The sequence below is a fragment of the Mauremys reevesii genome, linkage group 2 (assembly GCF_016161935.1).
Source record: "Mauremys reevesii isolate NIE-2019 linkage group 2, ASM1616193v1, whole genome shotgun sequence".
In the NCBI taxonomy this organism is placed as follows: domain Eukaryota; kingdom Metazoa; phylum Chordata; order Testudines; family Geoemydidae; genus Mauremys; species Mauremys reevesii.
Genome location: NC_052624.1, coordinates 270,102,173 through 270,386,864, shown reverse-complemented (window position 1 = coordinate 270,386,864; position 284,692 = coordinate 270,102,173). Strand labels below are relative to the sequence as shown.

General features: G+C 43.9%; 1 protein-coding gene across 1 annotated transcript; it reads left to right on the top strand.

The window, feature by feature from the left end:
- Positions 1 to 42,790: 42,790 nt before the first annotated feature.
- ADCY8 (adenylate cyclase 8) lies at positions 42,791 to 225,818 on the top strand. The gene is made up of 18 exons (XM_039527353.1): positions 42,791 to 43,943; positions 88,193 to 88,342; positions 120,947 to 121,077; positions 128,506 to 128,617; positions 143,109 to 143,236; positions 153,055 to 153,213; positions 158,890 to 159,160; positions 168,036 to 168,233; positions 176,140 to 176,240; positions 185,914 to 186,115; positions 189,777 to 189,866; positions 190,706 to 190,878; positions 196,671 to 196,752; positions 212,061 to 212,219; positions 214,234 to 214,380; positions 220,755 to 220,847; positions 221,459 to 221,573; positions 225,331 to 225,818. The coding sequence occupies exons 1-18, from the start codon at positions 43,044 to 43,046 to the stop codon at positions 225,816 to 225,818; spliced, it is 3,699 nt and encodes a 1,232-aa protein (XP_039383287.1). The 5' UTR covers positions 42,791 to 43,043.
- Positions 225,819 to 284,692: the final 58,874 nt, after the last annotated feature.

Genomic DNA, 284,692 nt, shown 5'->3' with positions numbered 1-284,692 from the left:
CCCTGGTTGGAGGATGGAGCCAGACCTGCTTTGAATGCCCTCCAGTCCCCTATATGTGATATGGAGAAGGGATTTGAACTTGGGTCTCCCACATTGCAGCAGAATACCCTGAGCTATTCTGGGGTGGGCCATTCTTTCAGTTTTTCTTGTTGAAGGTTTCCCACTGTCTTCAAATACTTAGTTATTGAAGCAGGACCTTGAACTTGGAGCCTAGGGGACTGCCATAACTACCAGGCTAAAGAGTCTTTTCTTGGCACAATTACTTATTCACTGTCATGATGAATGACTATGGCTCGCCACAATGAATTACATTTTTGTCAGAAGCCATGGTAAATTCTTGGCCGCTGTGGCTGGGCGACAACTCACCGGAGCGGCGCCTGCTGTGGGTCATCTCAGGAATTAGCTCTTTCCAGCCCGGAGCGCCCTCTGCAGGCCAGTGTCTCACCTGCCGCTGGCCCCCGTGTCCCTCCTGGACCCCGGTGCCCCTCTACATCAGGGTTCTACCCCAACAGTAACCCACAGTCTGGGTCTCCCCTCCCAGGGGAAACCCCAACCCTCTATCCCCACCTTGCCTCAGTGGCTACTGCCAGTCATCATCTAGCCCCCGCTCCCTGGGGCGGACTGCAGTCTGTAAACCACTCATCATCGGTAAGGAGGTTAGGACCTGCTGCCTTTGCCTATCTCTGGGCTGCCTCTCTGCAGCCCCAGTACCTATTTGTAGGCCTTTAACTTGGCCTGCAGCCTAGGGCTTTGCTAGGCTGGAGCTCCCCAGCTCCCTCTGCCCTTCCCCAGCACTGTTCCACCCTACGTACCCTTCTCAGCTCCTAGGCAGTCAGATCCTTCTCTCTCTGAAGCTAGAGAGAGAATATGTCTTCCAGTCTTTGGCCCTCAGCCCTCTTATAGGGCCAGCTGTGGCCTGATTGGGGTGTGGCCCCACCTGTGGCTGCTTCCCCAATCAGCCTAGCTTTTCCTCTGCCCCAGCCCTCTCCCAGGGCTGTTTTAAGCCCTTCAGGGCATGAGCGGGGTGACCACCCTACTACAGCCACCCATCGTGGACAATACACTGCAATTACTGATATAGCCCCATGTTTCTGATTGCTCCCAGTCACTGCCTCTCTTTCAAATGATAATCTTGCTTTAGAGGTGTGGTGCTGTCACTCATTATTATTAATAGTAGAAGTAGCACGTTAGCACCTCAATGTTCCAGCTGAACATTGTGATAGGCTCTGTACAATCATAGGAACATAAGAGCAGCTACACTGGGTCAGACCAATGGTCCATCTAGCCCAGCATCCTGTCTTACAACAGAGGCCAATGCCAGTGGCTTCAGAGGGAATGCACTGAATCGGCCATCACTGAGTGATCCATTCCCTGTCGTCCACTCCCAGCTTCTAGCAGACAGAGGCTAGGGACACTCACAGCATGGAATTCTGTCACTGACCATCCTCGCTAATGGCCACTGATGGACCTCTCCTCCTTGAACTTATCTAGTTACTAAATCACATTGAAACTGCCTGCACTGAGGAGTTATGGTCTAAATAAACAAGACAGAGGAAGGATGGGAGAAAGAGAAAGTTGTTATTATTAGCGTTGTTTTACAGAAGCGGAACTGAGAGACTTTCCCAAGGTCACATAAGAAGTCTGTGGCAGAGCCGGGGCTAGAATCCAGGTCTCCTGAGTCCCACTCCACTGTTCTACCTCACTCAACCTCAGTAGCTTTGTTACACTAGCTAGAGTGTGGGGAATAAATAAATGTGCATCATTTCCTTAACAGCAGCATAAGGTCCTCTTTGCTTGCACATCCTTTCATTTCTCCATAAAGATCCTTTGCTGCCTGCTGTGCAAACCACCCCACTTTGAAACAGTATTCTTGATCTAGATCATCCCAGCCTTGCAGAGCTGCAAAGGGCGCAAGGAGCCATTTCCCCTTTTTGCATCCCATACAAGAGCCAGGGATAATCACAGCCTGTGTGCTTAAAGGAGCACAGGGACCCTGCATGCCTGGGCATGCAAAATTACCCCCCAAAGGAGTGAAGAGGGAAAGAGGTAAATATCCAGGGTGCATTCTGCAGTGTCCCCAGCACCTGCCAGCGAGTGTATGGGATTGTGTGATGCACCCCTACCTTCTCTTCCAGCCTATTCTTAAATGGCACAATGTCTCTCCTTATTAGGAAGATGATTCGCCTGAATACAGCATCTTTATTCATTGGATTTCCTGCTTATTTCCTGTCTGAAGTCATAATCCTCTGTCTGTGGTTTCATAATTGCTATTCCACAGCAATCAATTAGAAGGAGACTTACAGGCAATTAGGACTTCAGGTGAGTGGATACACTCCACATACAAAAATCCTGCTTTTATGCAGTTGTCCTAACACAGAAATGTTTGATGAACAGAATTATGCCCAGAATGAGAGAATGCAACAGGGCTGGGCATGGTGCTTTATGGGTGCATAGGAAGAAAAGGTCTTGCCCCCTAGGAGTTTAATATCTTATGGGTAGACTGTGCCATTTAGGCACCTCTCTGAGCAGCGAGCCATGCAAAGCCTTTAGAGCCATGCAAAGCCTAGTTGTATCTCAGGACCAGAGCTGGGCGGGAAATGGTTTTCCCATCACTGATGGAATGCTAAAACTAATATACAGCCACTTGGTGGTGACATGTGTATCATACCTTACCTGAGCTGGTAATAGCAATAGCCAGCATTGCCTTAAAGTATCTCATAGAGATCACACCTCTTTTGATGGAAACTCTGGAGCCAGTCCAAATCTGGTACAGTAGACTGACCCGCTAGTAGCAGTACCATGTACAAAGAGTATATGACATGGTGTCAGAAATAAAGGGAGCCTAACTGCTGCCAGAGGAGAACAGAAACAGAAGGAAAGCAAAACAACATTTGCAGAAGGGGAAAAAAACAACAAAGTTTGCAGCATGCCAATTTTCAATGGCCCAGAGAACTTCGGCTTTAACAGACCTTCAGAATGGACAGACTGAAAGCAACATTTTGCAAGATTTCACATTGCTACTAAACTCCATAAAGAAAGTGGAGACATTCAGTTATCGTCTTTAATTTATGCTATGGGGATACAGGCAGAGCATATCTTTAAATCCTGTGCCTTTGCTGACAATAGTCATAAAGATCACTATGAAAGGGTTCTGGCTATGTTTGATGCATACTTTGTACCTTAGAGAAATGTGGTTTATGAAAGGGTATGCTTTCACCAGAGAATTCAAGAATCAGGGAATCTACAGAAACTTTTATAAGAGCTTTGCAAGCCTTGGCAGAAAACTGTTATTTTGGGACTATAAAACATGAAAATATTAGAGATGAATTGGTCATTGGGCTTACAGACAAAAGTCTCTCATAACAAGTACAATTAAACACAGATTTAAGTTTATACACAGCTCTTTACATAGAAAAACAGAGTGAACTAGTGACAAACAAAACACAGGAGCAACTTGCCAGACCTGACAAACCAGAAACTAGCTTAGAAGCTGCAAAGAGACACATCATGAGTGCTTCAAGTAATCATCATAAAAACTCTGAGGCACTGAAGGCTAATTACAAAACCTTTCAGACTAAATGCACAAGATGTGGAAAAATTCATAGCCCAAGAGATGTGTCCAGCCAAAGGTGTAAGATGTAATATATGCACAAAATATGGACATTTTGCAGCTATTTGCCACACTAAGGCAGTTAGGAACTGACTTATAGACAGTGTAGAGCTGTTTCTGGAATCTAGCACATGTGGTGATACAGAGCATGCCTGGAGAGTGAAAATGAATATGAATGAAGACTACTGACTTTAAGAATGACTCTGGAACAGACATGACCATCATATCAGAAGGGACTTATGATCACCTTCAACCCCTTCCACAGCTGAACTTGGCTGACACAGCCATGACTAGTCCAAGAGGTATTCTGAACTGCACAGGCCTGTTCACCACAGAAACAACTTACATCAACAAAATCTTTGCATTCAGAGTGCATGCGATCGAAGGTTCGAAGACCAACAACATACTCAGCCACAGCATGGCAACCATGATGGGTCCAGTGCAAAAGGTGGAAGAACTCAATGGTGAGATTGGACTCTTGAAAGGAGATCCAGTATAAAATTTACATTTTCATCAGTCTGTTAAGTGTCTTTGAATCATACTGGTTTTCTAATTCCATGACCCAAATGCATAACAACTTGGTCATCTGGCTGTCCATTCTTTGCAAAGACTGTCTGTGGTCAGTTTGGAATCTTTGAATCTTTTTCTTCTTGTTCTGCATCTGCCATCCGTAGAGTTTGCTCTGTTGATGGTTCTTTCTGAGAAACGAACTGAAGGTGTCAACTGTTTCTGTTCAAGTTTTCACTGTCAGTCTCAATCACATACTCTTTTTTTATGACAGCTGACATTCCCCATCCTTTTTCTCCATCTTCCTGCTGACACCATGTCATATATTCCTTGTACATGACACTGTTTTGAGATTTCAAGAGTGAGAGAGAACAAATGTTCAAGTCCCTGCTAATCATTAGGCTATGGGCTATTTTTTGGTGGGGAGGAGGAATTGGTTTCCCTCTCTTTCACACATCAGAAATTCCATCCTGGAGCTGAGAAACCTTCCCCAAAAAAGTTTCAGCAAAACTGATACATTGTTGCTAAAAATTTGGTTTTGGCAAATTGGCTTTTTTCAAATGAAAAACAAAAAATCCTTGCCCAGTCCTACCCAGGATGTACAACCCCCTCCTGAATTCCTTGCTGTGGAACCAGATAGGGCAGCCTGCTCCCCTTATTCACCTGGCCAGCTCTTTAGGCATGTGGGAGGACCCTTCCTCCTCTCCACCTGTCACTGCCTTTTAAGACAATGTGTGCCTCTGCTAAGGCTGATTCCCCACTGGCACTCTGAGTGCAGAAGGTGGGGGCCTGCAAGGATTCTAAAAATTAATATTGGCCACTCCAGGCTTGTATTAAACTCCCAAGGTTACGGCTTTTCTCTGACCTTGGAATGGTAGATGTTGCCACCACCCAAGTACAAAAACCCCTTTGAGAACCCAGGAAGGCGCACTTAAGAACTCCTTCCTGTAGGGTACCCTCAAGCCCTTTCTCACACGCACACACACACACACACACACACACACACACACACACACACACACACACACACACACACGAAGAGCTGAGAAAGAATACAAAATAAATCAGCTGTTGCCACCAGCTAATTAAACAAAATGTGCACAAACCTCTTAGGACACAAAATCCAATCCTGTTCTTTAAAAAGGTAAATTTTATTAAAAACAAACAGAAAGAAAATACATTTGAAAACTCAGGCTATTGCTAGATTTAAAAAAAATCCGCTTACAAGAATTAAGCATCAAGAATAACCTTCTTGAGGTCCACCTTAAAGGTTACAAACAAAACAAAAGCATTTGAGGTTAGCACAGAGGACTCCACAAGCCATAAAGAAATAAACCTAATGGTGTCTTCCTAGACATTTCCTGATCTATTACATATCTGAGGCAGTGGCGTAGCCAGGTTCTAAAATCAGGGGGAGTGAACACATAAAAAAAGGCGCAACCCACCGCCATATCAAATGACTAGTTACATACTTTTAAATTTGTTATACATATTTATTTTGTACTTAAAATAAAAAGACAAGAATGATATTGTTTTATAAGTACGCGTGTTATTTTGCATTTAAAATATAAAAAAAGGTTTACAGTATGAAATATAAAATAAGTAAATAACACGTGTTTTATTTTTTGATTTTATATACAATACTGTAAACTTTTTTTATATACAATACTGTAAACCGCATGAGAGAGACAATCGGACAGAGGTGAGCAGGGTCTGTTGGGGGTTCGCATAGGGGAGAGGGGGTGGGGGGCTGCACTGGGAGACTCTCCAATGCAGCACCTAGCCACGCTGGCTCTGTGCATCATGAGGCCACTCAGGAAAAGGGGGCAACAAGAGAGAGAGGCCGAGGAGGAGGTGCCCTTCCCCTCCTAGCTGGGTCTGTGAGTCCCTGCACTGCAGGCACCCAGCTGATCGGTGGGGCGGGGTATGCAGCATGCTGGGGGAAGCCGGGCAGGCCAAGCTTCAGAGCGGAGCGTGGGCCCTGCCCCTGGCGCCATGGTAACCCTGCTTAAGGCGCCGCTTTTTTGAAAATGTGCTGAGGGGAAGCAGCTGCTTCCCCTGCACCCCACTAGCTACACTACTGATCTGGGGGTTTCAAGTGAGTAGTTTCTAGGTATGATTCAGATGATTTTTCATACCTGGCCTTAAACTTCTTACAGTATAGTTCCAGCCCTGTCTCTGCTTCTCCCTGAGAACAAGAGACAGACAAAAGGGAAGTTTTATCCCAATTTTAAAAAGTTCTAGCCTTAGAATATCAGGATTGGAAGTGACCTCAGGAGGTCATCTAGTCCAACCCGCTGCTCAAAGCAGGCCCAGTCCCCAGACAGATTTTTGCTGTAGATCCCTAAATGGCCCCCTCAAGGATTGAACTCACAACACTGGGTTTAGCAGGCCAATGCTCAAACCACTGAGCTATCCCTCCCATTGGCTCTTTTGGTCAGGACCCCACTCCCTTCCTTTTACCTATGCAGGGAGCCTTTTTAACCCTTTACAGGTAAAGCAAGTAGAGAACAACTATTAAGAGGGATTTTATAGCTAACTGGCAGGCTGGGTGTCCATAAAACAGAGCTACCTCGCCCCTTTCATTTATCACAGCCTCCTCGAGCTGGCATGGGTGGAGTGGTCCCAACACTACTCAGGGCAAGGACTACAATTGTCTCTAGCCCTTGTGTGAGGTGTGCAAAGGGGAAGGCACTCTCCTCAGCGCTGGGCACCAATGCAAAGGCCAGGCACAATCTGGTCCTTATTTAGACACAACACAAACAATAAAGGATCAGGAACAAGAGGGGAAGCAGACTGGTAGCTCTAGGTCTGAATTCTAGATGAGGCACAGTAACTTGCCTTATCAGCTCTATGGATCAGTTCATACACTAAAGGGTTCTGTTGAATGTACCCATTAGTGCTCTGTTGGGACTGTTCATTGAAGCAGCTGCCCCGACATGGGTCCTTCCTCTATAAAAGCTGCTCTGTTAAATTAACAGATTGGAATGGTCCATACAGCTAGGGCGAAGGCTCAGCAATTTTTAACCTTCATTTTATATCTCATTTTCCTGAGCAGTGCAGCACCCTGGGTGATCTAACAGGAAGAGTATCCGCTGGGCACAAGTAGCTTCCCATTGCTTCCCCTTACTAAACATAGAATGAGTTTGAAGGAGGATGGAGATAATGTTTCATCAAGAAGAGTGGAGAGTCTGTGTCAAGCATGGGGTATTAGGGAGTGCCATGGAAAAAGTCATGACTGGAAGGAAAAGAACCAAGAGCCCATTCAGGAGGGAAGGCTGAGAAGAGTGTAGAACTTATTTTTCCATCCTCTCTGATGTTGGTGTCAGCACTGGTCTTGATACTGAAATAAAACGGGAATTACTCTATGCTCTATGTGCTCTGGGTTCCTGCCAATAATCCTGTCTTTTCTACCCAATGCAGCTAGTGGTTGTTGTGATGAAATGAAACTTGTACATGTGCCAAACTTTCACAAAAGCAAAACTAGACACCCAGGCCCAGATCCACAAAGGTATTTAGGCTCCTAACTTCCACTGATTTCACTGAAAGTTGGGAGCCTAAACATCTTTTTGTGGATCTGGCCCAGGAGCGTTCATTCTGCTTTGCTGTAACCAGAAGTTCTAACTTGCTCAGCTCACTGCGGTTAATTGCTAGTAGGGTGTGAACAGAAAATCTGGACTCATGAAGTGCAGAGCACACAGACCGAGCTATGGGAGTGGGACTTTGTGCCATAATACTCTGTTGCACGGCACTTAGAAAAGTTTAAGGGTATGTACACAGCAACAGCAACAACAAAACCAAAACCATGGCAGCGAGTCTCAGAGCCCCGGTCAACTGACTTGGGCTCGTGGGTCTTGGGCTCTGGGGCTAAAAATAATTCAGTGGGTGTTTGGGCTCAGGCCGGAGCCTGGGCTCTGAAGCCCAGTGACGGGGGACCAGTATCAGAGCCCAGGCTGCAGCCCAATCCTGAATGTCTACATGGCTATTTTTAGCCCCACAGCGTGATCCTGACAAACCCAAGGCAATTAATCCAGGATCTGAGCCTCACTGTCATGAGGGTTTTGTTTTTGTTTTTTCTGTGTAGAGGTACCCTTACACTCAGGAAGAGTTTGAAATCAATGGGGAAGGGTGACCAGAGGTCCCGTTTTTATAGGGACAGTCCCTTTTTGGGGACTTTTTCTTATATAGGCGTCTATTACTGCCTACCCCCCTCCCATTTTTTCACGTTGCTATCTGGTCACCCTAAATGGGGGAGTCTGAGCAGGCTCTTGGGTACACCTCCCGGAGATCAATGCCAGATTTAGATCATAGTCTGGTTACATAACCCTGCAGACCTGAAAGGGAAAACAGGTTCGTGAACTTTGGTCCTAGATGACAGGACCAAATTAACACATAGGCAAAGCAGACACGTCTGAGATCCAAATTCCTCTCACTGATACAGTTTTGCGCATCAACTAAAAGAACTTCACTTGCTTTTGAGTGAGTGGCATCATAACCTTGTGCATGAGGTTGCAATGACACTCAAATTTAGCCCAGCCACCCCTCCATCAGCTAGTCCTGGCCAGTTCACAGCATGGCCAGCCCGGCTGTGGTGAATGTACCGTACAGCTGTTTATTGATATTCATGAGACAGCAGGGGCCTGGAAGTATATGCTTGCCTAGGGCCCAGTGATGAATTAATCCAGCTCTGCTAGCTGCATGACTCTGGTTGAACTGAAGGGGGCCTGGGGCCTGGATGGTTAGTATCACCTGTAATACTGAGATAGTGTGGCCAACACTCGTGATATTTTGTGTGTTTCCTGAGCCCCTGTTGCTGGAATCATGTAACTACAGGAAACTCTCAGCTTTCTTTTCTTTTCTTTTTTTTTAAACAAGGAAGTTTCTAGCTCTCAAGATTGTGGAGAGAGCTAGAAAATGCAATCGCCAGAGCACCCTATGAGTTTCAAAACCAGCAGGTAAATTAAAAGAGCCCAGTGTTATTTTTTTTTCTTTTAAAACCTTATGATTTTAAGCCAACCTCCTGACTTTGGGGGGCCTGACTCATGATTTTTGAATGCTTGGGGCTGGCAGGAGGGCAGACAGTATAATCTTCATGGAGAGTACCCACAGGACAGGATGATATACTGTGAAATTACCTCACTTCTTTTCACAGAGCAGCCCCATGCAGCAGATCGCTACTCTAGCCAAAGAGTAGGGGAGCAGATCTAGTGCTCCCCTCAGTTCCTGGAGCCATGCCACTGCCTCCCACTCACCTGTTTCCGTCGGGGAGTATCAGGCATGTAATTCCCACTCTGCCTCAGAAGCCCAGAGTCACAGTTTGAGCTAGGGAACAAGGTGTCCTTGCTCTTCATTACTTACTGCATGGCTGAGCTAGAGCAGTGACAGTCTAGCCCTGTGCAATGTCATTTATCCTCTCTCTCTGCCTTTCTTTCTCCACCTGTGAACTGGCAGTAGTGAATTCTGGGACTAAATCAATGGAGGGTTTGTCAAGTGCTTGGAGATCTTCCAGTGGAAGATGCTGTAGAAGTGCAAGGTATTGTTATTTTATTCTCAGGGTATTGACACCAGCTGCTTCCAAGTTCTGAAGGGTGTGAGCCTCCTTCATTACGAGAAAAATAATGGTGATTGAAACTGGGATGAGCAACTTTTATACTGGCTCCCGTTCCTGGAATATAAACAAAAATGCCACCCCCACATGGCTAGATGAATATTTAAACCTTATTGTGTTATTGGCTTTCTCCTCTGTTTATGCAGTTCCTATCCTACCATGAAAGTAAACTCCAGTCTATAAGGGTAGCAGTTTGTAATAACTCTTAATCCCCTTTTCTTGTTGATGTCTGCGTTGCAGCCGTAACTCATCTGTATTGCTGCTTAGCTGGTAGTTTATTCTTTAAATAAATAAGTTGGTTATTTAAAAGCTGCTTCTGCCTGCAGAAATGTAGAATCCTGTTTCTGTTTCCATTGCACTGGGAGGCTTAAACTGTCACTTGAAAACTTTAAATCTTGACCAGTGCAGGATTAACTGAGAGACAGAGCTCCAGTCTGTACCCATATCTCACCTCCTCCGTATGAAACCAACACAGCACTCAGAGCCTGATTCAGAATCCATTGAAGCCAAAGGAGAAACTCCGGTTGACTTCAGTGATCTTTGGATCAGGCCCTAATACTGCCATGCAGTGCCTATTTCAGTGGCAGCAATACATATTTTTCAAGCTTCTGTTTTGCTGAAATATCACTACCATAAATCGTTGATATAAAAACATCTTCTTTGAAAAGTGTGGGCAACACTTGGAGATATTTCTACTGTGCTGTCACTGGATTGTGATCTGGGGTTGGAAAATTCATTCCCAGAGAGAAAAATGATGTAGAGAATCTTTTCCTTTTAATAAAGTGGAACCCTGCACTGCATATAAGCAATAGTGATTGATGACTTAAAATGTCTGAAATTTAAAAAGAAACCAACGAGGAATGCCCAGGGCTATTCCTTGAGGAGGAGTATCTCCAGCCCATGTGTTAAGGTGGAAAATTTAAAATATAAAATTTTTAAAAAGAGTGAAAAAGCTATATTGTCCTGTATTTTTCCATTTGGCACAGTATTTGTCACTGAGTTTGTGTGCACTCACTTTTTGTCTATAATAAAGCCTGTCTAGAGAACTTGAACACTTCAATTTATTTTCAAAATGCTCTACAGACATTAACCAAATAACATGACAGGCCTTTAAGTTAGGCAAGTAACTGCTGATTCTTATCCTGCAACATTAAAGTCAATGTAAGTTTGGCCCCTGACTTCAATGAGAGTAGGATCGAGCCCACTGATCCCATTTTACACATGGGGAGGCTGAGGCAGAAAGGTTAAGGGCCAAACTTTCTAAACTGGCCTCTAATATCATATGCCACAGATTCTCTGTGCCCCCATTTAGCAACATTGGGCCTGATTTTCAGAGGTACCAAGCTCCCAGTCACTTCAGTCAAAATAAAACCGTAAATATCTAAATCTGGGCACCAGAAAATTATAGCATCTGCAACTACAGGCCACTTTTGAAAACTGGGCCTGAGTGACTCGCACAGTACCCAAACGAGAGCTGGGGTTAGAGAAGCTGTAAACTCCTGGCTAAAAGCGTTATGTTCAGCTCACTAGAGCTCAACGCTTTTTCCTCAATACATGTGTTGTCCAATCAGATTGCTGAATTTGTCCCATTTATCTTTTAAGTGTATTAAGTAAGGTTTTTAGTAGAACTAGTTAAAAAAAATCTGAAATTTTTCAACTTTTTTTGACATTTTGAAAAATTTCAACCTTTCAATTACGTTTTTTTGTTTGTTGATAAACGTCAACCTGAAAAACTTTGGTGGACATTTTTGTGAAAATTATTATTTGTTGTTATTGAAAACTGAATATTTTGTTGGAAAACATCAAACTCAAATATTGGAAAATTTCAACCAGATCTAATTTTTACATGTAAAATGGTTTGACTCGTCTTGATTCATTATGGGTGTTATCAAGTCATCATTTAATAAAAATCTGGGGTGGAACTGAAGTAGAATCTTAATGCAACTTCTCCAGAATTCACATGGCTTTTAATTTAGTCTTCCCAAAAGCCTACATAATAAATCAAAGTTAATCTTGTCTTTTATTTTTATTCTGAATTGCATAATTATTTTTAGTAATCCAGCAGCTGGAACAGACACTAACCAGAAAAACATAAGCACCATGAATGCTTAAGCTACCATTCATTGCTCTATGTCGAAAGAAACCAGAATAGACTAGTCCAATATAATGTGCACTAAAACTATAAGCTTTTTTAAAAATACACTCTTCAAGACATAATACTTCCCTGCCTCACAGGGGTGTTCTGAGGATCAGTCCACTAACATCTGTGAGTGCTCACCCATATTAGAACCTAGGTCTGAATTTTCAAAAGCACATGTTTCCATCCTGAAAAAAGTTGAAATGTTTTCACATGACCCTGCCACAAAAATTCCAGTTTGGATCAACTTAAATGCCTGTTTCATTTTGGACCATTATTTATTTACTTTATTTATCCATACTTTAATTGGCTTACCTTTCAAAACAAAAGTCATCGAGAAATGGGAAACCAGAATTTGTTTTTAAAATGTCAAAATGTGCCATTTCCACAACTTCAGAAGTTTTTGCCAACATTTTTTGAGTCAAAACATTTGTTGAAACTGACCTTTGCCCACGAAAAGTTTCCATTTGTATTAGCTGGTATTTTCCAATGAAAATTCGTATCAGTTCTATTAGACCATGTCTAGAGAAAAGATCTTGATCCTTATCTTACAGCAGTTTTACATCATTGTAACTGCATTGACTTCAGTGGAGTTACTCTTAATTTACTCCAATTTGAGTGAAAAGAGAATCAGGCCTGTAGTGTTTACTGGCTTGTCATGTTAGCAATGTGTAGGTGAATTTAGCACCTAGGAAAAAGATGGGCTAACACAGCACTGGCTTGATTCAATCACAGCAGATCTGATTCTGTGCAACTATGCAGTTTCTGTAGTCATTCACACATGTGTAATGTGGGTTTAAAACACCACCATTCTGATTTGAAAGCATGTTACACCACTTTGTAATCCCTTTGCACAAGTGTAAATGACTAGACGGGTGCAAAGCAGTGGAGAGTATGGCCCAGTGTTTGAAAATGTGTCTTCAGAGGTGATAAACTAATGCATTAATCCACTGAGTCACCTCCAATTCCTTGCTGTCATCTCATCTCCTCACATTAAAAATCAATTGAAATATTACCGTGAATTTTCAAAGTCATATGAAGTTACATGCTAAACTCTTATTATTAGGCCCAGTCTTACACCTCTGAAGTTTTGTCCTTGACGTCCTATGGAGGAGGATGGTTATTAATGGGATACACACTAGAACTCTCTGTACAGGATATTGAAGATAAACCCCAAATGGAAGGAGCTATCCAATCAAAATACAAGGGTGGGGGCAGTTTCTCAGCTGGTGTAATTCAGTGTGTCAGAGATCCTAGTGAACGTCCTTCCTGGCCACTCACTGGCAGTGCTGTCAAAGGAATCCAGTCCTCTGTTGCTCTGGATCCGTTGGGTGTTTCAAGCTTCTAGAGCCTCAGATTCCTCTCTTGGTCTTTCTGGCATATTTCCTGTGCACTTACTGTCTGTGATGCCTTCTCAGAAATGGGGCTCCTCAGTCCACCTACTCTGGGTCTCCAGGGCCAGCGCTGATCCCCAAGATACCCCAGTTACATAAACACACCACTCTCCCAGAACTCCACCCCAGAGGTGTGACGCTTCTGGTTTACAGTTTAATTCTAACAACTGCTTCATAACGACTGAGTGCCCTTAATACACATTCACTCTGTAGTCTAAAATCTTTATGTTTTTTAGACAATCATGTAAAGCACAGGACAATACAGATCATACAAAACACTGAATATTAATCCCATGTCCCTGCTTCAGTATCCTCACCACTCCAGGGCATTCTTTGGTCTGGAATCCAAGTCCTTTAGGTTATCCAGAATCCTTGGGGCCATCCAGGCTCACAAAAGCAAGCAGGGCCCCCCCTGCACCCTGAGGCTGTTCGTGATGGGCGACATCTCCCTCCCAGAGTCCCTCTCCCAGCTTCTGTGACCTTGCTCCCTCCTGCCCCATGCTCCCTCTTCCTGTCTGGCCCTTGTTCCTGTGTGTTTCTTTAAACTCCTCCTGGTCACCTGGCCACTTTTGTTCTCCTCATAACTTTCAACTGCTCCTATCTCCCCCTTCTCTCCAGAGGAATCAGCTAAGCTGGTTTTAATAAGGACATAGCCACTTTTTTTGTATAATCCTTTGTGAGGTTTAAGTACCATCATTAACCTTAATGATTTCCTATTGTCCTTGTCTCTTGTGTATCTGCTTAAGGCCCGTAAGCAATGGTGGATCCACATACATAGAGGCACAGGTGATACAGCAGTTTTTCAGAATACTGCCGCCCTCACAAATATCAACCAGAATTCGTAAATTGTGCAGATATAGCTCCAGTTCATCACACCATCTAGCACCATTGACATTTATAGAGCGATGGCAATTTACAACAGCTGAGAATCTGGCCTCATGCGTAAAAAGAAAAACAACACATATGATACCAGAGGCATCTTTGTAGTTTTTAAGCTCAGAGAATTAGATTCTGATCTCCAGGACACCCATATAAATACAGAATAATGCCATTCACTTCAGCAGTCCAGGTTTGCAATAGTTTAACTGAGAGAAGACTCTTGCTCTATTTCCTGGGTTCACAGTAAATTGAGAGCTACAAAGGAACCTTCTGCCATGGGCGATCCAAGAAAAGATGGAATGTGGGTCTCATTTGAAACACCATTAATATATGAAACTTTAAAAAATGCTTTAATCAAACACAGTTATTGGATTCAATACGGGACTAACTAGATACCAGGGCCATTGTTATGCAAGGCATCAGACATGATCTAATGGTCTCTTCTGATCCTAGGTGAGAGGATGATTGCTGAAGCAGGGTAAATAGGAAGGCTGCAGAGAGATGTACAGATGGAAGGATGGAAGTGCTGTTTGCCAAGGAAAGCAGCCATTCAAATCACCACTGTGGCAGGGGATCTGGGACAGCCACCAAGAGGGGCACAGTTGATGGGGACTAGGGAACAAGTCCTCTCTGCAGGTAGGCTCATGAACCAAGCTTTTCAAAGAGAAAGCTTACCTGTGAGGTGGGCTTTGCGAAGCTTTCACACACTCCCTCTCCCAGGAATGCCTTAATTATCAGAATCTTAATTGTCAAAACAAGCTACAGGAAAAAAATATCCAGTGTTCCATTTTCAGCTTTGGCAGCTGCAGCCAGACATGAATATAATAGCAATGAATAGTTACCCATGGAAATTACAATGCTGTGTGTGATAAACTTCTTCAATTCTGCACTGGGAGATCATTAAGGGTTACATGGTCAGTCATTTGGAGGGGTCAGGTATTAAAGATTCCCAGTGCATCCCTCTTCCCTCCCACCCCTGCCCTTGTCAGCCATTTCTTAAAAAGCAGTGATTTTATTCATAGCATCATCTCTCTGCTAACGTGCCAGGTTCAAGCAAACTCTTCAGCAATAGCCCAAATGACTCACACTTTCGTGCTTAGTCTCTTTATTGCAGATGGAAAGATTTCATATGTTTCACCCAAAAAGACACCAGATTACAGCTGAAATGCTCTCTGAAATCTTCCCATCTGCAATAAGGAAACTGAGCGTAGCCCTGGCATGCCAGTGTCATTTAGTTTATTGGTAAAGCACGTGCTTTAAACCGCTGGGTCCACAGAGAGGCTGCCATTAATCTGTAACACAGAAAACTGCAGGAAGACTATTTTTAAAGTGGCACAACCAATTAATTAAGAACACAGTGACCTTAATAACTCAAATTTTGCTGAGATAATTGAGCACATGAGATCACACCAATGAAGTAATGTAAAAGCACAGTTTAGATGCACCAAGTGTTAGAAAAAATACAGAGAGAGAGAGAGAGAGAAAGCACTTACCTAAGAGCTGTTCTACATGAGAAAGTTGCACCAGGATAATTTACAGTGTGAAGTTAAACTGATATAATTAAATCAGTGCAAAAAGCTGTGGATACTTATTTTGGTAGAAGAGTAGCTTCTTTTGATTTACACTAATGGCTCTTCTGCATGGCATAACTGACTGGCATAGGTATTATGGAACAGCTATTATGCTGTAGCTAGTCCATAATAATTCCTTGTCACGGGTCACGGTTACACGTTGAGCTGGGCTTTAGACCCCTTTGCAGTCCCTCTTGAGCGCACTGCCAAGTAACGGGTTCGTTTCTTTCACTTCTTGCTGAGTGGACCCCATGGTCCAGCCATGCTTAGATTGGATCTCTAGGCTGCAGCCTTCCTGTTTCTCAATCATGTTAACACTGCAGGCCCAACTGTATTTGGCACCTGCAAGACACTTCCCTCTGAGAGCCGGTGACGGGGTTCGACTCACCACTGTTGAGGCCTCCTGCTGGTCGCTCCGGGAATTAGCTCTCAACCACTGTGGAGTGCCCTCGACATGTGGTGTCTGGCCCGTCATCTCTGCTGCTGCCCTGGGACCCGCGTTGCTCCCTGCTTGGGGGCACCCTTTTCAGGACAGTCTAGGTCCACTTCAGGACACTGCCCTCCAGCAATGCCCACTAGTCTAGTCTCACCCCCTTCCGTGGGGGGTGTTAGCAGCACCTTTCTGTCTGCACCTGCCTCGCTGGCCAACCACAACCCTGTAGTCTAGCCCCTTATTTCAGGGGCAAGTTGCAGTCTATCTCAGCCCCTCTCCTCAAGGACAGGGGCAGTGCAAATGGGGAAAGGGGGGACCCAGGCCCACCCGCTACTCTGGGTCCTGACCCAGGGACCCTTTAGTGGCAGCCTCCCTCTTCTTTCCCCTCTTTCCTGCCTTGTTTCCCTGGGCCACTTCCCCTTTGGCCCTATGCACCTTCTCAACCCTTTTCAGCAGGGCCGCAGCCTGGTAGGTAATGGGCTGGAGCTCCTATCTGCTTCCCCAAGCTGGTCCAGCACTGCTCTGTCCAAGGTCCTTCTCCCTTGCTGGCCAGGGAGTGACTACCCTCTCCCAACCTAGGCAGCCTTTATATAGGACCTAGCCCGGTCCTGATTGGCTGCCTCTTCTCCTGCCCTGATAGGCTCTGCCCAGGCCTTCACTGATTGGCTGCTGGTCCATGCAGCCTCTCTGGCCTGGTTCAGCCCTTTTTCTCAGGGCATGGGGCACCGCCCCACCACAGAGCCCCTAACCAGAGGTTGATTCAAGTGACTCAAAACAGCTTTTCCAAAACAAATATATGGTTTATGCACCCAACTAGTGTAAAATAAGACCAGTCTATATGCATTTAGGCTGAGTTAAACTTCATCCTTTCCTTGCAAGTTTAGGAAGTTTCTGTTTAACCCAGACACACCCACTTCTGGGCTGGGACAGACATGTTCCCCTAATCTATGCCTGAGTCTCTATGCCTGAGCCAAGCAGCTCCTGTCCACTGGACCCCCTCTTCCTCTCCAAGCAGGGATTTTCAATGATTTAGCGTCCTTTTGATCTTAGGACCTAGCCTTGGAAAAATAAGTCTGTTAACCTGGCTGGAACCAGGCAAATCGGAACATCTTTAATAGCCCTCCCATTGTTCTCTTAAGATCCCTTGTTATTTTCCCTAAATATATCATATCTCTATTATTGTTTTGTTTCCTGCTGGCTCTTTCTAACAGCCCCCTGGTATTTAACTCTATATAACCAAGCAGAATAATATCAAGAAGGTAAATTGAGGTACATGTACTATTCATAAAAAATGATACAGATATCTCCCTTGCTCTCCACACTCCTCCTGTGCAGAATCTATTCTGAAACAAAAGTGACTTTATACCTAACTTTGTGAAATCACTTTTATTCGGGAAGAGAGTTTCCACCACAGGGAGTTATATCAGAATAGCTAAATTATAGCAGAATAGTGATAGCTGAATAGTTATTCTGGAATAGCTATGTAGGTCCATTTCCCACTGCACCACTGGAGCGCTTAGTTAAGATGCTACTTACACCAATGGAAGAGCTTCTCCTTGAGAGGTGATAGTTATGTCAGTGGGAGAAGCCCTCCCATCAACAGCACTGTCTACACTGGGGATTAGTTCATTATAACTACATTGCTCAAAGGTATGGATTTTCCACACCCCTGAGTGAAGTTGTTATACTGACATACGTTTCTAGTGCAGACCAGAGCAAAGTGAATTATTTTCAGATTTAACTAAACTGCAGAATGTCCAGGAAGCCTTTTAACTGTATCAGATTAAAAGCTGATTCAAGATAAACGGGTGCAAATTTCTCATGTAGAAAAGCTTCACGTTCTTGCAGTTTGCCATTATAGGGCATATTTTCAACTACCAAACTGTTGTAAGACACACAGAGTGAGGGAATTCCGCCATGGGTTCTATCAACTTTGCACCCACACAACAGAGGTCAAGCAACCCTCTGGGTCAAATTGTGTGGATGAAGCCTCCTGGCATGCATGCTAAATGTAGGTGTAAAGAGGGTAGGAATTTGACAGCTTTTCACTCTACCATCATTCAGCTTAAGAATATGAACCTTGGGATGACCATGAAACAGGAAGAGCTGACTTCTGTAAACCCTAATCAATTGTACTGGAGTTCAGATTAGGAAAAAAAAGACTGAGGGCTTGTCTACATTACCTGCTGGATTGACGGGCAGCAATTGATCCAGCGGGGGTCGATTTAGTGTGTCTAGTCTAGACGTGATAAATCGACCACCGAGCACACTCCCGTCGACTCCGGTACTCCACCAGGGCAAGAGGCACAGGCAGAGTCGATGGGAGAGCATCAGCCGTCAACTTACCGCAGTGGAGTCACCACAGTAAGTAGAATGTAAGTACGTCGACTTCAGCTACATTATTCACATCTGAAGTTGCGTAACTTACTCGATCCCCCTCCCCCCCCACCAGTGTAGACCAGGCCTCAATGAGCTACACTGCACATGACTATGCAGATAAGAAAAGCATAACACTGGAATTACCAGAAATAGATAAGATTAAAAGTTATTGAAATAAAGAATAAACAAACCGAATACATTTCAGATGAAAAACTTCTAACAATTCCCAGTCTTCATCCTTTAGGACATACATTGATCATGAGCCCAGGTCAGGATGGGAGGCATTCATCTTCCCATACCATAGTTTTGCAGAATTGCCAAGGGCCATTATTAAGGGTTTGTGCCTTGCTCTGAAGGATCTAATTTATGACAGAAGCAGATATATTAGGCCATGGATCTGTTCTGAGATAACTACTCTGTTTCTGGTATGTCTGTAGTGAAAAGCTAGATATATTCTAGATTCTTCTAGATATATTCTTTCTTGAAATATTTATTACCCTGCAGGGCCTAAATGGAAAAGCCATAAAAACTGATGCTCAGGAACCTTGATTAAGTCACTCCTATGACTTGTTGGCTATGCAAGGCTGAAACCTGCAACCATGCAAATAGTTTTCCATGCCCCTTCCCAGCCACTTTAGCAAAACACAGGTATTGTGCACATGTATTCCATGCCAATGCACTGGTTCACTGAATATGCAGTGCTAGCACAATCTGTTTAGATTCACCCACTTAACCATGAGCACATAGCGTTAGACGTGCACAGAGTGCAGCTTCTTAAAAATCTAGATTTCCATAAGTAATTCTCTCTTTTCCCTTTCCCTACATTGCTCGTCTCTGCTGTCAGGAGGCTTCCACTCCCCCTGTGCCACAAAAGACGACTAACAAATGATATTTTATATCATACAATTGATATTACAGACAGCTCCATATTAATTCTTATATTTAAGTCCCCTAGAACAGTGGTTCTCAAACTGTGCATTGGGACTCCAAAGTGGGTCACGACCCTGTTTTAATGGGGTCGCCAGAGCTGGCTTAGACTTGCTGGGGTCCATAGCCAAAGCCCAAGCCCAAGGCCATGGCCAGCAGGGCTCAGGTTACAGGCCCCCTGCCTGGGGCTTCAGCTTTGCCCCCCCACCAGGGAGGTGCGGGTTGGGCAGGCTCAGGCTTCAGTCCCCCCTCCTCAGGTACTGTAGTAATTTTTGTTGTCAGAAGGGGGTCACAGTGCAATGACATTTGAGAACCCCTGCCCTAGACTATAGATATTGATATATACAAAAAGTTTATCAGGTTGAAATTTTTCCATTGGAAATCATTTTAAGAGGGAAAATTGGGGTTTCAATGGGAAAAGTTTTAGAGAAAATTGTCAGCTTTCTGTAGAATTTTTTTGATTTTTCGTTGAAAATTGCCATGCCCAAGAACCAAAACATTTCAGCCAAAACCAGAAATATTTCAGTACTGAAATGGAGTTGTAGACTAGGTACCTCATGCTCTCATTCTCCTCTATAGAACCAGTTCCTCAGCACCATTTCAACTCTTCTGATGCATCATAGACATGCCATTGTCATGATGTCACTTAGAGGAGAGACTGCGGTGCATCATGGGGTATGTAGTCCAACGAAGGAGCACAGACTGGAGAGGGGAATGGGGCATGAGGCACCCAAAATGCAGCTCCCATGAGGTGCTGCGGCAACATTTCATAATAAAAAATGATGGAAAAGGTAGTGCAGTCTGATATCAACATGTACACAACACAACATAAGAACATAAGAACAGCCATACTTAGTCAGACCAAAGGTCCATCTAGCCCAGTATCCTGTCTTCTGACAGTGACCAATTCCAGGTGCCCCAGAGGGAATAAACACAACAGATAATCATGAAGTATTCAACATCTTCATTAAGGATCTGGATGATGGGATGGATTGCTCCCTCAGCAAGTTCGCAGATGACACTAAGCTGAGGGGGAGAGGTAGATACGCTGGAGAGTAGGGATAGGGTCTAGAGTGACCTAGACAAATTGGAGGATTGGGCCAAAAGAAAACTGATGAGGTTGAACAAGGACAAGTACAGAGTCCTGCCCTTAGGACGGAAGAATCCCATGCACTGGGGACCGACTGGCTAAGCAGCTGTTCTACAGAAAAGGACCTGGGGATTACAGTGGATGAGAAGCTGGATATGAGTCAACAGTGTGCCCTTGTTGCCAAGAAGGCTAATGGCATATTGGGCTGCATTAGTGGGACCATTGCCAGGAGATCGAGAGAAGTGATTATTCCCCTCTATTTGGCACTGGTGAGGCCACATCTGGAGTATTGCGTCCAGCTTTGGGCCCCCCACCACAAAAAGGATGTGGACAAATTGGAGAGATTCCAGCGGAGGGCAACGGAAATGATTGGGAGCTGGAGCACATTACTTATGAGTAAAGGCTGAGGGAACTGGGATTATTTAGTCTGCAGAAGAGAAGAGTGAGGGGGGATTTGATAGCAGCTTTCAACTACCTGAAGTGGGGTTCCAAAGAAGATGGAGCTAGGCTGTTCTCAGTGGTGGCAGATGACGGAACAAGGAGTAATGGTCTCCAGTTGCAGTGGGGAAGTCTAAATTGGATATTAGGAAAAACTATTTCAGGGTGGTGAAGCCCTGGAAGGGGTTACCTAGGGAGGTGATGGAATCACCATTCTTAGAGATTTTTAAGGCCCATCTTGACAAAGCCCTGGCTGGGATGATTTAGTTGAGGCTGGCCCTGCTTTGAGCAGGAGGTTGGACTAGATGACCTCTTGAGGTCCCTTCCAACCCTGATATTCTATGATTTTATTATTCTATGCAGTGGCATAGCTAGGTGGAGGGAACAGGGGGAGCAATAAAAAAAAGGTGCCACCTGCTGTGGCGCTTTTACTCACAAGGTGGTGCTCCGGGTCTTCAGTGGCGGGCCTTTCACTCACTCCAGGTGTCTTTGGTGGCACTGAAGGTCCCACTGCCGAAATGCCGCCAAAGACCTAGAGCGAGTGAAGGTCCCACTGCCGAAGTCCTGCCGAAGACCCGGAGCAAGTGAAGGTCCCACCGCCGAAGACCCGGAGTGTCACTGGGTGAGTGAAATAAAAGCACCGCAGCAGGTGGCGCCTTTTTTTTTATTGCTCCCCCAGGTGAGTAAAAAGGCGCCAAGAAATTGACAAGGTGCCACTTGTGCTCAGTGTGGGAGTGGCCGCTCCTCCGCTCCCCCCCAGCTACACTACTGATTTTATGATCCTTTGTTGCCCATTCCCAGCTTCTGGCAAAGAGAGGCTAGGGACACCACAACAAACAGCTCCATGAACACCAGTGCATTTCTTCACTGCTATAATTATGTTTAAAATGTAATTTCCCAAGGTTTAATAGACATTGGGACAAACTCTGCTCTGACTTCCCACCACCCCACGCAATTCCAGTGAAATCACGGAAGTTGTATGGTGCACAATTCATCACAAATATTAGCCTGTGGTGTCTAAGACAGGTATATTTAATGCATGACAAGTTGTAACACATTGTGTTTGATTGGTATTGTAAGATGAATTTCCCCTCTCAGATCTGCAGCATACCCAATCCCGAGGCAGGAAAGTGTGGGGCATAGCCAAGTGGCACCAAGGAAGGTGCACAAGGGTGGTGGGAGTCTGCAGACAGATCTCTTAATTGTTCTCCAGGCCAGCTTTCATTTAGAAAAAAGTCTCTAGCTATTATGATTGTAAAGAGAACCTCTAAAACTAAAAGGGAGTGTGCCTGAGTTTGCAGAGAGCCTGAAACATAGCTTTGAGGTGTGACTTCCCCCATTCATTTCAAAGGGTGCTAACTCAGATGCCAGCACAAACACTGTTAACTATTTTACTTCTCATCAAGGCATGTGAGAAAGAAATCATAGAAGATCAGGGTTGGAAGGGATCTCAAAAGGTCATCTAGTCCAACCCCCTGCTCAAAGCGGAACTAATCCCCAGACAGATTTTTGCCCCAGTTCTCTAAATGGCCCCCTCAAGGATTGAACTCACAACCCTGGGTTTAGCAGGCCAGTGCTCAAACCACTGAGTTATCCCTCCTTCCCGCAAACTAGCATATTATGAAGAGCTACACCTGTGTTTCTCAAAGGAGGGGCGACTAGCTGATGAATACATTGAGATGTATAAGCCTTTAATATAGGTTGCAGGAGCCATTATTCATTTTATTTTTCCGAAGTTTTCAAAATTTTGAGAGACACTGTCCAAGGGGAAGGGAGAACCTTGCTTTGCTCTACAGTTGTCAGATCGCCATTGAGAAAACAACATAGCTGGTGCAGAAGAACAATGGCATAATGCCTTTGACACATCGCAGAAATCCTGAAAGATCACCAAAGAAAAATAGTCATGTCTTAGTCAGTGGGATGGCTGCTGCAATCTTCAGAAAGGGAGGATGTGTCCTACATGCAAGTGAGCCATTGACAGATCTTATAAATGGAATTCTATTTCTTGGGCACCATCACAAAGAAAGTAGTGAGATGCTGGCTGTGCAAATCACACAAGTAACAAAATAAAATGCATCAAATTTGATTTTTGAATGATTGATTGGAATAAACAGGCCAAATGAAGCAGATGCCCCTGTATTAGGAGAAAACTCAAGTGGGGGGGTAAGATGCTCTGTGTTTTCTTTATTAAAATATTTCTTAAAATTGCTAACATTTCTCCTCCAAAATGCTGCCGGTGCTTCTGAGAGGTAAGCTAGGTTTCAAAATGATGTTAGTAGCTCGAATCAAATTTGCTTGCCTTTTTTTTCTTCTTCATCTTTTGCAATTATGTTAGAGAAAGAGTTGTCCTATGAAACTGTCAGAGGTTTCTAATATGAAGACACATGAGATTTAAATATTCACTCACGGCCTGTTGTTGTTCTAACACTGACTTCCCCCTTCCACCTGCTGTGTATCAAGGAGACCAATGAAAGACTAGACACGTTTCTTAATTGGAAGAAGCTCTTTGAGAACAGTGGGAATAAAATAATGTCTTTACTACAGCATCCTCTCTGCTTCAGAGACTTTGCTTTTCAACTCAGTTTTAAGGTTTTGAAGAGTGAGCAAGGTTTGTAACATGGAAAGGCATCAGCCTGCTGGAGGGAATTCAGGGAAGAGCAACAAAATGATTAAAGGGCTGGTGGGATTGACTCATTATATTGTACCACTAGGGCAGACAAAGACTAACATTGTGGGAGGATCTGATAAGCATCTGCTAGTATTTAGGGTGGTGAAAGGAGGAAGAGGAATTCCTTGATGACAAGGAATCTTCTTGATGAAGAAATGGGATGAAACTGAGCAAAAAAAAAAATTTAGGCTTATTGTCAGGAAACTTTCTAACAGTGACTGTTAGCCAGTGGGAGACTTTCTCAAGGGAACTGGTAGATAACCCACCACATGAGTCTTTGAAAAGTGGACAGGACAGAGGACATAGGAACAAGCCTCAATTGATAGGTGATGGATGAGGTGAGAAAATTTGTGGTCTTTTCCTTCACTGGCTTCTCTGATTCTATTGTCTGATAGACAAGAGAATTAGAATATAGCATAATGCATGCCAGAAAGAAGCTGTTTGTCCATATTTCATGTCCGTGACAGGATACAGGTGGTTTGTGTATCATGTTATTAATTTCTTCTTTGGCAACTGGAAACACAGAAGCAGAGGAAATAAAGGAAACATGCGGATGATAGCTTGATTGCAGCAGTCAAAAGAGTTCCTACAACCGAATAGCTCAAATAGACCTGTTAAAGATATTAAAATAACAGATGTTAGTGATGGAAAATGTCTCTTAAATCATCCATCCAGCCCAATCCTTTGTCAGTGCAGGTTCTTCCCAGTTTGCTCCAGTCTAGTTATCCAGGCTGGTGCAGTGGTGGGAACCAGAACTCATCACTGCAAACTTGCGCTGCACACAACTGTTGGCTACTAACCCACAAAGAAAGAAAAATCCCTAATCTGTGACTAAAGAACCAAGGTTGGAAAGGCAATTTGGACAGTTTTTTCATGGATTACGTTAGAATGCTCATGTCATTTCAGACCCTGAGGTTATTGTATTGTAGCCTCATTGCATTACTAAGATGGTTAATCAGTGATATGCAGGAATCTCGTTAGTGCAGACTAATTGTTCTTTGCAATGATTATGTGGTCCAGTCCCTGCCCACTAGGTGGCCTGGTATTCTAATTTAAGGATTCAGGTGAAGTGAAAGTTGAGGGGTCCAGATTCTGAGCCAATGCTAGGTTTACAAAGGGACTTAAAGCTGCCCTAAACAGACTCTTCCAACACGGAAGGACGGACTACAGCTGACACAGCTGGCTCTGTGCCACCACAGGTCAGATTCCCAAAGTGTAGTGGTCATGAGGGGATATAGCTGGATTTCAGCATGACCCAGCAAACCTTGCCTGTAGTAACAGCCCTTCGGGAGCAGCTCTGAGGCTTCTCTAAACTATCCCATTAGAAAACTGCCTCCAGGATTGGGGAATGTGTTTCCCCTGGTCAGCAGCACCCATCTGAGTGTTCAGCCCAGTTGTACCCCTCAAATAAACAGAAGAGCTGTTCACAGAATCAAAGGGGATCTGTTTCTACATGCTGCCTTTGAAGCTCTGCCTGATGTTTTAGAGGCGCGATGCTGTGAGTCAGCCACCCTTTGGCATCCTGGATCATTTTCCACATTTATTTTTCACCCAACAGAAGCGATAATTATTCTGCATTAGAAATGAACATTTACGTTTCTCTCCTCTGTCACAATGAGTGCACTAGCCTAGCTTGATACAGCACATCCGTTGTGAGCGCCCTTGTAAGGGCCCGTGGGTCTCTAACTCTGGCCCACAGGTTCTGAGGTAGCCACTCACCCTGGCCACCAGGGGGGCAGCCCACCCAGAGCTATGGGAAATGAGGAGCTAGCAAAACTCTGACCCCTACCAGGGACCCTGCCTATGAGGATCCTGACTAGGGACAATGACCAGCCCGCTGATTGGTCTGACCATACTATTTGAGCCAGAAGGAGGCAAAAGAATTTGTCTGAGCAATTGAGAAGCTTCCTGTCTGGTTATAGCACCAGACCTGACTCTAGTTTGATCCCTGGGTTTTGATTCCTGCTCTGACCCCTGGCTTGGTTCCTGGTTCCAGCTCTGACCCCTGGCCTAGTTCCTGATTCTGCCTCTGATCCCTGCCTTGGATTCTATCTCTGATCACCCACTCTGACCTTGCCTGCTCTAACCACTAGGTCAGCCTGCCATGCCCCTGTTTTGACCGCTTGCTCAGACCCTTAACCTCTCTTCCAGGCATGGATCCAGTGGAGCTCCTGATGCCCCAAGGGGCATCAACTTCGCATGAGCAGGTAGCCTGCTTTCAGGCAGACAACCAAGTGATGCAGGCACAGGCTATTGAATTGGCCACTGAAAACCAAATATAGTGGTAGCAAGTGCTCCAACTTTGTTCTGAGAATGCTGCACTTCAGACCTGATCTTTTTTCACCACTTTCCAAGTCAGCGCCCCTCATCCCCCCTCTGGAGCACAAGGATCACCAGATATTTTTGAGGCTTCATGAGTCAGTGCCATCTCCTGTTCCTGCTTCACTTGAGGCAGTCAAGATAAGCCTGGTAGTCAGGTTCCTGGCTGGAGAAGCATTGGACTGGGGCCTCCCCTTTACTCAAGATTGACAGTCCAGTGTTGTCTAACTGGGGGGGTCTTCCAGTGAACAATATCAACCACGTGCTGGCTCCTGGCAAGCAATACTACACCTACAAGTTCTAGATGAGTTACACATACTGGGCACCCCCAACAAAGTCTCCTGCAGTGGGCACTCATTGACTCAGGCACTGCAGATAACTTTATTGCTGTGGACATAGCGCAAAGCCTGAAGATTCCCCTACAGCTGAAATCTCCCTCAAACCTGGTACAGACAATTGACGTATCCCTCTTGTCCTCTAGATCGGTGGTCATGGAAACCATGCCCATGGAGGATACCATCCAGGGACACTGGGAGATGCTGCAATTCAGAGTCATCCCCTCCCTGCACTTTCCTTTGATTCTGAGTATCTCCAGGTTGGTCCACCATAACCCACACATCCAGTGGCCAGAACTGAAGGTCAGCTTCACCTTAGAGCTCTGCCAACATCACTGCCAGACCCTGGTGGACAGGGAGCATACAACCATTTCCTGGGGACCCACAAGTGAGGGTACTCAGCCTGGGTGGATCACCCACAGATCCTGAAACCTGACCCCTCTCTCCCTCCGTCCCTTCCTTCCTTCCTTCCTTTCTCCCTCCCTCCCAGTACAGTTATTATGCTGATGTATTTGAAAAAAAGAATGCAGTCTTCCTTCCACCACACCAAGAGTATGACTTCCCATAGAAATGCAACCAAGATGAAAATTTTGTTTGAGCACATTTATGTCATGTCTGAGCCCAAGTTAGCCTACTTGGTCTTACATCAAAGAAAACCTGACCCAGGGATTTATTCACAAATCCATCTCACCTGCTGAGGCGTCAATACTTTTCTTGAACAAGAAGAAGGATGGATGTCTCTGATGGTGTGTGGATTATTGGCCTCTGAACCAAATCACTATCAGGAATCACTATCTGCTGCCAATCATCCCTGAGACCATGTGGAGGCTGCCAAGTATACTCCAAGGTGGACTGCCAAGGGGTGTTCAACCTACTAAAGTGGGGGATGAATGGAAAATTACTGTTTGAATCAGGTATTATCATGTTGAGTATCTTGTAATGCCATTTGGTTTGACAAACACACCTGCCACATTCCAGCATTTCATCAGTGATGTGTTTTGGGATGTGCTGGATTATATGTGGTGGTATATCTGATTTTTTTTCTCTGATGATGTAGAACAGCACGCTATGCATGTCCATTCTGTACTTGAAAAGCTATGCCAGCATGGCCTCAACACCAAACTGGAAAAGTACATCTTTCACCTATGCTCCATAGAGTTTTGGGTGGGTTTCCTGTTTCCAAAAGGTGTTGCGATGGACCTGCAGAAGGAGAAGGCAGTCCTTGATTGGATGGCACCTCAAAATACTCACAACTTGAAGCATTTCCTGGAATTTGCTCATTTCTGTCATTGGTTCATCCTGACTTCTTGGAACAAGTCGCCCTCGTCACCTCTCTGTCCTGCAAGAACATCAAGTTCCACCAGAACCCCAAGGCTCAGCAGCCCTTTGAACTGCTAAAACTCGCATTCACTTCAGCCCCCATACTGTTCCACCTGAATCCCACACAAGCCTTCACTGTCAAAGCAGACACCTCCTATTTAACGATCATGGCAGTGCTTTCCCACAGGCCTGGCCCCCAACGCATGTTGCATCCATGTGCTTTCTACTCCAGAAAACTCACCCCCACAGAACAAAACTATGAAATCCTGAACAAGGAGCTTCTAGCAATGAAGGCTGCCTTGAGGGAATGGCACCACTATCTTGAGGGGGCCCAGTACCCACTCCAGGTGTATACTGTGATGCTGGTAAACCAGGTCAATACAGGGCCACAGGCCAATCTACTTATGTGTTAGTACAAATCAAAGTGTTACATGTATAAGTGTGTATTCAGATGTTTAAACTTCATGAAAACTAGTAGAATGGTATTTGTGTTATTTTCACTTATCTGTTCCTGTTATAATGTAACAGCAAATATTTACACTGTGTATCTCCTGTAACTAAATAACCTACCAAAGAAATCCTGTGAAATGCTAATGAAGGACTTAAGGACTTTAACAGAAAATACTAATTTTCAACGCAAGTGGTCATTGTGTGTGATAATCCAGGTCAAGGACTCTAAGTGCATTCCTCACTCACCATCACCAAAGGAAAAACCCACGTAGGTAGAGATGCTGTCAGCTTGCTTTCTGTGTGAAGAGACTATAAATATGGATTCAAAGAAAGATCCTTCATCTCTGGACAGTTTGGATTCTAACAGGGCAGAATAACTGAATGAGAAGACAAAGTTCCCTGGAGTTATTCTGGGTATCCCTGAGAGACTTGGGAAACTGGCATATTACAACATCTTTGCTACCATTTGGCTTATAGACCAGTGGTTCTCAGGGGTATGAGTATCCCTGGGGGTACGCAGAGGTCTTCCAGTGGGTACATCATCTCATCTAGATATGTGCCTAATTTTACACCAGGCTATATAAAAAGCATAGTGAAGTCAGTACAAACTAAAATTTCATACAGACAATGACTGGTTTATACTGCTGTACATACTATACACTGAAATGTAAGTACAATATTTATATTCCAATTGATTTATTTTGTAATTATATGGTAAAATAAGAAATTGAGCATTTTTTAATAATAGTGCGCTGTGATACTTTTGTATTTTTGTGTCTGATTTTGTAAGCAAATAGTTTTTGAGTGAGGTGAAACTTGGGGGACACAAGTCAAATCAGACTCCCGCAAGTAGTAGTCTGGAAAGGTTGAGAGCCACTTTTATAGACTATGATTCACCTGTTCATATATTTTACTTGCTTTAACCTCTCAATAACTGTCATTCTTTTTTCTTAGCTAATAAACCTATAGTTAGTTTACTATAGAATTGGCTGTCAGCGTTGTAACATGCATTCTACAGCCTAAACTCAACTAACAGGATGTCCTCTTGTCTACTTAGGTTCTGCTTACCTGAAGGTTCTTTTCACAGCATTTTTCAACAAGGGTGGCTGGGACCCTTCTTCCATGAAGCCAACCCTTCTGGTAGGTTGCTTCCCCATGGATGCTATGATGTCGAGGATGCTAAGGAGTCTCTCTGCACACCCAAATATACCAGACCAGTCTTTTTTAATTCCCTTCTAAACCAGAGTTTCCCAGCCCCTGCTGTTTACCTCTTCCTATTAATTTCCTTCTGAAGTTGGCCCCTCCCCCATGAGGTCTTTATTAGCATTTGATTCAGTTTGCAGATAGACTTGTATTGTAAGATACACAATGCTCAACCAAAAGATAAACATCTCCCACCATCCATCTGGAGAGGTCTGTTTCAATGCTCTGCACCTCTGAGTAACTTACCTGCCTTTAACTACAAGCCCTTAAGAACATAATGTCCAATATGTATACATATCTCCTTACATATTATCCACACATATATTTTGCAAATATTATGATGACCAGTGTGACACAGGCTTTCAGTAGAGACCCTACATAATACCCTTTGTTGAACTCAAATGTAAATACTGTACCAGATGCTTGGAATCCCTGTAACCCATATGCCCCATGTGCCTTTTGCCAGTTGACACCAAGAGATCCTTGATAGCAGTGTCTATATGTAAGTAGGACTTGCATGTTGTGAATATTTAGTAAACACAGTGGTTATTCAAATCTCTCCAAGCACATACAGTTTCCTCATACTATTATTGTTGCGTAAAGGACAAAAGACCCAACACGGTAGCACCTAGGACAATCGTTAAATAGCATGCAACATCACTGACCTTGGAGGATCAGTGGCTCAGTAGGGTGAGACCATTGCTTTCTCCCATTGCTGATCCTTAGTAGAATTCCTGTGAGGCTTTGGAGAGGGCAGGGGGACACAGTGGCCACATCAGTCAGTTGACTGCTAGAAAAACAGTCACCAAACACCCGCTGAAGAGTCATGGAAGAGGGGAGTAGCCCTCAACATGTGCTATTTAGATGATTGGGGAAATGTTTTATTTGGGTGCAAATTCTTTTTGCACACACTCTCCAGGGACCATCTTTATACATTAAATAGCAGGAGGTAAAACTGGAAAGCCTTCACTTATGCTTATCTCCAGTGTGTAGCTGTGTCTTCATAATTTTATCCAGCTTCCTATAGGCATACGCCAGCATGAAATATTCACTCCTGTGTAATATACACTCCCTCATTTGACACCTGAGACTGCACAGAACAATCTGACATCACCACTATAAGCTGGTTATTTTTTTTTAATTAAAGGCTACAAAGATCACTGCAGCTACATATCAATGAGTGTCCTTTCCTAGGCTCCAGCCAGTGCCCAGCAACATCAGCATACATGTGTCAGAGCATGGATTGTCAGCAAGGGTGTCAATCATTCCACTATGTCAGAGACAGAGTGCCATGGCTTAGGGCCACTGCGGGGCAGCGTGTCATTGCTCCTCCATGGCTGCATATCAAGAACTGTGGACAGTACTAGGCATTAGGGGCTAGATTTACTCCAGGAGTTCTGCTGGCACAAGCAGAAATGCTGCTTATTGCGTGGGTGAAGCCAAGTGAGATGCCTACAACAACAACTATAGTAAGAGGCCCAGAGATGGCATGAGGGGAGCTGGTTGGGAACGAATGAGTCCAGGTTGGCTGAGCAATACAGAGCCTCTGTCTAACAAACAACATTGCTGAGGTTCCCCTGAAGCCCTACAAGTAATGCAATGTAGCAATACCTTTCTGGGTGATTTACCCCTCCAGTGCAGCTGCCCTATGACCAGCAGCATGTAATTTTCACCTACATGGGTGAATCCAGCCTTGACTATACTGGGGATTAGCACCGATTTCAGTAATAGGTGGCTCAGCTGGGTCTGAGTTGGGACTAACTAGAGAACTGAGGAGTCCTAGCTGGTTTGCTGCCAACCCCCCTCTTTGCTGAGCTCAGTGGGTCTTGACAGCAACTGAGAATCTGGCCCTGTCCATTGAGTCCATGCAAAATACTGAGAATTGCAAGGAATAGGAAGTGTTACCAGAATAAATATTCAGGGATCTATGGCTCTGGGCTATTGAAATAATGAAAGATGAATAGGTAGTAGTATAAAAGCCCATCAGAAATAAAATAATCCCATACCATGTGATAGCCCTCTTAAATTGAGCCCTGTAGGCTGGGCATGTTTCTTTTGGGGGGGGCATAGCTCAGTGGTTTGAGATTGGCCTGCTAAACCCAGAGTTATGAGTTCAATCCTTAAGGGGGTCATTTAGGAAACCGGGGTAAAAATCTGTCTGGGGATGGGTCCTGCTTTGAGCAGGGGGTTGGACTAGATGACCTCCTGAGGTCCCTTCTAACCCCAATATTCTGTTTTGTTTTTCCCTAGCTTTGTATACAACATGGTAATTTAAATTAGGAAGGACAAAAGCAAGCTTTTAAATTTAAAAGTGAATATGAGTCACAATACATTATGTATAGAGGTTGCAAATGATGACTAGAAGTGTGATCACATCTAAGCAACATCTCCAAAACAGATTAGTGAAAATGAAACTTGTTAAAATTCTACAGTTCTTGGCAGTTAAATCACATTAGAGTTATTTATTTCCTGACATTATTCTTTAGTTGAATAGTTATCAAATGGAAATTATGATCCGGTATAAATCACATCAATAGTAATATAATGTACAGTTATCAAACATTAATATGGAACAGGTAATCTTGCTACATTTGTATTGTTTTACAGCCTCTTTTTTCCACCTCAAATAAAAGGATCACATTTGAAGATGGTATCTGTTGTTTTCTTCAGTTTTATCCACAACAGACGTTTTCAAAAGTGCATATAGTCTTATGTACATTGAGTTAAAAAAAGTCAGGGCAATAGAAGAGCTTCCCATAAAAATTTCCAAAGCCACCACATTGCTCTTCTTCAAATCCCCTGTTAAAAATCTCCTCTGTTGTGATGCCTACAAAAATTTGAGAAATGGCAGCTGGTGTGCGGAGACCACTGCTTATCATTGATGAAAACCACCTTCCTGTTATCTTGTGTTTCCCACCACCCCATCCATTTGTTGTATCTACTCATTTAAGTTGTCATGGGATAAAAGGGAAGGTCCTTTCATGGATTGAGAACTGGTTAAAAGAAAGGGAACAAAGGGTAGGAATTAATGGTAAATTCTCAGAATGGAGAGGGGTAACTAGTGGTGTTCCCCAAGGGTCAGTCCTAGGACCAATCCTATTCAACTTATTCATAAATGACTTGGAGAAAGGGGTAAACTGTGAGGTGGCAAAGTTTGCAGATGATACTAAACTGCTCAAGATAGTTAAGACCAAAGCAGACTGTGAAGAACTTCAAAAAGATCTCACAAAACTAAGTGACTGGGCAACAAAATGGCAAATGAAATTTAATGTAGATAAATGTAAAGTAATGCACATTGGAAAAAATAACTCCAACTATACGTATAATCTGATGGGGGATAACTTAGCTACAACGAATCAGGAAAAAGATCTTGGAGTCATCGTGGATAGTTCTCTGAAGACGTCCACGCAGTGTCCAGAGGCAGTCAAAAAAGCAAACAGGATCTTAGGAATCATTAAAAAGAGGATAGAGAATAAGACAGAGAATATATTATTGCCCTTATATAAATCGATGGTACGCCCACATCTTGAATACTGTGTACAGATGTGGTCTCCTCATCTCAAAAAAGATATACTGGCATAAGAACATAGCATAAGAAAGGCCGTACCAGGTCAGACCAAAGGTCCATCTAGCCCAGTATCCTGTCTACCGACAGTGGTCAATGCCAGGTGCCTCAGAGGGAGTGGACACTAACAGGCAATGATCAAGTGATCTCTCTCCTGCCATCCATCTCCATCCTCTGACAAACAGAGGCTAGGGACACCATTCCTTACCCATCCTGGCTAATAGCCATTAATGGACTTAACCACCATGAATTTATCCAGTTCTCTTTTAAACGCTGTTATAGTCCTAGCCTTCACAACCTCCTCAGGTAAGGAGTTCCACAAGTTGACTGTGCGCTGTGTGAAGAAGAACTTCTTTTTATTTGTTTTAAACCTGCTGCCTATTAATTTCATTTGGTGACCCCTAGTTCTTGTATTATGGGAATAAGTAAATAACTTTTCCTTATCCACTTTCTCCACATCACTCATGATTTTATATACCTCTATCCTATCCCCCCCTCTGAAAAGGTTCAGAAAAGGGCAACTAAAATGATTAGGGGGTTTGGAATGGGTCCCATATGAAGAGAGATTAAAGAGGCTAGGACTCTTCAGCTTGGAAAAGAGGAGACTAAGGGTATGTCTACACTACAAGAGTAGTTCGATTCAACTTAAGTCGAATTTGTGGAATCGACCGTACGAAGTCGAATTTGTGTATCCACACTAAGGACACTAATTCGACTTTGTGAGTCCACACTGAAGCTATCCGACAGTTGAGCCCCAATGCCTGCTGGGGAAAAATGTGTCGAGGTGGTTTTGGGTAACTGTCATCATTGAACCTTCAATCATGCCCTCCTCCCTGAAAGCGCCTATCTGTTCGTGCACTTTTCTGGTCAGTGACAGCCACAGCACTGCGAGCATGGAGCCCGCTGCAGTTATGGCCATTTTCACTTCTCGCACCTTTATCGCCACCTCTTCCACCTCTTCCACAGTCAGCTGCTGAGAAATCGGGCTACTTTTCAATGGTGCTGCAAGCACTGGTGGACCATAGGGGACGTTTACCAACATCAACGTTTCAGGAACTGTGGTCTGTTTAGACGCCTGCAGGAAGGTAGTTTCTTCCCGGACCACAAAATAACTGTTGGGGATGTGGAGATGCCTATAGTGATCCTCGACCCAGCCTACCCGCTAATGCCCTGGCTCATGAAGCCCTATTGCCCTATTGACAGCGACAAGGAACTCTTCAAGTACCAGCGAGCAGCGAGCAGCGTGACCTGTGACTGTTCAGTTTCTTTACAGAGAAGCTGAACCTGCCCCTGTTTTCTTACAGTTACTGTTGACTATCCTCTGCAGTTACATACCCAAATAAAATACATGTTCCATTTTTACTTAACAAAGGTTTATTTATTAATGACTTTGCCTTAAAGGGTTGAAACTGGGACGCAGACTGTGCTGGGTAGGGTGTGCGGTGATGTAAAGACCGCCTCTAAACTCGAGGAATGACAGGCTCCTGCTCCTAGAGTGGCATGCAGTGCTGGACTGGTTGTTTCAACGGAGCCTGCCATCCCTCCTTTTTGGGACTCTGTGTGCGGGGGCTATGTGACCTTGCGGCGGGGGAGGATGGTTACAGATTCCCCTGCTGCGTGGCTCTGTGGTCCAGGACAAGGACCGCTGCATAAGATCTGTAACCGCCCTCCCCCGCTACAAAGTCACATACCCCCCCACCCACACAGAACCTGGAAACTACCTCCCATACCGACCAGGGTGCCTGGCCAGACAGGAAAAGGAATTCAAATTTTCCCGGGGCTTTTCCTGTGTGCCTGATCAGAACATCCAAGCTCGGACTGCTGTCCAGAGCGTCAACAGAGTGGTGCAGTGTGGGATAGCTCCCGGAGCTACTAAGGTCGATTTCTGTCCACACCTAGCCTAATTCGACATGGCCATGTCGAATTTAGCGCTACTCCCCTCGTTGGGGAGGAGTACAGAAGTCGAACTAAAGAGCCCTCTATGTCGAATTAAATAGCTTCATGGTGTGGACGGGTGCACGGTTAATTCGAATTAACGCTGCTAAATTTGAATTAAAGTCCTAGTGTGGACCAGGCCTAAGGGGGGATATGATAGAGGTATATAAAATCATGAGTGATGTGGAGAAAGTAGATAAGGAAAAGGAACAATTAAATTGTTGCATCCACATTAGCTGTAGAGTAAGGGTGGTGATTGGTTGTTATGTCTGATATCCCAATGGTCTAGGACTCTTGGCATGCCATATATACATGCCTTGCTGTTGCATGGGTGTAATTTGTAAAGTCAAAATGGCTCAGAACTTAAAAATGGGGTGGTAACAGATGACATATGCCAGTGATGATTGAACCTGGCAATATTCTGAACAAAAAGCACTCTCAACCCTGCTTGTAACTGTTTCCATTAGTTCACATTGACTCAACAGACATTCTAGGCTTCAGACTGGCACACAGAGTAACAATCCTCCCTAGAACCTTATTATATAGTGTGGCAGAGCTCTGACCTTGCTCCTGTGGGTCCTGTGCTTCTAGGCGGTTTATGCTTAGCCTCAGTGGCTCACTGTGACCCTCCACGTAGCCCTTCTCTCTCTAGGGCCAGGGTTACAGTCTACTGAGCCCTTTTCATCATAGGCTGCAAGGAGGTTGGTGAGAGAACTCCCACAGTCTCTGTTCAGCCTCCTGTCCTGACAGGGACCTGACTTCCCCTTCCAGGAGCTGTTCCTGTAGTGGTGGGTTGGGGGGAACCCAGGCCCACCCTCTACTCCGGGTTCCAGCCCAGGGACCCTAATGGTAGCAGTTGTTGGTAGCCAACCTTTCACTGCCAGAGTTGCTACATTTCCCTGGGCCACTTCCCCACAGCTCTCCTGCTTTTCCCTTCTTCACCCTTACCTTAGGGCTCCTTTAACGATGGTTTGAGGGTGTCTTCAGTAACCAGCCGCACTTCCTCTCCTCTCCCTGGCTCCCCTGCCTGACTGGAGTGAGCCCTTTTTATAGTAACAGCAGGGCCTTAATTAGAGTCAGGTGGTCACATTAACTGAATGGCCTCACCTGACTCTTTGCAGGTTAATTAGAGTCAGGTGTTCTCATTAGCCTGGAGCAGCCCCTGCTCTGGTCAGTCAGGGAACAGAAAACTGTTAATCCAGTGGCCAGTATATCTGCCTTCAGCTATTCTGCTGTACCCAACTGGCCTGGGTCTATCAAAATAGATAATAATCATAGACAGCAATAGAGGCTGTGAATTTCACAGAAATATTAACGGCAGTCATTAAAACAGTGAGACATGAACCCATGGTCTTATGACTCATAGGCCAAAGGGTATTTGGAAACAGCCTGTCATATATGTGTGTATTAGAGAGAGAGAAATTTTTACCTGTGATGCAGGCAGTCATGAAAGGACAGTCAAATGCATGAATGCCGTATGATTTACATGACTCATACAAGATAGTGTAGTTTTCTGCAGTGCCTACTATCCTGGATCAAGCCAGCCTCTAACTATTAGAGACCAGGATGAGGCCTCTGTGTGGGGCAGATTGTCCCACATCCACCTACTGTAGATTCTCACACTTCCCTCTGAAGCATCTGGTACTGACTATCAGAGACAGGATACTGGACAAAATGAACCTTGGATTTGAAACAATATGGCTATTCCTATGTTCTTAATCGCACTCTGGTAAGACTCATTGTATACATCAGCAGGAAAAATCTCTAATCCTATGGGCTTGTCTACATTATCTGCTGGATCGACAGGCAGTGATTGATCCAGCAGGGGTTGATTTATCATTTCTAGTCTAATTGCGATAAATTGACTGCCGAGCGCTGTCCCATCGACTCCGGTACTCCACCAGGGCGAGAGGTGCAGGCGGAGTCGACAGGAGAGGCACCGCAGTAAGTAGATCTAAGTACATCGACTTCAGCTACTTCAGTTATTCACGTGGTTGAAGCTGTGTAACTTAGATCGATTTTCCCTCCCACCCCCCGCCCAGTGTAGACCAGGCCTATGACAATAAAACCTCTCTGAGATATACAGATGAAAAGGGCTATATAAAAGCTAGATATTTATTATTATTAATCAGACCAGAAACAGTTAGGCCTGGTCTACACTAAGAATGGGGGTCGAACTAGGGTACGCAAATTCAGCTACGTGAATAGCGTGGCTGAATTAACTACCCTAGTGAACTACGCAACTCTCCGAACGCGCCAGGCGCGCGAACCCGACTCTCCGACTCTGCTAACTCAGCTCTGCTGCGGAGGTGGAGGGTGGAGTTCGGAGATCGCTTCGCGAGAGTTAGTTCGCCTAGATCAGACGATATAGAAGTTTCGAACTCCGACGAACTCACAGCCTCGACGCCGCGGTAAGTGCTTAAAGAAGATACTACCTTCTAAAAGAGAACAGAAAACCCCCATGTGTTCCTTTAGATATTTTTAGTTTTTTTTTAATCCCCTAACAGATTTTAGTCTCTTTTTCTAGTATTGATTTCAAATGCAGCTTCTCCCAACAGGGCATCACTCCTTCAGGATCTCAGACCAAATTTAAACTGCAGTCCTTGTGAAGAGACTGACTGCCTAATGTTGTAGGTTACAAAGACTTCATTTGTGGTGCACTGAGTGATGAAGTTAAAAGATCAACATCTTTTTTTCGTTCTCTTTTTTTTTGGATTTCATTTGCAATTAACTAGGAAGTCAGAGGTCTTTTGAGTACAAAGCTTTCTTCTGCAAAGGATTTCTATGAAATATCAAGTCCAGGCCAGTAATTCTCAAAGGGTGAAATTCACCCATCAGTTCAACAGCCGCAAAAGGCCATCAGCATAGTGAAATCATAGTCTTTCTGTCATGTGAGGGCTGGGCAGGGCTGTGTGTGTGACAGTTCTATGTAGCCCACTTTAGAAGAGGGATTTAAGCTCTGGGTGGGGGCAGGGATGATGTGTAGCAACTAGAGCTGTGCAGAGGACAGAAATTCCATATTGCAAAGCATTTTGAGATTTCAAAATTTGGCTTTTTTTCCTAATTGGAACAAAACCTGAAAATTTTGAAATTCTGTCCTATGGAAAATTAAATAAATGAATGAAGGATACACAGATTGTAATAAGGGAATATCAAGCAATATCAGAAGTTACAGTTTATTTCCTTTAATGTATTGGAGGAAAAGAAAGAAGAGTGTTGTTGACAAGGTGGGTAAATGAGGACACAAAAAGTTAGTCTGCTCTGAGGTTTTTATGTTATTTATTCATTTTCTCTGTTTTAATAATTATTTCAAATCTCTATTAAGGTTTAAGTAAGGCAATTTACAGCAGCACATATTCGACAATATCTAAAGGTCGCCCTTCCTGAAGAATCCCCAAGTGCTTTTACAAACCATGTAGCCTGTCTTGCAATCCTTACATAAGCAGTTCCATAGAAGTCAATGAGATTACTCACATGAGTAAAGACCATTAGAACGTAGCATGCTTCACAACAGCAGAGAATGGGAATAATGGCCAACTTCATTGGGTCAAACCTCTACTATGACCAAAATTATGGGATCTATAATGCTGACAAGGGTATGAGTTTTATTGCCTTCTTTAAACAAACAGGCCACAAGAATAAAAAAAAGCAGGGTTACTACTCAAGGGCCCAATCCAAAACCCAATGAAATCAATGGAAAGACGCCCAATGAATAAATTCAGCTTTGGGTAGACTCAGAACAATTATGCTCCACAGAGGTGCTTGCAATTCTTATCAGCTTCAATAAAAAGTACAGGTGCTCAGCACCTGTGAAGTAGAGGCCCATAAATATTTGCAGGTAAAATAAGCTCTTAATAATGCCATTCACTATGCTAGCTCATAGCACTAGAATTGGAAAAGACACTGAGACAATCTAAATGAGAGAGGTTTCACCCCTGACAAATGAATGATCAAGGTTTTGTTCTAAAATATGCTTTCCTTATTCATGTAAATAATGCTGCTGACTTTAATGCATGCGTTGGCTCTTTACCACTGCCCGCAGCTGGAATACCAATTGTTATGCTTATTGCTGAAAACAGATGTGAGGCCTTTGTAGCAGCCTTAGCACAACTAACAGGCTGGGAGGGAAGGGGGAAGCAAGTGACTATGGAGAGTAAACATGACCTTGTGCCGTCCAGACCTGAGCTTTTTGCGGAAGCATGTGGTTTTGCGAGATGGAAGGTCGGGCAATCGTTAACTATTGCCATGTGAAATACAGCCAGTTAACTGATGGAAAACTACAGGCTGCAAAACTCCACACTTAACTTAGCTTCTGCTCAGCAGTTATTTTTTCTGAACAAGCTCTGTAATACTAACAAATTGGATATAAAAAGAGGAAGGAATCTGAGCATGGTGGACACTTCAACCTTTGGACACCTCTCAAGTCCCCCTGCAGACAGAAGGCTGGCCACTGGACGTATGCAATCATCCACTCGAGACTGCCTCAAGACCATAGATGACTCTTGCCTCTCTGCAGCAGGGTAGTAGAGCACCCCAAATTACCAGATTCAGATTTACCCAGGGTCTTGAGCATAGGTGACAAGTGGGGGAGAATGTGGGATCAAGTGCCCTTCCCCTCCCCCCAATTTCTGCTTAGCCTGCCAGGGGGCTCTGTCCTTCTCCTGCTGCGCCTGCCCCCTGGCTTGCTCAGCCTCTGTCCCTGGTAGCTGGGCCCAGGAGGGAGCGGAAGGGGCAGGACCAGCCACTTCTCACGCCAGCCACTCAGGGTTGCTGCCCTGTGCAGGGTGGCAGCTGCCACAGAGAACCTGGCTGGGGCGGTGGTGGTGGGTCACCCCCCAACCATGCCCGGCTGCTGCAGACAGGGGACGAGTGAGCTAGAGTCTCCTCTCCCTCAGCATGTTTTGGCCCCTGTCCCTGGCAGCTGGGCCTGAGTATGGGGCGGTCCACCACTGCTGCTGCCTCCCCAGCCAGGGTCTCTCAGGCAGCTGCTGTGCTGTACAGAGTCAGTGACCCGGAGTGGCCAGCTTCAGCTGCGTGAGAAGTGGCTCTGTCCTGCTCCCCACCCAGGTCTGGCTGCCAGGGAGAGTGGTTGAACGTCCAGGGGGAGGCGCAGCGAAAGAAGGACAGAGCTCCCACCCCGCAGTAACCTGGAGCAGGGAGAACATGGCGGTCCTGTCTGGGCACAGGGTGGGGGGTGGGTGGGTCACAGGGCAGAGGACACATGTGAGCAGGTCACGTGTCCTCCTTTTTAGATTATGCTGGAGAGTAAAATACAGTAGAAACTTTCAGTGAACGCACTTTTGTTTATCTGTTTGCATCAACTATCTATCAGCAAGACAGCCATGTCCCCATTGATTTATTTCCTACCACTGCCTCTCAAAGAGTAAAGTTACAAGGACCTTTGGGTTCAGCAAAACCCCAGGTAACAACAGGATCTGACCCACAAAATGCAACCAACATTATAATATATGAATATATTAAGATTACAATTAGAAAATTAATACATTAATAAAATAACATTAGAGAATTTACAGCTTCTTATATTACCTTCATATTATGCAGTTTTTGAACTGAAAAATGAGCCTTTGGTTAAATCATATTATAATGTTCGTCCCTTTTCCTTTGTTAAAATGTGATTTTTATACTGAGTTGAGTAGACTAGACCTGAGATCCCTTTTCTACTATGATTTGGGGTATTATTATTATTAATCATAATAATTATGAGTCCATAGTTAAGATACCACTTCTTATATTGAGTAGCAGTTTCATCCTCAGGGAGTCTCAGTGGTTTTATTGGGATGATTCTTGGAGTGAAGTACTGCTCAATATGAGTACAGATGTTATTTCTATTATTATTTATTATTATGTATTAATCCTTGATGTCCCATTTGTTACACTCCCACTGCATATCAGTGTATTTTTCTATCCTAACCCCCTAAGAGTGTAATGATCTTCCATTCCAGTTCACCAAGCCCATTGCTCATCCAAGCTCTGTGAGGATTTTATTTGCTTTAAGTCTGGATAGTGCCTAGCAGAATGGGGCTCAGACTTGGTTGGGGTCATGTCTACTCTGCATTGTAAACCCAGGTCTGTGGGAGCCAGACTTGTGGAGTCAGTATTTGCTTGTCCACACTGCATTGTTAACCTGGGTTTACAATTGCTGGACCTGGGTCTTCCAGCCATGCTAACATGTCTATACTGCACAATGCAGATCTTCTGACTTGTGTTTGTGGCTTGACCTGCATCCACACTCCAAAAGAGCAGGGCTTGGACCCAAGTCCTTGATGGATCCTAGGACCCAGGTCCAGGGGGCTGCTGACCTGAGTCAGCAAGATGTGTGTGTGACGATAAGGGGTACTTGGGCTCAAACCTGAGTCTGAGCAGAGTGTGTGGATACTCTGGATGGCTGTTGTAATACAAATAATACCTAGTCATTGACATCCTTCCTAAAACCTATTTATTCTATATGATGTCCACCAGAAGTGAGTTTAATAATGAGGAGGGGAAGCAGAAGTCACTAAGTCCTACCCACCTCCGGCTCTCCCAGTGCATGCTGATTTCTGTGTGCTTGTTCTTTACATTGCAGGCTCTTGGGGGGGGGGGGGGAGGCTGGCTCTCTGATCTCTCCCCCCACCACATTGTCAGCACTTAACAAACGCTTCAGTTCAGTGGCAAAGAGAGTCAGTGGCTGGCTTCCACAGCGCCTCTAAACCGAACCGAGCCGAGCCAATCCAGGGCAGGTCCTGACTTGCAGCCTCTGCACTGGGGATGGTTCTGCTTTCGCTGGACAGAAGGGGGGTGCAATAGACTAGAGCCTGACGTCACTGGGCATCAGCTGACCGTGCAGGGCTCTGCCTGCCTCTTCCAGGAGCAGCTGGAGCAGCAGCGGCAGCCCCGGCCACCGCAGCAGGGTCTTTACTCCGCTAATCCTGTCTATCCTGGGCGCTAATGCTCTCTGCGCTGCTGCTGCTAATGCCGGCCCGCGAGAATCACCCCACTCCCTGCTCACCCTGCCGCCTGCCCGGGGGAGCCGCGCGCGCTGCAGGGCTCCTGCCAGCCCCTGCCTGCAAGGACGGGAGCTGGCGTCAGCCCAGGGGCACCGAGAGCTCATGAGTTGCAGCCTCGTCCACGCGGCCGCCAGCACTTTTCAGAGCGAGAAAACTCCCGCCCGGCTCTCTCCCGGCCGGGTCCCGCACCTGGACCGCGGCTGCCCCAGTCTCCGCTGAGGGCAGCTGGCAGTGCACTGCAGGCGCCCGATCACGCCTCTGTCCCCGGCCCCGTGGGATGGATGCTCGGAGGCTCGCCTGGAAGTCCCGCGGAAACAACCCGCGCTCCGAGGTGCTCCTCGCGGGGCCCTGAGAGTTTGGTTTGCTTTGTTCGATGCCCCGCCATGGCTCCCGGTCCTAGTCTCGCCACTGGGGCGGGCGCCCCGTAACCCAGAGCGGCCAACCCAGCCGGACATGTGCTGCTGCTGCAAGTCACCGCTCGCAGGAGAGAAAGAACAAAGTCCCGCTGGGCCGGAGTTGCGTTTTGCAGCCGCTCTCTCGGCCCCTGCCAGCCCGCACGGGAGGATGCTGCTGCTGCTGCTGCTGCCCAGCCAGGGATGCGGCCCCGCTCATTGCCCTGCCCGGCCCGTGCCCCGGGGCTGCCAGCCCCCCACTTCTAGGTTTCATGAATGACCTCGGCAAAGACCTTGCTGGGCTGTTTTGTTCTCCTCTCGCTCTTGCCCGGATGGCTTCTGCGGGCCGGCCCCTTCGGGATGACAGCGGGTCGATGAGTCCCTCGCGCCCCGAATCCCGGGGAGAGTAACAGCAACACCCCGGGGGGGCTGCAGACTCCGTGGGTGCATGTTGCACCGCTCCGTGCTCCAGCAGCTGGTCCCTGGATGGGACCAAGGCTGCTCCGTCCCCGGGACGTTGCCTCGCTGAGCCTGGGGGCGGGACGGGGGGGGGCACTTTGCCGGTCCATGGGCCTCTCCTCCTCCTCCTCCTCTCTGCGCTGCGCGGTGCCAAGCCAGACATCACAGCGGCGTGGCTGCACCTGCTAAAAACCAACCGGCGGCAGAACCAACCAGCCCGCTTCGCTCCCCCGCCCAGTAAACCCGCCCGGACTCGCGGCATGCAGCAGGGCACCGAGCCGGCTCTGCCAGAGGCGCCAGGCGCGGGGCGACCCGGCCCTGCCACCCTCCGCTAACCGCCCGCCTCTCGATGTGACACTCGCCCACCCCGGCACCCCCTGGCTCCTGCTCCTCCCCCGCCTCTGCCCCCCGGCCGCCATGGAGCTCTCCGAGGTGCGGTGCCTGAGCGACAGCGAGGAGCTGTACACCATCAACAGGACCCCCCCCTGCAGCGGCCGCGCCAGACCCCAGCGCCTGCTGTGGCAGACCGCGGTGCGCCACATCACCGAGCAGCGCTTCATCCAGGAGCAGAGCAGCAGCAGCGGGGGGAGCAGCAGCGGGGGCAAAGCCCTGGGCTCGCAGGACTCCTGCTGCCCCAACCACCACCCGCACCCGCACCCGGCGCGGCGCCCGTCCGAGCGCCACAACAACGGGGGCACCAAAGTCTTCCCGGAGCGCACCAGCAGCAGCGGGGACCTGGGCTTCCTGCACCTCGACTGCGCCCCCAGCAACTCCGACTTCTTCCTCAGCTGGGGCTACACCTACCGCGGGGTCATCTTCCCCACGCTGCGCAACTCCTTCAAGTCCCGGGACCTGGAGCGCCTCTACCAGCGCTACTTCCTGGGCCAGCGGCGCAAGTCCCAGGTGGTCATGAACATCCTGGACGTGCTGACCAAGCTGACTCTGCTGCTGCTCCACTTGACCCTGGCCTCGGCCCCCATGGACCCCATCAAGGGCATCCTGCTGGGCTTCTTCACAGGCATCGAGGTGGTGATCTGTGCCTTAGTGGTGGTCAGGAAGGACACGACCTCCTACACCTACCTGCAGTACAGCGGGGTGGTGACTTGGGTGGCCATGGCCACACAGATCCTGGCCGCTGGCCTGGGCTGTGGCCTTCTGGGCGACGGGATCGGCTACGTGCTCTTCACCCTCTTTGCCACCTACAGCATGCTTCCACTGCCCCTCACCTGGGCCATCCTGGCCGGGCTGGTGACCTCCTTCCTGCAGCTCGTCATGCAGCTGGTCATCCCTAGGCTGGCAGTGATTTCCCTCAACCAGGTACCCTCTTCATAACGGGGCAGCCAGCCTGCACTTCCGCCCCAGGATGTGCGGGGGGTGGGGGTATAATAGCCCCTTCTTTCTTTAGTCATTGAAATGTGTGTCACTAGGAGGAGAAGGACAAAGATAAGAGACTTTGGTTGAAGTAGGAAAGCCCCCTGGGAGAGGGAGCATGGTTTGGGTTAAGCGTCTGAATTGGGGCAAGGGGGATGTAAAGGTGGGTTTGCTGAATTCCACCCCTCCCCCCACATATCTCACTGGTGCCCCTTGAAACACTCTTTTGGGAGAGAGAGGGGGAAGTTGGGGCACCCTGTCACTTCTCTCGTCCTCGCTTCAAGCGCTGAGCCAGTAGTTAAAGCACAGGGACTGGGAGGCAGCCATGCTGACGCCTCTTCCCAGCTGTGCTCTGATCTATGGCAAATCACTTCACTTGTTTGTGCCTTTTGGTTTCCTCACTCTCAAAATTACACCCTACCTCCCAGGGGTGTTGGGTGTGTGGAGCACTTTGAGATGCTGGCATGGAAAGCGTTGTAGAAAAGTGTAAAATGTTATTAATTACTTTCTTTTCTATAAGAACATAAGAATGGCCATATTGGGTCAGAACAATGGTCCATCTAGCCCAGTATCCTGTCCTCTGACAGTGGCCAGGGTCAGGTGTTTCAGAGGGAATGAACAGAACAGGGCAGTTATTGAGTGATCCATTCCATGTTGTCCAGTCCCAGCTTTTGGCAGTCAGAGGCTAGAGATGCACAGAGACTCTTGGCTAATGGCCATTGATGGACCTATCCTCCATGAACTTATCTAATTCTTTTTTGTATCCTGTTATAGTTTTGGCCTTCACAACATCCCCTGGCAATGAGTTCCACAGGTTGACTGTGTGTTGCGTGAAGAAGGGCTTCCTTTTCTTTGTTTTAAAAACTTCTGCCTATTAATTTCATTGGGTGACCCCTAGTTCTTGTGCTATGTGAAGGAGTAAATAACACTTCCTTATTTACTTTCTCTCCACCATTCATGATTTTATAGAGCTCTATCATATCCCCCCTTAGCAGCTGCTTTTCCAAGTTGTAAAGTTAACCTCTCCTCATGTGCAATGAAACATCTGAGGGTCAGAGCTGAAGCCCGTTGAAATAATGGAAAGACTCCCACTGAATTTAAAGGGCTTTGGATCCAGTTCTTAGGCAGCCATCCAAACAGTCAAACCACCCAACATTGGTTTGCTGGTGGAGGTGGGTCTTCTTGGGTCAAACAGAAGTGTATTGGGCTGGGCACTTTGAAGGACTCACTTGGGACAGGGAGTTTATTGCCTGGTGGAGGTTGTGTGTGCTGTTTTCTGGTTGACAGACCCCTTGTGGGACAAGCTCGGGCACGAACGGGGGCTCGGTTCTGAAAATGTTAACTGCGTAGGGGCAGGAAGGAAGGATAGAAAGAGTAAATGAAGGACTAATATTACTTAGCACTCCCATAGCCCCTTTTGTCCTGCCATTTCAAAATCACTTTACAAACACTAATGTACTAAAAATTGCAACATCCCTGTGAAACTGGGAAATCTGACATTTTGCTAAGTTTTTTTCTCCCACTCGCTGGGCAGCAATGCAGAACTCAGTCATTTAGATGCTCCTTTTCCCCCTTCTAGAATGTCATGGTTCTGTGCTCCCAGTATTTCAGATCAGATTATCATGTAAACGTGACTGATTAAAGTGGAGAGGAGAGGCAAGGGGGGAGTTAATCTCAGCCAGAGGAAAGCACAAAAATAGTGTCATTTTTCTTATATGTAGAAAGTATCTAGCCTCATTTGTGTCTTCTGCTGTTGTTGCCACATGACTGTAAGAGACATGCAAGTAGAAGGCGTGCACATTCTTACACTAGGAGTTTTGACTAGATGGGTCTCCTGGCAATCAGATGCCTCAAACCGGTCTCCAGGCAGCCAGTTGATTCGGCTTATGTCCTTTAGTACTACAGCTATTCCATTTCATTTATTTACCTTGACCTGATGGTCACTGTGTGCACCTTTAGGATCCTTGCCTTATTTCTGATTGCACTCATTTACTGTAACAGCTGGTCTGATTGGCTGCCTTTGCTTGTTAATGTCAAGGCTTTTATGATTTAGATACAGGAGTGTCTTACTTGAGCTGTTAGAATATGAACTAGTTGTGCTGAACTGTAAAGTCTTTGCTGCATAGAATTAAATATATTACAAAAAGGAGTACTTATAACAATCAAAATAATTGTCTATGGCAGGTTTTCAAAAATTCCATCCTGATCCAGTTTCACATACAGAAATATACTTCCATGATCTTTTTTTGTGATGAGTAATACTGTGTAATCTGCTTCATGCATTTCGGTGCAGCTAACTAATCTTTTTTGGGGAAGGAGGGTCATTCATAACATAGACATGAGAGAGATACCGATTATCCCTTCTATTTGAGAGCACAATACCTAGTCAGTTATATGAATGAAATACTATTGAACCATGCAAAATGATAAAGTACTTGCTATATGATTGTCTTTATGAACTAAAAATATAGAACCAGGTAATATTCTCCACACGCTATTCCATACATGGGTCTTGTTTTACACCTTAACAGACCCAGTTATTTAAACTATCAAATTATAAATTGCTTCAGCACTTTTTTCTCCACTAGAATATTTGATTTGCCCTGATCCTCCACCTCCCTGCCAGTGGAAAGGATATTAACATTTATTTGACATTTCACTTTTTTTTTCTTTTTTCTTCTCTTTTTCTTTCCATCCCCTTTGTCCCGCCACTAAGCATTCTCCTGATTTAAGGGAATATAGAGACATATGAGAATATTATAGCTCTCCCTACCTCCCCACCCCATAAAAAAAATGTTCCCGAGAATACATAGTTCAGACTATTTTATTTTCTGATCTTGTATTAAAGTGGAGGAGGAATAGAATAGTAAGTAAAGCCAGCAGCTGGCAGGCGTGTGACCTCTGTTGACACTGGGCGCTCTCCTCTGGCTCTTGGTGCTGAACATCCTTTGCCTTTTTATTTTTGGATGTAGAACATTTTCATTTGGCTCCCTCTTGTGGTTTCTTGTTACTTCCAATAGCAGCTTCTCTCATCTCCCAGCTTAATTTGATATTCCATAGGCTTTCACTCTGCCAGTCCAAATGGTTGGCATGATCCTGCCCGGTGCTTAGAAATTCCTGCCAGGCACTGAACGTCCTCAGCTCCTGTGAAGTAAATGAGAGTTGGATGTGCTCAGTACCCCCACAGAATTGGACCTATTGTCTACATGACAAGGCATAGTTTAGAATAAGTTTGCTGGTACTGCACTAAGACGCAATCAGGTACTGCACTAAGACAATGAATTGTAATTCAAATCACATTATCTACCTTGTACACTGTATTGATTTCTTGCATGGTAAAGTGAAGGAACAGGAAACCATTAAACAATATTCATTGCGTAGGGGCAGCATATTATAAAGTCGTAGTGATGTGATGGCTGCCCTATCATGTAGTTTAGAATAACTCGTATTGTTATTCTTAGCATGTCCACAGTGCATGAGGCTCTGTACACTCACATGGGAAGATACAGCCCAAAGGGTCCCTTTGCACTGTTATAGCCATTTCCCTCTGAGGCTTCCAAAGCATTTTAAAATTATTCATGACTTAAGCCCCATAACACTGTCAATATTATTTTACAGATAGGTGCAGATAGTTTAAATGACTTGCCCAAGGTCAGACATTAAGTCTGTAGGAGAATTCAGTTATCCTGATCTTCCAGATAAAACTGTCTCTTTTATCATATGGTTCATTTTACCCAGGTTGTAAACATCAGATTCTCTGACCCGTGACTATCTAATAATATTACATGCGGTGTTGTTGCAGCTGTGTTGGTCCCAGGATATTAGCGAGACAAGGACGGTGAGACAATACAAGATAAAATAAAAATTAAAGCTAGTACCTCGCCCATGTTGTTTCTCTAATAATGTTATGGAAGCTGTAATAATTTAGCCATCTGGATAGACAGGAAGGTGTGTAGCTACCTAAATTAGACCAGCTACATGAATTAAAATATGCTGGGAACGATGGAAAAGACAGAGGGTGAAATTCTGAGTTTTTCTGGAAATAGGAGTTTTCCCATTGACTTCAATGGGGATTTCATGCGGGGAAAATATTGCATACAGTACTGCATACAATAGCATGGTCTATATTAGCATAGCTAGTTAATTAGTTTATCCCAGTAGTATCCATGTGGACAATGGGTCTGATTCTTTTCTTGCTCATACTGGTGTAAATCAGGAGTAACTCCATCAAAATAATGAAGTTATAGTGGTGTAAGAGGGAAGTCAAGTAGCATGTGTTCTGTTTTCTCTTTATCCTAATTAATTACATTTGTTATTGAGAAGCATATACTCAGATGCAGCTGAAAGTCTTCAGTAATATTGAACATCAGACGCACAGAGTTTGCCTTTTGGGGTAGCTGTGGTTTTTGTTATTGAAGGCACACATTTTAATGCATATAAATATTGCCCACAGTTCACCATTTTCTCCAGTAGTCATTTTCAAGAGGTTACGTGAATTTCCCTCCACGGCTGTTCCAAAATATTATTTAATCTATGATTTACTGATAGCAGTTTCAGGGAGAAAGGGGAAGAGGGGAGGAAAAGAGAGAGAAGTGAAATGAGAAATGAGATAAAGAAAACAAAATTAGCTCTACTCAGGCCCAGTTCTGCAAGGTGCCCAGCACCTATTGGAAGATTCTGAGAATTCTCATCTCCCATTGACTTCCAGTTGGGAGTGCTGAGAACTGTACAGGCAATGTTCAATACGTGCCAAGGTGAAAGCCCACAAAGAGGGTCTGATCCTGTCATCCTGGTGAAGGCAAAGCTTCTGTTGACTTCCCTAGGAATTTTCCCTGAGTAAGGATTGCAAGATCGGGCTCAAAGTCCTTACCCCACTAAAAACAGAACTCTCATTTTTATACGCTTTTTATTTTATTTGGTCAGCTACTGTGATGTGGTGAAGTTTGCTGGAGACATTCCTATAAATGAATTCCCAGAGAGTGTCTGTTTGTATTGTATTTACGATTGAGTTTTCCTCTATTGGATTATAAAATATAAAGAGTAAATTATCTGCGTCAGGAATATAGAGAAGAATAAACAATGCATTTTATATTAATATACAATACAGGCAGATGATGCCATAGATATGAATTCTGACAGGCTGCAAGATAATCATGTAAGCCATGTACATAAACTGGATTTTTATGCTCCACTCCTGCAACCATTGCTCACATAAGTCAATGAGCCTACCCATGATAGAAATAGCTACTCAAACTGATGGCTTGGAGGATCAAGTCTAAATTACGTACATTAAACAGGACTTTTAAAAAGAGTTAAGGAACACTACCAAGATTAGTTAGACCTGAAATTTGATCCTTGTCTTAATAAATCTCTTTGCAGAGGCTATGCAGTTCTTTATGTGTATATGGTTGGTTTTTTTCCAGACATGTTTCAGAGTTATTATAAAAAAAGATGACAAATGGCAACCTTACAATAACAAACTAGTATACATGTCTAACAGGGCTAAAAGATTTTGTAAACACATTCCACCTTCATTATTTCCAATAACTTATTGTTGATATCAGTGTGGGAATTTTGCCACATACCTTGGCAGTATCCTTTGAAATATTTTAGTCTAAAATTGCTTTAAAGACCAATTTGAATTTGAAAGTCAGAAAACGATTAAACTGTTTCACTCTTTAGCCCTAAAGCCTCCTTCATAGCACAATTTACTGTCAAGTTTTACTGCCATTTTTTACCTGGAGTGACTTATAAACTGACTGTATTTTTTTAGATTGGATTATGAACTTGTTTCTTTTTATATCCCGACGGGTATCAGTGGGTCAAAGCATAATTAGATTAGAACTGGATATACTTTTCTCTGGAGCAGCTGCAATAATGTGCTACATAGGACAAATGCATTAGTCATATTTACAATTTGATGATTGATTGCATTTTGAGAGTTCATCAGAAATGGAGTAATCCAAGCAGGAACATGGATGAAGCCTGTTTTTATTACTGAGCTTTATCACTGAGTTTCAGACAACAGCAGGCGAGTGCACTTGCCCTCAGGGGAGGTTAGTATGATCATTTTGAGAGAATATTGTCAAAATCGCTCTGACAACGATTTTTTCCCCCATGATCAAAACACGGGGATGTGCTGGTTTGGCCAAAATAGCAACTTCCATCAAAAACCACTTGCCTGCTAGCATAGTGCACCAAGATAGTTACTGATCATGAATGGATTGGGTTGGCACGGTCCTTTTTCAGATATTCAAGAGATTAAAGGAGGGTAACATCCCCATACTCACTCCTGTATTCTTGCCTGCCCAGCCTCTGAATCTGGCCATGGCCTGGAAGGAGGAATAGCTGCAGCTATTCAACTGATACTTCCCTCTGTAAGCAAGTGGGAGGAGAGGAAGCCCAAGAGTGGGAGGAGTTTGGGCTCTTCCCCCATCTCTACAAGAGTAGTTGGCAAGGCACACATTGGGGTAAGCTGTTGTATGGAATGGGGTTTCCAGAGCAGGAGAGCATGGTTCTCTGAGTTCTTTGGTCTGCTCCCTGGTGCAGTATAGCTACCTACTCAGGGCAGACTGTGATATTACAATCTAGCCCAGTGCCAGGGGCACATATGCAAAATATGTCAGTTATTTGTACAATGTATACTTGAACATTTACAGATCGATTCCAATCTCAGTTACATTGATGTAAGCCAGGAGTAAATGTGATCAGTCTGGCGTGTAGGGCCTGAACCAGAGAGATGCTAACACTCCCAATACCCATTGATTTGCTGGCATTCAGCATAGCTTGGAGCCATGCCCAAAGGGGTCTTGCTAGGTGCTGAATGAATGGAAGGCACTCAGCAGTTTGCATAGGGGCCTGATTAAAGCCCATTGAGGTTAATGGAAAGACTCGCATTGACTTCAGTGAGCTTTGGATCAGAGTCTAGGATTGATTTTGAGTTAGGAAAACCAGCACAATTACTCAGCATTTCTACAAAATGTTACAAGTACATTCCAGGTTAAAGCACTGATTTATGTTTGGAAATCTGCTCATTCTGCCATGTATTGGTTTGCTCTGATTTCAGTCATTTGGAATAAATTATGTCAATCTTATCTTTATAAACACCTGAATCTATATCTGATGATGCTGATGCGCTGCTGCCTAAACTGTAAGAGAGCAAATGAAGAAGCCAATACCATGTTGCACAATGCAAACCACAGAAACATACTGTCACCTGCTGTCACAATAACTTTTCATCATGCAAGTTTTGTTTATAAGCAACTATTTTAAGAAGTCTTTGAATTTCATTGGCATTTCATTTCCCAGCTTCTCCTGCTGCAGGGTTTCACACAGTTAGCCTAGCAGGAAAGACTCAGACTTTAAGGCCAGAAGGACCATCATAATCTTTGCAGGTCACAGACCCTCATTCACCCAGCCCATAACCACTGTCTGAGTTACTGCAGTCCTTTTGTTCTTGACAAATCTATGCTGGCTATTCCTTATAACACTATTATTCGCTAGGTGCTTACAGACTGATTGTTTTAATAATTGAGAGTAGGGCTGCTGAGTAGTTTAATTAACCACTACTGCAATGAAGCATTCTGAGAAACCACTGAAGCATTTAAGTGCAGCAACAGCCATTTTATCAGCTACTGCAAAAAAATGCTTTCCTTGCACATAATCCAGAGGGTTTGGGGCTTTATTTGTTTGTCTTCTCATCCTGGTGCTCTTAGTATTAATTTAATTCATATTTTCTACCTGTTTTGAATTATGAATCTGAATGCAAAGTGAACATGAGTTTCATGATTTGATCATTGTATCCACTGCAATTTTTTATTTTTTACCTGATTTTTCCCATTGTTTTACAACTTCATATGCCAAAGTATGTTCTTTTCCTTAGAACCCTACATTGTTTCTAAATGCATAGTCCTCTTGGAGTTAGAGGGTACAATCAATGGGAGCCTCTAACGGGGCCAGGATTTCACCAAGAATATTTTTGATTTTTCTAAACAAGGGCGGAGAGAGAGAGAGAATTGCAGTATTTACACAAAAACAATGAGGAGTCCTTGTGGCACCTTAGAGAGTATTTACACAGCTATCCTAGTTCATATTTTTAAAAGAGATTTGCATCACCGACACATTATTATTCCTCCTTTTCTCCAATCTCTGCTGATTTACTTAGGGGGTCAGTTCTTCAGGGCAGGCACTAGCTCTTTGTTCTGTGTTTGTTCTGTGTTGATCCATGCCTGGGGCCTGGAGGCACAACCACACACAAATAATTAATAATAATTTGGTAAGTCTTTCCGTGAATAAGAGACATAGTGTGGAAAATTATTTATAAAATAATGTCTACCTTAAATGTGCAACAGAGAGATTAATTAAAGAAACAACTATTTGTTTTCCCATCTCTGTTACTCAAACAAATGAAGAAGATCTATATCGTATGTGATTGTCTTTGTCTTATGTGTAGGGCCCTACCAAATTTATGGCCAGAAAAATGCATCACGGACCATGAAATCTAGTCTCTCCCCATGAAATCTGGTCTTTTGTGTGTTTTTGCCTTATACTATACAGATTTCACGGGGGAGACCAGCATTTCTCAAAGTGGGGGTCTTGACCCAAAAGGGAGTTGCAGGGGGTGGCAAGGTTATTTTCGGGCAGTCATAGAATTGCCACCTTTACTTCTGCGCTGCCTTCAGAGCTGGGCGGCTGGAGAGTGGCAACTTTTGGCCAGGCACCCAGCTCTGAAGGTGGCACGTCACCACCAGCAGCACAGAAGTAAGCATGGCAGTACCATACCATGCCACACTTACTTCTGTGCTGCTGCCTTCAGAGATGGGCAGCTGGAGAGTGGTGGCTGCTGACTGAGGGCCCAGCTCTGCAGGAAGCAGCACAGAAGTAAGGGTGGCAATACCATACCAGGCCATCCTTCCTTCTGTGCTGCTGCTGGCGGCGGCTCTGCCTTCAGAGCTGGGCTCCCGGCCAGCAGCCACCACTTTCCAGCTGCCCAGCTCTGAAGTCAGCACCGCCACCAGCAGCAGTGCAGAAGTAAGGGTAGCAGTACCACAACCGCCCTACGATAACCTTGCAACCCGCCCACAACTCCTTTTTGGGTCAGGACCCCTACAATTACAACACTGTGAAATTTCAGATTTAAATAGCTGAAATCATGAAATTTATGATTTTTAAAATCCTATGACCGTGAAATTGACCAAAATGAACCGTGAATTTGGTAGGGCCCTACTTATGTGAAAGTATTTCTAAAGGGTATCAGTGTTAATAATTTGTATCTATAATGTATATACACATCCTTAGAGACTTCTAAGCATTATAGAGATCATTCCAATACGTATCAAATCTAATTTATTAGGATAGACATTTGTGGTCTTGTAGGGGAGGTATTGGTATCTCGTGCATGCTCCAACCAGGGACTGTGAATCAAGATTTCTGGGTTCCGCTCCTGAATTTGCCACTGCCATGCTGTGTGTGTGACCTTGACAAGTCTCCTATCTCCATTTACAAACATACATATAAATGCATCTTCCAGGGTGCTGTAAGGGTAAATAATTAATGTTTTTGCAAAGTGCTTTGAGAACTTCATGCCAAAGGTATTATGTAAGTGCCAACTCTTATTATTACCTTGTTGACTACACAAAGTTATTCTCATTCTCTGCACCTCATTGTTACCTTTCATTCAAACATATCACAACAAAGAGCAGGAAGAACTACTCTCTGTTTAGTGTCAACAGTCATTAAGATAAGAATGTAGTGAGGGTGATTTCAGAAAAAAATGTTTAAATACGACCTTGTTTTTTATAAAGCAGATCTGATTATGTAGTGATGGATTTTCTCTTTTAAGGACCTGGTACTCTTTTATACCACAGCCACTTTACACCCCCATGGCACTGCAGGAGGCCATACAATGGGAGTAAACTACTTGTATGTCCACTTTAAGGCCTCTTTACATAGCCAGAGCTCATTAGTGTAAATGAGGATTCGGCCTTTGGAGTGCAAAGTTTACATTTCCTAGGATGAATCGTCTGAAATTCGATTCATAATGTTTTTAATCTCTTCTTTATTTCTCCATTTATTGATTAACTCTATGAAAAAGCCTCTCCCCTTCGGAAAATAAGATCTTAAATAAAATAAAAATCAGTCGTTCCTATCAAAGATGGCATGGCACTTTCAAGCACACAATTCAGAGATTCATGAGAAACTGTTTGTGTCTGTTTGAAGCACCATTGCTTATGTCAGTTACTTGCCTTCCCTTTCCAACTGCACTGTGTAGCTAGAGCAAGGTGGCATAGTTAAAATTAAAAATGCAAATCTTAACTGTTCCCACAGCAATGGTAACTGGGCTGCATTGCCCATATGTAGTATTTTCTGTTTGTCTTTTTCTTGTTAAGGCCTCAAGCCTTCTACCATTGAAAGTCAATGGCAAAACTCCCATTGACTTCAAAGGGTTCAGGATTGGAACTATAGTTTTATTTTAAATGAAATCTTGAAATTTGAAGAAAAGAGCTAAACACAACAGAAAATATGGAGTGATGCAACTTTGAAGAAGCTGTGATATTTTTCATGTTATTGCCAATGGAAATACAGCTTTTGGGTTGATAATGTGGGTAGGGATTTACTGTATTTGTTAAAATGAAATGGTTACAATCTCCTTCCTATAAAGCATCCCCGTAGCCAACTGAGAATGGCAGCCCTGGTGCTTGCTAAGCTGGAAAAGAGCATGTGCAATGTTATCACTCCCTGTGTGATGACACAAAGCGAATGGGACTTCAGTTTTCTTTTAAAAAATCTAAACATGCCCATTGAGCATGCTCAGAATTGATTTTCTTCAATAGCTTACAACTTTCTTTTCTGCCAGAAATGTACTTGTCCCTCCGTCGTTAAGGAATATTTATATGTACATTTTCAAACTTCAGCTATATTTTTTGGCTAGTGCCCTATAAAAAATACCTCAAGCAGCAGCCTAATATTACTCCCAAATTGTAAATTTAATGATGGCTGTGATGGCAACCTAAGACATTTTAAAGTGGAGTTCTCCTCTGAAAAGTAACTTCATAGACGTAGCATTGGGGGTTCCCATTTATTGTCTGTTAGTGATTTCCACCTCATGGTCCAGATCAATGGGATTACTCATGTATTTAAAATTATGCACGTTTACTGGATTGGTATCTTTCCGAATGGCAAAGTAACTGCCAACCCTACAAATTCAGTCCAAGATCTGGAAGTGAAGCTGGGTCCTTTCCTTCTCAGCCATCTACATAACCTTGTTGCCTTTAGTGGATTTGCACATGTAAATAAATGGCACTTATTATTTAATTCTGTTGGTGATGCACAAGAAGGAATAGAACCCTTTTACTGTTTACTGCCTGAGTTTTGTAAGAGAAGTAAAAAGCAGTAAAAACATTTTGTCACTAAGCTCGGAATATTCGACCCTGAAAATACAAAACAAATAGCTCTGCTGAATAAGAAAGTGTTAGGTTTACATAGACAAGGTGTGTGAGGTAATATCTTTTATTGGAATAGCTTCTGTTGGTGAGAGAGACAAGCCTTCGCTCTAGGACCTTGCTCTGGGCTCTGCTTTCTCACGAGGTCCTAGAACTCAGGCTCCAGCCTGAGCACAAACATCTACAGCACAATTTTACAGCCCCTCAGCCTGAACCCCTCCCATCCCCCGCCCCCAAGCCTGAGTCAGCTGACACAGGCCAACAATTTAATTGCAATGTAGACATACCCAGAGTTTCATAATTAAATACAAGGTGAAACAGATTGTTTGGCATAAGTAGTTAACACATATTCTAAGGGATCATTAAAGGTGAAGTGGCCCATTAACAACTACAAGTCATACCACAAAACGGAAGGGATAATGGGTTACAGATTCTTGTAATAAGCCATAAATCTAGGGTTGCCAGGCATCCAGTTTTCAACTGGAATGCCCGGTCGAAAAGGGATCCTGGCAGTTCCGGTCGGCACTGCCGACCAGGCCGTTAAAATTCCGGTCGGTGGCGCAGCAGAGGCCCCGGACTAAGGCAGCCTCCCTGCCTGCCCTGGCTCCATGTGGGTTCAAGAAGCGGCAGCTAGGTCCCTGCAGCCCCGAGGCTTATGGGCAGGCAGAGAGGCTCCGTGTGCTGTCCCCATCCCCAGCGCCGGCTTCGCAGCTCCCATTGGCCAGGAACTGCAACCAATGGGACCCTGCAGGGCAGGGTGCAGAGTCTCTCTGGCCACCTATGTGCCATGGGGCCGCAGGGACCTGGAGGATGCTTTCTGGGAGCTGCGGTAAGCGCTGCCAGGACCCTAACCCTGAACCCCAACCTCCTGCCCAGCCCAGAGTTCCCTCCTGCACCCCGAACCCCTTATTCCCAGCCCCACCCCAGAGCCCAAACCCCCTGCCGGAGCCCTTGACCCCAGACACACATACCCTAACCCCCTGCCACAGCCCGGAGCCCTCCCTCGCACCCTGAACCCCTCATTTCTGACCCCCACCCCTCGCCGAGAGCCCATACTCCCCACCCCACACTCCAACCCCCTGCCCCAGCCAGGTGAAAGTGAGTGAGGGTGGGGAAGAGTGAGCAACAGAGGGAGGGGTGATGGAGCGAGCAGAGGACAGGGCCTTGGAGAAGGGGTGGGGTGGGTGCAGGGCCTCGGGAAGGGGCGGGGCAGGAGTGTTTGGTTTTGTGCGATTAGAAAGTTGGCAACCCTACATAAATCAAGTGTTTTTATTAAGACCATGATTTTAAGGGCCGAGCAACATTGTGGATTTAAGCTCCCAGGGTCATCCTTTGAAGGTGGTGTGCATGTTTCCATTGAGGATGAGGACTGAGAGGTCTGATATGGAGTGATCATTTTGTTGAAAATGGTGCTTTTGTCTTTTGTCATTTTTCTACATGCGAGCATAGTGATTGTCTGGTTTCACCCACATACTTGTTATTGGGGTGCACTGGATGAGGTACACTACATGTTGTAATAGGCATGTGTAGGACCCATGGATCTTGAAAGGTGTTTTGGGGCATAGGCATGTATTGATTACCATAGCAATGGTGATATGTCTGCAGGCTTTGCATCTAGGCACTTTTCAGACATGCTCTTTAAGGCCTTAAAATACAATTACATTTGGAAAAAGGACTCAGTAAAAATGACATTGTGGAGTTTGTTACTTGCTTTCCGATCAGATTAATTATCTTTACACATTGAAATAATATCGGCTGTTTTCCTAAAGTTTGTGTGTACCTAGGGAGAACTGATAGGTGCTATATAAAGATTGAGAATAAATACATTAATTAATAAACACACACACTGTTTTTCTAATTACCATTGCTACAAACTCAAGCTGGAATCTGGAAATGAAGCTGTATTTTTTATGCCATCAGTAATAAAGATCCTGCAATTAGAAACTTCATGGTACGTTGTGCAGTAAATTGAGCTGAATTCTATCATCAGCTTTCTTTACAGAAGTCAGCAACGTGCCTTAAGGGAGGCACTGGCTATCTCCATCAGCAGTGGATTCCTTTGCAATAGACCCTGCTAATCTTCACCACCTATGCAGCATATGTAGGATATGGACCCAGAATTCTATTTGTGGCACAAAGTGTTCTCAACTCTCATACCTCAAGGAAGTCACAGTGTTTGTGCCTCCAGAATTTGCTTGGCGGAGATATCCAGTTTAGTTCAAATCTGCTTGATTTGCTCCACAAAGTAACATGACGTTTGAAGATAGCCTGGATCAACCTTTAATGAGAAATTAGCCCACAGTATTGTTGGTGATGCAAAAAGAGGGTAGGATCCAGCTGGTTCTTCCATAACAGTAATGATAGATTGCTAAAAGTAGTGAAACATGTTCTGTTCAGTAAAGTCAGCATGTACTGTAGAATGCAAAGAAACTGCAGGGATCAAGTATGCCAAATAAGCAGAGGCCATTTTTACACAGTCACATTTTTTTTTTATTTTATCACAAACTCACTTTAATTCTTTCTTGTGCTGAGTTAATAAAAATCCACCCAGTTCCAATGCCACACAAAGCTGCAAAATTCTCCCACCCCTAATTTCATAGCCCTATTCTAATTTTAATAATCTCATTAATGTACATTGCTTTGTATATGACCACAGATCATGTTCTTTATTGCAGATGTCATTCAGTAGACTAGCAGAACATGTATACACAAGTTTGAGTAAAGAACAATAAGGTAGAATTTTTACTGTTTCTAATTAAAGCTTTGATTCAGCAAGATACTTTAAATACATGCATAACTTTAAGCATATGAGTTGTCTTGTTGAAGCCAGTAGGACTTGAGCTGGCAAAGTATTTTTGGCAAATAGTAAATTCACTGAAATATTAATTTTTCAGGACATCAAAACCATTTGCAAATTCGGGTTGATTTCAGCAACTAGTTTCAGCTTCAAAAAACTGATTTTTGGTAAAGCCAAAAACTGTTTGTTTCAGCTACTTTGAAATGTTTCATTTTGACTTTTTGTTTCAAAATGGTGGTTTGTTTTGGTATTTAACCAAAAACAAAATGAAAAAACAAAAACTTTTGTTTTCAGTCAAACAAATAATTTTGTTTGACCCAAAACAAATTCTTTTTAATTGTTGGGTGTTCTTTTTATTTTTTTATTTTTTGTTTTGGCAAGAAAAGCAACAAATAATAATCAATTTTGGTGTGAACTGAGCCTCCCCCCGTTCCCACCCCCAATTTTCCAGTTCGGTCCCCGCAACCAAAACATCAGTTATTGTTCAACTCTAGATTGACCTACTCATGATCTTAAAATTATGCAGAAGCCTATGGGACTTTTATAAAAATAACAGAAATCTTAAAATGTGGATAAAAATGGCCTTGAATAAGATTCATAGCTTCTCTACCTCTTGTCTTGCAGCTGGGGATCACCCAGGTCCCGGCCAAGATCTCTGACAGCTAAACATGCCCATTTGTCAGGGAATCTAGAGCATGGGTTGGGGTGGGGAACTTAGGAGCAGTTATGGAGACCCTACACCACTGGCAGATTCCTCTGTTTCGGAGAAATTCTCTTGGGGCTGGAGCCACTGGGTCTAAGGCTGCTTTATGTAACTGGAGCTGCGGAAGCATCCTTGTGGGCCGACCATCTGGCCCACTTTGCACAGGTATAAGTGACTACAGGAGATGCCAAGACATTGAGAACTGGCTTTCCTTGTAGCTCAATGAATATAAAATGCTCCCCATCTTGTCTAAATAAACGGAGACTCTTAGCAGGAGCACAGAATTGTAATTCAGGCAGCATATTGGCTAATGTTCTCTTCAGGAACAATAAACTGAGACCTTGCTGGGATATTCTTTTATAATTTTTTCATCGCGTGAAGGGCAGTTCACTCATTCAGCAGCGTGCCTTAATTTCCAGTGCACAAATACACATCAGCACAGTTCAGAATAACGATATAAAATTCTTCTGCTTTAATAAAGGATTTTCAAGGCAGCTATCTACCAGCTCCTGCAATCCTGGAATCTGGCCGTAATGATGAATACTTTGGGAGTTCAGGCCTTTAGGAAAAATATTCAAACTTATTCTGAGGACATTGTTATAGAACCAGGGAACCTCTGGAACTGAAAGCAAGAATCTCTACAGCCTGAGGTGAAGGGCCAGCTTCTCCCCCAATGAACTGTAATAAAGACATGTCTACACTGCATTGTAAATACAGGTCTGTGGGATCCAGGCTTGTGGACTCAGTGTTTCCAAACCTATACTCGAGCAGCCACACTGCATTGTAAACCTAGGTTTACAGTTTCTGGGCCCAGGTTTCACAGCTGTGCTAGTGCGTTCACACTGCGCTACTCAGACCTTCTGACTCAGGTCTTCAACTTGAACTGCATCAACACTGCAAAATGATGGGGCTTGGCCCTGAGTCACAGCAGGAGTTGGTCTCAGGCCCACCCCACGAGGTGGTTCTAGGATCCACGTCCTGCATGAATGCTGATCAGAATCAGACAGTTTTGTGTGTGGATGATAGTGGGGTTTGGGCTCAAGCCATAGTCTGAGCCCAAGTTTACAACGCAGTGTAGGCATACCCTAACAGAATCACATCCCCTGTGGATCAAGCACCAAGAGGCACACATAACACATTGACCAATGGGCTAAAATTGTTCTTCATGTTATTCTTTTACTAGAAATATTTCAAAAGTGCCAACCACCCTCCCTCTGATAATCAAGCCAACCTTCAAGGTGTCTCAGATAAAGTGACCAAATGTCCCAATTTTATAGGGACAGTCCCGATTTTTTGTGGGGGAGGGTGTTGTGTTCTTATATAGGCACCTATCACCTCCTACCCCGTCCTGATTTTTTACATTTGCTATCTGGTCACCCTAGTCTCAGGTCAGGGAGCCAAAACTTCCAGTATGCAAAATCACCAGTCACTTTGGAAAATGTTGGCTGTAATAGTTGTCTAAGTTAACAATCGCACAGAAAGGAGAGATCTTCCATTGTTGTACGCAGTGTTGTCGTAGCCGTGCTGGTGAGACAAGCTCTCTCACCAACGGAAGTCAGTCCAATAAAAGATATTACCTCACCCACCTACTCACAGAGAAGAGAGTCAACTACAACAGAGCGTGATGCCTCTGGGATCCCCTCTGTATGCCCTGCTGGGAAAATGGAAGGCTGCGCCTGTTTAGACACCCTCCTGCCATCCCCTGCTGGCTTAGAGGGGTTTAGAGAGGGAGCCTGCCCTGCTGTGTCTGGCTTCACCAGCAACAGGAGCTGCTCCATTGCCTGCTCACACACAAGGTTATTGGGAGATGGGGTCAGAGGGGCAGTGGGGGGAGTGTGGGCAGAGGAGGCTTGTGGAGGGGGGCAAGAGTTACATGGGGAAAATTGGAGAGATGGGAACAGTACAGTCTGGTGCTGGGGAATGGGGGAGAAATACAGGGGGACCTTGGAGAAGGGCAATTGGGGGGAACTAGAGGAAGGGAAACAGAGGGAAAGATGGGCAAGGGGGAGACCAGTAAGGTGACGAGCTTGGGTGCGGGGCCACCACAGACAGGGACTTTGGGTTGGGGTTTGGGTACAGGAGTACTGGGGATGGGGTAACAAGTGCAAAGGGGGTTCTTGAGGAAAATGGACAGGTAAAAAGTGATCTGGGGGGAAGCAAAGGGTGTGGTGGGGAAACTGGGAGGGTGGCAGGGAAGGAGAAGCAGAGTAGTTGAGAGACTTGGGGGGAGGGGAGCTCTGTAGGAGACCTCAGGGGCACCTGGCAAGAGGGAAGCAGAGACTGGGAAGGGAGCTGATGATGGGAAGGCAGAGCCTGGGAACTGGAGAGGGAGGGATCAGGGAGACAGAGTGAAGAGAGGTGAAGACATAGATTAGTTGGAGAAGGGATGGGGTATACAGAGCAAAGAGGGAGGGTGAGACATCTTGAGAGACAGAGGGGGAGTATCTGAGGGATTGAGAAAGAGAGAAGTAGAGGTTTGGTGCATGTCAGAGTGAGGGGATATTATGGGTATATGTTTTTGAGAGACCTGGGGGCAGAGGAATATTGGGAGAGGCAGAGAGAGATGGGGACTTTGCACGGCAATGAGGAGGGGAGTGGAATGCTAAGTACTTTTGAGCTTTAGAGCTAGGTCTTAGAGTTAGAAACATTTCTGTGTATCGTTATAAATACAGTGTCCAGCTCTTCAGCAGGGGAAGGCTAGTGCTGCTGGTCCTCTTTGTTCACAAGCTGACATATGGTGCCATGGAAGCATCAGTGGACCAGAACTAAAATTATCACTGCCGGACCCAGAAAAAGGTCATTTGGGGATAAATTCCACATTTGAAGGAAAAACTTGCTTTTCTTTTTAGAACTGGTCAAAAAATGCAATTAATCTTCATGGGAAATATCAAAACATTTTTTATTTTTTCTAAGTTTCCTGTGAAAAAAATTCAGGGTTTGTTTTAATTAAAGAAAAGAAAAGAAAATAATTGGTTTTCAGTTAAAAAAAAGCATTGGTTTTCAACTGTATATATCCAAATTCTAACAGTTTTCCTGAAATATTAATATTTTAAATGAAAAATGTTTGGTTTTCTGTTTCTGGTTTTTCATTAAAAAAATAACACAACCCAAATTTCACCCAAAACAATTTTTTTCCAATTTGAAAGCCATTTTTCATTAATAAAATGTTTTGACGAATTAATTTTGATCAGCTCTGATTATTTTGGTGGTAGGTGCTTTTCCTTTAAAAAATAGGAGTTGTTTGAAGTAACTTAGAGGTTGGTGATTCTTTTAAGTACTCCGTGTAGAGACAGTTTATATACTGAGTGTGAGGATGAGGTCAAATGTGCATGATCAATACAGTTTATTACATGACTGTGTGGTTTACTTCATGGTTGCAGAAATACAGGAATTTATTTTATTAGTCTCATGCTCATATATGTGTTTATGTCTAGCTGTTTTCTACAAACTGATTACTGTTAAAATGGCAGCATTTGCAAAAAGTGATATTGCTCTGTTTTTCCCTATATTTAGAATAGTTTATAAATGTGGTTTCTGTGTCATATCTGTTACCAGATGTTGACATAATAATGGCAACTAATGTATTTGAAAATCTCTGAATCAGTGTTTTTCTATAGCACCAGCACTGTTGTATCTGAACACACAGGGAGAAACCATTTGAATATTGGGGCCTGATTCATTCTCCGTCAGGATACAAGACTTCCCCATTTTCTCCAGCAAGAGACACCCATATCCCATAGAGCTGTGGTGCCCAACCTTATGACACAGGAGGGACACATAAAAGCCTACATACTTTAATAAGATTTAAAGTCACCTGTACTGATTTATACTTTATGTTCAGCTTGCTTCATATGTATTTAAATAGGTTGTTTCTAAGTACAGTATTGTCTGTTTACACACTTGTGTAAACTAAAATGGTGTAAACAGGACAACAAAACGCTAATGAATCAGCCATTAGTAAATTGTGTTGAAGCAGGCCATGGGCCTTATAAATTGCTCCAAAGGGCCATAAGTTAGGCTCCCCTGCCATAGAGAGAGAATTAGGCTGCTTGGTTGGCTAGCCTGCAGCCAGTTTGATTGGAGAACCTCTACTGTTTGCTGGAGGATGTAACCCAGGAACCGCTTGATGCCAACTAGCAGAGGACACCAGGGGTAGAGTTTTACAAGGATCCCCTGGGTCAGATATATGTACATATTAAATTTATCAAAGGGTTGAATGTCAGGTCTCTATAAAAAGCCACTAGCCCACTGGTCATCATAATCATTTAAAAATGTATGTACAGATAATAGTTAAGGATTTATGTAGCTATACTGGAAATTAGGTTCTCAAAGCCTTGGAACTAAGGTAGATGACCAATAGGTGATATGTCTGAAGCCTGGACTGCACTACAAAGTCAGGTCGACATAAATATCCTTGCATCGACCTAGTTCTTCATGTGTCTACACTTAAATTTGTTTCCCACCACTGTAAGCACCCTGTTATAGCAACACAGTAACACTGCCTCTCTGTGATGCTTCGAGCCATGGTCAATATACTGAGGTCAGTGCAGTGCGAGTGTAGACATTGCATTACTTATGTCCACATAACTGTCCTCCTGCAGCTGCCCCACAATGCCCGACATTAACCACTTTGGTCACAAGTGTGAAGTCCACCGCCCCGGGTAACGAAGGCTGGAAGCCCTCCCTCCACTTTAAAGTCTCACAAATTTTTGAAATGCCTTTTCCTGATTGTCCAGCATGGTGAGCACACATAGCAGCTCTCCATCGTCATGTGCAACTGCCCAGCTGAGCATGCCAGCAACATGTGCCAGATGCGCTCCTGCTTGGAATAGACAGGAGATATTGGATCCCCTTGACCTATGGGGAGAAGAGGCTGTGCAAGCACAGCTATGGACCAACCATAGAAATGGCGACATCTATGAGCAGATTGCATGAGGGATATCGGAGAAGGAGTATGGTACAGGGACCAGCAGCAGGGACACATGAAAGTGAAGGAACTGCAGCAAGCATGTCAGAAGGTCAGGGAGATGAACTGTCAGTCAAGTGCCAAGCCGCAGACCTGCCGCTTTTACAAAGAGCTGCATCCCATACTTGGAGGAACCTTACCACCGCCCTGTAGACCACCATGGATACCTTTGGGGAACCCAAGTTACAGGCTCCTGGCATGAACAGTGAGGAGGAGGTGGAGGAGGTAGAGAAGGAGATGGGAAATGTGGGATGAAGTGGGAATTTTCTGTAATATTTTTATGAATCCTATCTATGCCTCAGTTTCAACAATATGCTGCACTTCACCCAATAAAGAGTGGGAAAGGACTGTTTGCTCTCAGGGCAGGCTAAGAAACATAAGTGTGGATGTTGCCTACCTATCTGAGCCTTAGTCCCCATATCAGTGGAGCACCTGAGAAGACAATGGAAAAGCCAATCACCAGGATATTGACACCTAACAACCAATAATCCAGAGGGAGATGGAATTCCCCAAGTGGTGTGAGGTAGGGGGGATAAGTGTTGGCTGCTGGGAGGAGTCAGGGCTCTCACCTAGGAACTGACCAAGGAGGTCAGACTGAGAAACACACAGAGCTTGAACAATGAGAGTCACTACAGCTTGGCTGGGCTGTGGGCTGACCAGAATGGACTATGCTTTCTCCTTCATTTCTCTGTGTTAACCAAAGGACTCTCTATGCTGTGTTCCAGTTGACTAAAAAACCCTATTGGTTTTGATAATGCTGTTTGAGTGTCATTGCAAATGTTTGGCAAGGTGCATTAATCCCCGAAGAGTGTACAAGTCTCTAACAGGAGTCTATCTAGTTGGACTCACTGAGCGGATCTGGGGCAAAAATCTGTCTGGGGATTGGTCCTGCCTTGAGCAGGGGGTTGGACTAGATGACCTCCTGAGGTCCCTTCCAGCTCTGGTATTACATGATAATGAGGCTTCTCTGGCAGCAAACACAGAGGCTGCATAGTCTTATGGACCTACAGATTCAACAATTGCCACCTCTCTTCCCTTTGCAATCCATGGAGGACTCCATTAAAGCACCTCCCTACAAACCTCATCAACATTCCATGTGGCATCCAGGGCCACACCCATACTCCTACCACTTCACTCCAGGAGACACTAAGGACAACCACAGCTTCATATATGTTGACCTGTGAAAGCCACAGTTGCCATATATGTAGGTAAAATGGACATGAATGTTTTTTTCCCCTTGCTAAATTCTTTGCACTGATTTTGTTACAGAATAAAATCCTGTTATTTGGGAAATAATTAAACTTTATTAGTTCACAGCATATGCTGCAGAGGGCCTAGCAGTTCAGAAAGCACCTGCTTACTTGTTACTGTACAGTGTGACACAACTCATAGGATCAGTGACAGACAAGGTATAATAATTATAAATGTACAGCAAGAACCACAAAAGTAACAGATGCGTTAATACTGTTATGTTCACAAATGCACACCAAGCACTACACAATTCCCAGCGGGCCTCGAAACAGCAGGGCCAGGTAGAGCACAATACACCACAAAGCATTACTGTGGCTCAGTGTTAAAGTATTCTGTCAAAGAGTCCCTGAGTCATATAGCTCCGCATTTAGCTCTTCTAATAGCTCTTGTGTCTTGATGTTCAAACTCAGCAACCAGCCGTTCCATCTCTGCCCTCTGCCCCAATGGCAATTTTTCCCCCTTTACTTCACAAATGTTATGCCTGACACAACAGACATCTATAACCATTGGGATTTTTGTGCACTGAGATCCAGTCTTGTGAGTAAACGACGCCAGTGTCCCTTCAATCTACCGAAGTGCATTCAACTGTCATTCTGCACTTGCTGAGCCGGTAGCTGAATCTTTCCTTGGTTCTGTCGAGATGGCTGGTGTGTGGCTTCATGAGCCGGGGATCAAACTGTAGAATGGGTCCCCCAGAATCACTATTAGCATTTCAACATCCCCAGTGGTAATCCACCAGTCGAGAAAGAAGGTCCCTGCTTATAGCTTTCTGAATAGCACTGTGTTCTTAAAGATACAAGCATCGTGCACCTTCTCTGACCAGCTAACACTGATGTCAGCAAAGTATCCCCAGTGATCCACCAAACTTGCATAACCATAGAAACGTAGCCCTTTCTATTGATATACTCTATAGCAAGGTCATCCGGTGTCAAAATAGGACTATGCGTGACATCTATTTGTCCACTGCTGTTCAGGAACCCCATTGCTGCAAATCTATCGACTGTGTCCTGCACATTGCTGAGAGTCAAAGTCCTGCATAGCAAGAGGAGATTAATGGCCCTGCACACTTACATGACAACAGCTGCCAGAGAGGATTTTCCAAATCCAAAGTGGTGTCCCACTGACCACAGAGCGATCGCCACTTGCTTCTCCACTGTCGGTGCAGCCACTCTCATCATCCCAAACCTTATTATGATGTGATCTCACCAGTTTGTGCTCATTTCTCAGACCCAGAAGCAGCACTCTGCCATCTGCAGCTGCTCCGTGAATGCCACCATCTACCTTGAATTGGCTCTCACTATGTCCCATAGCAATTTGCTCACCAAGAAATTGTCATGTTCCTCGCTGATTCGGTTCTTCTTGTGGCTCTGCAAACACTGAAGGATTGTGCCTCCTCTGCTTGCAACGCTCATGACAATAGTGCAGAGCTGTGCAAGCTTGATGCTTCTGTCGGAGATGATGGACAGCAAGGGGGGATGGGCAGATTCACGCAGTTTTTTTTAAAAAGGCATCAAAATGATGGGCTATTGATTACTTTATGGGATGGAGACTGTTGCATGCTGGGAAATTGACCCCATGCTCCGAGTCATCCTTGTGCAACTCATTTCTGTCCCACCATGCATTGCCAAAACTTCCCAAAAGACAGTGTGCTGGCTGGTGGCGAGTTGCACAGTGGGATACCTGCCCATGGTGCACCACACTGTGCAGTGACACAAGCACTCCTGGTGAGTACATGCAGCACCAACACAAGGAGCCAAGTGTGCACGCATACAAACAATATATGACAGCAGTGACTTTATGGCAACGTAAGTTGCGCCGACCAACATTTGTAGAGGAGACATGGCCTTAGACAAGGTCAAGCAGGACGTAACAAATGCTTCTCTCTCTGTCTGGTCATGTGTGTATTGTGTGTCTCACAATGGAGGGCTTTTGCATACTGAGCCTTATATCAGTGAAAGATTGTGAAATCTACAAGAGAGGAAATTTACAGGCAGAAATAAACAGCAGGAAGGGATCCTGTTTACCAGTAAAGGCAATAGATTGTGGGAGTATATCTAGGATAGTGGGTCCTTCACCTAGGAGACAAGCTGACAGGATGGCTTATCTCATGAAAAAGGGATCACAGCGTGGCTAGCTGGAAAGTACTGGTGAGCAGTAATTTATTAAACATGAAAGTGTCTTGTTAATTATGTCATAGAATGCCTGCTATGGTTTTATTTTATATGTAATACTTTGTTTCCAGTACTTCTACTTGCTATCAGTGGAATCCTCATACTTTGTTAAATAAACTTTTACTTGTTTTGACTGCAAACATATCTAAGAGCTGTGTGTTAAGCGGAGTGGTGTTCTGAGGTGTAACAGGTAAACTGGTGTGCACTGCTTCTTTGGAAGCAGCGAATTTGTGAATACTGTGAGTGTCCAGTGGAAAGGGGGCTGGACATTCCAGGGAGACACTTGCAGGACTCAGGGGTTGGGCTGGACCTATTGATAATGTGTAAAGTGACAGCAAGGCCTGAGTAGACCTAGGGGGAGTGCTTGCCTTTAGCCAATCGAGTTGTGGAGCAGACCCCTGGCAGGCACAGACAGGGCTTCCTCACACTAAAGGTAGGTTGTAGCAAGGTGCCTCAAGGCCCTGCGGATCCCCGGGAAGCCTCACATAGGGTTCATGCTTCCAGAGAAACACTCGTTCTGAGTATTAACAAACACAAGAAATTAAAGAGAATTGTCAGACGAGCGTTAGGAACACTTTATTTCACTTGCGTTCCAATAGACAGTGAACGGGGACTGTCAAAACAGAGCCCCAGGGCTTGATCTGAAGCCTGTAGAAGTCAATGGGCATGTCGCCATCGATTTCAACAGGCTTTGGGTAACTGCCCAAGTCCTAAACAATATATCATCCCATTTTAATTAAACGGAGTCCCTTTTCACCTGGCACCTTTCATAGTGTTTATACATAAGCACTGCTTGACTTCCTGTAAACATCAGCCAATTGGCAGAAGCAATTTATTGTAATAGTATTGGCTTGATTTATTTTTAAAGGTTAAGGAATAATTTTCCACCCAGTGACTGAAACCCTATTGACAAATCCAATACACCAGATTATTCTCCATTTTTTTTAATGACACGATGCTCTTAAACATTGTCTGTGAGCTCCCAGTAATAGCTCCCAGCATGTCCAAGAACATATAATGTTCCTTTTCAGATGCTCATCAGCGATGCTTTCCCACGAGAACAGCAGTTATGTATCATTACTGCTTGGGTACTGATCTATATATTCTCTGGAGGACCAAAAGCTGCTTTGCTCATGCAGAGAGATTCTCTGATATCAACAGAGTTTTGTGTGAGGAGGACAGGCAGGATTTAGTGTCTCTAATGTCTGATTGAACTGGTATTGTAAAGCAGCAATGTAGATTGCTCTTATCGTGTGTGCATATGGGGCCTGATCCTCAGCTGGTATAAATCAGCATAGCTCCCTTTTAAGAGAGTGATGCTGATTTACACCAGCTAAGGATCTTGCTCATTATATGTTAACATATGTACATCAAGATCAGTGCAATAGGTTTGATCCTGAGATGTACTGAGTTCCTGCAACTTCCACTGCCAGAAGCTTGGACTGAATGACAGGGGATGGATCACTCGATAATTGCTCTGTTCTGTTCATTCCCTCTGAAGTACCTGGCATTGGCCACTGTCGGAAGACAGGATACTGGGTTAGGTGGATCATTGGTTTGACCTAGCATGACCGTTCTTATGTTCACTGATGTCAGTGGGAACTGCAGATGCTCAGCATCTCCCAAGTTTAACCTCCATATTCTTTTAATTTGCTAGGAAGGATCCAATTCCTGTTTACCTTGCTCACATGAGTAGTTCCACTGGAAAAAATGAACCTACCCTTTGAGTAAAGCAAGCAGGATTTAGTCCGCAGTAGTTATCTGGGTGTGCTTGTGATCCTGTACTTGTTTTATACCAGAGTAACTCGATAAACTTCAGTGTAATTACTTCTGGCTAACCACAGTGTGAGATCAGAATCAGGCCTTGCTCAGTGTTTTTTCTCTTCCAAAAAAGCAGCAGAATAAATCTAAGCCTGTGTTATTTGTCTCTGATATATTCTGTCAGGCAAAGAAGAGTCAACTTTTTCCCACAGCACTCTTTGTACTTTTATATTGCGCTGACTTTTCATGGCTCATCACATCGAAACATCCACCGTGGCTAATAGCAAAATAACTCCCACAGGTTTCACAAAGGAAAACATTTATCTTTGTCTAACTCTCTGAGATAAAGTTTTAATCCAGCTGCTGCGCTGTCGTCTCTTGTGGGTCGTGTCTAGTATATTTCCACTCGCGTCTGTGTTCCTTTCCCATTCTCTGTCTGGGTGGGTTGTTAATTATGACTTATTAAAAAAAAGAAGAAGAATCAAAGCCAAATAGGATTTTAAAGAGAACATTTGGCCACTGTAAATAAAATTCCTGAGGTGACCCTGACAAGCAGTGGTCCAGATCTTGAGCTGCGTTTGAGCTGTGCTCAGCCCAGCTCTGGATGGGTGGGAGTCAGGGGCGGCTCTAGGCACCAGCAAAACAAGCTGTTGCCTTGGTTTTCACACCTCAGCTGCTGGAGGGCCTCATCCTCGCTGACCAGCGGTCCTCTGCAGTCATGCTAGCTTGCTTCTTGCTTGCTTATATATACACCTGCCCCTGGAAATTTCCACTGCTTGCATCCGAAGAAGTGGGTATTCACCCATGAAAGCTCATGCTGCAAAACGTCTGTTAGTCTATAAGGTGCCACAGGATTCTTTGCTGCTTCAACAATTCTAGAGTTTTCTGACCAGGCTGATCCCCAGCCACAGAGCTTCTCAAATTTATGTCAACTACCAATGTCCCCTAAGGGCCATTCTGAATGTTTGTGTGGCATAGAGATGCCCCAGCCATGCTCCTTTTTCCATGGTCTGACTGTCTATATACTCAAGACTAGGAAGGGGATGTGTACATCAGAGGGCTACATTAATTTTATGCCATTCCATAATTCCCGTAGATAGGGACAATATTTAGGGGCCTGGATCTTCCATGTTTACAGACTGTTATGGTGCAAAGCAGCTGCAGGTCAGCTGAGAATCTCAGTCAGTATTTTTATTTAGGGGTTGTCTGTATGGCAAGTTTCTGCGTGGGATGCCACGGTGTGAATCTACAGCGGATCAGCTTGCCATGTGGCCACGTCCCATTTGGACACTGCTACAGTGCTGTGAAAGTTCTGGAGTGCAGCTTGACCTACCACTACTTGAAAGCTTAGTATGCCAGGCCACTCTCCGGGGCATAGCACACGGGATATTACTGCATGGCCAGCACAGTAACTTGCTATGTAGACAAGCCCCAAGGATATAGTCTGCTATGAAAACAGACCCTAAAAATGCCGTTGTTGGAATACCGTTTTTCAGTGATTTCCAAATGGAACTGACTAAGTCACAGAAAAAAGTTGGGGGATTTTTTTTTCTTTTTTTTTAAATATTTCTTTTGTTATGTTAATTGTGACTTTCAGAGCCATTGCAAAAAGAAAAATGTAATGTCTTAAAATGGCAGGAGCAGTGGGCACTGAGAAACAGAACAGAGTTGCCATTTTGCTGTCAGGAGGTCTGAGTAAATATATTCCATTTTATGTGCAGGTAAGCTGCATGTACTAAAAGTTTTACAGTGTGATGAAGAGATCACTAGATTTCTGGGCGGCCAGCCATGCAAATTCAACCTGGAATCTGAAAGTCAAACTTTTGGATTTTTACCAATATTATATATGGATTCTTCAGGCCAAATTATATCCTTATTGACACGTATGCAACCTGATTTTCTTCAGATGCTTCCATCAGTAACCAGTGTAATTGAGTGGGAAAATTATTCCCGCCATTGGAAGTTAGTTAAACATTCTATCAATGATGCACAAGAAGGAGTAGAATTGAGCTCTCTTTTCTCAGCTGCTTTGGCTCTGCGGGGTGAACAGGAGTAAAAATGCAATAAAAACTTATTTTTGAGATTAAAGCAGCAAATGTGACTTTGAATACATGCAGAGAGCCAATCTGTTCAATCACAAGGTGCCGCTTTCACAGTTTCATTTCAGAGTAGAAACACACTTTGAAGCACAATTGTACTGCACAAAATAACTCTACTGATATCATGGAGTTCTTTATTTAGCCTTCTTTTTCAATAATTTCCATATCACATTCTCTCACTTTTACAAGTCAAAAGATGATATATCTAACTGTGGACAATGCAAACTTTTCCAGGGATATGAAACCCAAGCTGTTTTCTGTTTGTGCCTGATAGCATCACTGGCAATATACACACAGAGTTATAACAAAACATGAATACTTTTGCAGTGGAACTCCATTTATTTCTAAGAATCCAGAACTCTAACTCACACAACAACCAAATGCAGAGAGAAAGAGAGAGAGAGAGAGAGAGCAGGCTGCTACCTAAGGCAGAGAGGCACAGCTCCAAGCTGGCTCTTATGAAGAGTGAGTCTGCTGAATATCCTGCTTGTATGCTTTCCCACAGAGTCTTGTAGCCTGCAACCAGCACCAGGAAACCCCTTCAGACTTAAGGTGGCCACTTGTAACTTTAACGCCGTTTTCAAAACACCACAGTTCTATAATCACAATTCAACAGACAAGTTTGAAGCTGATGAGCAAAGAAGAAGAGAATCCTGCATGCTCTTCTGCAGCTATGCTGGCCATATGACATTAAGAGTGCAATACACTTGTTTTTGTCTCTCAAGTAAGTGGGTCTGATTCAAGGACACACAGTGGACACATATGTGGTGAAGGAGAAAGAGACATTTTAGCAGGTTCCCTTTTCAGATCATACTACACTTTAAAAAGGACTGTGGACAAAGAGTGACCAGCAGAGCCGGAAGTCTCTAAAAGTGTTTGATTCAGCTTGCACACATACTTTTACGTTGTATTTTTACACTGACTTCATCTGAGTTACTCCTGAGTTAATACTGGTGTGAAGGAAATCAGAAGCAGGCTGTTAGGAGAAAAGATCTTGTGGTTAAGTGTTGAGATTCAGTAAACCTGGGCTGAGTTCTCATTTCTGCCTAGACTTCAAGTGTGACCTGGGTCCAGACACTTAGTCTGTTCTAGTTCCCTGCCTGTAAAGATGGGATAATAGTACCTCCTTGCCACACAGGAGTGTTGTGAAGTGAAATACGTTAAAGATTTTGGAGCACTCAAATGCTATGGCAAGGCAGGCAATATAAGTAACTGCGTTACAGTATCAACAGTTCACAGATGGCACATTCATTATTTCTGGAGACTCTCACCTGGGATGGAATGTCCTTCACAGCAGCCTTTTGATTTCTTGAAAAGCATGAAGGACCTAAGGCAAATGCCAGCTCACTATTGCTTTGCTGTTGCTTTCCTTTCCCGTTCTATTGCAGATCTGGTTAGACAAGTCCAGCTTCCTGCCTCTAGCAATGGCCACTACTTGATATTTCAGAGGAATAGGTCATGCGATAGGTCATTGAGACTTGGCAGTTGCAGTGGGGAGGGAAGTGCAGTGTGTACTGCAGGTAATTGTCAGGACACACATATTTTTGATGAACAAAGAACAGCAACAAATAGTGTAAGAAAAGATTGATTGCTGTCAGTCACACAAACATAATTATCCCTCACCCACTTTTGACATCCTCCTCCCAATTCGAACTGTCAATAAAAAACAAAAAATTGTCAGAATGTTGAAATATAGGTCAGTTAATTCTGTTTTTGTTATACTATATTTTATCTAATACTGAAGCTGAAGTGGCATAGCAGTCAGTGTTTGATAGTGGTTGTAAATAACCATCTACATGTATTTGAAAGAACTTAACTGCCAAGAATGTGAATGATAATTGGGAATTGATTAAAAACACTTTTCTAGATATCCAGAAAGCCATAATCCCACCATTGAGGAAGAAGACCATATTGTCCAAAATACAATCTGATTTGGAAGGGAACTGAAGGCAGCTATAAAAATTATATATAACAATTGGAAGAAAGGGGAAGTTGATATTAATGAAAATAAATCAGAAGCTGTACAAAATTGATAAGGGAAGCAAAAGAATCCAAGGAGAAATGTATGGCCAGCATAGTTAAGGACAATAAAAAGAGATTTTTAAGTATTTTAGGAACAACAACAAAAAATCCCAACAGTGGTATTAGCCCATTAGTGGATGGAAGTGGTAGAATTATCAACAATTATGCAGAAAAGTCAGAAGTGTTCAATAAGTATATTTATTCTGTATTTTGGGAAAAACAGATGATGTAGTCATATCATATTATAACACTCTTTGCTCAGTCTAGGAGAGAAAGATACTACACAATCCTATGGCTGGAAGTTAAAGCTAGACAAATTCACACTGGAAATAAGGCATACATTTTTACAGTAAAAGTAATTAACCATTGGAACAATTTACCAAGTGTTGTGGTGAATTCTCCATGATGGACACTTTTTAAATCAAGATTTTTATTTTTTTTTAAAAGAAGATCTGCTCTAGGAATTATTTTGGGGAAGTTCTATGGCCTGTGTTGTACAGGAGGTCAGACTAGATGATCACAATGGTCCCTTCTGGCTTTGGAATCTATGAATCTAGGAGGAAGAAGGATTCTCTAGGTAGGTATAAGTGGGGTATAACTAGGAACAATGGGATGCATTTAAGGAAAAGAAAATTTAGGTTGAACATCAGGAGAAACTGCCTAGAAGTGCGGTATATATGAGTAATGTCAAAGATAAAAGTTAGAGCTGGTTGGGAAATGGTTTTTTCTTTTTACTTTTCGACAAAAGTTCACAAATGGAAAATTTTTGTCCAAATCCACCAAAATTATTTGGAAATGCTGGTGCACATGGTGGCTCGTGGAAGTTGTACTTGTGGTGCCTCATGCTTCTCTTCTCCTTTATAAACCAGGCTTCCTGGCCAATCTACACCTCCCATGATGCATCATGGTCTCTCCTTCTGAGCCACCTTGGAGTGTCATGGAAGTCCCTGGCTCTGGTATATCATAGGAAATTCAGTCTTGCTGGGCACGTGGCCCAACGAGGAGAATTGGAACATGAGGGACCTGAACTACAGCACCCAGGAAGTAGTGTAGTAGCATTTCCAAATAGAAATTTTCCAATTTTCAGGTAAAATGTTTTGGTTTCAGGTTTTGTGTGTTTTTTTGCTTTTTGGGGTTTTACGAATGAAAAGTCAAAACATTTTCCCAGGCAGTTTTTGTGAAGAGTTTTGTTTAGTCAAAAACCCAATTTTCATTTGATAACCAGTTTTGCTGGAAATTTTTTCCAGGAGTCCTAATAATATTGGAATAGTGTTTTAAAGGAAGTGCTCGAAGCCCCATTACTTTACTTATTTACCATTAAAATGGACAAAGCAGTGGAGACTGTTTGGGAAAATTTTCAGAAGCGATCTCTAATTTTGGGTGCTTTGATTTTAGCAGGCCCAACGGCAGCCTGATTCAGAGGTGCTGGGCATTCAGAACACCCATTTTCTTAAATTGGGCTTGTGAGTGCTCAGTAAAATCAGCCCTAGGGGGCTAAAGTTGAGCACCCAAATATTGAGTCAACCAAAATTGGAGACCACTTTTGAACATTTGGCCCAGAGTGTGCATAGTATGTATAAATCACAGAGAATAATCCAGCATTGGTAAGGAATGGGCTACAAAACCTAAGAATAATTTCCTATCACTAACATCTATGATTATATGAAGGTGCTTCCCTATTTCAGAGACACTTAGCATAGATCTTTGGTTAAATGCTGTAACTTCTATTAAAAGTAATTAATTTTCCATGTGCCTTTAAAAGGGAGGTGTCTTCTATTAAATGTAATCACGCTGGCCTTTGTCTTGCACAGTAATTGTGCAGATAATACATCAGCTCAGCTTATGAATAAAAGATAGGTGAAGTATCCCTTCTTGGGACAGACTGAGCCTTGTGAGTCTGAAATTTGGGAGTGGGATGATTGGGTGCTGAAGAGAAAGCTGCACAACTGTTTCAGGTGCAGTAATATGGGTATTGAGGGAGAAGAGCCATGTATCTGAGCAGGTGTCAGCCTCCCACCTTATCCTGTTTGCTTCTGGCTGCCTCAGATACTTATTTACAGTTACTTCAGCCATTGGGCAAGAGATTGTGTTATGCGGAGAAGCAGCATTTTTTCTACCACTCAGTGCAGCCTGACACAGGATCAGGTCCCAAGTCAGTAGCATTGACAAATGTAACTAGTTATGTTTTAAACTAAGCTGAAAAGCTACTAAATGTGCTGGGGTTTCAAAATTATCAATAAGGATATATAGGGAGAAAAATAGGGATGTGACTTTTCCCTTTTTAGTTCTGCCAAAATGCGCTGGTCTAGAAGAAGTTTTAGGAGGGAAAGAATGGAAAGGGGATTAATATTCAGATGAAAAATAGACTGCCCACCTTAAATAGGGAGTTTTGCATGCCTGTAACCATGTAAAAATGTGTGAACAGATGGTGATAATGTGTCATCCCGTACAATGAACAAAAGATATAGCCGTCAGACTGCATTCGGTAGGGATGAGACCTTCTTTCCCGGCAGCTACTCTGCACTCACTGACCTCCCTCTGACCCTTTATAGCTCAGGTGCGGTCCCACCTGTAATGCTCCTTTTTTTTTCAGAAATTGCTTTCCATGGCTGCGTGACCTCTCAGTCTCTCTAAACCTCTGTCTATCCAGGCCTGAGACTGAGAGGTCACGCAGCCATGGAAAGCAGTTTCTGGGAAAAAAAGGAGCATTACAGGTCGGACCGCACCTGAGCTATAAAGGGTCAGAGGGAGGTCAGTGAGAGCAGAGTAGCTGCCAGGAAAGAAGGTCCCCTGCAGTAATCCCTGAAGGAAGAGCGGGGAGGGAATGGGGACGAGAACTGGGATAGGGACTCAGCCGAGACAGTTCCTCGTGGAGGATGGGCTGTGCCCAGCTTAAGGCTTGGTGGAAAATTTGATTTGTGTTTGCTTTAGAACTTTGTAAATAAAGAAACCAGCCCTCAGGTAGGGCTTTGATTGCATGAGAAAGATTGTGTGGGGTTTGCATAAGGACCCCTGAGGAAAAGGAAGATGGGGTGGGGGCACTGGAGAGTCACCCTTGTCTTGAAAGGGAGCTTGGGGGAGGGGCAGTCAACCCTGTTCCAAGGAAATATTCATACATCTTTCCTCATTTATCTGGGGGTGCAGGGAGTAGCCCTGAGCCTTCCAGTGTTCCAGACAGTCCTTGATGTCTGGTCACTTTAGCATTTTTATGAAAAGACAGACTTGTCAAAACTCCAGAAATATGTACTTTTCCTAGGGTTATGCCTAAATACTAGACTAGCTCAAAATGAGTTAGCGGTGATTTGCTGAAAATGGCTTGACATTTAGGGATGCTCAGTGGCACTATCAGGGTTACATTTTAGCTTGCCTGCCTCAATGCATCACTCAGGTTGTGTCGCTTGCTGTCACTTTGTGGCTGATAGGACATGATTTGCCTTCCAGACCTAATGTATGGGCAGTGTATTGCAAATGCCCTGCCTTAAGTGGACAGCTGCTCTGCTAAATTGCATGTTTCGAGTTACCTATGAACAATTTGCTCTAACATTTAATTTTCTGCATTTCTGATGGATTTGATGGAAGAGCGAAAGAGGGAAATAGCCATCTTTTCATAACAGAATATTACACCTCTTGCTGTGAATATTAAAAACACATTTCTGAATTTTGTTTTTGATCTAAAAACATGACAATTGACTTTATGTATATGTATCATTGTTCTGGGGGAAAATATGCTTTGTTTTCTAAATTGTCAACAAAAATGAAAATGACATGCCCTTGTGTTGCTTTTGTTTGCTTTTGCAATAGCCCAAAGAAGGAAAAAATGTCAGAGACCACCTGTTTTCAATGTAGATAATCAGGGTATGGTGCAGATTCTGCATATGGATGGGTAGGCACAATCCCCTTTGGAACCTATGGCTGTAATGGACAGTCAAGGTTAGGCTGTGTTCCTGTGTATGAGAGGAGCTGAAGTACTTATATACACACTAAAACAATGAGGAGTCTGGTGGCACCTTAAAGACTAATAGATTTATTCGGGCATAAGTTTTCGTGGGTAAAGAAACCCACTTCTTCAGATACATGGAGTTAGTCTTCAAGGTGCCACTGGACTCCTCGTTGTTTTTGTGGATACAGACTAACCCGGCTACCCCACTCATACTGATATACACACTATGAACACTTGTATTTCTAGGAACCCACAACTTACCTGTTGACTAGCAGCACTGAGGTCAGAATTCCATAAGAACTCAGATCCCACGTACACATCTAAATAAGGGCTGATTGGGTGCTGATCTCCTTTAGAAAAATCTGGCCATCAGGGGCACAACAGGGGCTGAGCTCCTGAAAATCTGTCCCTGAGCTCTTCTGAAAATTTTGCACTAAATTGTCATTTCCAGAAATTAAATTTCCAAGAGGTAGTACCTGCACAAAATGATGGTGCTTACACTTAACAATCCAGCAAAGGACCTCATTGGAACCATGAGGACATGTGTTTGCCTAAACTGAGCTGACTCAGAATCAAACCTCCCAATCTTATTATTATTATTATTATTATCCATTTGTATTTCACAGTACCTAAGAGGGTGGGACAGCTTGGTGGTTTAAGCATGGGCTTCCTAAATCCAGGGTTGTGAGTTCAGCCCTTGAGGGGGCCACTTAGGGATCTGGGGCAAAATCAGTACTTGGTCCTGCTAGTGAAGGCAGGGGGCTGGACTCAATGACATTTCAGGGTTCCTTCCAGTTCTATGGGATAGGTATATCTCCATATTATAAGAACTCTGGTCATGGACCAGGACTCTGTCATGCTTGACTCTGTACAAACACGCAACAAAAAGACTGTTCCTGCCCCAAAGAGCTTACAGTCTAAGACTTATATCTGTAACCAGGGTCCTTTTTTCTCCCACCTGCCCCTCGCAAGTATGTTATATCCTCACTCATCTCTCAAGTCCATCACTTACTTTGCAAACTCGTTGAGGCATCTAGAACAATTATGGGTGTACAATAACAGTCATCCCTTACGTGAGTACCAATAGAACATGTAGTATAACTGTGGCCTGGATGATGCAGGGGATTAATAATGGTCTATGGAGCCTTTCCTCCTATGTCAAGTTAGTAAATCAAGCCTGAGTCAGTCTGTATTAACTGAAAGTTATGACAGCGGCTCAGTGGCCTTTGCAAAACAAGTTAGTGGTCTCCATTCAGTTCCTGGTGGAGAGAGGTCCATAAGTTAAAAAGTAAATGCCACAGATATTAGTACTTGGCAGCGTCCACTGAGAAACCAAAACTGAAAGAGCATGAAGAGTAATTTTGGCCTCTAAATTTGGCTGATGCGTGCTTTTCCAAATCCATTGATCAGATGGGGATGGGACACTTGCATAGCCAACAGTTCCTGTTCTATCCAAAACAGAGGAGTTCAGCCTCCATAGCTATCAGTCCAACACATCAAAACTCCCACCATTAATTAATTAGTCTGAGCTATTATAAGTGATATTAAATGAACATGTTGAATAATATCTCTCCTTACACTGAAGTAACCAAACCCCAGGTGAACTGCAAGAGAAGGGGGTAAATGAGACTTTGGAGACTATTTTATTAAAGAAAACAACTTTGTGGCAAACAGTTATTTTTAGTTTAATAACTAATGATTATTCAAAATGTTTCATCAAACCTAATTAACCAATAATAATTACCATAGCAACCACTGCTTTATATGGCACATACTGAAAACATTCTTAAAGAAACACAACAGCTTTCATTTCCACTGCTTACCTATCCCCGGTCAAAAACTTCTGTAATGCGCTGGTGGAACCAACCCAAACTTAAAATATGGTACAGGAAAAGAATAAAGTTATTACATGTGGAATTGCTTTTGGGAACATGTTGGACCTTCTGTCTCTTTACATTTTTCTCCTCCTTTAAGAATGTTCTGTTGTAGTTTTATTTTGTAGTTGGTTTTATTTGGCCTCCAGAAGTAGTTTGGCTGTTGAACTGCTATTTTCTTCTGTTTGTTAATGTACCTCTTCTACTCACAGCGCCAGTCTGCTGTCTCAGTTCTGCTTCTAACAGACTTTTATCATCAGTTTCATTATGTACGCTAGAGCTTTGGGATCATGTGCTTTTGCAGAGCACTTTAGGGTATTTGGCTACAATAAGGGATAAAATATTTTTGTTCAGGTATACCTGCATTGCCGTAGAAGGTGTGATTTCAGATGGGGTAGGCATATCTGTGCTAGCTTTAATTTAGCTAACTCAGTTAAAAATTGCAGTGAAGATGCAGCTGCACAGGCTTCAGCACAGGCTGTGGAATCCTGGGTATGTACTCATGTTGCTAGCCTGCACTGCGGTCTCTGTCACTGCCTCATTACTGCTATTTTAAGCTTCCTTAGCTAGATTAAATCGAGCATGGATTTGCCTGCCTGAGGTGCAGTCACACCTCTGATTGCAGTGTAGACGAAGAGAACATTCAATTCTCCTCTGGTTTTCAAAATTCTTCACGGACTTTGTCAACTTTCTCTGTCTAATCTCGGATCTATTCTATCTCTCCCTTCTCCTTCTCCTCTCTGTGTCCTCCAAGTGACTCTCAACTAGAGTTGGTTGAACTATTCATTATGAAGAATGTTTGTCACCTATCTACCCCCCTCTTGTTGGTTAGCTAATCACTAACCCACTGATTCTCGTAATCTTCATAACGCATTCATAAATATTCACCAGAAACTTTGAATCAATCATTTTCAGATGATGGGCTCCTTGGAGAGTGTTCTCCTTGATTATGAGCTATTCATTTATTGCTTATCCTCCCTGCTTGGATGACTGAGTCTTTTCAAACAAGAGAATAATGAATAGCAAAAAAGCAAACACATGTTCTGGTTGGAAATTTTGGATGCAACATTCCTCATGCTAAAACTTTCAGGATTCACAAACTTTTCTGTTCGGACCTGCCAGTTGTTCAAATAATGGATTACACTGCCCTGCAAATGAAGTCAAATCGAAGCAATTGCTTTTATTTGCAGATATAGCCACAAGTCAGTGTGGTGACTCTTGGATCAGCTCTGTTTTCAGTAGCTAGAAACTACTTTCCCACCTGTGCCGTTTTGAAGTTTCTTCTTCTTTCTGAACCATTGATTCACTCTCTCTCACTCTCTCTCTCTTCAGATCAGCCCCTCCTCTATCTTTTGCTTGTGGTTGTGATTAATTCAGCTCTAACCCACAAACCTACTGGCATACCCCACTGTCCTATTAATGAATGTTCCCTTTTTCCATTCTCTTTATTTACTGTAGTTCCTTCTTTGACTAACACTTCCTCCAACTGTGTTTGAATTGCTCTTCGGCTGAGATCTGCTGCTCCCAAATATATTCCAAATGTTATCGGGTTTCATTTCCTTTAACAAAGCACTTTGAGATACTCTGCCTGACAGGCACCAGACAAAAATGAATTGAATTGAATCACTGTCCACTTTCACAGCTAAACTTACCTTGTGTGTTTGACTTGGCTTGCTCACATTGCATTGCCTTTATTTTTATATTGACTTTGTAAAGTGCCCCCGAGGTGCCTGCGGGAAGGACATTTTATAAATGTAAATTTCATTTGATTTGACAAGAGACTTCTTTGTGAATCAAGCTCTTAATTATCTCCTGAGTGATAGAGGGCTGTTAGATTTATAGGAAGTAGAGATATGGGGAGTAAAAATTAGAACAGCAGTTCTAGTTACCTGTGGATACTTTAGCATAACCTTCCGTATTTATCCACCCTTGTTATGAGACTCTCACCCAGTGGAAGTAGCTCTGATTTTGCAGTAATGATGTCTCCCCAACCATTGCGTTGATGGACACTTTCTTGTTTGCAGTTATATAATATCTAATATGCAGATCTCCCCGTAGCATAATTTTACATCTACCAGCACTGTACATGGCTTTTTATGTCACTTTATAGCCCAGCTGCATCTGTTTATCCAAAGGCTGTGGGAGACACAAGAAGGGTTAAGGGACTCTTAACTGATCTGAAATGGTTTTCTTTTTCTTAACCCTCTCATTCCTACTGTGTTGGCATCTATTGTCTCCAGTACAGTAGAAAGGACATGGTGTGGTCCACAGCTTATAAAATCACAATTTGACTTTGGCATATGGCCAGGCTATTCAGTGGAAATCTCACAGGCCTTTTGGTACCAGCCATGTTGTGTGGGTGGTAGAGGTGCTAACAGCGAAAGACTCAAGTCTTTTTTACAAGACCCAGATTCTTCCACCCTTACATTGAGAAGTACCTTACTCTGCAAGTGGTTCTGTTGGTTTCAGTCAGGCTACTCTGTGTAAGGATGGCAGAAAGTGGCTCCAGCTAAATAAGTCATTCCTTCACCTGTAACTTGTTTTCTTTAATGCCCTTTGTCCAAAATTAGACCGTGCAGTCATTGTACCTAATTGAAGGCCAGTCTACCGCCCATATTCTCTGAGCAGTTCCACTGAAGTTGGTGGAACTAGTTATGAACTTAAGTATCAGTGAATAAGGGGCCAGAAGTGGCCCTACCAGAACATACAGTTAATCTACCAAAAACTGGACTAACTGTACTCTGCAAATCTGGAAGATGCTTGTCTGTGTAAGGTAAATTGGCCAACCCTTTTTAGAATGTGTATGTTGGGGACGAATGGGATTGAATACCAGGTTTCCAAATAAAGTTGATTCTTGATGTACTGAGGGATCAGTATTAGAGCTGGTCAAAAATTTTCCGTTGAAACTGTGTTTTGATGGAAAATTGGGGGGTTGATTAAATGAAATTTCATGTGGAAAATGTCTGCTCTCTGGATATTTTCAGGTTTTTCACTGAAAAACCAAACACCTGAAAGTCAAATATTTCATTTGAAAACCAAAATATTTTTGATTCTGAAATGCTGAATGTGATGCCTCATAAAGGTTATAGTTTGTGTGCCTCATGCCCTGTTCTCTGCAGCTCTGAGATGTAGTATCCCAGTGTCACAATGTTAGGGAAGTTAGAACCAGATTCTGTTAGCCTTCCTTCTTGAGTAGTTGCATTGGCTTCAGTGGGTTTCAATGATCAAGGGTTTCAGGAGTTTCTGGCTCTTAGGAAATACTGTCATCTCAAAAAAAGGAAAATAATATATCCTTTATTGCAAAGTGTCCAACATCTACTTTGTTTGACTGTACATTTCCCTGCATACGCTAGAGAGAGAGTCCAGTTACGAGAGACAAACAAGACAAACTTGGAAAAGAAAACGAACACATTATCCAAGCATTTGAGGATTTAAATTCCATTGTAGCATACATAAAGCAGTCAGTCAGAGTTTAAAGCAAAAGTGAAAGCAGTAGCAGATCCAGGAGGAAGCCCTCTGCAAAATCCAAATCTCTCCCATGATGGTCGTTACCCTCTATTCTATTTAAATCTATCCATTAATTATCATTAACAACACATTACCTCATTAATATACATAAAGTAACATTAAGAGGACATGTGTCGCGTGTAGGAATCTGCTTGTGTAACACTAATGGGAGTGGCAGAGCTCCCTGCACACTGCACTGCGGGCAATTTTATTTTCAATAGTTCCCGCTCCCTTGTGCCACCTGAATGTTGCTAGAGGATCAGAATCTTGCAGCTGAGAATTGCCCTGGCAGAGACAACTCCTACAACAACTGGTTCCCTGGCCACCAAGAGAGTGCAAGTTGGGAGAGGGAGGGACTGTAACAGAATTGGAACTGGGCTGTATTAATTTATGATTACCCTCGGTTATTGGGATTTTCACTGTATGTGTAATGATCTTGGGGTTCATTAGATAAACCAGTGAATGAGACAGGAATAAAACTTTAATAAAACAAACTGCAGAGCTTCTGTAGTGAGCTGTTGCACCCGGCCATGTGGTGTTCCCGACCCCTGCCTCCAGGGCACATCTCCAAATTCCTATGTTCATAATACTGTCCCTTATCAGGGAGTATCTCCAGATTACAATTTTATACAAACAGCTAATAACTCTCTTATAACACATGCATTAAATTCTCAACCCATGTAGTACATTTCCATAAACCCATCAACTACCTTGAAAGGAGAGGTTACTAGCATATCACTGTAGCATGGTCTTTACCGCTCACTTTCCTCAATTACCCCTTCTCCAGGTGGGTTAGCAAGTCCATGAGTCTTTTAGGATGTTTAATCTCCCGCACTAATCTTCTCAGTATCAGCCTTTCATTAGAGTGTGAGTTGTTCTGTTGTTCCTTGACAGTTTCTCTTTTGTGCACTGACAATAAAGGATCAGTCAGATGGGAAATGCCAGAGTCCACATCTACTGTCAAAGTGTTGGAACTTTCTGGGATTCCTTGTAAATCCCTTTGATTATGTCGAAATGTGTCTCCCTGGTCCATCCGGATTATATAAAACCTTGGATGCAGCTGTTCTTTAATGGTACTCTTTGGCCCCATGTATTAGAGGTGTGATTCCTAAGGCACAGTCTATCACCTGGGTTAAGAGATGGGAGACTTCGGGCCCTTTGTCAAAATAATATTTCTGTTTCCACTTCAGATTTTCTTTCATCTTCCGTATGAGTTCATTGTTTCAGCAAGTTATCAGTAACTGGTAAAATTAGATCTCATCCTTCTTCCCACTAACAGCTGAGCTGGAGAAAAGCCATTCTCCAGGGGTGTACTTCAGTAAACCAGTAATGTTTTATACAAATCACCCCCACTGTCAAAAGTCTTTTTCACAAGATTCTTGACTGTCCATATAGACCTTTCCACAAGACTTTTTGATTGGGGGTAATTTGGATTTGATGTTTTGTGATGAAAATCCCAGTCTATGGCAAATTGCCTAAACTTTGCACTGGAAAAAATGTGGCACATTATCACTAAAGACTTCATCTGGAATTCCACATCTAGAGAAGATTCCCTTCATGCCAGCCATCACTAGGGTGACCAGATGTCCCCATTTTATAGGGACAGTCCCGGTGTTTGGGTCTTTTTCTTATAAAGGCTTCTATTACCCCTGACCCCGTCCTGATTTTTCACACTTGCTGTCTGGTCACCAGGGACGGCTCCAGGCATCAGCGCAGCAAGCGTGTGCCTGGGGCGGCAAGCCGCGGGGGGCTTCGTGCCGGTCGCCATGAGGGCGGGAGTCAGGCAGCCTTCGGTGACATGACTGTGGGAGATCCACTGGTCCCGCGGCTTCAGCGGTAATTCGGTGGCGGGTATGCAGAAGGCGCGGGACCGGGAGATCACCCGCAGAAACGCTGCTGAATCCGTGCCGCCAAGGCCGCCTGACTGCCGTACTTGGGGCGGCAAAAAGCATAGACCTGCCCCTGCTGGTCGCCCTAGCTATCACTGACTTACTATTAGTACTATGCAGTATGCAAATTTATGGATACAGAGAATAATAATCTGTGACTATTAAATAATCCTTTGATTGCCAGGTAAACAAGTCAGTGCTGACCTTCTCCTAAGAGCTTTGTGGAGCAGGATGCACTTGACTTTTCTGCATTTGGTAGCTACAGCATTTTGCTAAATGATTTCTCTCCCCCTCCCCATTTATAGTTTCCCAAAGCCATCACAGTTTGGGGCCATGCTGTGATCCATCTGTGCTCAGTCTTCCCCCTCACAGTGGAATTCATAGTGAGTGGTTCCACTCTTTGATTTGACCTATTCTGGCTATATTCTTTTGTACTTAGAACATGGGTAACTACTTCTGGTGAATTTAATTCTTTGGCTTGTGCTTTCACAGTTTCTGCATATCTGGAGAGCTTTTTCTAAAGTTAAGTCTCCTTCACAGAGCCATTTCTCTCTTAACACATTGTCTTTAATGCCACAAATGTTTCTCTCTGACCAGAGACTCTGTCAGCTCACTAAAGTCACAGGTTTTACTGAGTGTCCTTTATTCTGTGACATATTGATCAATGGTGTTATCAGTTGTTTGCATGCACGTAAAAAAATGTTTCTCTCTCAAAGATTTCATTCCTTTTTGGCATGCAATGTTCCTCAAATTTAGTCAGTCAGTATTTTATTTAACTTCATGCTTCCACCTTCTTCAAACTTAAAATTGTTATAAACATCCAGTGCTTTCTCCCCAGCAACATGCAAAAAGATAGATGATTTCACTTTATAATTTTTCTCCTCTGCCCCATGACAGTTAAATATAATTCAAATCTCTGTTTGAATTTTTTCCAGTTCTCTGCAACATTGCCTGACAATTGCACCCAGGAAAGAGGTTGCAACACATCCATTTTTGTCTTTTTTCCCTGCTTTCTTAAGCTAGTCAAGCTACTACTGTGCTCACCAAATACATGCAAAAACCTCCATGCCTGGTGCTCCACATGCTTCTCTGGTGCTTCCCTTTGTCTCTGTTTTTAGTTGCAAACATAGGAGTTAACTTCAAAACGACTGCAGTTTCCTTCTCATTCAGCACTTCCGACACCATGTAACCATCTTTGGGTTCATTAAATAACAAACCAGTGAATGAGAAAGGAACAAAACTTGAATAAAACAAACTGGAGAGCTTCTGTAGTGAGCTGCTGCACCCAGCCATGTGGTGTTCCCAACCCCTGCCTCCAGGGCACGTCTCCAAAATCCTATGATCATAATACTGGCCCTTATGAGGAAGCATCTCAAAACTGAAATCTTCCACAAACATATCTCTACAGTATGGATCCATCGGTTTAGTTTAATAGGGGGGCTATAAGGAAAAACAAAGAGGAAGGTAAAGGAATGGCTCAGGATAAACACTTCTCCACAACCAATTAAGGGATGTTAAGAGATAATGACAAGATGGGAATATATATGGGAACAAGAGGATTAAAGGACTATAGCAGTTTAAAGAGGGACACGCTCTCAAGAAAAGGGGGAAGTTATTTGGGTAAACTAGATGAAAACACAGGCACCTGTTACGGGTGACTGAAAAACGTAGGCCTGCCTAGGTTACCATCAGGGGATTATAGAATCATAGAAATGTAGAGCTGGACGGGACCTCAAGAGGTAACTAATCCAGCCCCCTATGCTGAGGAAGGACCAAGTAAACCTAGACCATCCCTGACAAGTGTTTGTCTAACTTGTTCTTAAAAACCTCTACAACCTCCCTTGGAAGCGTAGTGCATTGCTTAACTATCTTTATAGTTAGAAAGTTTTTCCTAATATCTAACCTAAATCTCCCTTGCTGCAGATTAAGCACATTACTTCTTGTCCTGCATCCAGTGGACACGGAGAACAACTCTTCACCATCCTCTTTATAAGAGCCCTTAACATATTTGAAGACCATTATCAGGTCTGTCTCCCCCTCCCCCACACAGTCTTTTTTTTTTTCAAGACATGCCCAGTTTTTTTAACCATCCTTCATCTGTCATGTTTTCTTATCATTTTTGTTGCTCTCCTCTGGACTCTCTCCAATTTGTTCACATCTTCCTTAAGTGTGGCTTCTAAAACTGGACATAGTATTCCACCTCTGGTCTCAGCAGTGCTGAGGAGAATGTTACAATTACCTGCTTACTTACAACACTCCTGTTAATATACCCCAGAGAGATAATAGCCATTCTCAACTACAACACATGGTTGATTCATATTCAGTTTGTTATCCAGTATGCCCCCCAGATCCTCTTCAGCAGTACCACTGCCTACCCAATTATTCCACATTTTGTAATGGTGCATTTGATTTTTCCTTCCTAAGGGTTTGTCTACAGTGGCAATTTACAGCGCTGCAACTTTCGCGCTCAGGGCTGTGAAAAAACACACTCCTGAGCACAACAAGTTTCAGCGTTGTAAAGCGCCAGTGTAGACAGTGCACCAGCGCTGGGGGCCGCACTCATAGCTATGCCCCTCGTGGAGGTGGGTTTTTTAGAGCGCTGGGATAGCTCTCTGCCAGTGCTCTGCCGCGACCACACAAGCCACGTTAAAGCACTGCCACGGCAGCACTTTAGCATTGCCAGTGTAGACTAGACTTAAGTGAAATATTTTGCACTTTTCTTTATTGAATTTCATCTTGTTGATTTCAGACCAAATCTCCTTTTTTTCAAGGTCATTTCAAATTCTAATCCTGTCCTTCAAGGTGCTCTGAATCCCTTCCAGTTTGGTGTTATCCTCAAATTTTATAAGCATACTCTGTTCTCCATTATCCAAGTCATTAATGAAACTATTGAATAGGACCAGACCTACGAGTTTGGTTTGTGAAGGTCTGGGGGAAAGTGAGACAACAAGCAGAATCGGTGATTTTGTAAATTATGCTCACAGGGCAAAATCTCCAGCTAGTGTAAATCAGCATAGCTCAGTTAAAGACAAATTCATAGCAGCTGAGGCACTACTCCATAAAGTTTATTTTAGCTTGGGGCATGCCTGGAGGGGAGAAAAGGAAGAATCTGGGATGCTCCTTCTTCCACTAGCACAAAGTGTGTAGTTCGCAGTTATAGGAGAAAAGAATGTTTTCTTAGCTTTTTTATATGGGAGGGATGAAGTGATACCTCTGTTTATACCACAGCCATGTTGCAAGTATTTGTTTATGCTTTGGGTTTGTGGTTTGGGTTTTGTGTTATTCAGAAATATGCGTGCCAGTTCGTTGTCATCAGCTGATAATGAGGTTGTTTCGAGTGTCAATAATACTAATACAGTAACAACAATAATTCATAATTAAATGGATACACTGCCCTTTTGTCGTTCTTTTTTATGTGGCTCACTTCTCACACCAAGAAAGGAAGCGCATCACAAAGCTGCTTTTACAGACAGGGCTATAGAAAAATAAATTCTGAATTGTGTTTGTAACCACACTTGACTAGCGCCTTGTGAGTCAGCTCTTGGATGCATCATTCATGGTTCAACCAGAGTTTATTGCATACTTCTTCCTGCAGGCAGAGTGTGTTTCATATGTTTGACACCTTTAATTAAGATCCAAGAGACTTTTTTCTGCTAACTTTCTTATCTGTTTAGTTTTACAGCCTACATGACTTTTAAGCAGTCTTTTTCCTTTTTAAATGGATATTTTTGTCTCAGTCGTCTGATCAAAGTCCTGTTTTCTTGTCTATTTCAGATAGCGGCTCAGGCAGTGTTATTTATGTGTATGAATACAGCAGGAATCTTCATTAGCTACCTATCAGACAGAGCTCAGCGCCAAGCCTTCTTAGAGACCCGAAGATGCGTAGAAGCAAGACTGAGGCTAGAGACGGAAAACCAGAGACAGGTATCCAGAGAAATTCTGCTACTGTCATATAAATTGGAGCTCATACATTGCTAGGACCAGAGCCTCCTCTTATTTACATGCTTGTAACCTCTTGATGTGAATGGATTTATACTGGTTAAGTGAGGATCATGCTCTATCATTTGCTGTATTTTTCTGACATGACATCTCAAAGGCTTTCATCATGAAATCTCTTCCTTGCCTCATTTGTGCAGAGGAGCCTACTCTATCTGACATCCTTCTCCTGCTCCACCCCTCACTCTGCCTCCTGGGTGTATCAGTTAAACTCACTTTGCACCCACCAAGGGATAAATCAATGCCATTATTCTGCATTGCCATTTAAACTAGTTTTAGGACTAATGTGCATTCAACATATAAATTATGTTGCCATTTAATTCACTAATGAAATTAGCCTAATGATTTTATTATGTATGAAAATGTTTTTTTTCATATTTTCTTCCCTTTTTGCCAAACTTACATTAAGAGATCCAGAAGTTGTGCAATGTTCTTGACATTCATCTCTGCAGAATCCTGCCTAGGATTACTGTACATCTGGGTTTTCCGAGACATTGCTTCTTTTTTGGGAAAATCAAACGATTAATCTCAGTTCAGTTAGACACAGATCGGAATATTTTGTTTAGTTGAACTGACTCAAAATGTTTCAAATCAGTTAATATCAAACTGCATTTCTCATCATGGCATATTGCCTCAAGGGAACTCTCCCATGGCTTTGACTCCCTGCAGGACTACATCACTCATAATGCAACTCAGGGTAGGTCCATACTTACCTGCCGGGTCGATGCGGAGAGTTCGACTTCTCGGAGTCCGAACTATCGCGTCTAATCTAGACACGATAGTTCGAACTCCGGACGCGCTCCCGTCGACTCTGGAACTCCACCACCACGAACGGCGGTGGCGGAGTCAACGGGGGAGCCGCAGACTTCGATCCCGCGGCATCAGAATGGGTAAGTCAGTCGAACTAAGGTAGTTCGACTTCAGCTACGCTATTCACGTAGCTGAAGTCGCCTACCTTAGTTCGACCCCCTCCCCCCAGTGTAGACCAGGCCTCAGATTCAAGTCTGACCAAGCTTAGTGCTGCTTCATTGGAGTCACATGACTGCTGGTGCATGATGGGAGATGTAGTTTGTCCAGGGAGCCTGGCCCATGTTGGAGAGTGGTGAACAATAACTCTCAGGAGGCACTGCTCCACAACTGGGAAATGCAATTTAATGTTGAAGTTTCTCAAAACAAAATAGGCCGGGTCAGTTTAAAAACCAGACTGAAACATTCTGATTTCAAGAATGTCAAAATATTGTGCTTTGACTGAAAGTGTCAAAACAAAATATTTCAATATTTCTGAATCAAATCTTTTGGAATATTTTCTTCCATGAAAAATTTTGAGATTTCAGCTTTTTGTCTCAAGCTGGGATAAACACAAATGTTGAAATACTGGAATTTCCTGTGTGATGGAAATTCTGCCTTTTGCTCAGCCCTGCCCTGTTGATACATGCTTTTTTCTTTGATTTCTGAGAATTTAAGGTCATTTTAAGTTGGAGATGTGTACAGAGGTGAAGCAAAGGACTGCACTAAATATGTAACAAAAAATAACTGCCATAATTTACCATATTAGTATGTTCTCTACTTTAGCTGTCATCAGAATTATCCAATAAGTCCCTCATTAGCATAGAAAACTCTTGATTTACGAGGGCCGTAAGCCCCGTTTATACTGCATTTGGTTTTATTTCCCCCCATTCACGTAAACTGGTTAAAGATATGCATATCTTTGTGGTATGTTAGCCACGCTTAACTCTTCTGGTTTCCTGTAACCCTAGGGTTCCCTTTCATCGGAGTGAATGGGGTGATTAAAAGGGAGATATTTTTAGTTGAAATTCTGCTCCCTTCTGTTCAATTCTTTGCCACCAAACTCCCTCCCTCATTTAAAAAATCTCTGTCCTCCCACTCCCTATACCATGGGGTAAACTGTTCTTTGAGAAACATAAAGCCACCCTGATTCAGAATAAAAATGTCATTATTAAACATAGATTTCATGTTCAGTAGATACACAGTACACTGTGGATCAGATTCTCTTCTGTGCTGTCAGCTGGGCAACATAGTGGATTGGAGCACACCGGGATCCCACGATGTCTCCTTGATTCCATGGGTTGATCTGCACTGGTCCCAAGTAAGTTAGAGCAGCCTAGGAACTACTGGATACTACTCCAGATGGCAATGGCCCCCAAGGAACCTTAGAACAGCTGGAGATTGCTAGAGTACAGTAAACTCTGGCTGTGTCTCTCCCCTTCTCCTTCCGATGGGTAAAATGCAGGGGGTGATGCTGGTGCCAGCTGCATAGGAATGCAGTAGAAAAGCTGGTGTTCTATTGTTCACAAAAAGCAGCATGATCTAGAGCTTTGAACAAGGGACTGACTGCTTGTAAATTTTGAGTTCTAATCTTGATTCTGATATTGACTTGCTGCATGGCCTTGGGCACGTCATCTATCTTTCTCTTTGTTTCCCCATCTGTAAAATGGGGATTATAGTGCGTATTTACCACACAGACATTAAGGGGCTGGTCCTACAAACACTTGTAATTATTTGTTCTTTGTATTACTGTAGTGCCTTGGAGCCCTGGTCATAGACCAGGACCTCATTGTGCTAGGTGCTGTACAATTACAGAACAAGAAGACAGGTGCATGCCTCAGAGAGCTGACAATCTAAGTTTAAGACAAGAGACCACAGGTGGATACAGACAGACAGATGGGAGAGTACAAGGAAACAATGAGACAACATTAGCCAGCATGATACAGATGGCATAAAGCCATTAAATGTTTTGGTGGTGTTTGGGGGATTTTGCATTGATCCTCTAATAAACACCTGCAGAACTATTAGAATACAAATGTTACACTCATGTTTTAATGGACGAATGCAGGTCTAGATAAATTCCACACAAAAATCTTGCCATTTCCCCTGCAAAAACAGTTTTGCTTATTTCATTTGACTTTGCTAATCCTAGCTTGTTTTTATGGAATGTGGTGCGAATTCAAGGTGAAACTATCAAAACGATGCTTCCCTCTTCCCCCCACCCCCCCGACACACACTGTGGGTTTTTTTGGAGGTGATTCCATTTTTTCCATGCAGTTCTGAGCTGAAATTGGACAGTTAAATGTGGTAGCATCTGCTGCATATTATGTAATTCTTCTTATTCTACAGCAACTCTTATTCTCCTTGTCATTGGTATTTTTCATTATAGTGTGGGTCCCTTGCTTTTTTTTAATTGTTATCATTGGTTTTCTCAGCTGGGCACCATATTGTTCCGGAGCACTAACATTGGCCAAATTCTATTCTCAGGTACATGGGTGTATACTTGGAGTAACTCCACTGATCCATTGCTCATAGCAAGATACATTAGCATAAATTCTAGACTCGTGATAAATTTACCTACTGCAAAGAAAGCAAATAACTATGGAAATGCAGAGTTTTATATATAGGATTATGGGTAAATTTTCAAAAGCCCCTAAGTGACTTAAGAGCATATTTTCAAAAGTGACTTAATCATTTAGGAGCATAAATCCCATTGACTTTCACTGAGACTTCAGGTAAAATTTGCAATAAGAACATAAAAATGGCCATACTTGGTTGACCAGTGGTCCATCTAGCCCAGTATCCTGTCTTCCGATAGTGGGTAATGCTAGGTGCTTCAGAGGGTATGAACAGAAGAGGGCAATTATTGAGTAATGCATCCCCTATTGTCCAGTCCCAGTATCTGGCAGTCAGTGGCTTAGGGACACCCAATGCATGAGGTTGCATCCCTGACCATCTTGTCTACTAGCCATTGACAGACCTATCCTCCATGAACTTAACTAGTTCTCTTTTTTTGAACCCGGTTATATTTTTGGACTTCACAGCATCTTGTGGCAACAAGTTCCACAGGTTGACTGTGTGTTGTGTGAAAAAAATACTTCCTTTTGTTTGTTTTAAACCTCCTGCTTATTAATTCCATCGGGTGATCCCTGGTTCCTTTGTTATATAAAGGGGTAAATAACACTTCCTTATTCACTTTCTCCACACCAGATTTTATAGACTTCTATCATATCTCCCCTTAGTCATCTCTTTTCCAAGCTGTTTAGTCCCAGTCTTTTTAATCTTTCATCATATGGAAGCTGTTTCATAGCCCTAATCATTTTTGTTGCCCTTCTCTGTACCCTTTCCAATTCTAATATATCTTTTTTGAGGTGGGATAACCAGAACTGCATGCAGTTATCAAGGTGTGTGTGTACCATAGATTATGTAGTGACATTATGATATTTACAATCTTGTTATCGATCCCTTTCCTAATGGTTTCTAACATTCTGTTATCTTTTTTGACTGTCACGGCACATGGAGTGGATGTTTTCAGAGAACTATCCAAAATGACTCAAAGATCTCTTTCTTGAGTGGTAACAGCTAATTTAGACCCAATCATTTTGTATGTATAGTTGGGATTCTGTTTTCCAGTGTTCATTATTTGGCAATTATCAACATTGGATTACATCTGACATTTTGTTGCCCAGTCACCCAGTTTTGTGAGATCCAGTTGTAACTCTTCACAGTCTTCTTTGGACTTAACTATCTTCAGAAATTTTGTATCATCTGCAGACTTTGTCACCTCACTGTTTACCCCTTTTCTCAGATCATTAATGAATATTTTGAACAGCTGTGGTCCCAGTACAGGCCTGTGGAAAACCTATTTACCTCTCTCCCCTGTAAACACTGACCATTTATTCTTATTCTTTGTTTCATGTCTTTTTACCAATTATTGATCCATGGGAGGACCTTCCCCCTCTTATATCATAACTGCTTGTTTTGCCTAAGAACCTTTGTTGAAGGACCTTGTCAAAGGCTCTCTGAAAGTCCAAGTACACTATATCCACTGGATCACCCTTGTCCACATGCTTGTTGACCCCCTCAAAGAATTCCAATAGATTGGTGCATCATAATTTCCCTTTACAAAATCCATGTTGATTCTTCCCAAACAAATCATGTTCATCTATGTGTCTGACAATTCTATTCTTTACTATAGTTTCAACCAATTTTCCTGGTACTGAAGTTAGACTTACCAACCTGTAATTGCCAGGATCACATCTGGAGACTTTTAAAAAATTGGCATTGCATTAGCTATCCTTCTATCATCTGGTACAGAGGCCAATTTAAGCAATAGTTTACATATCACAATTAATAGTGCTGCAATTTCATAGCTGAGTCCCTTCAGAACTCTTGGGTGAGTACCAACAGTCCTGGTGACTTGTTACTGTTTAATTTATCAGTTTGTTCAAAAACCTCCTGTACTGACACCTCAATCTGTGAGAGTTCCTCAGATTTGTTACCTAAAAAGAATGGCTTATGTGTGTAAATCTCACTCACGTAATCAGCCATGAAGTGCGATTCAAAGAATTCATCTAGCTTCTCCACAATGGCCTTGTCTTCATTGAGTGCTCCTTTAGCGCCTTTATTGTCCAGTGGCCCCATTGGTTGTTTGGCAGGCTTCCTGCTTCTGATGTACCTTTTTTTTTTTTTTTTTGCTGTTAGTTTTTATGTCTTTTCAAGTTCTTTTTTGGCCTGCCTAATTATGACTTGCCAGAGTTTATGTTCCTTTCAATAGCATCTAAGTGACTTAGGAACTCAAGTCTGTTTCACAAAAGTTCCTAAGTCACTAAAGGCCAGATTTGTAAATGTACGTAGGTGCGTAAAGATGCAAATAGCTGCCTAGTGGAATTTTCAAAAGGGCCGAGGCGCCTTACTCTCATTGGGAATTGGGCATCTAGGTGCTTTTGAAAATCTGACTGGGCACCTATCTACATCTTTAGGCACCTAAATATCTTTAAAAATCTGACCCTTACCCTATACCAGATATGTGGATGGCAGTAGAGTTAAGTAGGGTGAATTTTTGCCACAGTTAATTGTGAGTGATATTGTGATGAGTCAGTAGCATACTTCCTTGGCATTATTTCTATCTGTTTGATAAACCACAAGAAACCAGGTCAACATGTGACAGTGAAATCCAAAGAAGAGGCTGTGGCCATACTTTTCCCATTTTCACGTAGAAATCAAATTTGAGTTTGCAACTTGGTTTTGGTTAAGATCTAAAACCTTTGACAGCTGGACTGAAAAAGTGAAACATCACTAGTGAAGACTCCCGAATAGGAATATTGAATATGGAAAAAACAAAAGATGAGGTAGTGGAGGTAACACAGCTGAGACAACTTGTTGTGAAGCAGTGGGGCAAGTGGATTTTAACTCTTACCAATATGCTTAGGTGACTTATGGGAGGGACACAAAGGGGACACCAGCTAAAGGGGAGTACATGACCTCCCTGTGTGCTCCTCACGTTCCCACCTGTGACTCCTCCCCACCCCCATCCCAGGGCCCCCACGCTCTCCCCATCTCCTCCCCATCCCACGTTACCTGGGCGGGGGCTTTGTCCTCCCGCTGCGCCGGATACTAATTTCAGTGGATACCGATTTCTGAACTGCAGGGCTCTCCTGGGAACCGCAGTGGCGAAAGGAGCAGGACTGTACTGCCCCCAGTCCCACCTCCGGCCCTGTCCTCCAGCGGGGCTGTACAGACCCCGGACAGGAGATGCAGCTACATGGAAGGGCTGGGGGCAGGGCTGGGGGCTGGTCCAGCCATGCCAGAGGAGCTGCCGGCGTGGGGCTGCCTGGCAGCCCCAGGTTCTGCTCCTTTCGCCTCTCCGGTTCCCGGGAGATCTTGACGGTGTTCAGTGGATACAGAATATGGCTTTCCGGTACAGCATACTGGCAATACATGTCTTAATGGTACAGCGAATCTGACCATACTGGCTTACTTGCACCACAGTTGTGAAGGCAATTGTATGTAGCAGGTTGATGATACTGGCCAGCATGTTAATTCATCCATGGAATGGTGAAACACACTCATCCACCTGGGCCTGAAAACTATGGATGTTTCAGACCACAAAAATGCTAATATTAAAATACAGCCCCCCCCATGTATAAACAAAGCATATCTTGTCAGCCAGATTTTCAGTGGATGTAAACCATCACAGCTCCATTGACTTCACTGATTTACACAAGATGAGCATCTGGCCCAGTAAGTTACTTTAAGCATTACAAAAAGATTTATGACCAGTGCTCCACTTATCTTGTCAACAGAATATTTAAAGACCAACATAGAGTGTTTTTTCTTTCTTACTTGGTGTTACCTCAAAGACAGAATAGATAATTCTGCTTTCATTATGGCAAGGCAATGAAAATGAATTGTGGGATATATACTTGAATATATACTACACAATTTTCAAAAATAATCATAACACAGATATGTAGTTTGCCTTAGTGCTAAGGTTTTGTATACTTGCTACCAGGGCAGAGTAGAAAGCTTCACTGAGATGAAAATGAAATTTGTTCTTTATTTAGCCTCTGTTCCTAACTTGCAAATGAACCATATAATAAACACACACATACATACTGGGGTAATGTCCCTATGATTATCGCATTAATGATACTCTTTTATCTTCCTTACCTTCTCTTTATCTAGTAATTGATCTCCACTGGAAACTTGTCAGATAAAATCAATCTTTAAATAGCTCTATTTAAAAATAAACAAATCTCCCAGAGAATTGTGCCCTTTCCTTCCAAAACAATTTGCTGGTCTGAAAACTGCCATTGTGAAGGGTGGATAAAATTCAGATGTGCACTAGTGCAAACTCTCATGACTCAAGTCTGGAAATAGACATCGTAGAAGGGGAGACTTCCTTCTTCCAAATAAGGCACAGCTCTCAAAATAAAACCTCAACATTACAACATTATTATATGTAGAAAATCTATTTTAGTTAACCTTTGCAGGTCACTACAGTGTGTTAGTTAAAGTTTTCTTCTCCACCCAAGATCTATGTAGTTAGACTCATTTTATTAAGCAAGGCTGGCTTTCTTGGTGGAGTGATATGGGACCTGATCCAAAATCCAACAGAGTCACTGGAAAGAATCCCATTGACATTAATGGGCTTTCAATCAGGCTCATGAAGAAGTGTGCCAATAAAAAGTTTAAAAAAACCTTTCTAGTCCAGTGGTTCCCAAACTTGTTCTGCCGCTTGTACAGGGAAAGCCCCTGGCAGGCCGGCCCAGTTTGTTTACCTGCCGCGTCCACAGGTTCAGCCGATCGTGGCTCCCAGTGGTTTGCTGCTCCAGGCCAATGGGAGTTGCTGGAAGCGGCGGCCAGTACATCCCTCGGCCCACGCTGCTTCCCACAGCTCCCATTGGCCTGGAGCAGCGAACCACAGCCACTGGGAGCCACAATCTGCTGAACCTGCAGGGCATCGCAGGTAAACAAATGGGCCTGGACGGTCAGGGGCTTTCCAACAAGCGGCAGAACAAGTTTGGGAACCACTACTCTAAAATATTTTTCTCTGAAATGTGTGATGCAGGCAGAATGCATGATGGTGTCTTGTGGCATAAGAACTCTATGGGCACTTGTTTGAGATGACCAGCTTAACCTACAATGTGTCTCTTGGGCCTGGTCTACACGGGGGATGGTGGGGAGGAGGAATTGATCTAAGTTACACAACTTCAGCTACGAGAATAGCATAGCTGAAGTCAATTTATCTTAGATCGACTTAGACTGACTTACTTTGCATCCTCATGGCACGGGATTGATGGTTGCCACTCCCCCATCGGCTCCGCTTCTTGCCCTGGTGGAGTTCTGAAGTTGACGGGGAGCACTTATGGCGATCAATGTATCGCGTCTAGATGAGACGCAATACATCGATCCCCAATAGATCGATCACTACCTGCCGATCCGGCAGGTAGTGTAGGCATACCCTTGAATATGTATGTTTACTCTCATGATAAGTATTTGTTACTCTCCTCACTGTGGCTGGTTCTGAATGATTTATACAATGTAAACTCCCTACCCAGTGCCAAGATAGCCACCCATGGGGCTATACAATTACTGCTGTGCTGGGACTGATGATATTTGGCTTAGACTCAGTCAGAAAAATTCATCAGGTCTAGAAACCTGAAGAAGAAAAGGAAAGAAAAAACGCTTTGGGTCATAATTCACCACTATGTTCTGCCAGTTCCAATGGAGCTATCCCAGGGGAAAAAGGGAGTAAGGCAGCAGGGAGACAGACCCTTTGTTGTTAGCTTCTTTGTTTTTTGGGTAGATAATCTGCCTCCATCGCATCAGCCAGACTTTTAGAAAACAGCTCTTTTTGACGCTTGCATTATTGTCCTGAGGTGTACCCACAGAGGGTTGGGGTCTTCTATGTATAGATGTAGTCTGCACAAGCAAAAGGGGGTGTTTCAGTCACCTCCACAGACCTTCTACTCCACTGCTCTGGACCACATGGAGGTCTCATTGTGCATTTGAGCACATGGTGGGGGAGGGGTTGGAGACGGGATGGGTCGAAGGAAGAAGCAGTTGGTCAAGGTGCAGCTGGTAAATACACACTGCCCTACTCTGGTCCCATGTGTTGTCAACTGTGGCATGAGTGTGTGTCCTCTCTGCATGCTGTCCCAGCTCTGTGCAGGTAGGTGGTTCAGCAGACCTCGATAGAACTGCCCAGAAAGACCACAGCCTCCGTTCACTGATGAAGGTGCTCAGCCAGGTTTATTGCTGATAAAGTATGGTAATAGCACCCCATAGATTCTACAGAGAGACTAATATATGTATGCCCGTGACAACGGACCAGCCCAGTCAGTGGTGAGACTTTCCACTGCCCCTTAGGCCAGATAGAGAGTTGAGGCAAGGTACCCCAATATTTGAAGACTGAGACAACCAACTTACATGTTTCGTGACATGTTTGTTACCTCCCCTTGTACCTTTCTCCTGATGTTTCAGGCAAGACGTCCCTATTCATCACTTCTGTCAAACCATCCTATCTTGTGCTAGGCTGGGATGTGCTTGTTCTAGCCTGCTGGAACGTGTTTACATATTCAATGTATTTTGGCAATGTTAGCAGTGCCTCTGCCAAGTTCATGTACTGGACACTGAACGTAGAGGCATTTGCTTTAATACCTTGCCTGACATTGGTTCACAGCCTCCGGTTCAGGCCTCAGGCCTTGCCCAGGCCTAATGCTCTAGGCTCTGTTGACTATACCATGCAGATTACTCAGCAGCCTGCTGGTCTTCTATCTGTTCTGGGGAGGCTGTTAGGGTGCCAGGGGTAGCTGTGACCCATGAGAGTGCCTGGTCATGTGGCTCCAATGGGAGCTGGGGGCAAGTGTGCCAGGGGTTACAGCCAGTATGGCGATCCCTGGGGATCTGGCAGGTTGTGGAAAGGGACGCCCTTTTCAGGGTCTCTTTTACTCACCCACCCAAAACGCTACTTGTTCAGGGTGAGTGGAATTTTGCTGGGCTGTCCAAATCTACTTCTTATCTACCTGCTGATACTGTACTGGTAAAGAAACCTTGTCCAGGGCTAGAGGAGGGTTAGAAATATCAAAGGATTAGTTCTAACCATTTGTCCCCCACACGCTCTCACACCATCTGTTGTCTCAATGGAACAACCATCTGTAATCTCCCCCCAAATCTCTCTTCTCCTGTTAACAGTTTACCAATATAGAAACTAAACAGTGTGCTAGTTACACATAGTAGTGGCACATTGCCTGTCCATATGGAGAGCTGAATGTCTACCTTGTTTTGCTTAGTCTGGGCTGGGAAAGGGATCCAGGATTCGATGGAAAGCTGACGCCATGATTAAGAAGCAAGTTCCTTCTTTCTGCTTTCCATTTATTTCCCTAACCTCTCCAGTTTCAGGAGTATTTTTTCTTGCTCCCCCTCAGCAATCTCAGTCTAATTTTTTTTCCATTTGCTTTAATAAAGCTCTCTGTAGACTGATGAGCTCTGAATTTTTGTTTTTAAAGAAGCTTACATGTCATGCAGGTTTTATCAAGCTCTTACAGCTCTAGTTTTTAATCAACAGTCAGTATTTACAACTTTTAAAATAAGAGCAGATTGGGTTGGGATTGGAAAGGATATTTTAAGAAGGTTATATGGTCTAAAGTCATCTTTTTTAATATGGATACTAAGAATATAAAAATCCCTCTATACTGGTATGAGGATAAAGTTCAGATTGGTGACAAAATATTCACAGAGACTTCATATTTCATTGCAGAAATGGTCTAGAAAGTATCATAAATAAAAATTCCAATCACAGTTATTTGGGACTTGTTTTAAAGGGTGGATGTTAACCCCCTTATAAAGTTTCTCTGTAGTAAGCCTTTGATCCGGGTTTGTTTATAATTAAATAGAAATGAAAGACCAGTTATTTCTCTATGAAGGAATTTCAGGAAAATTCTTAAGCTTAAGCTGCCAGAGTTTTCTTGCAATTATTAGAATATAAGAACATAAGAACGGCCATACTGGATCAAAGTAATGGTCCATCTAGCCCAGTATCCTGTCTTCTGACAGTGACCAATGCCAGATACTTCACAGGTAATGAACAGAAAAGGCAATCACTGAATGATCCATCCCTGTTGTCCACTCCCAGCTTTTGGCAAAAAGACACTTAGGGACACACAGCGCATGGGGTTGCATCTCTGATCATCTTGGCTAATAGCCATTGATGGACCTATCCTCGAGAAACTTATCTAATTCTTTTGTGAACCCTGTTATAGTTTGATCTTCACAAAATCCTCTGGCAATAAGTTCCACAGGTGGACTGTGTGTTGTGTGAAGAAGTACTTCCTTTTTGTTTTAAACCTGCTGCCTATTAATTTCATTGCATGACCCTTGGTTCTCGTGTTATGTGAAGGGATAAATAACACTTCCTTATTCACTTTCTCCTCACTATTCATGAGCTTATAGACCTCTATCATATCCTCCCTTACTCATCTCTTTTCCAAGCTGAACAGTCCCAGCCTTTTTAATCTTTCATCATATGGAAGCTATTCCATCCCCTTAATCATTTTGTTGCCCTTCTCTGTACCTATTCCAATTCTAATATATGTTTTTTGAGGTGGGATGATCAGAACAGCTGCATAATAAGCAGATGTTTTCAGAGAACTATCCAAAATGACTCCAAGATCTCTTTCTTGAGTGGTAACAATTAATTTAGACCCCATCATTTTTTATGTGTAGTTGGCATTTATGTTTTCCAGTGTGCATTACTTTGCATTTATCAACATTGAATGTCATCTGCCATTTTGTTGCCCAGTCACCCAGTTTTGTGAGATCCCGTTCTAACTCTTCGCAGTCTGCTTTGGGCTTAACTCTCTTGAATAATTTTGTATCATCTGCAAATTTGCCACCTTACAGTCTACCACTTTTTCCATATGTTCAACCACCCTGGTCCCAGTACAGACTCCTCGGCGACACCACTATTTACCTCTCACCATTCTCAAAACTGACCATTTATTCCTACTCTTTCTTTTCTGTCTTTTAAACAGTTACTGGTCCCTGAGAGGAACTTCACTATCATCCCATGACTGCTTACTTTGCTTAGGGGCCTTTGGTGAGGAATCTTGTCAAAGGCTTTCTGAAAGTCTAAGTACACTATATCCACTGGAGGATCACCATTGATCATATGCTTGTTGATCCCCTCAAAGAATTCTAGTAGATTGATGAGGCATGATTTTCCTTTACAAAAACCACGTTGACTCTTTCCCAACAAATTATGTTCATCTATGTGTCTGACAATTCTGTTCTTTACTATAGTTTCAACCAGTTTGACCGGTACTGAAGTCAGGCTTACTGGCCTGAAATTGCTGGGATCACCTCTGTAGCCCTTTTTAAAAAATTGGCTTCACATTAGCTATCTTCCAGTCATCTGGTACAGAAGCTGATTTAAATGATAAGTTACAAACCAGTTAGTAGTTCTGCAATTTCACATTTGAGTTCCTTCAGAACTCTTGGGTGAATGCCATCTGGTCCTGATGACTTATTTTTATTTTACATATCAATTTGTTCCACAACCTCCTCTATTGACACCTGAATCTGGGGACAGTTCCCCAGATTTGTTACCTAAAAAGAATGGCTCAGGTGTGGGAATCTCCCTCACATCCTCTGCAGATGGATGCATGGAATTTATTTAGCTTCTTCGCAGCAGGCTTGTCTTCCTTGAGTGCTGCTTTGGTATGTTGATCATCCAGTGGCCCCACTAGATTGTTTGGCAAGCTTCCTGATGCTGATGTACTTAGAAAAAAATTACCATTAGTTTTTGTGTCTTTTGCTAGTTGCTTTTCAGATTCTGTTTTGGCCTGTCTAATTATACTTTTACACTTCACTTCTGTTGCTCCTTTCTATTTTCCTCAGTAAGAGTTGACTTCCAATTTTTAAAGGATGTCTTTTTGTCTTTAACTGACTCCTTTATCTTATTGTTTAGCCCTGGCTGTATTTTTTTGACATGTTCCCATTTTGGAGGAGTGGTGGTGGTGGTTGTTATTGTTGTTTTGGGATATACATTTAGTTTGAGCCTCTCTTATGGTGTTTTTAAATAGTTTCTATGCAGCTTGCAGATATTTCACTTTTGGGACTATACATTTTAATCCTCATATTTGTGTAGATCCTCTTTCTGAAGTTAAACGCTATCGTGATGGGCTTCTTTGGTGTCTGCCCCCCCACCCCCGGATGTTAAATTTAATCATATTATGGTTGTGATTACCACATGGTTCAGCTACATTCACTTCTTAGACCAGATCCTGTGCTCCACTTAGGACTAAATCAAGAATTGCCTCTCCTCCTGTGGGTTCCCGTCCTGAGGTGACATATACCCAGTTAATATGGGGATAGTTGAAATCTTCCATTATTATTGAGTTTTCTATTTTTTATTGCCTCTCTAATCTCCTAGAGCAGGGGTCGGCAACCTTTCAGTAGTGGTGTGCCGAGTCTTCATTTATTCACTCTAATTTAAGGTTTAGCGTGCCAGTAATGCATTTTAATGTTTTTAGAAGGTCTCTTTCTATAAGTCTATAATATATAACTAAACTATCATTGTATGTAAAGTAAATAAAGTTTTTAAAATGTTTAAGAAGCTTCATTTAAAATTAAATTAAAATGCAGAGCCCCCCAGACCAGTGGCCAGGACCTGGGCAATGTAAGTGCCACTGAAAATCAGCTTGCGTGCCGCCTTCGGCATATGTGCCACAGGTTGCCTACCCCTGTCCTAGAGCATTTCACAGTCTCATCACCATCCTCATCAGGTGGTCGGTAGTATATCCCTGCTGCTATATTATTATCATTGAACTATGGCATTACTATCCATTGAGATTCTATGGTACAGTTTGATTCATTTAAGATTTTTACTATATTTGACTCACTGCTTTCTTTTACATGTAGTGCCATTCCCCCACCAGCACAACCTACTCTATCATTCCTGTATATATTATACCCCAGTATTAACATATCCCATTGATGATCATCATTCCACCAAGTTTCTGTGATGCCTAGTACATCAATATCCTCATTTTAACACCAGGCACTCAAGCGCATCCATCTTAGTATGTAGACTTCTAGCATTTGTATATAAGCACTTATAAAATGTGTCACTTTGAACTGTCTGCCATTATGTGATGTAATTGAATGGGACTCGTTTTCATTTGACTGTTTCTCATCAGACCCTACCTGTATTTGATCATCTTCCATCCTCTCCTCCTTACTAGGACATAGAGAATCCTCATTAATAGATCCTCCCTTAAGGAGTGTCTCTGTCTGAACCATGTGCTCCTATGCACATGTTGACTTTCCCCCAGCCCACAGTTTAAAAAAACTCCTCTACCATCTTTTTTAATTTTACATGCCAGCAATCTGGTTTTGTTTTGGTTTAGGTGGAGCCCATTGCATTGTGGAGGAGAACTTTAGCCCCCAATATGGTTAGAGCTGGGTGAATAAGACTTTTTGAGTTACTAGCAATTCTGAAAAATCAGGAGAAGGGGGAAGTAGCTTCTGATCAAACCCAAAATGATTTTTTTGAAGTTTTTGGCAAACCAAAAAGTTGAAAAAATTGTTTTAGTCAAATGAGACATTTATTTCAATTTTAAGCATTTATAAATGTTTCTGATTGCTTTTAAAATAAAATTAAAGAAAATGTTGATACAAAAAGTCATGTTGAATTGAAAAATCAAAATGTTTTTCTTTGAAAACGTCAAAATTAAATGTTTAATTTAAAAACATTATTTTTAAACGACTGAAACAATTCGGTGAAATTGACGCAATTCACAAAATGTTTCTTGTGTTGCCAAATCTGCATTTTTTGCTGATAAAGTTTACTGTGAAAAATTTCTAGTTGGATTAGGCAGGGCATTTCAGCCCTCCAGATCTGAAGAACTTCAGACACCCAGGTAGGACAGCCTAATGCCTCTGCACAGTTCCCCAGGCCTTTCTCTTACAGTGGCACATTTTCCTTAGGACCCATGATCTCATAATGTCCTTTGTGGCTGCTGCACTCACGTTTCCACTCTGAGGCTTAAGGAGAATCACTCAGTGGATAGGCCAACAACTTAAATGGCAGACTGGGCCAGCGTTATATTGTGCTTCGCAAGCCTTGTACACTTGTGCCATAGGGGGCGACCCTCTTCCCCCTAGCCCTGGTCCCTTCTGACCCATGAAACCAAAACCTTGATGTTCACATGTATTGAAGCTTCTTTAGAAACCAAGGAACTTGTCACAGAGCTGATGTTCCCGTCTTCCTGTCCTCTACCCCAGAAATGTCTGACATTTCCACTTGCAATAGCCAAGGGAATACTTTGGCCATAAGATTTCAGATCCTGTTTCTCCTGGCTCTGCTCAGCTGCACCATTGGCCCTTTCTGATGACATCTAGTCCTTCCTCACAGCAGCATCCATAGCTCCTCCCTTCAAACAGAGATTTAAGACAAGGGCTGGAATCAATAGTTAAAAGGCCTTAGTTACCTCCCATGCCCATTGTAAATGAGGAGTAACTCCACTGAGGCCAGTGGCAAGTGAACAACCAGTGCAAGTGAAATGCAATTGGTAAAATCAACAGACTGGTTATGGCTTCAGTGTATGCAAGCTTTCCCTACCTGAGTTCTGTTGGTGAGCAAGAAGACATAATACTCACACTTTAAATAGTTTCAGAATTGTTTATTATAATCTGTATGTTTTGTCACCTCTCGAACACTTGTTCAAACCTAGCACAGGTCAATAATGAGCAGGACTGATTACTGTCTGATGGGTGTTTGGTGGTCTTTGACTTTCGTCATCTCAGTTCACTGCCAAATACACAGGTATCTAATTAAAAATAATAATAATTAAATAAACGACTATCACAGCTGAGAATGACTAGTTGCAGTAGAGAGGCCATGGATGGAAAGGGCATGGAGATGGAAATGTTCTCACAGCCTGATGGGGATGAAAGACTTTGACCAGGCAGTCTGCATTTCTACTGGCTATGGTTAAATAGAGGATCCCAGGCTCACAGTCATCATTCTAGTACCTTTTGTGAATTCTAAATACACCTGAGTTGGCTGCATGAAGATTCTTCCAGAAGGGTGAAGGTGACTGACTATGCATCCTGAAAAACATCACAATTCATAGAGAATCTGTGAAGTAGGGGTACTGCTTAGATTACCTGGCCCTTGTTAACTGTGAACAGTAAAAGTTTTCTGGAGACCCATACCAGGCTAGTCAAAGGCAAGTCAATAACTATATCACCATTAGAATAATTCAAGATATCATAAAACTTTAGGCCAAGATTTTCAAATGGGGCTAGTGATTTTGGCTGCCTCCATTTTTAGGTACCCACCTTGAAACACTGTAAAGGGGCCTGATATTCAAAGGATGGTGTTGCATGATGCTCTACCCACAATTGGTCTGGCGCCTCCTCCTGGTTGCTTTGTGGATTAACTGTCAAGGTAGATGTCCTCTTCCGTGGTTTTCATGCCATCACTCTGTCTCTTCTTCTGGTCTGCAGCTCCTTTCTCGCTCCCTGTGAGGGGCAGGTGTTTGTTGATGCCATTGTGTTTTAGGTCTTCTGAGTCTTTTCCATCCTGCTTTCATTGGATTAAAGTTGAACATGATTCTCACAGGCATTCAGAGCAGATGACTGTACCACATTAGAGAGTATTGGGTGACTCTTTGAGAGAGTAGGCCCTGTTACTTAGAAAAGAGATCTCTTCATTCAACTTTAATTCATACTATTTGATGTTTTCAGTCCTCCAGAGACATTTCATCTGAATGAAATCCATCTTCTTTTCAGTCTTGATAGTGAGGAGCCATGTTTCAATCCCATCGGTCAGAATACTGACCACCAAAGCATTATATATCCTCAGCATCACTTCTTTACTTATCAGCGTGTTTGGTTTGCAAAAGACATTTTTGATGACTCACCCTATTACTGATGGCACTTTTGCAGGGCAGACTTCATGTTCTTTCTCAGTGCTGCCCAGGCTCTTGACAACAGGTCCAAAGTAGGGGAAATTACCGACAATCTCGACTGGATGGTCATCCACCAAGAGGCTAGAGCCTGAAACATGTCAAAAAATGCCAGCTGAAAGAATTTTGGTTTTACCCCATTAATTTTCAGGTCAACTTTTGTTGTTGAGCTTTCCAGGGTTTTAAGTGCTGCAGCTAACTTGATTCAACAACTAGCACGATGTCATCAACAAAATCGACATTGACCAGATTCTTTTCAGGTGTATGTCTAAAATGCATTTACTTAGGTCATATCTACACTTACCGGGGATCGACACTGCAGTGATCGATGCGCCAGGGATCAATTTAGTGGGTCTAGTGAAGACCCACTAAATCAACCTCAGATTGCTTTCCCATCAACTCCGGCATTCGACCAGAAAGAGAAGCATAAGGTAAGTCAATGGGAGACGTGTCCCGTTGACCCAGCGTGGTGTAGACACCGCAGCATGTCGACCTGAGCTCCATCGACTCCAGCTATGTTATTGACATAGCTGGAGTTGTGTAACTTTGGTAGACTTACCCCTGTAGTGTAGATAAAGCCTTAGTGTCCGATCAAACATGTAGTCTATAATAGCATTAAAAAATTTTGGACTGACAATGCAACCTTGTTGAATACCCAGTATAATTTGAAAGAGGGCAGTTCTTCCAAAAACGCTATTTGGGGAGTCATTATATAGAAGATGGAACATTCTACAGAGCTTGTCAGGGAGGTGTGCAAGTTTCAAGATCAGCCAAAGTGATTCCCTGTCAAGAGAGTCAAACACAGCCTTCATATCCACGAATGCAATGTGAATATGGCACTTGAATTCTTGTGCCTTCTCAATAAGGTGGCACACTGTGGCATGGCTGGGAGTGAAGCTAGCTTGTTGTGGTCTTCTCTTGCTCCTGAAGATATCAATGTCTTGACCCAACAAGACATAGGCAAAAACTTTCCTCAGGACAGATAGAAGAGTAATGCCACATTTTGTTTCCAAAGCAGTAAAATAATGCCTTTTTTGCCAGTCGGACAGGAATGATTTTCTTCTCCAGGTGATATGGAACAACATCTGCAGCCACAAAAGAAGGTGTGTAAAGTGTGTACTTAAAATATGGTGCAGCCAAAATCACTTGTCTCTTTTGAAAATATTGTCCGAAGGCTGCTTTGGGTGTTGGTTTGACCCAATGGTAGTTACTATAAAACAATGAAAGCTAAAATGCTAGTATTGGTGTTGCTTAGAATAACTTGGCACGTAGTGCTTTTATTATCTCATTGTAGACTGTTCTGAAACCTTGTCACTGCTTCATCAGCTAAGAATGTTGGGGGCAGAGAGAGCTGAGGTAAGTCCACATGTCTTCAGGAGTCAGACCAGGAATCTAGAAATTATATGTCTTGGGCCGAATATCAAGAAGCATTCAGTGTCAGTAGAATTAGTCAAATAGTGGAGATGGCAGAAAGGTTGGCAAACATTTGTCATTAACACCATAGGATCTTGCATGCTATCAGTGAAAGTGAAATAATAGGATGAAATTAAGACAGTACATTTAAAATAGGACAGCTGGAGACTGGAGAGGGTGCAGAAAAGAGCCACAAAAATTATTCAGAAGCTGGAGAAAATGCCCAATGGTGAGAGAGTTAAAGAGTGCAATCAATTTAGCATATCAGAAAGAAGTTTGGTTTGAGATGTGTCTTGAATACGTCTAAGCAGGATTATTATCAGACTAGTTCAGGGATCGGCTATCTTTGGCATGCAGCCCATCAGGGAAATCTGCTTGTGGGCCAGGATGATTTGTTTACATGCAGCATTCGCAGGTTTGGCCAATCGCAGCTCCAACTTGCCGTGGTTCTCTGTTCCAGGCCAATGGGGACTGCGGGAAGCGGCGGCCAGCACATCCCTTGGCCCGCACCGCTTCCCGCAGCCCCCATTGGCCTGTAATGGCAAACCACGGCCAGTGGGAGCTGCAGTCAGCCAAAGCTGTGGACGCTGCAGGGAAGCAACTGGCCTGCCAGCAGATTTCCCTAACAAGCCATGTGCCAAAGGTTGCTGATCCCTGGACTAGTTAATCTAATGGTCCCTTTTGGCCTTAAACTCTATGGATTTATGAGATGGGGGATCAGTGCTTGGAAGTGGAACAGGAATCCTAGATGCTTGGCTGGTGAGTCTTGCTCACATGCTCAGCCTCCACATAGGGATAATTGGGTGAAATGTAGCAGTCTGTGATATACAGGAGGTCAGACTAGATGATATAAATGTCACTTCCAGACTTAAACTCTATGAAAATTTTCTGGTAGTGAAATCTGTTAGCCCATGGAAAAGCCTCTCATCGAAAATGTTGGAAGCCTTGTTGCTTGTGATATTTAAGATCACAGAACCATACAATATCAGGGTTGGAAGGGACCTCAGGAGGTCATCTAGTCCAACCCCTGCTCAAAGCAGGACCAATCCCCAGACAGATTTTTGCCCCAGATCCCTATATGGCCCCTTCAAGGACTGAACTCAAAAGCCTAGGTTTAGAGTGCGGGAGGGGCAATGCTCAAACCACTGAGCTATCCCTCCCTCCTGTTGGACAAGATTGGACAAAACACATAAATAAACAATAGGGAGTATTCCTGCTTTGGCAGGGAGAGAGTAGGATATAACCTATGGGGTCTTTTCCATTTCTATAGTCTATGATTCTATGATATTAGGCTGCAAAAGAAATGACATCCAATCATTATTTCTGTCACTTTTCTTGTTCTTTGCTGCAGTAACTGATATTATTTAAGGAACGTACTTATTATCCAAGATGCTTGGTAATTTTTTAAACAGCAAGAAAATAACAAAATGGGGGGGGAAATCTAAAATCTAAATGAATGAAGAATACAAACAATGTAGAATAATTATATGAGCATTCAACAGCAACAGGATCAAAGCAATCCTAGAAAGGTCAAGGAGTGGTGTGAGATATAGATTCATAGATGTTAAAGTAAGAAGGGACCATTATTTTCTTTTAGTCGGGAATATGGATTGACTTTGTAACAGGGAACTCCGCTCATGTCCAAATAAAATGAAAAGCAGGATGAGAAACATTTGTTTATCCTAATTATCTGTACAAGAAGAGGAATTTTAAGTGCTGCAGATTTTTGAAGCCTTAATAGATCTGTTTTTTTACAGTGGGATTCTATTTTTTGTTGTATACTTTAAATTTTATTAAGGCAAGGCTATAGTGCCCAGTGGGTGATATGTCAGAAGATATGTCTGGGTGATATGTCAGAATTGCCTGCGTTGTCACAGAAGTACTTCTTTTTCCTAGTTGTTTTTATCCTCTAAAATCATCCAACAAATTATCACACCAGAATGTATTATGAGGGTAGGTAGAAACACATGAACATTACTTAAAAATTATGTAAAATTTCCTTTGCAATACACTGTCTCCAATGGAGTATAACAATTTTGGACAGTATCTAAAATAAACATTAACTTCACCCCAACAATGTATATTATTGTGTAGCCTATGCTTTACATGGTGTGTCTCTGTGTCACCCTCTAGTGGCTGGACCGTATGTGTAAAAACAGAACACAACAGTATTTACAGTTACCTCAACAAAAATGTCCTTCCACAACAATGGTCAGTGCACTTTGTTTACCAGCATGCTACATGACAAAGTCAGTGTTTACAGGTCAATATATCACTTTTAAGGTATAAAAACACAAGCTTCCATCCCTAGAGGGAGCCTTCTGCCTTACAGGGAGCTCCAGCTCCAAAGAGGACACCCTGATAAATAAACTTTGCAAGCTATATTGGTGCATAACCAAATGACCAAACTGAAAGGTACCTTCTTTGAATTACAGCAACACTTAGGATATAATGTTAATCACCAAGACCTGTCAGGGTTTCATAATATTATACTAGCTATTTGCACTTATCAGCCATTCCTTTTTAGCCTCCGTCAGACAAAGAGGAGCCAATTAGACAAAACTAAAAACTTAATGAAAAGGCAGCCATGTGCCATACTCTCCTCCAGTATGTCCTGTGTTTACTACTTCATGCCATTCTCTACTCCACTACCTAGGAAACTATCAAATAACATATTCCCCCTACAAGGGGGAAAAATGGTGGGAGAAACTGTGTCGTCTCACCTTGAAACAATAACATTTTCCATGGCACCTTTTAATTAACTATACACGGTATTAAGGCTACTGCGCATAAACTCCTATAAACCCCGGTTGCTTTGGAAAAGGCCACAAATTGCCATATTTCAAAAGACTCTCAAGTCAAGTCCCCAAACAAAAAAAATGTAATTAGGGGCTCCAGCACTGCGCTGTGTTTCTCTAAGAGTATACATATGCAGCCAAGTACTGAATCACTGGAATGCTAACTAGCTGAATCCAAAATAAAGGCGAGTTGATATGTCTTGTAATCTCATATTGCAGCAGCACATAATAAAAACGAATAGACAACCTTGTAAACTCACAAATCAGATCATATAAGATATCGCTTTTCCTTCTGTATCCCATTAATCACCTACTATTGTCTTCATAGTGCATTGTAAAGAAGTGCTACAAAAAGCCCATCCATTTTAGATGAAGTAAGAGTGTGAGAATTTCAGTTCAGAGTCCCTAACTATAATGAGAGTTGATTACTCCCTTTTTCCATAAAGGTTTTCGAAAATTAAAGCTATTGTGAAAATAGCTACTTTTTCTTTCATAAATGATTAATTTTTCTTGTTTCTAAAATGTAAAATGGGCAAATGTACTTTGGAAAGGTTAAGGTTACTTATTCTATTGACCTAGAGGCTTAAGGTAAGTAAACCTACATTGTGATATTTATTAACTACCTCTTTTAAGCAAATTTGGTCATGGCAAAAAGAGTCTTAAAGACTGCAAGTGTGAAGTGGTTTCCCTACTAGAGTCTCACCTCTAATCTATGGTCTTGAGTTCACAGATATGGGGCAGGTTGGTGTGAATGGAAACGCAGAGAGGGAAATTCTGATATGAACTGGCAATAAGGAGGGGGAAAATCTGACTGGGACTAAAGGTTCCTTCTAATTTTCCCTTGATCTGTGCTGACCCTGCCATCGAACTGCCCATGAAGAAGAGGGTGAGAAAGGGAAGGAAGTCCTAGCAGCCAGGAGAAGCTCTTGCAGCATGACTGTGTTGGAGCTGTGCTGCCTGGAGGGGGCTGGTGCAGATAGCATGCTCTCTGGGTTGAATCCCTTACTCATTCCACAGGGGAACCCAGTGGGGTTTAACTTCCTCTTGGCATCCTCCTGCAGGGCCCATGCCATTAATATATTTGTTGATGTTTGTTCCTTTATTCATCTCTACAAATGAATTTTTACTCACAAGATTAGGATCTGATCTTTCTGCTAATTAGGGCTGTAGGAAACATTTTTAAAGGGTATTAATTACTCAGCAGGGAGATGTTGAACTTGGTTGTGAATACAAATGGCCAAATTCTGTGCTGGAGTGTGCAGGCCTGACTTTCAGTGGGAGAAATGCCCATTCACCAAAGTTACAATTCAGCCATAGGGATGATGTTGGGATTGGTGTAGTTTATTGCAGATGCATAATACAGTACGTGGACACTGGCATAAAAATAATCTTAGCATCGTATGGCTCAAAATGGACCTGTAATAACTCATGTAGTTAATTTCCCATTCTCGTGATAGGATTTAATTCATGCTTCCTAAACTGTCCCTAATAGTTTGGTAATAGATGGGTATAAAGCGTGGTCTTTGATTGTGATTTCTGCTGGCCTGGACATATTGTTCCCTTGTCTAACTGTTCTTCTGGGGGAGGCTTTTCTTTTAGTTAACTTAAAATTTTCCTGCTCCAATTTAAGTCCTTTGCTTCTTGTTCCTCCCTCACTGGCTAAAGGATAAAGGACTGAGGATAAAAAAGACCTGTCTCCTTTATAACATCCCTTTGGGTAGTTGTAGATAGTGATTACTTCTTTTCTCGCGAATGATTAGGCCCTGTATCTTTCCAAACTTCTTATCATTACTATTACTCTCCTATTAGTCAGTTGCTCAGCTAGCAACAGGGGATGCAACAAGGTGATCTGGTGAACCCGTCCCCTTTCCTTCTCTTTCAGGACACTTCCCCATTAGGTTTCTCTCTGAGGCATGAGCATCCCGAAAAGATATCTGGCATACATTGCTCTCTCCCCAAAAGGGCCACCCACTATGTAACTGACTAGAATTGTGAATAGGGGAACGTAGTGGAGACAGACAGACAGAGAGAACAGATTTTTACAAGAGAGTGGTTCCAGTAGCAAAGCGTAGGAGACTGCAGAAAGACTCAGGACTCTGCATTCTATTCCTTGATCTGTCACTGGTATGCTGCATGTGACCTTGGGGGGAGTCACAGGATCATTCTGTGCCTCAGTTTCCCCATTTGTAAAATGGGAATAATAATATCTAGTTCATAGCAGTGTTTGCAGAGCATAGAGAGATCCTTAAATAAAGGAGAGTATGCACAGAAAATTATATCCTTAGACCTGCCACGATCTCTTTGCAGTGCTGCATTGGTGCAAAGTAAGAAAGCTGGATAGACTAGACGGCAAAACAAGGTTAGATGGAGGTGAGAGAGCACGTTCCAGGGGAGAGAAGGGAAGTACATGGCATGCTATGCACTCCACCAATCTCTGGCCAAGGGAGTGATCTCTAAATAGTATGAATTCGAGCAGCCCTGTGGCTGCTCTGATGTGCAGAATGGGACTGGTTCAGCACCTCCACCAGACCATGGTCACGAGTCACATAAGAGTGGTTTAGAGCCAACTTTGCCTCTGCTGAGGATGGTGCCCGCAAACATTATTAGCTGGTGGATTTTATATGCAGGGGAATCGATCACTGACTGTTTTGCAAAATGTATAGATGCAATAATTTTGTTATTTTAAAATGTTTGGCTGTAACATGACATACAATACAGCATACTGTGTGAACTGCATATGGGATTCATGCTGGCATCTGGACAATATCCCTGCATGTGCTGGGGTATTTATAGTAAAGGACTACGGTGGTGGCATACAAATTATCATCTCTCTTTTTATGGGTCATTGCCAGATTTTATGTGCAGCTAAGACCACTGAATTTATCTTTATAAGTACTATGAAGGTCAAAGTATCAAATATGTTAGGCACATTTTTCTTGGTTTGCTGAATATGTGTCAAGTGAAGCGTCCTTTATATAAAAAAAAATGTTCTGAAGCCACTGTTTGATGGCTCAAATGAATACCAGTGAGATTTATAAATATTTCCTGTCATGAAAAAAAGAATATTCTATTTCTTTGTCTCTGTATCTATGAAGAAATGTCCTTTTCTTATTTGCTCTTATCACCGCACTAGTAAGTAGTTCAGTAATAAACAGCTCTTCTGTTTGATTTCTTTTCTTTTTTCTTTGAATTCAAAGTACTATTTTGTTTCTACAAGGATAAAGTTGGAAATGAAATACATAATTTTATAATGGAAAGAGCTTTGAATATAAGGCAAGTGTCTTCAGAGGATTTGTCAGACTTTTTAATCATCTGGATGCCAGAAAGACTGATATGATTTAGTTAAAAAGGGGTTTTATTATATAGTCATGCTGCTCCCTCCCTACCATGTGTTATAATATTCAGAGAATAAGAGACACTAAGACAATATTCTATTAGAGTGTATCTTAAGAACATGAAGTGACAAGAGTGTTTTTGTTTCCTTGAAAATTTTGGCTTTTGATCAGCTAATGACCCCAAATCTGCTGTCCAGAGAAGCCCTGAAACATTGTGTTAACAATGGTGGGGTTGCATTAGAACTATCACTACACAGGTGCATTCTGGAACCTGCAATTCAAATTGATTGCATAATTTTGCAGGTTTGGTCACTGAAATAGGAAATGAGGATACTGGGATTTCTGAATGGGAAGGGTGGAAAAACTAAACAGTGCAGAGTTGTGGAAATGTGGACTCCCACCTCTATAAAGGTCACAGTTTGCAGTGTCCATCCACTAAGGCAACAGGTGGGGTGTTCAGTAAGAATGTCTGTCAAGTCACTGACACATATTATCATCTGTAGAGTGGCTTCTTCTTCCTCTGAGTTTCTCTGGGCTCTCGTAGATTCTGAAGGTCATCCTGGTTTAACAATGAATTCTAGGTGCAGACTCAGTAGGGGATAGATTGGAGAAGGAGATGCACCGGACAGTGATGTTCTGCATTAGAATTTTATGCAGGGAGATAAAAAGAGACCAACTGTCTTAAGTGGAACATTATTCACATTATTTCCAGCAGGAGCAAAATAAAGTATTGATAATATGTGTTCTAGTTTCTGCAGCTAAATGTACAGCTTACCTGTGGAACTGAAGATGTTTGAATTGAAGGTTGTTTGTTCCCAATGTGTTTTCAGTGCAGCTGGGAATTGTTTGCTATCTAATAAGTCAGTCTTCCTGGAAGGAGAATGCTGGACAGTTATCATTTTACAAAAAGTAATAATGGGATATATTTTCTTCCAAACACGATTGTTGTTCCAGCTACACATGCTGATATCTAAGGTACTGATGTGGCCCCCATTACCTCATAATCTGTAATGCGTTTAGCCTCACAACACATCTAGGAATTAGGAAAGTATCTATTATCCCAATATTACAAACAGGAAACAGAGATACTGAGCGGTTAGTTGATTTACCCAAGCTCACACAGGCGCTCTGTGGCAGAGCAGGGAATTGAATGCAGCACTTCTGAATTCCAGGCTAGCACCCTCACCCTCATCCTTCCTTCCTGCTAGAGCCTCAGACTCTCACACCAGTGAGCAGTCACATCTAAAGGAGAGACAACTACAAAGTCAAAAAGAAACCTATAAATACACAGTCACAAGGCACTGTGGTGGTGGGAGACCTTAAAAGCCCTGGGCCAATACTCTTCTCACATACAGGTCCTAGGACATCAATTCTAACAGGAGAATGTATCCCCCTGGCTCTCCTGTTGAAGCCGGGCTTGCAATTGCATCATGGTTCTTCACCAGAGAGGGTGCTTTCCAGAGAGCTGGTGGGAGGATGTTCACTTAATGTGGTTATTCACCACCACTCCCTAGTGTGATCAGTCCCCATGCCTAACCCATTAAAAAACCTTCCCATAATGTCCAGAGTAGAGAGAACTAATCTGTAGAAGTGGCTGCTCCCTCCCTACCAGGTGAGAAAGGGGAGATACATTTTTGGAATTCCCTCTGCATGCAGGTCTTAGAGGCATGATGTGGCCCTGGACAATTACTGACTACTTAGTCAGGCAGTTATTTATTTATTACTAAGCTGCTTAAAAAACCATACAGATATGCCTGATTCCCTATGTCTATTTACTCAGCAGTTGTAGCATCGGTGGGCATATTTCATGCACATCCTTCCTCTCATTATCATCTCTGGGTTTGTCTGATCTCAGGTTTGTATATGGCATTCCCTGGCCTTTTCTCATATCCAACAACGTCATCAGCTGAAATTTGGTGATAAACAGCTTAAAGAATCGGCATGTTTCTCTTCACCTTGTCCTGATATACTGCTGTGATGCTTATAGACCAGGTTCCAGCTCATGCCAAGGTCCCTAGGCTTCAAGTGAACACTATCAAATGCATAGCTGGAAACTACTCTGACTTGCCTGTATGTTAGTAATACTAAAAATAGGTATTAGACTTGTAATAATGTGTTTAGTTTTTAGATTTTTTGAAATATGTAGGAGTGTGATGCTATGCTGTGTAAAAAGATCAGGAGTACTTGTGGCACCTTAGAAACTAACAAATTTATTTGGGCATAAGCTTTCGTGGGCTAAAACCATTCCACAGTTTCGGAGGCTGCCAAATGAATATGAATGTTATGAATATTGTTGAATATTGATGAATATTGTTATAATTTTTTGTGTAAAGTGATCGTCTATCACAAAGTCCAGCTTGCCGGGTGGCAAGAGAGACTAGAAGGCCCAAGGGGACTGTCTGGGACTCCATGGTAAGACTGTTATAATGCTTTAGGAATTCACACTAGTGAACATAAGCCAGTTTAGGGGTTTTGCCCTGCTTCTTGACAGTCTGCCCTGAGGTTTGCACTCATAGTTGTGAGCCACTCCACACAGGGTGACATTTGTTTGTGAGCCTTTAGATCACAAGCTGGTTAAACTGGAGTCTTGACAGTGGGAAGACAATAATCTGGATGATGGGATGGATTGCTCCCTCAGCAAGTTCATGGATGACACTAAGCTGTGGGGAGAGATAGATATGCTGGAGGATAGGGATAGGGTCCAGAGAGACCTAGACAAATTGGAGGATTGGGCCAAAAGAAATCTGATGAGGTTCAACAAGGACAAGTGCAGAGTCCTGCACTTAGGACGGAAAAATCCCATGCACCGCTACAGGCTGAGGACTGATTAGTTAAGCAGCAGTTCTGCAGAAAAGGACCTGGGGATTACAGTGGATGAGAAGCTGGATATGAGTCAGCAGTGTGCCTTGTTGCCAAGAAGGCTAATGGCATATTGGGCTGCATTAGTAGAAGCATTGCCAGCAGATCGAGGGAAGTGATTTTTCCCCTCTATTTGGCACTGGTAAGGCCACATCTGGAGTATTGCATCCAGTTTTGGGCCCCCCACTACAGAAAGGATGTGGACAAATTGGAGAGAGTCCAGCGGAGGGCATTGAAAATGATCAGGGGGCTGGGCCACATGACTTACGAGGAGAGGCTGAGGGAACTGGGATTGTTTAGTCTGCAGAAGAGAAGAGAGAAGAGTGAGGGTGGATTTGATAGAAGCCTTCAACTACCTGAAGTGGGGTTCCAAAGAGGATGGAGCTCAGCTGTTCTCAGTGATGGCAGATGGCAGAACAAGGAGCAGTGGTCTCAAGTTGCAGTGGGGGAAGTCTAGGTTTGATATTAGGAAACGCTATTTCACTAGGAGGGTGGTGAAGCACTGGAATGGGTTACCTAGAGAGGTGGTGGAATCTCCATCCTTAGAGGTTTTTAAGGCCCGGCTTGACAAAGCCCTGGCTGGGATGATTTAGTTGGGGTTGGTCCTGCTTTGAGCAGGGGGTTGGACTAGATGACCTCCTGAGGTCTCTTCCAACCCTAATCTTCTGTGATTCTATGATAAGCCACTAGATTTGTTTCCAATGGATAATATCTGGATAGGGTCTGTAGCCCAAATAATGGACACATTGAATTGCTTTTTATATTTGTGACAGGAGGCTGGGCAGTTAGAACTGCTTTATTTTATATAAACTAATAGTAAAGATGAATCTATTCCTGTGTGTTCTTAGTCAATTAGGTCAGTCTAAAAATTATTAATATTAAATGCTGAGTGTGTTGAGTTGTTTTTTACCAAGAGCAGTTCGCGGACTAGTTAGCATTGGACATTGTTGATTACACGGTTAGGCTTATTTTCTGAGATTATGGGTAAAATTTTCAAAAGTGCTTCAGTGATTTGGGGCTAGGGTTGCCAACTTTCTAATCACACAAACCAAATACCCTTGCCCCGCCCCTGCCCCACTCCTTCTCCAAGGCCCCCGCCCCCTGCTCACTCCATCCCCCTCTCCCTCCGTCGCTTACTATTCCCCACGCTCACTCACTTTCACCGGGCTGAGGTAGTGGGTTGGGGTGTGGGAGAGGGTATGGGCTCTGGGCTAGGGGTGCAGGCTCTGGATGGGGCCGGTTATTAGGTGCTTGGGGTTCAGGAGGGGGCTCCGGGCTGGGGCAGGGGTTGGGATGAGGGGATGAGAGCTCCAGCTGGGGTTGTGGGCTCTGGGGTGGGACTGGGGATGAGGGGTTTGGAGGGCAGGAGGGGGCTCTGGGCTGGACCAAGGGGTTGGGGTGCGGGTTCCCAGCGGCGCTTACCACGTCTCAGAGGAAGTGGCTGCCAGGTCCCTGCAGCCTCTAGGTGCATAGGCGGCCAGGCAGCTATGCGCAATGCACGCGGTCTTTGTGCCCACAGGTGCTGCCCCCCGCAGCTCTCATTGGTTGTGGTTCCCAGCCAATAGGAGCTGTGAAGCCAGTACTCGGGGCAGGGGCAGTGCGTGGAGCCTCCCAGTCCCTGGCCGCCCCAGCACCTAGGGGCTGCAGGGACCTGGTGGCCACTTCCAGGAGCAGTGCGAAGCCAGGGCAGGTAGGGAGCCTGCCTTAGCCCCGCTGCACTGCTGACCACACTTTTAATGGCCTGGTTGGCAGTGCCAACCGGAGCCGCCAGGCTCCCTTTTCAACCGGGTGTTCCAGTTGGGACCCACGTCCTATTTTCAGTGAAGGTCAGTGGAACATGGGCCCCTACATGCCTAAGGCCAAAATGTAAAGGTTTTCAAAAGTGATTAGCTATGGGAGCTCAATTTGAGGCATCTTAATGGAGACTAATTTTCAAAGGCTGGGTGCTCAACACTCTCTGAAAACCTGGCTCTTCTAATGTATCTCAGATTTGGCACCCCAAAATTAATGCATCTAAAATCACTAGTCACTTTTGAAAATCTTGGCCTAAGAGACTCTTGAAACATGGGTCTTGGGCACCTAAATCAGTGAGATTCATTTGAAAATTTTACCCTATGTCTTTATTGTTAAAAAGTTATTTTCTCTCTCTCTCTCGTATCTACTTTAGACTCCTCCACCACAAAGCATTTACAGCCAGATTGTGCCTATTAGGTACAGAGCAGTGTTGGAGGTGGTGGGGGACTACCAGGGCTGGCTCTAGGTTTTATGCCGCCCCAAGCAAAAAAAATTTTGGTTGCCCCCACCCCAGCCCTGGGCTCTCCCCCACACCCACCTGCACCCTCCTTCCGCCCCAGCCCTGGGTCACTGGTAACTTGCTCCCAGAGCGGGTCATTCAGCAGGAATTTTGGATGTGCACAGAACACAGATGGGATTGGTTCCCATATGGTTACAGAACTGCAGTAAAGTGGAACAATTTTCAGCTTGTGTGATTGGAGGATATCTGGATGCATATTATAAGACTGTCCTCCATAAATGAGGAAAAGTTACATAAGAACATAAGAACGGTCGTACCGAGTCAGACCAAAGGTCCATCTAGCCCAGTATCTACCGACAGTGGCCAATGCCAGGTGCTCCAGAGGGAGTGAACCTAACAGGCAATGATCAAGTAATCTCTCTCCTGCCATTCATCTCCATCCTCTGACAAACAGAGGCTATGGACACCATTCCTTACCCGTCCTGGCTAATAGCCATTTATGGACTTAACCACCATGAATTTATCCAGTTCTCTTTTAAACGCTGTTATAGTCCTAGCCTTCACAACCTCCTCAGGTAAGGAGTTCCACAAGTTGACTGTGCGCTGCATGAAGAAGAACTTCCTTTTATTTGTTTAAAAACTGCTGCCTATTAATTTCATTTGGTGACCCCTAGTTCTTGTATTATGGGAATAATTAAATAACTTTTCCTTATCCACTTTCTCCACATCACTCATGATTTTATATACCTCTATCATATCCCCCCTTAGTCTCCTCTTTTCCAAGCTGAAGAGTCCTAGCCTCTTTAATCTCTCCTCATATGGGACCCTCTCCAAACCCCTAATCATTTTAGTTGCCCTTTTCTGAACATTTTCTAGTGCCAGTATAAGTTGAGGTGCCTTTATTATTCTTTTGTTCCACTCTTTGTTTCTATGGGGAATTTGCCAATGCAATAGCACTGTCTTCCTTTTAAACAAAGAAAACTAAAAAAAAAAGGGCAATGGCTGTTGAAAATAGCAATTCCAGTCCAAAAAAACACTGGGCAGCATTTCTTGCTCAATTTTATCCTACTTTTTCTACAGCAAATTACAGTGGATCCGTATATTTGATTTGGGAGAAATGAAGTAACAGCTGCCCAAATTGAGCTTGAGCACTCCTGATTTTTGAGGTGTTCAAATCTGTAAGGCAGGTGCTAGATTCCCTTTCTGAATATTAGCTAAATCTGGAACAGAAACATCAATTTCTGCTTCCATGGCTCAGAAGTGGAAATCCTCCTACGTGCCTGGTACTGTATCTAAAGCCGCCCAGGTCCAGCAGAGCCTCCCCTCCCTTACTTTTCATCTTAAATTCTAGTGGGATCCACATACCTCCCTTGCTAGGCTTCAGATAGAGAGAGGGGCACTGTCCATTTAGTCCACCCAATTCCTTCTTTGGGGGCTGCAAGGTGAGGTCACATCAGTATCCCTAATCCAGTCTGGGGATGTCTTCTGAAGGGGATATCTGGGCCAAAGCCTTCTACTCCTTGGGCACACTTGTTCCCCATTCACAGTGCCACCCTGCTCTAGCAGTGAGCTCTCCATTCACAGCAAGCTGCCGCATGAGGTTTCAGCTGCCATACTCCCTCCCGCTCCCTTTCCTGTTGATGGCAGCCAAGGGAATGCTGGGAAATGTAGTTCTTTCCCTGATCCAGGGCTGGCTCTATAGGCAGGGAGCTAACCAAGGAACTACAGCTCCCAGGTCCCCTGTTGGTTCTCAGCTCCCAGGCTGGATCCGTACCGGCTGCCACCCCTGCAAATGGGCTGGCCCAAACACCTGCTTGCTTTGCTGGTGCCTAGAGCCACCCCTGGGGACAACAGTGCTCCAGTCAGCATTGTTCCTTCAGCCAACAGCTGTCACTTATGGTCTCATGCTTCCCGGCCACTATTAGCAGGACTAGTGCGATAGAAGAGACACAAAGGCCAGCAGCCAACTTGTGTTTTCCCCTCCCCCTTTCAAACATGAACAAACACCCACCGTAGTCTGGTCCTTTGAGTAAGAAGAGTATTGTAAATACATATCAATTCATAGCTGGTATCCAGCTTCTTCAGCATCTCTTATTGAGGTTAATGAAGATAAGTCTGGAGTCAAAGGCTGGCTGATGGCACATAAGACTTTTGCAGACATCCAAATCAGTAACACAATTTAGGCTGCTGTTGCCAGCTAAATATGCTCTATAGTGAGTGCCAGCTAAACATTCTCAGCTAGTGTAAATTGTCATGGCTCTGCTGAAGTCAATGGAGCTATGCTGGATCTGCTCTTCTTACTCATGTGAGTTATCCCATTGACTTCTAGATGAGCAGGATTCAGGCCTCACCGTGCACTTGTTAATAGATATTGCTCTGCAGTTACATTAACTAATTATGTGCATATGAGTGTTAAACACCCCATTTGGAGTTTCTAAAAAGTGGTCAATACTGAGGATCTAATCCAGCAAAACTGTTCAAATGTTTAAACAGTTAAAGTTTAAACGTGCAGTATAAGCTCCTAATGCAGAGCTCTGTCATTTTGCTGTGAAGGATTAACACAGACCCAGTCTAAAGGGCCCATCCTGTATTTTTTTGCTTTTGTTCAGGAACGGCTGGTGCTTTCTGTATTACCTCGATTTGTTGTACTAGAGATGATTAACGACATGACCAATGTGGAAGATGAGCACTTGCAGCACCAGTTCCATAAGATCTATATTCACCGCTATGAGAATGTCAGGTGAGTGAAGGTGCCTATCTTTTATTTTAACTCAGCTTGTACTGGATATCAGTTTCGGGGGGAGAGGGGTATTGGCTTTTTGCTTGGTTTTGTTTTGTTTCTGCCCCTCGATCAATTCAATAATCAGCTATTTGAAATACCAGGAAGTTTTGTTTTTCCTGAACAGATGAGTATTTCAGAGCCTTCTCTAATTTATCAGACTGGTTGGATGCCTTTGCAACAGCTGTTCAAATTGAACAGTGCCTTTTTTTAGCACATGGGAGCAACACAGGGAAATGTTTATTTGTTCATTACTAAACTGTGCCAGAGCGTTATTTGATCCCATTCAGGGACAGCCTCACAAGGTGGGGGTCTGCAAGCTTTGCCAACAAATGGGTGGGAAGTTCAGCATGAACTTTCCTCCGTATGTTCCTTCTACTCAAGGAGAACATCTTGTTCCCTGCAAGCTAACAAATCAGCTGAGAAACTGGGGGGTCCTGTCAAAAGTGTAGGGTTACCAAGTAGTTGCCCTGAACTCATATTAGTGGCCCTTCTCTGTAGTGTTCATACAATCAAGCTTCTTCATGATTATTTTCTCCTCCTCCTATTTCTCTCTTTTCTAAGTTGCTCCGTCCAGTGGACACAAAACTACTGCTCAGGGATGGTGTGGGAATAGTCCTCGCATGCACTTGCCAGCACTGGGAGTCAGTAAATAACAACCGCTGTTCACTTGCACCACAATAGTTAGCTTTCACTCCCAAGGTGTACAGAGCCTCTTCCCCTCTTTGGGCTTATATGGACAGAGAGTAAATCTATAGCACACTAGTGCCTCGCAGTAACTGTCCATGTGGAGCCTGCTACCATGCAGTAAAAGTTCCGCAGTGCTCACTGACCTACTGCTATTTCAAGGTGGAGTAAAAATTGTTGATGCCCGCTACTCAACGGAGCTGGGGATGAGGGGTTTGGGCTGTGGGAGGGGGTCAGGGCTCTGGACTGGGGGTGCAGGCTCTGGGGTGGGGCCAGGGATGAGGGGTTTGGGGTGCAGGAATGAGCTCTGGGTTTGGGAGGACTCAGGGCTGCGGCAGGGGGTTGTTGTGCAGGAGTGGGTCAGGGCTCTGGGCTGGGGATGAGGGGTTTGGGTTGCAGGAGGGGCTCCGGGTTTGGCGTGTGGGGTTCTGGGTTGGGGGTGTAGGCTCTGGGGTGAGGAGTTTGGGGTGCAGGAAAGGATTCCAGGTTTGGGGGGGCTCAGGGCTGGGGCAGGACATTGGGGCGCGGGTTTGGGGGGCGGACTTACCTCCAGTGGCTCCCGGTCAGCGGCGCAGCCGGGGTGCACCATAGACCGTGCTGTGCCCCAGAAGTGGCCAGCAGCAGGTCTGGCTCTGTACACCCCCCTCCCCCAAGTTCCCATTGGCCGGAAATCCATTATGCAGAGCCAGTGCTCGGGGTGGAGGCAGCGTGTGGAACCCCATGGCCCCCCTGCCTAGAAGCCAGACCCGCTGCTGCCCGCTTCCATGGCACAGCATGGTGTCAGAAAAGATAGGCACTAGCCTGCCTTATCTGGGCAGCACCGCCAACGGGACTTTTAACATCCTAGTCAGCGGTGCTGACCAGTACAATGCGACCCGGTGCCTTACATGCCGCGACCCGGTAGTGGGTCGCGACCCACGGTTTGGAAAACACTGGAGTAGTTCAAAGTGCACTTTTAGTGTGCAGTAACAGAGTCAACACAGCCAGTTAGTACGCAGCATGCTAATGCGCTGTAGATTTATATTTCAGCTCACCGCACACTAGCTCTCTGCCTAGACAAGCCCTTTGATTCAAACATGATTCCCCCGGCTTAGAACATCAAGCTTAGCCCGTAATGTCTATTGTGAGTCTGTCCCAAACCAGGAGGAAAGTAATCAAACTCCCATCATATAAACATCTTCCTATTAAGTTATATGATTCAATAGGAAAACATTTGTCTAGATTTTAAATGTAGCCCCTATATAACTTTGGAAGGGCCGGTTCAACTTTTACAAAGTGTAAATTAACTTTCTGCCACTCCTGTGGCCTTGGCAGCAAGCCACACATATTATTGTATTGGATGTGGCTGAAGGTACTAGGAACCTTTACAAAAGGCTTACACAACACTAAATAAAAAATCTAGTTTTTTGCCCTTTCTCATCCTCTGTTACAGTAACTGCTTTTGTAGAACAATTCCAATGGGGAACAGATTGTTGTTACTTAGGTAATGCTACCTCCGCCTTTTAAACACTGATAGTAAAGGGTTGTAGGTTTTGAGATGAAGAATGAAAATATTTCACCTATCTCCCACTCGAAAATGGTTATTGCTCTACAGCAAACACTGGGTGCTTTAAAACTGTAGACATTAGTCTCTTTCTGCATGAGCCAACAGGGACTTCAACTATTCAATGCTGGGTTTTTTTTAAAGAAAACTTTTTATTAAGGCAAAATTGCAATAAAACATTATTATAGTACATCATACATCACTAATTCAGTATCCGTAAATATTCACAGAACCTGGCTAAAGATTTGGCTTGCCAGCTGGGGAGTAGAGTGACCACTTTTTCAAAAGGCAAAAGCAGGACACATGTATAAGCCCCACCCCCTCTGTGGCCCCACCCCTGCCACCTCCTCTTCCCCCGAGTCCCCGCCCCCTGCTCCTCCTCTTCCCCCCAAACCTCCACCCCCTTGGCTGGAGCCAAGCAATGGTAAGAGCTGATAAAGGAGCCTGGGGTGCTCCACCTGCCCTGGACAGTGGGCTGGGATGCCTGAGAGCAGCCCCGGTCAATATCCCTGCCCCTGGGATGTGCCACCCAGGGCAAGTGGAGGATCCGGGGCTCCCCACAGCAACCTGGGCTCCCTGGGCAGCTCTTACTACTGCCCAGCTCCGGCTTCTGGCCTGGCCAGGGGGTGGGGCATCAGGAGAGAGAGGAGGAGAAGGGGGCAGAGCCTCATGGCGAGCTGTGGCTAAGGCCCTACTCAACCCACCTCACCCCCACTGGGAAGAGACCCTTTGCCTTGGGCAGGCACAGAGTAGTGCCGCAGGGAATCCAGAACAAATGCTGTCCCAGAATCATTCAGCACGGTTCTGGGACTTCACCTCTGCATTTCAGGACCATCCCACCCAATTCAGGATGGGTGGTCATCCTCCTTGGGAGCCCTCCTCCTCTGAGTACATTTGAAAGGGTGACCAAATCTCTAAATACTTATTCTCTTTTGGTCACTTCTCTTGCATATGTACTTGGTGTGAAAGCTTTTCCATTACAAGACAGCCCATATTTTACTACTCCACAATTCCACGGGAGGAGGACTCGCATTTTTCCAATAATGTGCAGTACAAAATCTAGCAATAAAAAGAAATTAAATTGTAATTCTGTTGAAAATGTGTATCCTTTACAGGAGCATTAAGTAAGCAGGTCAGGAGATCTCTAGGACACTGGCATTCTGTCATAAGATGAATCTCTTTAATAATTTCCTGCCAAAACCATTTATTTCCTAGACATAGCTGCCACATGTGCAAGTATGTTCCTCTTTTTCTGCAACCCGTCCAACAAAGCGCCTCCCCATGCGGTGCTCCAACAACCATTGAAGCCAAGGAGATGTTCAGGTGCTCAGCGTCTCTGAAATTAGATCCCAGTGGGTTTTTCCCTGAAATACATAGTAAAAATATCATGATAATCAGGGACAAAAATGTTAGATTTTTAAATATATCAATATATTTTAGGTTAATTTCTAATATTCATTCCTGTTTGATTACTTATGTTTCCCCACCACCACCACTTTTTTTATGTGAGCCCCAGTAGAACCTACTCGGAAAAGTCCTGCTTTAGATTTCCAGCCTCTTAGTAACCATCATCCAATTTCTTTATTGGCTTTTGCATCCAGGGAAGCAGTGAATTATCCTTAGCCACATTTTATTTTCTTCCTGATCATAATCTGATTTTTGCAACAGTCAGGATGTAGCATTTAGTTATTCAACAAACATACTGAAGCTCTTCAGCTGGGTTACTTTTTGCTAAATCTCAAGCTGCACCACTGATTGTTATTTTACTATAAAGTTTTAATGAAGTCTGCTTCAAATTATTTGCCGTTCTGGGCCAAGTTGAAACACTCTGTGCTGAATTTTACTTTCTTCTCCAAACAAATCCTTGCTTTCCTTGTCTTTTGTTTTTGTCTTCCAAATTCTGTGCTTTGGCATACATAGATCAGAAATTGGAGGGAAATTCTTATTCTACATCTCTGGCCACATCTATATGTACAATGCTGCAGTTGTGCAGCTGTACTGATGGAGATGCGCCGCTGCAGCACATCTGATGAAGACGCTCTATGCCAGGGGTCGGCAACATATGGCATGTGTGCCAAAGACAGCACGTGAGCCGATTTTTAATGGCAGGCAGCAGCGTCCTGGCAGGCAGCAACGTGCCATTAAAAATCCTTCCCAGCCCGGCCCAGCCTGCTCTTCTCCGTCCTCCGCTCCCCGCCCCTGCGGGGGCAGGGTCAAGGGGTAGAAGCTTGGTCCTGATGGCTCCCCTGCCTCTTCCCACAGTGTGCTGGGTTCCTGTCCCTCCTCCACCTCTCCATCCCTCCCTCCCTGATGGCCCTTGCAAGGGAGGGGGTCGAGAAGGAGCAGAATCAGCGTGCTTGCTGCTCCCGGCGAAGGCAGAGAAGAAGCGGGGGCAAGGCCTTGGGGGGGGTGGATTAGGGGCATATCCCCTCCAGCCCCCTGCCCTAACCCCCCTCACACACACCCCAGCCCTCTGCCCTGACCCCTCACACACACACCCAGCCCCCTTCCCTAACCCCCCACACACACTCAGCCCCCTGCCCTAACTCCCACACACACACACCCCAGCCCTCTGCCCTGACCCCCCCACACACACCCAGCCCTCTGCCCTGAGCCCCACAGCCCCGCACACACCTCAGACCCCTGCCCTGAACCCTGTACTCCCCTCATACACACCCAGCTCTCTGCTTGACTCGTTCACACACACCCTCATGACCCCAGCCCTGACTCTGGCACCCCCACACATACCCAGCCCCATCCTGCCCTGACACCTGCACCCCCCTCATACACACCCAGCCCTCTGCTTGACTCCTTCACTCTCCCACCACGACCCCAGCCCTGTCTCTGGCACCTCCACACATACCCAGCACCCCCTCCCTGACACCTGCACCCCCCTCACATGCCCCCAGCCCTCTTCCCTGACTCTTGCAACCCCCCCTGCACATACCCAGCTCCCCACCCCATGCACCCCCCACATCCTGACTCTTGCACTCCCCACATCCTCACCAACACCTGGAGTACCAAACAGGAGCTCCTGCACCCCCACCCCCACGTTCCCACCTGCACCCCTCACACCAAATGGGAGCTGCCAAGGTAAGTGCCCCACATCCCTGAGCTCCCTCCCTCATTCTAGCTCCTGGGCAGACCCTTCACCCCCAGCCCTGTGCTCAGTGCACTCCCACCCTCAGCTCAGTGCAGAGAGAGGAAGAGAATGGGCCAGAACCAGGGAGAAGGTAGGTACCCACTGTTTGAGGGCAGGGCTGGGACCCCAGACCGGCAGCGGGCTGAGCGGGTCTGGCAGCCGGGATCTCGGCTGGCAGGAGGCAGCGGATGGAACCCCTGAGTGGCAGTGGGCTGAGTCGCTCAGCCCGCTGCCGGTCTGGGGTCCCGGCCGCTGGCCCCGCACAGCCCGCTGCTGGTCTGGGGTTCTGGCTGCCAGACCCTTCCCAGCTGGGGTCCCAGCCGCAGGCCCCACTTAGCCCACTGCCAGCCTAGGTAAACGGAACCCCAGACCAGCAGCGGGCTGAGCGGGCCGGTGGTGTAAGATCAACATTTTAATTTAATTTCAAATTAAGCTTCTTAAACATTTTGAAAACCTTGTTTATTTTACTATACTGCAATAGTTTAGTTATATAATATAGACTTATAGAGAGAGACCTTCTAAAAAACATTAAAAAACAGGCAAAACCTTAAATTAAAGTGAATAAATGAAGTCTCGGCACACCACTTCTGAAAGGTTGCCGACCCCTGCTCTATGCCGATGGGAGAAAGCTGTTGGCATAATAAAACCACCTCTGTGACTGGCACAAGCTGTGTCGTCAGGAGAAGTACTGTGCACAGGATCACTTATGTTGATCGGGGGTGTTTTTTCAAACCCCGGAGTGACATAAGTTATGCCGACATAGGTTGTAGTGTAGACATAGCCTTAGATACAACAGACTATTTGAGTAAGTGTGTCTGTGCGTGCCTAAGCACTGTTAAAGCCTTTTCCCTCCCCGCACACTTAAATGTAAGGTTGTTGTTATTGTAGGAATAGAGGACAGGGGTCCATCCTTTTTTTGCTCTGTCCATATCTGGTTGCTGAAATGGCCCTTTGGGCTGTTGGCTCCTGAGCACATATCAGAGCAGGGCTGAGAGCCCCAGCATTGGAGAGTCATCAGGTAACCTATGTTCCCCCATGTGAGTCTAGCACTGAGCAGAATTTGGCTAGACCTGAAGACCTGCCTCGAAGGATGAAGTGTGTCAAGCTATCTCTGTGCCCCCCAGAAAGAAAGACAGTGTACACAGACAAGCTCCAGTCTATATATTGAGGAACAGAGTCAACTAGTGGCTGAAGACTGGAAGTCAAGACTTCTGGGTTTCTGTCTATCAACTTATATGGCCCTCATCACCATAGCATCTGAGCACCTCACGATCATTAATGGATTTTATCCTCACAACACCTCTGTGGGTCACACGGGAAGTCTGTGGCTGACCCAGAAGATGGCCCCAGGTCTCCCAAGTCCCAGAGTAGTGCTCTATCCATTAGACCATTCTCTGTACCCTCCGTTCCCAGCTCTGCCACCCTGACTTGCTGCAAAACCTTGGACAAGTCACTTAGGTCCCAGTGCTCAAAGGTATTTAGGTGCCTAATTCCCATTGATTTCAATGGGTGTTAGACACCTAACTATCTTTGAGGATCTGGGCTTTAACCCCCTTGTGTCTCTGTCTCCTAACTCATAAAATGGGATAATTATGCTAAATATAGAGGTTTAGTTAGTGCTTTATAAGTTATATGAGATCTCTGATGAAAGATCCTATAGAAACACAAAGTATGAAGTTTACTATAACATTCTTTCATGAAGCAGTTTTTTAGTACTTTTGTTCTCATATTTTAGTACTTTTAATACTAGTTCTTTGTACTGCAAATAGTCCAGTGAGTAAGGCCCACAGCAAAGACAGAATAACTTTAAAATGTACCCTCCCTGTGTCTGAGCTAATGAATTTCCCACTCTCCTTAAATTACACCCTGGCCAGACGTTGGCTATTTGCCTCTTGCTTTTTCACATATGCAGAGTCCATATTAATCACTATACACAGGATTACTGTTTGTATTTATCATGCCAATTACTGGCAGAAATGGACTGAAATATTAATATCCTTTCCCTTTCTTTGTTTAGCATTCTTTTTGCAGATGTTAAAGGTTTCACCAACCTCTCCACAACCTTGTCAGCACAGGAGCTGGTCCGAATGCTGAATGAACTCTTTGCCAGATTTGATCGACTAGCACATGTGAGTTAAATGCAGTTCATTTTCAAAGGGGCGTGATGTTGCATCTACAATTCCTCACCCGCTGAGACTGGACATAGCCACTAGTGACGAGTGAAGCTCCAAAGGGCTGCAGTTAGGTTTCAGTTCAGATAAGCATCCAAAAGTTCACATGCTCATCTGAGCCTCATGTGTTTGAAAAACTAGGCTGAGAATCTCATGAGAGCAGGCTTTCTTACAAGATGTCTAGAGAGTCGTCTCCTTCTGTTCCAAGATGAAAACTGGAAGGGAAATCGATTGATCTGAGCATTTTAAAAAGCTCAAAGATTTATTTAGCGTTTGATTCTAAGAGTTGGGCAAAGGTTCAAAGATTTATTATTGTCACTGGCCTTTCTTTGCCCAGCCATCATGCTTACCAAGTATTGTTACGTAGGGTCACATTTTGATTCCCTTGTTCATGTTAGATAATACCTAACTCCACATATAATCCCATTGGAGACAATGGCATGACTTGTGGAATTAGGTGCTTGTGATGGGTTGGATCACAGAAACCCCCTTGGGAACTGCCAACTTAATGTGCCAAGACTACTTCGGCCTCTGCTTTCCCTGCCAGCTTGGGACTCCAACACCTTGTCTTGTTGAGCCAGACCCGCCAGTCTGCTCCAACACAGACCCAGGGTCTGAACCACATGCCCCAAAACTGCAGACTTAACTGAAAGCAGCTTACAGGAGTGTTCCTGTCTTTAACAATCAGATGCCCAACTCCCAATGGGGTTCAAACCCCAAATAAATCCATTTTACCCTGTATAAAACCTATACAGGGTAAACTCATAAATTGTTCACCTTCTATAACACTGATAGAGAGATATGCACAGCTGTTTACCTCCCCCCCCCACAGGTATTAATACATACTCTGAGTCAATTAATAAGTAAAAAGTGATTTTATTAAATACAGAAAGTAAGATTTAAGTGGTTCCAAGTAATAACAGACAGAACAAAGTGAATTACCAAGTAAAATAAAATAAAACACACCAGTCTAAGCCTAATACAGTAATAAAACTGAATTCTGATAAAAATCTCACCCTCAGAGATGTTTCAATAAGTTTCTTTCACAGACTGGATGCCTTCCTAGTCTGGGCACAATCCTTTCCCCTGGCACAGCCCTTGTTCCAGCTCAGGTGGTAGCTAGGGGATTCCTCATGATGGCTGCCCACCTTTGTTCTGTTCCACCCACTTATATATCTTTTGCATAAAGCAGGAATCCTTTGTCCCTCTCTGGGTTCCCACCACTCCTTCTCAATGGAAAAGCACCAGGTTAAAGATGGATTCCAGGTCAGGTGACATGATCACATGTCACTATTAGACTTCATTACCCACTTGCCAGAGCACAGGTATATAGGAAGACTTACAAGTTAAATAGAGCCAGCTACAGACAATTGTCCTGGTTAATGGGAGCCATCAAGATTCCAAACCACCATTTGTGGCCCACACTTTGCATAATTACAATAGGCCCTCAGAGTTATATTTCATATTTCTAGTTTCAGATACAAAAGTGATAGAACATTGGGGTTGGAAAGAACCTCAGCAGGTTGTTTAGTCCAGCCCCTTGTTTTAAGCAGGACCAATACCCAGGCAGATATTTACCCCAGTTTCCTAAATGTCCCCCTTAAGGATAGAACTCACAACCCTGGGTTTAGCAGGCCAATGTGCAACCCACTGAGCTAGTTCTCCCCCATTTAGAAAATAGGATTATAAGCTTTGTAATGGTACCTTTCCAAACCCCTTTTGCATGAAGCATATTCCAGTTATATTATATTCACACTAATTAGCATATTTTTTTATAAAATCATATAGAGAGCAATATGAGCAGACTAGGACCTGCCCTCCTAGCTCACCAATGGGAATTCTTGCAGAGAAAGGTGCTGAGTGGTAGAATCTGGTCCATTATAAACTCTATTGGGAGAGTTCCCCTATTTTCTGCTTTTCAATGGACTTCTGGTACAGCGGAATTACTAATATTATGGTCTGTTTCTAAGACTTTTAATAAGGTCCCTCGTTAGTTTCCTGTGCATTGTGCTTATTCAGGAGACAGGTGTGCATCTCCTAACCCTGATGCAATCCTCAGCATAGGCTTTTTGCTTGCATATCAAGGTCAAGAAAAGTAAGACTCTATTATTCAATTACTGAGTGTAATTTCTGAGCCAACCTTTGCCATCTGGAAAGGAAATATACTTTCTCAAGTATATATTAATGCTTTGGACCATTACCAGGGCAATAACGTATTGCCAGTGCATTAAGATCTACTTACAATATTTGTTTTGCAAACAAACAAAAAAATGCCCACTCTCTGGCTGTGCGGTGCTGATTTGTACTGCCAAAGCAAGCTAAGTGAAAGGAGTTAAATTGGTTTTGTCTTTGATGCAGGTTAAACACTCACAACTACTTATCACTTATCACTTAGCGAAAGTAAATTGTCCGGTGGGGGAAAGTATATTACATTAAATTTAATTAATTTGTGTCTTACAAAGGCATTTAAAAACATAACATTTTTTTCACAAATGTATTGAATGCATTTGTTTTACAGCTCATATTTGCCCAATATGCAAGGAACAGTCTCCAGCCTCACGTGCATAGATTTCTTCTTTTTAGTTTCTTCTTAAACCATATTTAACCCAGGTATCTGGCCTCCATCACGCTTGTGTCTGACAAACATTAATGAATTTATCCTCACATGACCACTGTCAAGTAGGGAAATGGTTTAATCCCAATTTTACAGATGGCGAAGCTGAGGCACAGAGCACAATTGCTTCTCATCTCACCTGAGGTAAATCAAAAATAGCTCCATTAAAGCCACTGGTACAAACTGGAGGATAAGTAAACCCGGAGAGGTTAAACAACTTGCCCAATGTCACACAGGATGCGATAACAGAACAGGGAGTAGAGTCATTGTCTGAGATTTTCAAAATTAGGTGCTTAAAGTGTCAGCTTCTGGGTCCACATCTAGGCACCAAAATGGACAGCCTGATTTCCAAAGTGACCTGCACAGCTGCATAGACCTACTCTGATCAGAGCGGAAGAGCAAGGACTGTGTGCCCAGTCTGTCCTGCTTTCTGTGGCTAAATGGGCAGAGAGAGGACAGCGAAGGACAGAGGACTGAGCCTAAAAGATTCTTTGGGGCAGGGGTCATCTTTGAGTTGAGGGTCTGTACAGCACTTAGTACAATGGGGTCATGGTCCATGACTAGGATGCCTAGGTGCTACAGTAATGCAAATAATAAGATCAATCTAACAGTTAGTGTTAGGCATCAACTCCTGGATAGCTCAGTGGTTTGAGTATTGGCCTGCTAAGCCCAGGGTTGTGAGTTTAATCCTTGAGGGGACCATTTAGGGATCTGGGGCAAAAATCAGTACTTGGTCCTGCTAGTGAAGGCAGGGGACTGGACTTCATGACCTTGCAAGGTCCCTTCCAGTTCTAGTAGATGGATATATCTCCAATTATTACTTACCTCCTCAGACCAGCCTTAATAATATCGCTCTCCATGGTGCTATTGTCCTGCAGATATCCATAGATGATTATGTTCTCTAGGAGCCACCTCTTAGCCAAGCTATAGGTAATTACCTCCTTCAGTCTAAGTCAACTCAAGAACTTCAATATTATTTTTGTTGCTTGTTCTCTGAACTCTCTCACACTGTCAATTTTCTTGACAGGGAGTTGCCCAGTACTGAATTCCAGGTTCATTTGCATCAGCATTGTCAGGAGAAGAGCTATTGTCTCCCCACCCTATAGCATGAAGGTCTGCCCATCCAACTCAAAACCAGTACTGCATTCACTTCATGTCTATTTGATAATTGACTTTACTCAATGTGGGTCCAGACTGAGCCATATATCTGCCAATCATAATCTCATGGTAGATTAAGGGTAAATCAAAGACTCCCATTGACTTCCATGGGCTTTTGGTGTAGGATGGTCCAAAAACAGCAAAGTGATGAAGAGCACAAGTCCCTTTGACTTTCAGTGAGATGCCCCTAAGTCACTGGGGCACTTTTGAAAATTCCAGCCCAAATATGGTACAACCACATCTCTGTCATTCATGAATTCCTGTTCACACATGCCATAGAAAAGTGTTGTAGTGAGATGGATGCATATTTATTACAAAATTTAAACCAAAAAAAACAGATTCTGTAAAATATACCAGGGTAAATTCTGTTGTCAGTTATATCAGTATAATTCTACTGACCTCTTTGGAGTTTGTCAGGATAGTTAACATTGATTAAGTATGTAGCTAGCCTGGTACCTCCATGAGGTTTCTCACTCCTCTTTGGACCTGTGTTCCTTAGCTATGGTATAGACTGAAGAATGAATTTAAATGTAATAGATTTTAAGGCTAGAAGGGATTGTTAGATCATCTAGTCTGACCTCCTGTATAACTCAAGCCATATAATTTCTTCCAGTCACCCCTATATTGAGCCCAATAACTTGTGTTTGACTGAAGCATAACTTCCAGCAAGGCATCTAGTCTTGATTTGAAAACTTCAAGATGGAGAATTCACCACTTCCCATGGTAGTTTGTTCCAATAGTTAATCACCCTCACTGTTATGCCTTATTTCTAATTTGAATTTGTCTGGCTTTAACATCTAGCCATTGGTTCTTGTTATGCCTTTCTTCATTAACGAGCCTTTTAGTACCCACTCTTTTCTTCCTGTGAAGGTACTTATACACTGTAATCAAGTCTCTTCTCAGTCTTCTTCTTGATAAACTAAACACAATGAGCTGTTTAAGTCTCTCACGGCAGGACTCCGGTCCTTGAATCATTTTGATGGCTCTTAACTACACTCTCTGCAATTTTTCATCATCCTTTTTAAAATGGGCACACCAGAACTGTATTCAGTAGTCCAGTATTGGTCCTAACTGTGCCATAAACAGAAATAAAATCATTTCCCTACCGCTATTCACTACTCTTCTGTTTATACATCCAAAGTTGCATTTGTCATTTTTGCCACACCATTGCACAGCGGGTTCATGTTCAGTTGTTTGCTCAGTATGATTGCTAGATCCTTTTCAAAATCACTGCATTCTTTATTCCTAGATGTATGACCTTGCATTTGGCTATATTAAGATGCATTTTGTTTGAATGAGTCCTGCCTATCAAGAAATCCAGATCTGTATGACTGCCCTCTCCACATCATTATACACTACTCTGCCAGTCTGTGTGTCATCCGTAAATTTTATCAGCAGTGAATTTATATTTACTTCCAGCTCATTGCTTAAAGTATTGGATAACATTGGGCCTGGAACTGATCTCTCCAGAACCCCACCAAAAACACCCCCATTTGATGCTGATGTACCATTGACAACTATTTTGAGATCTGTTAATTAGCCAGTTCTTAATCCATTTAAGATGTGCTTTCACAGTTTAGCAAGTTTCTGGTTAGTTTAGCTAACTAGCTGTGTCTGTTAGTCTGACATTTTTGAATGGCTTATGCCGGAGTTATGCCAATGATTCTGGTCTATGTGGATGTATATGACTATTATTATTACTATTATTAACAAATTTTATATTGTCTGTGTTGTCACTACAAGCTGTACTGAATTAAGAGCAGATATCAGCCCACCATTTGTTTAGAAGAAAAATATAATAGTATGTTATATATAGCTACTTCTCTCTCTCCTACTCTCTCTCCAACATTTGCAAAAGATTTATGGTTATTAAAGACCCAAGTGGCAACTGGAAAGAAAGCAAAACAAATTGGCATAAAACACAGCTGAAGAAATGAGTTCTTCAAATATCAATCCACTGGTGCAGAAGCTTCATTAATATTTCTTTTTTCCGCAGGCAGAAATTCTGAGGAGGGGAAAAAATGATTGATTGCATTTTGAGGATGTGTATGGCTAAGAAAGTTCCAGCTTTGATGAAGCAATAGCTATATTTGCTATTTATTTTTCTCTCCCCATCTCAGATAAGCTATTATCTGGCCCAACAGATTAAATTGCTTGCCATATGTCTGTGCCCCTGTAGTCTGTGTGTAGATGCAGTTTTAGATATAAAAAACTAAAGAGAAATGACCAGATCCTCAATTGGTGTAAATGGTTGTAGTTTTGAAGGCTTCTATTACACCAGCTGGCTATCAAGTTCACTGTCATTAAGAGTGAAGGATGAGCTCAAACCACGAAATTCAGGTCTGGATCCAGATTTCTCTCTCTCTCTCTCTCTCTCTCTCTCTCTCTCTCCCTCACACACACACATACACACTCACACTGTCACACTCACAAAGATTCCCCTGTGTTCAGATGCTGGGTTTGAGTTTGGACCCATCCCTAATAAGAACTAAGTATGTTCCCATTGATAAGAAACATTAAAGTATTATCATGAAAGATCACCATGCATAGGTTTTATGTAAGAGCAGATCTCCTAAAGGAGAAGAGCAAGTTTTATGGCCTTTGTCTCTTCCATTTGAGATCTCATCAGCTCTCCTGTGCTAATCGGGTGGAACCTGCTCCTTACTTGGATGGGAGTTCTCCATGGAAACCTCAGCTATAGGGTGTGACCTTAATGAATTAGTAAGTGGCACTCTTCCCTTTGATCCAGTGTGATGCTACTGGAGATAATATATTTCATATGCAGTGAAAAATAGCGGTCCTGGGCACTTGTCGTTATTAAAGGTCCCATGACACTTTTTGCAAAAGGTTGTGGGAGTCCTGGTCAAATTCCATTTTGGCTAATGACAATCTTCTTAAAATTCCTTGTGTGGTTTCACCCGGAGACAGTATTCGTCTTCACTTCCTCATCTAACCTATCTTGTGTGTAGCATTGCAGTGCCCTACTAATCAGTTGCTGTGTTCCAGCCAGTGGTGGCTGCATTTTGTTCTGTGGTGAATCCTTGTATATATAGTTGGTGTAGAGTATTCTGAATCTCTGGTTGAAAGGGACTATTTAAACGTCATTTATACATGTAAATAAGGGAGTACAATTCAACATCATACAGTAACATGTTAGATTAATGGTATGTTGTAACGAGAGGGTGAATTAATTGGACTGCTAATGTACATGTCAGTGACATTTAACTAAGCATTTCATTCACCTTTCTGTAGATATGTAATGACAATTTTAGAAAACCTTTAGTTTCTATAACTTCTCTTTGAAGTCATGCATTCTTAAAGGTCATTCTGGCGGGGTTTTTTTCCGACAGTGTCCAATACTTAATTATCCACTAAAAAAGCTCTCTAGAACCATTTTTATTTCATAGTTATAGCATTAGAGACTATAAAAAGCCTATTAGGTTAGCAAGGGACCTATTTTATCCATATAACGCCCCAATCTAGCAAACGTTTAGGCACATGCTTCACTTTATGCACATGATTAGTTCCATAAGCCTTAGCAGAAAAACAGACTCGATGAGAGCCAAAATTTTCAAAAGCGCCTACATTCCATTTTCAAGAGTCGCTTAGGAACCTAATTGTCATTGACTTTCAATAGCACGTAGGCTCATAAAGCAACTTTTGAAAACAAGATTTCAGTTCCTAAGTCACTTACATGCTTCTGAAACTGTTACATAAGATGATCATAATAGTCCCTTCTGACCTTAAGATCTATGAATCTGCTAATGTGGTCCATGCTATAAAAGAGTTTGGAAACCTTTGCTTTAGCAAATATTTTGAGGGACTTTTTGTGTTCTGCATGCCAACCTCACCCAATTCCTCACTTATGGAGTATGAAGTCTAGCTTGAAATAATTGTGAAAACTGAATGTTTGGTTAGTTGATAGTGAACATTTTGGGCTCCTTTGAAAATGGTTGGAATGATTAATTCGCTGCAGCTGGAACTCTGATAAGCTGGGTTTATTTTACGAAATGTGATCAGTCTTTTTTTTTTTCCTTAGAATTTCTGCCTGAGGAGACAAGAAATGTTAATGAAGTTTCTGTTTGTGTGTTTCAGTGGTTTGATATTTGAGCAACTCATTTCTTCAGCTCTATTTTATGCCAATTTGCTTTGCTTTCTTTCCAGTCACTGCTGGTGTTTTTAATAAGCCAAAGCATAAATCATTCACATGCTACTCTGTCATAATCAGCTCATATGTTCACGGTAGCACTGCAAATTCCCTTTTGCTCTGGGTTAAGGTGCTTTGGATTGGGGAAAAAACTCCCTATTAACTGCTAAGGATCTCTGATAGAACTGTTATTGCTGATCATCTTGGGTGTCATCCTACTCAATTTACTCAGGCAAAACAGCTTTTGACTTCAGTTGAAGTCTTGCTTGCGAGAGGATGGCAGGATCAGGCCCCTAAACACTGTCATTCAAATCAGATGAGAAACTGTGATTTAGAGGGCAAGGAAGCTTTCCAGTATCTGTGAGACAATTTGACACTAATTGGAACCAACAGAAAATAATGCTCATCACAGGGGGGTGAGAGATACTAATGCGTATTTTTGAGCAGTGTTGCCTGTCATTCACAAGCAAAAGGAGAATTTCTGGGGTTCTGGGAGGGAAGTGGAATAGGAAGAGAACATAAGGAACAGAAGAGGATGAATGAGACATCATCAAAGAGCAGAATAGTAACTGCTGGTTTGAAATATTGCTCTAACCAGTTCATCCTTCTTTTTTAAAAGCATTTTGATTATTTTGCAGTTGAGTAATTTTTTTCTGCATGATGTTGGATTTCACTTTACATAAGCTTGCAGCTTTTTAATCATCTATTGTAATCAAGCTAGTACACAGCAATAGGCTTGAACACTAAAGGCAGGGCAGGTTATTCCTCGTTGTTGTTTTCGTTGACTGAGAGATGTGCTGGGCAAAAGGCATTGGTAAGTTGAGTTCAAATTTACAGCCACACTCCTGCTGCGTTGCACTGCTCCAGTGGCACAGAACAGCCATAAAGAGGGTCGGCTCCAGGCCCCAGCACGCCAAGCGCATGCTTGGGGCAGCAAGCCACAGGGGGCGCTCTGCCAGTTGCCGCAAGGGCGGCAGGCAGGCTGCCTTCGGCAGCTTGCCTGTGGGAGGTCTGCCGAAGCCGCGGGACCAGCGGACCCTCCGCAGGCAAGCCGCCGAAGGCAGCCTGCCTGCCGTGCTTGGGGCAGCAAAATGCCTAGAGCCTCCCCTGGCCATAAACCAATAAATCTGATCCATGGTCCCTCCCCAATCTAAATTTTAGATGTGACTCAACGAGTGGAGGAAATAAATGGCAGGAGGAATTGGTGAGGGCAGCACAGTGACTGTTACTCAGCTCACGCACACGCTGACAGTGAGCCTGTCACAATGATTCAGTTCAGGGTTTGTTTTATAAAACAAAAACAAGGCAGGTAAAGTCTTGAATATTTTTGACTCCTTGTGGCCATCACAGAAGAAATACATTTCTAAGAGAGATTTTAAAAGAGTGGGTGCTTGCTCGGTAAAACAGACTAGAGGTGGCATGCTGCAGAGGGCAGCATCTATCTAGCCAGTGTCTCGCTGAAAATATGTCATCGGCCTCACACATATATTCATACTTATATGCAACAAACCCTGATTAGCATGTGACAGGTAAGGATGTGTATTTCTTATCATTTGTCTACATTACTTTTCTTTTTGGCAACAATTTGCTTTTTTTTTTTTTAAACAGATGGTCAACATGCAAGGTGAAATTCTAGACCCATTAGAATCTATGGAAGTTTTGCCATTGACATCAAGTAAGCCAGGATTTCACCCACTGTTTTTAATGAGGCACCAAGATCCAAACCACTGAGATCGTTCCAGTTTTGCATGAGATTTTAGTGGAGCTCAGATTAGATATTTGGTTAATGGCGAATAAGTGTTGTAGGGAACAGGCTGATATTTCAAGAATAACCAGGCATATTAGGGTCACATACAAGCTTATCACTGGAAGGATTTTTCCCTAAAGGATAGCAAGCTATACATAATAAGAGTTACTCTTTCAGAGACCCTTTCGCTGCCCGGAAGTTGACCATTTTTTGTTAGAATGGCGATTCATCAACTGATACATTTTGTAATTGTCCCAGGTGGAAAAGAATCTGTTCAAGAATCCTTACCTTATTCCAGTGGCCTCCTATCAGTATAATATTACACAATGCTTATTATAGTATGTCAACATAAAAGCAAAATATAATTTATCTGAAATCAATGGGACTATTTGAGAAGCAATGCAGCTTATTATGGATATAGGTATCAGGATCTGTCCTTTAGTAATTATAAAGTGCCTAGAACCACATAGAAGGAAGGTGCTACAGAAACTCTTTAAGATAAGAGTTCTGGTATCACGAATCAACTCCCACTGACGTAAAATTGTTTGTCTTGGAGTCACATGTCCGAGCAGAATTTAACCTTTAGTACCTCTGTGTTAGGAATGATGGTATCCCAATCCAATCAGAAAAGATAACCCTTTAGCCCTATCTGGAATTACTAGTAGTTCAATAGTGTGCATGCGTGTGTGTAAGGGAAGGAAAGGAGCAGATATAATGTTTACAGTTTTAGAAGCTTTACTTCATTTTAACATCCCTTGTTACACTCTGAAAGCAATGCATGGCACTGCAAGGGCCTGATCCTGTATTCATTCTGAAATCCACCCCTGTGCAGAGGGCCAGCCCAAGGCCTATGCACCACTCAAGTCCCACAGAGGGCTTCGGTAACACTTATGTGGTGCATAAGCTTATTCTGGCCTCTACACTCAGGGGTGGATTTCACCTTCTCTGCATACTCAAAGGTTCCGTTGATGTCACTGGGAGCTTTGGTCCAAGGTGATACCGTAATTAGGTCACTTTCACCACTTACGTATTTAAAAAGAATATTCCGAGGCTGTTTTGCAAGACTCCACTCTGATTCTGTAGTAATATAAATGATAGCATAGAGTCCCCGTCAGTTTGCCAATAAGCGATTCCAGAGGCATGGCAGCCACTGGCAGTTGCTGTTGTATGGCACCTGCTGTCATCATGTTCCCCGGAGTTATTAGTGCATCTCTGTGCTCTCACTCCATTTCTTTTGATTGAAGTACAGCTTACATGGGAGGTTGCTTGGGACAGCAAGGAGAAAAGGGATAGATATTATAGATAAAGGAGACCAAATGTTATAGTTAACGCAGGAGCTTAAGAAATCTCTACACTGCTTCCCTTGTATGTCTGATTCTTTACTGCAAGGTGTCAAGTATCAGAGGGGTAGCCGTGTTAGTCTGGATCTGTAAAAGCAACAAAGAATCCTGTGGCACCTTATAGACTAACAGACGTTCTGCAGCATGAGCTTTCGTGGGTGAATACCCACTTCTTCAGATGCAAGTGGTGGAAATTTCCAGGGGCAGGTTTATATATGCAAGCAAGAAGCAAGCTAGAGATAACGAGGTTAGTTCAATCAGGGAGGATGAGGCCCTGTTCTAGCAGTTGAGGTGTGAAAACCAAGGGAGGAGAAACTGGTTCTGTAATTGGCAAGCCATTCACAGTCTTTGTTTAATCCTGAGCTGATGGTGTCAAATTTGCAGATGAACTGGAGCTCAGCAGTTTCTCTTTGAAGTCTGGTCCTGAAGTTTTTTTGCTGCAGGATGGCCACCTTAAGATCTGCTATTGTGTGGCCAGGAGGTTGAAGTGTTCTCCTACAGGTTTTTTATTGCCATTCCTAATATCTGATTTGTGTCCATTTATCCTTTTCCTTAGAGACTGTCCAGTTTGGCGATGTACATAGCAGAGGGCATTGCTGGTGTAGATATGTGGGCAGAGTTGGCATCGAGGTTTGTTGCATGGGTTGGTTCCTGAGCTAGAGTTACTATGGTGCAGTGTGCAGTTACTGGTGAGAATATGCTTCAGGTTGGCAGGTTGTCTGTGGGCGAGGACTGGCCTGCCACCCAAGGCCTGTGAAAGTGTGGGATCATTCTCCAGGATGGGTTGTAGACATCATCAGGGATCATCAGGGATCTACAACCCATCCTGGAGAATGATCCCACACTTTCACAGGCCTTGGGTGGCAGGCCAGTCCTCGCCAACCTGAAGCATATTCTCACCAGTAACTGCACACCGCACCATAGTAACTCTAGCTCAGGAACCAACCCATGCAACAAACCTCGATGCCAACTCTGCCCACATATCTACACCAGCAACACCATCACAGGACCTAACCAGATCAGCCACACCATCACCGGTTCATTCACCTGCACGTCCACCAATATAATATATGCCATCATATGCCAGCAATGCCCCTCTGCTATGTACATCGGCCAAACTGGACAGTCTCTAAGGAAAAGGATAAATGGACACAAATCAGATATTAGGAATGGCAATATACAAAAACCTGTAGGAGAACACTTCAACCTCCCTGGCCACACAATAGCAGATCTTAAGGTGGCCATCCTGCAGCAAAAAAACTTCAGGACCAGACTTCAAAGAGAAACTGCTGAGCTCCAGTTCATCTGCAAATTTGACACCATCAGCTCAGGATTAAACAAAGACTGTGAATGGCTTGCCAATTACAGAACCAGTTTCTCCTCCCTTGGTTTTCACACCTCAACTGCTAGAACAGGGCCTCATCCTCCCTGATTGAACTAACCTCGTTATCTCTAGCTTGCTTCTTGCTTGCATATATAAACCTGCCCCTGGAAATTTCCACCACTTGCATCTGAAGAAGTGGGTATTCACCCACGAAAGCTCATGCTGCAGAACGTCTGTTAGTCTATAAGGTGCCACAGGATTCTTTGTTGCTTTTACTGCAAGGGTTTCCTGCTACCATAAAAACATATGCTCACCTGGTGTTAGAGTGCACTTATTTTTTAAACTACTTTTCATCATGAAAAGTCTTGTTCAGCTCTAGAAAATCCACATTTGTACCCCTGAACCCTGTAATTCCAATTACAGTACATTGACTCTCAACCACAGACCACAATCCAGCAAAGCACAGAAGCATGTGCTTACAATTGAGTACAATCTTAAGTGCTTTGATGGGTTGGGGATTTAGTAAAAATGAATTTTATTTCATCAGCTACAGTGGAGAGTGGAACCCATGAATACTTGGTTGTTTCTGAGAGCTGTTTCACTAGAAAAGGATATGCCAAAGTAATGATCTAAAAACAAGATAATATGGTGTTTCCGTCCATTACTACAGAGTCCAGTAGGATCTTTATATATGATGAAATACTATATTTTCCCTTGACGCTGAAGAACATTTCTAGTTGGATGGTGTGCAAATAAATATGTACTGTATCTGTGACCAATGACATCTGTTTTTTTTATTTTATTTTGGAATATAGGCCTCATCCAAAGCCCACTGAAATCAATGGGAATCTGCTGACTTCAATGGGTATTGGATCAAGCTCTGGGAATGTCTGCAATTGTACTGGAAGCAAAAACTTTTTTAAAAAAGAGGTGGGAAATGCTCCGGGAGATAAGATTCAAAAGGTCTTGCTGTTCTGTATTTTCTTGCCTTGCGGATCTGAATGAAGAGATAACAGAAAAAAAAGAAATCCAAACCAAAATAAATAACTCTTTAAATCTAACTATTTAAGCTTCTTTATTTCACTTTAACAAAAATCTTGGAAGGAGGGTATAACAGGTCCTCCTTGGTCCTGCTTCTCTCTCGGTCGACAGACTACGCAGAGACCCTTGTGCTGGTCCAACACCTTATGCCGTTTATTTATAAAGGAGTCCCACCATCTTCACAACATACATTATACTGTTAACAAGCAGAGGAGAGCAATCTCTCTCTCCCTCCTACTGCCCTGCTTCCCCCTTTTTACTTATTTCCTGTGCCTATTTGTGGGCTCTGGCTAATGGCTTAATCAGCCTTTCTGCTCTGCCCCACCCACATATTAGGCATACTTCTGCTTTGCCTGATTGGAGCAGCTGTGAACAGAGTGCTGACTCCGGCTTTCATACCTAGCACTCTGTCACAGAGGGGTAGAGGTGCTCCAAAACATTGCCTGTGGCATTCATTCAGTAATTGCTTCATGAGAAACCAAGAAACGGTTTTCTTAATATAATTATATGTAATGAACAACATTTCATTGCTGGATATATTCTCTAGTTTGTTTGTAAGGGACAGAGGTAGAGGAGGAAAACCATGGGAATTCCTTCCTACTACATTGTTTATTCCCTGTTCCCAATGTTCAATAACTTCCCAGACAGGGAATGTATTGTTCCTCTCTGTGGGCCTGATCCATGCCCAGTGAAGTCAGTGGAAGGGCACGCTATGGTGTGGATCAATCCCTATATATTTCTGTGGTTTCCTAAATGTGAGACTCTAATTAACCCACTGTGCAGCTTTTGGGACCTTTGCCTAGCTTCTAACCCAACCCTGCTAAGAACTTCACACACCTGCAATAAAAACTTCAGACACACACACAAAAAATAAGTAATTATATATAATGGAAGTATAAAGGCACTAATTTTCAAAATCAGAACAAATCAAGATAGTATTAGTTACACACACACAAACAGAGTATAGTGAAAACCTTTTACATTTCCTTCCAATTTTTTTTCACAGCCACATCCATGCTTGTGTTGCAAATACAAACCCATTACTACAAATCTTTCTGTTTTGATACATTTAATTTAGGAACATCATTGCCTTAGAATTAAGATCCTGGGGGATTGTTACTACTGTGTTTCTGGGCTCCCGGAACCTCGCCAAGACCATGCACACTGTTGTGTTGAAATGGGACTCAGCATGATCAAAACTATCAGGTAATTCTTTTCTTTGTTGTCTTCTTTTGGGGATGTTGCTACTGTCCTGTGGTCTGTTATGTAAGCATTTTTATTGCTAGACAGAGTAAATCTTCAAATATTGTCTTGATGGCACATTGGCTTCAGAGATGGATTATCGACTTACTGGAGCAAGACAGAGAATTTTGTTATCTGTGAAGCAGCACCAGGTCCACATTCATAGAACCTGAATACATTTAAGTAAAATACTATGATTTAGAACCTATAACATAATATCTATGATGATAGTAAGAAGGTGGAGGAGGAGACAATGGCCATTGTATTTCCACAGATTGAAATTTAGCAGTTACTCATTTTTACTGTTGCAATTTTTTTAAGATGAGGTTGCTTAGGATAAAACGAGGCTGGCTCATTTTCTATAATCCCTTTGACAATCGAAGTTAAGTAAATAGACAGCAGTGGCAATGGCTTTATCTGAATCATAGGTCAGAGATAAATTTATAAGTGGTATAAGATTCGCCAGCTAAATAGGCATTGCTTATTATGTTAAGGTTGCCCCTTAACTCCACAGGAGCTATGAAAGTTTTAGTTAAAGCTTGAACCTCCAGTATGTAGATAGCTTTGTTTCTGATCTCGTATAGTATTCAGAGGCAGTGGTGGCTCCAGGCACCAGCTCTCCAAGCGCGTGCCTGGGACGGCAAGCCTCAGGGGTTGCCCTGTCGGTCCCTGCGAGGGCAGCAGTCAGGCAGCCTTTGGCAGCGTGCCTGCGGGAGGTCTGCCAGTCCCACAGCTTCAGCGGTAATTTGGCGGCGGGTATGCCAAAGGCAGCCTGCCTGCCGTGCTTGGGGCAGCAAAAAAGCTAGAGCCGCCCCTGTTCAGAGGTGATCCAAGCCCATTGGGAGCCCTAAGCAGGGAGCACCCTCCCACACACAACACATACTAATAATTAATAGGGGGCCCCATGAGCTGCTCAGGGCCCAAAGCAATTGCTTAGTCCACTTATGCCTAGAGCCGGTTCTGCATATTTTGATCAGATATGTGCACAGAAACTATCAGGCTTCAGCAGCCCATTTATAGTCAAGTGTTTTGCCCTGCTAGTGCCCAATTTCCAGTGCTACAAAAGAAGCATTCTTAGCCTTTTTCACCCATCACCTCAAAACCACCCACTTTTTGGTCCAGTGCATCCTTCTCCCAATGCTCCTCCCACTGTGGCCTTCCTTATCAAACCAGTGAGTCCCACACCAAACCTCCTCCCCTTATTACTGCTGTTTTCCTATCCAACCTCTTATGTGTTCCATTTTCTGTTTTTTCCCACCTTTCCACCTGCCTACCTTCCTAATCCTGGGTGTATCCCATGGAATTAGAGAGTTACTGTGGACTGCACTATACTACTGTGTCCTGAATTTAAGAGGAGCTTGAAGATAATTAATAAAAATGCAACTAAATAATGGACCTTGCTGTTACTGATCTCTAGGAAGGGAGCTGACAAAACTAACAGACCAAATATTGCAGAGTGTGGTGGGTATTTTGCTTCGGGTCCCACGACCAAAGTAAAGCACAAATCATAGAAATTATAGGTGGAAAAAGCTATCTATGGGCTTGTCTTCACTACTGGGGAGATTGACGCTGCTGCAATCAATATGGCAGGTGTCAAAATCAACAGCAGAGCGCTCTCCAGTTGACTCTGGTACTTCAGCTCCCCGAGAAAAGTAAGGGAAGTCGGCAGGAGAGCGTCTCCCATCGACGCAGCGCTGTGAAGACACCGGGGTAAGTCGACCTAAGGTACGTCGACTCCAGCTATGTTATTCATGTAGCTGAAGTAGCATAACTTAGATCGACTTTCAGTAATGAAGACAAGCCCTATGAGTAATATTAAATATTTCAGTTGTATATATAAATATATGCAGTGTAGTAACCCACTAACCCCCTCTTTTGGTCCTAAGACTGTAGAAGTGTTAACCGGCCACTGTACCTTGAAAGATCCCTTACAATATGTGCTACCTACTTATGCTAAACAATCTGTTCCACCTTGCATTTTCCTGTGATGCTGGGAGTTCCTTTCCCAGACCTGAAGAAAAGCTGTGTGTAGATCAAAAACTTGTCCAATAAAAGAGGTTACCTCACCCACCTTGTGTCTCTTATATAGATAAAGTCATTTGTACAAACTTGACAGCACACCCTCTACCAAGTCCTTCATAGGTCACTTTTCCTCTATGATTGTAAATTCCTTGGGGGCAGGGACCCATGTCTCGTTATGTATTTGTTCAGCATTTAGCATATTGGGGCCCCATTACTGATTAGGCTTTTTCATAGAGTCCAAAGCCAAAAGAGACCATGGTGATCATCTAGTCTGACCTCCTTTGTAACAGGCCATAGAACTTCCCCAAAATAATTTCTAGAGCATAACTTTTAGAAAAACATCCAATCTTGATGAAAAATCTTCAGTGATGAAGAATCCACCACAACCCTTGGTAAATTGTTCCAATTGTTAATTGTTCTTCCTGTTCAAAATTATGCCTTATTTCTAGTCTGAATTTGTCTATCTTCAACTTCCAGCCTCAGGATCATGCTGTACCTTTCTCTGGTAGATTGAAGAGCCCATATTAAATATTTGTTACCCATGTAGATATTTATAGACTGTGATAAAGTTACCCTGTAACCTTCTTTTTGTTAAGCTAAAAAGATTGAGCTCCTTGAGTCTATCCTATAAAGCATGTTTTCTAATCCTTCAATCATTCCTATCGTTCTTGTTTGACCCCTCTGCAATTTATCAACAGCCTTCTTGAATTGTAGGCACCAGAACTGGACAGAGTATTCCAGGAACAGTCTCACCAGTGCCAAATACAGAGGTGAAATAACCTTTCTGCTCTTACCCGAGATTCCCCTCTTTAGGCATCCCAAGATCACATTAGCTCTTTTGGCCACAGCATCACACTGGGAGCTCATGTCCAGCTGATTATTCCCAGAACCCTCAAATCTTTTTCAGAGTCACTGCTTCCCAGGATCGAGCCATGCATCCTGTAAGTGTGGCCTACATTATTTGTTCCTAGATGGATGCATTTCCATTTAGCATATTGAAACACATATTGTTTGCTTGCACCCAGTTTACCAAGTGATCCAGATCACTCTGTAAGAGTGACCTGTCCTCTTCATTATTTACCACTCCCGCAGCTGGTCTCTAGTCACTGTGGTAATATATAGTTTATCATAGTTTTAATAAGTTTAATAGTAGTTAAATTCAGTTGGAGTTGTGAGCCTAAGTTCCTTAGGCACTTTTGACCATCCCAGTCCAAATTAACTGGCCAGACTCTCACAGGCTCCTTTAAAGATCCTAGCCTTAATCTCTGTATCTCAGTTCCCCACCTGTAAATGGGGGAAATGATCGTTCTTCCTTTCTTCCTGTTTCTTCCACCCTTTTTTCTGTCTTGTCTATCTAGATTACAAAGCCTTTGGGGCAGGGGATCTTACTATGTGCTTGTACAGTGCACAGTGGGACTTCAGTATCTCTGAGGCCTTCTGAGAGCTATCATCATCATCCGAGCAAGCGCTGCCTTTTACATGTTTGAGAGACAGCCTGGCATTACCTACAAAAATCTGTCATTCCAAACTGAAATCACTCTCATGGCTAGAATGGAAAAACTTGTGTGTACTGAAGGCTTTTGAACTGACCCCTGCAGAGCTTATTATTGGCATGACGGATCTGAACGAAATCCTGCCAGTGGTTCCATTTTGGTGGTTATGGGATGTCTTTTCTTTTCCTGAAGGCTTTGCAAAAGAAATAGCTTCTATGCACAAAATATTTGGAGGACTCCACAGGAGATTAGATCAGAGACACAGTTAGGCCAGTTAGCTCAATTCAAGGCTTTCTTGAAGGGTGGAAAATATTTACATGGCAGTTCCAATAACCAGAATCAGACTGCTGGGCAATGCTGCTTGTGCAGTTCTAAGCTTTGACCACTTCCCATGCAGCTGTATGGATATCCCTGAATTTAACAGAAGAAGACAGAGCTGCTAAGGACCTAGCAAGAATAGAATCTGCTATCTCTGCATCCCTTTATTCTATCTTATGTCAGATCATTTGGATTATTATAACACAAATAAATTATAACAATAACAATAGGGTCTAAAGGCCAAATAAGAAAAGGATCTTCTTGTGCCATGCGCTGTGCAAACACATAGTGAAAGACTTTCCCTGCCCCAGTGGTCTAAATAGACAAGACAGACAAGGGGTAGGGGAAAGGGATGGAACACACAAGCAGAGTGAACAGTGTGGTGGCTTCCAAATGCCATGTTCTCTGCTACTTGGGGCAAGGGTTGGTGGGTTTATTTTGTGATGGGGGGTTAATGATATGGGTGGCGTTAAGTTAGGAGAGGATTGGATAACTGAAAAGATGAAGGGAGGAAGGTGTGGGGGATAGGTCTGGGAGATGAGGGCGGAAGGATGGAGTGGGAGCATGGAAGGCAAAGGAAGTGAGGCTGAGCTGAGGAAACCTTAAGAGTGGCATCTGGAGGGGAAGTAGAGCAAAGAGCCAATCAGCACAAGGCAGAGAATATCCAGAGTGAAAATTGAAGAAATGGCCTGAGGATGGTGAGACCAACACAGGAATACTGCAGCCACTTCTGCAGCCCTCATTTTTTCAACGGATGTTGATTTGAGGGCTGGTAAAAAATGCCTTGCAGTGAGAGAAGAAAAAGACATAACAAGAACCAGTGACTGGAAGTTGAAGCCAGAAAAATTCAAATTAGAAATAAGGCACAAATATTTAACAGGGAGGTTGATTAACTATTGGAACAAACTCCCCAGGGAAGTGGTGGATTCTTCAACTCTTGACACCCTCAAATAAAGACCGGATGACTTTCTGGGAGATACGCTTTGGCCAATCACAAGCGATTGGCCTCAATACAGGGCTAAGCGGGTGAAATGTAATGGCATGTGATATACAGGATGGTACACACTAGATGGTCTCTTCTGGCCTTAAACTCTATGATAACATAGGTGGCCAACAGTCCGTGTTGAACCGGCTTCTGTGATTGCTCAGCTGGCTTGAATTTCTCTGGGCCTGGGGCTAACTCCTCCCTGGAATTTCTTTGTTCCTGAGGCTTACTTCATTAGGAGAAGGGAGGTTGGGAGGCTGTGTCAGTTCTGCCATCAGAGGGACGGCGTCTCCCTGCACAGTAGTGGAGATCCAAACAAACCTTACCAACACACTTATTTTGCAGGTCAAGGAGTCTTGGATGGATTAGTGTCTGGGATACCTGCCCACTAAAGTGCCAGCTGAAAGAATATTTATTATGACCGAAGTAGTCTCACCACACAACTGAAACTCAACTCTGGACACAGTATAACAGCTTGTCTTCATTATAAACCAGTCTATCTATGTGTAGTCTCTAACAGTAGTAATATTAATTCAAGAAAAACAGCTACTATGCATGATCTCAGTAGCAGACGTGTCAAGTTTCCTGCTGTTTCCCAAGGAACAACTGTTTTTTGACCTGTTCTATTGGTCTGTTGGGAAACCTGACCCACCTACTCCTTATTCTGATATATATGAATTCAGAGAGTGATTTACATATGGTAGAGAAAGTGCCCTGGCACTAAAATGTTCAAAAGTTGTTTTGAACTCCCTGACATAGCACAAGTGATTCAAAATTAGATGCCTTTTCTAGTTGGCTTTGCTAATCATAGAGGGCTAGATCCTCAGCTGGTATAAAAATGATCATAGTTGCCATGAAAATAGGGAATGAGAAATGTGGACATCAGAACAAAACAAAAGATACACACAACTATTTGCTTAGAACTCTAGGACCAGGTCCTCAGGTGGTATAAATTGACATAGCTCCTGTTTTTGGTTTTATAGTTAATACTACCCTAATTTAATTCTTAAATGGCCCCCTCTCCCCCCGATACCCACCATCTTAAGACATGTTATGAAAAAATAATGGGAACAAAATTGGAAATATGGCATGGCAATGTAATTATTTGATGTAGTGTTATAGTGTAATTGGAAAATGGAAAGGCACAGACTTCTAATGGTTTGTGCTTGAATTTGTGGAAATGCATACAAATGTATAATGTTTTTGTTGGAGAATACTGACACATAAACAGCAATGTATTCCATGACTTTATTGTAGTGTGTAGTACTACAATATCAGCTCATAGGCATTCAGTGCTGAGCATGGTATAAGAACCGCTACAGATAGTGATGTTACTCATATCAGCTCTAACAGTGTAATTCTAGAGTAAATCCATCCCTGAAGCTGCTCTAATTTATATAGAGCCCAGAGTGTCATTTTGCATCAGACAGCTACTTGACCTTGTGTTAGGGCCATCTACAAAGTATTCCATCCTATGAGTGTTTGGATCTTAGCCACATTTTGTAAGCCATTCAGTAGTTTAGTGCATCCTGCTATCTAACTTTTAAAATAAGTATGACAATATATAAATGCATTCTTAAATCAGCAATTAGGCAGATTTCTGACTTTTAGCTCAAATTCTTCATGCACACAGAAAAGCCTTTTATTAACCGCTACAGAATCTAATTACTAAGCAGAGAATGCTGACCAGGAAGAAAATCTCAAGGTCCCATTGAAGTCAGTGGGAGTTTTTCCAAAATCAAACTGTCTCTGCAGAATTTTTTAGATTTTGACATCTTGGGAAATTCCAATGAAAAATTGTTTCATTGGAATTTTTCCAAGCAGCTCTGTCCATTATGTAATGCCTATCCATTATCTTTTCCAAAGCTTAGGTCTGGCTGGTCAACAAATCTCTAATCACACAAAACCAGTCACTTCTCAAATGCAGGTATTCACTTTCTTCTCCAATAACTCCATGACGTGTTCATAGTCTTCGTTCACACAATATACTCTCCTTTCAGCCAGGGCCCAGTTTCAGAGCCCAGTGGGCACTTCTCAAGTTAGAAAGCTTCTTTCTCTTTCCAATGTTGACTGAAGCGGAGGGCTGGAAAGGAGTCCCATACATTTGATAGATACTGTAGATTGAAAGATCAAGGGCCAGGCCCTAAGTCTGGACATGCCATGCTGAAATTTGCTCTTAATTCCCAGTCAATTACTGGTAGAGAAGAATAAGTTTTCCTTCCAGATGCCAGTTTTGGCACTGGAGTCAAAAAAGGTGAAAATCCTAAAAATAAAATGTAAAAAATGACAAAATTGTGCAGAGCAAAATTCAGAATCCCAAGATACACTATTCCAAGAACCACTGGCAAGTCATTTGCCACAATCGGTGTGTTTGAACAAAACGCTGGTGGAGTAATAAAACCAGGTGTGCTTCTTTTTTATAGAGAAACATGTTTTTGTTCAATACATTGGAGGAAATGTGCCAAAAAATAGTTTATCAATGTGTAAATCTCAGTCTACCCCTCTTGCCAAGGTCACTGAGACCTCCTGGTGTCTGGATCTGACGAGTAAGTGCTGGGCTAGCAGTATAACAGCTGCATAGGAACATATTATAGTCGTCATTTTTCTCAGAAAATGTGCAGGAGAGGACAATAAAGGTGAATTGCTTTTTCTGTGAATCCTCTCATTTTTATATAATTTCTTTTCCTTTTTGAAACTAAATTTCACACACTACATTGATGTCCTTGTTGACAGTAATCAAAGACCACGGACTGAATGGAAGCTTGTGATTTATCCTTTTGTCCCTAGACATGATCTGTCTAGGTCAGATTTGAGTCTATGATGTGCAGCTCGGGAATTGTGAAATAGCTCTGTTTATTCTTTGTCTGTCCTAAGGTATGATCGTGCACCATTGCCATTGACTTCAGTGGTAGCAGGACTGGGACTTGTATAAAGAAATAGCAAATTTCAGCCTGCCGTGCATTTTATTTATTCTGAGACTGCCAGCAAGGATGTTAGTTAGTGCAAACAGTAGTGGGGGTGGTTTAAGGTAAAGTCAGAGTTCATTAATAATGTCAGATTGAAAGCTCTGAAGACAATACTCTCTTTGTCCTCACAGTAGGTATTGCACTGGTGACTTAGTTGTGAGCTGCTCCACACTGCCCAACCAAAGTGCCTCAACTCTCACTTGGAAGGACACCCTCTGGGGTGCAAAGGTAGTTTAGTGTCTCCACATACACTGCATTGGAATCAGTCTGAAAGGAAGGTACTAATTTAGTGTAAGATCATTGTAAATCCATCTTCTGGCTCAGGTCTTCATCTAGTGGAGCTCCATTTACTTCAGTAGAGCTACATTGATTTAAACCAGCTGATTATCAAGCACATTAATTTCCTTTCTGAGACTGTCAACAAAGTTGCCTAGTAATGTCAAAGTGGACTTTATCATGATGCATACACACGACAGGGCAAAGCTGAGGGTTGTTTATGCAGGTTTCTAAATCTGGAACTATCTGTATCATGGGCAACCAGGAAGTGTCATGTCTCATGCCCCTTAGGAGATCTGCCAAAGTAAGCACCTCTCCTTGCGAACCTGGTATGTTGGGAAGTTGGGGAAGGCACTTTGCTCTTCCCTGAGGCCTGGCACATCTTTGCTTCTTTCTGCAAACCATACAAAGAGCAAAGTAGTGCTCCCTAGCCCTATCACATTTCACAAGGTCTGCCGGGGCATTGGCATCTTTCCTACATAGCTAAAATAGTAATGCATGAATACATAATGCAACCTCCATATTTTATGAGCTTCATGAAAAGCCCTGTGCAAAATGTACTCTGTGAGTGTGCAGGGTACAATTTTCAGTTGGTCAAATCCTCATCAATTTTTACCAGCACACCCCAAGGCTTGGTCTATGCTTAAAATTTAAGTTGACATAGCTATGGCACTCCGGGGTATGAAAAATCCATGCTCCTGAGAACAATAGCTATGCTGTCCTAATTCCCAATGGAGACACAACTAGGTCAATGGAAGAATGCTTCCATCGACATAGCTACTGTTGCTCAGGTAGGTGGTATTTCAACAGCGATGGACAAACAAACCCCTTCCATCACTGTAGGCTGCATCTACACCATACGTTTATACTGATAAAGCTAAGGCACCATGGCTGTGCTGCTATAATCTCCATAGTGTAGACAAGGCCCAAGATACTTCTCTTTAATAAGGCTTATTTCCATGCCAGATTTTAGCTAAGCAACCCCAGCTGTTTTGACTGCTCAAAAAAGATCCCAAGAATTTTTGTTATAATGGGAAAAGTATCTATTTTTTCAATCCCTTCATATTCTTAGGAGCATTTTTGTCCAAATCCTCTAACAAATATTTCACCTTTGGGCGAAGACCAACCCTAGAAAATGTCGGCCAGAAAAGGGAGGTTTTGGAAAGTAATGAGTTACTCAGAATAGGAGGAGGGTAGAATGAGATCATTGTATATCTTAACTATAATAGTTTCTGTTGGTGTGTTAAATATTCAGTCATGCTTTTATGGGAAAGGACTCAGTGGACCCTACAGTTGCTTCCATTTAAACATCTCTCTCTCGCTCTCTCTCTTTATATTTCTGCAAAATAGGAATAATATGTGTGCCATCAAACCATGCATGCAATTAAGCACCTCTATGATAATCCAGTTTTCAGAACCATTTTATGACTGCACATACTCTGCCACCCAGAATGTTATCTCTTAACTGTATATGGCTATCAAGTATCCCTACATGTGAAATTGGTGTTGCATTTTATAGACTACGTTTTTTAAACTCGTAAAACCTCTGAATGATGTTAGTTCTGCAGCTGCCCTGTTATCTGGCAAGGCCTGCAGGACAGTTGTTACGGTGCAGTGAAGATGTGACTTTTCCACATGGATCATAGTTACAGACTTCTATGGAGTTGATTGCATGAGCTGATCTTGTATTTCTTTGTGTATTTAACCCTTTAACAAAAACAGATATGTTAGGTCAAGAACAAAGCATGACATTGACATGCGGATCGGAATACATTCTGGATCAGTGCTGTGTGGGGTGCTGGGCCTACGGAAGTGGCAGTTTGATGTCTGGTCATGGGATGTGGATATTGCAAACAAACTCGAGTCAGGCGGCATTCCTGGGTAAGACGGAGCATGATCCCATCAGCTATATCATTTTTGTTTGCCTTTGACAAATTAACTCTCTTTCCAGTATTTTAATAGGTTTGATGCAATGTTTAAAGCATCCTTCTGGTGATATTTGTAAAATGGCTCTTAGCAAAGGCTGGTGAGAAGATTGTCACAAAATACCCATATACCAACTCCTCCTTTTAGATAGCCATTGACTGCCCCAACCGACCCCCAGCATGCAGATCTTTTGGGAAGGTCAACAGATCTCATTTCCATTGCTGTCTTGCCTGCCCTTCAGACCTGGGTGTTGTGGATCTGGCTGTGGGAAAGGGAATGTTGCCCTCTGCAAATGGTCAGAGACAGTATTCAGCCAATAGCTATTTCTGAATGAAGCAGGGCTTACCCAGTCTGGCTTCAGGCCCTGCTGCTCCCTCAGTTTCCTTCCTTTCCCCGTTAATCACACTTCACGCTGCAGCTGTTTTCTCAATCATTCTTTCCTTTTAAGAGTCTGATTTATTAATGTAAGATACAAAACAACACAGATCTCACATCCAACCTTCCTAGCTAGATCATAGCACTTGGGGGCAGGATTCTTGGTCCCAGCCCTCATCGCAAGCTTACTCCCCTCACTCCAGCCTTCCTAGCTGATTCCTGATCTTTGCAGGCTTGCACCCAGGCCTCTGCTTGGGTCCCTATGGGGAATGTTTTTGTGTGGAACACCCCTCCTGCCCCTTTTAGACTCTCCTCTGAATGGTCTCTTATATTTTCTAGCAGACCTGGTTCTGAGTTCCCCCCTCACATGCTCATTATACTAATTCCCTTTACCTGAAGAGATGAGTTAAAACTGCCACAGGTGAGGGTGAGGCCCAAACCCCTTAAATGGGCAGCTTGCCCGGTGACACCGTATCTGACACAGGATTCATGCAGATACCTTTGGTTCAAGATTCTCCCTTCTGACTAGCATGCAGGCTTCACTCCTAAGTCCTTTGGTTCCAAATGCTGGTGTGAGGAACATGGGTGCAGTTTCCCATGATTTTACACAAGATGTGGGAGCGTTGTTGCATCTTTCATAAGCTGCCAACCTAATTTCATGGAGTTTTGGAAAACTTACCCTGCAGGGATTGTTCACAACTAGCTTGATGCTCTGAGCTGCTAATCTGTGCTTTGTGACCTTTACGGGTGCAATTGTATATGTAGGGATATACTTACTGCCATCCATCTGCTTAGTGTTTCTTCATCTGAGGTGTCTGCTTCACCCCAGGGCTGAAAAGTTATTTCTGCCTCATGTGACCTGCATCTCAACACATTTTGCAATGCACAATTCCTATCTTTGCTGTGGTGAGTCAACCACTCTCCATACCCTTTGCAGCCAGACCACTTACTATTTTGGAGATCTGTTAGGGTCAAGCAGTGGGGTCATGCTGGCCACAGAAATCCCCATTTAAGCTCCGGTCCTGTTCCCGTTGGTGTATCTGGCAAAAGTCCTATTTACTTTAATGATGCAGAGTCAGGACCTTGGAGCAGAGAAGCAACATCTGGGGAAGTTCTGGAACAGATAAAGTTTAGTGTGCCTGCCAATTCTTGCCGTGAGAGTTGTGCTACACTGGTCTGGTCTTTGAATCCTTAGAACACCCCTTCAACCTAGATCTGCCTCAAGTAATACATGGAAAAGCCATGTGCCAGGCTCTAATTGAGATATTGCAGATATGGTACCCCTGCCCCCGTACTGACTGCAGAATAATTGTCTCTAAAGTCAGTGGGAAATGAGTCTTTTTACCAATCTGTCATTGCTTTCTAAGTATTGTTTTGTAAAGAGCGGTTATGCTCAGAAGAATGACTCCTCCTTTCCCAACATATATGATCTGTATGTGCCTGAGTCACACGTGAACACTAGAGTGACAAAACACATATTCATTAGTGTTACCCCCACAGAACCAATACAGATACGGAGGAACAAGCTGTGTCATACTCAGCCTTGTCATCATTAGCAAAATGATCAAGCCAAGTTCTGCTTCCCAAATCTGTATTGTAGTGGGTTGAATTTCACCCCTTTGCTGAAAGTGCACAACGCAAAGCCTGTGTACTAGACGTAGGGCCTACCAAGTTCATGGCCATGAAAAATGCACCACAGACTGTGGAATCTGGTTTCCCCCCATTAAATCTGGTTTTTCCCCTATACCATACAGATTTCATGGGGGAGACCAGTGTTTCTCAAACTGGGGGTCCTGAGCCAAAAGAAGGTTCCAGGGGGGTCACAAAGTTATTTTAGGTGGGATGCGGTATTGCTACCCTTACTTCTGCGCTACCTTCACAACTGGGCAGTCGGAGGGCAGTGACTTTTAGCCAGGCACCCCGCTCTGAAAGCAGCAGCGCAGAAGTACTACCCTTACTTCTGCGCCGCTGCCCTTCAGAGCTGAGATCCCGGCCAGCAGCTGCCACTCTCCAGCCACCCAGATCTGAAGGCATCACCGCAACAGCGCAGAAGTAAGGGTAGCCATACTGCACCCCCCACAATAACCTTGCGACCCCTCCCCATAACTCCTTTTTGGGTCAGGACCCCTACAATTACAACACTATGAAATTTCAGATTTAAATAGCGGAAATCATAAAATTTATGATTTTTAACATCCTATGACCGTGAAATTGACCAAAATGGGCTGTGAATTTGGTAGGGCCCTAACCATATAAATCCCACCTAGGCCCTCAGTAGAGGGGCTTAATGGGACTTCAGTGGTGCATACATTGAAACCTGTCCCTTAGCTCACAAGGGGGTAAATTTCACACCTAGAGACTAGGAGCACAAAGAATACAACTTTACTTCCAGATCTCAGATGCAGTTTGCTAAAATGAAAGATCAATCATTTTTGTGTTTCTTAGGGCATGTCTACACAAGCACTTGCTGCACAGCTAGCTGGGGTGTTAAACTACAGCGCTTCAGTGTCCCACACACTAAGTATCCATACGGGACCATGCTGCTGCTCACTAAAAGTTCCCTAGTGAACTTTGACCTATGGCTGTTTCAAACCACAGTACTGCAATGTGCACCAGAGACCTCTTAGTGTGCATAAGCACAGTATACACGGACAGTTAGTGCGTGGCACTCTGGAGCTCTGTAGATTTATACTGAAGCTCGGCATGCAGAGAGTGTTTGTGTGGAAATGCTCTAAAATGAGCAAATTTGATCCAGAACCCACTGATAGAGAATACATATGGAATCCCAGAATATTATTTTTAGAGCCACTTTTCTGTGTATTAAAGGCAGGACTGTTATTTCTAATACATGATATGTGTCACTGTGCATCTTGGAATTAACCTGTTTGTTCTTGCATAAAGCATAGCTGATAACTGATTTTTCAGGATACCTTATTTATGAATAGGTTCAAAAGTCTTGGGCCTGATTCCGGTCTTACCTTTTCTAAAATGGGTTAGATCCATTGACTTCAATGCTGATTGAAGTCTCATTTTAAGGCTCATTTTAAGTGAGCCCAGAGTCAGGCCTCCTCAACATACATTTTAAATGAATGAAGAAAAGTCAAATTCTTGTAAGGTGGATGCAGAACCCATTCTTGACTCTACCAGCTGGTTTATTAATATTTTGTCCCAGTACGTGTATTAAATCAGTAGCCAGAATCACAGCTCTACTTAGCGCTGTTATCGTTTCCATTATAAACCCCATATTTCAGGAGTTTATAATGCAATCTTCTGAAATTGTATTAGACTAAAACTCAGCACAAAGATAGTCACCCTAGCAACTAATGTATTGTTTTCTATCCTTTTTTGTATTTAGTCCCTTACTTAAATTAATTTAGCCTTTTTGGATTTATAAGCTTGGAAACAAAGTCTGTTTCTCAGGTAGCAGACTATTTGTTTTTTCAAATCCAGGCCAAATGCGGCTTACCTTCAGGAAACAATTTTTACAGTCATTTTATTGTTAGGGACCATTAATCTCGGTGGACATTTTGGCAAAAATAATGGGTCAGATCCTCTTCTGAGGTAAATTGGCATAGATGCATTGACTTCCATTCAGCTACATTGATTTACATTGGCTGAAGATCTGGCCCTAGGTTTTAAATGGATTGAGATATAAATATTTCAATTTTTTTTAGGGTTTTTTATTGTGAAATTATGTTTCATATTATAGATAGCTTCTGATTCTGTGTTTTTCTGGATTCCTTCACTTCCAGGCACTTCAGAGGAGTTAAGTGTAATCAGCAACTTGCAGGAGGTTGTCACTACCACAAAGGGTTAAACCCATACCCTTTTTACTACACAAATTCCTAGGTTTATCACTAGGATTTTACACAGTATAAATCTGCAATGGCATCAAATAGGCCACAAAACAAGGGTTGCAAAGAGATGGGATGGGAAATATTATGGGCCAGAGCTTGCGCTGGTGTAAACCAGTACAGAGCCATTGAAATCAATGCCAGTTTACACCACTGGAAAATCTAGCTCTGTGTATCTCCTACATATGTTACTCCTGGGGGAATGCTGTTCCAAAAAAATGAAAAATTCTGCACACAGCATTCTGTTTGTCAAAATAACACAATAGAATCACGCCAGTTTCAATTATTTTGGTAATTTATTTCAAAATACCTGTCAGCAAGTATTCAGGAAATGTTTTTTGACAAATAGATCCCTTACTAGGTGTATTAATACAGAACTTCGAGTAACTCATTTACACTACCATACCAAAACGTACTTCCTGCCCCTCTCGGAAGCAGTGCAAAGGCTTCGGGGAGTCAGGTGCTTGGGGCGGGAGCAGTGTGCGGTGCCCCGGGGCCTCCTCGCCTAGGAGCCAGACCTGCTGCTGGCCGCTTTCGGGGCACAGCCCGCTGTCAGAACAGGTAGGGACTAGCCAACCTTAGCCAGGCAGCACTGCTGAGGGAACTTTTAACAGCCCAATCAGCAGTGCTGACCAGAGCCGCCGCGACCCAGTGCCTGACATTCTGCGACTCAGTACTGGGTCATGACCCGCAGTCTGAAAACCACTGCCATAGCTCACACTGACTAGTACCTCACTCTGGGGGTAGTCTGATGGGAATCAGTGAGACTGCTCCCAGAGTAAGGTACTACTCATCATAATGGAATCAGGCTCTGCTATTAAAGCCCCCGTCCTGCAATCTGATCCAGGTTAGCCTGGTGATGCTCTAATACCACTGCATACGATGCTCACCAATAGTGTCTCGTTGTACTCCCTCCTCAGTCTGTCTGCACCCATTTGTTGTCCCTTGCCTGATACTTAGATTGTAAGATCTTTGAGGCAGGGTCTGTCTTTCTGTTCTGTTCTGTTTGTATAGTACCTAGCACAATGGAGTCCGGTGCATGTCTGGGGCTCCTAAGTGCTACCTCAATCCAAATAATTAATAATAATAATAATATGGGCTGATCCCTACACCTGCATGGAATCCCACTGAAGTGAGTGGGGCTCCATGCTGGTGCCAGAGTCTGACCTTGGGCTTCCACTGCAGTACTGGAGTCTGTGTTTATAAAGAAATTTGCAGATCATGAGTGATTACACAGTACCTCTAAAATGTAACAGTTTATAATGCTGAATTATTGTAAAATCATATGTAGTACCAAAAAGAGCATGTATCTATAATGTTAAATAATGACATAAAGCTCTCCATAGTCCTTCCTGTCAAAATACGCAATCAGCATTTAGTACCACTTGTGTCATACACGCAGGAGGATCCACATCTCCAAAGCCACTCTGGACTGCCTGAATGGGGATTATAAAGTTGAAGAAGGACACGGTAAAGAACGAAATGAATTCTTAAGGAAACATAACATTGAGACCTATTTAATAAAACAGCCCGAGGAGAGTCTGTTGACTTTACCTGAAGACATTGTGAAAGAATCTGTCAGCACCTCAGACAGGAGAAACAGTGGGGCAACATTTACAGAAGGATCATGGAGCCCTGAACTCCCATTTGATAACATAGTGGGAAAACAGAACGTAAGTCAAACTTTTCTTAATGTCATCAACTATGAAAGCATGCTTGAATGCGTCTCAATAATGGAAGCCTCAGAGGAAACAAATTCATCTTTAACCTTTTCTCTAACATGTACTGCAATTGCAGATGATTAAACAAATCGCCTCAGGACAGAATTAACCTATGTATCAGAATCAGGGAAATGCCAGGGTTTCATGGGGAGGGGCAAGGGTTGTTTTTTTGGGTCCAACTAAAATTAAATACTATGCAGCTGAGTTTTAATTGAACCAAACCTCAAAGCAGTTAATTAAATGTAAAACCAATGTCATTAAACGACATGAGATGGGCAAGTCACCATGTGTAACTTCTATTTAGCCAACACAGGATATTTTCAGTGCACTGCTGTATTCATTGTCAAAGTCGAGACAAGCAGGTGTATGTTGTGTGAGATGTGCAAACATAGCACAGGGCGATGCATAAGCCAAAGTAAAGAGCTGTGGACTAATATGCACCTTGTGATAACAGGATCACTATTCTTCACATTCTTCCTTTATTAGCTTAAAAAAAGAGTCCTGGACATAATTATGGTTTCCCAACAGGGGATTATTGGAGTCTTGACTAGCTAAGCAGAAGTAGGGAGCAATAACATGAAAGAAATGTCTCTCTAGATTGCTCTCAATCAGACCCTTTTCAAAAGCATTTCATGTTAGTTGTACGCATTCTGGGATCCAATAATTTTTCACAGTCATAAAATCAGTTATGAAGCCTGTCTGCTTAAAAGGAATTAAAGATGAAAAGGTTAAAATGCCCTAAGACACCATTCTTTCTGCTGCATTTGAAAGATTGATGAGTCATAGTGAAACAAGATCAGTTTGAGTTGCCTTCCATTTGTATGTGAGAGATCTATAATGACATGATATTTCCTTTCTTTTGCTGCATGTACTTAGTCCTAGTTGTCTGAAATGTCTGTAGAACTTAAAGCTTTGTTGAGTGAAGATCATGCTTTGTCAACAGTCTCTTATGATAAACCCTCACAAGTGATCAATTCTTTGTGAAGAGTCTTTGTCCTTTCAGACTGAAATGGTGCATGGTACAGTTGGCTGTTCTATAAAACATCTGTTTTATATGGGTATCTGTGTTTTTGCTTATCTGTATGTACAACTCCTTTCAGCTCTCACATCATTTTGTCAGCTTATATCTGTGTTTTCGTTCCATTGGGAATGAAAGAGTGCATGCATGTTGCTAAGATTAACTTCTCTCAACATTCTCCTTTCCTTGATCTTTCCATTTCCAATTTCTATAGGCCAAAAAAAAATTAAAAATTGCTGATTAGGCTATTCTCCCATTGTCCATATTCTCAACTGTACCTTACTATGGTGCTCACAATGGAGAAAAAGAACTATTGTTTTATACCATTGTTGACCTCCTTCCATCTAACAAGCCATTAAAAAGTCTATGAAAATTACTGAAATGTGTATAAATGCACGTATCTTCAAAGGGATTGCACCTTATGGCAACAAAACAAATCTAAATCAACAGAAGATGGCTTCTCCCTATTTTGATTGACTATTATTTATCCCAGTATTAAAAGCATAAATCATTTTTACTATATAACAGTTAATTACCTGGGTAGAAGCTCTAATTAGCCAGTCACTGCATGCATGACTTAATTATGTAATTTTCAATTGTAAAATCAATATAGTGTGTATTATTGTTTATTAATAGTGGGCTGAAGCGAATATAATCTTAGAAATCAAATGGCATCTTTGAATTATTCTAGTAATTTGTACCTTTCTCCAAGGGCTGGTCAGCCTTGGACAGATTAAGCATTTAATAGTGTTAATTATCAGCAGAAAGATCATTTGTAGCAGAGGAGGTTGGAAATGCAAGAAACAGCTGTTCAACAGCGAAGCACTGGATTTGCTTTAGTATTTGCCAGTTCCTTTCAAATGTCCTCACTAAAAAATTATCAGTTACAACAAGATTTGGGTAACTCAACTCATCTGTACCTGTGGCTTAATTCTAGGTTTTGCCAAATCTGTGAGAATCTGACAGATCAGAGCCTCTTCTGATTTCTCTTCTCCGAGCGCCAATTCATCACATTTCGTATTCTTATATCCGTAATTTATTTTGGACTGGTGGCCTATGAGAGTGGAGTGGAGTGGAGGTATGAGATTTGATTTAGAGGCCAAGTAAGCAGTCTACACATCACGCACATGTAGAAAAGCTAAAGCTACCAGGCTTGTGACTTAGTTTTGGTTGTGAATTATGCTGAGGTTGTGTGTGGCCATAATGAAATTCAGTCCATGTCCAATATCCTGGACTGTATAGCTAGTGGAATGGAGCTATTAGCATGGCTGGGCCCTTCTGTAAAGTGCAGACAGAGTCTCCAACCCCTGTGGTATATGGATAGTTGGTGGAATTGGATTCTCTGTCTGTGCTTTACAGAAGTTGTAACCAAGGGCAGAATATGGCCCCTGATGTTACTCTGAAGAAATTTGACAGAAATGGGATGCAGTTACAAAAATGCTAGTCTGACAGATTTGTGGTGTATTCTAGTGATTGTTTTGGTGACTGTTACCAATGCAAGTATCTAATAAACAATGTATAAAGAATACCAATGATTTTAGAGAAGTATGAACAACTGTTGTAAAGACCAGGAGTCAAACACAAAAGGGCAGGGGTCATAAAGTGCAGGAGACCTAGATTCGATTCCTAGTGCCAACCTCTTATTTTGATGCCAAGAGCCCCTATGAACTAGTCTTACAGGACTGAATAGACAATGGAAACCTGTCTTTTGTTATTTTAAACCATCCTGTAGTGTTTAACAAAGAATCATATCCCATAGTAGAAGGGAATCATATCCCTTCTACTACTTCTTCCAACATTCTCTGGGTCTACTGTAAAAAAGAAACTTACAGAAAGGATATTGCTCTCTATTCAATTTTATTATTTTTAGAATAATTTCTATAAAATTCTGTTTCATGCTTATGCACTTCTGTAGGACTTTGCATAGAGCATCTTTAGCTGCTTCAATATCTTTGTAAATCTGGCCCTTGGACTAGGAATATATGATGACATGGGCAAAATGGACCAGAAGAAAAAATCATTACTTCCTATTTTTTCAAAAATGTGTGTATTTTTATTTTGAAAACGGACTTTTTAAAATTTGACCTCTCCGATTCCTGCACTTTAATATATCTCTGCACCCTCTGCTTTCAATTTATCTTATTTTATGTCTGGTTTGCCCTCTCACGCTTTTTGGTCTTTTCACTTTAAAGTCCAGATTCTGCCCTCTGGCATCAATGTGAGCTCATCTAATGGTGGAACTTGAACATGAGAGCTTGTCATACACTAACGAGACTCAGGCAATTAACCCATGTTCTAAAAGGAAACGTTCAGCTCAGTGAATGGGAATTTGAATGCACCATCTTTTCAGCTAATGATAATATGAGTAGCCTGCCTACATTTGCATTGCATCATACTGAAAACATAACCCTTAAGGTCTGCCAGTGTGTCATTTCTTCTGGCTAATAAATGAGAAGGCAAAACAAAACTCTGTTGGCACCACATGGGGGTATGCAGTTGTCTAAGGTTCCACTTAGCCACGTTTTATATTCCGAATAACTAAGCTGACTCTGGATCTTTTTTGTTGACACAACAAAACCAATCCCAGTTCCAAAGCTAATTGGATATAGATAATAGTGTAATTAGATTTAGTACTGCATTATGGTTCTGCTGGAATACATTGAATCAAAAGAATTTAAACCTACCCCCTGAAACTCACTCAGTGTTTTTTCTTGTATTTTTACAGTTACAAAAAAATAAGGAATCCTTGGTTAGTGTGAATTTTTCTACTACTTCTTCCAACATTCTCTGGGTCTAAACCCGCATCCTCTATCTATGCAAAAATGCCAGAGGCATCACTGGGAGATGGCAAGTAATGGGCCTGTCTCATGCAACTCTTGATCTGAGATAACCCAAACGTTTGAAGTAATGTGATTGCAAGGGATTAACATGCTAAGGCCCAAAACCTAGTCACAATGAAGTCAATGGAATTTTTGCTGTTGATTTCAACGAGATAAGGATTCGCAGCTGAAGCATTAAACAACAGTGGGAAATGCATTATACTGTCAAACTGGAAAAGTTTTGTGTGAAAAACAAATTATAATAACTTCACTTGGATGGCAATAATAGGCATGAGAAAAATTGGAAAGCCATGTGCTGAACTGCATTATTCATGCCTTTTGGTCTGCCTCACTAGTTCTCTGCTTACTAATACCTCCCCACACACACCCTCCCTTGGGACATACTTATAATTCCAAATCTCTTGACAACATTGAACAGCCCTTATTTTAAACCAATCAACCTACTGGGTAAATGTTTCCTCCTTTCCCTTAATATTACACTGGTCTGAGGTACAGAATGGGCACCAGGGAGAGATACTCAGCTAATGTAAATCGTCATGATAATGTACTCCAGCTGATTTGCCCCATGGGATGAAATCCTGGTTCCATTGAAATCAATGGCAAAACTCCCATGACTTAAACAGGGCTAGGATTTTACCCCGGACTAATGCAGGGGTAAGGTTAGATGTACTGTGATCCTGCAAAGCTACAAATGGGAGCTTTGTGCCATTAGAAAGGGGATATTGCCCTGTTTTCCCATGGGATATACGGCACTTGCATCTCACCTTGGAAGGGCTAGTGATATCCGCATGGATGATCTTATTTAACTCATTCTTAGAGTTTTCTAAAAACGTATTCATTATTACGTTCCTCTTCAGTACAGCTTAGGGTGACCAGATGTCATGATTTTATAGGGACAGTCCCAATTTTTGGGTCTTTTTCTTATATAGGCTCCTCTTACCCCCACCCCATCCTGATTTTTCACACTTGCTGTCTGGTCGCCCTAGTACAGCTGGACTTGTGATATTAAAGGAGCATGGTTTTACAGGAAGAGGGAAGTGAAATATCATTCCCATGCAGTATTTCAAATCTCTCTGAAACATTTCTAAAGTAGTTGGTTTTTTTGTAACACATCTTCATCTGTGTTCGAGTAGAGCCTCATACACTGGTTCCCTGATTCTAAATGGAGTCTTAGGGTGCTACTGTAGTATAAATGCTGATCATCATCATCATGATATATAGAATACATCATTGCATGATATAAAGGTTTCACTGCTGTTCATTGTTCCTGAGTACAATGGCTACTCCCAAACTCGGATCAATAAAACCTTTGGAGCACACCATTGCATGCACACATATTTGTGCATCTGACGGACACAGAACCATTGCCTAAAAAAAAAAAATTTGCCAACTGTTAACCACACTCATATCATGGACCCTAGTTTTTCCTTAGACTTAAAACAATAAATAAGTGTGATAACTCTACAGGATGGCATCTGCTGGCAAACATGGAACTGTTTTATGTTGACCACTATACATACAATGCTTTCTCTGCCAGTAGGGATGTGACTGAAAGCACTATGTCTTGTCTTTCACTGTCACTCACTAATATTGAAAAACAAATCATTAAGCCCTGATTCTGCCACCCTCACTAATATTCAGTAGTACTTTACTCTGCAGATAGCCCTGGTGGTTTCAATGGGATTACTTGAGGAATAAGAACTACTCCAGATGAATAAGGGTGGCGGCATCTGGCCCTCAGTAGTTATATGGCTCACCAGTATTTGTTCCATATAGCTGCTGACCAGACAGCATCATAGGCTTGGTGGGGAAGCAAGTATTCCACATTGGCTCCCCTAGCAAATGCAAAACAAAGCATGGTATGTGCTGGCAGTAGTGGATGCGAGCACATACCTTGGTCAATGGCACACAGATAACCTTTTATTACTTGATTCTTATTGCCCATTAGGGAAAAGCTGTTTGCTTCAGTGTCTTTGTGTATGTGTGAGAGATGGACAGATTACATCGTGTTCAGCTGGGACTTGCCCTTCTTTTTCCCAGAGAAATACGGATTGTTTCAATCCAGTTCCTCCTTGTCCCACTGCAAATTGAATTGTGGCCTCTGTCGTGATTAGGTCGCATATTTAGGCACCAGTAGTTCTAAACCAATTCGTTAATATATGCAGCAACAGAGCAGCATGATTTTTCACTTCAAATTGAGCAAAATTACTTTAGTCACCTGCTGAAGTGAGGTTAGGTGAGGTGAGATAATTTCCCGCAAGTAATCAAGAGTTACCCAGCTAAAACATCAGGCACTTGTCTCCCTCTTCTTCCAGCAGAGCTATAATGATAGGACGTAGTTCTGAAGAGACCAAAATGCTTCAGCCTCTGAAGTGATCCTGTTCTTATATAGAACCATGCACTGCTTCAAGCCTTCATCCCTATATCACAATATCCATAATAGCTTCACCACAGATCCCAAGTTTAAATTAACTACTTCAAGTCTGGAGAAGCAGCAAAGAATCCTGTGGCACCTTATAGACTAACAGACGTTTTGCAGCATGAGCTTTCGTGGGTGAATACCCACTTCTTCGGATGCAAGCAGTGGAAATTTCCAGGGGCCAAGTTTAAATTAACTACTTCAAGTCTGGAGAACGACTAATATACCTCTAAGGAAAGGATGTTATTAGGTGTGATCCACAACACATTGCAATCATATTTTCTTATGTTCCTAAAATCTCAAATCACATGATTCACGGCTTCCCCCAATCACCTGTAGGGGTCAGGAAAGACTCTTCTTTTTTTCTCTCCTTCCTCTGAAGTACCAGAGATGGCCATGCCTAAAGATGGAACACTGGGCGGAGTGGGCCAGTGATTTGAGGTGGTACTCAGAATTCTCTCTCTCAGGTGCTTGGCTGGCTGGTCCTTGCTCACATGCTCTGGGTCTAACTGAGCACCATATGTGGGGATAGGAAGTTATTCCCCCAGACCAAACTGGCAGGGATGCTGGTTGTGGTTTTTTCCCTTCCTCTGCAGCATGGGGCAAGAGTCACTTGCCAAAATCATCTGGGTATGTACCACTGGAAAACTCCTTGTCACTGCTGGGGCCTCACACATTTGTGCACCTCGGTCCTTCCCGTTCTCTGCCTGTGGCATGCAATAATTTAAGCTCCAGAGGGCTATAGTACTTTGATCTAATTCTGGTTGATAGCGTTGGTGTGGGGGTGGCTAGCTGGAGTTTATTGACCTGTGATTTACAAGAGGTCAGATTAGACATTCTGGTGGTACCTTCTGGCATGAAACTCTGACTCTAGAAAGACTCCTAATGACTTCACTGGAATCTGTCCTTAATGCATACATCTTAAGTCCTGCATACCAAGGATGAGATGGAGACTTAGATATGTCCGAAAGTTTTTATGGTAATGTTTAATTGATTTCCCTTTCAAAAATTTGGTGGTACTGCCTTTTTTGTGGCTAAGTAAAAGGGCTTGTCAAAACACTTAAAGGGTGAAATCCAGCCCTATTGAAGTCAACAGCAAAATCCCCATTGACTTCAATATGGGAAGGGATTTCAGCCATAGTTAGTTAAGCCAAGCGAATCCTTGGCTTTCTGTGTTCTGAAGTTTCTCTTCTAATTATGCAGTGTAAGAGAGCAATTTACTATTCAGGATTATTTGATCCTTGGCCTCTCTACCGTGACTTCAAAAATGGTTGCCACTTACACCTGTATTTTGTAATGGTGGATACTTATCCACTGGTAGTTAGGCTAAAACCATTCTCGTGTTCTTATGTGCCACTCAGTATTCATCAGAAGGTAGCAGCTTAGAATAGTTTCTGTCCATGCTCTGAATTTGAACCAGGGAAAGACTCCATATTCCATTAGCTACATGGAGTCTCCTAATCAATAAGAATTGCCTTATAGGTTCAAACCACTGGTCCAGCTAGACCAGTATCCTGTCTGCTGCAGTGGGCAGTACCAGACACATAAGAGGAGCCCTGCAACAGGCAGCTGTGAATTAACCTGCCCACAAGGAAAATTTCTTCCTAACCCCTAATAATTAGAGGTTGTCTTGTACCCTAAAGTTTGAGAGTTTATATCCCTTCTACTCATTAGCATTTCTTTAAACATTGGGAACATAAAATGTTTACATTTTCCCATTCAATCTGCTGTCCTGTGGTTCGAATAATGAATTGCTACACTGGGTTGAGTTACTCACTTCACGGAATTAAATTCTGCATCTGTTCTCAAAGTTAAACACTAGTCTTACTATCTCCACCATCTGTCCTTTTCAAAACTTCACAGAAATCACTTGCGTCATCAGTGATGGAAAAGTACAATTAAAATGATCTACAAAAAATTCTATCACAGTTACTACCATGAAAAGTGCTGTATATGAATTATGTTAACCAATATAGCATAACTGTGATCTACATATGCTGGTTGGAACATGCCAATGTAGAGAGAGAGCTCACTGTCTGTTTGAAAGCATATAAACAGGCACATGGTGAGGCAGACAGGGAAGTTTCTCCTTCTTTCTCCTCCCCTCCAAACTATCTGTTCCCTGACTATACACATCCAGTAACTTCACTGTCGTTTCTCCTTTACATATTTTCTGTGAATTCTGTTCTAATTGGCTAAGACAGACCACTGAATTCAGTCCCCTGTTTTGAGACGTTGGTGTGGGTTCCTTCCACCATCCTCTAAGAATTTCACAAATAATTCAGCAACAAAATCTGGAAACATTATAACAATGATATAGTTCAGTGGAACCATGAACATAAAAGCCCCTACAAAACATGACATGAAAGCAGCCACCTGCTATACTGTATGTGTTTAGTGGAACAGGCATTTTTTTAAACTTCTGTAGGTTTCATTGAATGAATTGCATGGAATGCTGTTACGGTTTGCAATGCAACATGATCTAAAACATTGCATTTTTAACCCAAGGGGACCAGCAGGTTTATTCTGTTTGCATGTGCTTTCCCCTAGACTCTGGCTGCCCTAACAAGAAATTCAATAAATCTGCTTCCAAACCATCTTGCACAAGCTTTGCATGTCCAGTCTGGGCCCGAGGAAATTAACAAGCGAATAGAGCACACCATCGACTTACGGAGTGGCGATAAATTGAGAAGAGAGCATATCAAGCCTTTCTCACTGATGTTTAAAAACTCCAGCCTGGAGCATAAGGTAGCTGGGTCTTGATAGCTGCTTTTTTCCAATTCAAATTGTCTTAAATGTCCACTGAATTAGAGACAACAGCTCTAGTTTCTAGCTTTGTTTTGTTTTGTTTTGTTTTTAGAAGACATGATTGAACCGAAGGTCATTATACTCCTTGATGAGTCAGTTCCAAAGCTGGCAAGTCCCTACTAGTGAGCAAGGGCTGCTTTTGAAGAAAAGTGAAAGTTGTTTGCAGGCTTTTTAATTTGATGATGAGTCTTACTTTTAAAAATCAGGCTGCTTTGGCACAAACTGGGAGCAAGCACATCAATAAAATGATGCTTCTCCTTAAAAAAAAAAAAAGAAGAGAGATAATATAGAGATCTGTTCCCCCTTTTTGGTGATACAATCCCACCCTAAATCCCAGTCAATTGCTATTTTTTATTTTGAGTCAAAACCACTCTGTCAAATCTTTGTTTTAGGCCCCAAATTAAAGAAATGTTTTACTTTTGAAGGATAAATATTGTTTTCTCATGTCTCATGTTGCTCCTGAGCTGCAGTATGATCCCACCTAAATCTTGTCTCTTGTCTGCATTCAAAAGCACATATATATTTCAGTTTGAAAGGGGGGAATGGAAAAGTGCGCTCGTCCAGTGTTTCTTGCAAGCTAATTGTGTTGGCTCTTTTCATTGATTTCAACTGACTTCATCAACCCAGAGGATAACAAAGTGCTCAGTGTCAGCAGTGACAGTCTTATGGTCAGGTATATGCCTAACTGGAGAAGGGGGAGGGAGAGAAACAGCATGGAAATTGCACGCTTGAAGAGTCTTGTTGTCCATCAGTGCTTTAACATCTGTTGAGCAACAGCTCAAGGTACGTTTGCTCAACTCATGTAGGCAGATCCTCAACTGGTGTAAATTGTCATAGCTCCATTGACTTCCATAGAATTATAACAATTGACACCAGCTAGGGGTCTGCCCCATAGACATCTGCTAGCATTTTGAGTCTGATCCCACATTCCTGACTCAGGCAATACTCTGATTACAGATCTTGCTCTCATTAAGTAGGAACTTCTCCTCCTGAAACCCTTCCTATCATTGCAAAAGCTCCCACTGAAGAAAAGAGGACTAGTCAATAAATAAGTTACTACTCAATACAAGCAAAGCCTTAATCTGGCCCAAAGTAAATGGGGATTTTCCAGAACCATGTTAGGGGCATTGTTTTGTTAAACCTGCCTGCCAACTCAGACTCCACAATTAGCAATGACAGGAAAATTCCAGATGGAAAATGTGGGGTCTAATTTAAATTCAGTTTAAGCAGGGCAAGAAAAAACCCACCCATCACATTTCATAGGTCAGATTTCAAATATTAACAAGGTGTTAAATGATATCTAAATGACAGAAAGGTGTCTGTTAAAAAGTCAGCATCTGTTAGTGGCTGCGACACCTGTTGCTCTCAGTATGATACCTCAGAGAGCACAGTGCCATAACTGTAGGTAAATTATGACTTTTTAATGATAACCGTTGTATATCAGCATTTCTAGTCCCCTGCAGAACCAGCAGGCATAGAATATGAAAAAAATGAAGAACTTCTTTTAAAAGTGAACTGGAATAGTTTCAACTTTCTGAATTAGCTTTTTTCAAGTATTGGGTAGAAGTAGATTCGGAGATATTATTTTATCTGATCTGGTTTGTTCAGAGCTAATAATTAGAGGAAAACCAAGGTCTCATAGCTATTCATCTTGCTAAGATGCAATCTAACCATGCCATCACAAGCTAGACAGTGAGTTCTTGAGGGCCTGGAACTTCTTCGTCGTCCATGTGTGCAAAGTGCCATGCACACCAATTGTGCTACTCAAAATAATAAATCTAGTAAGTATGCATGGGGCCAGTAGGTTAATGAAAGCCAAATCATCATGTACACTTGATTACTAATATAGTGGAACTATCTTATAGTGACATGCAGGAAATGTTTGTTCCTCCCAGTTTTCCCTGTGCAGTGATTGCAGGATTAGCACCACTGGTGATGTTAGTGATGTTGTACAAGATAATATCTGGAGAGAATAGCCACCATTTCTAGAAAGGCAGCCCCTAATTATTTTCTAGATTGTCTATATACTATCATTTAACACTAATTGTTTTCCTCTTGTTTTATCAGGTTAAAATTTGAGTCCGACAAGACTATTTCAAAACATTTTCTCATTCTTCCCGGTCCTTGCCTTTCACTCCAGAATCAGACTTCCCCCCGCAGGTCTTAACACTTCTCTGCTGTCTGCCACGACCTTCTACATCAGCTCCAATAGTTGCTCTCCGCAGTGCTTCTGAGTAAATGAACTGGCACAGGTTTATTGGCTTTCTCCTCTCACTCTGCAGTTCCCCCATGCCTGATTGATTTAGTTTGCTCCCTGTTGCCTTCAGTTCAGTGCGGTGGCTGCCACAAAACAGCAGCGGCTCCGAAATAAAATATTTCCAAAATGTTTCCAATTTCTTTTTTCTGAAACCTTGTGTCCTCACATTCAGCCTCGTGCTTTTGTTATCCAGGCATTTCTCTCTTTTGTTATCCAGGCATTTCTCTCTAGAGAGTACATATATTAAATGTGTACAATAGATTCACTAGCATTAACCCCCTGGTCAATAATAAAGCATCGTACTTGCTAGCCATGTTCATTCTGGACAGAGAGTCAATGGCTTATATCTCAGATCAATTTACAAGCAAATAAATATAAAAATTACTCTGCCTGTATAGGCAATAGGACTGTGCCACTTATGTCCCATTGAAGGCTTATTTTTGGTAGTTTGCGTGGGACTTAAATGGAGCATTGAACTTACATTGCATCTCTGCTCAGGGGCTGGGATTTCATCCATTATAAAATCACGGCAGTCAGAGGAATTACAGCAGGGATTAATTTGGAGCTTTGATTTGTTAAAAAGGACACAAAAGGCAAAGCATCAATTTCAGGAATCCACCTGCTTTGTGTAAGTGGCACAATTTGTTGTGACACTGTAGCATAATTCCTATCTATTTATAACAGTTTAGGCCTTTATGATTACTTCCAGGGGCAGATTCCCCGTTCCTGTTATTCTCCTCTGATGTTGCATGAACATAGATTCCACAGAGGTGGCAAGCATAGTTATGTCAGAAAATAGGATATCACCATGAAAGGAAAGATAAAATGCACAGTGAATTCCACCAGGATTCATTGCTGTTAGGCGGGATTCATGAAAGCTCCCAAATAGTGTGTTTTTTAAATTATTTAATTGCTAATGCATATGTCACTTATTAGCGCTTGACATCTCACTGGACTTTCCTTATAATTCACTCTCAGTTTCTCTAGAAGCTATTTTCACAAACAGGATAGTGGCAAATGGGAAAAAGCAAAGGCTAAAGAATTCTTGAAGTTTTAGCATCAGACTGTGGAAGATGCTGGCAGCCTTCTGATAGCTCACAAAGGTTCTCAGCTATCGCTTGGGATGATTCCCCTCTAAATAGGTGTTTATCATGTAGGGGTTTCTCTGCACTTCTTGTTTGTCAGTTGGAAACTTCCCAGTACCCTGAATCCCATGCAGATATATCAGGGGAGTGTTGCAGAGAATTTTTCAGCAGGGAGAAGATTGTGCTCAAGAAAGTCTCATTGCTAAAGATGTAGGTATCCCTAAGGGAATTTCTAGCCTCCGAGTTGTTCCTCTCCTCACAAGGGTTATTCCTACAGAGAACTACATTGCATTGGGAAGGGAATGTAGGAGGAAGTTGTTCCCAGGGTGACACTTCAGTCTTAAAGTGTTCCCATGGAAAACGTGTAATCTGGGCTGTTCCAGAAGGCTGTGAGCTCTTAATGGCAGGGACTGTCCTTCCATTATGTGCTTGTACAGTGCCTAGCACAGTGGCGCCTGATACTCCATTGTGGCCTCTACAGGCTAATGATAATAAACATCCTCATCACTAATACTAACTAAGACCAGTTCATGCCCTAGTTCTCTGCAGCCATGAATGGTGAATGCCCACTGCCATTTGTGGCTGCACAGTCCCTGCCCGGACCACCGCTCTAGCATGCAGAAGGAAAGGGATTGGATGTTGCGAGCAAGTGGGCAGAGAGAGGTGGGGAATGAGCAGAGCTGTTGTGGGGGGGGGGGGCTGTGCTACGTACGCACAGTGCCGGATGGGAGCCTGGGGAAGAATTGTGCCTCTCTGAGTCACAGTGACTTCCTGGCATTCCTCCTGGAGCAGGGATGAGCCCCGAGGCTCAGTCCAGCCCCAGTGACTTCAAAGCACTCAGAAAATGGAAATTGCTACTGAAGCGCTACGTTTTTCCATCGGTCTCAGTGCTCTCCTAGAAATGTTAACAAGTCCTTCTCGAGACACAATTATGCCACATACGCCATTATCCTTTCAACATCAATTTAAACACAGCAGGAAATGCTGTATTTGTGCTGCAGTTAATTAATTCTCTATGATTTCCCTAACCAATCATTTTCATTTCATAATAAATTGTAAAAAGTTGAAATTACCTTTCCTTGGTAATTTTGTGCAGTGCACAGGCCCAGTCCTATACAGTTGAGGCAGGCAAAGCCCTTTCTTTCTCCAGTGATAGTTTTACCTGAATCAGGAGTGTGGAACTCGGTATTTCACATGTTACTAGAAAGAAAATGGGGCTTTGTATTTGAGAGGAGATGAGTTTTGTGTTTACAAAAAGCAGCTGAATTTAATATGCCAGTTTTCTTTAGTACTATCGTTATGTCATTGCTGCTGATAGCTCAGTGACTCAGGTAGTATGTGGAGACAACTCTAACTAAGCTCACACCCATGCCTTCAAAAATTGACATCCATATCAAAAAGCGAGTAGGAGGCGTTCCCTGGTGAGTGCGGTGAGGCACTAGCAAGCAATTTCTGCAAAGTTTAAGCCTTCTTTAAAAAAAAAAAGAAAAAAAACATGAATGGATGAAGTGTTGTCTTCTTGAAAATGCAGGTAAACACATCTAGTGCCTCTGCACACAGCAGCAGAGTTAAACTAGTAACCCTGTGCGCAGTAGTGAAACCATCAAGAATCATGTCAATTTCACACTGCCGCAGAAATGAGTAGACAAGGGTGTTATTCATGGGAGAGGAGGATCCAAAAGTCAGTAGCAGACAGAGAGGTAAATGGACATCTTCCTTTCTTATAGCAAACAGGACACTTTGGAAGAGGGAGAAGCTAAGCACCTGCTCCCTTCCAAAAGCTAGATGAGATGGAGCTTTAGATTTCAGCAGATGCTCATACAGGAGATGAAGCCCCCAAGCCAGATGCAAGGATTGGACACGGTTTAAAGCCCAACACCCTCCTCCTTCAAAAGCAGCCTAGGAGACAGAGGGTTGAGCTTTGCAACAGGCTGTTACCCAGGGACCTTAGTGGTGCAGCTCGCTCTCTCTTGCCACTTTCTCTTCTCATGCCCACATTTTAGTTCTGCTAATCTGGATCTGTCGGCATCTGGGGGGGGAGGGGCTTGTTTCTCACAAAGTCTGTAAGAGAGATCCATATATATTTTATATTACCTTTGATTTCATTTACAGTGCTGAATATATAACTCAGCTTCATCATCATCTAGAGAGATTAGATAAAAGAGAGAGGCATGGTTCCATTACAATAAAAGTTGAGAGAGAAAGTTTTACAGAATAGGCACCTATTTATTTTTATTCCTTAAAGGAATTTTTGTAGCACAGATAGAGCATAAATAGACCTGCGCCAGATTTTTTGAAATATAGGTACATGGGCCAGCTCCTCATCTGCTGTAAATCGACATCGCTCCGCTGAAGTCAACGGTGATATGCTGATTTACACCACCTCAGGACCTAGTCCATGTGCCTCCTGGTTTAACTGATTGACTGAGCCCCAAACTCGTTTCTGAAGTAACTCGCCCGGCAAGGGTGATGTGGTAATCTGTGATGTCTGCAAGGATTTCCAAAATCTGTGGTTTGCAGGACTGGAAGCAAAATGCTTTGCAATATGTAGTTTGAATTTCAAAAAAACAAAACCAAAACCAAAACAGATTAAAGCATTTGGTGGCATCTTTGCAACTCAAGGCGTCTTCAGTATAAAAGTTGGGCTGTTGGCAAAATAATAGCTCCACTTTCTGCAGAGGCAGAGTGAATGCTCATGTTCATAAGTTTCTATATGACCAGTGTGTTATTTGGAGTATTGACTATCACTATTTGAAAGGAGCACAGGATAAATGTAATACAGAGTTCAGGCCATATTCTGTTAGGCTCTTGGGAAAAGGCGTAATGCTACCCCAAGTGACACATACATTACAAAAGTAGCATTAATGGTTGTCCATATTATCATCCGGCGCCATTCACAAATCTCATGCACAATTTATTCTTCTAAGAGTAGGATATGTATGGGTTTGGGGACGTGGGGGAGCCATGTGAAGGGGAAATTACAGATTTAAAGAATAGAGCCCTACCGAATTCACGGCCATGAAAAACACATCACGGACCGTGAAATCTGTTCTCCCCCCCCCCCATGAAATCTGGTCTTTTGTGTGCTTTTACCCTATACTATACAGATTTCATGGGGGAGACCAGTGTTTCTGAAATTGGGGGTCCTGACCCAAAAAGGAGCTGCAGGGGGGGGTTGCAAGGTTATTTTGGGAGGGGGCAGTATTGCTACTTTACTTCTGCGCTGCCTTCAGAGCTGGGCAACTGGAGAGCAGTGGCTATTGGCCAGGCACCCAGCTCTGAAGGCAGCACTCCACCAGCAGCACAGAAGTAAGGGTGGCAATATCATACCATGCTACCCTTACTTCTGTGCTGCTGCCTTCAGAGCTGGGTGGCTGGAGAGCGGCGGCTGTTGACTGAAGGCTCAGCTCTGCAGGCAGCAGTGCAGACGTAAGGGTGGCAATACCATACCAGGCCATCCTTCCTTTTGCTCCGCTGCTGGCAGCAGCTCTGCCTTCAGAGCTGGGATCCTGGCCAGCAGCCATCGCTTTCCAGCTGCCCAGCTCTGAAGGCAGCACCACCACTAGCAGCAGCGCAGAAATAAGAGTAGCAGTTCCACAGTCACCCCTATAATAAACTTGTCACACACACACACACACACACACCCCTTCTTTTTGGGTCAGGATCCCTATAATTACAACACTGTGAAATTTGAGATTTAAATAGCTGAAATCATGACATTTACAATTTTTAAAATCCCATGACCGTGAAATTGACCAAAATGGACGTGAATTTGGTAGGGTCCTAGATATAAACATATAGACTGACCTTTACATTACACTCTGTGATCCCTTCCCATCACAAAGTGGTCTCTTGCCATGTTTTGGAGAAGTCAGAATAAGCAGGGACAGTGGAACTCAGGAGCGTAGGGGAGGGGCTCACTTCCCCTGAAAGTTGAGTATTTTAAAAGGAAAACATAATGACTTTGATACTGCAAACACTTACACACATGTGTAACTTTATCTATGTATCTAGCCTCTGTTGACTTTGATGCACGTCTTCCATTTCTTTTTAATAAGAGTCCCCAATTAAAACTTTGTGTCCAAATACTGCCGAATTGTGGGGTATTAGTGATCTAGATCTGAATTTGCTGCTTGGACTTCCCTGTCAGTACTATGTTTTTTCTAGCTACACCTGGGTATTTTGCATCATATTCATCCCCATGGTACCTGTGGCCTCACCCCATCTTTTGCTTTTTAATGCATGGAATTTAGGCAAAAAGGCAACCATGTAAAACACTTTTTATTATAAAGCAAAAGAGTTGGGGTTTGCTCCCATTGTGAGAGTGGTTTATTGGCTCATTCATGACATGATGATTTTCTTTCTTTTTTAAAAACACCACAATATGCTGATTAATGTACCAGATCCTCTTTCTAATTTCCCAGAAACTTCAAAGAATGTCACTCTTTACAAAACTGACGCATGAGCCGAACGTTAATTCATTCTTCTTTATTTTTTATTCCAGTATTCTCAAATGAGGGATGAAGTGTTCAAATCAAACTTGGTGTGTGCATTCATTGTCCTTGTATTTATCACCGCAATCCAAAGTTTGCTTCCTTCTACAAGGTAAATACAAAGAGACTTCATTACAATTCTAAAAGGCATTACGGGGAAAGCCCGGGATTAGGGTGAGTGTTTTCCGACAATGAAAACAGAATACGTTTGGATTCTCAAAGCTGTATATTTTCAGAAATTTTGGAAATGCAGGATATTAATACAAAAATACATGTATTGACAAACATGAGCAATATATAATCCTTTACAGCACAAAAATGCGGGGCACTGAGGGCCAGGGGCAGTTCTACGAATTCCGCCGCCCCGGGACCTCCCGCAGACGTGCCGCTGGTCCCGTGCCTACGGTGGACCTTCCGCAGTCATGCCTGCAGGAGGTCCACACGAGCCGCGGGACCAGCGCACCCGCCGCAGTCATGCCTGCGGAAGGTCCGGTCGTCCCGCGGCTCCATTGGACCTCCCGCAGGCATGACTGCGGAAGGTCTGCCGGACCCGCCTGCCGCCCTCCCATTAAAATGCCGCCCCTGAGGGCTAGCACCAGCTGTGCAGGGGAGGTGAGCAGGGTAGAAGCAAGGTGGATGCTCTCGAGATCAGGTACGAGTGCCATCCACTCTGCAGCATGGCAAGGGAGCCCAACATCCCCCTGCCAACTCCCCTGCCCACCCAGGGGAAACTCCATCACAGGGGTGGGGGGTGTGACCCTACGTGCCCCACCCACCCTCTGTATAGCAATTCTGGAAATTCAGAGTAATTCTGGAAATGAAGTGTCATTTCAGAAAAAAACATGGTAATAGCAGCAATTTCACGGAAAACACTGGCCTTACCCAGGATGATACTATTTCTAGAATTTCCTTCATTTATGTAACATAAATCAAGCAACTTGATTCTAAAGTTCCTAAGAAAAGTTTGGAAATATTAATGCATTTTTTTTTCTTGAAACATAATTTTGTACTGCGCTGTCTTCAAGACCTAGCACCACTCCTGTCTTCTCACCATGACAGAGAGAGAATTGAAATCCACAAGGCCTGCTGTGTCTGTATCAGTTTTAAGTGAAACATGCCATTGAAATGAATGAGGAGTTTGACTTTAAAAAACTAGCATATGGCCTCATGTTTCTACAGATAATCTAAAAAATGTTCATTCTGAATGGGTACAATTTCTTATTAGTAAATAATTATTGGTAGGTTAGTGATTGGTTAAAAAGGGCTTTTGTTCCTGCATTCCACCATAGCACATAAGTATGTCTTAGTAAGTTGTGTAATTATACTTTATAAATGGTGTGATGTGATGTATAATTATCCTGTCAGGAACAGTCTTATACTGTCAAGAATGAAGGAGTAAATGACCTAGGTCTTTTCCCGCTCTGATTTTTCTGGACTTCATGGAACGCTGAGTGCTCTTAACTCTCGCTGAAGTCACTAGGAGTTGCAGATGATCAGTAACTTGAATAACTAGGCCATCTGTATTGCATGATGGAACTTCATGTAACATAACCAAATGTGTCAGACTCTCATTTTTGTCCAGCATCTCCTGCCACTGAATGCAGCATTTTTCTAAGCATTGTGCACCCATTGGTCTATCTACATGCCACAGCCAGGTTGAGCATCTACTGCTCTACAATACAAAAACCCTAGGATTTTAACTTCCCTAAAAGTCACACAGCTCAGTCTCCAATGAGGTGAATGGTGCTGCTACTACAGAACAGGATGCACAAAGCACGTAATTCTCAGACAGCTGCTAGCCACACAAATGAACTTCACCACCCGTAGGATAACTTTGAAACTATAGCAACCTTACAAGCGCTAAGGACTTAAACTGATTTGTGCTTTTAATAAGTATTAAAAGTACCTGTAGCCTAGGACAAGTGCTTTTTAATTCATTTATCAGTGAAAAATTTAAAAAACACATGATTTTAAGCGTGGCCTTTATATTATGGTGATGGGCACATTATAGATGTGTGTATAGTAATTTGCCTAAACTCCCACAAAATTTAGAATTCTAATGGATCAAAAACACCTCTTATTTTTGATTTTACAGGAATCACAAACCCAGCCACCAATGGTTTGCAAAATGTCCCCCCTTTCACCCATTTTTACCAATTTATAATCTCCTGTTTCTTATCTTCAGTTCTTTAGAACTAATCTACTCTGAGTATCGTAAAGCGAGGTGAATATTGGGTACATGAGATGTTCTACACACTGAGTCTCAGGGCACCCGTGAATGTAACGGGGCATTTCCCAGCTCTGATATTTAGCTTGTTGGCACTTCATTGCTGCCAATGGTATTGCAAAATCTGTTTGTGTTTTTTAAAGTCCTTCTTCTTCCAATACATTAATCTACCATGTCTAGACTGCTTGACTTTCTCCTGGTTGCTCGTATGCAATAGAATTGACAGAGCTTGTTTATGGAGCCTAATTTTCACTGGAGATTTTTGCTCCTTAATTACTTGCCACAGTAACAAAATATGATGTGCTCTCTACTTGCATGGATTCCTTTCTGCTAATACTCACGACTCCAAAAATAACCTTGCAACCCCACCCTGCAGCTCCCTTTTGGATCCGAGGTTTGGAGATGCATCTAGAAATCCAGGTGGAATTTAGAAGGGGATTTGAGTGAATGATGGAGGGAAGGAGAAAGGAGGCTGAGGAGAAAACTCAAGACTTGCAGATGCAAAATGGACAAGAGTACTGTGAGGGTAGACTTCTGTCAGCAACTGAGTCCTGGGCCATTTTGCCCAGTGGTTGGAGCAAGACCCTACCAGTTGGAGCCGAGTCCGGATGGGGAGGATGCAGTCAAGTGTCATAGCTGGGAGTCAGAGACAAAAGCCTAATCTGAAGGGTTAACTGGAATCAGAGTTGGAAGGTGTAGCAGAACTTTTAGCTGGGCGTCAGAAACCGAATCCGAAGCCAAAGGGCTAGCTGGAGTTGCAGTAAGAAGGTGGAATTGAGGATCTGAGCTGGGAGTCAGAGGTCAGGAAGGAGCTGAGGGTTGGAACAGGACCAGGGACAGGCTGGAGCAGGAGTGGACGCAAGACTAGAGGTAGTGAAGGCAGGTACAGGACCAAGCACAGTTGCAGGCAAGGAATGCATTGAGCAGCCACTGGACTGCTGCTGTTATTGAGCTTAAATATCAGCCTGCTGACTCCTTCAACCAGTCAGGTGGGACAATCAATGAGACAGCTTCTATCAGGGCCAGCTGGGCTCACTGGATTGCTAGAAGACTGGCCCTATTGCAGATTAAGACCCTGACGACTTCTGGATGAAGAAAGTGAGGAATAGAGGGACCTGAGGAAAAGGTTTGCTGAGTTGGAAAATGAAGGGGTGCAGCAGGCAGTAAAGGAAGGTGGGAGGACAAGAAAGAAGAGAAGAACAGCTAGTCCTACAAGAAGAAGGAAAGAGATAATACAGATAATGCAGAGTTTGGAGCCCCAGGAGGCTAGAGGATGATGCACAGAAGATTGAAAGTGAGAACAAAAGACAAGAAGACTTGCAGCCAGAAAATAACAGAAGGGAAGGCCGGAGAATAACATCAACAGCAGGAAGAGGTAGTTTCTACATGACTGGGGACTCCTTACTAAAAACAGACAGGTCTGTTACCAGAGCTGATCCGGTGAACAGACAGGGGTGCTGTCTGCCAGGAGCTAAGACACAGGATGTGGACCTAAGGCCGAAGAGGATTCTCATGGGAGTGAGAAGGAATCGACTGACTGTCCTTCATGTGAGAGCAAATTATACTGTTCGATTCTCACGGGAACACATCAAGGAAGACTACGCCAGGCTGGGGAAGACACTTAAAAAATGGAGACTCCGGTGATCTTCAGAGGGATTCTATGTGTCCCTAGAGGAGGAGAGTGAAGGTGAGCCAAGATTCTGATGATCAACATATGGCTCAAGCAGTGGTGCTATAAGGAGGTTTTCGGGATGTTTGACCACTGGGAGGCATTCAGGGACAGAGGACTGGGATGGACTCCACCTGAGTAGGAAGGGTAATAGACTTCTTGGATGGCAAAACTAATTAAAAGAGCTTTAAACTAGGAATTCTGGGGAGATGATTGGGAGATGCTCATGTAACCTCCATGCCTGATTCTAAAATTGAGTAGGAGGAAATTGAAGTAAAAGAGGATACAGTAAGGAGGAAAGGAACAACAGAGGGCAGAAGAATGGACAACAAGTGGAAAGATAGTACCAGTACCACTGACAGTAGCAGTCAGGTAGGTGATACTAGCAGTAAAATGACTGTAGCTAATCTAGTGAGGAATCTAGGCAAGGCCAAACAGAAAAAAACTAAGATGTCCGTGCACCAATTCAAGGAGCCGGAGTAACAAAATGTAGGAACTAGAACTACTGATGCAGGAAGTGAAACCGAATATTATAGGGATAACCAAAACATGGTGGACTAGTAGTCATGACTGTGTACAGATATTGAAGGGCATATGCTGTTCAGAAAAGACAGAAATACAGGGAAAGGTGGTGGAGTAGCATTGTATATTAATGGCAAGATAGACTATAAAGAAATTAGAAGTGATGGAATGGATAAAACAGAGTGAACTGTCAGTCCAGAGGGAGATTATGAGTGAAGTACCTCAAGGATTGGTCTTGGGACGGAACTTTTTCAACATTTTCATTTATGACCATGACACAAAAAGTGGGAGCCTGTTAATAAAATTTGCAAATGCCAATACAGAGGTAGACTGGAATATCATACAAGAAGATATGGATGACCTTGAAAACTGAAGTAATAGAAATGGGATGAAAGTTAATAGTGCGACGTGCAAGGGTGTAATAATAAGAATTCTTGCTATAAGCTTGGAATTTATCAGTTGGACTCAACAATGGGGGAGAAAGAATTGGGTGTATTGGTTGATCACAGGATGATTATGAGCCACCAATGTGATGAAAGCCATGAAAAAGGCTAACTGCAGTCTCAGAATGAATCAGGTTTTTTTAGCCTGGCAGCTCAAGCCCCACAAGTCCGAATCAGTTGACCCGGGCTCTGAGACTCAGTGTTGTGGGTCTTTTTTGCTGGGTAGGCATAACCTTATGTTCGGTCTGGTATCTTGGTGCCTGATCATACTCCCATTAAAGTTAAAGGAAAGACTCCAATTGACTTCATGAGGAGTTGGAGCATGCTAGGTCCCTGGGGAATCGATAGAGTGCACCCCAGAGACACCATGTGTTTCCCTACAGATGACATATTACTTATTTTCTGGCTGATATAGGGTTGGAATGGTGGAGCTCCAAAGGGGATCTCAGTCAGTTTCCCTTGGACAGAAAGGAACGCACTGCAGCGTAGTGCATGTGTGTGTGGGTGTAGCCTGGAGTTAATGTAGTGTCCTCTGGAGGTGGGTGCTGGATAAGCTGAGAACAATATTTTATTGCCAGGATTTTTCCCCCGGGCTCTGAGACTCTGTCACAGGCCGTTTTTGCACAAAGCTGAACCATTCAAATATTTACCTAGTCCACTATCTAAATGCATGTTACTTGCTTGGATGACCCGTATGTTCTGTTATGTAAACTCCTGGTCAGACACTCTTATCTAGTTTTAAAAGGTCTTTTTTTTTTCACCTGATATGCACTTTACAATGGACTTAATGAACCCTGGAAGCTGAACTACTTTCCATCCGCAGTTGTGGTCCCCCCATGTCAGGGATGAGTACATGTGTGTGGCACTGTAGCAAAAGCTGGTGCTCTGTGGATAAATAGACATCTTCAGTCTCGAGGGCTATCAGTCTCGCATCTCTCTCCCTCTTCCTGGTGTTTGGGCCATTCGCCTATCCAGGCAGAGTATCTCTGGGCAGCATCTACTGATCTTTGGACTCCTGCTTGGAGCAGTGGGTATTATCCAGGTTCTCTGCTCAGTGTCCACCTCTGAATTCCTCATTTTGACCCTACAGTTTGTACACCGTCTCTGTTTTCTCGGTTTTTGTCTCCCACGATCTGTTGATTCTGGGTTCTGCGGCTTCTCCCTCACCTGGCTGTTGTTGTTTTGGTGAACTCCACTCACTAGTTCCTAGTTATCAAATAGGCTAGTACCTAGCTCCTTCACTAAGTTCACATAAAAAATTCTAGTGCAGGGAAAAATAGGTGTTTAGAATGGAAACCCTGGCATGAGAATAAAAATAGTAGTGACCATTATTCACAGATCTAAGTAACAATAATAATCACAATTAATAATGTGCCATAAATAAAAACCACCAGAAAGGCTGCCAGGCAAAGTAACTCTGTTACTAGTCTCATTTCAGTTCACTAGATCAGAACTTTTTTCCTGAAATCATCCAATCATCCAAAACAGTTTGTAAAATAACTTTCCCATATCAAAAGCTACCCTCTCGCTTGCTTATGCCGAGGGTCACTGCAAAAAATCACTGTTGACCAAAAGTTATTAAATTGTAACAAAGTATAGTTAGCTGTCTAGGCACATTTCATCAGAAGTATCTTTATTTTTATTGTCTGTAACACCTCTATTTTATGAAATCCTATTCTTTCTGAGAATCCCAACTGCTCCCTGCACTAAAGTAAATTATTCTGAAATGGTTGCCTGCCAGTTCAAAGTCTTACACCATGTTTACACTTCAGAGATTATTGCATGAATTTTAATAGGTGTCAGACAAGGATGAATAATATTGTAAGCTGTGCATTATTTCATCCTATCTAAGTAAAACAATTGTCCCATAAATACCATTTTTCAGAATGATTAAAACTGCATCAGAAATTGTACAAATAGCAAATTTAAGACTCAATTGAATTTAACTAGTGTATAATATCTCCTTATCAGCAAACTATAGCTAAATTATTTCATTGAAAATGAAAATATTTCTATCAAAGGTAAATGGATAGTAAATATAAGTTAACGTTAATAATATACATGATTAAGGTTCTCTGCTTGGCTCTGTTTCATTTTGGGTACGTGTATCGTGCTTATTATTTACATCTATTTCTGCTGTTGATTATTTGCTCACCCTGGTTTTATGTTCTTAGGTTTTTTCACAACATACATTTCCTTTTGAATATCAGCAAGCATTTTAGTTTAGTCTGTTTTCCAGGACACTTCTCATTCTCAACATGCCAAGGCCCTAGTTAAGAAGTACGCACTTTTCTTACATAGATATCACCATTTATTTACGGGCTATTATGTAAAAATATTTTTAACTATTCGAGGCACCTGTAAGCAGGGCCAGCACTAAGCTATTTCAGGGCCCCATGCAGAGTTTTAGGTTTCAGGCCTCTTCCAGCTCCCTCCTCATATGATTTTCTTACATCAGCACAACTGGGCTGCCTCCTATCTGCAAATCCTCCACCTCCTAGTCTAGGGTGAATCCCCCCCTTAGCCTCTTTGTAATTGCAAAAGACCCAAACCACAAATCGGAGTTTGCAATTCAGAACTTTATCTGTACAGGCCACATCTGAACACCAAATCCAAACACCCCCAATCCGGGAAATTTGGGATTTGGATTTAATGCCCCCAAGTGAAGGAGTCTGCAGATGAGAGGAGGAGGGTGGCTTCACTTAAACATCTGACAAAGAGCAAGTGTAAAGTTAAGCTATTGCCTCCCACACGACCCCTTCCATGCAACCTTAACACTGCCCTCTTTGAGTAATGCCCAAACCTGATCCTGGTGACATGGTAGCAACCAAAGTACCCTTCCATATACTGAGCACAGAGAGGGTCAGGGTTCATGAGAACTGCAATGGAAACTGTCACAATCTTCTCTTCAATAAGGCAAAAGTCATATTTAGGACAGGCTTAGCGACCACGCTCTAACTACACCTGACCTACACTCGGCCACTTCACTTACTCCACACAAATTCCCCCAGACTGTGTTACTTCAATCTTGCCCTAAGCTTTCTCTCTGGGATGTTACCTTCACTTAGGGAGGCCAGGTTTCCAGTTTTCAACTGGAAAGTCCAGTCGAAAAGGGGACCTGATGGTGTCCAGTCAGATCTACTGAGCAGACACCCAAAGTCCAGTTACTGCAGGGGGGGAAGAGGGGAGGTGCCCAGTCATCACCTGCGCCAGCCCCTACTTAGCCAGGGCCACCTTCTACCTGCATGGGGCAGCAGTAACTCTCAGCCCCAGCTCTACAGGAGAGTCCCTCATGACCCACACAAGGAGGGAGGAGAGGGGAGAAGCAGTGAGCAAGGGAGGAAGGGGGAAAGAGAAGCGAATGGGGGTGGGGTATTAGCTGGAATATAATTACACAAATATCTAGTGCCAAGTACACTAGCAACAAATTTGCCAAGTTCACATACCGGACAGTGAACTTGTAAGCACCTGCATTAATACATGGCCTGACTTTCCTTCAGATCTCAGATTTTGCACCAGGCCCAGCGCTCCAAGCCCTCTCTACTACAGGAGGCTTTCCCCTAATGGAATTACTGGCGTGTCAGAGGTTTATATTTAGCCACACGCCATGTTGTGGAAGGGCATGAGGCAGCAACAGGCAACCTGAGTTCTGTGTTAATGAAGATTTTTGGCCATCAATACCAGTTTAACTCCACTGATTTCAATGCAGTTTCGCCTGATTTACACAGATTTCATTGAGATAACAATCTATCCCAAAGAGTGAAAAAGATAAAGGAAGACAGAACTGGTACTAATATGGCATATAGACACTAAGAACTTGATCCTGCAAAGCGCGGAGCATTTTGGCCCAGATTCAGCAAAACAATTTAGGACATGCTTAACTGTATGAGCAATCCCATTAATTTCAAGTCCCATACCAAAGCCAGAGAAACTAAACAATTCAGAAGAAGGTATCAAAAATTGAACTGGGAAGGCTCTATAGGTCTTTATGCATATGAGTATAACAATATTTATTACATCACAGGCTGTGGGGTGGGGTGTGTATGTGGCAGTACCTGATTAAGGACCAGACTAGAGAGCAATACATGGAGAATATGCCAGAGGACACTTTTCAGTTAACCTTGGTCTACTAAATCCAATGTAAGGATCACTGAGCACAGTTTCATGTACTCTGTATTTTGAAGGGCTTCTATGAAAACAAGTGATTGATTATCATGATTGTTAAAATTCCATACGGTGTTTAACTGCTATGGTCTTGAGCACAATATTAAAATGTAGATACAGAGAACAAGGTAAGCCTTACCTTTCTGTCAATGCCGTGGTCCCTTCTCACCTTAAGATCTACCATGCTGTACGTGCTAGATTTTTAAGACACCTGTGCATAGCTCTATATGCAAAAAAACCTTTGTTTTAAAACTGTCTACAGCTAAACCAGCCTAGTTGTATAACTACTAGCTTATACATGAATAGAGCTGGGATTCTAGAGCATGAGTAGATAGGCTTTGAAAACATCTTGAAAGAGAAGCACTGAGGCCTGAAAAGAAGGATATTTCTACCACTCGAATACCCAGTGCCTAGAGAGATATTGGTAGTAATTTCAGTGGAATGTTGCCTTGACAGCAGTTGCTTAGCAAGATAGGATAATAAAATAAGTGAAGCAATGGTCAGCCATATGGAATATAAACAATTCTTTGTATTTACTGGGATGTCCACAGCATATATGATGTTTCTTGGGACTAATTGTACCAGTCATTAGAACAAGTGATTTTAAGAGAAAAAAACGATGGAAAAGGAAGGGAAAATGTGTTGTGATCTAACTAGTATTTATTTCCTAATGCTAACTAGCACTTTACTAGTCTGGTTTTTTAATACTAAGTGGTATTGTTTTAATATTTTGTTGGGTTTTCTTTTTTTTTACCTGCAGGATGATGCCAATGGTCATTCAGTTTTCCATTCTGATTATGCTGCACTCCACTCTTGTTCTAATCACCACTGCAGAGGATTATAAATGTTTACCCCTAGTGCTACGGAAAACTTGCTGCTGGATTAATGAGACCTATTTGGCCAGGAATGTGATCATTTTTGCATCCATTATGATTAACTTTCTGGGAGCCATCATAAATATTGTAAGCATCAGAGGGACTAAGGGAGGGTGGTACATGTATACGGGAAAAGCTTTTTTATGAATTATTAAATCATATCATTCTTCCTGTTATTCTTCTTGCTAACTAATGTGGTAATGAGCCACCCGTTATTTAAATATAAAAGACAAAGCTGAAGCGCTTCAGGAAATTCAATCAGTTGTTTAAAATATGGTTTTCTAAAATGCATAATTATTTCTCCCTTATGAGGATTATCTATTTTAAAATCCCGTCTGCTGCTTTCTGCTCAACATGTCCTGTGCTTTGCAAACCATTTATGGTCTACTGCTGTGATGATGTGGTTTCTTAAGAACTAGTATTCCAAATAATGATCACAAATAAAAGGTACAGGATTCTCATCTGTTGCAACTCTGCTGTAAATTAGATTTCTAAGCAATGCTATTGACTAATAATGTAAGAAAACACCATTGCATTGCCAGTGGAAGAATGGATCAAATGTGGGGTAATCCAGTGGTTAGAGTAAGACACAAGAAGTCATGAGTCCTAGTTTCAGTTCCTAACTTGGCTATTTATTCAATGTGTGACCTTTGGTGAGTCACTTAGCTTATCTCTCTGTCAGTGTACCCGTCTGTAAAGTAAGCAAGCAATGTTTGTAAAGCATTTGTGCTTAGATACTAAGTGTTTGTGCTTTGATTGTGTGGTGACGAGCCCTCTAGAAAAGGGCCCCGTGTAACTGAAAAATGCAAGAGTGTGCAGACTATCTGAAGGTCGTCAGAGGCACCAGCAACCTTCAGATAAATGGGTCAGATAATCAGGTCAGCCAGTCCAACCAGCATTGAAGTCTGCGCTCAGGGTGAGCTAGGGTGACCAGATGTCCCGTTTTTAAAGGGACAATCCTGTTTTTGGGGACTTTTTCTTATATAGACTCCTATTACTCCCCACCCCCATCCCATTTTTTCGCAGTTGCTATCTGATCACCCTCGGGTGAGCTGAAATCTCACTGTGTGAATTATAATATGTTCATCATTCTCTCCACTTCTAAAGTACCTTTTGACCAAGGATCTTGGAGTGCTTTACCTGCTTGATTTTACTATTTGTATCTTTATAACTCCTGCCAGACGAAGACCTGAAAGCTCTTTCCAAAAACATAATTAATTAAGCCACCATATGATAGGCACATGTTATTATTTCCCCCTATTTTGATAGATGGGGAAACGTTGCCACAATGAGGTGAAATGACAGACAAAGTCTTGTGTGCTGAAGTCAAACCTCTGACTATGAATAACCAAGAGTTTAATTTAGGGCTTGTGTATATGAACAGTTAGTGCATAGCAACCTGGGATGTAAATCCACCCTGCACTAGCCTGCAGCATGCTAACTGTCCATGCGGGCCCTGTTGCCATGCACTGAAAGTTCCCTAGTGCACTTTAATCTACTCCTGTTTCATAGCAGGGTAGATCAAAGCACACTATGAAACTTTTAGTGCGCAGCAGCTGATTCCACTTGGCAGTGAATGCGTGGCAGGCTATCGCGAGGTAAATTCACACCCCAGCTTGCCACACACTCACTTTTCATAGAGACAAACCCTTACGGATGTCACCATTGTGGTTTGACCACCCTGTGTTCTGCTCTTGTCATTCCACTGTGATTGGCAGATGGTTACTGGTGTGCTATGGCTTCCTTGCAGTTTCTTTGTGATATCATGTAGCCAGTGGTAGGGACGACAGTGGCAGGAAGAAGAATGTGACCACTGATTCTTACCATTATAGATGAAGTCCCCATTGTCTTCAGTAGGGCCAAGATTTCATGCGTGGTATTTAGATTATTACCAGGAGAATGGTGCAGTTTAATCTTATATGACTTCTGCTTCTAAAATGGGCAAATAGATTATAGTTGTGTTACCATTGTACCAATAGTTAGTACAGTTGTGGGAAACATTTCTAGCTAGTGTATTGCTGTTGCTTCATATTTGGCCTTAGAAAACATACCATAGATACTCGTTCATTAGCCCATTCATTTATAAGCCGACCCCCCAAAATGGATAGGTAAAAATAGCAAAAACTGTATGACCCTTTCATAAACCAACCCTATATTTCAGGTGTTGGAAAACGTTGGCTCCCAGCCATCAGGGTAAGTCACTGGCAGGTCGGGACATTTTGTTTACTTGGAGCGTCTGCAGGCATGGAGCCCCTCAGCTCCCTGTGGCCGCGGTTCATCGTTCCCAGCCAATGGGAGCTGCGGGAAGTGGCGCCACTGTGGGAAGTGGCGTTTATAAGCCGACTCCCGCTCTTTGATGCGTCACTTTTTTACCAAAAATATTCAGCTTATGAACGAGTATATACAGTATACAAAATTTCACAGGGGTATTCCAGCATGCCTATGAGTTCTGTCTGGTTGATCCTAGTACTTACAATTGAATTGCACCTCGTAGATTACTCCATCTTTGCAGCCAAATGCATCTGCTAAGTTCACAGCACCAGTTAAAAAGGGCATGAATCATTGAATTAAAAAAAATAATTAAATTCTTTCTAACAAAAAAGATTTGGGTTTTGCTTCAAGCTTTCATCAGAAGGTCAAGTGGGTTTTATGTTTCTCCAAATTGGTTCACCCATCCCTGGTGGAATATTCAGATACCACCTCTAAGCCTGCAGATTTTTAACTAGATAGCCAAAGTGGTTCTCATGGACTCTATAGTGCCATATGAACTTATATAAAACATAAACTATGAATTGTCACTGAGAATTGCACAAATATCCTAGAGGATGGTACTGCATTGCTGAGACCACCATTATTCAAAGAACCAATAGGAGAGTTGCAAGTTGAGACTTCATTAGAATTTAACTATAGGAAATTGGACCTCATTAAACAAACTATCTAACTCTGTTTCCAGGAATGAGAGGGGATTTAGCCTGTAAGTATTAGCCTGCTAATAAACATCCAGGCTGGATTAACGTGTGTGACAAGTGACTCCTTCTGACTTCATTTTTAAGATACGAAATCATTACAGAATTTTTCTGTTTTTATATTATGCTATATTGCATCTCAAACTTCCATTTGGTTTAGATTTTAGCTGATTTATATATGTTAATTAAAATACTCTATTTAAAACATCTATTGAGTTTGTATCAGATAAATCTATTTCCAGTACAACACTCTAATTTCCCATCATCACAATAGTCACTCCCGGAATCTTGGGATCGAATTCTGTTTTTTGAATGCACAAGCCAAACTTCCAGTGAAAGCTATGGGAATTTGGCCCATATCTGCTAGGACCACACTGTTATTTTTGGTGCAATGTGTATGTCGTCAAAATGGTGCATAGCTTTTATGTGTGCAAAAATATCTATCTATGCATGTAAAGTGGGTATGTTTAATTAATCTACTCTTAATCTAATTAATCTAATCTTGTGAAATGAGTTTGGTCTTTATATGCCAATAGACAGTTGCACACAGACTTCCTAGACATCTTCCTACCCTTTCAGTCTCGGGATTTTCTGCTGAGGCTGCTAGCAAGGGAGCCAGTTGTGGTGATGGTGTGTTTTGTGATGTGGACACCTGGAAACCAAAGAGTTCCTTGCTCTATGTCCACCTAACTCAATGTGGGGTTTTGGTCATCAGGGAACAGTATAGCGGGTAACTTCAGTTTAAATACATTCCTAACTTGTTGTTTTTTTTTAATCCACAGCTATGGTGTGATTTTGACAAACCAATACCCTTTAAGAATCAGACTTTCAATTCCTCTGAATCTTTTACAGATATCTGCTCCTATCCTGAGGTATTTCTGAGTTTATATTTAAACTTGTTGAGATCTTAGTGTTTATCAACATGCTGGTAGAAAACACAATGGAAGGTTACAGAGAGAACCAACCTGATGCTCTTGTAGGAGGACATTACAACCAGTTTTTTGCCCTCTGTTATTGATACAGTGCTTCCTGAATGCCCCTCCCTTTGCATTGTTCTCACAGATCACTTCCATAGGCAGGTGACTTTGGCAGACATATGCAGAAAAATGAGACGTTGAAAGTACTAGAAAATGAGAAGTGAATGAGGCTCTGGGCATCACATTGTAAGAGGGTGATGAAATTTTGCTGGATTTGCAACACCAAAGCACCCCTTCAGGTTTGATTCTCCACTTGAACAACATGGAGGGGGCATGTTGCAAGGGAGGAGCTCCATGATCCTGAACCACTCAGACCTGATGTAAGAAAGGACTGCCGGGGCAAACCTAATTTATGCCCTGAGAGACCATTTGCAAGTGGGCAGCTAGGTGTAATGCCCTTTCCTCTCCCCACTGTGCTCGAGAAATGCCCTTCCCAGGTTGGCGTAGCTAGCACAGGAAGTGGCAGAGATTTCTCCTGCACAGAGGGAATCCTCCTCTGACCATCTCCATACAAACTAACTGTAGTTATTTTGCACCAATTACTAACTATATATACCCCATAAATGTTTAGGCCTAAATTATCGTAAGTGTCCACTGTGCAGGGATGCTTCAATTTTTGGTGCCCAAATAGGACACAGAGCTGAATTTTGTAAAGTTCTGATCACAATTAGTGAACAATGAAAATTCAGGCCTTCATAAAGTTGAAACTGATCACTCATGCGCTCTGTTTTCAGTATTTTGTCTTTACCGGTGTCCTGGCAATGGTGACCTGTGCAGTGTTTCTTCGTCTCAACTCTGTTCTGAAGTTGGCAGTGCTTCTCATTATGATCGCAATCTATTCTCTGCTGACTGAGACCGTTTATGCCTCCCTCTTCCTGCGATACGACAACTTTAATCACAATGGCGAGTAAGTGATAGCAGCTACATTTGGAAAAAAATGTCTATTGTTGTTATACTTTTTATGGGCCGGATTTTGCCACCTTTCCTCACAATGAGTAGTGCCATGCTCCAAAAGGGACCCCTAGTGTGGTAAGGTGCTACTCGCCAGGAATAAGCACAGCCCTGTGTGCACTGTATCCTTGCTTTCATTTCCTGAATAATCATTAATAATTAAGGGTAGGACTGTGATCTCCTTACTCATGCTGAATAGCACCTTCCGCTTTTAATAGCCGCATTGGAGTCAAAGGAACAACTTCTGGAGTAATGTGCTGCTCAGTGTGGAAACGAGGATCACAATCTGGCCCTGAATAAATAATAACAACACTGAGCTCTGATATGGTGCTCTTCAACCGTACATTTCAAAGCATTTCACAACCATTAATGAAAGAATCAATAGATTCTTGGCTAAGAAACCAACAAGGCATTGAACTTGGAGTGATAGTCTCAAGTTTATTGGAAATAGTTTCAACTGTCAATAAGTGATCCATATGTTATGGCAATTCAAATAAAAAAGAAAAAGTAAACTCCAGACATTCACCAGGAGTTTTAAACAGTAATTAGGAATAAGTGTCAATTAAGAGATAATGCAAAAATCTTAAGCATAATTTACATATACATATAAAATCTGTCTGTGCATGTAGATTGTATGTAACGTACTCTCCTCAGATAATATGGTGGAGCAGCAACACCATACTTAAAGTTGTGCCTGACATCTAATTTTAACGGGGCTGAAAAAGTTGCATTAGAAATGAGTTTTGAAAGAAGGGATTGATTTGAAATGCTGAATGTAGTTTGAACTTAGCTATCACGATTCCAGACAACAGCATATGTGAAACATTTTTGAAGTGGCTCGTGTTTTCTTCAGAACCCCTTTTAAAATGTACTAAAGCTGCTTTAGGCATGATGTTAATGTGATCCTTTGCTATCAGTACTTTGGATGATTGTTAGATAAAAGCTGCAGCCTGCTTTGTATGACTACTTTTTAAGGTTCAAAGAGTTAACGTTTAGGGCATCCACAAGACTAATTAACAACGTTAGAGGCATAAGAGCTGTGATGTCACAATGACTGAGGGTTTCAGATGACACAGTGTGTCAGGCTTACTTATTACTATGGCACTAGAGGTCTTCAGAAAATGCCATGGAAATCCTCATTAACACAGTGTGCGTGTTTGCTGTACTCTGGTGGCCAGGCCACTTATAGAGGTTTATGCTATTGCCTGTGAGTTAATGGAGCTGGTCCTTTCGGCCCCTGCAGTAGACACGCGTGCTTTTAGATTGAACTCTGGTTCAATCCCTGAGGGCCAAGGGAGTCATTATATGAGGTGGCTCATGCAGGGGTTGTGGACTGTGTCCAGTATTCTCAACATGAGCTTCCCAGGGCAGATGGAATGTGTTAATCGCACAAACACAAGTATGACTTTATAGCCCCCTTGAGTGGTTAGATCATGTGTAATAATACCCATAAGTCAGATCATCTGCAAGGACTGAACTTGGGAACTAGTAGATCTAGAGCCTTAAGCCGCTGCTGCTTGAGCTAAATGGACTGTGTCCATCAGCTCACATGTAGGAGCAGACTTGTGAGCCTCCTCAGAGCCCTTCAGGGTGAAGCTTTCTCTTGCTGTGCAGTTATTTTCTTTGGGGCTTGCAAGAGCTACTATAATATAAATAATACTGGTAATAAGCTACAAGCATCAAATGTCATGGGGATATAGTTAAGCATGATCTTCTTTCTCTGAGCTACCTGTTGCTGATGGCTAATTTACTCAGTTGCATTTCATTCATGCCATGTGTTGCTATTTTCTGTCCTCTACTAGGAGTGTAATGTCATGTCATTAAACACTGAGGGATCAAAGGGCCTTAGAAACACAAAAAAATTTACCCTGAGTCGTCTGATTTCTAGACAAGTCAATACCTCTTTGCTGCCGGAAACATCTCATTAACTAGCCATAGAAGAAGATGCATGAATGGAACAAGGCAGGCTTAATATAGGTCTCATAAATGAAAAAAAATAAAGCTGTAGCCGTTTTGATGTGTAGATTCTTCCCATTTCAAATCTCAAATGAGTGGTATTGTGGTTCTCTAATATTCTGTGCAACTCTCTGGCCATATGAACTGCCTGTAGTACATGCGTGTGCTCGTATGCACCAAGAGCTAAAATATTTCCTTTGAACCATGTGCATATAGCCCAAGGCCCTGAGGGGAAGGAAAACTCTCCTCAAGGTACTCCACAACTGCTACTGTAACTTTAAAGCTGCCAAAGCCTCCATTCTTGCTCTGTCCTTGCCTGGGGACAAAAATGGGTGGATTTGCAGTCTCCCCCCTGGCCCTTTCTCAGCCAGCCCTCCAAGACCCAGGGGATGTGCACCTCCTACTCCTGAGGGAATTCTGTGCCAAAAAAAATAAAAATTCTGCACACAATATTTTAAAATTCTGCAAATTTTATTTGTCAATAAATAAATGAGAAGGCTCCAGCATGGCAGTGAGGAGCACAGGTGATTAGCTTCACAGAGGTGGAAGATCACCCTGTGGTCCCTCCGCCCCAGGAGACGGACTTGGCCATGAGGCTGCACCCAATCCTGACACAGTGCAAGAGCTGGGCCTGCCCCAGAGATCTGTGTCCCAGGGAGGGAGAAGGGACCTCCCACCTCTGTGCAGCTAGTGGCCTGTGCTCCTCGCCGCCATGCTGGAGCCTCCACATTTATTTATTGACAAATAAAATTTGCAGAATTTCTAATTTTTTGGCACAGAATTTTCTTGGGAATAGGACTTCCAAATCCCCACATTTGAACCATCTCTAAAAATTACCTACTGTAGTCTTTGATACACAACATTAATGTGTAGATGAAACAGCTGAATTCCCATCGATTACCATTGAGCCATCATTTCACCCTTGTCTCTGGATCTTTCGGGGCTAGAAGGAAGTGTTGTATACCTCTCTGGAAACCTTATTCTGCTGCTTCCGGAACCTTGCTCCCCAAAAGAAGTGCAGCTTAATTGCAAGGAGTGCTTCTTGGGGTTCCCATGTATTTGAGGGTAGGTTTACACTTAAAACACTGGAGCGCTTCAGTGAAAATGCTACTATCCCGACGGGAAAGCTTATCCCATCAGTGGAGTTAATCCACCCCCACAAGAGGCAGTAGAGAAGCGCTCTTGTCAACATAGCGTTGTCTATTCCGGGGGATAGATCAGTATAACTGCGTCACTCAGGAATGTGGATTTTTCACACCCCTGAGTGACATAGTTATCCCGATCTAAGTTTATAGTGTAGACCTGGTCTAAGTGCCACTTGAGCACTCATAAAGTGATAGAATTGCCAGTGATGATGCACATTGTTGACTAGTCCTGGACCAAATCCAGAGAATTCCACATTTTAATTTTTCTTCAGATATCTTTGTGTTTTCAGACAAAATAGTCATATATCCAAATCAATGTAGCACAGATGTACTTGCATTACAAAGATATATATCAGCTTACATTACCCTCAGCTACAGTGACATTTACAGTGTGTCTGTTGGTTTATTGTTATGTATTGGAGAATTGTCTTTGTTCCTAGCCAGTCTTGGATTGTTAGGGAAAAAATCTAGTAGAAAAGAATGTACAAATGCTATTATTAATATAAATCATCTGATACTTAAAAAAGAGGTCAGGTTGATTGGGACTTAGAAGTGAGTGTTACTATTAGAAACCAGTTTTCCTGACAATCTTGAGGCACCATGAATGACAGTGAGAAGATACCAGTTGTTACAGGGCAGTTGTTGCTAAAAGGCATATTTAAGGAGATGCTTACTCTTACACACACAAAGGCAGTATATTCTAAGCATACTAAAAATATACTCGTTTTCCATCAGGAAATATTATCAGATGGGTTTTCATGGGATGACTTCAGTTTGTTGATAATATGAGTTTTGGGCCAAACTGATGAATGCTATGTTGAGGTTAAAAAAAAAGACTATTATATTGAACCATGTAACCATTTTTTTATAACACTGTGACATAAGAGAAAGAGTGATCTAGGTACCTGTTGCCATTCTAAAATTACCACAGAATAGACTGACAGGCAGGTAGATAGATATGATCAAGTTATCTGCTATCAACAAAATATCCAACAATTTTAGCCCTCTTTTCTATTTACAAATCATTTCCAAATACAGCCGATTTTTGCAAATCTATTTGTAATTGCTCAAATAGAGTGCAATATGTTTGTATAAGGTCTGGGTTGTTCACAAACTGTTCATTTTATCCGTCCTGTTATTTGTTATTCTTGAAAGTCAAATGATATTGTTTCCAGTCTTGACAGGAGGATTGAAAACATCAGGAGAATAAACAATTATGAATGGTGTCTGCTTTTATTCATACACAAATACCTTTCTTCACTTTTTAACTATGAGCAATTGTATGAATAACAGACATTTCCCAGATAAATGTGTGAACAAAGCCTATTTATGTGAATATTCATTGATAGTGATTAAAAAGGGCCTCAGCATAATCTAACCAAACAGCCACTTGGAATTCAAATGAGAGGCACGAATAAATTATCTGACTTGCCCCAGTTGTCTGGAAATCACTTGCAAAGCCAGGAATAGAACCCAATAGTCCTGACTTTGTCTTCTACTCAAATCGCTCTCTCAGCCGGATTTAGTAAACAATGTGTTTGCCGTATTTCACCAGCTCAGGTCAGGAGAATCATTAGAATAGAAGACAAAGTCTGAACTCCTGGGTTCTATTCCAGGCTTTGCAAATGACTTCCAGACACCTGGGAAAGTCACATAATTTATTCGTGCCTCTCCTTACCCAGCTGTAGAATGGACAGAATACTGATCTACCTCAAAAGGGTGGTTGGAGGCTTTGTCGATGTGTGTAAAATGTTTTGAAGTCCTTGAATGAAAGGTAGTAGGCACATGCAAAATATTCTAACAGCTGAAGTTAGGATTGTAGGTCATAATCCCAGATATAGGGTCAGATTCTTTCCACTCTTCCAGACCCTTTGTACTGCTCCACCAGCAAAAAGGTGCCAAATGCTGGTTATATTTGGCCAGCTGAGACTTCCTTCAGTGAAAGGAGGTCTCAGCTGGCCTAAAGCCAGCATAGCTGGTTCCTACCCTGTGTACTGTCCCCTGGTCCTGGCACAGAGGCCATGCTGGAAGCCAAAGGAGGTTTCTAGGGGTGCAGCAGGAGTGTACTGTGCTCGCCCCAGCTTGTGTAATGGACCCTTTGGGGCCACTAAACTGCTCTAAACTCCAGCAAGACCAGGGCAAACTAGAGACTCATAAAACCATAACACAGTCTGTGATAGGCCCCCTTCTTCATTGCCAAGTAGGTTTTGATGCTGCAGATCATCCTGGCCCATAGCTCTGAAGCCTGGATTGGGAGAGGACTGCAGTGTGCATACCTCATTTAAGGATCTATTTAATCATGTCAATTCTGTTTATTGCGTACCGCTGCCACTGGGATCACCACCACAAAGAGAGTGACTGATGCATGGCTTCTCTGTCACGGTTGGAAGGGAAGGATTAGCATTTCCTGATTGCCATTGTAGGCCTTGCTTTAATCGTTCAACACATTGGTTATTAGACAGTGAACATTTTAATTACGGTCTTGTACTATTGAATTAATTATTATTGGTTATATTTTTAAATGCCAAGGTTTTTCACAACAAACTGTAGAAAAGCACGTAGGTTACCAAATTAAAGCCCTCCCTGATTAAAATAAAACACTGACCGATCAGTAATAATGTTTTTCTTTGGGTTTTTTTCTTTCCAGAACCGATTTCCTGGGCACAAAGGAGGCATCCTTGCTACTGATGGCAATGTTCCTGTTAGCCGTATTTTATCATGGTCAACAGGTAAAGCAAACATTTACTGTAACTGCTCACTTTACAAACTAGAATTGCAGGATGCGGCAATAATTACTTTCAAAATACCAGCTGCCATTTGAAGCAAATATTTTTATCCACTTGAGTATATGACCTTTAATAATGTCATGTCAAATAAGCCATAGCAAAGACTGATTAAAGAAGGCTCACATCCAACATGGTGCAGTTTTAGTGATTCTTAAGAGCAGCATGCACTAGTATTCAATGCTGTGCATGCACTGCAGAGTGGAGAGAGGCCAAATGTGCAATTGTCTGTGTATCTTAGGTACTTATATGGCTCCCATAGCCATAGTAATGAAGTGTCTCACCATCTTTGATGTATTCAGCCTCATCACTCCCCTGTGAGACAGGGAAGTGCTGCAAGCCTCCATTTACAGATAGGAAAGGGAGGCATAGAGAGGCCAACTAACTGGGACGTGAGTGCAGAACTCCCACATCCCAGGTGAGTGCCCTAACCACTAGGCCAGACTTCCTACCTAGAATGCCTCTGAAATTGAGAGTTATGGTTAAGGTAAGACAAGGATCTGAACCCATCTGTGCTTCTGGATTTGTAAACATAAAACCTCATTGAAGTTGTTGCAAAACCAATCTAGGGCGCTGTCAGTCTCTAATGAAGTCTAAACTCCTTGGGGTAATACAGTAGGAATGTTAAGATCTAACCCTCAGCAGTCCTAGACCAGTGGGGGAAACCCCCCTTTGGCTTCAGCTGAAGTTTTTTTCTGAGTAATCACTGAAGGATCAAGCCCTTAGAACACCCCAAGTTGTGCAAGGTTAAGTTGTGACATCGAGCCACAGTGCTGCATTTGAGCAACGTGAAGGAACAGCACTTCTGGGATCGGGGGTGGCATTTGGAGTCATTCTGCTTCAGGAAGATGCAATGCCTCCTGGAGCTCCCTGGTTCGGCTGGTGGGGATGGGGTAATTTGCTACATCCCTTTAGGAGATGCAGCATACTCCTCTCTGCCATCTGGGAGGAGAGGAGAGCGTGGGGAAAGCATGGCTCTGTATGTTCTTAATCTCTTTCCAGGGAATTGTTCCTAGGGACAATCAACTTGGCAGCAGCCCTTGTGCTCTCACAAATGCAGGGGCTGTGATTCAGACCAGCCCTTACACAGACTAGGATTTGGACAATAATGTAGAGTTACTTTCACTGACTACACTAAGGTGTAAATTTGACCCTGACTCGCAACGAGCAAATGGATTGCACATTGTAAATCAGGGCAGAACATGGTCCTAGATGTTTTTAAATCACTTCTTATTTCTGGAGATCTTGACGTTTAGTCATAGAAAAAATAGCATGTGATCATGTAATTAAATACAGTATCAATGCATGTGCACAAGAGGGCCAAATTAAGGTTGCATGGGAAATTCTCATGGTGGCATTTCCTAACATTTAAAGTGCTTGAGTTTGCAACCTTAATGTTCTTTCAATATAGTTTGTTTGTATGTAATTTCCCAGTTTAAAAAAAAAACAGAAGAAAACAGAAATTCCACTACGTGGTATCATATTGACACCCATGTGGGGTAATCAGCAGGGCTGGAACCTTTAGATCCACCACAGAGATCTCTGCCGCTTGAGCTAATGGAGTAACTGATAGCATTGGGAGGTTGTCATCCTCTATGGGGATTTGCTCTAGAAGGGGATGAGAAGCACACTTTGCCAGTAGTATAATAAATACTTACTGAAAAATGGTGGGATTTAGGAAGCTTGGGTTCCATTCCAGGCTCTGTGGGGAGAGTGTTCTCTAATGGGGACAGACTCTTCTGCATATTTCCCCCAAGCTTTGACCCCTTCTGCTCCATCCTGTCTAACCTGGCCCTGTGCTAATTCACACTGCTGACACAAAGGCCCCCCCTGCCAATTTTCAAGACCCTGCTCCAAACATAGGCATGCATTAGAATTTTCAATAACGGTTGTCCACATTTTTTTAACATTGACAAAATGTATTTTTCCCTAGCCTCATTCTCAGAAATGGCTAAATGATTCTGGCTGAAATGTTCCCAAAACACCCTGATGCAGATACCTGGCATGAAAAATTTCAGTCAAAACAGCTATAGTTTGGCAAAGTTATAAGCAACTGAAAACAGGGTCTTGTAATGGGCAACATCAGGCAACCTTAATAATATGGTGCATATAATATGCCACTGTGTCACCTTGTGTTCCTTGCTGTCTCCTAATTTCAGCTTCCACTCACCTCAGCAATATATTGAAAGCATGTAAAAGTCAAAGAAAGAGCCCAGCTCTCCAGAAATAGATATATAAAAATAAGGAAATCACTATGGAAACATGGAGATAATGGGGGTTTGCAAGAAAGGGGTTGAAATAATTGTAAATGCTTTTGTGTTGGGTTTTTTGTTTGTTTTTCAAATTACATAGTATTGAATGGTGTGGAGTAGAAAGAATGTCTTAGAAGTGGATGAAACAGAACATTAAAAGCACCTCAAAGAAGAACATAGAACAGATTCTTGTATTTATATATAAAATAAAAAACCTTTAAAAGTGTAACAAAAAGCAAAAAATCCTCAAATATGCTAAATAAAAATCACGACAGTCTGATTCTTCATGCTGCTATTCCAGGATGATGTTGCAGCAAAGACACTGATTTCAGCATGCATTGGTGTAAAACTGGAGTGATATGATGAAGGAACCATGCTGTGAAATGCTGTGAAGTGATTGTTTTAATATGCCCAAAGGGAGAAGATGAATGTAGGAAAACACAGGTTCAGGAAATGAAAAGGATGTAGGATCAGGATTTTAGTAAGCCACAGTTTGGAACACATGGCTTGGCAATCATGAGATAAGCTTAAAAATTATGAGATTTTAAAAATAGTAAATTCTGGGTTCTTTGGATTTGCCTCTGCTCTTGGAGCCTTTCAGGTTCATGTTTTCAAGCTTTTATCTGCAACCATGAGGCTAGAAACTTACTATTTTTTAAATGAAAGCTGAGATGCCAGATAATAACATGAATCCACCTGCTGGAAATTTGTGACATGCACCACAGAGCACAAGGACTGAGAACACTGAGAATTTAGCCCTATACAAAAGCAGCCACTTGTGCATTTAATAATGTACCTGCCCAGTGCCCAGGCTGGTTCTACTGGAGGGTGAGCAGGAGGTCACCCTTAACACCAACTTCCAGGGGACACCATAATGGTGTGCTGCTTGGCCTAGGGCTGTTCCTGCCAAAACCATTGTATCCAATATCCTATATTGTCCTATGTTCCATGAAACCTGTTGAATTGCAGCAGCATCTGAAATAGATGCCAGTTTTTTAAAGATAGGGATAAAGCAAACAGATTAGCAACTTTTAAGGGTAAGCATTCTGCAAATCTCCATATGAGCACTGAGTAGGAAATACTGCAGAATTTCACCCTGCGTGACATATACTACTCCGCAGGGGAAGGATAGCTCAGTGGTTTGAGCATTAGCCTGCTAAACCCAGGGTTGTGAGCTCAATCCTTGAGGGGGCCACTTAGGGATCTGGGGCAAAAATCAGTACTTGGTCCTGCTAGTGAAGGCAGGGGGCTGGACTCAATGACCTTTCAAGGTCGGTTCTAGGAGATAGGTATATCTATTATAAAAGTTTAGACTGCAGAAGAAAATAATGCCTTTGGCTAAAGCTACCTACCAACAGTCTCTCATCCCTCTCCTCACTCAGCTATGGTAGAATAGGCTGAGGCATGCTGTTCTAGGAAGATTTATTAAACAGGAGATTCAAATGTGAGTGTTTTCCATTTCAGAATTGTTAGCTGTCTGCCCTTCTTTATGCAGCTTCACAAACTTCATTTCAAGTCCATCCCTAATTTTGCACACACAGGCTTTTAAGTTGCTTTTTCTAGATACAGTCGAGACAGAGCAAGGCTGTCTAGTCACAGTGAGAGAATTTCCTAAAGAATCTCCAGTGCAGCCAATAAGTCTGGAAAAATCAGTCATGCTAAACCCCTAATTAAAAATAGTTCCCTTGGCAATATATGGTATCAACATAAATCAAATATTTCCATACCAGGAATCTAATTTAACAAAAAACAAGCATTCTTAGCCTGAAAATTATATTCTAAAAGCATTTGACTTACAGCAATATTTTGAAATGACATTTGTACAGGAAAGCTGTTCTGACATTTCAGGCAGTCCCAGTCTTATGGCTATTCTATACTGAAGTATTTATTTCATTCAAAAATCATGTAACCCAAATTACATAGAACTAGAACATACCTTAAAAACACATCAAAAATAGAACAGCACGTACAAGTTTCCCTACAAGACAGAAATGTTTCTAGACAAAATCCATACAGGGAAATGCTTCCGGGGCCCTAGCTCTCTGGATAGCAGCTAAAGCATCTGTTAGACCTAATTTTACCTCTAAAACACTCTGCCTAAGCAGCTAAAGGGAGGCTTCAATAACTGCAGCCAGGGACCAAACAAGCCACAGCTGAATCAAGTCCCCCTGTTTCTCCACCCCAGATAGGCCTATCAAGAGTCCTTATAAAACTGGAGCCAATCTCTCTCTGCTTGTTTTAGTTCAGAGATGGTTGCTTTAGGCCAGAGTTATGCCTTACTGTCAGTGGATTAATTTTACCCTATCTTTCCAGGTAGCTTTTCATGAGTATATTCAGCATTCCATAGATAGATAGATAGGAAATTCCAAGCCAATAATTGATTCTCACTTAAAGTACACTGCAGTATGCAGTATGGCCAGAGTGCAAAATGTGACCAGAGCTCAGCATGCTTATCTTTTAACACAACGTATGGCACTTTAAGGTGCTATGAAATACACTGAAAAGAAAGGATTTTCACAAACTAGGGTGCTGGAAAGCTATACATTTAGGACCCACAACACTAGGGTAATATTTCAGTTCTGCAGAGCTCTGCATTCTGGCTGGTAGGACTGATTTGCCTAAGTAGCTATTTTTCAGCCACAAAAAAAACACGATTATCTCAGCTGCTCACCCTCTCTACCTTGTTACTCCATTGGCGCTACTCCTGTCCACTGAATTAATCCCAAGGGAGATTAAGCCCACATACTTTCAGTAAAGAGCATCTCGTAATTTAGTTATATTTATTTTAGAAGCTCTCCCTTTCCACCTGCTTGAGATTCATCAGTGCAGATGGAGGAGAATCCAGCATCCATCCTCAGACCTTTCAGCATCTGAATAACTCTGAATGTGGAGAGCGGTGAAAGCAGGAGAGAATTGGGGAAATGGAAAAGAATCTTAGGGGAAAGAGAGAAGAAGGAAAATTGAGGGAAGCTTTGAAATTCAATGGAATATTAAAACTCCCTCTTGTCATTGGAGTACAGGCTAACCCTTCTGGAGACTGATCCATCTCCCATTGAGTCTTTCCACTGAACTCAGTGAGAAGTGTAGTGGAGTGTAAGTGTAGTGAGAGGGGAGAAAGCACATTTGCAAGCACTCTGTCCTTGGAATCTCTTTAGTCCAGCATGCAATTATTTTCTCTTAGGGGAAGCACCCTCGAAAAATGTCCTTACTACACTCCCTCGTCCCCAAAATAAACTAAACTGCAAATACTGAGAAAACTGAGCGTTGAACCCACTAGCACTTTGTGCTTCCACCACGCCATTGTGATTATATATGCATAGAGGCTAAATGGTATCTCCACTCCTAGGATTTGGGGCTTTTTGGCTTCCCATGCAATAGTCTATTTTCTTTACTCACTAATGAAGGTAGCCACATTTCTAGTAATCACATGGCAGCACCAAAAACCTGATTGGCAGTGATGTAGCCCTTGGAAAAATCCTTTCCCATTAACATCACAGTGGGGCCATTCCATTTGTTCACAGACAAAAATAACCTTAAATTTTAGATATTTAATAACCCTGTATATATAAACCACTCTCTCCAACAAACTCACTTACAGTCAACTCTGGGGTAGAACAGAGCAGACATTTTGCACCAGGGAGGCATAGAAAAATTGTTCCAGATGAAATGCAAGAATTTTAAATAGTGAAAATTAAATTATCCAGATTGGATTTTGGCCTGGAAATAAAGGCTATTCTATATTGAAGTATTTATTTCATTCAAAAATCATGTGCTGGACTGGGCTTGAAGGAGTCCTATGTTAAAATTCTCCCATTGTTAGTAATTTATTTTTCACAGGTGGTGTGGATACGCCCTTGTTCTAAACTACAGCATAAAATTTTAATGAAATCTTCCATTATGTGCAATGAGAAATATTCTGCAAATAATTAAATTTTTAAATATTATCAAAGACAATTTCCCAACTCAAAAAGTGTTGCATCCAACCCCGGGGAATTCTATATTAGTCCTCATGTTGACAGATAAAGAACTGATCACAAATCTAAAAATTTGTGGTAGCTTAGATACAAGTGATTATGACTAGATCATCCTTATAACATGCAAATAGCATAAAGTCCACAACAGTTTTATATACATATGATGCTTTAAAAGGGTCAATTTCACAAAGCTGAAAACAATTATGAGCCAAGTAATCTGGGAGGAAGAATTTAATTGGTAAAAATGTGAATAATAATTGGGAATTGTTTAAGAATACTTTGTTAGGTGCCCCCCAAAGCACAATCTGACAATCAAGGAAGAAAGCTGTATTGGTTTAAATAACAACCTGGTTTAGAGCTATAAAAATAGATAAATAAATAAATTAAATTAAACCAATGGAAGAAAATAGAAGTTGATAGTAGTGAGTATAAATCAAAAGGTAGAACTTATAGAAAATTGATAAGATAAGCAAAAGGGACCCACAGAGAAATGTACAGACAGCTCATTTAAGAACAATAAGAAGGATTTTTTTATAACATATTAGGAAGGAAAAGAATCCTAACAATGGTATTTGTTCATTACTAGATGGAAATATTAGAATGATCAATAATAACGCAGAAAAGGCAGAAGAGTTCAATAAATATTTGTGTTCTGTATTTGGTAAAAACAGATGATGTAGTCATATCATAGAATCATAGAATCTCAGGGTTGGAAGGGACCTCAGGAGGTCATCTAGTCCAACCCCCTGCTCAAAGCAGGACCAAACCCAACTAAATCATCCCAGCCAGGGCTTTGTCAAACCTGACCTTAAAAACCTAAAGGAAGGAGATTCCACTACCTCCCTAGGTAACCCATTCCAGTTCTTCACCACCCTACTAGTGAAAAAGTTTTTCCTAATATCCAACCTAAACCTCCCCCTCTGCAACTTGAGACCATTACTCCTTGTTCTGTCATCTTCTACCACTGAGAACAGTCTAGATCCATACTCTTTGGAACCCCCTTTCAGGTAGTTGAAAGCAGCTATCAAATCCCCCCTCACTCTTCTCTTCTGCAGACTAAACAATCCCAGTTCCCTCAGCCTCTCCTCATAAGTCATGTGCTCCAGCCCTCTAATCATTTTTGTTGCCCTCCGCTGGACTCTCTCCAATTTATCCACATCCTTCTTGTAGTGTGGAGCCCAAAACTGGACACAGTACTCCAAATGAGGCCTCACCAGTGCTGAGTAGAGGGGAATGATCACATCCCTCGATCTGCTGGAAATGTCCCTACTTATACAACCCAAAATGCCATTAGCCTTCCTGGCAACAAGGGCACACTGTTGACTCATATTCAGCTTTTTGTCCACCATAACCCCTAGGTCCTTTTCTGCAGAACTGCTGCCCAGCCATTCGGTCCCTAGTCTGTAACAGTGCATGGGATTCTTCCATCCTAAGTGCAGGACTCTGCACTTGTCCTTGTTGAACCTCATCATATTTCTTTTGGCCCAATCCTCTAATTTGTCTAGGTCCCTCTGTATCCTATCCCTACCCTCCAGCGTATCAACCACTCCTCCCAGTTTAGTGTCATCTGCAAACTTGCTAAGGGTGCAGTCCACACCATCCTTCAGATCGTTAATGAAGATATTGAATAAAACCGGCCCCAGCACCAACCCTTGGGGCACTCCACTTGATACTGGCTGCCAACTAGACCTGGAACCATTGATCACTACCCGTTGAGCCCGACCATCTAGCCAGTTTTCTATCCACCTTACCGTCCATTCATCCAGCCCATACTTCTTTAACTTGCTGGCAAGAATACTGTGGGAGACTATATCAAAAGCTTTGCTAAAGTCCAGAAATAGCACATCCACTGCTTTCCCCTCATCCACAGAGCCAGTTATCTCATCATAGAAGGCAATTAGGTTAGTCAGGCATGACTTGCCCTTGGTGAATCCATGCTGACTGTTCCTGATCACTTTCCCCTCCTTTAAGTGGTTCAGGATTGATTCCTTGAGGACCTGTTCCATGATTTTTCCAGGGACTGAGGTGAGACTGACTGGCCTGTAGTTCCCTGGATCTTCCTTCTTCCCTTTTTTAAAGATGGGCACTACATTAGCTTTTTTCCAGTCGTCCGGGACCTCCCCCGATCACCATGATTTTTCAAAGATAATGGCCAATGGCTCTGCAATCTCATCGGCCAACTCCTTTAGCACCCTCGGATGCAGCGCATCCGGCCCCATGGACTTGTGCTCATCCAGCTTTCCTAAATAGTCCCGAACTACTTTCTCCACAGAGAGCTGGTCACCTCCTCCCCATACCGTGCTGCAGAGTGCAGCTGTCTGGGAGCTGACCTTGTCTGTGAAGACAGAGGCAAAAAAAGCATTGAGTACACTAGCTTTCTCCACATCCTCCGTCACTAGGTTCCCTCCCTCATTCAGCAAGGGGCCCACACTTTCCTTGACTTTCTTCCTGTTGCTAACATACCTAAAGAAACCCTTCTTGTTACTCCTAACATCTCCGGCTAGCTGCAACTCCAAGTGTGATTTGGCCTTCCTAATTTCACACCTGCATGCCTGAGCAATACTTTTATACTCGTCCCTGGTTATTTGTCCAATCTTCCACTTGTAAGCTTTTTTTTGTGTTTAAGACGAGCAAGGATTTCACTGTTAAGCCAAGCTGGTCGCCTGCCATATTTACTTTTCTTCCTACACATCGGGATGGTTTGTTCCTGCAACCTCAATAAGGTTTCTTTAAAATACAGCCAGCTTTCCTCGACTCCTTTCCCCGTCATGTTATTCTCCCAGGGGACCTTGCCCATCAGTTCCCTGAGGGAGTCAAAGTCTGCTTTTCTGAAGTCCGGGGTCTCTGTTCTACTGCTTTCCTTTTTTCCTTGTGTCAGGATCCTGAACTCAACCATCTCATGGTCACTGCCTCCCAGTTCCCATCCACTATTGCTTCCTCTATTATTTCTTCCCTGTTTGTGAGCAGCAGGTCAAGAAGAGCTTTTCCCCTAGTTGGTTCCTCCAGGAACCAGGAAATTGGTTCCTTGCACCAGGAAATTGTCCCCTACACTTTCCAGAAACTTCCTGGATTGTCTGTGCACCACTGTATTGCTCTCCCAGCAGATATCAGGGTGATTAAAGTCACCCATGAGAACCAGGGCCTGTGATCTAGCAACTTCTGTTAGTTGCTGGAAGAAAGCTTCGTCCACCTCATCCCCCTGGTCTGGTGGTCTGTAGCAGACTCCCACTACAACATTACCCTTGTTGTTCTAAATTTAATCCAGAGACTCTCAGGTTCTTCTGCAGTTTCATACCGGAGCTCTGAGCAGTCATACTGCTCTCTTACATACAACGCAACTCCCCCACCTTTTCTGCCCTGCCTGTCCTTCCTGAACAGTTTATATCCATCCATGACAGTACTCCAGTCATGTGAGTTATCCCACCAAGTCTCTGTTATTCCAATTACATCATAATTCCCTGACTGTGCCAGGACTTCTAGTTCTCCCTGCTTGTTCCCCAGGCTTCTTGCATTTGTGTATAGGCACTTAAGATAACTTGCTGATTGTCCCGCTTTCTCAGTCTGAGACAGGAGTCCTCCCCTCTTGGAGTCTCTTGCTTGTGCTTCCTCCCGGTATCCCACTTCCCCACTTACCTCGGGGCTTTGGTCTCCTTCCCCCGGTGAACCTAGTTTAAAGCCCTCCTCACTAGGTTAGCCAGCCTGCTTGCAAAGATGCTCTTCATGTGATAACACTCTTTCCATTCCACTAGTATCTCAAGAGGATGTTAAACATAAGCTACAAAAGTTACACATTTTTAAATCAGCAGGCCTGGGTAACTTGCATCTAAAAGATTTAAAAGAGCTAGCTAAGGAGCTCACTGGATTGTTAATGTTGATTTTCAGTAAGTCTTGGAACACCAGGAAAGTTCCAGAAGACTGGAAGACAGCTAATGTGCCAATATTTAAAAAGGGTAAATAGAGTGACAGAGTCTGTGAGTCTGAAATTGATCCTGGGCAAGACAGATTAAGCAGATGATTAGGAAAGAATTAAAGGAGGGAAATGTAATTAATGCCAATCAAGATGGGTTTATGGAAAATAGATCCTGTCAAACTAACTTGATATCTTTTTCTGAGGAGGTTACAAGTTTGGTTGATAAAGGTATCAATGTTGATGTAATAAACTTCAGTAAGACATTTGATTTGGTACCACATGATGTTATTGAAAAATTAGAATGATTTAAAATGAACATGGCACACATTAAATGGATTAATAATTGGCTAACTGATAGGTCTCAACATGTAATTCTAAACAGGGAATCATCATTGAACAAGTATGTTCCTAACAGAGTCCCATGGGGCTCTGTTCTTGGCCTTATGCTATTTAACATGTTTACAAATGACCTGGAAGAAAACATAAAATCATCACAGATAAAGTTTGCAGATAACAAACAGTTTGGGGGACTGGTAAATAATGAAGAGGACAGGTCACTGATACAGAGCAATCTGGATCACTTGTTAAGCTGGGTGCAACCAAACAATATGTATTTTAACATGGCTAAATGTAAACGTGTACATCTAGGAACAAAGAATGCGGGCCATTCTTATGGGATGGGGGACTCTATTAGGAACATACTTGTTCTAAATAAGATGTGTGGGTGATGATGGAATATCAGCTGAACATAAACTCCCAGTGTGATGCTGTGGCGAAAACATTTAATGTGATCATGGGATGCATGAAGAGGGGATTTTCAGGTAAGAGAGGAGAGGTTATTTTACCTCTGTATTTGACACTGGTGACTCCACTTCTGGTTCAGTGCATCCAGTTCTGGTGCCCTGTGCCAGAGTACTGAAGTCCAAGAGATGGGACAGCACTCTGATCACTGTAGGCTCAGTTAGTTTCCCCAGTGTCAGCAGATTGAGGAAATAGGGAGGAATTAGCTATTCAGATGGGGAGGCTGGATAACTGGAATTAATTAGTCCATAAATTGACTAGCTTGGTAAAAGGCAGGAAGTGTTAGAGGGAGGGAGGATAGGGCCAACTGTGCCCAGATTGAAGGAGATCCAAAGGGAGAGAACTCTCTTTTCCTCAAGGGCCCTGATAAACAGGCTCTGAAGGTCGTACGGATTCTGGCTGTTGTGTTCCACTCTACAGGTGCTGATGGCGGGAACTGGAATAAATTATACTGAGTGGACACTAAAAGAAGAGAGTCTGAGCAGTTCATGGGGTTACCTGGGGATTACAGTGGACGAGAAGCTGGATAGGAGTCAGCAGTGTACCCTCGTTGCCAAGAAGGCTAACTGCATATTGGGCTGTATTAGTAGGAGCATTGCCAGCAAATCGAGGGAAGTGATTGTTCCCCTCTATTTGGCACTGGTGAGGCCACACCTGGAGTATTGCATCCAGTTTTGGTCGCCCCCCCACCCCCAACTACAGAAGGGGTGTGGATAAATTGGAGAGAGTCCAGCAGAGGGCAAAGAAAATTATTAGGGGGCTGTAGCAGGGTGGTCACCCTGCTCGGGCCCTGAAGGGGTTAAAAGCAGCCCTGGAGAGGGCTGCAGCAGGGAAATGGAGTGAGAACAGCTGTGAGAAGCCAAGTGAGTCGCTGACCACAGCTGTGGTCCTTATAAGAGGGCTGAGGCCAGAAGCTAAACAGAGACAGTCTCTCTCTGGCTGTTGAGAGGGATGGGCCTGGCTGATGGGAGCTGAGCAGGGTACCTAAACTGTAGCAGGGCTGGGGAAAGGCCAGAGGAGTTGGGGAGCTCTGGCCTGGAACCCCCCCCCAGGCTGCAGGCCTTCCTAAAGGCTGGAAAAGGTACTGGGGTTGCAGAGGGCAGCCCAATGGTAGATAGCGGCAGCAAGTTCAAACCCTCCTTGCTGATGATGAGAGGCAGTTACTCTGCAGTCTGCCCCAATGAGCGGGGACCAGATGGTGACTGGCAGTAGCCAAAGACTGAGGCGAGGTGGGGATAGGGGGTTGGTGGTTCCCTGGGGAGGGGAGACCCTGAGAGACTGCAGTGTACTGCAGGGGGCAGAACCCTGAGAGAAGGGGCACCGGGGTCCGGGAGGGACACAGGGGCCAGTGGCAAGGGGAGACACCAGCCAGCAGAGGGCGCTGCGGAGGCTGGCGAGCTAATTCCCTGTACAAGAAGCAGGAGGCTGGTGAGTTGTCGTCCTGCCACAGGGGCTGGAGCAGATGACTTATGAGCAGAGGCTGAGGGAACTGGGGTTATTTAGCCTGCAGAAGAGAAGAGTGAGAGGGGATTTGATAGCAGCCTTCAACTACCTGAAGGGGGGTTCCAAAGAGGATGGAGCTCGGCTGTTCTCAGTGGTGGCAGATGACAGAACAAGGAGCAATGGTCTCAAATTGCAGTGTGGGAGGTCTCGTTTGAATATTAGGAAACACTATTTCACTAGGAGGGTGGTGAAGCACTGGAATGGGTTACCTAGGGAGGTGGTGGAATCTCCATCCTTAGAGGTTTTTAAGGCCTGGCTTAACAAAGCCCTGACTGGGATGATTTAGTTGGTATTGGTTCTGCTTTGAGCAGGGGATTGAACTAGATGACCTCCTGAGGTCTCTTCCAATTCTAATATTCTATTCTAATATTCTACCAAGGACAGCAGTGGAGGGGAGGCCTTGCACCCCATCACATACCCACAATTCAAGAAGGATGTTGATAAATTGGAGTGAGTTCAGGGAAGAGCCACAAGCATGATGAAAGAATTAGAAACCATGCCTTGTAGTGACAAAATCAAGGAACTCAATTTATTTATTTTAACAAAGAGAAGATTAAGAGGTGACTTGATTATGGCCTATACATCCCGATATAGGGAACAAATATTTGATAATGGGCTCTTCAGTCTGGCAGCGAAAGGTATAACATGATCCAATTCAGACTAGAAAGGTGCAAATTTTTAACAATGAGGTTAATTAACCATTGGAACAATTTACCAAGGATCAAGGTGAATTTTCCATCACTGTCCATTTTTAAATCAAAATTGGATGCTTATTCTAAAAGAAATGCTCTAGGAATTATTTTGGGGATGTTCCGTGGATTGTGTTACAATGGAAGTCAGACAAGATGATCAGAGTGGAACCTTCTGGGCTTGGAATCTATAAATCTGTTAATCTAAAGCCTCACGTAATTTCTCAGAATTTGCCAGTGGATCTCATGACAAGTAAATGAGAGGTGATTTTAGGCCATTTTTTCCTGGTGACATAAAGGTAGATCAGGGTCTTGTCTGCACCCTGTCTCATAACACAAGAGCAAGGCGGCATTCAATGAGATTGAAAGGTGAAAAAAGCTGGTAAAAGGAAATAGTTTTACAGACTGTGCACCATTAGCCTGTGGAATTTATTGCCATGGATATAACAGAGATCAAGAGCTTAGCAGATTCATAGGGATGACAAGAGTTTTAGAAAATAATGCAAAATAAATACAAGTTTGGAATGAGATATAAACCTGCATGCTGCAGGGCTTAAACTCAGTTCTAGTTATGGGGAGTTAGGAAGAAATTTTCCCTCCAGTTAGGGTATCCCATAACTGTCCATGCAGGATTTCTCACACCTTTCTCAGAAACATCTGTCACATGCCAGTGTTGTTGACAAGATACTGAACTGGATGGACCACTAGACTGCTACAACGTGACAATACCTAAATTCCTTGTTTACCATTCTCCACCCATTCAGGATTATCCTCTAGACAAAGATACCAAGTGTCTTGTCTGGTCTGCTCTCAAAAATTTCTAGTGCTGGGATCTCAATGACTGTTGTTGGCAAATCATTTGATTGGTTAATGCATCTCACAGTCAGAAAATGGGCCTATTTGCTCATTTGAAATAGTCCCATTCTAGTTGCTTGACTCTTACTCCTGGTTGTATCATCCCAAAAAGCATCAATCGTTCTCTGACATGTTCGATGGCATCCATACACAGACACAGCCGCACTATTTCAGTACCTTTCCATAGTTCAATCAGTTACCGCTTCTGCACCTCTAGAAGGATTAAACTGCATTAGCTTCCTTCTGATCCCCCATTAAAACTCTCTCATTGGATGTGATGCCTACAAAAATCTAAACAAGGATGAGGCAGCTGGTATCCTGAGATCATGGACGATCATGCTGACCACTATTGTCTCACTCTTCCTGGTGCTCCCCGCGTCTGTCTGCACCCACCCATTGCCTCGTGTTCTAGGGATTCTTTTCCAGAGATCCTGTTTGTACATCACCTACTGCACTGGGGTCCCGGCCCATGACTGGGGCTACTAGGCACTATGGTTATACTAATAATCAATAGCAATGTTGCAACCTTTGGAACCAGAATGAAATCTGAATGGAACTACAGACTATTTATGTAGCTACAAGACAATCTATATCGGGGTAGGCAACCTATGGCATGCATGCGGAAGGCGGCACACGAGCTGATTTTCAGTGGCACTCGCACTGCCCAGGTCCTGGCCACCGGTCTGGGGGGCTCTGCATTTTAATTTAATTTTCAATGAAGTTTCTTAAACATTTTAAAAACCTTATTTACTTTACATACAATAATAGTTTAGTTATATATTATAGACTTATAGAAAGAGACCTTCTAAAAAGGTTAAAATGTATTACTGGCACGTGAAACCTCAAATGAGAGTGAATAAATGAAGACTCGGCACACCACTTCTGAAAGGTTGCAGACCCCTGATCTATATGCTTCCACTATCATATATAAGAACAAAAGCAAACGTCTGATTGCCCTAGCAGCAGAAACAACTCACTTCAGGCATCTCAAACTTGAAAGTCCTTCTTGAAGCATGTTGGGCTTTTCATACTTCTGTTCACTGAGAAAAGAGTGCTTGTCCTTGAGAGGTAAAAAGATGAATATATTTTCTGATTTAGGAGCTGGAAGAATATGTTGTTAACCTAGCTATTTATTCTGTTACTTTATCTCATGTCTGACTCCATAATATCATTCTTTAAGTAATGCAAACGTGTTCTAGGGGGAAATAACTTATTGCGTGTCTATGCTTATCTCATCAGACTTAATGTTTGCCTTTCTTCATAACTATAGCTTGAATACACAGCCCGCCTGGACTTTCTATGGCGTGTTCAAGCGAAAGAAGAAATCAACGAAATGAAGGAATTAAGGGAACACAATGAAAATATGCTACGAAATATTCTGCCAAGTCATGTTGCCCGTCACTTCCTGGAGAAGGATCGAGATAACGAAGTACGTATCAATTTGTTGCAGGAAGGGCAGCCAGCACATCCCTCAGCTCGTGCCGCTTCCCGCAGCCCCCATTGGCCTGGAGCGGTGAACCGCGGCCAGTGGGAGCCGCGATCGGCCGAACCTGCAGACGCATCAGGTAAACAAACCAGCCCAGCCCGCCAGGGGATTTCCCTGAACAAGCAGTGGACCGGCTTTGAGAATCACTGTTCTAAAGAACAATGGAAATCAGGCTTCAGATTGGAGATATACAAGACCTTTGAACTGTGCATCACGAACCAAGGGTTCACAAATAGTTCTAGAATCAAGATACCAGCAATAAGCTATTTGCAGTACAATTAAATGGGTTCAGAATCCCACTTGTCAGACAGTACTTTTTTGAAAATAGATGTAACTAGCCAAAATAGGTCTGACAGGACAAGCCATCGTTTTTTCTAAAAGTTGTGCTTTAAAGTATCAGCTAAGAAAAATGACATCATCTTCAAAGGTTGCATGTCCAGGCACTTAAGAATTTAACCTCTTGGGGAATTTCCTACTCTGTAAGAATTAAATTGCTAAGAAATCACAATGTTATTATGCACAATTGAAGGTGTGTGTGCATATGACAGAAGGAGAGCAAAAGCAACCCACTTTTTTTAGTGTGAAATAAACTCCAGTTCTGGCCCCTGCCATCTTCTGTCATGAATATACTATGGCTGCTGGGAGAGTACATGCTCCATCCTACTGAACCATTGAAATATAACGTACATCCACACACATTCATATTCAGTGCTAAAATAATTTTCAAAAGAAGCATTGAAACCAGATGCCTGGTAGGTCAATGCTGATGCATTCAATACACTTGCAGTTGTATTTCAGCTGCCACCTCTGCTTTTTGCAAGGCAATTTCCTGGAGCGATTATACCTGGGGAGGATTTATGAATGAGCTGGCTGGCGTTAACATCTGGAAGATTACTGTACAATCAATCTTGTAATTCATGTCTGGCTATTAACTTAATTCTCCTGCTCTCAAAAAATGACTCCCCAGATGTGTACTGTAAGCACTTTCTCATGGACTTATTATTTCTATCTTGATGCTTCCTACCAAAAATAGAACAACGGAGCAAGGGAAAGCTCAGCTGAATATAGACAGCACTTGGGGAGAAAGTACATATGTGTATGTATATACACTCATTCATTCACACACTGTCTCTTCTCCCATAATTAGGGCCCCAGGCTTTACTCTGAGCACTGCAGCTGTGAAAGGGGGAGTTTGAACTCTGTTGTATGGTTCCCCTGTCCCTGCAGAAGCACCTCCATCACAGATGAAGGAGTGGCTAGGTTAAGAAAGTCAGCTGTGTTCCAAAGAACTTGAAGTACTTTACAAACTTGAACAAATTAAGACTCACAGCACCCCTGGGTGGTTGTTGTTCCCATTTTTATTGTCAGGTAAATTGCTGCACAGAGAGAAGAGATGTGCTGATGACTAAAGAGTGAGTCAGTAGAAGAGTCAAGAACAGAAATCAAGAACCCAGTTCTTACCATTAGAAAACAGCACTTTTGCCAATCCCAAGCTTTCAAAAAAATTTGAGTGGCTTAAAAATCATGAGATGTTCACAATAATTAATGTAAGGTTCTTTTTGTTTGCTTTCTGGTGTTTAAGCCTTGCAGATACACATTTCCAACGCTTCTCCACAACCATGAGGGCTGAAAATGTTTTTCTTTTAAATTAAAGCTGAAATTCTTACATAATCACATGACTCAAGATGATGGGGCTTTAAGAAAAGCACTAAATATTGCAAGAGCCTCATGATAAAATTACAAGTGTTGGCAACCCTCTTGGCAACCTCCTCCCAGAGAACTCAATAGTACCTACGAAATGCCATGTCCAGAGCTGTTCATTAAACAAATGTTAAGTTGTTCTTAAAAAGATAGAGACATGGGTTGTGAAGTGCAGACAATGAATTTCCACAGACCTGTGCCACCTATGGGATAACTTTCCACTCCAACTTGTTTTTCTTCCCTATTGTTTCCTTAGGAGTTATATTCTCAGTCCTATGATGCAGTTGGCGTGATGTTTGCTTCCATCCCTGGGTTTGCTGATTTTTATTCTCAAACTGAAATGAATAACCAAGGAGTGGAATGTCTCCGTTTGCTGAATGAAATCATTGCAGACTTCGATGAGGTAATACCAGCTAATAGAGAAGAGGGCTTGGTGGACTTTAAATAATGAACACCCAGATCAGCAGGTCTGACATTTGATTAATCATATTTACTAAGTCCCTGCAATATTTGTGCCTGGTCTTTACTGTAATTGCTATTCAAGTTGTATCTTTTCTTCTACTGAAAGTGCCAAGCACTGATATTAATTACACCAGTAAGGTGAAGTTAAGACTGAAATTAGTTGAATGACTTGGATTTACACCTGTGTGATTGCAATCAGAATCTGTCCCAATACATCTAGATAATATAGATATAGACTCATACCTTGGCATTGATGGTTAAAGAGGATGAAGTTATCTGCACTAGTTTTGGGAAAGGAGTGGTCCAGATTTAGAAAGTAATGGCATTGTTTTGAAGGCAATGAATTTATGGACTCAAGGAATATGAAGGAAAAAATAGTGAACAGTGTCAAATCAAATGTCCAGATTCTTGAAAGAAGATGGTAAACGAGGGCTGGAGAGATGGCTGAGTTTTGATTGAGGATGCTGGCCTGGTCAGATAGGGAGGATACAAGTTTAGATATATTAAGCTGAACTAAGTTTCATAGTGATGCTAATAATCTGTGAGGAAAGGACTTAAAGTCAAGGGCTATATTTAGGTATCGTTTCCCCAGAAAGGACAACCAAGGTTGATTTCAGACTAGGCTCCAAGGGGGATAAGATAAACAAGAGAAGAGAAGCCAGCCTAGGACAAACCCCTAAGGTTTAATGGCAGAGAAGTAACCATTGCCAGTTTCAAGAGAGGAGCAGTTGGAGAGCAGGAAGCAAGTTGTCCAAGGCTATTGCTAACTCTGCCAATCAATTAATAGGGATGTCAAGATAGATGGTGTCAAATTCTGTACTGCAGTCAGGAAGGATTAGAAGAGAAAAGGAACAAGGGCTAGACCTGAGAAGATCTTTGAGCAGAAGGACAGTTTAAGAACTGTGAAGCAACTGGAAGCCATAGTGGAAATTACCAACAATAGAGACTGTCAACCTGGGGGATACAAACAAGTTTCAGTAGGTTGCGACCGCTCTGCCTTTCGCATATTGCTAAATGGCAGCAGTTCTTGATCCCAGCTAGATGGGAGAGAGGTCCTGGTTTCAGTGTGGAAAAGCTTGAGCACCGCGGATCCAGGGCATTGCTTTTGGAAAAGCAAATTAGAGAGCTCCGAAAAAAAAATCTGGATTTTCAGGATTTTGCTAAGAAAGAAGATTGGAGATCAGATGGAGAGAGGGTGGGGATCGACATAAACAAGAAGGAATCTTCAGAAAGGGTAGGAATAGTGGCAATCTTGAGACCACCAGGGAAGGTACCAAAGGACAGTGGATGGCGGTCTGTTGCTGTGACACTGAACTTGGAGTCAGGAGGAGATAAAGTGAGAGGGAATACAATCAAGGCTCACAGTGCTTTTCTATTGAAAGAATGGGATCTCAAAGGGCACCAAAGGAAAAGGATGAGGGTGTGAGTGATAAGCACATGAATGGAGTAGAGAAGATACATTTCTCTAGGTTCTTATGTGCCCCCCAGCACCACGGTGTCTAAGTGCCTTAGAATTTTAAATGAATTTATCCTCATATTGCCACTGTGCCAGAAGCGTTGTTATCCAAATTTTACAGGTGAGGAACTGAGGCACAAAGAGGCAAAACCAGGACCATCGCTTTCCTCTCCCAGGGTAGTGTGAGAGGGAGGCTGGTGGTGGGTACATCTTGGATTTTGACTGACTGGCAAATGCTGGGGTGAGGTAGTGATGGTCAGGGAGGAATAAGGAGGCACAGTCTGAGGTCCCTATGGTTTGAGTATTGGCCTGCTGAACCCACGGTTGTGAGTTCAATCCTTGAGTGGGCCATTTAGGGATCTTGGGCAAAATCAGTACTTGGTCCTGCTAGTGAAGGCAGGGGGCTGGACTCAATTACCTTTCAGGGTCCCTTCCAGCTCTATGACATAGGTATATCTTCATAATTACCTTTCAAATATCATGGCTACTTAACAAGCTTTGCTACCTGCTAGGCTTCTGCATAGCTGTCCTTACAGATATAAATATCTGTTTTTATACCTAAGCTCACACCCAGTTGTCACCATATTTCTTGATTAACGGTTTTGTTTTTCTTTGTAGATCTGATTTCTAATTTTATGCCTCAAAGATAATGCAAAGTTTATGCTATGAATTAATTTTAAGAAGTCCTGTCATGCATGTGAGTGCAATCTTGGCAGAATAATCATATTGCTGTAGCTGTGATCACTAAAGACATCTCTTTCACCAAGAATATGAATGTTATCTCACATTCAAGTCCCTAACACCTACTCTCTGATTAATAAAGAGCCTATTGAGGAACTATGTTAAGTCTCAGACATCTTTAGCTGTATAATAGATAGGTTTTGGTGTGGATATTAAATGAAATAATGTGATCCCTTGCTAGCTGCTAACCAACTTCTAGTGTGGAGATGCAGTTTGCTTACTCCAGCTAGACTCTGGTCTGCAGCTCAGCTGTTTGAAAGGAAGCAAATAAGAGAGAATAACTGAAAAGAGTTAATGATCATGCACAGGAAAGAAGGAAAGGCTGAGAAGCATGAACAAAATGTACTGTAAAGAGACAGAGAAGTCATTAAGCTTCCCATTTTCAGCTGTGCAACATCCCCTAGCTGAAAGTCTGCTGGTAACATTTTCTTGCAAATATTGACTTAAGGACAAGGTGGAGGGGACCCACCCTTGGTGTGCATGATGCTTCCTTGCCAATATTTCACCCTACTCCTTATTTGCAGACCTGTGAGCAAATCTGGATGCACAGCTTGGGAGCAGCCCTGTTAGTGTTGGGAAAATGCTGCTTTTCATCATTACATATACAAAGATTGTGAAAAACAATTGCTTTACTCAGCAGCTGTTAAGGGCTAGAAGGGTGATTATGAAAAATGGTGACATCTTAGTCAACGTTTCTGCAGACTGCATGTATTTGGAGTCAGAGCTGCTGACTTCAGTGACCAACATCCATTGTGACTGTTTATTATTCCTGTTTGCTCCAGTCAGCTGAGAGAGAGTGAGATGGATTGTTTCCTGTTAAAGATTCTGCAACTGGAATGTAGTTGTCATTGGTGATGGCATGTGAGCCGGAACAAATCCAGTTTGCCTGCCAGAGCCTAGACTGAGTTTGCAGATCTGGCAGGTGGAGGGGAACAAAGTAATTATGGAGTCACTGAATGATAACAAACCATTCTTTATTCAGTTTGAGATCAGGGCTCAGATTTGCACCTACCTGGGCAGAGGACCTTTTCTGTTGATATTCCTTCCCCACCCAGTTGAGTTTGAGAGCTGCATAAAGGAACATACTGTGCTGAACCATTTGGTTTATATGTTGATGGGACAATATAATTATCTCCTCTCCTTGACACACAGATATGGTGTCTTCTAAATGTCCTTCTGCATCATTCTCTTTGGTATGCCTTCTGTGGCAGGAGCAGCATGAAGGAAGGGAGGTTAGAGCACTAGTAGTGAAAATCCTGTTCTGGATTCACCCAATTGCTGCATGTACACTTTTAAGTCATGTGCTGTGGCTGTGATGTAAACCACCTCTTTCACCACCATAGCAGTCTGCAAATAAGGAGGAGTGGTGTGCGTCAGGAGAACTCTTCTGGGTGTAGTCAGCCTGAGGAAACAAATGTGTCTATGCTCAAAAACTGATATGAGTGTTGATTGCTCTATAATTTGGTGAACAGGACTGCTACTGTCTGGTCTTCTGTCTTCACGGTAGTAGATCTATGCTGAGGATAGAAAAACAAACAGAAGACTTTTCTGGCTGAATTTCAGCCATTTTGTGCTTCCTGTGCTTCTGGGAAGCTGTACGCTACCTCAGAGAGTCACAATCCCACCCCTCTTTGCCCTTTGTCCTGGGGAGAAATAACCTACATTGTGAGGATGAATTCAAGACTGCCACTCCCTAACCCTCTCCTCCCACTCCCCACATTCCCACACAGGATGGGGAAGCACCAGCCTCATGGAGCCCTGCTTTCCTTGTGTGCTTAAAGCAGCAGTCCAAAGAGGCCTCACATGAGTCTAGAGGCAGGTGTCTAAATGCCTCTTATATCCTGGTACAGACAGATAAGGCCAGGCCATAGTCTGGCTGCAAATTTATGTATTTGGGGGCATGTGACTCTGGAACTTATTTTCCCCAAAGCTCCAAAAGTCTGACCTTCAGAACCTGCTGTAAGGCCTGTCTAGTTATCCAGGCCTCTCTCTGATGCACAAGCCGGGAGGTGATGACTTCTGGACTGGCATGGGGAGTCTTTCAGCGTGACAACGTGTCATTTGAGAATGCAGTTATACGTGATTTTCTATTCTGTAGACGTGCTCAGAGGCACTGACAGGCACATTTACTATATGGACACTGTACTGTCTTTTTATAGCACCACTATATGTGAATATTATTATAATTATTCAATGTATCCTAGAAGGCACAACCAAGGCCAAGCCCTCAGTGTTTTGTATGCTGTACAGAAGCACACATAGACACTGTCCCTGCCCTGAAAATTGCAGATCTAAGGCAATTTTTTTTCCGATATCTCATTTTCTGTCTAATCAGTTTAATCTAAGGTGGTTACCACTTTAGTGGTGTCTTGGTGCTGCTATTACTTGTTTTGGTATTTTAATAAGGGCTTTCTACTTCACGGATCATTTTTCCTTTCTCTTTACACTGCAGTGATTTAAGCCATGTTTATGATATCAGTCTTTTGCCATAGCCGTCACTATGCTGTCACAAATATAAATTATGGTTTAACTGCAGAATCACATTTTCACACTTCACTGATTAAATTGTACTTGCATAATATGCCCAGGTGCATGCAACTGGGTAATAGTGCGTGTGTACACTTGAGAACCAATCTTGCATTTTTTTGCATGATCAATGACATCCCCCTGATCTTGGATATGTGAAGAATGTGGGATCAAGCCCTTAATTAGTTTTTGGGATCAAGGTAGGTTTAGTGTTAGAAAATGTGCCCTAAATTGCCCAGGCAAATTAGCGAACACAGGAAAGGGGAAAAAACCAGAACTGAGTCAATTTGAATATTTTCCCACAATATTAAAATCCATCTTTGTAAGATGCCACAGAGCAGAAAATGAAAAAGAAAGCATTGTTTTAAACATGGAAGGAAGCAGCTGATAAAAAAGGCTAAAGCTGAAATATAAGGGTATAATAGAAGACAAAAAAGAAGATAGCTTGAGATATTCTCTGTAAATGATCTTAGAGCCAATGGCTTCTTTGCGCCTGAAAAGAGCACGGTTCAGATATTCGTCATGCTTTTTAAATTACTGTGTTGCTCACTGCAGTTTACAAAAACACTTCGGAAGCTGAAAATGAAATCTGTTTCTTTACCAAAATTGTTTTCCCCCAACGCCTGTTCACACTGATCTGTTGCCATCAGATTGCTCATGAAGGCTGTGTTACAAGCAGTGATTCCTTTCTTTAAGAGAGCATTGAAGCTTCTGGCTTTTGGGCAGGGAAAGGCACATAAATGGCTTTGCAAGCAGATAGAAGAAAATAAAAGTAGGTCAGGTGTTGGCCTTTCCATGGTTGGAAGGGCATATGGGTTTACATTCCCTGCATAGGTGGCAGTGCACCATTCCATTAGAGACCGGTGGTGTGATTTCCATAAACAAGGTACAATGTTTCCAAGACCCCAGATTCTGACTTACATACAATGGAGTTAGTATGATGGGAGGTCATCTGTGATAAGCCTATGGTATGCATTTTGCTTTGAATAAAGTAATCCCTTTAGCTTTTAATCAATGGGAACCTCAGAAGCATGAATTGGAAGAACTTTGCATAGTGATATATAGTATAAGGGTGTTAATGTTTTGCCTAATAAGAGAGAACTCTCCTCTAGGATTTAAGGAGATTTTGTAACGTTTTGGGTGCTGGTTGTTTGGTTTTTTTCCAGTTTGTTTATGCTCAATTTGTGTGTATGTGTGTGTGTATACATGTATGTGTATCTGTGTGTGTGTGTTGTGTGTGATGGAACTGCAGCAATTGCCTGAATTTAAATTGGACTTGAGTGTGTGTATGTTGTACTATCCATAATACGATGTGCCAAGCAGCCCTGCAGGGCACAGCAGGGTTTAACTGAATGTATTTTGTGAGTACCTAGCATGGAAACATCAAAAGCTTTAAGCTCATTGTACAAAGAAGTTCAAGCGAACTGTGTGCCATTGTCAATTACACAAGATGCTCTACCAAATTAGATCTTCCTTACAAGGAACTGTGAGAATAATTATTAGTTTAGGTCTTTGTACTCGTACAATTTAACTCTACAGCATTTGGCATCAGGTACTATAGAAGTAACAGTCTTTTGTCTCATTTGCATTAGTTACTAGGTGAAGAAAGATTTCAAGATATTGAAAAAATTAAAACCATTGGCAGCACATACATGGCTGTATCAGGATTATCACCTGAAAAACAGGTAAGGGGCTAATTCAATCTTTTTAAATCAAGCAGAGATGTCAATGTGATGCTCTTCATCCATTCCTGCAAAGTAAAGGATATTGGCGTCATTTTTAGATGCTCACAGGGAGATATTTACTAGAAGAAAATAGAGATTTGGAACTTCTAGTGAATGAAAATCACAATTGTTCTCAAAGAATTCTCTCGCCTTCTCTTTTCTTCTTTCACTCTCAATGTTGTTTCTCCCCTTATTCCCCTGACTCCCATTCTTGTTACTTTTCCTCCTAAGCCAAGTTGTGTTTCTCTTTCCTCACCCCCTCAGCTTTAACTTTATCCCCTGAAGTCCCACCTCCTGCTTATTCCCATTATTACCCATCAAATTCCTGATCTCAAGCAAAGCATTTACAGTATTTCACAGCAAGGCATCTCTGTACTGAAATGTGTAAGCAGTGCACCATAAATGGAATGTATTACCTTTCCATTAACAGTGAACCACTTCACTGAGATTTAATACGGTATGATGAGACTGCTCTTATGAATTATGATTTCACATACTTAGCTCTGGGGAGATAGTTGTTTTATAGCAAATGCAAAACACACATAATGTATTCCATTTTAATTCACTCTTAGCAATGTGAAGACAAATGGGGACATTTGTGTGCTCTGGCTGACTTCTCCATAGCTTTGAATGAAAGTATACAGGAGATCAACAAGCATTCGTTCAACAACTTTGAACTCCGCATCGGTAAGTACAGTGCAAGCATTTGAAATAAAGTGGGTTGTTTATACATAAGAACATAGGAATGACCATACTGGGTCAGACCTGTGGTCCATCTAGACCAGTATCCTTTCTTCTGACAGTGGCCAGTGCCTGATGCTTAAGAGGGAATGCAGAGAACAAGGCAATTATTCAGTGATCCATCTCCTGTCATCCAGTCCCAGCTTCTGGCCGTCAGAGGTTTAGGGACGCCCAGAGCATGGGGTTGCATCCTGACCATCTTGGGTAATAGCTATTGATGGACCTATCTTCATGAACTCATCTAATTCTTTTTTGAACCCAGTTATACTTTTGGCAATGAGTTCCACAGGTTACTTGTGCACTGGGTGAAAAAGTGCTTCCTTATGTTTGATTTAAACCTGCTGCCTATTATGACCTGCAAGGACATTGTATATTGATCACGTGGATGTACAGAATTTCAATACCACCAGCTATTTTGTCTTCTGTGGTCAGATTGACTTCAGTCAAGAGCAGCAGATAGAAATCCAACCTTCCGGCTCCCAAAATACAGGCTCCTACTACTTAGCCTAAAAGAGAATCTTCTGGTTCTCTTTTTATAACGCTTATAATCTCTTGTTCAAGCTACTGTACTAATGGATGATAACATTCTGTACACTCTCGCATGAATCAGACAGAGATGCATCATTGTGTGATGGTCTGAGCATTAGAAGGGGATCCAGGAGCAACTATAGCTCATCATGGATCTGATACTGACTCACCTTGGCTTTTTTCATTTAATCTCCCTGCCTCAGCTGCCTCTCTTGTAAAATAGAAATGAGAGCTTATTCTAAGTACGGTAACATGTTTTTTGGCTTTTCACAAAAATCTAATTCCAGTTCTGACCAGACCTGTAGGATCACCAGTGGTTTTGAATTGCTGCCATGGGGAACCTGGCATCCTGGATGAAACGGTTAGGAATTAGGATGGGATACAAAAGTGATAAGCTGTATGTATTGGATACAGCAGTAACATGCCTGTACCTGACAGTCATTATAGGAGACTGCATTACTGGATAAGCCCAAAACATACCCAGCAGAACTGTGGTTCCTTAGAGGTGGCCTTTCCACATCAAGGTTCAGCTATACAGATCAGGCAATGTGGGGAGGATTGCATTGTCATTGTCTGTATATAGAATCATAGGATATCAGGGTTGGAAGGGACCTCAGGAGGTCATCTAGTCCAACCCCCTGCTCAAAGCAGGACCAATCCCCAACTAAATCATCCCAGCCAGGGCTTTGTCAAGACTAACCTTAAAAACCTCTAAGGAAGGAGATTCCACCTCCTCCCTAGGTAACCCATTCCAGTGCTCCACCACCCTCTTAGTGAAAAAGTTTTTCCTAATATCCAACCTAAACCTCCCCCACTGCAACTTGAGACCATTGCTCCTTGTTCTGTCAATCAGGTACCACTGAGAACAGCCTAGATCCATCCTCTTTGGAACCTCCTTTCAGGTAGTTGAAAGCAGCTATCAAATTCTCCCTCAGTATTCTCTTCTGCAGACTAAACAATCCCAGTTCCCTCAGCCTCTCCTCATAAGTTATGTGCTCCAGCCCCCTAATCATTATTGTTGCCTTCCGCTGGACTCTTTCCAATTTTCCACATCCTTCTTGTAGTTTGGGGCCCAAAACTGGACACATTACTCCAGATGAGGCCTCACCTGTGCAGAGTAGAGGGGAATGATCACATCCCTCGATCTGCTGGCAATGCCCCTACGTATACAGCCCAAAATGCTGTTAGCCTTCTTGGCAACAAGGGCACACTGTTGACTCATATCCAGCTTCTCGTCCACTGTAACCCCTAGGTCCTTTTCTGCATAACTGTTTCCTAGTCATTCGGTCCCTAGTCTGTAGCAGTGAATGGGATTCTTCCGTCCTAAGTGCAGGACTCTGCACTTGTCCTTGTTGAGCCTCATCAGATTTCCTTTGGCCCAATCCTCTAATTTGTCTAGATCCCTCTATATCCTATCTCTACCCTCCAGCATATCTACTAGTCCTCCCAGTTTAGTGTCACCTGCAAACTTGCTGAGGGTGCAGTCCACGCCATCCTCCAGATCATTAATGAAGATATTGAACAAAACCAGCCCCAGGACTGACCCTTGGGGCACTCCGCTTGATACTGGCTGCCAACTAGACACAGAGCCATTGATCACTACCCATTGAGCCCGATGATCTAGCCAGCTTTCTATCCACCTTACCGTCCATTCATCCAGCCCATACTTCTTTAACTTACTGGCAAGAATACTGTGGGAGACCGCATCAAAAGCTTTGCTAAAGTCAAGGAATAACACGTCCACTGCTTTCCCCTCGTCCATAGAGCCAGTTATCTCATCATAGAAGACAATTGGGTTAGTCAGGCATGACTTGCCCTTGGTGAATCCATGCTGACTGTTCCTGATCACTTTCATCTCCTCTAAATGCTTCAGAATTGATTCCTTGAGGACCTGCTCCATGATTTTTCCAGGGACTGAGGTGAGACTGACTGGCCTGTAGTTCCCCAGATCCTCCTCCTTCCCTTTTTTAAAGATGGGCAATACATTTGTCTTTTTCCAGTCATCCAGGACCTCCCCCAATCGCCATGAGTTTTCAGAGATAATGGCCAATGGCTCTGCAATCACATCCGCTAACTCCTTTAGCACCCTCGTATGCAGTGCATCTGACCCCATGGACTTCTGCTCATCCAGCTTTTCTAAATAGTCCCAAACCACTTCTTTCTCCACAGAGGGCTGGTCATCTCCTCCCTATGCTGTGCTGCCGAGTGCAGCAGTCTGGGAGCTGACCTTGTTCGTGAAGACAGAGGCAAAAAAAGCATTGAATACATTAGCTTTTTCCACATCCTCTATCACTAGGTTGCTTCCCTCATTCAGTAAGGGGCCCACACTTTCCTTGACTTTCTTCTTGTTGCTAACATACCCGAAGAAACCCTTCTTGTTACTCTTAACATCTCTTGCTAGCTGCAACTCCAAGTGTGATTTGGCCTTCCTGATTTCAGTCCTGCATGCCTGAGCAACATTTTTATACTCACTGGTCATTTGTCCAGTCTTCCACTTCTTGTAAGCTTCTTTTTTGTGTTTAAGATCAGCAAGGATCAGCTGGTCGCGTGCCATATTTACTATTCTTTCTACAGCAATTTCTCTCCAGAGCTGTGTATCTATCACCTTTCACTTGTACTGAATTTACTTTTAAAATAGGCATATATTAATCTTACAGCATTACCCCTTGTCTTAAATTTACTAGTAGTGCTTGCAGGACAATTTTAGCTTTCCCAAAATAATGCTAAGCCACTAAGGAAAGATGACATTTTTAAGCAATTGCATCATGATGTTGTGATGTCTTTTCATGGGAAGTAACAATATGATGCTGTCACATCCTGATAGCATAATACTAACAAGTTTGTCTTGCAGGACAAACTCCCAAAAGATGGCAAACCTACTTGGAACAAAGGCTAATCCTGAGTCCTTGTACAGTACCACGTTTATTGGTGTCAAGGTGATGCATAGTTCACAGATATTCACATCATACAGTGATAGCTACCATATACAATCAATATCCAGATAGAAGTTCCAATGTTTTATGTCCTTATTTCTCTTTATTTCCACCCTTTTCCTAAAACTCAGAGAAGAATGTGTCTGAAGCAAACTTCTAAAGCATAATTGCAAACTTGGTATTTAAAACGTTCTTGCCTGATTGTCTAATTATGTTTCCTCTTGATTTTATTTTGTTTGTAGGTATTAGCCATGGCTCTGTTGTAGCAGGAGTTATCGGTGCTAAGAAACCCCAGTATGATATCTGGGGCAAAACAGTTAACTTAGCTAGTCGAATGGACAGCACGGGTGTAAGCGGCAGAATACAAGTGCCTGAAGAAACGTATCTGATCCTGAAGGACAAGGGATTTGCTTTCGACTATCGAGGAGAGATTTACGTCAAAGGTATCAGCGAACAGGAAGGAAAAATCAAAACATATTTTCTTCTAGGAAGAGTACAACCAAATCCTTTAATCTTACAACCAAGAAAACTGACTGGACAGTATTCCTTAGCAGCTGTTGTATTAGGACTTGTACAGTCTCTTAACAGGCAAAAACAGAAGCAAATCCTTAATGAGAACAATAACTCTGGCATCATAAAGGGACATTATAACCGGCGGACTTTGCTATCTTCCAGTGGACCAGAGGCAGTGGCCCAAGCAGAGGCCTCCGACAAAACTGAATTGCCATAATAAACATTTTGTTTGTGTTCTTTTTTTTAATTTCTTTTATATATAAAATAAATATACAAATAAAAAGGGTTTAATTTTTTTTAGAAAAAGTGTGATTTTTTTTTCCTTTTGATACAACGTTCATGCGAAACGTTAAGTCACCAGCGGTTTCAGGAATTAATAAGGGAATGAGAGACATCTAGTCATTACTTAGTCTTAGTTATCCATTGTCCTATCAGAGTAAGCTAGAAGCCCAGTCTAAGATCAGGGTCCCATCATGCTAGTCATCGCACAAGCCCCTGATAAAAGAGAATCCTGGCCAGGAAGAGTTTAGAATCTAAAGAGAACCAATAGACCAAATGGGAGAGAACTAAGGCACAGAGAGGTCATGTGACTTGCCCAAGGTCACATAGGAAGCCTGTGGCATGGCCAGGAATTGCACTCAGATCTCCTGATTTCCAGTCCACTGCCTTAACCACAAGATTGTCCTTCATCTCTGTGAGCATCACTTCAGATTCACACCAGGTCTACAGCATTACCATCTGATGGCTCTTTGGCCTGTGTGAAATGAGTGAGTCTCAGTCTAGTCCACATCACAAAACTCACCACTTCAGCTGCTGCTCCTTTTAGACTAGTAGACTTGAAGGCCAGAAGGGACTATGGTGGTCATCTAGTCTGACCTCATGTAGGTCACAGGCCACAGAATCTCACCCACCCATTCACTCCTGTAATAGGCCCATAACCTCCGGCTGAGTTAGTGAAGTCCTCAACCCTTGATTTAAAGACTTCAGGTTACAGAGAATCCACCATTTACTCTAGCTCAAACCAGCCTGTGACACATGCCTCACGTTGCAGAGGAAGGCAAAATTTAAACCCCAGGGTCTCTGCCAATCTAACCTGGGGGAAAAATTCATTCCCAACCCCAAATAGGGTGATCAGTTAGACCCTGAGCATATTGGAAAGACCCACCAGCCAAACACCTGGGAAAGAATTCACTGTAGTAACTCAGAGCCCTCCCCATCTAGTGTCCCATCTGTGATCACTGGGGATATTTGCTACTAGCAGTCACGGACGGGCCATATGCCACTGTAGTCAGTTTCATCATAACATCCTCTCCTTAAGTTTATCAAGCTCAGTCTTGAAACCATTTAGATTTTTTTCCCCTACTGCTGTCCTTGGGAGGCTGTTCCAGAACATAGCTTGTCTGATGGTTAGAAATCTTCATCTAATTTTAAGCCTAAATGTGTTTATGGCCAGTTTATAGCTATTTGTTCTTGTGCCAACATTGGCATTTAACTTAAATACTGCTCTCCCTCCCTCATATTTTTCCATCTGATATATTTATAGAGAGCCTTTGTTTTGTTAGGCTAAATAAGACACACTCCTTAAGTCTCCTCTTGTAAGGTAGGTTCTCCATTCCTCTAATCATCCTAGTAGTCCATCTTTGTACTTGTTCCAGTTAGAATTCATCTTTCTTAGACATGGGAGACCAGAATCGCACACATTAATCTAGGTGAGGCCTAACCAGTCCCTTGTATAATGGTAATAACATTCCATTGTTGATTCTAACTGATAAATCCCCATCTTATGGCAAGAATTCTTGTTGTTAGTCCCTAAGTGCATGACTTTGCACTATTAAATTTCATCCTATTACTCCAGTTTTCAAGGTCATCCAGATTTTCTTATATGATATTCTGGTCCTCCTCCGTATTGACAATACCTCCAGTAGTCTACCCTCACAGTTTTCCAGTCCAGCCTGCATCTGAAAGTCTTGAGTTTTCCCTTCAGCCTCCTCTCACCTTCCCTCCATCATCTTCTCAAATCCCCTTTGAAACTCAAACATAAGTTCTAGCTCCAAACCTCAGGTCTTCTCTTCCATCACATCTATCAGGCAGCACTTCATACAAATGGAGTATCTTTCAGGTACCTACTCCAGGATAATGTACATCCCGCAGCATCCACAGTCATCTTCATTGTTTCTTTCATTCCTTAGTCACTACCACTGCTACCGCTGTGGCTCTAATAGCCTTCCTTCCTATGTAACTATTAAGAAACACACACACAAAACAAAAACAGAACACCAAACACTCTCTCGCCCAGACTCCCCGTACAAACTCCCACTTGAACTCTCATTTCTAGTTCTGTTGGCTGGCTCCTGTGCCATTGACTGGCTGCTTGGCTGCCTTTATAGGAGCCTGATCAGTGAATTCCCACCTCCAATCAGGACGTGATCAAAGGCTCTGCTTCTGTCACAACACGCTGCCCCCCCACCATCCTCTACAAACCAGCAAACAAACACTCTCAAGAACTCACACTGCCCCTATGGAACCAGGGCTTAACACCCCTGTTTTCAGCTCTCTTTGCTGGCTCCTGTACCATTTTGACAATCTGTAAAGAGGCCACGTACTTCTTAGCATATGCACAACATGCCTCAGGTGGTACGTGCCCAGGATTCATCACCGAATTTGGTCCACTGGTTGGATCATTAACTTCACCGGGGCTGGGTACTGCCAGGGAGCACAACATGAATGCTGATCCAGGCCTCCCGAGATGGAGAATTAAGCCTGACCTGCCCTTCTTACCTCTGGATGTAGATCTCTGTGCCAGGATTGAGACATCTTCATGAGGAAAGGGGAAGCTTGCCCTGCTGCTATCCATATTTGCCGCAAGATAAGCAGAGGACTCTTTTCTCCAGAGCTGCCAATCTGGCACCTTTCACCAGCACTAAAAATCACTTTTAAAAGCAAGCTATGGATGTCAGGGCTGGCTCCAGGGGTTTTTCCACCCCAAGCAGCGATCGTGATCTGCGGCAATTCAGCAGGAGGTCCTTCGCTCGAGCAGGAGTGAGGGACCCTCCGCCAAATTGCCGCCGAATAGCTGGACGTGCCGCCCCTCTCCGGAGTGGCCACCCCAAGCACCTGATGGAAGTGAATGTAAAAATGTGAAAAATTCACACTAAGCAAAGAGGCAGGAAACAGCCTTTCTGGAAACACCAAATCTCAGTTCCCATGTATGCAGCAGTAGAATTAGTAAATAGAGTAGCTTGAAATGTAGAGCAATGTCCAGGGGACTGGAATAGAATTACTGTGCCAAGAGAAAATACTCTATGGTTGTGTATGCGTAGGTATGCCTAGCTGGTCCCTCTTTTACCATAGCTTAACTTCCTCACCCTCCTGCTATTGGGCTGTCCTTATCCCATAGGTTAGTATATTAGTTAAGTTAAACTCATTAATATATATGTCCGTTAGGTTACTATGCTTACCTGTAGTTAGGCTGTTAGAGGCTTTCCTTCACCCTCCCACTTCCCTGGCTCTTGTCACGCAGACAGCAAGCAACAAAAGACCAGAAGTCCAAAGTGCAACCAATTCGATGTTTATTGGGGTTAGTTTCCAAGCAAGCATATTCCGAAGCCCTTCACACCAGTCGGGCTTATCTCTATGTGCTGATACAGTGTGTTCCCCAGTGTTCCATTCCCAGCTCTGACGCTGCAGAGCGTTTACCCTGCGTCTCCCTTCCCAGCTCCGACGCTGCAGAGCATTTACCCCGCATCTCCCTTCCCAGCTCTGACGCCGCAGAGCATTTACTCCGTGTCCCCCTTCCTGGCTCCGATGCCGCAGAGCGTTTACCCCGCGTCTCCCTTCCCAGCTCTGACGCCGCAGAGCATTTACTCTGTGTCCCCCTTCCCGGCTCCGACGCCGCAGAGCGTTTACCCCACGTCCCTTTCCCAGCTCCAACGCCGCAGAGCGTTTACCCCGCATCCCTTTCCCAGCTCTGACGCCGCAGAGACTTTACCCCGCATCCCCCTTCCCGGCTCCGACGCTGCAGAGCCTTTACCCCGCGTCCCTCCTCCCAGCTCTGATGCCTCAGAGACTTTACCCCGCATCCCCCGTCCCGGCTCCGACGCCGCAGAGCCTTTACCCCGCGTCCCCCTTCCCGGCTCCGACGCCGCAGAGCCTTTACCCCGCGTCCCCCTTCCCGGCTCCGACGCTGCAGAGCCTTTACCCCGTGTCCCCTTCCCGGCTCCGACGCCGCAGAGCCTTTACTCCGCGTACCCCTTCCCGGCTCCGACGCTGCAGAGCCTTTACCCCGCGTCCCCCTTCCCGGCTCCGACGCCACAGAGGCTTGCCTGTGTCCCTGTTCCCCGTTCCCTAGTCCCTGTTCCCATTCGCCCCCATTTAGCAAGCATAATTCCAATTTCCCTTTCCCCGCACTTCCTGTTTGACCCCAGTTTATATAGTAATATTCTCAGCTATACTTTACCCAATCATTTTACTGAAATTTAACTAACCCATCCGAACATATTCTCTAACCAATTATATCCCACTACCCTAATTAACTTACACCTAGCAAAATTAATTATACAGCAGACAGAAACAAACAGAGACCCAGACAGATTGACAATAGAAAAGTGAGGCCATAAAGATGAAACATACAGAAACGAGAAATTCACAACCGCAACCATTGATAAGTGATGTCTTGCCAGACAGGACACTATCAGACTAAATTTTCTTTAACCACCCTAAGATCTGTTTCTTTATCTGGTGATGATGGGCGCTATCAGGACAGGATCATCTTCCTAACAGCCCAATAGCACCTTATTTCAGTGTGACGGGTTTGGGATGTGAGGATGTGACCGTACGTTTCCCAGCTTATGGCTGCCCTTGCTGCTTAGCCAAAGGCCTTAGCCTAAGAACCAGGCCTCAGCCTGCCACAGTGAGAGAAGGCCCAGACGCAGGCAGACTGTGATTTTGATTCTTTGTTTTATACCCCTGTAACTAGCTAAGTGATAAAAATACACCTAAGTTCTTAAGGCCTTAAGGCCTTTACAGGAAGGCCTGAATAGCTATATTCTAACACTGGCATCTGCTGTTGTGTCCCTCCAAAATATTCTGAAGTAGTCCAAACTGCCTTCGGGCAGTTACCTGCCATCCGTTCGCAACACTTGTGCTTATTGAAAAACAATAAACAAAGTCTTATGCCATCTTGTGACTCAAGATCACAGTTTGGTTACTTACTCATCCTAACTTATTGAGCAGCTACTCCTACTCACGCTATAAGGCCTTATGCTAACTGCATAAGCTATTCTTATAGGTATAGGCCTATAGATCTTGCGTTTCTGCTACCAATTCCTTACCCCTTCCTCCGATGATTACTGCTATAATTGCTCTATGAGCTACACTATGTTAATGTGAACTAGGTTCCTTTTAGTTCATGCTAGCAGGGTCTACATGAGAGTTAGGGTACATCTACACTGCAACGAGCTATCCACAACTGGGCCATGCCAGCTGACACGGGTTCATGGGGCTTGGGCTAAGTGGCTGTTTAATTGCAGTGTAGACATCTGGCCTTGGGCTGGAGCCCAGATGCCAGGATCCTGTAAGGTGAAAGGATCCCATAGTTCAGGCTGCAGCCCAGGCCTAAACATCTACACCCCATTAAACAGCCCCGTAGCTCGAGCTTCGCGAGTCTGAGTCAGCTGGCACGGGCCAGCCGTAGGTTTTTAATTACAGTGTAGACTTACCCTTGGAGTGCAACATTTTAGTGTGCATTGCTACTCACACCCCCATAATCCGCACTGGGCAGACAAGTTCTGAGATAGTTAAACTAATTTCACATTGAATGCGGCGTTTGGGGCACTCGGGAACCAAGTCTTGGCAGGTTTAAACAGTGCTTTAAAAAACAGCTGTCTTTTTCCTTAGGCACTAGTTTTCCTACCAACATGGATGGATCAGTGTTTCCTGTGGTTCACTTGGCATTTCATCCTTGCTAAACACATAAGTCCCTGATGAACGAGTTTTCTTCTTCTCATTGTCAATGCTGCCAACCCCTGGAGTGACAATTTCCAGCCTGAGGAAGGTGTTAACTAGACAACAGGAATCCATGCTGAAGATGTGAGGATAACAGCATTTTTAATATGGTGCTTCTCGACATAGGCATGGGTGGCTTTTTTTGTTAGTCCTTCCAAAATCCCCCTTAGCGTAGCTATATTCCCGAGCAGAATTCTTTGCTAATGAAGTCTGAGCTCTGTGTCACATAGATAAAGTGCTGGCTAAATTTGTTCAGTCTCATGGAATAATATGCTAGTGAGGACATTCCACCTGTGACTTTCACAGGTAAAAAATCCCAGCCTGAGGTTACTTGTCTATGTTAGATGGATCCTATTTATTCCACCGATTACACTGCTTGTGACTTGTGCAAATGTGATAGCCTAAGCAGTGGTCTCCAACTTTTTTACACCCAAGATCACTTTTTGAATTTAAGGGCAAGCAAGGATCTACCCTGCCCCTTCCTCGAGGCTCCGCCCTTTCCCCAAAGCCCCACCCCACTCACTCCACCCACCCCCCATCACTCGTTCTCCCCCACCCTCACTCACTTTCACTGGGCTGGGACAGGGGGTTGGGGTTCAGGAGGGGGTGTGGGCTCTAGGGTGGGGCCGAGGGGTTTGCAGTGTGTGGTGGGGCTCTGGGCTGAGCCTGGGTCAGGGGATTGGGGTGCAGGAGGGGGTGAGAGGTGCAAGCTCTTGGAGGGAGTTTGGGTGCAGGAGTGGGCTCAGGTCTGGGGCAGAGTGTTGGGGCCCAGGAGTGGGTGGGGGTGCTGACTCTGGGGGGGTCAGGGCTGGGGCTTGGAGTGCAGGAGGGGGTTCGGTGTGCTGGCTCCAGGAGGGGGCTCAGGGCTGGGGGTTAGGGTACAGCCTCCTGCCGGGCAACACTTACCTTCAGCAGCTCCTGGTCGGCGACACAGTGTCATTGCCATTAAGGCAGGCTCCCTGCCCACCCTGGCCCCACCCCCACAGATCCCATTGGCCATAGCTCCCCGTTCCTGGCCAATGGGAGCTGCGGGGGCGGTGCTTGCAGACAGGGCCACGCTGGCTGCTTCTGGGAGCAGCATGGGGCCAGGACAGGCAGGGAGCCTGTCTTAGCAGCAGCCCCACTGGAGATCGGGATCTACTGGGAGATCCTCTAGGATCAACCAGTCGATCGTGATCGACCAGTTGGTGACCACTGGCCTAAAGGCCACAAGTGAAACACTAGCTATTACCTATGCACTGTTTTATAGATATACTCTATGACTTGTCAACAGCATTGTAGCTTGTGATCTTACATCCAACCCATAACATTTATATCTATCATCAGTGTTTCTTGTCTGTTGATGCAGGTACTGCTATTCAGGCTAAAGAAGGAGGGCTCCATCCAGACCACATACTTGATTTCTACATTCCAGTACAAAACTTAAGTCTTTCTCTGTGTACATATAGGCTTAGTAGTGCTGGATGTTGCTATGCAGGCACATTGTCATGATATCTTTGGCCCAAGAGGTTAGCCAATATTGGGGGCCTTACAGAGTTGTTTCTGGTAGGATGAGAAATAGAGGATGAGACTCAGGTATTTCTTTGGTGACATCATTGTGTACCAAAAATGTCCAAAAAGTTCTGTTTCCCTGAACACAATAGGAACAAACAGCAGCAGGCAGTTTCCTTGCTCAGAAACTCCCAAGTATACCAAAACTACCCAAGCTCTGCTGGCTTCTAACACAAACAGGCTGCAAAACCGATAGCCTCGCCCCCTGTATTTGCAGTCAGGGAAATCCCTCAGACCACATGGGTTAGCTCTAACTTGCCGTGTGCCCGGGGCAGTGCTTCCATTGTCTGTAGCTGTTTCTTCTACACAGTGGGGCTTGATTGCTTCTTCCATTGAGACTGAAGGAGTATTAGCCACACCCATTGGCTTTAGCTAGGTCTGTGATGGTCTTTAGATCAAAGACTAACCCAATGGCAGACTACAATAAGTACCACAACAAGTCCGATATGCAAGCAGTGTAGGCAGTGACTAGACATATGCACCCTCGTAAATACCAGAGGTGAGCTCAAACCCCAGTATAGAGTTGGAGTTGAATTTACCCAAAGTTTAGGCATGTTTGAATCCAGTTTGGGTTTGGATGCATCTCCCATAACAATACATTGCTTCATATAGCTTCAGAAATTGTCTTTTAAAAAGATTAACTATTTGTAGGAGTAAGAATAGCACCTGCTAAACCAACACACAGTGAATTGCAGCATGGTCAGTTATTCCCAGCCTTTGAAGAATCCAGTTTTGATCACTGACTCAGATAGGATATTGAACTAGCTGGACCACTGATCTTACCCCTCCATGGGTATATATTTACAATGTAAGGTCATTCACCCACTTTAATAAAGGGCAAATTTGGGGCTAAAAGTGTAGTATCTGGCATATTAAAAAAATATTTCAGGTCCCTTCTGGTTGATTGACAATCCCATATCTATTGTTGAAAGTTCAAGAAGAGGTGAAAATGCTATGCAACTCACCAGTACAGAGACATTTATCACAAAGTGAGAGTTGAGAGTAGTAGGGCTTGTCTACACAGGGACACTCAGGGAAATTAATCCAAATGAATTTTTGAAGTAGACTAGTTAGACCGCACGTAATCCCTGTGTGCACACTGTAATTCACTTTGGTATTTAATTAAATTAAAACAAAATAAGGCCATTTGAATTCTGAATGAGAGCATCCACACAAGCATTTAATGTGGTTTAACGAATCCACTTTAAATTCACACATTTCATTCATTTGGATTTATTTTCCCTGAGTGTTCCCATGTAGACAATCCTGCATTTCCCTATACTGAGCATAGTGATAAACTGTGGTATCTCAGAGCTTCGCTACACAGAGCATTAGTACATGCTAGAGGGACGTAAATTCCAGTGTTGCACAAGCGTGTTGCACACTAAGTGGCCTGTGTGGACCCTGCTGGCATGTACTAAAAGGTCTCCAGTGTGCGTTAATGTAGTACTCTTTGAAACGGAACTACATTAATGCACAGTAAGGAACTTTTAGTGTGTATTGGCAGGGTCTAGCATGGGCCCTTAGTGTGCCACACGCTAGTGCATGCAGGAATTTACACTGTTTAGACAAGCTGTCAGATACCACAGCACGGTACCTGCCTAAATGCTGACTTGATAATGGTGGCTGTTGTGTATGTAACCACTGAAAAAAACCCACAGCTTCTCACTCATTCCTGATTACCTCACTGGCACGTGCACATCTGAAAACAGCCAGCAAAGATTCCTCTACCTGACAGTCTCATTTAATCCTTCCCTTTGGTCTCCGTAGGAATTTACCTCCTTTTTCTATGCAGCATGGGGCGTCAAGGAGTTTCCATGTCAAAAATATGCAGTGCCTCCTGTTTTCAATGGCAGTTAATAATGGCCAAATGGCCTTTCATTTGACTGTCAAGCTGACACCATAGAAGCAGAGAGTCCTGCCCAAGACCTGATTTTGGCACAGGTGCAGTGAAATGATTAGAGCAGAAAAGAGCCACATTAAGCTTCTCCACTGGTACATGGAGAGCTTTGTAACTGCAAAGCTGGCTGGGAATTCCTGTCAGTTGTCATCCAATGGCAGAGTGACATGGATAGGTATTTGCAGTCTTTCAAGCTCCGCGCTTCACTACAGTGGGTGGGGAGGGGAGAGATTACAATGCAATAGACAGCACACACAGAGAATGCTTAAAAACTCCATGTCAGTATCCCCTTGTCATTGAAGCTTGCTGTGCTTGGGTTAGAATTTAAGCCACTTTGTGTTAATTAGCCTTGCTGGTGGTAATATTTACTTGGGGTATGTCACATTAATGGGTGAAGCTCATTTCTTTATATGGTCATTTTTCTTAATCATTTTTTTTCCATTTTCCCTTTTACCGCCTAATAAACACAAGGAAATTGATGCGCCGAAGGCCTCGCTCCTTCACAATTAATGTACCTCTGAAGCTCTTTTAAGCAGAGCTCCCTTCAGATTTGGGGAAGGAACACAATTCAGCACAGCTTTGCCTTGAGATAGTGGGATATAGGTAAAAAAAAATACATGAAGACTCTTACTGGGGTTTGGGTAACAACTTTTGGCAACAAAGCTCTCATCTTTCTACCTGCTCTCACACAGCAGCAATGATTCTGAGATTTTCATGGCAGTAAGTTAAAGATCAGTTTAATTAGTTATCTATTTATTTTTTTAAAAATCCTATTTTCTATACTTTGACACTCAGCCTCACCCATGTCAAGTAGAAATACTAGCTCCACAAAGTGCTAGCCATAGGCTTTTGAGGCTTAGGAGAGAGAATATCTCCCCTGGGTGGAACACAGAGAGCTGGACTCAGATAGCACTTCTAGGTGGCTGATTCTAGTCTAGCCCATTGACTGCAAGTTGTTACGGGATGATGACTGTTCAGTGGCCTGAGTGAAATGACTTGGTTGTATCAGGCTTGGTCACTGTGTGAAAAGGCAGTAGGAAAGCCACCATCACCAACACAACTGGTGTGTTTGTTGGCAGTCACTCTCCATGAAGGCAGAGGCACATCGGGGAGATGATGTGGGTGCTGTTCTCCCATGCTGTTCAGCGCCTGCTGTGTGAATAACAGGAGGAGTTCAGTTTCCATGCAAACCAATCTATCACCCTATTTCTTTTTTAAATGGCTCCTGTGTCCTGGCTGCAAAATGCCATTTCATGGCTTCCCTTTTATTTATTCCTTCAGATTTCAGTCTGAATTCAAAGAGACAAGAACAGCGGAAATGCAAAATAAAACCCAACCAGAGCAAGAGCACTGACACACACCAGCTGATCACCAGGCACGGGACCAATACAGCTTACAACCCCAATTGCACTTCCCCACCAGTCACACCCACCCTCACCTGCCTCAAGCCCCAGCCATCCCTGCCCAAACAGATAGGCCTTGCAGTGTGCGTGGAAGGTCAGCAGATTTGGGAGGTTTGGGATCTTGGGGTGCTACATGGAGCAATCGTTCTGTCTTGGTAGGGCTGGAGCCTGGCAGCGAGGTCCACATCTGGAAGAATGCAATCTCCCGAACAAGCACAAGCTGAAAAAAAAAGATGACGACTGCTGCAGTGTGCACATCCAACAGCAGATGGCGATCCAGCACTACCCCCAGATTGCAAATGTAAACAAGAAGTGAGTGGCAGACAAATAACTGAGGTATCAGCCTCCTGTGTCTTCCCTTCTCTTTCCCCAACCCACCAGCATAACCTCAGTCTGATCTGAATTAAGCTTCAGACAGCTAGTTCTTATCAGTACCCCAACTTTCCTCATACACTTGGCTAGGAGTTCAACCAGACTGTCTGGACTTTACCCCTATAAACATTTTCACTGATCCTGCCTCCCCCTCCTTTCTGTGCATTCAAGTTTGAAAATGCCAGGTGGGTTTCACTAAGTCTTACTGGCTAGTCTGCACACTGCCACCCTACAGCTGAGTGCTTCTCTCATCTGGCTGTGGGCTACTCCGACAGGGAAAGGGATAGTCTAAGACTGTCTTCTTACGAGCTCTAATTTCTGTGCTCCAGCAGCCTGACAGCTCAGTTTCTGTGTGGTTCTCAAACAGGTTCTGCTAGTGCATCGTGCCAATGTCAAGCCTGACTGAATCAGATGGAAGGTTTATGGGAAATAAAGGGATTCATTGGATTTCATTTAATTCATTACAGTGTATAAATACATAAGAACGGCCATACTGGGTCAGACCAAAGGTCCATCTAGCCCAGTATCCTGTCTTCTGACAGTGGCCAATGTCAGGTGCCCCAGAGGGAATGAACAGAACAGGTAATCATCAAGTGATCCATCCCCTGTCACCCATTCTCAGATACTGGCAAACAGAGGCTAGGGACACCATCGCTGCCCATCTTGGCTACTAGCCATTGATGGACCTATCCTCCATGAATTTATCAAGTTCTTTTTTTGAACCCTGTTATAGTCCTGGCCTTCACAACATCCTCTGGCAAGGAGTTCCACAGGTTGACTGTGCACTGTGTGAAAAAATACTTCCTTTTGTTTGTTTTAAACCTGATGCCTATTAATTTCATTGGGTGGCCCCTAGTTCTTGTGTTATGAGAAGGAGTAAATAACACTTCTTTATCTACTTTTGCCACACTAGTCATGATTTTATAGACCTCTATCACATCCTCCTTTAGTCATCTCTTTTCCAAGCTGAAAAGTCCCAGTCTTATTAATCTCTCTCAAATGGCAGCCTCTCCATACCCCTAATCAGTTTTGTAGCCCTTTTCTGAACCTTTTCCAATTCCAAAATATCTTTTTTGAGATGGGGTGACCACATCTGCACACAGTATTCAAGATGTGGATTTACATAGAGGCACTATGATATTTTCTGTCTTATTATTTACCTTCCATATACCTAAGGTAATAATTGGAGATATACCAATCTCCTAGAACTGGAAGGGACCTTGCAAGGTCATCAAGTCCAGCCCCTTGCCTTCACTAGCAGGATCAATTTTTGCCCCAGATCCCTAAGTGGCCTCCTCAAGGATTGAACTCACAACTCTAGGTTTAGCAGGCCAATGCTCAAACCACAGAGCTATCCCTCCCCCACTGAACTATCTTCCCAGGAAGAAAATATCATATACAAAAGAGCTCTTTGCTTCTTGTTATGCCTTTATCTGCTAAAGTAATGGCTGGAAGCTAAAGCCAGACAAATTCAAATTAGAAATAAGATACAATAACTCCTTGCTTAACGTTGTAGTTATGTTCCTGAAAAATGTGACTTTAAGTGAAACGATGTTAAGCAAATCCAATTTTCCCATAAGAATTAATGTAAATAGCGGGGATTAGGTTCCAGGGAATTTTTTTCACCAGACTAAAAACTATATATTATATAGATATATACACAGTATATGTTTTAAACAAACAGTTTAATACTGTTCACAGCAATGGTGATTGTGAAGCTTGGTTGAGGTGGTAAAGTCAGATGGTGGAAGTGGGTGGGATATTTCCCAGGGAACGTCTTGCTGCTAAATGATAAACTAGCACTCGGCTGAACCCTCAAGGGTTAACACATTGTTGTTAATGTAGCCTCTCACACAAGGCAGCACGAACACGAGGGAGGGGAGACAGCATAGCAGACAGAGACAGACAGACACCTTGTTTGTAGGAGAGAGAGATGCACACTGCCCCCACTCTTAAGTGCATTGTCTTTTTAAGTGGATCAGGCAGTTGAGACAGCAGCTGCTGCCCCGAGCTCTCTCTGACTCTCTCTGTCCATGTCCCCTCCCTGCTCTATATAGAGAAGGGGTAAGCGGGGTGCAGGACCCGGGGAGAGGGGGACCCCTGACATTAGCCCCTCCCTTCCCCCCGTGGGCTGACCAACCATTGCCTACAGAAGCAAAATATTCAGCCTATGGAATGTTCAGCGTCACTGGCTGAGTGCTAAAATGGCAGACATTTTCCATGTAACTAATGTGTGCAACCCCCCTAGCAAACAGTGCTCACTCTGTGCATCTTGCTAGGGAAACACCCATGGAACTTGTCACCCCTGTGTCTGGCTGATTCGTTTTAAGAACACATCAAGACCTTAACAACTAAATCTTAGAAGAGACGTTAAAGTTGTTTCTTCCAATTGCATTTCCTCCAGCACCCCCCAGCTTCTCACTCCCTTCACCCATTCCATAGTGTGTTGTAACAATTCTCCATGTAATCTGTTTTAATTAGATTTTAAGATCCTCAGGGCAGGGTCCATCTTTTCTTGACATGAGACCAGGAGAACTGAGTTCCACTCCCAGCTCTCTGACAGTGACCCAAGATGTGACCTTGACCAAACGGGGGTATTAATATATTCCCATATGATTAAAGTGCTTTGAGTTCAGTGGATGAAAAGTGCTAGGAAAGTGCCATATCTCATTACTATTAAATGTCTCAATCATTTGCAAATAAGCATGTGTAAACCTGATGCGATATAAATAACTATGCAGTCTTCCATGGCTTATGCAGTCTTCTGTGTTGCAAAGGCCACAAATGGCTGCTGCAGAATACAGAAAGCGGTGAAAGAAGAGTGGAGAGAAAATCTTTTCCTGGGGTTGGGGGAAGGGGAAGGATTATTTTTAGATGCGCAAAAGGATCCTTCCAAAAGAAAAACATTACATAACCGCAATCCATAATTAAAAATGTGTTTCCTGTACTTGTCACGGAGGCTAATTAGGGGAATTAGAGAATTATTTGTCTTATTGTTTCTCTCCCGGAAAAGTCTGAACTGCACTGTTAGCCGAATCTGTCTCAAGACAAAAATAATATTTATAAAGCATAGTATGTCACTTGGATTAGCCATTCCTGCCAAACAGAGGCTAGAGTATTTACTGATGAAAGTGACAGTGCGAAGCATCAAGGCAGAATAAAAGCTTCTGCTGCTTTGAATTATCAATTGTATATCAGCTCAGCGCACATCCAAATCACACTGCTCTTCCTTCTCTTGCCCCAGGAAAAAAGTGACATACTTGTAGAGAATTTTAAGCCTATTAAAAATGTTCTGAGTTCACCAGGCTATTCCATAATAATGGGCCTTGTCTCACTACAGATCCCAAGCTCCTTTGGCACCTGAAATCAGACTCTTGCACTAAGCTTTTGGGAGGAAATTTTTAAAAGTGGAAGGGAGCGGATCAGTGTTCCTAAATCTGTCAGGCTCTTTGGAAAATCTCCCCTTTGCAACTAATTAATTTGTGTCATTCTCTCATGTCACCAGCCTCCATGAAGTGCCAGGCGAGGACGCAAGCTAGGAATTGCCATCTATCATGATCTTCATCTGTTAACTTCTCTCTTGCAGTGCCCATTGTCTGATCCTTCAGTTTAAGACATTAAAACCTTTATACTGCATCTAATGAGGCCTCCTTCAGTTTCCCTCCAAGCTGACCAAAAGGCTGCCGTGGATAGCTCTTTGTCAGACCCCTAATATGGTTGCATGGGTGTCAGTGTCACCCCACTCTTGGCCAACTTAACTGGCAAAATAGGAAGCCAACAGGTACACAATAGAGTGTTATTACCAATAGAAAAGCTCTTAATGAACTAGGAATGAGGTATTTCCTGGGTTAACTTCAGCAACTGCTCTCAGCCAAGGTGACTTTTCCCATCAGCCAGCTAAAGATTCAGGCTAGATCAGGCCAAAGCTAAGGCTCCCCTCCCTTAGTATCAGGCTCCTTCTGGGGCTGTTCTCAGAACTCATGATGAGTCCTTCTTGTCTATGCATTTTTATTTACGACTTGCCCTGCTTCCATCTTTCTTCTTTGCAGAAGAGGAGGAAGGATTTGGGGTGAGGTGGGACTATTGGGATTCTAAGTCTGACTGACTGGCAGGGCCAGCTCCAGACCCCAGCGCGCCAAGCGTGTGCTTGGGGCGGCGTGCCGCGGGAGGGCGGCAGGCGGCTCCGGTGGACCTCCCGCAGGCGTGCCTGCTGAGGGTCCGCTGGTCCCGCGGCTTCAGTGGAGCATCCGCAGGCACGGTTGCAGGAGGTCCACCAGAGCCGCGGGACCGGCGACCGCCAGAGCGCCCCCCGCAGCGTGCCGCCCTGCTTGGGGCGGCGCAATTCCTAGAGCCGCCCCTGCTGACTGGGTTATTTTATCTACAAAACCCAGGGCCAGATTCTGAGAACAGTTCTGAAGAAAACATTCAAAGAGTGAAACAAGTGTCATCACAATGTCTGCCAGAGTCTGCAGGCAGCCTGAAACAATAGCTCGGGGAGAGGTGAATTGCTCCATTCATCTTATTTTGTTAGTAACCCTGAAACACATTACCTTGTGCCACCCACCAGGGATCTATGTGAGGGGATAAAGGAGGGGGTTCACTGACACTGGCCAATCTCAGTTCTGATGTGATGGTGTCAGAAAGGACCCACACACACGAGGGGTGGAGGGCATCTGAATCTTCTCACCTATAGACGCACCCCAAGCTACCTGTAAACAAGGTACCCTGGTGCCTGCTCAAAGTGAGCACTCCAGCACAATACTCTTGTGTAGGTGGCCTCTGGCATTGCCACCCCAAGAAGGTGTAGAGACCCAGTACATGGAGGTGTGGCTATAGTGTGGGGGTGTCACCAAGGACAGTCCCAATATAGAGTGTGTTTAGGGCCCCAGATTGCCTTAAGCTTGTCCTGGCAACACTGAGTCCCATTGCTGAATATTAGAAATAAATAATCATTCACTACTGTATCATGAAACCAAATTCATTCCTGGCCCCAGCTACTTTTCAATCTACAACCTGAAACAGGAGGGAATAACAGCTCTTGAAACCTCTATCCCGGCTAGTGGAATTGCAGATACTATTTTTAATCACACCAGTGTCTAATGCTGTTAGCATCCCACGTCTCACTATCATTCATGGAAAGGTTACCCTCACTGTCACTGAGGACTGCTGTCCCTCTCCATTCAGCTTTGTGCTCAGACTGACTTGTTTCGATTGTCTGAATATAAGAGCTGACCCAGGTCAGACTTCTACTGCCTGTCTCCATCAATTCAAGTGAGGCTCTTTCTCCCATTCCTCCCAATTCAAGCTTCCAACATGGCTGCTTACATTTCCATGAACCCAGGGCCACCCAGAGGATTCGGGGGCCTGGGGCAAAGCAATTTCGGGGACCCCTTCCATAAAAAAAAGTTGCAATACTATATAATACTATATTCTCGTGGGGGCCCCTGTGGGGCCCGGGCCCTGGGGCATATTGCCACACTTGCCCTTGCCCCCACCTCCCCCGGGCAGCCCTGCATGAACCCAGTAACTCTTGCTCACTGTGAAACCTTTGCAAGAAGCTTTCCTTCACATTCCTGATTCTTTCTGACTTTAAAAATGCCACTAAGGTAACTATATCTGGCCACCTTTATGCTAGGCCCTGGTTGCCAGCTAAATCCAAGCACCCTGATGTCCATAGCCCATCAGGGAGGCTGTTAAAGCTACTGGTCTCCACAAACTGCAGTAGGATCATCAACATTACCTTTCATGGGCTTTTCTGTTGCCCCGTCTGCATAGTATCCGAGTGCCTTTGGTACACTAACACTTTAATGTAGTGGAGCCAGAGTTTAATTAAATGGATTTAGCTTGTGACATCTCTATCACAGGTGCGCAAACGTGTTAAAATCCAGTACCTGTGTATACAAATGTATACAAAGGGCATAATCAAAAGCCACTCAACTTAATGGCTATTGGATCAGACCCCAAAAGTGCTCGATACTATGGTGAGAGGCTCTGTAAAAAAGCCATAGGTAGAATATATGCGTGCTCATACATCAAGCTTGTGCTTACACAAATGGAGGCCTGGATCTAACAACTGGTGCAGAGAGTTCCTCCTGTTAGAGATGAATTCAAATACATGTAGGTCTCGGCTCTGCTTCAAGAAATCTAAATGCGATAAAAGATTTAGAATGCTTGGAGAATGAAAAATGAGGGTGATTAATTGCATAATAATTAGGGCTGTCAATTAATTGCAGTTAACTCACATGATTAACTCAAAAAAATTGAGATAAAAAATTGTGATTAATCGCAGTTTTAATTGCACTGTTAAACAATAGAATACCAACTTAAATTTATTAAATATTTTAGATGTTTTTCTACATTTTCATATATACTTATTGCAATTACAACACAGAATACAAAGTGTACAGTGCTCACTTTATATTATTTTTTAATACAAATATTTGCACTGTAAAAATGAGAAAAAAAGTAGTATTTTTCAATTCATTTCATACAAGAACCATAGGGCAATGTCTTTATCATGAAAGAGCAACTTAGAAATGTAGATTTTTTTTTGGTACATCACTGCACTCAAAAACAAAACAATGTAAAACTTTAGAGCCTACAAGTCCACTCAGTCTCACTTCTTGTTCAGCAAATTGTTAAAACAAACAAGTTTGTTTACATTTACACGAAATAATGCTGCCCGCTTCTTATTTACAATGGCACCTAAAAATGAGAACAGACGTTCACATAGCACTTTCGTAGTCGGCATTGCAAGGTATTTACGTGCCAGTTATGCTAAACATTCATATGCTCCTTCATGCTTTGGCCACCATGTTTCCATGCTGATGACCCTCATTAAAAAAATAATGGATTAATTAAATTTGTGACTGAACTCCTTAGGGGAGTATTGTATGTCTCCTGCGCTGTTTTACCTGCATGCTGCCATATATTTCATGTTATAACAGTCTTGGATGACAACCCATCACATGTTGTTCAATATAAGAACATTTTCACTGCAGATTTGACAAAACGCAAAGAAGGTACCAATGTGAAATTTCTCAAAATAGATACAGTACTCGACCCAAGGTTTAAGAATCTGAAGTGCCTTCCAAAATCTGAGAGGGACGAGGTGTGGAGCATGCTTATAGAAGTCTTAAAAGAGCAACACTCCGATGCGGAAACTACAGAACCCGAACCACCAAAAAAGAAAATCAACCTTCTGCTGGTGGCATCTGACTCAGATCATGAAAATGAACATGCATTGGTCTGCACTGCTTTGGATCATTATTAAGCAGAACCTGTCATCAGCATGGACACGTCCTCTGGAATGATGGCTGAAGCATGAAGGGACATATGAAACTTTAGCACATTTGGCACATAAAAATCTTGCAAAGCATGTTCTCACCCTCAGGTGAAGTAAACAAGAAGAGGGCAGCATTATCTCCTGCAAATGTAAACAAACTTGCTTGTCTGAGTGATTGGCTGAGCACAAAGTAGGACTGAGTAGGCGCAAAAGTTTTACTTTATTTTATTTTTGAATACAGTTATTTTTGTACATAATTCTACATTTGTAAGTTCAACTTTCATGATAAAGTGATTGCACTACAGTACTTGAATTAGGTGAATTGAAAAATACTATTTCTTTTGTTTTTTATAGTGCAAATGATTGTAATAAAAAATAAACTGAGAACTGTACACTTTGTATGTGTTGAAATTGAAATCAATATATTTGAAAATGTAGAAGACATCCAAAAATATTTAAATAAATGGGATTCTATTATTGTTTAAGTGCGCGATTAATCGTGATATTTTTTATAATCACTTGACAGCCCTGATAATAATACATGCTCCTGCTCCTTGAAACAAGTCAAGGAATATGCAGGCATGCACTAAAAAAATGCCATTAAAACATGGTCACATCTGCTGACTGTGACATTCAGATTCATTTAGAAATCCATCCTAATACTTCTCAGAGGAAAACTGCTAGCATTAGTAATGCTCCCAGTGTTTGCTGTGAGATTCATTTGTTCAGTGAACAGTGAGGGTGTCGCTTCCAATGGCTTTCCCTATTTCTCGCCTTTCTGTGACACTTCTAAGTAGCACTTGTCTTCCTTTTATCAGTACAGGCTGCTAATGTGCACACAGGTCGGCAGTTTCAGTGCTGTATATGCATCATTTTTAAGTAGCTCTTGAGTAGCACAAACATCTTACAAATAAGCATGAAACACTGTTCTTTCAAGCCTAGCACTCTTTCTCTCATGAACAAGGATCGCCGATGATGTCCAAAAATAACCCTGTGGCATTAATGGCTGTGTAAAATGATTACAATGCAACCTAAAACCCCAAAGAACTTATCTGCCTTTAGAATTTGTTGCAAGCCCATAGTTCGGCTTAGGTTTACCATAAGGTTACATAAATTCTATGAACCTTTCTAGTGAAATTGGGGCCAGGTTTAAAGCTATCTGTCATGGACTCCACTCACCACTAGTGGTGCCTCCTCCTGGGGATTAGCTTTGACCAGGCATTGCGCCCTCCTCTGTGGTGTCTTTCCTGTCATCCTCTTGCGCCCTCTGTAACTTAGGGTGTTGCTTCTTTGTGATTTGGCCCTCTGGCCAGGTCACGATGCATGTTTCACCTCCCAGGAGTATCAAAGTACTGCTATACAAAATGGCCGTCTTCCCTTCACAGCTCTGACCATGCCACTCCTCCAGTGGATGGTAGGGGAGCTGGGGCCCACCTTCAACTCCAGGTTCTAGTCCAGGAATGCTATTTCTAGCAACAGTGACATGCTTGGTCCCAGACTGTGTTGGTCTTCCCCTGAACTCCTTCCAACACAGATTCATAGATTCTAGGACTGGAAGGGACCTCGAGAGATCATCAAGTCCAGTCCCCTGCCCTCATGGCAGGACCAAATACTGTCTAACTTCATATCTCTACCTTCTGGATCCCCGCCTCCCCGGGTTTGCCAGGCTAAGCTCCCTCTTTCCCTGCAGCCTCTTTCTGCTCTCAGCTCCTGGGCTTTATACAGGCCCCATCCTGTCCACCTTAGTCCCACGTCTAATCAATTCCCTGCTCCCTGGCTCCTCCTCCAGGTGCAGCCTGGGCAGTTAATTGGCCTACCTGCACACCTGAATCCCTTCCAGTCTTGTGTGGGGTGGACAGCCCATCACACTATCCATAGACAATTTATGGTTTCAAACCTAAACTTTGGGAAATTTGTGGTTTTGATGTGAAATCACAATAAAAATAAAATCACATTGAAATGGGAGGAAAATGAGGATAAGGGAAGTCAGTGGAGAGAGGGGAGGAGAAGAAGAAAGAATCGTGTAAGGTAACTTCTTCATCTGAATCACCAGTATGTGTTATCTGCAGTTTGTGTTTGTAGACTCCAAGCTGCCTGAGACAGGGATCATGTTGGTATCTGTGTCCTTTATAGCAGCATGTCATGGTGCCAACACTTAACAAATAATGAAGAACAATAATATATAACAATATAGAGGCAGGAGTTGTCTGAGTATGACTGGGTTTTTGGATTCATTAGGAACTAAAACTCTTTGGACTGTAATTGTCTGATAGGTGTGTTTTCGTCTTGTACATCAGGCCTGCACTCTCTCAACTCTGGGCCAATCTTCACAGATATACTCAGAGGCAGTATGTAAGTTTACACACATATGGTGTTAGCTTGTAAATTATTTTACATAAGAACATAAGAACATAAGAAAGGCCGTACCGGGTCAGACCAAAGGTCCATCTAGCCCAGTATCTGTCTACCGACAGTGGCCAATGCCAGGTGCCCCTGAGGGAGTGAACCTAACAGGCAATGATCAAGTGATCTCTCTCCTGCCATCCATCTCCATCCTCTGACGAACAGAGGCTAGGGACACCATTCTTACCCATCCTGGCTAATAGCCATTTATGGACTTAGCCACCATGAATTTATCCAGTCCCCTTTTAAACATTGTTATAGTCCTAGCCTTCACAACCTCCTCAGGTAAGGAATTCCACAAATTGACTGTGCGCTGCGTGAAGAAGAACTTCCTTTTATTTGTTTTAAACCTGCTGCCTATTAATTTCATTTGGTGACCCCTAGTTCTTGTATTATGGGAATAAGTAAATAACTTTTCCTTATCCACTTTCTCAACATCACTCATGATTTTATATACCTCTATCATGTCCCCTCTTAGTCTCCTCTTTTCCAAACTGAAGAGTCCTAGCCTCTTTAATCTTTCCTCATATGGGACCCTCTCTAAACCCCTAATCATTTTAGTTGCTCTTTTCTGAACCTTTTCTAGTGCTAGAATATCTTTTTTGAGGTGAGGAGACCACATCTGTACACAGTATTCGAGATGTGGGCGTACCATGGATTTATATAAGGGCAATAATATATTCTCAGTCTTATTCTCTATCCTCTTTTTAATGATTCCTAACATCCTGTTTGCTTTTTTGATCGCCTCTGCACACTGTGTGGACATCTTCAGAGAACTATCCACAATGACTCCAAGATCTTTTTCCTGACTCGTTGTAGCTAAATTAGCCCCCATCATGTTGTATGTATAGTTGGGGTTATTTTTTCCAATGTGCATTACTTTACATTTATCCACATTAAATTTCATTTGCCATTTTGTTGCCCAATCACTTAGTTTTGTGAGATCTTTTTGAAGTTCTTCACAATCTGCTTTGGTCTTAACTATCTTGAGTAGTTTAGTATCATCTGCAAACTTTGCCACCTCACTGTTTACCCCTTTCTCCAGATCATTTATGAATAAATTGAATAGGATTGGTCCTAGGACTGACCCTTGGGGAACACCACTAGTTACCCCTCTCCATTCTGAGAATTTACCATTAATTCCTACCCTTTGTTCCCTGTCCTTTAACCAGTTCTCAATCCATGAAAGGACCTTTCCTTTTATCCCATGACAACTTAATTTACGTAAGAGCCTTTGGTGAGGGACCTTGTCAAAGGCTTTCTGGAAATCTAAGTACACTATGTCCACCGGATCCCCCTTGTCCACATGTTTGTTGACCCCTTCAAAGAACTCTAATAGATTAGTAAGACACGATTTCCCTTTACAGAAACCATGTTGACTATTGCTCAAGAGTTTATGTTTTTCTATGTGTCTGATAATTTTATTCTTTACTATTGTTTCAACTAATTTGCCCGGTACCGACGTTAGACTTTACCATGAAAAGCTTCTATAATTTGGAATGCTGGTTCTGTGTGGGAAATAAAACTTAGCTAGACAGTTTCACCTTGTGGATTTTGTTGGTTTCCAGCACTGCCACAGACAGTTTATATTAAAAACTCTTTTCACTGAAATTAGAATATTAGGAAATCATGAAAACATTTTCCTCTACATTAGGTGTCATAAAACTCTTCCTTTCACAACCTAAATTCAGGACCTAATCTACTTGACAGTAGTTGCCCTGTAAAGTTCTATTAATCTGCTTTCCTCCCATATATGCAACTTTGTTATACTCCACTGAATTGGAGGTTTTATGTTGTTATAGTTATTTACTACTAATTTTTTTACAGTAGTGCCTAAAGACACCAAATGAATTTGGGGCCCCAGCGTACTAGGCACTGTACATACATATTGGGTATTAAGCTCCTAAGTCACTTGGGTGCTTCAGAAAAGGTTATATTATGTGTATGTACAGAACCTAGCACAATGGGTGCCCCAGTTACTTAGGCACTTTTGAAAAGTATATCTGCAGTAAGACAGTCCGTGAAGAGCTTACAAACTAAATAGACAAGACAGACACAGAGGGAAAGGAAACAGAAGCACACTGAGTTAAAGCGATCTGTTGTGTGATCTTGGGCAAGACTGTAGCAGAGCAGGAGAAGACGTAAGGATTCCTGATTCCCAGTCTAGTGTCCAGCCCACTAGACCAGTGTTTCTCAAACAGGGGTCACCACTTGTGTAGGGAAAGCCCCTGGTGGGCCGGGCCGGTTTGTTTACCTGCCCCGTTCGCAGGTCCGGCCGATCGCGGCTCCCACTGGCCGCGGATCGCTGCTTCAGGCCAATGGGGGCTGCAGGAAGCAGCGCAGACTGAGGGACGTACTGGCTGCTGCTTTCAGCAGCCCCCATTGGCCCAGAGCAGCAAACCACGGCCAGTGGGAGCCGCGATCGGCCAAACCTGCGGACAGGGCAGGTAAACAAACCAGCCCGGCCCGCCAGGGGCTTTCCCTACACAAGCAGCGACCCCAGTTTGAGAAACACTGGTCTACACAATGTCGCCTCCTCTATGCTCTTACCTAATAGACCCATGTTGGCATTAGGTTTAACACTCACAAGTGACTTTTAGAAGAGACTTGGAAGCCAAGACCCCTTGGACATGTAGTTTTACAGCCCAGCTTGTTGAATTGACTATATGTTTTTGCTTAACCTATTTCTTAAAGAAACCCTTAACGAAAAGACTTCCTGCCTGAGGAGCCTAATACTTTTAGAATCTCAGGAGAGACTCACGAGGATTTTGATCTATTTTCTGTCACGGTTATCAAGATTCAATTGATTGATTGATTGATTAGTCTACAAGTTTAGAATAATGGACAGTAGCACTTTGTAGTTGTTTGCTTAAAAAACACTCCTACTCCACCATCCAAACAGTAAATATCAAATCTCTGTAGTACAAAACAGAGGACTGTTGCTATTTAAATACCCAGTTTAACAATGAGAGGATTTTTTGCATTTTTTAACCTGGCCTTATGCCTTTACTTATTAGGTGTTTTTCTTTTGATCTTACAAAATGTGTTCACCTCTACAAAATGGCATTGATTTTTGTCAGTGTTGTCTTGAGGCTCCTAAATAAATTATTTACAGCCTTTTAGAGTCAGAGTCACTCCTTTTATTCCAGCAGACCACATTGGCAGGCATTAATGTGGCAGACAACTAGATTTCTGCAAGATTAAATGGGGGGTGGGCGTGCTGGTATCATGAGGATGTACTAAGAAAGCTTTTATGCAATTACATAGTAATTAGCCAAGAGCAACCAGGGCTCAGGGTTGATGGCCACAATGGGACTTGAGGCATGAGGGTTTATAATGATTCTTACTGATCACATCTACCTGACAGTGATCTACAGAGGCGTCCATTCCACTAGTCTCTGAGGGACATATCTGCATCTATTTAGAATTTGTTAGGGCTTCCCTTTCCTACATAAGGAAATATCTAACCTTTCTTTCATCAGTTGGCTGACCTATAGCAAGAGAGAGACATAAATAGAGAAAGGCAAAAAAAATCTTCATTTCCTCCTTTAAGTCCCCCTTAGCCTTCCAGTGCTCCTCAGCAACTTTTCCTTTCCTGTGTCAAGCCATCAACTCACCACGACTCCTCACTATGGATCAGAATGCAAGACCTTTACTCACATTGGGTATTGCCACATTCCACCAACACTCCCATTAAATTCAATGGAACTTCACATGAAGTAAAGTCCTACTCAGTGTGAGTAAATTTGTCACTATATGGTCCTTATTTATATTCTGGTAGCACCCAGAAGCTCCAGCAGGGATCATGGTCCCATTGTGCTGGATACAATAAACCAACAGGGAGGTAGTATGGTCTAGTGGATAGGGCACTGGCCTGGTAGTCAGGCTGTTTGGGTTCCAGCTCTAGTCCCAGCTCTGTTACTGACAAGTTGTATGTCTCTGGGCAAGTTACTTCACCTCTCTGCAGCACCATTTTCTCTCACATCTTCGCCCTGTCTTGACTGTGAATTCTTCAGGGCAATGATTGTATGTACATGTACAGTGCCTATCACAAAGGGGCTAAATCGCAGTTGGTGCATTTAAGTGTTACTGCAATACAAATAAAAATAGAGGACTAGAAAGCTATTGTGGTTAAATGTATTGAGGATGGACGGACAAAAATTAACACTTGAAATCAGGACTGATGGACTCACAAACCATGCTGTGGCGCTCACCTTCCTGGAGAGGACACAGGACAATCCATCTCTAAGCCAGATGTTGCTGTGGTATTGGAGGCTGCTGGGAACTTGATCTGCTGGAAAATACACACAGAGACGTCACCTAGGCAACAGCAGCTCAGACCTGTTGCTCCCTGGCACACAACCTTGTTCTCTACAAAGAAGTGGCTGAATCTGGACTCCCACTGCAGCGGAAACACATCAACACCACCTCCCAGCCAGTGACCTCAAAGCCCCACTGCTCCTCAGTGGGGTTGGTCAGTATCATTAACCCCAGTTTACCAGGAAGGAAACTGAGGCACAAAGAGGTGCCGCGACTTGCCCACAGTCACAGAGCAAGTCAGTTAATGAGCCAGGAACAGAACCCAGGTATCCTGACCGTTGGGATTGTGCTTTAGCCACAAGCCCTGGCTTCTTGGCTACTATTGTTAAGTATCTGTTAATTCTTCAGATGCATTCTTAGGGTATCTTCAGCTCACAGCTAGAGCCAGACTGGACAGGGACACTGCAGGGCCCAATTTCCATGGCATTTCTAAGCCAGATGATCACTCCCAGGAAGTGGTTAAAGCCCTGATCTCGCCTTCCTCTGCAGCATGGGGCACGGGTCACTTGCTGGAGGATTCTCTGCAGCTTGAGGTCTTCAAACCACAATTTGAGGACTTCAATAACTCAGACATAGGTTAGGTGTTTGTTACAGGATTGGGTGGGAGAGATTCTGTGGCCTGCATTGTGCAGGAGATGATCATAATGGTCCCTTCTGACCTTAAAGTCTGTGAGTCTATGAGAATCAGGACCTCAAAGCCCAGGTGTCAGAGCTTAGTTGTTGCACTGTATCACATGAACAGTGAGCATATCCTTAATGTAATACAAAGTAACTTTCATTTAGCTCTTCATAGACTTGGAAGCTTGGAAAGCATATACAATAAATAAATCTCTCTCACCAGGTGGCTTCCCACAAGCACTCATGGGTCTATCACAATGGTATTTTCAGTGTCTTAATCACAGTTGGAAAGCTGCATGTCCTTGTATGCCTTTGTCCTGTACTTGGGCAACAATTTTCCTTTGCTGCCATCTTGTGGAACAATTGATAAAATGCCTAGTGAAACAAAGCTAAAGGCTTTGTTCAACCTGTTCATCTTTACTGAGATGAAGAAAAAGAAAAAAAAACGGGTGTAGAGCTACATGAGACTTTCTGTTTTGGTTCACATTGTTTGTACCCATTGAGTTTTCCCTTTGAGTGTCAGCTTCCATGTGGCAAAAGCTGAAGTGATGAATGAAACCTGCAGAAAAAACTAGGTGTCTTGGAATGAGACAAGACCATAATTTATGTGCTTTTTTTGAAGCAGTTTACTTTCTGTGGACCAGGCCAAAATGAAATTCTCATTGTGACATACTAAGGTGACTCCCATGAAGTACATGGGAACTGACCTCCTAACCTGCCTCCTAACCTGAGGCATAACAATAGAGTCCCATAAATTACCTGCGTATCAAATAACACATCTTGAGACAGGATATCTCACACCTGTTAAAGAATTAGAGGAGGCCTTGGAAAAATAAATAGGGCAAAAGATTAACAGCTAATTGTTATTGTCCATTAACTAAAACAAATTCTGAAAACTAAGAACCCCTTTCCCATATGCGATACAGACTATATATGCTGGATTATTGGCAAACAAGTTGAACAGAGACTTCATAGAACGTCATTGTCTTCAAGAGAGTCACCCAATTGAAATTACAGTCTCCTTGAGACCTATAAAGCAAGTCAAGTTTGAAGAATATCAATTCTGAGAATGTAAGTGGGATTCAAGTGGTGCACAGGTCTTGTACACTGAGGTGAATTTCACCATCAGTGACTGTGTTTCTACCCATGACTCTCCAAAACAGCTGTGCTCCTGTGGGACAATGCAGCTGATAGGACACGTGAGAGCCAAAGACAAAGCCTTCTTGAGTGAGAAGGTTCAGCTCTGTACAGAGCCTCCTGAGGAGAGGCCTTATCCAAAACTTGACCACTGTCAGCACTCCCTGCAAGATCCTTCCCTTTGGCAAAGTATTTCCAAAATATAATGATGATAATACAAAGTATAATATATTATTCCCTAAGCAGAGTCACCCCTACCCAAGGAGGGAAGGGGAGCAGAAAATACCATGTAGTATACTATGAACCGCACTATGCAGATTTAACTGATACACTTAGGGTCAGGCCCTTGGATACTAAAATATTGGATGCTATAGAAAACTCTTAATTGATTAATTATGTCAATCCCCTGGGCAGCCTCATCCTTGTCTGCAGTTTAAAGATACCTTTCCCAGGTGGGACAATAAGCAAACACTATAATTTTGTATTGGTGAATTAGAAAAAGCAATTGCAATGGTGTATTACAATATAGACGTAATAGGCTCTTCACTGTAGTCATTAACAAGTCCGATCTCGGCTGAGGAAAGCTACAGCGTAACCTCAGTTTATAAGTAGACAAATGCTATTACCTGATACAGGGTGGCCCAAAAAGCTAATAAATGCAGTCGACACTGGCTGAGCTACTGAGCTGCCTCCTGTTTGCACAGTCAGAGAAAGTACAGCTATTGCCTGCAATAAACCTGTGCGGCTTGAAGGACTTTACATCATCTCAGTAAAACAAAGTGCCATAAAAGCTTGTGGAACTTTGGAGCTTTATAGGTGCAGTGTCACTTCAGTGATGTGGTACTTTGTGGTGTGTGTGTGTGGAGCTGGGGGGTTACCTTGACTTTTTATTATGTTGAAAACCTAAATCTTTAGGAAGCGGAGTTAAGAATTTTCCAAAACCCAGGTAGCACGTCACACTGTTAGAAGCAGTTCATGTGGGGCAAGTATCGGAGGGGTAGCCGTGTTAGTCTGGATCTGTAAAAGCAGCAAAGAGTCCTGTGGCACCTTATAGACTAACAGACGTATTGGAGCATGAGCTTTCGTGGGTGAATACCCACTTCGTCGGAGGCATGTAGTGGAAATTTCCAGAGGCAGGTATAAATATGCAAGCAAGAATCAGGCTAGAGCTAATGAGGTTAGTTCAACCAGGGAGGATGAGGCCCTCTTCTAGCAGTTGAGGGCAGTGGCTGCTCAGATCTGAAGAACTCAGGTTCTGGCTGTGTAGCCTGTCAGCAAGGCTTACAATGGGTCTGCAGCAAGAAGTGGCAAGTCTGCCACAGTCCAATGATAGAACTTCATTTGTTCATTTAAAAAAAAACGGCTAGAGTTCAGAGAGCTTGTTCAGATACATTAATAATTATCTCTCACAATAATCTACCTCAGACCCACTTTAGAGCTCTCCTTTTTGTGATGGTCATGGGAGGGTGGGTGTATGAACCTGGAAGGCCCAGATTCAAGTTTTGGTCCCACATGAAAATTATTTTGGTGGTCTTGTACTTCCCTATCATCCAGTGGCCGTTTCTCTATCCAGAAAAACTATGGAACAATTGAGCCTGATTTACAGTTTCTGCTGAAGCAAGCCTAAGATTAGAATAGACCAGATGTTGCTGGTTTGAGTAATGCATTGCCCAGAGGGCATTTCCACAGCAGCAGCAGTGTCCTTTTATGCTAGTGCTTTCACAGCAGAGGGTGCTAGTGCACGTGTTATCTTCCAAGTAAATAGTATCGGAGCCAGCTTCCTCTGTGCTGAGTTCCTCATGTCTCTGTTTTTAATATTCATGCACTCTGGTGTTCAACACTATCCAATGAGCACTGTGATCCTGAGCTCCTGTAAATCCAAAATGGAGTCTCCCAGAGATAGGTAGGCCTGACTGCCCAATGTACAAGCTAAAGGGGATCAGGAAATCCATGGGAAGGCCTGTGGACAGATGGACAGAAGTGAGTGGGCTTCCAGAGGGTGTGGGAAGTGAGCAGAGATAACAGTAAAGTGGCTTACCCAAGAGACAGAAGCAGTGTGGAAGAATCAGTGTCAGTCTCTGCTCTGTAAGAACCAACAACAAAAGACACATTTTTAAAAATGGTCAATGCTTTGGATCAGATCCTCTGCCTGTGTAGATCAGCGTGGCTCCTTTGACTTCCCTGGAGCAACACTGGTTCACCAGCTGATGAGCTGCCACTGTATTTCAAAGGAGGAAAATGCTGGAAATTTTAGCCTGGCCAAGTGAGTGCTTGGTTGGGAGGCAGAGGGACAAAAAAAATCATTAAATCCTCAATCTGCAACATCCGTAGCAAGTTGTCTGTCATAGTCTGTGAGTTTTCTGGAGCAGGACTGTCCTTGTTCTACTCATTTGTGAAGCACCTAGCACAATGGGGCATTGAGGCCTGATTAAGGACTCTATGTGCTAGTGCAACATAAATAACAAACTTCCAACCCATTTCCATAGCTCAGCCTCTATGGTCTCTCTGGGCTTTGGTGACCCTCTTTATCCACATCTGAAACACAGTAGGGTACTAGCCAACAAAACCAAGCACATGCCAGCAGCAAATAGTCAGTTGACAGCGGTGATGGCTTCATTTGAACCACTGCTTCAAAACATTTTTTTGAATGCAGGTAGGGTCTGTTGTTTTCCTTACTAACAAACACACTGTGTATGAGGAGCAAAACTAACTACAGTGTTTAAGTGTATTGTAGGCATTCAAAGAGATGTAGGACCAGATTCTCAGCGGATGTAAATTATTATAGCTCCCCCATTGGTGTAAACTGGCACAGCTCCACTGATTTCATTGACGCTACACTTGTTTACAAGAACAGAGAATATAGCCCTTAATTTAATTATTTTTGCCTCATATCAAATTTAAGGCACAACCTGAGCACTTTACTATTATGGGCAAAGTCATTTGAAAAATATCCTCGGGGTCCTAATTCTCCACTTCCCAGCACACTGTGTAGTCCTTACCCTTGTGCAAAGTGGATGCAAATGTTGTCGTGTCCAAATTTTTCCTTCATTTGCCCCATCATAGCATTTAAACCCCCTCTCTGCACAGAGCAAATGACAAGACCATGGAGAATCAAACCCTCCCATTTTTAGTAATGAGCAAATCCAGTCAGCTCTCTAGTCATTCAGATACCGGTGAATAGGTCCTGGTTGCCAAAATGTACCAACAACCATTCTTATTCATGCCTTGTGAATTTGCCACATTATTTCATCTTGGAACACTAAAATAACCTTAATCAGTAGGGAAAAAATATATGTCTCTCCAAAGGTCTCGGGCAGGTGTTTTTTGTTTTGATTTTTGTTGGCTGCTTTGTTTTGGCTTTTGACAACAGAAACTATCAAAATGTAATGCGTTGTACTATCATTTTTGGCTGGGAGAGCCATTATCCTTCTCACAGTTGCATTCTTGCAATACCTCTCATTTTTGTTGCTAACAAAGAACAACAAACTCATTTTGTTTTATTTAGTTATGTTTATTACAGTAGTGCCTAAGAGGCAACTGAAAACAAAGTGTCACTGGGATAGAGTGATGGCCAGACCCTGCTACAAAGAGCTTACTGTTTATCAGGACACGCACAGGATTGGGGAGAGGCACAGAACGTACAATCGAAGAGAACAGTGATAGTTTGCAATTGTCACGCTAGAGCGGTGTTAATTTTTTAGGGTGGGGTTTTGTTGGGTGATGATTGCTAAGTGGAGAGACAACAAAAGAAGAGAGAGCGGGACAGAAAGAAGAGGTGGGTTCGGGGGACAAGGGAAGGAGACGAGTGATGGAAGGAAGGTGGGGAGAATGGAGGTGAGCTAGAGTGAGACTGAGAGGAAGAGATTGCAAGAGAAGAGGCAGGTGGAGTTGAGCACACAGCCAATCAGAGCAGGGGAAAGAATGTCCAGAGGGAAAACTATAGGAAGCAGCCTGATGAAATCATCAGTATCCAGCAGTCCCTACTGAGGCTGCTTCTGTGTCTGCTCTGCTGGTGAAAGTCGCTCTCACTGCCTGGGTTGGCTCCTCCCCAGAGATTTGATTTGCTAAGCCCATATGGCTTAGGGGAAAAGATGGAACTGTATGAATCTTAATGCCCCTAGAGAACAGAGGGCACCATTGCATGCCTCTGGGTACTAGGTTACAGGGCTGGCCACAGCTGGGCCCCATCTTTCCTACTCACCACATAGTGCTGTTTCTGTGTCTGCTCCTGAGATCTGGAAAGAGAATTTGGAGCTACACCACCAGTGTATTAATAGTCCATGAATGTAGTAGGCTGTTACAATTTTACAATCATAGAATCATAGACTTTAAGGTCAGAAGGGACCATTATGATCATCTAGTCTGATCTCCTGCACAACGCAGGCTACAGAATCTCACCCACCCACTCCTGTATCAAACCTATGTCTGAGCCATTGAAGTCCTCAAATCATGGTTTAAAGACTTCAAGGTGCAGAGAATCTTCCAGCAAGTGACCCATGCCCCTCGCTGCAGAGGAAGGTGAAAAACCCCCAGGGCCTCTGCCAATCTGTCCTGGAGGAAAATTCCTTCCCACATTGAAGTGTCAATAATACATGCCCCAATAGGAAAGTAGATACTCTTTTGTGGTGGTGATGATGGTGATGATGATGAATTATTGGTATTACAGCAGCACATAAAGGCCCAAATTTCAGTTGGGCCTAGGTACTGGACAGACACACAGCAAAAGGCAGTATACACTACCCTGAAGATCTCACAGTCTAAATAGACAAGAAAGACGAAGAGTAAGAGGGTAGGTCCAAAGGTCTTGCAATTTTCAGCTATTTGTAGCCATTTGTATGTATCCCTTTAGTCATCACTCAGCCAGTATAGCTCTTTCAAATTTTCCTCATAGATCAATTCCTGCAGCCTCCTGCTCGTTTTAGTTTCTTTCCTCTGAACCCCCTCAATTTGGAAATCTATTTCTAGTAATGTGGTGCCCAGAACTGAACCCAACATCCCAATTATGGTAACACCAGAAACCAGAACCACTGTGCTTAGTGGTCTAATTATTTTGTATATACTGCAAAGTCGTATCTAATTTGCTGTCCAGTTTCATCTAGGTCTCTCTCAGCATTAATGAGTCCCAAGTGTCTCCTACTCATTGAGTAGATCAGTCTGTGTTTCAGGTTATTTCCCCCCAGATCAGTTAGCTTGCTTTTCTCTAAATTGAATCTCATTTTATTTTCTGCCCACCCAGCCTGCTAACAACTCCTTGTCCTTTTGTGTTAGTTCTTTCTCCTGACTGACATTCACATTTCCTTCCAATTTAATAGTCACTGAGAATTCCATTAACATGCTGCCTACTCACTTTCCCAGACCATTAATGAGGGCGTTAAACAAGATTGACTCTAATGGTACCCCATTAGCCAACCCACTCAAAATATTACTGTTTTATTACTTCCAGCCAGTTTTCAATCCACATGCCAATGGTCCCATTAAGACATTTTGAATTAACTTTCTGAGTGAGATTTCCTGAGAGACAGCACAATATGCTTCCCTAAAATCTAAATCCATTATAGTGACCATGTTTCCTTCATCCACTTACATCCTGAGACATATTTGACTTCAATGGGTGCTGCGGGTGGCAGACCTTTATCATTATAGCAAAAAGAACTCAAGAAAATGCATTTGGCTGCTGATCGCTCATGGTACCATTACTCTCTTTTCTCGTTCTTGCAGTACTGTTTCATTATTTTATTAGCAACAGCAGTTAAATGGAAGGGATGCTAATTGCCAGGATCGTTCTTCTTTCCTTGTTTGAAAACTTTTCTCTAGCTTTTCAGAGCAATTCTAGTTGTCCATGATTTTTCAGAAGAAGCTATCATGGGTCTAGTAATGTGTTAGCTAATTCTCCTAGGGCTAGATTCTGAATCAGAGCACGTACCTGAACAGGGGAAGTAAAAGATGCATAGATCCATAGATGGGGTACTTGGACCTTGGATCCAGGCTCATGGGATTGAGTGCCGTTACTCATCTGTTTGCTCCCTTTCTGGAGCAGGTTGGTGGAGGGTAGCTCAGCATCACTGGTTCTAAAGTGTGATGAATCTGCTGAGCAGTAGTAGAAGGCTGATGGGGGCAAATCTGCTGTTCTCCTTCTCCAGATGGGAAGGGTTATAGATGGCCAACTGGAGAAAATTATGAGGCATTTGTGAGCTTGGTTGGGTCACAGAGGCAGGGTATCTCAGTCTCTAGGCAGACCATATCACTGAAGGCAGTTAAAGGAGTGGGTATGGGGACCCACTGGATGTTACGGCCTGTAGAGCTTTAGCTGGTTTAAAAATTCAGCTCAGATATAACAGCTATTTCTCAGGGGTGCTGTTCTATGGAGTACCTGATTTCATGCTTCTGGAAACTAAAGCGGGTGGAGGTAGGTTGTCAAATGAGAGAAAGATCATTTATACACAATCACTACCCATGTAGAAAGTTGCATGGAATTACTTCCCAGCTCTGTGATGAGAAAACATTCCATACCCTGAAGAAACGCTACATAATTACACATCTACCACTTTCAGAAGAGGAAATGGTCTGTGTTATAGCCATCCATAAGAGAAGATGCCTAATTCAGTCACCTTCTCTAATTAGGCGAGAATATAATTAACTACACAAACACTGCCCTGGGATACAGGTTTATACAGAGAATGATTCATGGATTCTTTGCCCACTGGTCTAAGGAGAAAGTAAAAAATGTTTAAACTGGTATATAAAAGGCCAGGAAATAGTTTCTGAATTGCTCACAATTTCCTCCTGCACCTCCCAGCCAATTCTAGTTGATTTTGTTGCTAGCTGTAATGAACAGAAAACATAAGCAAGAAATACCGGCCTTTAAAATTCCTCAGCCAGACAGTGCCATCTGCTGAGAAATTGCTGTGAGGAAAGATTCACACATAAGTTTTTAGCTGAATAAAACAGTTACTAACCTGTTCTGTAACTGTTGTTCTTCGAGATGTGTTGCACATGTCCATTCCTCTTCAGATGTGTACATGCCCAGTGCACTAGAAGTGGAAATGTTTCCCTTAGCATTACCTGTCAGGGTGGTGCATGTACCCTCTACTGCCTCAGGGGCATGAAATAAAGGGCAGAGCCAGCCCAGGTCCCCCTCAATTCCTTCTTCCCTTCTATATCCAAGTCCGTCCGGTGGGGAGGATAGGTCACAGAATGGACATGTGCAACATATCTCAAAGAGCGACAGTTGCAGAACAGGATAGTAACCATTTTTCTTCAAGTGATTGTGCATGTCCCTTCTACTTCGGGTGACTCACTAGGTGAGATTCGAGTCTACCTAAATAATGATTGAAGGATTGTACATCCAAATGTGGCATCATCTCTAGACTGCTGTCATAAATGAGAAGCAAAAATATGTACTGAAGACCAAGTCGCAGCTCTACAAATGTCCAGTATAAGCACTTGAGCTACAAAGGGTGCAAAGTGGGATTCACTGAGCTCGGTATTGGGAGCAGCTGCCTGCAGCTCTTGCTGTGCATTTTTGAAACATCTACTGGAGAATGTAGAGGGGTGAGGGTGTGGAGAGAATCTAGCGGCAAGAGGAAACCCCCACAGATTTCAGTACAGCCATTGATATGGCACAGGAGCCCAACCATGGCTCCCTGCTAGCTGACCAATGCGGAGAAGCCAGTGAATACCAGGAGTAAAAACCCCTCAGAGCAGAGCCAGCTCCAGGCACCAGCCGAGCAAGCTCGTGCTTGGGGCAGCAGATTCTAAGAAGCGGCATTCCCCCCAATCCTAGAGTGACACGACCACCTTTTTTTTTTGGTTCGCTGCTCTGGCAGCTCTGCGCCCTGGTATTTGTTTGTTTGTTTTTCTTTTTCTTTTGTTTCACCAATGACTTTCAGTGCGCCACTGTTGGGGGCAGTGGCACGGAGGAGGAGAGCACCTGCTGGGAGCGGGCTGTGCGCTCCGTCTGCCCCAGCCATTGCGAGGTCTGCAGCAAGCCCGACAGCCCACATCCTTCCCTCCCCGCCGACCGATGACTTTCAATTCACCTGCAGGCGGGAGCAGCACGGAGCCCTCCGGGCAGGCGGCGAGGCGGAAGGGGCCGAGTGGTGAGCGCCGTGGCTGAAGGAAGCCCTGGACATCCCCCTTCTCTCTCTCCCCCCCCCCCACTCTCTCCCCCCATTAGCCGGGGCACTCACTCCACTGCCTGGCACATGTCTGCAGAGCAGGGAGTCCTGCTAGCCAGAGTGCAGCTGCCGCCCGCCCAGAGGCTCACCAGCGCGTTTGCACCCTGTTTTTTTTTTGTTTTGTTTTTGCTTTGGGTGGCAAAAAAGCCGGAGCCGGCCCTGCCCCAGAGGAAAGTGATGGCTTACATGATGTGGCTGTGACACATAAGATCCAATGTCTGACTTAGAGAACAAACTTGAGAGAGAACAAACTGCCAGGGAGATGCAGTGCCTCTCGGTGCTGGGGAGTAGTGATGGGAGTCTGAAGAAGATGGCATTGGGGAAGTCATAGCCACCTGGGCTCTTGATAGCACAGTACAAGGGGGTACTGCAGTATTCCGAGGTGCCCACAGTACTTAGGGCTGAACTCTGGTCACCAGCAAATCCACACAAGTGTCCATCAGTTCCAGGCAAGACGTTTCTTGAATGACTGGTGAGATCATCACTGAGATACTCAGCAGATAACGTGCCGCAGCATATGCCTCAGGCACTGGTGCACACTGGGAGAGTCTTTTGTTGCTGTCGCTGAGCCAAAGGTGATGGCACTGCTGGACAGGATGGTGATCCCCAATCAAAACTGACCATGTGAATGCACCCGACTGGATCTGAACCAACAGCAGCTCTTTTAAGGATCTGCATTTTGTATTACTAATCCAACAGATGGGAAGAGCCACATTACTGAAATGCAGCATCAAGAGCCTATCCCTGAAGACATTTCAGTATTGACGTAGGAAAGCACTTCAGGGCAGGGATCATGATTTCCTCCCAATTTCTACAGCGCTGCACATACTGCCAGCATTCAGTAAATAACAATCTTTCACTTAAGGACTAACTAAGTGCCCAATTCCAATCCCATTAAAATAAAAAATGACTCTTTCCACAGCTTGATTGGGTCCTATATGAATAGCAATAAACAGATTGAGGTTAAGGCTTAACATTTGTAGTTATTGTGTCTAAACATCTCATATGAAACCACATGCATACACCTCTAAAAAGGTTAACAAATCCCACTTTGAATCCTGTGGACCTGTTTCGCTGCTGTGTTGTGCTACTCCAGGTTTACACTGGTGAAGCTCCACTGATTTCAGTGGAGTTACACCCAATTCTCACTGGGGTAAGTGAGAACAGAAGTTAACCCAATATGTACCTATTTGCTTCTATATGGGCTAAAAACCTTGCTGACCCTTACCCAGGTGCACAGAGTGGGAAGGAGCCCATAAGGAGCCTTCCTGCAACCCCATGCATGGCTTGTGAAAGACTCAGACACAATTGCAACTCCTGAGCTCTGGAGAGTGCACCAGCTGCTGCCTCCCTTCTTCCTTTGCAGGGCAATGCAGAGGCACGGATCCACCCCCTACACACTGGCTGGCAGAACCAGTCTGCACAGACAGAAGAGCAGGTTGCAATCTCCAAGGGGTGTGGTAGTGGGTGCATGGTGTCTATGCCCACGAGCTCCAAGAGGCATTCTGGTCCCCGTGGACCAGGGCAGTTCTGCATTGACCTCTGTGCAGGGCAGTGCTTAAATGGCACATTCAAGTCCCATATTATAACTGTCCATAAGATATAGTCGTATTATCTTCAAGCTTTGCCTTTTCCCTCCTACAGCATTTGTTTAATTTCAGAGCTAGCGTTAATGCATTTCCTTTATTAAAATTGTCACCTCTTTTTGGTTTTATTAACACTCTGCTTCAGAGTCAAACAAGAGCCAGTTATGCAGGTCCGTCAGCAGAACGTCATGCAGTAAATTGAATTCTGGCTCCTGCAAAAAATTCATCTCCCATTATCCTACATTCACATCATAATTTTCCACCCTTGATAAAAAGAGGTGCAAAATCAGGTTTAAAAATATCCCATTCCGCAGGCTACAATTTCTGTCCTCTGTAGAGAAGGGGGTATTTGAGTTTTGTTTTATTCAGCAAACCCTCTGTAAAGAACAAAACCTGTATGAATATACTGGAAAAGGAGACTTCACCTTAAAGATGGATTCACTGTTGTTTCTATGACAGTGACATCTGGAGGCCAAAGCTGGGAGTGGAGCCCTATTGTGTTAGGTGCTGTACACACTTATAGTAAGAGATGGTCCCAAAGAGCTTACTTGTGAAATAGACAAGATGCAGGGTGGGAGAAAGAGTATTACATCCCAAGGTTACAGTTGGTGATCTAAGGCATAGAGAGGTTCAGTGACACTTGCAAGAGGATGGCTATAGCAGAAGCAGCAAATGAACCCAGCCTCCTGAGTCGGAGGCCAGTGTTTTAACCACAGAACCATTTTTCTTCTCAGGCCTTGCTTAAGGAAAACTCCCATTGATTTCCTACTACAGCAATCTGGACTTGGTCAAGGAGAGCTGGCTCGTGAGCCCCCCAGTCCCTTCTAGATCAGCTGGAGTGGTTGCTTCCCCATTCTGGCCCCTAAAGGCTGAGTGTTCCTCTACTGCTAGTGTTTGTGAACTAAGCCTGGTTCTCCTGCATGGCACCACAGGACCACTTAACAACACTCTTTAATTGCATTACACACGTTGTTATAGGTACAGTATGAAAAAAAATAACATATGTTGTCATTATAACTTTAACAGCTATACCTCACTTAAAGTGCACAAGATCCAAGAAGTGTTAAATCCCAGGTCGTTACCTCCACCACCACCTTTTGTTAGTCAGCAATCAGCAGAGATATCTCATTTGAACAGCAATTATACTCCTTCTCATCTGATCAACTGGGATTGACATTGCTGCTGCTTCAGATGGAATCGATTCCATTTCCCTCTCATGTTAATTGCTGAAGAGGTAAAACTTTACTCAGCCTCACAACAGGATCCCTCCCCATACGTCACAGGAAGGAAAGCATCTGCCACTTGTTTTGTCAGGTTTCCTTGAAATAGAAAGGCTGGTTTTAGGCAAACACCTTAGCAATCCAATGGAACATAATATTTTATGCAGAGAATGGAGAATTGGAAGGACCAATTTTGGAAGCAATTTTACTCACTGTGGATAAGCTAATGATAAGGTCTGTTATCTGATAAAAGAGCAAATACAATTAATGCAGTTACTGAGCCGAACAATTTAACATAGGCTGAGCAACAAGAAGGAATGGGAAATACTAATTAAATTAAAATGGGATAAGGGTTTGTATTTCTAGAGAAGTGGCTCTGACCTGTGGTCTATCCAATGGTTGAGGTTCTTCAGACAGATGCTGTCTAATATTATAATGTTAAAAACTAACAGACTACAGTATGAGGGAGACAAGGTGGGAGAGGTAATATTTTTTACTGGACCAACTTCTGTGGGTGGAAGGAAACCTGAAGAAGAGCTCTGTGTAGCTCAAAAACTTGTACCTTCCTATTGCCAGCCAGACCATGAGCAGTCAGGCCTAGTGGTAAAGGCGAGAGTTCAGCCTACTGGTTAGAGCTGGGTCAAGAGTGCCTGGGCACCAGGAAATGAGCTGAGGGTCAGTAATGGACGGGTAGAAGCAAAATGCCAGAAACGGGGGTGGTGGGGTGGCCACTCTGAGAGTTCTACGGCAGTGCAGCTGGCTCATTGGTTGCCTAGCAGCATAGGTAGTCAGGGATCAGGCCAGCAGCCTTTCCTCACTGGTATAGTCCCTGACATTTCCACCAGCAAAAGTTGATCCAATAAAAAATATTACTTCACCTACTTTGTCTCTCATATCCTGGGACCAACGCGGCTACAGCAAGGCTACAGTAGTGCATTTTTTAATCTAGCTATCTATCCATTTATTTATCTAATCTAATCGATTTTATGTATACTTAGAGTGCCATCTCTATAGATCTGAGTCACAAATATACGGCTCAGCTGTGATTTTCCCAAATACAGCTGCACCAGGAAGTGGAAGAGAGTAAGATGCCCACCATGTGCTTATAGAAAATAGATCCTCTCAAACTAACTTTATCTTTTTTGGATGAGATCACAAGTTGGGTTGATAAAGGTAATTGTGTTGACGTAATATATTTAAGCTGCTGTAAAGCATTTGAGTTGATGCAAGACATTTTGATTAAAAAAGTATATATAAAATTGAAATGCACACATTAAATCGATTAAAAGCTGCTGAATAATCAATCTCAAAATGTATTGCAAACAGGGAATCATCATCAAGCAGGTGAGTTTCTAATAGGGTCAGAGAGGGATCTTTTCTTGGCCTTATGCCATTTCACATTTTTATCAATGACCTGGAAGAACACACAAAATCATCACTGATAAGGTCTGCAGATGCCACAAAAATTGGGAGAGTGAAAAATAATGAAGAGGATGGTCACTGATACAGAGCAATCTGGATCAATTAGTAAACGGAGGCAAACAAACAATACATGTTGCCATAATTACACAATGAGGGACTCTATCCTGGAATCAGTGACTCTGAAGAAAGGTTTGGGGCTCATAGTAGATAATGAGCTCATGGTATGACTTTGTGGCCAAAAGTGCTAATGTGATCCTTGGATACATAAACGGGGGAATCTCAAGTAGGACTAAAGAAGTTATTTTACCTCTGTATTTGGCACTGGTGAAACCACTGTGTTCAGATCTGGTGTCCACAATTCAAGATGGATGTTGAAAAATTGGAGAGAATTCAGAGAGGCGCCATAATAATGATTAAAGGATTAGAAAACATGCCTTATAGTGATAGACTCATGGAGCTCAATCTATTTAGCTTAACAAAGAGAAGGTTAAGGCGTGACTTGATTACAATCTATACGTGCCTGAGGGAACAAATATTTTATAATGGGCTTGTCATTGTATCAGAGAAAGGTACAATAATGGCTAGAATTTGTCAAGGTTCAGGACAACTACATTTCCCTTTCATGCACAAAGTGCACCCCTCTATGCTCCAAACTCCTCTGCTATCACTGCTATTGGGCAGATACCATCTGTCTCTCTCCATCCTGGCCAGGAGTTTTTCAGACTGCATAGTTTCCTGCTTACACTGTGATATGCCCATCAATCCAGACTGCCTAAACTGGCCAGTATCTGTGTTTTGCTTTCTATCCAGATGCTATGTGGGTGGAGCCATGGCTCTGCTCCCCATATCCATCAGCCATCAGAGTGGAGCTGACAGAGGGGAAAAGAAGATTACACTGTAAAGGGATGGTGTAACTTACTTCCTACTCAGAGTAAGAGGGGCGCAGAGGAGTGGCTTTGGTCCTCTCACATAGAAGAGAAGTGACTTGCTCAAGGTCACCCATCCTGCCAGTGGCAGAACTGAGAACTGTATCCATCAATGTCAATGGGACCTCTTGCATGAGTAAAGCAAATAGGATTTTCATATTTATTGCCACCCGCTATAGGCGGTGTGTAGCAGACACGAGCTTCACATCACACACCTCAACACATCTGTAGTTTTTGAACAATTTTATTTGGAGATAAAGTGGCTGATAGGTAATACTGCATATCTACCTGTTTCAGGATCAATCAGAGTCATTTCCTTATATGGTTTATATTAACATAATCCTGATGAGACAACCCTAACCAGGTAATATAAGATCATGACTCCTGTAGTCTATTAAGTCATAAATCTGTAGCTCAATTAGCTGCAAGATGTCAGAAAATAATCCATAATACATTTGCATTAGGCCACCACAAGCAGTAACTGATCATTCTTCTAATCCATCTTCAGATCTGTTTCCTATAACCAGTAACTATAAATGCAAGAATTAACAGCACAAGGACAATACACCTGAAACTAGAGATGGCAGGACAATTTCTGAAGGTGGGTTGGGTTCAGCTAAGTAAGCAGAAGTTGGGGGGCTTACTTGAAACTCTACCAAACTCTCCAACCATTGAATTTGCTAAACTGGCCAAGACTACGTGAAAGATCTGACTCTTGTGGGATTTCCTGAACGTTAAAATAAATAAATAAATTTCAGAACCTTAATAAAGGTTTGGTTTGGTTGAATTAGTATAAGCCACAGGCAGAAGAAAAGATATTTAGGCCAAAAGATTCAGGCTATGACAACAGAATCCACTGTTCAACAGCCAAAGAACTGCATCACAACTAAGAATGAGCATTTCTCTAAGATACAGCTAGTACATAGTAAGATAAAACAAAAATTGTATCATTGGTACCAATATAATTTAGTGACAACCTATAATACTACAAGTTCAAGGTTGATTTTACAAATAGACAGTGAGTCAGATGGGATTTCTCGCTTTTTCTGAACCTGTCTGCCCATCTCTACTTGAACCCAGGACCAGTAATCAATCCTATTTTAATATATAAATAATACATTGATTGGTTAGAAATATTCATAGGACCATTTCAGTAAGAAGATCTACATTTTATCTGTTTGCTTATTGGCTCCAGTGTCATGAGTAATTTTTCAAAGAGCTGTAGCAAAAATGATTGTTATTAAAGTACCTTTAGCAAGCTGAGTTATATGCATCCTACTCAGAGGAAAAGTTTTGTCGAGGTGTCTAAACACAAGATCTCTGCCACGTAAGGTGAAAGTCTGCCTTCAGTTATACCTAGTCATCCCCACTAAAATCAGTTAGGTTGCACTGGTGTAACTGAAAGCAGAATTTGGCTCATAAGCCTCCCTTGACCTGAGTTCTGCCCCCTTGAAAATTGCTGAGAGTAATGTTGCAACTTGTCTTGAGTGTCCAAGCACAGGAGTAAAGGGGCATAAAGTGTCTCCCTATTCCTCTAATCTGGCTACCCCTATCACAAGTGGCAGAGTGGGATGTAGAATGGCCTATGGATGGCCACTGTTTTCCCTCCCATGCACGTTAGTGGGTGTGGAGTCTTGTATCTTCCCACACACATTGTTCAGGCTAGCACAGCTGAGCAGGCATGGATGGAGATTTACAGTGCACCAGGTGTAGAATCCCTGAACAGAATGGGAGCCAGATTGCTATCCTGAGTCCTGCCATCTAATTCCTGGGACAGGAGAACTATGCAGTGCAAAGTCACAATTGATCCCTTAGATTACTCAGGCATAAAGGAGGGCGGATCCTGTCCCCCTTCTTAGACAAAACATATAAAACATGCACTGTAGCAAAGATCTGAATATATTGGATCCTCAAAGTATCAGATCAGTTATTTTTCATATTAATTATATTAGATTAGCATATTCTGTTAGTTATGTTGGATTAATTAACTAAAAAATCCTATCTTTTAATTTCTGCAATCACTGCTCAGTGACTGCAGGGTGGCACAATTGTCTTTTTTCATATGCACTGCACGACATAAAGTTAATATGCAAATTGCAAAAGGCACAGTCAGTTATCTGGCATAGGATGTTAGAATGCCCGCTAGAGCCTTACTGAGTGCAACGTGTTCAGATCTTTTCAACCAAGGAAGAAGGCCTTTAGGGGTAAATATGAATAAGGTGTGCTAGGGGTTAGCTCCACCACTCCAATTAACTTTAATGGGAGTCACGCAGCTGAGATTTAGTGGATTGTGTTACAAATTTAGCCCTTGATGTTCAATATTTAAACAAAAAGTTTAGTGTGTGAACGTCAGATGGTCTTCCTTTAATGTTAAACCAGCATCAAAGCAGGAGAGAGCAGATTTCCAAACTCTGACATTGGGTTCCTATACTAACAGTGTTACCGATGAAGCCACTATTCAACCAAAGGGCAGCCCACAGCAAAGGGCTCAGAAATGCCTATTTTAATTACGTTACAGTTCAAGAATGCACATCCAGGAAATATTAAAATTCCTCAGCCAGTTCTGAGCATCAAAAGAGGCTACTGAACAAGACAAAGGCACTTTTAAATTCCTTGTGCTTGCAGCTCAAATCAAAATAGCAGCTCACGGAGGAAGCTTCTATATTCAGGGCCACTGACCACTGGTTGCCAGAAATGGAAAATCTACACAATTGGAATTTTGATCTTTTCTGTATGTGGATTCTTCTTATCACTTACTGTCAAACAAATAAACAGGTGACATTTACTTGCAGTGCGTTAGATCGTCACTATTATGTTTTAATATATGCTTAAATATGTGTAGTGCAGTGAAACGGAAGGACTTTTGTTGTCTGTTGCATCATCTGGGTCAAACCATGCAGTCAATGGGAGCTTTGCCTGAGTAAGTGTTACAGGCAGGGCCGGCTCTGGCTTTTTTGCTGCCCCAAGCCAAAAAAAAAAAAAAAAGAGGGGGCAGGGCCACCGGAGCAGCAAAGCAGGGAGCAGCGCAAAGCAGGGGGGAGGAACATGGCGCAGCAAAACAAAACAAAAAACCCTACAGGGCAGCCGGAGCCAGGGGACTCCCTGTGCTGCAGAGTGCACGCCGGGTCTAATGGCGGGGAAGGGGAGGGGGCAGGGGGGAGAGAGAGAAGCGGGGCGGCCATCACTTCAGCGGGGCGCTCACCACACGGCTCTGAGCGCCGTGCCGCCTGCTGGGAGGGCTCTGCTCCGCTCCGGTCAGCGGGGAGGGAAGGACGCGGGCTGCCCTGCCGAGTTTGCGGCAGGGCGCTCCCCTCCTCCGCGCCACCGCCCCCTACAGGGTGGCCGGAGCAGCGAACAAAAAAAAAAAAGCAGCCGTGCCGCCCTAGGTTTGGGCGGAATGCCGCCCCGTAGAATCTGCCGCCCCAAGCATGAGCTTGCTCAGCTGGTGCCTGGAGCCGGCCCTGGTTATGTGACCATATATGTACTGTGTCCCATGGGTCTAACCCCAGCCCATCACTTCCACAGCCACGGAGGGTGCAGTGCAGAACTACTGCACAGAGAGGGTATGATACCAGCGGGCCCAGGAAAGCATGCTAGGGGGAGCTTGCAGAAGGAGATGGAGCACAAGGCTGCCATGACAACTGTGGAGTGTCTGGTTCCATTACCACAGCGTGATAGGAGTACTCTGCCCCCCTGCCGTGGGAAGGGGAAGACTGCCACCAGGTAAGATTTTCTTTACTGTTGATCCTCATTTCAGAATCCTGGGCTGAGTGATGGGGGCTGCTTACTAGCCTGGGGCTGCCGCACAAATTCCCAAGGTGTCAAGAGGGGCTGCTGTGTTTCACAAGCAATACTGCTCAGCAAGTCTCCAGCCAACCATGTCCTTCCCCAGCTTCCTGGGTGGCCACTTGTAGCAGCACCTGGCCTGCCACAGTCACTGATCTCAGGGGAACAGGAGTGGGTTCCACTCCTTCCTGCATAGCTGGAAGGTACAAAAACAGAGCACAGCACAGGCCAGCCGCCATGGGCCTAGACTGGAGCCTGGTTTCTCTTCCAAGATGCTGTGGGTCAGTCAGACAAAGCCAGAGGTTGCTAACAGAGATAGAGAACTGGGGAGCACTGGGGTAGCCTGAGTAAAGAGCAATGCATAGTTGTGCACAGCCCAGAAACCAGATTGTGATTCACACTCTGCTTAGGGGAAGGGGGGAGAAAGATGACAAGTGGAGTAGAAAGACAGAAAAGAAAATGAAAGGAAAGGAAAGGGATGGGGAGGCAGGATGGAGGCGAGGGGAGTGATGGTAAAACAGAGGGAGAGGAGAGAACCTGAGGGAAGGGAGAAATCCAACAAAGGAGGAAAAGGGAAGAAAAATATTATGAGTAAGGATAAGATTATGTCACAGATTCTGTGACTTTCAGAGACCGTGACATTTTCTGCTTCAGCCCTGGGTCAGTGGGGCCAGAGCTGTTAGCTCATGGGGACTCTGGATCTCCCAGTCCTGAGGCGCAGCGGGTGACGCAGGGACCCTGGAGCTCTGAGGCGCTGCAAGGGGAGGGGGGGACCCCAGAGTTCCAAGGCACTATGGGTGGTGGGGGAACCCCGGAGCTCTGAGGTGATACAGGCAATGGTTAGCTCCAGCTGGTTCGCACCGGTTCGCAGGAACCGGTCGTTAAATTTAGAAGCCTTTTTAGAACCAGTTGTTCCAGGACAACCAGTTCTAAAAAAGCTTTGAAATTTAACAAAGGCTCGGGCAGCTGTCCACCCGGCCCCAGCTCACCTCCCCCTCTCCCCTGAACGCTCCTCCCTCCTTCTCCTCCCCATCCCCTGCTTCCCATGAATCAAATGTTCGCGGGAAGCCTGAAACAAGCAGCAGGCAAGTAAGCCGGGCAGGGGAACACGCGGGGGGCTCCAGGGAGGCATGGCGTGCGGCCCAGTCCAGCTCCACCTGAGCGGCTCCTCCTGGCCCCGGCCGAGCACCCCAGCCTGGTCCCGGCCAAGCACCCCCAGCTCGGGCTGGTCCCGGCCGAGCGGCTCCGACCCGGCCCAGCTCAGCTCGGGGAGTCGGGCCCCATAGTGCCGGTGCCGGCTGAGGGGCTCCGGCCCGGCCCGGCTCAGGGAGTTGGGCCCCGTGGCGCCGGTCGAGGTCCTGGAGGAGCGGACCCGGTCACGGCCCGGCTCAGCTCAGGGAGTCGGTCCGTCGGCGCCGGTCGAGGTCCTGGAGGAGCGGACCCGGTCCCGGCCCCAGGCAGTGTGGTAAGGGGGCAGGGAGCAGGGAGGGGGTGTTCGGTGGGTTGTGGGGGGGTGGATAGGGGTTGGGGCAGTCAGAGGGCAGGGAACAGGGGGATTGAATGGAGGCAAGGGTCCTGGGGGGCAGTCAGGAAGGAGCAGGGGTTGGATGAGGTGGTGGGGGGCAGTCGGACAGAGAGAAGGGGTGGTTGGATGGGACAGGGGTCCCGGCGGGGGCCATCAAGAATGAGAGGAGGGGCTGGATGGGGTGGCAGGGGGCAGTAAGGAACGACCCCCTCATGAGGTGAGGAGGAGGGAACCTGTTGTTAATATTTTGGCAGTTCATCACTGGATACAGGCAGCAGGGGGGCGGGGACGACCCTGGAGCCCCTCACCACAGTGGACAGTGTGGGGTGGCCCAGAGCTCCCAGCAGCATGGGGGAGCCACAGAGCTCTTATCCACTGCAGGCAGTAGAGGAGACCATGGAGGTCCCATCTACCGCAAGCAGCAGAAACCCAGGAGCCGTCAGCCACCGCGGGCACAGGCAACGGGGACCCTGCAGGTCTGAGCCACTGGAGCTGCGGTGGGGGCTCTGAGCTGTCAGTCACTGCAGATGCAGGTGCTGGACACCTCTCCCTCCAACCACAGCAGGACTCTGGTTCTCTATCCCCGTTCCAGCTCAGGCTTCAGTCATCCCCCTGGCAATACCACCACCCACCACATTATTTTTAGTAAAAGTCACAGACAGGTCATGGCTTCTGTGAATTTTTGTTTGTTGCCTGCGACCTGTCTGTGACATTTACTAAAAATAACTGTGACAAAAATCTTAACCTTAATTATGAGAATAAGGAAGAGGATGAGAGAGAGAGAGGAAAAAGCAAGCAAAAGGCCCAGCTCAGAGGATAATGAGCTGTGCTTTATCTATTGCTATATGTCTCTTTTCTGCAAATTGCATCGTGGGGAGAATGCAAATTGACACTAAAATGAATGTAAATTTATGAAAACATATGTGCAATTTAGCTGCACCCTTGGGGCTCCTGGAAAGTTATCAACACAGCGCTTTGCACTGCCAAAAGTGTCTGATCTAGTCAGTACAGTTCAAGAGCACAGAGCTCATACTGGTCTCCGATGTAAGGTAATCAAGAAAATCGGCAGTGGACCAGTTTTCCTTTGTAACTTGATCAGACTTTGATGACTTCACATTGCCTTGTGGTCCCATATGTAGTCTGTAGTCTCTTTTCTCTTGTCTACTGGATAAAAATCAGCCACAGACAAGGGCTGTATTCTTTTATTCACCTCTGATGCAATGGTTTGAAAGCTGAAGTTCATCAGGTTACTGGATAGCAAGTGAGCTTGCATATTTCCTGCATGGACAGAAGTGTGATTGATTAATTAGAGCGCAGAACTGGGACTCAGGAGATCAGGGTTTCGTTCCAAGCTCCACAACTGATACATTGTGTGACCTTTCCCAAGTCAGTTTAGTTCTCTGTGCCTTGTTTTTCCCTGTCTGCAAAATGGGATAATAATATTTACCTCACAGTGGTGTGGGTGGGGGCCTCAAATGGTGCTCTGAAAACTCCCCTGACTTTTTAGCTATGTAGGGCCATAGGGTGCAGTATGCCATTTTTAGTCTTTTTGTTTATTTTCACAGTGACATGGCCTATTTTGGCACCCACTGCCAAGGGCCTCTTCCCATCATTTAGCGAGATGAGCTAGCCCAGGGGTCTCACACACGTGGCCCATGGGCTGCCCAAGCTACTCGTGCCCCCCTCCCGCCCCTCTGCCTACCCGCGGGATTGCCCCCTGTGGCATTGCAAGCCCCACACCACTGTCTGAAACAGCTGGCAGCATTCCCCTTCGGGCCGGGGAGGGAGGGGGAAGGAGGCAGAGAGCTCCTGCATTGCCTCCTTCCAGACACCGCCCCCGCAGCTCCCATTGGCTGGGAACAGGGAACCGCGGCCAATGGGAGCTTCGTGGGAGGTACCTAGAGGTAGCAGCGCACACACACAGAACCCTGAGCCCCTCCCCCTCCCCCAGGGACACAGTTCCAGCTGCTTCCTGGAAGGGAGCAGCACGGGGCCAGGAGCCAGGGCAGGCAGGCAGGCAGGAAGCCTGCCCTGGCTCTGGTGCACGCCGCTGCCACCCCGGAGCCGCTCTAGGTAAGCGGTGCCGGGCTGGAGACCGCACCCTGCACCCCAGCTCCCTGCCCTGAGCTCCCTGCCACACCCCACACCCCTCCTGCACCCCAACCCCCTGCCCTGAGCTCCCTGGCACATCCCACACCCTTCCTGCACCCCAACTCCCTGCCCTGAGCCCCCTGTCACATCCCACACCCCTCCTGCACCCCAACTCCCTGCCCTGAGCTCCCTGCCACATCCCACACCCCAGCTCCCTGCCCTGAGCCCCCTGCCACATCCTGCACCCCTCCTGCACTCCTTGCCCTGAGCCCCCTGCTGCACCCCACGCACCAACGCCCTGCCCTGAGCCCCCTGCCACACCCTGCACACCACCTGCCCCTGGGGGCAGCATTGGGGTGGGGACTTCGGGGAAGGGGTTGGATTGGGGCAGGGAAGGGGTGAAAAGAAGTGGGGCAGGGCCGGGGCCTAATGGAAGGGGTGGAGTGGGGGCAGGGCCAGAGGAAGCGAGGGGGGGTGTCAATGATGCGGCCTTCGGTTCAATGCACTAATCCTCATGTGGCCCTCGTGGTCATTTGAGTTTGAGACCCCAGAACTAGCCACTGTTGGAAGTGAGTGAGTCTGGCCCTGATTCTGTAATTAACCTGTGCAGAGATCCACTGACTTCAGCAGTGAATGTTCAAGCTCTCGCTGACATCAGTTGGGCAGCCTCAGCCCCTTTCAGAAATCATACAGATTCCCCTCTAGGGGGAGCCTTTGCTCTACTGTCAGGTCAGTCTTTCTTATCACTGTATAGCCATTGCTTCTGGTGTTGAGCTCTCATCCAGCCCAATGGACAGGGAATTTGTGCTGCAGGTCCTCTTGAACACCTCTAACAGTGGTAGAACTTTTTTTGCCATGTTCCTTGGCCTCCTGAGGGTATGTCTACACAGCAATGTAAGCCCAGAGTTAATAAAACTCAAGTTAGCAGAGCCTTGGTTTTTTTTAACCTAGGGCTTGAGAGGCTACACTTATTTGAAATCCCAGGTTAGGAATTGTTGAACCAGGGGTCCCAACCTGGGGCTCCATTGTCTATGCTGCATTATAGGGGCCTAAGTCCAACCACCCATATCCCAGACTTCCTAGCGTCCTCCCAAAATGTGGCTGCTCTATCCCTTTGTCCACAGTGCAGTGTGGGAAAAGTTGATTGTCCAAAGAAAATTTTAATGGACTCCCAGAGCAGAAGTCCAGTGGGGCTATGTTTATACTGAAGAGCAATTGGCCTGCAACCCTGAGTCCAAGCTTGACTCAGGCTCAGACCCTCCATCCTATGGGGTTATAGGACCCTGGGTCTGAGCCTGGGTTAGTGTGTAGACAGGCGGTGGGTTACTGATAACCAACAGCCACATTTTGAAGATGTCTATTGCCTGGCCTAAATTCTGCCTCTCTTCAAGTGAGCCCTGTGGCACAAGACGTGGAAGGGGACTCTGAAGTTCAATGATTGCTGCCACTGCTTCCCAAATTAGCTGTGTACCAACTAACATAATTTATTACTAATTGATATTAATAGTTTACTTTTGGGTTAGTTATGGTTCTCTTTGTTCATAGATGTCACTTTATTTAACAATGAAACCTCATCAAAATGAAAGATTAATTTTGATCTGAGTGAGCATAGAAATGTAGGGCTGGAAGGCTCATTAAGAGGTCATGTAGTTCAGCCCTTTGTGTTGAGGCAGGATCTAGACCTTCTCTTACAGACGTTTGACTAACCTGTTCTTAAACCTGTTCCATTTGTGGGAATTTCATATCAGTGCATTAAGGTTTTTGCATTTGCAATCTTAATTAGTCACACATATTGCACTATTGAATCTACTGAGTACCAACCACATCTGCTAGAGAGCACTTGTAGGTTGGGGTTGTAAAACCTGCAAAATGAAAAGCACAAAAGATGTTGTTGTACCCAGAGTAACACCAGAATGACCACAGGGCATTTGTAATACTTAGCAATTTACATAGCAAGCAGGCCACTTGATTATTGTCAAATGCTGGGAAATGAAACAGAATTTCAAGAACACTTCTTATTATTAGTCTGGTGTTCAGTGCAAACTTTTCTACCTTTCCTCTGAACTCCAGTACCCTGAACAAGTCCAGCAAATAGTGTCTAGGCTCCAGCAACAATTGGAAACAGTGCCGGCTCTGTAGGCAGCAACAATGTGTCCCTCTAATATCCTATAACACAGGCCCCCTCCTTCACCATTGCTTCGGTTGGCACTTTTTGCATGAGCACAGATGTTTAACACCAGGGTCCTGGCTGAATTCTAGAGTAGTTAAATGCCTATCTGAATTCTGCCTACAGTTTCAAGTGACTGAGGTATTCTGCTTCATTGCCTGCCCTAAACTGTTGTGCATTGTCACAAATTCACATTTCATCCTGGATTGTGGATTGGACAGTGGAATTTTACCCAGAAAAGATTTGCTTGCCAGAGGAAATGGCCATTTTTCAACTGGATTGCAATCTCAAATGTGCAGAAAATGTCAGTTTGCACATGCTCTTAAAACAAAACTCGGTAGCTTTGCACCCCACCTTCCTCCAAGATTGCAGCAACAGAGGTGTCTCTGAGCCGAGATATATCATCCTTCCTACCCATTTAAGCTCCTGTTTTCTAAAATACCACACACTCAGATTTCTTACATCTCCACAAATTCAGGCAATATTTTTCTTTCATGTCACCCGTGGATGTCATTGGGAGTTCTGCACAAAAATTCATGAGAATGGGACTGTTGCAGGAGAGGGGGAAGTCTGGTTACTTGCTAGAGAAACGTTGCTTTTTTAGTATTCTGAGTTATATGTAGAGCGCAGTATTTCTATATTTTTCAGCTCACATGTTAATATAGCCAAAGATTCTTAGTTTGGCATCTGAGGAGGGCTGAATATGGCAAATGGGTGTGCTATTGGGGAAATGCGATGGGAAAATCATAACTTTTCATCTATGAAAAAGTGTAAAAGAAAATAATTGTAAAAAATTTAAGTAAGTAGCTTATATTATGGGAATGCATAAAGGCCTCAACTGAGAATGGGGCCCCATTATACTAAGTGTTGTATGTACACATGATGAGAGATAGCCCCTGCCTCAACAAGTTTACATTCTAAGTACACAAGACAGGCAAAGGGTAGGATTAGAAACAGAGGCACAGAGAAGGAAGTGATTTGCCCAAGGTCACACAGAGGGTTAGTGGCAGCCCTAGGATTTAAAAATGGCTAACTGGTAGATCTCATAAAGGAATTGTAAACAGGAAATCATCATCCAATGGAAGTTTTTCTAGTAGGGTTCCAAGGGATCTGTTCTTATATCTTTATCAATGATCTGGAAGAAAATATACCATCATTATTGATAAAGGTTTTAGATGACACAAAAATTGGTGAAATGGTGTTACATGAGAAACTGAGCTCACTTGAACAACATGCATTTTAATGCAGCTAATGCAAGGTCATAGGAACCAAAAATGTACTTTTAGGATGGGGGACTGTCTTTTGGAAAGCAGTGGCTCAGAAAAGGGTTTAGGATTTAGGAGTCATTGTGGGTAACCAACTACTCATGAATTCACACTGAGATGCTGTGGCTAACAGAGCAAATGCAAAAGTAGAAGCAGGGAATTGACATTACCACCATGTGTGTGTAATCTGGCGAGTCGGGGCTCAACCCTCCTGTAGCCCGGAGGGGAGCCACACCGACTCGCTCCTTGACCCTCTAAAGGTGGGCGACAAGAGTCCGGGGTTAGCTCAACCCTACGCCTCGGGCCCTCTGGAGCAGGGGCTGGGCGGCAATCAGTCTCGTGAAGGTCGCAGGGGTTCAGACCCTCAGGCAGGGGCTGACCTCAAGGCACACAGTCAATAAGTATATGCCCCGACCCTCGGTCAGGGCGGGCAGCAGGACAGCCGTCCTTGGGCCCAGACCCTTCTAGCAGGGGCTGGACAATAGCACGGGCAATGTAAGCCCCGGCCTCTGGAGCAGGGGCGGGGCGACAGCAAAGTCAATATAAGCCCAAGCCTCTGGAGCAGGGGCTGGACAACCGCAGAGTCAATATAAGCCCAGGCCTCTGGAGCAAGGGCTGGACAACCGCAGAGTCAATATAAGCCCAGGCCTCTGGAGCAGGGGCTGGGCAGCAGCACAGTCAATATAGGCCCAGGCCTCTGGAGCAGGGGCTGGGCAGCAGCACAGTCAATATAGGCCCAGGCCTCTGGAGCAGGGGCTGGGCAGCAGCACAGTCAATATAGGCCCAGGCCTCTGGAGCAGGGGCTGGGCAGCAGCACAGTCAATATAGGCCCAGGCCTCTGGAGCAGGGGCTGGGCACCAGCCCCGTCAAGCGAGGCCCAGGCCTCGGGAGCAGGGCTGGGCAGCAGTACAGTCAATATAGGCCCAGGCCTCTGGAGCAGGGGCTGGGCAGCATCAAAGGCAATATAAGCCCAGGCCTCTGGAGCAGGGGCTGGGCAACAGCAAAGGCAATATAGGCCCAGGCCTCTGGAGCAGGGGCTGGGCGGCAACAAACAGAGGGCTCAGACCCTTAGGCAGGGCTGAGCAGTAGTTCAGGTAGGCCTAAGCCTGAGCGCTGGGGTGAGGGGGAGACTGCCACCCGTGAATGGGGTGGCAGGGGGAACACAGGCCCGCCCACTCCACTGTGTTCCAGCCCGGGGCCCTATTAGCGGCTCTCACGGCCGCTGGTCGGTGGGGTCCAGACCGAAACACACCGACATGGGCACCTCAATGTCCGTAGCCTGACAGGGGTCGGCTATCCCCGGGCTACACTCCATATCCCCCTCGGGGCCTACCTGCACACTTGTATCCGGTTCGGGCCAGCCAAAGGTCCTCGGCTCCTCCGGGTCTGGGCTTGGGGGGAGGTCTGGTAGTGCCTCCGGAAAGTCCGGCCAGGCCTGCTCCGGCGGTTCCTCCGGGAAGCAGGGCCGGGGAAGCCCCGGCGGCTCCTCTTCGGGGGGGGCGCAGGGGCGGTCCGGCGGGTGGTCCCAGTACCTGTCACGGGGCGGCTCGGGCGGCTCCTCCTCCTCGTAGTGGGCGCGGGGAAGCGGAGGCCAGTCTGGGCAGCTGCCTTGGTTCCTAGAAGGCTCCCGGTCAGGAGCTCCCGCCGGCACGTCTGCTCCCGGCGGCTGCTGGCTCCTGACTGAGCTCTGGCGTCTTCCTTTTATACTTCCTGTCCCGCCCCTTGACTTCCGGGGGGCGGGGACAGGAAGTGGTGTCTCAGCCCACTTGGGCGTCTGGCAAGGAGCTCCCTCTGCTGGACCGATGGGGAGCCACACCGACTCGCTACACACACACCCCCTCAAGTCTGGCTCCCGCCGATCGGGGCCAGACCCTTCCATTCCCCCAATACGGGACATGAAGTCGGCGTTCGCATGGTCCTTGCCCGCCCGGTGCAGAATAGTGAACGCATACGGCTGTAAGGCCAAGTACCACCTCATGATGCGGGCATTCTTGTCTTTCATCCGCGTTAGCCAGGTGAGGGGGGCATGGTCCGTGACCAGAGTAAACGGCGCCCCCAAGAGGTAGAAACGGAGGGCTTCGCAGGCCCATTTTATGGCCAGCGCCTCCTTTTCCACCACCGCGTAATTCCGCTCACGGGGGAACAGCTTACGGCTTAAGTACAGCACGGGGTGGTCCTTCCCCTCCACCTCCTGGGACAGGACGGCCCCCAGTCCTACCTCGGAGGCGTCGGTCTGCAGGACGAACCGTCGATCGAAGTCCGGGCTATACAGGACCGGTTCCTGACAGAGGCATCCCTGGAGGCGTCGGAAGGCTGACTCGCATTCCGGGGTCCATTTCAGTTGCCGAGGGCTGTCCTTTGTTAGCAGACCGGTGAGGGGTGCCGCTATGGAGGCAAACTGTGGGATAAACCTCCTGTAATACCCGACCAGGCCTAAGAACTGCCGGACCTGCCGTTTGGTGGTCGGGGTCGGGCATTCCATTAGGGCCTGGACCTTTCCCACCAGGGTTTTACCTGCCCCCTGCCAACAGTGTACCCCAGGTATGTAGTCTCCTGCCAGGCGACCCGACACTTCTTGGGGTTAGCCGTCAACCCTGCCTGTCTTAGGGACCTCAGGACGGCCGCGACCCGGGGCAGATGGTCTTCCCACCGACGACTATAGACGACCACATCGTCCAGATACGCGGCCGCATAGTCGTGATGGGTTTGAAGCAGGCGGTCCATCAGCCTCTGGAAGGTCGCTGGGGCCCCGTGAAGACCGAAGGGCATCCGGGTGAACTGGTACAGTCCCGTCGGGGTGGCAAATGCGGTCTTCTCTTTAGAGGTCTCCTCAAGGGGGATTTGCCAGTACCCCTTGCTGAGGTCCAGGGTGGTAATAAAGCGGGCTTCTCCCAATCGGTCCAATAGCTCGTCCACTCGGGGCATCGGGTAGGCATCGAAACGGGAGATGGCATTCACCCCCCGGAAGTCGATGCAGAACCGACGGGTGCCATCAGGCTTGGGCACCAGGACTATGGGACTACGCCACTCGCTGAGGGAGGGCTCGATGACCCCCAGGGCCAGCATCGCTCGTACCTCTTCCTCGACCGCTTCCCGCATCCTGTGGGCAGCGGCGGGTTGTCTCTCGGACCACCTTTCCGGGCTCCGATTGGATTGAATGGCAGACCAGCGTAGTGTACCCCGGGACGGCGGTAAAGGTCTTTTGGAAGACCCGCAGGAGACACTTGGCTTGTTTGAGCTGGTCCTCGGAAAGTGACTCCCCAAGCAGGGGAGTCGGGGGGTCGTCTGGTTCGCACTCGGGGCCCAGTTCCGGCTCGGGCGGTGCGGGTTGATTAAGAGGCCCTCCCGGTCAGACCACGGTTTTAGTAGATTTACGTGGTACCGTTGAGTCGCGTTGCGTCTATCGGTCGGCGTGCCTCGTAATTGACCGCTCCCACCCTCCGGACGACCTCATATGGTCCCTGCCAGCGAGCCAATAACTTGGATTCGCTGGACGGGAGGAGGAGTAGGACTCGGTCCCCCGGCTTAAACTCCCGGTCTCGAGCCCCTTGGTTATAGGCTCGCTCTTGTTGCTCCTGGGCCTTCTTTAAATTCTCCCGTGCGAGGGTCCCGGCTTGGGACAAGTACCCCTGTAACTGTAGGACATATTCCAGGAGGCCCTGGGCCGGGGAGGCCGACTGCTCCCAGGTCTCCCGCATCAGGTCTAGAAGGCCCCGCGGCCGGCGTCCATACAGGAGTTCAAATGGGGAGAACCTCGTCGAAGACTGGGGGACTTCCCGAATGGCCAACAGCAGGGCTGGTAGGAACTGGTCCCAGTAGCGGAGCTCCTCTGGTGGGAACTTTCGCATCATCCCCTTGAGGGTGCGATTGAAACGCTCCACCAGTCCGTCCGCTTATGGATGGTATACTGACGTCTTGGAGCTGTTTTACCCCAAGATGGCGCACACTTGTCTCAACAGCCTAGAGGTGAAATTGGTTCCTGATCCGTCAAAATCTCCCGGGAGTCCAACTCGTGCGAATATTTTTACCAGCTCTTTGGAAATAGCCGGGCGGTCGTGTGCCGTGGCGGGACGGCCTCCGGGAACCGGGTGGCGTAGTCGACCAGGACCAAAACGTACCGGAATCCGGCCGTGCTTTTCGGCAGGGGCCCCACAAGGTCCATGGCAACCCGCTCAAAGGGTGTCTCCATGAGTGGCATAGGGACCAGGGGTGCTCGAGGCACTCCTGGTGGAGCGGCGAGTTGGCATTGTGGGCATGAGCTACAGTACTTCTGGACGTCGGGATAGATCCCTGGCCAGAAGAACCGCCCCAGGATCCTTGCCAAAGTCTTTTCCTGCCCCAGATGCCCGGCGGCCGGCACATCGTGGGCCAACTTCAGTACGGCCCGCCGGTGACACTGGGGGACTAATAGCTGAACCTGTGGTTCGCGAGTGCGGGAATCTCGGTCTATCGGATAGAGTCGGTCGCGGCGTAGCTCGAAGTGGGGCCATTGGGCTGCTCGTTGGGGGTCCAGGATGGCCCCATCCACCGCCGCGAGCTGCTCGTAACAGTGGCCGAGCGTAGGGTCGGCTCGCTGGTCGCGACAGAAATCGGTGTAGAGGTGAGGGTCCCGGGTGGGTCCCGTTGGCCCCTCCGCGTCGTCTGTAGCTGCGGGCTCTCTCTCAATGGCGTCCCCGGTGGACTCGGGTAGGGGCTCCCGGGGTTCCGCTTCTAGGGTCGGTGTAGCTCGAAGCACTTCCTCGAAAGCGGGCCAGTCCCGACCGAGGACAACGGGATACGCCAAGTGGGGAGCAAGGCCAACGGTTAAGCTCCGGGTGACCCCCGCGACCGTCAGGGAGACTCGGGCGCTGGGATACGGCCGAACATCGCCGTGAATACACTGCAAGTGTATCGGTTGCAGACTGGGGTCTGCTCGGGGTCCCAAGCCCTGGCGGACTAGTGTCTGGCCACAGCCGGAGTCGATCAGGGCCTCGACGCTCCGGCCCCCAACAACCGTGTTGACGGTGAGTTTAGGATGCAGGGCCGGCCGGGCACGGTTGTGTCCTGCCCAAACCTGTCCATAGCTACAGTCCATGTTGGGGCAATCCCTCTGGAGGTGCCCCAACTTCCCGCAACCAAAGCACGGACCGAGCTCAGGCCGGTGACTCCGAGCGGCCCTTTGGATTGGACTCCGGGGCGGGCTTCGCCGGGCCCCCGGGGCTCCGGGACTGGGGCCGGCCGGTCTTGTTCGGGGTCCGGCTTCCTGCCACCGGGTTCGAGACTCCGGGAGCGAGGCGAGCGTGCGGCCAGGCGGTCGCCCGGTGCTCGCGGGGCTCCCCCTTTTCTCTGGGCGGGCGGCCTCGGGCTTAGTGCTGGGCCGCGGAAGGGTTGGCCCCGTCGCCGTCTCGGCGGCAAGGAAGTCTTCCATAAGTGACACCGCCACCGCGAGCGTCGCCGGGCGATGGCGGAGCACCCAGGCCCTTCCTCGGGAGGGCAGGATGCTAACAAACTGTTCTAAAATGACTTGTTCGGTTACTTGTTCCGCGGTCCGGTGTTCGGGGAGGAGCCAGCGGCGGCCGGCCTCCTTTAACATCTGTGCCACCGCCCGCGGCCGGGCGCCGGAGGGGTACGTCTGGCCTCGGAATCGTTGCCGGAACGTCTCGGGGCTGATGTCCAGTGCGTCTAGGATAGCCGCTTTTACCTGGTCATAGTCGCGCGCGTCCTCCGTCGCTAAGTCCCGGTATGCCGTCTGGGCCGCCCCGGTCAGGTACGGGGCCAGCAGTGTGGCCCAATGCTCCCGGGCCCACCCTGCGACTAGGGCCACGCGCTCAAAAGTGACCAGAAAGGCTTCGGGGTCATCATCCAGGCCCATCTTAGTCAAGTGGAGGGGAGCCGCCATCCGGGGGTTCCCTGCCCCCTCGCCAACCGGTCCTCCCGTGGGGCGAGGGGGGTTAACCAGGAGCTGTTGGAGCTGGGTCCCCAGCTGTTGTAGCAGCTGCTGCTGCTGCTCCATCTGGGCCGCGTGTAGCTCCTGGGTGAGCCGGAGGTAGGCGGCATCCCGCTGCTGTTGTTGCTCCAGCTGTGCGGCCTGCTGGTGCTGTTGCTGCTGTATCTGAGCAGCCTGCTGCCGCTCTTGGCCTTCCACAAGGCGCTGAATTAGGCGCTCCATATCCATCCTTGGTCCTCGGGGGGGGGAGGTAACCCTCTCCCCTCTGATTTGTTACCCTTACTCACAGGGTAGGAGTTCGTCAGTGGTCCTCAGAGAAGGCACCAGTGTAATCTGGCGAGTCGGGGCTCAACCCTCCTGTAGCCCGGAGGGGAGCCACACCGACTCGCTCCTTGACCCTCTAAAGGTGGGCGACAAGAGTCCGGGGTTAGCTCAACCCTACGCCTCGGGCCCTCTGGAGCAGGGGCCGGGCGGCAATCAGTCTCGTGAAGGTCGCAGGGGTTCAGACCCTCAGGCAGGGGCTGACCTCAAGGCACACAGTCAATAAGTATATGCCCTGACCCTCGGTCAGGGCGGGCAGCAGGACAGCCGTCCTTGGGCCCAGACCCTTCTAGCAGGGGCTGGACAATAGCACGGGCAATGTAAGCCCCGGCCTCTGGAGCAGGGGCGGGGCGACAGCAAAGTCAATATAAGCCCAAGCCTCTGGAGCAGGGGCTGGGCAACAGCAGAGTCAATATAAGCCCAGGCCTCTGGAGCAGGGGCTGGGCAACAGCAGAGTCAATATAAGCCCAGGCCTCTGGAGCAGGGGCTGGGCAACAGCAGAGTCAATATAAGCCCAGGCCTCTGGAGCAGGGGCTGGGCAACAGCAGAGTCAATATAAGCCCAGGCCTCTGGAGCAGGGGCTGGGCAGCAGCACAGTCAATATAGGCCCAGGCCTCTGGAGCAGGGGCTGGGCAACAGCAGAGTCAATGTAAGCCCAGGCCTCTGGAGCAGGGGCTGGGCAGCAGCACAGTCAATATAGGCCCAGGCCTCTGGAGCAGGGGCTGGGCAGCAGCACAGTCAATATAGGCCCAGGCCTCTGGAGCAGGGGCTGGGCAGCAGCACAGTCAATATAGGCCCAGGCCTCTGGAGCAGGGGCTGGGCAGCAGCACAGTCAATATAGGCCCAGGCCTCTGGAGCAGGGGCTGGGCAACAGCAAAGGCAATATAGGCCCAGGCCTCTGGAGCAGGGGCTGGGCGGCAACAAACAGAGGGCTCAGACCCTTAGGCAGGGCTGAGCAGCAGTTCAGTTTATAAGCCCAGGCCCTAGTTCAGGGCGGGGCAGCAACAAACAGAGGGCTCAGACCCTTAGGCAGGGCTGAGCAGCAGTTCAGTTTATAAGCCCAGGCCCTAGTTCAGGGCGGGGCAGCAACAAACAGAGGGCTCAGACCCTTAGGCAGGGCTGAGCAGTAGTTCAGGTAGGCCTAAGCCTGAGCGCTGGGGTGAGGGGGAGACTGCCACCCGTGAATGGGGTGGCAGGGGGAACACAGGCCCGCCCACTCCACTGTGTTCCAGCCCGGGGCCCTATTAGCGGCTCTCACGGCCGCTGGTCGGTGGGGTCCAGACCGAAACACACCGACATGGGCACCTCAATGTCCGTAGCCTGACAGGGGTCAGCTATCCCCGGGCTACACTCCATATCCCCCTCGGGGCCTACCTGCACACTTGTATCCGGTTCGGGCCAGCCAAAGGTCCTCGGCTCCTCCGGGTCTGGGCTTGGGGGGAGGTCTGGTAGTGCCTCCAGAAAGTCCGGCCAGGCCTGCTCCGGCAGTTCCTCCGGGAAGCAGGGCCGGGGAAGCCCCGGCGGCTCCTCTTCGGGGGGGGCGCAGGGGCGGTCCGGCGGGTGGTCCCAGTACCTGTCACGGGGCGGCTCGGGCGGCTCCTCCTCCTCGTAGTGGGCGCGGGGAAGCGGAGGCCAGTCTGGGCAGCTGCCTTGGTTCCTAGAAGGCTCCCGGTCAGGAGCTCCCGCC

Excerpts from the sequence above, each read along its gene's own strand:
- ADCY8 (XM_039527353.1), top strand. The coding sequence starts at position 43,044 with ATGGAGCTCTCCGAGGTGCGGTGCCTGAGCGACAGCGAGGAGCTGTAC. Across the intron at positions 43,944-88,192 it reads CAGTGATTTCCCTCAACCAG|ATAGCGGCTCAGGCAGTGTT; the intron begins GTACCCTCTTCA and ends TGTCTATTTCAG. Across the intron at positions 168,234-176,139 it reads ACTCCAGCCTGGAGCATAAG|TATTCTCAAATGAGGGATGA; the intron begins GTAGCTGGGTCT and ends TTTTTATTCCAG.